This window comes from Scardinius erythrophthalmus (genome assembly GCF_964197995.2).
Source record: "Scardinius erythrophthalmus genome assembly, chromosome: 14".
NCBI classification, from domain to species: Eukaryota; Metazoa; Chordata; class Actinopteri; order Cypriniformes; family Leuciscidae; genus Scardinius; species Scardinius erythrophthalmus.
In genome coordinates, this window is record NC_138234.1 from 20,958,724 (window position 1) to 21,247,081 (window position 288,358).

Below are 288,358 nucleotides of genomic sequence, written 5' to 3' on the forward strand. Positions count from 1 at the left end.
TATGGACGTGACATTTGCAGTAAAAACTTGAAATATTAATCCTCAGAAAATGTATTTAATACCAATATTGAAACTGTTTATATTATCCATACTCCCTTAATAAAGGAGTCCAGACATTAGAAAAATATCAGTCTACACATGCATTTTATATTTAATATGAGGGAAATAGGCTACACATGCCGTGGACGTGACACAAAAAAATCTTTAACTTTTAGGTGGCCATTCTGTCCAAATATTTTTTTTGTAATTCTGTGAATTACACTGTGCAAACCAAAAGTAATAGCCTACCGGATGAAGATGGGTTGGCTCTCCACAGAACATAACATATTCATTTTATTGTATTTTTCATGTTCGCATTTATGAGGAAAAAACAATGTTACGGACGGGACTGCTCTGAAAGCGTTAAAAGACTATGTTTAAAACTTTCACTGAGACCTCAAACAGAAAGCACAAAGCCTTTCTTTAAAATGAATTTGGTTTTGTATTAATTGTATCTTAATTTTAATCAATGTTTAATCAACCAATTGCCTGGATTTAAAAATTAAGAAGTAAATATAGTAGGCAAGATAATCACAACACGGATTCGCCGGCGCGTGAACTGGAACTCGTGAACATTTCTCTCTGGCGTTCACTACTGAAGATCGCAAGTCAGCATCGTCAACTTCATATGCAGGGCACTGACACAGAAAACACTTGTTTATTAATAAACAATTAAAATGTCTCCTTGCTATATTTTACATATTCATATCATTACTTTTGCCGGTTCTTTGTGACCACTTTTAGGTGCTTTATTGCCAGGGCCACCCTTACATGTTACATGAACGCGTCAGCGGCGTCACCACCTTATCAGCACCGAAAACAGGAGATTTTTTTTCAATCCCTGTTTTGGCAGGGGGAAAACTGATCAGAAAATGTAACGAAACGTTGTAGAAATCTAGTGGAGCTGAAAGTATAATAATTGCTGCAAAATGTAACGAAGTAAAAGTCAAACGTAGCCTATGCACTAAGTAAAGTACAGATACGTGAAAAATGTATTTAAGTAAAGTAACAAAGTATTTGTACTTCGTTACATTCCACCACTGCTGATTAACAGTAATGTAAATGCTAAATGTCCTAATACCTGTTGATACTACAACAATGCAAAGTATTTGCTCAACCTTGCAGTTTTTCACATATCATGTAAGACTCAATTTCTCCATTTCTTTGCACAAAACTCTCCAGAAAATGCCATTTAATGGTTTATTTTTCAAAAAAAATTCCTAATATATATATATATATATATATATATATATATATATATATATATATATATATATATATATATATATATATATATATTGTTGTGAATCATCAGACTTAGTCAGGTCCATTTGCAACAGTTTATTATTCAAAGTCAACAGGCAAGGGTCCAATACCAGCGAAAACAGTGTAGCAGGGCAGGCAAGGCATAAAGGGAACCAGGCAAGAGGTCAGGGGCAGGCAGCAGACGATACCAGATCCAGGAATCAGGCAGAAGATCAATGGGCAGGCAGCAGACAATCGAAGAGTGAGTTACAGCAAGGGTCGCAAACAGGGGCAGAATAACTTTCTAGAAAATGCTCAGAGATGCACACAACAGTGAAACAAGACTTTGCACAGTGTGCTGTGAGTGTGATTTATATATATTATATATATTTATATATATAGGGCTGGGAATGAGTAACAGTGTGATCATTACTCACAGGTGGAAACGGGATCAGTGCATGAGTGAGGCATTGTGGGATTTGGAGTTCGGTATTCGGGCGAGGGCGCCCGCTGGTGGTTACTGAGGGAGATTGCGGGACTGGTAGTAGTGACACACACACATATATATATATATAATTATTATTATTATTTTAATGCTATTGCTTTAGAACCACTGAACTACAGCATGGATGCTTGGTATATACATTTTAGACAAAGGAAATGCATTTTAGACTTTTGTAAAACAGTTAGCCTTTATTTTAAAATAGCACATTTAATGTTACATTTGCTAACTGTTGCAGTAGTAAAACATGGAAAACTAAATTTATACTAAACCAAACAAATTGTATTGAACTTAATGACTTCATGCTCTTCCTCTTCATGCTCTTCCAGCTTGCCCTTACTTATTTCTGCAGAGGATGGGAGTTCATTACACAATGAATCCATGGAAGGTATTGGGAAATGTCAGTGTATCTTGTGCGGTACTCTCCATTTGACTCCTGTTTGTAATAAGATGAAATTCCCTGAGCAACATCTCCACAAACAAGTGGACTCCCAGAGGCTCCCTGTGGATGATATCATTTGATTACTAATGCACTAACAATACACTATAGATAAGAATTTGTAAGTAGTGTCTCTTGAAATACCATTGCTGGTCTAGTTGTTCCCTCGCTGCACAGAGTGTCGGCTGTCCCACAGTTTTTAGAGTCTAACAGAGTTACATTTGCTTCTTTGAGAACATTTGATTCCTGCAAACCCCAACCCATAACCATGCAATCCTTTGAGATGTTTTCACTGCTTTTTGTTGGCAAGGTGATGGTATGCACGGCTTTGTTCAAATTTGTCGGTGTTTCAAACTGAAAAGAAAGGTGAAAAGTACATTTCCTTCTATGTTTTTTCACCTCTGAATTTTAAAGAATGCATTCAGTACAAGTGATTAGGTTTTGCCAATTCTGTAAACATCAACTATGTCCTTTTATGAAAGGCTAATTTTTCAAGGCATCCAATGGTTCAATGTTATATATTACCTTCAGAAGCATGATGTCATGACCTGGTGTATTGCTCTTGAACTGTGGATGTGGAAATGGATGAACAGCTACACCGTCAGGTAAAAAATTGGTGTCATTGACGCCCAAATACACCTTAAGATGTCTAAAGATGACAAAAAAAAATACAGATTTAGAGGCCATATTTACACACACACACACACACACACACACACACACACACACACATATATATATATATATATATATATATATATATATATATAAACAATAAAAAAATATTACTGCCACTTTTTTGTCACCTTTTTGTGTGTGTTTTTTCCCATACAATTGTGGATTTTGAGTCAATTTGTATACCCTTTTTTAATAAAATTCCAAAATATGATAATTCATTTCACCTACCTTGTTTTACAGTGTGCGGCTGTCATCACAAAATCCTCTCTTACCAAAAAACCATCACATACTGCTTTGGATTTAGAGTCACGAATGTAGACCATGTAGGGTCGACTGTGTGGAATGGAGACTTCACTGTCAACAATACCATCTTGCACGACGGAGAAACCTAAGAAAGAGTTTAGTTCTATGAAAAAAATCAACAGCATTTGATCATTCATGAGTGTTGTGTTAGTGGTGTAACGGGTTACTATTAATGCTGCATTGAATTTGAGGTTTTATTTTGTGATTGTCTGTGGCAATGTTATAGAATTTGAATGTGATTTTATGATTATTTTACTTTTACCTATGTACAGCACTGTGGTCAACCTTCATTGTATTAATATTTGCTTTATAAATAAATTTAACATTGAACATTGAACATTGAACATTGAGCTTGCCCTTACTTGCTTCATTTTCCTGGATGGGGGGGGGAGGATGGTAGCCCATTGAATGAATCCATTGAAGGTATTGGGAAATGTCAGTGTATCTTATGCGGTACTCTCCGTTTGACTCCTGTTTGTAATAAGATACAATTCCATGAGCAACATCTCCACAAACAAGTGGACTCCCATTGTCACCCTGTGGATGATATCATTTGATTATTAGTATATCCAGAATGCACTAACAATACACCATGGATAATAATTTGTAAGTGATGCCACTTGAAATACCTCTGCTGGTCCAGTTGTTCCCTCGCTGCACAGAGTGTCGGCTGTCCCACAGTTTTTAGAGTCCAGCAGTGTGACATTTGCTTCTTTGAGGACCCTTGATGGAGACCCACGACCGTAATCCTCCAAGCCCCAACCCGAGACCATGCAATCCTTTAAGATCGCATGTTTGAGATTCTCTGTTTTTGGCAAGGCGATAGTCTTCACAGTTTTGGTCAAAGTTGCAGGGGTTTCAAGCTGAAAGGAAAGGTCAAAAGTTCTACATTTCTTTCTATGTTTTTCTGTATTTTAAAGAATGTATCCATTAGATTTTAGTATTCATTTGATTAGATACAAGTTAATTAGATTTAGCCAAATGATATTCTACAAACATCAGATTTCCTGTTATGAAAGGCCATTTTTCAAAGGCGTGATTCCAATTATAAATGGTTCAACGTTATATATTACCTTTAAAAGCATGATGTCATGACCTGGGGTAATGCCCTTGAACTGTGGATGTGGAGTTGTCACATCTACAGCTACACCGTCAGGTAAAAAGTTGGTGTCATTGACGCCTAAATACACCTTAAGATGTCTAAAGGTGAAAAAAAAAAAGAAGATTTACACAAATATATATTTCAGGTAACACTTTACAATAAGGTTCATTAGTTAACATTAGTAAATATATGAACTAACAATGAGCAATACACGTGTTACAGTATTTATTTATCTTTGTTAATATTAGTTAATAAAAATACAGCTGTTCTTTGTTTGTTCATGTTAATTAATACATTTACTAATATTAACTAGTACAACCTTTGATTGAAATAATGTATTAGTGCATGTTGAAATGAATATTAACTAAGATTAATAAATGCTGAAGAAGTATTGTTCATTCTTAGTTCATGTTAACTAAGGTTGTTAACTAAAATGAATCTTATTGTTAAGTGTTATATTTCAATACAAAGATATTGCCACTTTGGATATCAAAAGTCGCCTTTCTAATTCCAAAATATGATAATTAATTTCACCAACCTTCTGTCACAGTGGGCGGCTGTCATCACATAATCCTCTCTTACCAAAAAACCATCACATACTGCTTTGGATTTAGAGTCACGAATGTAGACCATGTAGGGTCGACTGTGTGGAATGGAGACTTTACCGCCAACAATACCATCTACCATCAAACCTAAGAAAGAGTTTAGTTCTATGAAACAATTCGACAGCATATTCTGAGAAACAAACTTTTGTAAATAAGTAGATTAGATGTGATCACCTGGAGTGCAGGAGTGCAGCATTAGCAGACTAGTCATATGCCAAAGGAAGCTCATTGTTGACAGCTCAAACTCAGTATGCACCACAGAAATGTCGTCTCCTGCTTTTATACAGAGCACGGAAATGGTCGAGCACCCACGGAAAAATATGAGATATTCTCCATTGGTTTTAACCAATAAAAAATCGATTGCAGCTTTCAGTCACGATTATCTTCACGCCTTTATTTCATGAGATAGCATTTTCAAACTGATTTTAGTCAGCCAGTTCTCAAGTTCATTTATTACGAAAAGACTCTATTTCCTCGAATTTGTTTGATTTTTGCCTTCGAAAAGGAGAGACGTTATTTTTTGGAACTTGAACTGATCGATAGAGAGTTGCACAACTCTTTGAATTGAGACATTTGATTCACGAACTCTGATCTATTGAGTCGTTTGGTTCATGAACTTTGTTCAACTGAATCAATTCGTTGGTTTCCAATTCATATTGTTGAACATACTGTTTGTTTTGAAAAGAAAAGTGGGTCATTGGAAGAAATTCTGAATCATAATCTGTGTTTCGTCAAATTGAATATATAATTACATTTATTTTTTTTACATTTTGGTTATTGAATGTAACATTTTGTTTTATTATTGTAATTTTGGTCAAGGTGAAAGCGAAAGACACGGTAATGGGTTTTCGTGAGTTTACTTTATTCACACATTGAATGAAAAGTGTGAAACTTCATCAAATTGAATTGAAGCTGTTAAGCTGTTGAATCTTTCATCCTAGAAGAAGCAACAGAAGAGTTGATGATTTACTGAGTGACTATCAAAGATTAATTGTTTGTATATGATAAATCTAATTGAAACAAACTACAAAGAGAACAATTTCTTCCTTTCAATATAATCTTTTATCTGAATCAGAACAAAATTGTCGACTATTCGCTTACTGTTGCATCATTCCTCCCTCCAGTAGACGTTCCTTACTTCTGATCAGTGGCCCATATTGAACATCATTACTGGGTGTAGCACGTCAGTTACGTTGCGCTACAAGCTACAAACTTGATTTTTTTTATATATATTTTTAGATTTTTTATAGCACAAACTGATGATTTGATCGAGATCAAAACCAAGATTGGATTTTGTGACCTAATTTGACTTCAGAATCCTTTTTTTTTTTTTAACAACCCATTTTCAAGATTTAATCCAATCCTATTGCCGAAATCCAGTCAGATTACTTTTGAACAACTGGCCCCAGAAAACAAAGATAAAGACCAAGAATTCAAAGAAGGATGGACAAAAAAGTATTCTTTCTGTGCTAAACTGTTTGTTCAGAGACTGCAGTGCTTGTAAATGTAATGAAAATATTATTAGACCTTTTAAATATTCTTCTGCATTCTCGTTCTTGGGAGTTTGTTGTCATATAGGTTTATAGTTTTAAAATGCATCAAGGTGCCCTAAACCCGTTTATTTTTTTTATTTTTTTATCCATGTGGTCATATTTAAGATAATTTTATGCATATATATATATATTTCTTTACAAAAATATAAAATTAAATAATATTAAATAAATATATTTATTGCTGTGGTATCAGTAATAAAACAAACATTTGTGTGTTAAACTGCAACCATGAGGCAAGGAGGCAATACATACAGAAATATATAATAAAAGAGGATGCTTGGATGGTCAGCATCTCTAGCTGATGTTTGCTCTTTCTGTGACACACACCGCTGCCCAGCTTCGAAGCAAAATGCTGAATGAGTGAGTTGCACGCGAGCTTATATACCCATATGTCCGAGGTAGTGGCTTGTCATGCAAATCTCACACACCAATGTCTTGTTAATTGGGCTCCCAAGTGAGATCCCACTATATCAATCAGTCTGTCAATGTAACATTGAACTTGACTGACTTATAGGGAACGAAAGTATTATAGTTTCAAAAACACACATGAAAAAAAAACAGAGGTTGTGTGAAAGAATCTGACCAAACACACCTTAATATGGACTGAAAACATGATCTATGGCAAGAATAAAGTGCAGCTCTGTAGAGTAATAGTTGTACTAGTGCCCTAAATGAACTGATTTCTGACACAATTCAGACTTCATAAGTCTTTATTGGAAAATGTCTCACACGATGGGATAAAGAGCATAGCTGGCGATCCCGCAAGTGTTTTTGCCATTGCGTATCATTCTCATGTAGCCTCCTTCTCCCCATCCTGTACCCCAACTGAGAAAAGAAAGGAAAAGACGAGGTCACACACCTAGGAAGGAATTGTCCTGCTTTTTTTTGGACATGTGTCCTGAAACATGGTATTCTATGACGTAACTGTTCTATATTTTGTTACCGTAATCTTCACTACAGGTGCACAACATTTAAATAGGTGTGTTTAGTTTGTTGTGTTGTGTTGCCAGCAGTGTACGAGGTGTTAATGTAGTCATAAACCTAAATGATGGGCGTTCTCTTACCTGTTTTTGATTATCCAGTAATCTTTGCCCTCCTCTGAGCCATAACCAACCACAAGCACAGCATGGTTGAGGTTGTTAGGGTTGCAGTTAGATTCCTTGTAGATTCCTATAAATATAAATGATAATTATATAAATACATATTTATACTTTTCTTTTCAGATTGGAAATAGAATCAATAGAAGTGAAATCTTACCTGAACTGTAGAAGAGGAAGCTTGGATGGTCGGCATCTATAGCGACGGTGATTGGACCGACGGTTGCCACGGCGTCAGCCAATGCCTGCTCATCTCCGGCCGGGATGAACCTGTAATCACTGATTCTGGCAACGACTGAACTTCTGTCATAGAAACATGGCTGAACATCCTGGTAAAACCATAACCAAAAAAGATACATTCAGTTTGGCCATCTCATATGTCATACAGTCTACTTCTCTAATTCAAACGAACAAGATCTCTCACCGCTGACGTATAGGGGTAAGTGTTAGAGCTCTCCAACCCTTTATAGATCACATAATCATAGGCGTTGGCCATCCAGGCTCCGCTGCAGCCGTACGTGCCATAAGACCTGGAGCAGTCCACTAGCTGCTGCTCGCTGAGGGACACCAACTGCCCCGTCCTCTTGTACACTTGGCCTTCGATGGCACCCGTAGTGCTAAAGGCCCAGCAAGACCCACAGTATCCCTGAAAAAAAATGACAAATCAGTCTTTTTAGCTCCAAACATACAGTAGAATAATCCCAGCTAACAGGGAACATTATCAGTGCTTTGGCTAACGTTTTGGGAAGGTTCTCTCATTGTTAAGAACACACGTTATTACGGTAACGTTAATAGAACGTTCGTTCAAAGTTATCTGGTCTTTAAAAATGTTCTCAAAATGTTAGCACTTTTCCTGAAATGTTTAGTTGACTTTAGAGAACATTCAGAAATAATGTTTTCATAACTTAATGGCAACGTTAGCAAAAGCTATAGCTTATATGTTTGTTAGCTGGGATGACACTTTGGAATAAAAATAAGCATATGAATGATGATCAACTAAGAAAATATAAGAGAATCCCACCTGGTCTTTGACTTCAGTCACATATCCCTGTGCTCGATAGTCAACATTGGTCAATCCCAGTCTGTTAGCATTTAAACTGAGCGTCTGAGCGGATGCAATCTTTCCTCTTCTGTCTATCGGGCCACTAATTTTGGCACCCAGCAAGCGGTTATACTCCATACTGGTCTGAAAAGAAGACAAAAATCAGGTCAGATATCATCTTGGACCACATTTTTGTACATGATGACATCCACACCACTAGGTGTCAGTATAAGACCACCTTTAACAAAGCTAATAAAACCCATAATGTTTCTCATGTTGTTTATGATTTCAATAGTGTATTTTTTTCAGTCGTTTTTACTTACAAGGTCACCGTATTTGTTCATTGCCATGCTAAACGTTGACAATCCGAAACGAAAATCATTGTTGTTTTTCTCAATCATCCTCATGTTTGTCTCCCAGATGGTCTGTCTGTGATTGTCATCCCTCTACAGTTATAAAGTGAAACATAATAAGAAATACATGGACAGTATAACATATAATAATCTTAACAATAGTAACTAAGTGACTTAAAATACATGTTTATTCAGAGTTAAGTGCCTCAAAAGCACAATAGTGGTTGAAACTTTTCAATTAAATGAGTTTTTAAAGGAACAGTTTGCCCAAAGCTGAAAATTCAGGCTTTATTCACTCGCCCTCATGTCTTTAAAATGTCTCCTGTTGTATTCCAACATGAGTGAATGATAACTGAATTTTTATTTTTGGGGTGAACTGTCTCTTTAAGTCACACACGAATGACCATAACTGACCTTTTCATCATAGGATATTTCATGGACCTTTTTCCACAGCTTCCACTCTGAGGCGACCTCCTCTTCTGAATCTGCTGCCCCCTGCAGAGGCGCCCACATCAGGAGCGCAAACACGGCCGCTCGACTGAACAGCGCCACCCAGTGTGCTTGATAGGTATCTATGCAAAAGACACATCACATTTAAAAAAAATGTAAATAATATACTGTTTATATATATATATATATATATATATATATATATATATATATATATATATATATATATATATATATATATATAAAATGTAAAAAAAATTATAAAACAAATTGTTAAGCCTTTATATATATATATATATATATATATATATATATATATATATATATATAAATACTGAGCATAGTTTAGTTACATTTTTTTTGGGGTTCAGCAAATAAACATTTATAACTAAATATTTAACATAAATATTTAAACAACTGGATTTTTTTCCATTCCTATTCTTAAACTGATTCACTTTTACAATAAAAACACAAACAAAAAAATAAATAAATAAACTAAATAAATAAATAAAAATACTGAGCACAATTCAGATTGCATTTTTGGTTCAACAATTCAATTTAAATAAATATTTAAAACTAAATATATAACATAAATGTTTACATGTATTTGTTTATAATATTTACACCAGGTCCAAAACGAACGTTTGGTTATTTGCTTTTTGAGTTCTTATTCTAAGACTGATTCACTTTTACAAACAAACAATATATAATTGTTATACTATACTATACTATACTATACTATACTATACTATACTATACTATACTATACTATACTATAATATATACTATAATTATAACTAACATATAATAAACAATGAGCACAATTTATGTCACATTCTTGGTTTAACAATTCAATTTAAATACATATTTATAACAAAATATTTAAGATAAATATTTAAACAACGGAACTAAGTCGTATTTACACCATATCCAAAGTTCCTATATGACTCCTTCCAGTCTTACCGAACATGTTGATGCACAGGCTCTGCAAAAAGTGGTTGTCTTTGCGTCTGGAGTTTTGTGCAGATGAAACTGCAGCATGTCTTCTGCATTATATACCTTCACACGGACTGAGGACTGAGTCAGCGATGTTTGAATGCCTGACGTGTTTTGTCTGACCTGATTCTTGTTTGGAATATAATGAACGTACTACTACAGACATTATATCCTTAAAGTATAGTCCAGCCACCCCAAGGCCTTTATTACGGGGGTGAATGCTGATTCATCTGTCTTTCTTGTTCTGCAGTCAGGCTGTGTGTTCTTCAGTGCTGTCATAATTTAGCCCCATTATTACGGTTCATCCCATGATTGCCTCTGCAGGGCATATTTTGGGGCTTTTCATTATAAACAGTCTGTGTTGAAGGGCAGGTACAGGTGAACAGAATTACGATTTGCCTTACAAAATTACTTAGCCGTATTAAATGAAAAGGTTAGACTTTTTTTTTACTATAGCCTATTATTACATTACATTACATTACATTACATATTATTATTATTATATTATAGCCTATTGTATTTATATCCTTTATTTTTACCAGACTATTTTTATATTAACGTGAATATAGCATCACGATTTTCCTTATAGTTTGCTGTATTACATAAAAATAAATATAATTATTATATTGTTATATTATATTTTTATACTATAGTGCATAACCTTACAATTTCCTTACAAACTGTATTAAATAAAAATAAATAAATAAAATATTTTTTACCATAGCCTATATATTTTTTCTGTACTATAGACTATATTATACTATATTATATTATATAAGTAAATATAATTTACTTACAATTCTCCTTAAAAAGAATACTTTGTTGAATCCAGAAAAATCATACATATATATTTCATTACTAAAGGTTATATTTTTATTACTTTGTAATAATTGTATATTATGTATATATGTATTTATCTTACATTTTCCTCACCGAATACTTTGCCATATTGAATAAAATTAATAAATACAAAAGTTATTTTTATCTTTTGTATAATGACTTGACTCATTTAAACTTTAAACTATGAGAATTTAATTAAATATGCACAATTTAATATATCAAAAGTGATACAGACCCCCAAAATTTTTAACAATATTCTTTTTCTTTTTCTGGGACAAACAACACTGTGGTATCTAAATATCAGACCCTTTTGTAACAATTATCAAAAAATGTAATAAAACGCTTTATGTAAATAAACTTTTAATCAAAATCCCCTCTGACAATGGCTAACTAGATATATCTTTTAAAATGATCTAAAATTAGGGGTCTCTATTAACTCAATATATACATATATATATATATATATATATATATATATATATATATATATATATATATATATATATATATATATAGGCTATATATAATTTCAAGTCGGATCATTCGAACAGTTTTAGCGATTATTTTACGTCCTGCGTCATCATTAGTCTACTACGTCGTTCTTAACAAGACTTATGTCTTTTTTTCACTGTTTTATTTGTTATTGTAACATTTCTTGTAACACGTTATTTGGCTATTAAAGTCACTTATTTTTCGCCTCACCAGTTTAATCCTCGGTTTTCTTTATTATATCTGCTCAATTATCAGTTTTCGGCTCACGATTCGTACTTTTTCACAAAAAATGATTCTCGGTTTAATGAGTCGGTTTTGTCAACTGATTCATATGAAAGATCCGACTCATAAGAACAATTCATTCAGGAATCGAACACATCTACCTTCTGTGGGCTATGTGTGAGAGAGAGAGAGAGAGAGAGAGAGAGAGAGAGAGAGAGAGAGAGAGAGAGAGAGAGAGAGAGAGAGAGGAGGGGGCATACAAGTGAATTCGCAGTTGATGCAAAAGCTGCTCGCTCATGTTCGTGCTGGCTCGGTTCCGTGTAACACTCACTGCGGTAAACAAGACCGTTAATCCCCGTTCATTGAGTTCTTCACTGGGGATGAATGAGCGCTGCGGACGGACATTATAAAAGGGACACCGCGCATACCAGCAAGATGAAGCACGAATGAGATTCCTAGGATGTCTTTCAAGGTAAACATGAACATTTACTTGGGTAAAACATTATTTATTTAATCTAAATATGTCTTAAGATGAATACTAATAAACGTGTCACCGAATAACGAATTAAGAGTTTTTCTGTCAGTCACGAGCGTCTTTATGGCCTGATGACGAGGGTTCGCCCACCCCGCCCTTCCAAAATTCACCATGGTAACCGTAGCTTACGCTAAAATATGGTACATTATTTTGGAATATTTGCTGTCATTTTGTTTAACAGGTTCATATTTTACACTCTGAATTAATATATTTTATTTCAAAGTAATTTATATTAATTAAATCGATTAATCGCATCTAACATAAAGTTTGTAGCCTATATATACGTGTGTGTGTGTGTGTGTGTGTGTGTGTACACAATCGATTTGACAGCACTCATTTTTAAATAAATGTTTTATTTAAATTAATTTAGTGCTTTTATTCTTTTATTTTTGCTGATATTTAATTCAGCAACATTACTTTTCTAATGTTGACTAAGGGCACGAAAGAGCATTTATGCTGATATTGATTCGACAGTCCTTCAGTAATATAATAATGAGTAAATAACCTGCATTTAACATCCACCTGTGATCTCTCTCTGTATAAACGAAGATTGTACGTGTTTGTTTGTGTCTGATTCTGCTTGTTTATGTGTCTGACAGAAGGAGACTCCTCTTGCCAACGCTGTGTTTTGGGCAGCAAGGAAAGGAAACTTGGCTTTGCTTCAGCTGTTGTTGAACAGCGGGCGAGTGGATGTAGACTGCAAAGATTGTGTATGAACTACTTTCTTGAATGTTTCACAATGCAATCAGCATTGCCATAGGATAATGCTTTATGGTGTGTTTCAGCAGTACGGCACCTCTGCACTGATGGTGGCATCTTACAGCGGGCATTATGAGTGTGTTCGGGAACTCATCCTGCAAGGTGCAGATATTAATCTGCAAAGAGAGGTACGCATCTCCAGCATGCTTACATTGGTATTTTAATGGACAATTTTATGTAGGGCATAAAGGGCATGCAGTCTGTGACAGTCTTAATTTAAGTCTCGTATTAGTAGATATGAAGATATTATACATCTTCACTTCTCAAGCTACAGAAAAATATCTGTCTAAACACCACTATAAGATTTTATTTTATTAATAATTTAATTGGATGCTTTTATTTTATTGTTATTAAATTTATTATTTTGTTATATTATCATGTTTTTAATTTAATTCTATTTTTTATTATTTGTTTTATTTGTTAATTTATTTTCATTTATTATAATGTTATTTTAATCTAGTGTAATATATATTTGTTTGATTTTATATTGTATTTTTATTTACTTAGATTTTTATTATATTATTGAAATTTTTCATTTCATGTTATTTTATTTTAATCTAGTTATTTATTTATTTTATTTATTATTTATGTAACTTAATTTTATTTTGCTTTGCTTTTATTTTTTATTTAATTTTATTTAATTAGATTGTTCATTATATTATATATATCATATTTATTCATTTATTTTAATTTTTTAAATTAATGTAATGTATTCTTATGGGATTGTTTATTTTATTATTTAATTTAATTTTATGTTGAATTTAATTATATGCTTTCTTATATTATATTTATTTATTTATTTATTTATTTATTTTTAAATTATTTTTTGTAATGTTACTTTAATATAATTTATTCTTTTTATTTAATTTCATTTATTTATTTCATCATTTATTAATAATTATTTAGCTTCAAATAACATTACATTGCATAAAAATATAAATAAAATTAATAAATATAATACATTTATTATGATAAAAAAATCTTATCAAATAAGAAATTAAAAACAAAACAAAATAAAAACAAAAAATAAAGGAATAAAGAGATGAAAATATTACATTAGATTAAAGTAACATTACAAAACATTTTATAAAATAATAAAATAAACATTAAATTAAAAAATAATTAATAATTAAGCTAATGTAATATTTTTGTATTTGTTAAAGCTGTTTTAATCAATTTTTTTATTTATTTTTTATCCTCCCTAACATTTCTGTTGACATCTACCCAGCAATAAGCTGCAGTGAGTGTTATTTTTGTTAGACCTAAATATAGATACATAGCTAGAGTGACAGGTTGTTAATAGTGCAGTAAAGTGTGGTAATATTACTCTTCCTCAAACGGGTGTGTAAGTGCTGCTGATAACATCTGAAGTGTGTTTGTGTACCGATGATGACGCAGATGATGTCACTGTTCCCCCAGACAGGTTCCACCGCCCTCTTCTTTGCTTCACAACAGGGCCATAATGAAATTGTCAAGCTCCTGTTCGAATTTGGAGCGTCCACTGAGTTTCGGACAAAGGTGCGGTATGTTATTAATGGAAGAAAGCTGTGACTTATAATAAATGTGATCATTCAGAACAGACGGTTTGTGATCTACAGGATGGCGGCACAGCACTCTCCGCAGCCTGTCAATACGGTCACTCCAAAGTGGTGGACACCCTTCTGAAGAACGGCGCCAATGTCCACGACCAGCTCAATGTTAGTCAACACGTCTCTCTCCCCCATGAGGCCGGCCGCGCTGTTGCTCTTTAAAAGCCGTAGCTGCTCATGTTTGTGCCAGTTCCTCTAAGGTTTCTGCTGATTCAGTGCTCTTAGGAGTGGGATAGGACACAGTTGGATTGATTTTTACCTTATAGCCCAAACATATCTTTGGGAGATAATTTGGTGGAAATATTTGTTTTAGCAGTTGAATGTCTTTATCTGTCAAACTTTATAAATTAAATGAACCATCTTCTCTGTTTCAGGATGGTGCAACGGCCTTATTTTTGGCTTCCCAGGAGGGTCATGTGACTGTAATACGTCAGCTTATGTCAACTGGGGCTAAAGTCAATCAACCTCGAGAGGTCTGATTTATGATCATGGCTCACGCATTGTAATTTCTGTTTTTCATTAGTGGTGTTTGGTATGCTATTATGATTTTAATTTTGTTTTCTATGTTGATTGTGTTTTTTGGGCGGCAGGATGGCACAGCTCCGCTCTGGATGGCAGCCCAGATGGGACATGACGAGGTGGTAAAGGTTCTGCTGCTACGAGGTGCGGACCGTGATGCAGATAGAAAAGTATGTTTTTAAATTATTCTCTCTTTTTGCAAAATTCCAGTTTGCAGTAGCTCCATATCTCTACCCAAATATTTTGTTTTATTTTAATATTTGTTATATTTCTTTCATTTTTAGCTCAAGTAAATTTTATTTATTATTTCAATGTATTTTATTATTTTATAATCAATGTTATGTTTTATTATTTAATAGAATTTATCACAATTTTATTTAATTATTTAATTTGTAATTGTTTTATATAATGAATTACTATTTTTATTAGTGCTGAGTAGCGATTAATCGCGATTAATCACATCCGAAATAAAAGTCTGTTTACATAATATATGTGTATGTTGTGTATAATTATTTTGTATATATTAATACACACACATGCATGTATATATGTAAGATTTTTTTATTTATATATAAAATATTTATATATAATATAAATTGTATAAATATATATATATATATATATATACAGTATATGCAAATATTTGTTAAATATATACATGCATATGTGTGTATTTATATGTACAAAATAATTATACACAACATACACATATATTATGTAAACACAAACTTTTATTTTGGATGCGATTAATCGTGATTAATCGTTGCCCAGCACTAATTTTTATTCAATTTACTGTTTTATTATTTTTATTATTGTTTTGTTGTTTAAAGTAATGTTTTGTCAATATTTTTTATGATTTAAATAATTATTTTATTTTTATTGTTTTTTTTATTATTAATTACTGCTTAATTATTTTTATTTAATATTTATTATTATTTTATTGTATTTTACTGTTATTTTTATTTATTTAAGTAATTATTTTTTATTAAACTTGTTTTCCACAACATTTTCTTCATATCTCTACCCAAGCTTGAATCAAACAGTTCAGTCAGGTGGAAAAGAAGCTTATTAAAAATGCATGAAATGTTTGACAAATGCCTCATTTCTTCTATTATGCTGAGTCTCTCATGGCTGTAATGGCTTGTGTTTCCGACTGAAGGATGGTTCCACGGCTCTGTTCAAGGCTGCACATAAAGGATACTGTAACGTCATTGAGGAACTGCTCAAGTTCTCCCCCTCACTTGGCCTTCTGAAGGTACGAGAAAAAATCATCTGAAATCAGTAAAAAGTGATTCAATTTGTGACCGCATGTGTTTCCTTCCTCCTCCATTTGGTCTTCAAGCAAATGTCTTGAACTGTGTGTGTTTTGCGGTGTAATCTAGAACGGTTCTACAGCTCTTCATGCCGCCGTCATGGGCGGGAATCCCAAAACAGTTGCACTGTTGCTGAAGGCAAATGCCGATCCAGCTTTACCCAACAAGGTCAGTTTCAGACGCGTGGATATAAATAATTTAATTAATAAATAATATGCCAGTAAAATGAATACTGCGGTGTAATCGTTGTATATATATATATATATATATATATATATATATATATATATATACTTTTTTTTTTGAGAAATACATTTCTTAAATTTTTTTTTTATTATCCACAATACTTTCTCCATATCTCTACACAAACCAGTGTTATTTTAGTTTTTATTTTAGCTTTATTATAGTTTTATTAATATTTTGAATTAGCTTATATTTTTATATTTTTAATTTTCATGTTAATGTTATTTAAATTTTTCATTTCGTTATGTGTTTTTGTCATTTTATGTTTTTTTTTAAATATTGCTATTTAGTTTTCATTTATTTTATTTTAGTGCTTCAGCTTATTCCAGTTTATTCCAGTTTATTGTTTAATATATCGATATATTTGTATAAATAAATAATTGTGTGAATTGTCCGTGCAAATTATGCAATTATTTTACCAATTATTTGACATTTGCATGATTCTTGTAGATAAAACAGGTGCTTTGTCTAAAATTAATACTTTAACCCCCAGTTCCACAGTCAAGGCTTAAGCTAGTCTCAGACTAAAATGCATGTTTGAGCTGATTTAACTGAAAGTAACTTGCACTGAGATATCTTAAAATAATATTTTAAAAAAATATAAATATTTTTTATTATGTCGGTGATATTTATTATTATTATTATTATTATATTATTATTTATTATCATAATATATTTTATTATGTTTATAAATATTTTTTTATTTTTCATATTATGTCGGTGTCATTGTTTCGTCTCAAGATGCACACCAGTAATGTTTTTTTTTCTAAGGCATGTTTCTAAAAGAACTAATTGAACTAATGTAATCCTGGCTTAATCTAAACCCTGTCTGTGAAACCAGGGGCCTATACCATGAAGCTGGTTTAGGTGGCTATGTTTCAGTTTAGTTTGCGCCAACCCTGGGTTTTAAGCACCATGAAAGTGGTTTGGCCTTTAGCAGTGTTTATCGCCATAGTAACTTACGCTCCACGGCTAACCTGGTCCGGGGCAGGTTATGTTCCAGGTAAGAGATCTCAAACCGAAATTGGACCAATCAGCTGTGAGCAAAGGATAAAGTCACTCTGTTTCTACTCCAAATTAAACGTCAGCTTCACAACTTTTACTTGCACTTATATAGCAAGACTTTTTCTTTTAGTTGTCTTCTTTCATAGACAGCTATTTTCTTCTTGCTGTGTAAATTTGTTGAAATTCTTAATATTTTTCACTCTCGTAATATTCTGCAGAAGAGAGAAGCTTCTCTCGTGAGAAATTAATCGCGGTTTCACTCTTTCTCAGCATGTGATTGGCTGTTCGCTACTGATGTCACACCTAAACTCAGGATCAAACCTGAGTGGACAGAGAAAGTTGATGATCAGCATCATGGTACCAACAAAGCCTGGTTGGACTGGTTTGGTTTTGTCAACTCGAAACTAATCCTGTAACCCTGAGTTTGTTCAACTACCATCATGGTGCAGGCCCCAGGCCAGATATCTCTGGTATTGTTATAGTGTTCATATCTAGCACTGCCATCTACTGGTCAGTGTGGTATAGTTTAAGTAGGCCTATTATGAATGTACTGCAGGCAGTAGCTAAAAATAAATCAAATTCAATTCATAGTAGATAATGAAAATAGAGGTTTTATCTTGTGCTTTAATGGCACTATTGTACCACGTTCTGATGGAATCACATTATCTCTACAGAACAATGAACTGCCGGAGGATCTTACGAAGAACGAACGCATTCTAAGAATCCTGCGACTGCCGATGCTGAATGGAGGGAGTTGATGACTGCTGTGTTTGTTTTTATGCCCATGAAAAATGAATGCACTATTTCTCCATCCCAGGAGACTGCCTGCAACATCTTTCCAGTCTCGTTCAGTGGATGCTTGAAGCTTCAGATCGACAACACAAATGCACTGAAAAGCAGAATTGCTTATTCTTCATCCTTGAAATGTTATGACATACTGTATTAATGTCATTGGCTTTTTGTTTTCAGTCTAAAGCATTTATTAAAGGTGCTGTGTATTATTTTTTGACTGTACAAAAGCATAAAAATACCAAATGTTTGCAGATATTTAGGAAACACGCTAAGTTCAAATAGTTGTTTCTTTGAAAAACAAAGCTACAGCCAATTATTCTACTTTGAAATGTGAGTTCCGTGTCGGAATGTCCGGTTTTGTTTTGGCCTGTTTGACTCCGCCCACTGCCAATTTACTCAATAGTATTTCGACATCCCGTGTATGCCATTCGGCGGAAAACACCGCGATGGAAGCCAGCAAACAAACCAGGTCAGAGATCGAAAATTCTACTCGACCTAAAAAGCCTCGGCAATAAAAACATTGCAGACGACGTATACATTAGCTGATCAAGTTACTGCAGTCTGCAAGGCTTTCTATTGTGAATTACGCTCGTTTCTGTTGTGTGTCCTCAAATCTGGCAACCCGCTTGAGCGTCGAGTCTGAGGGGGAGATGGCGGGGAAAAACTCCAATATTTCAACCGCTAGATGTCAATATTGAGTAATACACCTTTAAATTGGCAGATTTTATGAGAAGCAGCAGTTTATGCTAATTAAAAAATATATTTTAGTAATGTTAGAATGTCTTTTAGCCTGCAAATGTTGCCTATTTTAATTATTAGCATGTTTTCATGAATCAGTGGACAAAAAGTCACAACCAAATAAAAAGCTCATTATTTAGATAAAAAATCATTTTTGATGAGTAGCTTTACTTGTCGTATCTAATTTTTTTGCTGAAATGCATTTTGGACTTTATTATTCAGAAAATCTTGGTGCTTAAATGTTCGTTTTCTTAAAATTTTATTTGCCATTTTGTCTGTGTGAGAAGCGTGTTAAACTGTATGTTTCTCAAATCAATAAATGTAAAAGAAAAAGTTGCTTTTTAATGTTTTTTATGATTATTTAAAAAAAATATGTATTTGATTGCATACACAAACATTTTTTAAACATTACTGGCACCATATTTAATTTATTTATTTTTGTGTGAATTAATTGCTGGGTTTTTGACAAGTAGTATTTCTTGCTATATATTTATTTTCTGTTGAAATGCATTTTGGACATATATTTTCTTTAAAAATGTCGACCTTGGTGCTTGAATATGTGCTCCCCTGAATATGTGTGTTTGAAATGTTTTTCGTCAAAACAATAAATGTCAAAGAAAATGCTGCTTTTTAACGTATTCTATGAGGGAGTGAACTAAATTAAATAGGCATATATAGTTTTTATATAGATTTTTGGTACGTCGCAGTGGAGGCGTGTCTGAGAGGCGGGAAAGGTGTGGCTCGACGCCTGTCACCCGTGACGTCAGGGTAAACACTCAATGCGGAAGTGCGCGAGGACGCACAGATTTACCAACACACCGCGATTCTGCGTTACATTCATCTAAAAATGTTTAAACTTGAGCCGTAACAAATCATAATTTCGCCTTCAAATCACCGTCAACAATGACGAATGCCAATTTACAGGTAAGAGACTTTACAAGCGGCATGACAGTCATAATAATTGGCCTTTTCATGTACTGTCCATGCTATATAATGTGTATTTGTTAGCATTTGTAGTCTTTTTTGTTTTGCTCTAGTTGAATGTATGACACAATAAAGTCTAAAATATTCAGGATATTGTTCAGTTTTAGCATATATATTGGTTTGGCAGGTAAATATGCATTTTGTTCTTGTTACTTTTGTTTAGGATTGTTTACGTTTTCTACAACTCACATACATACATACATACATTCATAAATGTAAGAAGGTGCTTATTAACTTACTTGCTACATTAGGTAAAGGTTTTTTTAACTAGTGTCTGTTGTGTATTCCTCAGCCTGTCCTTAAACTGGTCTAACCAGTTATCCGTACATTACACCACCCCACACTATTTAACATTACACGGACAGTCCAACAGATTTCAGTCCGAGATTTCATTAACTACAGACATTTTTATGTTTCACTTTTATGTTATGATATTGTTTTACTCCTGTCTCAGACTTTAATTTAACTATATTATTAAACATTTGAATAAGAAACATCAAGGGAAATATTGAGCAGAATAATTTTATTTCATTTCCAATCAAGCTGTCATTTTATTAATCAAATTATGAAAAATATTTCGCATAAGTGTGAAAAAATATTTAATTGTGTGCATTTATAAAAAATTAAATTAAATTAGAACGAGTCGCTAATGTTAAAAATGACATTTCCACTGCAAAATGATGTTAAATACAATACATAATTTTCGATATGGTGGAAATGACCTGACCAAAAGTGCGTCTGTAACACGTTATGAGGCTGATGACAGGTCTCATCTATCTTTACTTCTGTGCATTAGAAAGCCATTGATTTGGCCAGCAGAGCCTCGGAGGAGGACAAGGCGAAAAACTATGAGGAAGCTCTGCGCCTCTATCAACATTCAATCCAGTATTTTCTTCATGTGGTGAAGTGTACGCTCTTTTCAAGCAATTTACAAGCAATTTATATTTATATTCTATGTTTATTTATATAAACATTTTATATTTATTGGAATTTTAGTATAATAAAATTGTATCATTAGATATTAATTGTTTTATAATATTAATGTTTAAATTATCATTATAGATGTATTTCATGAACCAATATGTAGTCTTATATGTATAATAGCTACATATATTTTATAAATATTTAATATACATTTAAAACTCTCTCTATGTGTGTGTGTGTGTGTGTGTGTGTGTGTGTGTGTGTGAGACTGTGTTTGTATTAATATATACAGTATATATGTGTGTGTGTGTGTGTGTGTGTGTGTGTGTGTGTGTGTGTGTGTGTGTGTGTGTGTGTGTGTGTAAAATATATAGCTATATACATATAAGACTACATATTGGTTCATGAAATACATTTATAATGATCATTTAAACATTAATATTATTAAAACAACATTGAATATTTCTATATGATATCTATTAATATAGTAATTAATATAATATACTATTAATTTAAAGTGTATTTACATGTTTATTTTATACAAATATTTTTTGTGTCCCTCCATTGTTTTTATTATTCACATCTAAAATATTATGTTTGTTTAATTGTACTTTTATATATAACATTTAATATCTTACATTTATGAAATTTATTTAATCCAAAAACATATAGAGCAAAAAATAAATGAACCAATGAAGGCACATGTTTTTTGATGTTTTATTGTGCAGATGATTATAATTGATTTTATAATATTATTTAAATATTAAATAATATTGCCAATATGTTGTCTTATAATAAATGTATATTTTGTTGTATATTTAATATAAAAAAAATATATTTATTTTTAATATTTAATCCCTCATTAAATGTGCATTCAATTCATTCATGAACTAGCCTAATTGTTTTATTTATTTATTTTTGATGTTTTTAGTTTTATAATACATGTATATTATTTTATATATTTAAATTTGATTTGTTTATTTTTCACTGTATTTTATTTTATATATATTGTCATCCAATATATATATATATAAAACAATTCGATCCCTCATTAAATGCAATTTAGTGAGAAAAGTGACGAGCTACTGATGGCGTGTTTTCTTATGTTGATGTTTCATGGTGCAGATGACGCTCAAGGGGAAAAGGCCAAGCAGAGCATCAGAGCAAAGTGTGCCGAGTACCTGGACCGAGCGGAGCAGCTCAAGCAGTACCTGAAGAAGAAAGAGAGCGCGCCGCCCTCCAAACCTGTCAAAGTTCCCCAGTCCGATGATAAAGGGTGAGACGCTCTACTTCCTACTGAATCGGCTAATGAACTTCCTGTTAAACAGAGAAAACTAAATGTAACATTCTGTTTTTACAGGGGTGACAGTGATGATGGCAATGCAGAGAAAAAGAAATTCAAGAATCAACTCCAGGGTACAACATTTTGTGCTTTACAGACATTTTAAAGTCATGATGGGATCTACAAACAAAAACCTTGGATTTTCATACTTTTCAGGTGCTATTATCATGGAGAAGCCCGACATTAAGTGGGATGACGTTGCTGGTTTGGAAGGAGCCAAGGAGGCCCTTAAAGAAGCGGTCATCCTACCAATCAAATTCCCTCATCTTTTCACTGGTATGACGGGTTACATACTGAATGAAATATGCATGGAAGTGTCTGAAGTGTTCTAAACATCATTATCCTCAGGGAAAAGGACTCCATGGAGAGGGATTCTGCTCTTTGGCCCTCCGGGAACAGGGAAGTCCTACCTGGCCAAAGCTGTGGCTACCGAGGCCAACAACTCCACGTTCTTCTCCATCTCATCATCAGACCTGGTGTCCAAGTGGCTGGGAGAGAGCGAGAAGTAAGTGATCCTCAGATGTTGAGTGCAAATGATTTTAACATCTGGCATCATTCATTAGGTTAGTAGGACTTGTAATATATAAATACAATTTAAATTAATATTATATTGATATTCAAATAAATAATTGAATGTTATTCATTTATTTGTGGAAATATTGATCATTTATTTTTAAATAGTATTATTAAAATATGAACTATAATATTTAAATTATTATTATACATGGATTTCTTGAGCCAATTGCAGATGTATATTTAAAAATTTCTAGATTTAGTGGATTTAATAATTTCATTTTCTTGCATTTCACAATGTTTTATGTAAACCATAATAAAAATCAACATGAAATCTATCTATCTATCTATCTATCTATATATTTATATATATATATATATTTATATATAATGTGTTTGTGTGTGTGTGTGTGTTTGTGTGTGTGTATATATATAAAGATTTTAAAATTAAAAGATTTTTATTATGGTTTTATTGTGACTATAATTTATATTTATTAAAAATGATTTTATTCTTATTTAAGTCTCATTGTACTCACTTATAATTATAATTTTTTACATTACATAATTTACTTAATATATATTATATACTTATATTAATATATTAATATTGAGTATTCAAAATAATAACTTTTTTTTTAAGATCCTTATCTCAATATGGTCTCAGTACGTCTCGTTGTGCCTAGATGTCCCGATGTTTTGATCATATTGATTCCTTCTGCCTTCATTATTAGTAATGCTGTTATCGTCTTTAGGTTAGTGAAGAATCTGTTCAGTTTGGCTCGGGAGAACAAGCCTTCAATCATATTCATTGACGAGATCGATTCCTTGTGCGGCTCGAGAAGCGAGAACGAGAGCGAAGCGGCCCGCAGGATCAAGACAGAGTTTCTGGTCCAGATGCAAGGTAAACACAAAGCAAGCGTTAGCTTTGTCGCAAGCATGTCTCATGCGGCAGGATTATTATTGTTTTGAAAATGTGACATGTATTTTTGTTTAAAAAAATGTATTGCTGTTTTTTCTCTTCAATATATATATATATTATTGATATTACCTTAATTTTCCCATTCTCACAGGTGTAGGAAACGACAACGAAGGAGTTCTGGTCCTTGGTGCGACCAACATCCCCTGGACTCTGGATTCTGCGATCAGGAGAAGGTGCGTTATAGAAATCCATACACATTTTGATGGTTTTAAATTTCTTTATTGGCACTTAATGTTTATTATTATATTATGACAGATTTGAAAAGCGCATCTACATCCCTCTCCCTGAGCAGCCCGCTCGCTCCTCCATGTTCAAGCTGCACCTTGGCTCCACCCCCAATAGCCTCAACGAAGCCGATTTCATCACTCTGGGGAAGAAGTCCGACGGCTACTCGGGTGCCGACATCAGCATCGTCGTTCGCGACGCCCTCATGCAGCCCATTCGCAAAGTCCAGTCCTCGACTCACTTCAAAAAGGTACGAAATGACAATTGCGCGACTAGTCAAGCGGTCGAACCGATCTAATTCCATCCCTTCATGTCTGTTTTAACAGGTCAGAGGAAAGGCATGGAACAACCCGGATGACGTCGTGGATGACCTCTTGACGCCCTGCTCTCCAAACGACCCAAACGCAGTCAAGATGACCTGGGTGGACGTGGCGAGCGATAAACTCCTGGAGCCGATAGTTAGCTTGGTGAGCTCAAGTTAAGTAAAAAAATAACGTGTAAAAATCCCAGAGCTTGTTTTGATCTTGTGGTCTGTGTCTCAGGAGGACATGTCCAGGTCACTCGAGAAGACCAAGCCCACCGTGAACGAGGAGGATCTGGTAAAGCTGAAGAAGTTCACCGAGGACTTCGGCCAGGAGGGCTGAAATTTTGCATTCTTGTGGCATTTATTTATATTTTTCCACATTATGTTTACAAAGCTCTTTCTGCATCTTTTATTTTTCAAACTCTTCATTTTGGCATTTTCTGGGGGTGAAACTTTTTTGTGAGCTAAGCTGGCTTAATATTGTCCTGAACGCATCCCAATCAGTGGTTGTGAGTTTGGGGATGATTAAGCATCAGCAGCCATGTGAAACAAATCAAAACTACTAAAGATTTTCTTAACTTAAGAGGTTTGTTACAAATGGACCCTGATGTTTATACCAAGACTTTTGAGAGACTAAAACACTTTTGTACCTCATTGCTAAATAAGACCTTTGCTCAAAAAAAAAAAAACACAAAAAAGAAGTTAACAGTAAATTAGTAAACTTTGAACCAGAATCAAAGACAACCACAGATCTGTGAAAAAGTGTTTACAAGTATGTGAATACGTTTTGGGTAATCAGACTTGTTTAGATGTCTCATTTGAAGTTTATTTTTCTACTCTGTATTTCTACTTTCATCTGTAAATAAAATGTATAAATTACCTCTGATCGCGTGTTTTTCATGTCTTGTTCAGTTTTTAATTTTATCTAATGATTACATATAGCACTTGAAAGAAAAATACCAACACTAAACGCCAGGGGGCGCTATAACACAGTGACGCAGCACAATCCAGTAACGTCATTTGCGTGACCACGTCACTCTTTTAAAGTCACGTGCACTTAGTGTGTGTTTTTTTGTTTTCAAAATTGGCTTTTTTATGAAATGTTGCGGTGTTTATTAACCCTAACCCTATTATTTATCTGTGCACATCATCTTTATTATTATTAATTAGAAAAATATAAAAATGATTAATAAAATCTTAACTAAAAAACTTTAACGTGCCCAATCCAGTTGCTTGGTTTAAGAATTTTCAAGGGGTCCCAAAGGGGTGTTTGTATCTAATGTAAAATGCATATATAATGAATAAACTGACAAAATAAATTACAGGACATCTTATTTTAATAGTTTATAAATAACACACTGATGATTATGTTGGTATATTTTAAAACATAACATTTAAATTGTGCTTTTGAGGTCCAAACAACATAGCAATAAAGAAAAAGAAAACATTTGAAATTATATAAGCATACTTCAGATGAAAATGTCATTTTTCCAAATCATTAAAGTGTTAAACTGAGCCATGACCTGAAATCCATTCTGATAAATCCTGTATAAATTAAACAATTATGATTATTATCACATATATATCTTCATTATTATACCTGTTAAGTAAACACAACAGTCAAATCGATCACATAATTGTGTAAATGTGACAGTAAGTCTAAACAATCACGAGTCGATCCAACTTTTCCCTGAAGTTTCCCTTATCGCATCCCATCACAAACACTGGGAATAATCATTTTCTAGTTAACTGGAAAGATGTAATATTTTATATTAACTCTTAAGAGAGAAAAAGGAGTCAAGAAAAAAAATCAATCACAGAAAATTTTCAACCCAAAATTCTCTCAAAAAAAGAAAGTGTAAAATTTTCCAAAAAAAGGGGAAAAATACACACTTGATATTAACACTGAGAATAAACAAACATAATTAAATGAAGACAAACAAAAAGGCAAAGAAAGGAATAATAACCAGAAAAGGTGCGGTAGAATTAAGGACGCACTCTTTACTCTTTCCTGAATAACATCACAACTGCCGTCACAGTATTAATAATGTATCATCATTAGGATTATTTTCCTGTCAAATTAGCTTTAAATGAATATTTCACACAAAAATGAAAATTCTGCCATTATTTACTCGCTCTAAAATAGCTTGAAACGCACATAATTTTTAAAGATATTAAAACAAAACGTTCAGAAAATATAAAAAAGAAGAAAGTTTGTCAAAGAAGTTATTTTATAGGCTTTCACTGACACTTTCACAAAGAAAAGAAAAAAAAGATTCTGACCGAATTTTTATTTTTGAGTGACCTATTTTTAAATGTGACTGTCACAAACATATTAATTTTGCTAAATGTTTGCAGCTGCAAGCGACACACTGAAAACAGTTTCACGAACTAACAGAAAACAAAACAGGTTACCCATCATTCATTTCATCAGGGTCTGTTCCTTTTCTTCATAGGGCATCATTAGTGTAAGACGACAGACACAATAGACACTTTGTCTTATTCAAGAGCGGATGACCTTTAAACCTTACTGATTATCCTTATCTCGAGGCTAGCCGCCAATACTTTAGTGTACATCTTTGTTAGTTACAGATTAAATTTGCAAAGCAAACCCTTTTTTGGTGCATAATAAGCTTTGGTACAAAGACGAATACAGAAAAGCAAGCAAACGTACCCCCAGCCCGGCTACATTATCAGACCTGCGCGTTACGAGGCGTAAAGGCAAAGTTAAAACAGCACAGGGACAGTGTCCCGTGTTGAAGGTCAGGAGGGGTTGGGCTGGGTTCACGCAAACACATTAGAATACGGAAAATAGAGAACCGAGGGCCAATCCCGTCGCAGCGCCGGCCAACATCCCCAAAGCAACATCACCTGTGTCGTCACGACGACGCTCCTGCACGATCACGTGGTTGACACCGGGTGCATATCCACCTGATGGAAACAAATAATCAAAGGTCAATCAAACTACATAAAGGTCATAGGTCAAAAGCCAACCAACTTCCTGTTACCTTGATAATGATAAGGGTAAGCAACTGCATACTGCTGCCCATCTGCAGAATAGACCATCTGTGTGGCGTAAGGCGGAGGATGAGGAACATAACCGCCATATCCATCAGGATAGAAAACCTAGATCAACAAGAACAAAAAATAGGGATGCATGATTTGTCAGTATCATATCGGGTATCTTTTTTTATTATTATTATTGGTATCAGTATATTCATTTGTGGATGATCATTTCCCTAATGTTAACATTTAGATTTTTTTTTCTTTATATATATATATTTATTTATTTATTTATATATTTCATTTATATTTATATTTGTTATATTTAATTACATTTTAAATCATTTTGAATAATTATAACATTTAATTATTAAATTATTCTTTTATTTTTGGTTTTGGAATATTTAGTTAAGTGTGCGTGCTCATATGCCACTATTTTTACATTTCAATTATTTGTTTTTATTTTTTTATTTTTTTTTGTAATACTTAATTATTATAATCAATAATTATGTAATTTTTATATAATGTAATTAAATAGTTATTTTTTAAATAACATTTTAAAATGATTAAATTATAAAATGCACTTATTTGCTTGTATTCATAAATGTATTTAATTGTAAATTATAACATTTATTATTTATTAAATTATAACATTTAAAGAACAATAATAATTATAATTTATTTATTTTGTTTTGTGTCTTTAGGTTCGGTGTTAAAAAAGACAATGAGAACGCTAAGTGAACCAGGTATCGTTTTCTTTTTTAGTCTGGACCCAAAGAACCAAGAGAACTGAAGTACAAGTGTGAACACACCCTTAAAACACATTCAACCACATAAGCTGGACATAAGCCATTTTTCTTTAAATATCAATGAGAGGATATATATTGATTACCTGTGGAGTTGGATTTAATTCAGAATATGGCGGAGGCGCCGATGCTACGACGTCCTCTGCAAAACCAATCTGCGCGGGCGCCACAACCTACAAAACACACCAATGCATGTTGGTAAATGCCTCTGTAATGCTTCCGAAATCTGAAAGATCAAACGTGTATGTGTCACTCACAGTGTTGAGTCTGGCGTCCTGGAGGGCCATGGTCCAAGCCCTGCGAGAAAATACACGAGTTTATATTGAGGAATCTCATTTTAAAGCACACTGAGAAACTGGACTCACAAAGCATCGTCTGCACTGTCTGCGCAGATGCTGATGATCCGACCGTCCCGGCAGACGATCTGCAGGAGGGAGTCTTTGCTTTTGCCTTCGGGTGGCATGAGATCTGGGAATAAATAATGGAGGATGTAGAACAACAACACATCAGAACTTTCAATCTTGTGTTGGACAAAAACCTCAAGTACTACATAAAAAGGCACTTTTGAGGCCTTCTCGTGTCCTGCGGGTTTAAAGCAGAAGGAAAGACAGATCACACCCACCTCTACAAGCGCTGGAGTTGCGGATGTTGATGCAGTCCACCTTCATGTGGATCTCGTCTTCCATGTCCCGCCGCTGCTGGTCATCGTAGAAGACCAGACGTCCATCTGACCAGAGGTCAAACCAGTTCCTCTTCCAGCGCCGCAAGATGGTGCCTGATAGATGACAGCAGTTAGTCACAGGCTGTATTTATTTATTTAGTTTGCTGCTGTTTAATTACTTTTTAGAATTATAAAATTTAATAAAAATGTTTTATTATTATTATTATATTAAATAATTAGGTATATTTATGTATATAAGTTATAAATGTATTAAATTATAAAATTACTACACACATATAATTTAGATAAAATTATTTTAATATCAAACATGTTTTGATTACTTTTTATATTAAAATGTAATTATTTTTAATCATATTATAAAATAATTAAATATATAAAATGCATTTTTATATTATACATTTATAATAAATTAATTTAATACAATTATTTTGTAATTATATTATAAAATGAAGTATGAGTTGTATTTAAGTTTAATAAAAAACATTATAATTTATAAATTAATTGAATACAATTATTTTTTACATTATATTATAAAAATAAAGTATAAGTTGTATTATGTTATAAATGTATTAAATTATAAAATCATTGTAATTATAATGTTTTTAGACAAAATCATTTTAATATCAGCCATGTTTTATTGACTTTTTATAATAAAAACATATTTTTTTAATTATATTATAAAATAACTTAATATATTAAATTTATTTATATTTTTATATTATACATTCATTATACATTAATTCAATTACAAAGTTAAAAAAAGACTGCTTGTAAATGTAATCTGACCGCTATAGTTCTACCTAATCAAAACTATCTACAAAACTATCTATAAAACTATCAAACAGAAATCAAGTCAACATCTAAAAATAGCTTTAAAACACTTACAAGAATAACAAGATGCAGCCTAGATAGTCAGCTCACTAGGTTTTGAGACACAGTCAAAGACAAAGTTCAGCTGTTTTTCCAACTTCCTTCTAACAACTCATGCCAAGACAACTTGTCAAGAAGAGGAAGAAACCATTTTTTACAGTCTATGGAAGAAACTAGTCATCCATGACTGCTTTACTGAAGTGAATAAAAACTAAAAACTAAACTGAAAAGCTTTTCAATTCAACCTCCAGGCTTAAACAACTTATTTATATTTCATGAGTTCCCAGAAGGCTTTAAATTATATAAGTGTAACTTAATATAGTACGTAAATGCATTACAAAAACATCCCAAAATGCTTAAATTCGACATTAAAATTCTTCGTTGTAGTTATTTGGGGCTTTTTAATGCCATAAATGTGGTGTAAACACTCACTCTGTCTGTGCAGCCATCCGCTCTTCACAAACGCCATCCCACTAACGTTACCTAAATAAATAAAAACAATACCATTTAAAGCCTGCTAAGACCCATTTAGGTATTGAATATTAAACTGAGACCATATACATGTAGATATTGCCTCTGTTTTATAGTAAATATAGTTTAGAGGTTGAACTTCTGCGTCTGTCAGTTTCAGAGTTAGCTTGCGCTCGAGGCGCCGTAATGCTAAAATCGACGATAAACCGACAAAAACAAACATCCTAAGACGTTTAAAAACAACGAAACACGTTTAAAATCTACATTTGTCATATTTATGTTCTATTAAATGGATAAAATGAGTAAATCTACCCTCTATCGGTTTGTTGATGTTTGAAGCGTGTGTGCGACTAGCAAAGTGACATGAATAGCATCCTCCTCCTCTCAGCTCAGCTGATGCCTTATGTCACTGTATGTCAGATGATCAGATCAGCACGACTTTTATTAAGTTTTACAGACTCTTATTAACTTTACACAGTTCGTTTTAATGAGGTTTTAGCGTAGACATCGTTTGTAGGACAAATAACTCATATATTCACCACGTAGGGGTGCTTTTACGATATATCCATATTTATATTCGTATTATATATTTATTTAACCCTTTCACGCATAGTGGTCACTACAGTGGACAGCTATTAAAAAAGCATTTTCTTGAATTTGCACGGGTTTTTATGGCAAAGTTGCACATCAATCTCTTCATTGGACCCTGGTGCATCATCCTATAAATTGCAACCAAGTGGCAAGCCTTTGTGTTTCGATTTTTTCCCCCTCCAAACCAAGATGGCCAAGGGTCAGTCAGACATGCCAAGTTGCTCCAGAATATCCACCCATTCCTTCTATCCTAGGAGACTCTTGTAGGTAAAAAGAATATTGCAGCATAAAGCAATATCTAATGAGTCATATCACAGTAAAATTTTCCAAGTTTTGATTTTAGATTGAGAGAAAACTCTGATTAATCACATGTCCACTGTAGTGGACGTCATGCATGCAATGGCTATATTTCAGCTACAATTCAAATTATAATGTGAATATTGTTTTTGAAATTTAAAACTTAAAAACTTTTTCTGTAAATAAATGTATTTGTATTATTAGAATGTAATTTTCATTGACATCGAAAAAAGTCATGTGATTACATAATGTATGACACTTGTAATGCATTACTTTACTTGTTAGATCAAAAAGTAATCTGATTTTATAATGCATGTTATTGTAATGCGTTTTTTTTACTAATAACATCAAAAAGTAATCTGATTATGTAATGTGCGTTATTGTAATGCGTTTTTTTACTCATAACATCAAAAAGTAATCTGAGTGATTACGTAATGCATGTTACTTGTAATGCGTTTCTTTACTCGTTACATCAGAAAGTAATCTGATTAGGTAATGCACATTACTTGTAGTTAATTACTTGTTAGATCAAAAAGTAATCTGATTAGGTAATGCATGTTACTTGTAATGCGTTTCTTTACTTGTAACATCAAAAAAGTAATCTGAATGGGTTATGCATGTTACTTGTAATGCGTTACTCCCAACACTGATCATTTTAGATGAGATTGAAAAAACGTATCGCTAGGTTGTCTCAGAGGAGGGCTATGATAGAACTGTGCATGTCCATCTTGAACATAATCAGAATTATCAGCTAATAAGGGTAAATCTCCATACTCTGGTGCACTGGAGGGAGCATCTGAGTGTTTTCCACAGTTGTACCTTGACAGGCAGAAAATTCTGATGGAATCACGTCCTCATGTTCTGATATCAAAGATACGCGAAGTGCAACTTGTATGAAGTTGTATGAAGCCATTGCAATATTTTGCATTTATATTTTTTGTATATATTTGATAGTTTTCACATTATTTGATATAATTGCATTGATTAGTTTGTTAAATTCACATACTTTATCTGTTTGATTATTGTCTTATATTTAATACAGTATATCTTCAGTTTAAACCATAAACGCATGCTGTCCACTCAAGTGGACATCTGAAGATCTCTTTGAAAAATTTGTAAAAAAACAAAATAAAAATCAATTCTTGTTTTTCATGCCCTAAGAGCAATAAAAACACATAGGAAAAAAATCCTGACGTAGGTTATCATAATTCATGCATGAAAGGGATAATATAATATAATATAATATAATATAATATAATATAATATAATATAATATATATAATCATGAATAAAGACTTTATATTTTTTTTAATAAAGTATATTATATATATATGCCTACATTACAATTAACTACTAAAATTTTACGTATTGTTTTTAATATAGCCTAAAATTAATAATATTGTATGTGTGTGTGTGTGTGTGTGTTAGTAAAATGTCATAAATGAAGACTTTATATTAAACTGTAGTCTTAAATATATTATTTTTAACATCATTTTCTTAACAAATTCATTAAATGTTACCCTTTTTCTGTATATGTCAGTGACAAATATAATTTACTTTGTCTTGTAGTTGTTTTCTTTAAAAATGACAATAGCTTGCATGAATCCCATAGAAATTTTAAATAATATAAATAATAACAATCCATTACAAAGCCAATACGTGACATTAATTTGAAAAGCCGCACATAAACAGTGCATAAACACTAGATAAAACATGACACCACTAGATGGAGCAGTTTCACTGGAAATTTAATTTCCATTTAATGAAAATTAAATTCGCATTTAATGTTCAGGCAAAGAAAAACGTGCATTGTTCTAACATTTATACACAAACCCATGTCTTTTAACTGATAAGAAACTAGATTAAGTTTTTTTTTTTTTTGCATTTGCATCTGCAGCCATCATGTTACACATCACACTGCATTTGCCTAAGCCTTATCCAGCTCAGTGTTTCCCAGTGACCTTTCCCACTGACGGCTTAGTGAATGAGGGTCAAAACGAAATGATACTGAATTACCGAAGCCTCTAAACCCAGAACACAGTTTACGAGCCAAGACAGACTTTGAACACTTCACATTTGCATTCACACCAACAAACCGAAACACAAACCATTTTGTGATCCAGTTTAGTTCAGAAGTTTACAGTGACTTCCACAGCTGGGATCAGAGCAGGTGACATCACGAGTCGTTGGCACGAGATATATCTAACTGTAGAACCACAGAACCACACATCACAGCAGTGCCAGGCCAGCATCCTCATACATGAAGTTAGGGTGGCACTGATGGTCGCATATTATACCTCAACCATATACCCTTCACTATAACTATATGCTCTACATAATAGCCAACCGCACCCCTTAAAAGGATAGTTCACCCAAAAATGAAAATCACCCCATGATTTACTCGCCCTCAAGCCAACCTAGCTGTATATGACATTCTTCTTTCAGACGAATACAATCAGAGTTATATTAAAAAATGTCCTGGCTCTTCTAAGCTTTATGGCAGTGAATGGCCATTTCTGTTTTGAAGCACATAAAAGCGCATCCATCCATGATAAAAGTGCTCCACACGGCTCCGGAGGGTTAATAAAGGCTTTCTGAAGCAAAGCGATGTGTTTGCGTAAGAAAAATATCCATATTTAAAACTTTATTGACTAAAATAACTAACTTCCAACAGACGGCTGTACGCATCGCTTTACGGCGAAAGACTAACCCTTGACCTGAGGATAGAGCAAAACAAAACACCAGTCACAAATTAGAAGTCTAAAACGACCATTTTTAAAGAGAAATGTCAGATGAGCTTGAGTTTGTTGCCCAGCCCTCACTGTAAACCTGAATAAGTTAGCAGAACTCAAAAATTTAAGGCAATCGATTGCCTCAATTTTTTTAAGTTTTGAAATTCAAAGTTTGAGTAAGCAGAACTGGCAGATTTTAAGTTTGTACTTAAACATTTCAAGTTAAGAACAATTAAAATCAGAGTACACTATTTCATACATTTAACTTAAAACTTTCATGTAATCTCAATGTTAACACTTTCATTAGTATTCACTTACAGTTTTAACAAGCTAGTTTACTAACATACTACTATGTTATCACGCTAACAATAGTATGTTATACAGCACTTGCTGTATGAGTGCAACAAAATAAAGGTTTTATTTGCTCTCAAATCAAGCCGCATGCACCACTTGTCACCATGATGGCAACTATCCTAAAACCAACATTAACAGAAATTATTCTAAATTAGCATAACAAAACATCAATAACAATCAATAACCAATCTCCCACTTAACATTAATCTTGCACAAAAAAACATTATACTACACTTAATTTTAGCATTTACTCTCCCATTCAAGTGCCATCGGCAAAGCATGCTGGGAAATAGACATCCCAGCCATTTCAGTCAAACTTGTTTGTTTAAATTAAAATAAATCATTTCATAAACAATGAAACAGTTCAGTTTACTTAAAATATATTAGTTCTGTGAACTTGAAAGAAAATGAAAGTGCTAAATACTCATAAAAGTTAATTTGACTGAACTAATTAGTTTAATTTAAGTTTGTCCTACTCAAACCAATTAATTATTTAGAGCGTTAGGGTTTATGTTTGAACCGCGAGAGGCGTCAAAGCTTACGCTACTCCTACATCCTACGTCATACATCGCCAAGTGTTACTTTTTCAACTTGCGTACGGCCGTCTGCCGGAAGCTAGTCATTTTAGTCGATAAAGTTTTAAATATGGATATTTTTCTTACACAAATGCATCGCTTCGCTTCAGATTAATTTTATCATGGATGGATGCGCTTTTATGGACTTTTTATGGAAAACAGAAACAGCCAATCACTGCCATTATAAAGCTTGGAAGAACCAGGATTTTTTTTTTTTTTTATATAACTCCAGTTGTATTCGTCTGAAAGAAGACATCAGGGTGAGTAGATCATGGGGTAATTTTTTATTTTTGGGTGAACTAACTCTTTAATGATGCTATAAACTCCGGCCCAACACCGGTCTGAGACTGCTGGCCTGGCGCTGCTGTCCTCTCATTGCTGTGACCTGTGGCTCTGCGGTTCTGCAGTTGGTTATCACTGGCTAGCACAGCTGAGCTCATTCCAGTGCTGGATGAAATAATCTCATCTGATCCTCGTTGACTCATACTGGGGAGGCTCGTGGACGCCAGATTGAAGCGATTTATACACAACAATGTCTCACCAATGGTTGGCTGTTGCGGATTTTGTTTTGTCTTAATCTTTGGGCAGATTAACTGACCGAACCAATTGTGTGGCTCCATGGGACTAATGTGTGGGGAACTTGTGTACTCAAAACACTGCAAACTTCATCTAGAGAAGATTATGTTGCTTTGGAGGAAGTATAGCGAATGTATGTGGTCTTTTGGAAACTGTGATGGTTAGCTATGCACATGCCAGTGACTGACAGGTAAGTGTCTCAGAACTTGACATAGTGCTTGTGCTGTTAATTGAACTGTCTTTGAATGCTTTATTGCTACGTTTCATATGTGAGTACTAATTATAATGTTTCTGATTTAAACTGCAAACAATATGCAAATAAAATCCTAATAGTTAACCAATGGTGTTTTTACAGTATTCTGTAGATCTGCAAAATTTCTAATAAAGTTGTATCATCAAATCACAACTTAAATAACAAACAATTTTTTTTGTAAAATATTATATAGTGATTAATATTATATATTAATTCATATTTAATATTTTATAGACACATATACGTGATTTATTATATTACATTACGTTATATTATGTATTGATTTTAATTTAATATTTAAAATTGTATTAATTTATAAATAGAATAAAATATAATTTAATTCTATAAAAATTCTATAAATATAAAACAAATTTATATTATGTACTATATTATTACTATTATATAATATTATATAATTAAGTATTATTTAACATGTAACGTGACATAAATAAAAAAATGGCATAACTTTATGTATATATATGAAGAGTTCAGATGCAAAAGCCTCTAAGTGCCATCTGAAATTTTCTTCTAAAATTAGCATTTTTATCAAGCTCGTATATTTAAGTTCAGTAATTTCACTTTAATGACAATTAATAGGTAATTTTCATTGCCATTAAAGTGAAACAAGTGAACATAAACATACAAGCTTGATAAAAATTATCATTCTAGAAGGAAATTTCAGATGGCACTTAGAGGCTTTTGCATCTGAACTCTTCATATGTATATTAATTAATTAATTAATTAAGGTAATTTTCATTGCCATTTAAGTGAAATTACTGAACTTAAATATACGAGCTTGATAAAATTGATCATTTTAGAAGAAATTTTGCATCTGAAGTCTTCATATATATATGTATATATATACAGTATATATATATATATATATATATATATATATATATATATATATATATATATATATATATAATCCACATACACACACATATATACACAAACTTTTGTTAAATGTGATTAATCGCGATTAATCGAATTTCACAGTACTAACACACACACACACACACACACACACACACACACATATATATATATATAAGAGTTCAGATGCAAAAGCCTCTAAGTGCCATCTGAAATTTTCTTCTAGAATGATCATTTTTATCAAGCTTGTATATTTAAGTTCAGTAATTTCACTTAAATGACAATTAATAGGTAATTTTCATTGCCATTTAAGTGAAATTACTGAACTTAAATATACAAGCTTGATAAAATGTATCATTTTAGAAGAAAATTTCAGATGGCACTTAGAGGCTTTTGCATCTGAACTCTTCATATATATATATATATATATATATATATATATATATATATATATATATATATATATATATATATATATATATAATATATATATATATGGTTACTATTTATTTCAAATTAAAAAAAATTGAACCATTAAAATATATAATAATTTTATGTTTTAAATAATATAAAATGAAAAATAAATATAGTTTAATGATAACTATATATATATATATATATATATATAGTACATACACAAAACTATATTAATTAGTGTGTGTGTGTGTGTGTGTGTGTGTGTGTGTGTGTATATATATATATATATATATATATATATATATAATAAAACTGTTGTATTTATTTACTATATAAAATTATTATACATTTTTATTATAATATTTATAACATAATAATTAATTATAATACAATTATTAGAATGGTAAGCCTTAAATAAATAAATAACTAAATGCCTTGCAAGAGATAAGTAGGCTAAGTCCTTGTGAATCTCGTAAGTTATCAGTTGGCCCAGGAAAACCTTCAGAGGTCTCCCTTCAGCATCCCACAAATTCCCCACCCCTCTCTCTCTGATTTGCATGTAATTACAAGGTGCGTGATAGGATGTTGAAAAATTCAGATAATGACTTTAGCTCACAGCAACAGTGATTGCAAGTGTATTTTGTCCAAGCTAAAATTACTGGGTTACTTCTCGCTACAGGCAGGGCTGGGTCTTTGTCAGAGGAATGCACAAATAAGAACGTCTATTATTATTATTATTTTTTTTTTTTTGTCCTGTAAGCTTATGCGTCCTTGGACTCAACAGTGCATGAAGTTCAAGACCCAGCCCAGTGCTCTCTATTACATCTGGCTTTGCTTCAGAACTGGCCTCAGATCAGGGATTTATGTGCTTACTGGAAGAAAAATAATCACGTATGAAGTCCGAGTGACTTCTAATGGATATACGAGTTAAAAAAAATATCAAACCAGATGCCAAAAGTTCTCTTAACGTGAAGGTCACGGAGGTTATTGAACATAAAGACGGGCACAAATCAGCGGGCGCGCGCTCACAATCAACAAAGGAAATTCCTTGGCAGCTGGAACATGTGCCTGGAGACTCGAGAACTTCCTCTCGGCGTTTCAGGATTCTTCCATCTCCTTTCCACCCAAATTCAAGGGTAGGATTACGCCCCTTCTGTTTAGGGGCGGAGCTACGCGAGTCCCTCAACCAATAGGAACTTTTTACAGGTCAGTTTCTCTCAAAGGTGGCCACGACGGTCTCCATAGCAACGTAGCAATCTTTCCACATCATGTAGTCCAGTTTTACAGTTGGTCTTTCCTCTATAACGCGAGAGGAGTGAGTAAATGATAGCCAGTACTTGTTTAGTTGACCAAATTTGAAGTGGGAGTGTGCCTAGCACTCATGAGCTTGCCCAAAACAGCTGGAGCGAGCGAGCGAGAGAGAGAGAGAGAGAGAGAGAGAGAGAGAGAGAGAGAGAGAGAGAGAGAGAGAGAGAGAGAAGATTTGGGACGCTCAAAACTGAAAGCAAAGCAGAAACTAACGTTTGAGCAAGATGGAATTTGACTGGCCGCTTGAGTTTTTGCTGACTCCTGGTAACCGAATATGATTTTTAAAATCGTAAAAGTGGGGTTTAAAGGCGCATATGACTGCTGTGGAAGATAGACAGCAGAAGGACGAAGGAGGTAAGATGTTTGAAGAAGATATTTATTTGCTTTCTTTTCTTCTCAACGGGTGCGATGACGTGATTCGTCAGATTTACAGCTCTCGTGATCTTTAAAATATGTTTGTCCAGCTTTTATGGCCACCTGTGTGTGTGAGTCATTGCATTCGGATGGTATTTTGTTTTCTTTGAGCCCCAGTGTTAAATAAATGTCAGATGAGAGAAGTGGTCCCGCGCGAGATGATTGTTTTCATTCCTGGTCCGACACAGTGACCCTCCGTGTGTTTGAGGTTCAACACCAGCAGCGAAACGATTTTACACCGCAGACGCAGAACTTTGGCTATTGACCTGAGCACAAAGTGAGACTTCAAGAAAGCATCGTGCATTAATTTTATTACTCACTCCTTTGAAATTGTCTCATTTCCTGTAGTTTTCTTATCTCCAACATTTTCCCCGCATTGGAATGAAAAACAGCACACGGAAACATCAAGATTTCCAGGCCTGGAAAAGTCACTGAAATGATCAAATTCCTAAAAAATCAATCTATCTATCTATCTATCTATCTATCTATCTATCTATCTATCTATCTATCTATCTATCTATCTATCTATCTATCTATCTATCTATCTATCTATCTATCTATCTATCTATCTATCTATCTATCTATCTGTCAAAAAGGCCATGGAACAAAATTATGGAATTTTCTGTAGTGAATGTTTCTATATTCTATTTAATGTATGCTTGACTCAAAAGGTGTTTAATTGGTAGGAAATTGCTCTTTGTGAGCATATTATTATTTTATTGATGTACGCTATTGACTAATTTATTTTAAAAAAAAGTAATGTAAGAAAATTGTGTAGTGATTTATTTATTCATTTATTTACTCTAAGATATTTAAATGGCTATAAATTGCTCTTTGTAAGCATAGTAACTATACCCAGACACTCACCTAAAGGATTATTAGGAACACCTGTTCAATTTCTCATTAATACAATTATCTAATCAACCAATCACATGGCAGTTGCTTCAATGCATTTAGGGGTGTGGTCCTGGTCAAGACAATCTCCTGAACTCCAAACTGAATGTCAGAATGGGAAAGAAAGGTGATTTAAGCCATTTTGAGCGTGGCATGGTTGTTGGTGCCAGACGGGACAGTCTGAGTATTTCACAATCTGCTTAGTTACTGGGATTTTCACGCACAACCATTTCTAGGGTTTACAAAGAATGGTGTGAAAAGGGGAAAACATCCAGTATGCGGCAGTCCTGTGGGCGAAAGGGCAGAGGAGTTGATGCTAGAGGTCAGAGGAGAATGGGCCGACTGATTCAAGCTGATAGAAGAGCAACTTTGACTGAAATAACCACTCGTTACAACCGAGGTATGCAGCAAAGCATTTGTGAAGCCACAACACGCACAACCTTGAGGCGGATGGGCTACAACAGCAGAAGACCCCACTGGGTACCACTCATCTCCACTACAAATAGGAAAAAGAGGCTACAATTTGCACGAGCTCACCAAAATTGGACAGTTGAAGACTGGAAAAATGTTGCCTGGTCTGATGAGTCTCGATTTCTGTTGAGACATTCAGATGGTAGAGTCAGAATTTGGCGTAAACAGAATGAGAACATGGATCCATCATGCCTTGTTACCACTGTGCAGGCTGGCGGTGGTGGTGTAATGGCGTGGGGGATGTTTTCTTGGCACACTTTAGGTCCCTTAGTGCCAATTGGGCATCGTTTAAATGCCACGGCCTACCTGAGCATTGTTTCTGACCATGTCCATCCCTTTATGACCACCATGTACCCATCCTCTGATGGCTACTTCCAGCAGGATAATGCACCATGTCACAAAGCTCGAATCATTTCAAATTGGTTTCTTGAACATGACAATGAGTTCACTGTACTAAAATGGCCCCCACAGTCACCAGATCTCAACCCAATAGAGCATCTTTGGGATGTGGTGGAACGGGAGCTTCGTGCCCTGGATGTGCATCCCACAAATCTCCATCAACTGCAAGATGCCATCATATCAATATGGGCCAACATTTCTAAAGAATGCTTTCAGCACCTTGTTGAATCAATGCCACGTAGAATTAAGGCAGTTCTGAAGGCGAAAGGGGGTCAAACACAGTATTAGTATGGTGTTCCTAATAATCCTTTAGGTGAGTGTAAAATAATATTTATTATTATTTCATTTATTTATTTAAAAAGATCATGACTGGAAAGTTATATTTTTTTTGTCCTGTACTTTGATACTATATTTTTGTCTCTCATTGGTTGTTGAAAACAAACAAAAAACCTTGTCTTTCTCTTTACTTTTTAAAAATAACAAAGTTATCATCAGTCAAATATGTTGCCATCTCTAGTCATTGAACTTCTAGATTTTTGTTGTAACTATAGCAACTTGAACACTTTAATCATATTTGTGAAGGGTGAGATATGAACTGGTTTGTTAGTGTTTTAAAAAGCTAATTAGTGAATTCTTTAGAATTTTCTTTCTTATCTTGTGTGTGCGTGTGTGTTTTCAGACAGAATAACGTCTTATGTATCCAAACGGCCAGTACCTGGAGCAACGGGAGCGAGTCCTAATTAAGAGAGGACTAATTAAATCAAATTAACCTTCCAGAAAACTCACTCATTTGTAAACTTACCTGAGAGGAAACTTGCTTTTCCATTCTGGTTCTAAATAATGGCTCTCAGATGTCAAGTGCATGTTTCTAACACCTGAACACCTTAGTTAGGTTTATTAATTAATAGTTAAGTGTGTTCAGATTTTAGTTCGACGACATTGTGTTTTGTTAAATGACAATTGGAGGTTTAAAAGCAGGATAGTGCGGTTAAGCCTATAGTGAACAAGCCCTACATTATTCTCAGAACAGGTTAGCGTGTTGTATTGGTTACTGGCGAAACTATTTGTTCTACATCAGTGGCGTTAGTAGTTAGAAGAGCAAGTGAAACTTAAAATATTCATTACTATTTTCTCTCAGCCTTGAGAAAATCCAGTTTTAATGACATACTGGCAGTCATTGTGACATTTTAGATTTTTCAGATAATGTGGTCAAGCCTTGGCCAAAGCTGTTTGGAAAGAATGAAAGATGTGAAACTCTTTTTGTCAACAGAAAATGATTTATCAAAAAAATTTGTTGAATGAAGAATGTTCTTTCCACTGGTCTGAGGACAATGAAACCCTCTGTGGTTACTAATGGATTTAAAAATACAGTTTAAAATGCCAAATACAGTATATCATGCAGTAAGTGATACTGGTTAATAATGGCCTGTTTGCACACAATTATTTCCCTCAATTTATGCAAAATGTCAAAAACTCAAAAATGCAAATGCTTAAACTGAATCCTTTGCACTGAACATCATTTATTTTTAATGATTATATTTAGCTTGTTTTATTTAAAAATGTAAAAATCAGAGAAAAGATACATTTACTTAAGAAGCAACACTAACTTGTTTTACTTTAAGTCTTAATATTTTATGCAGAGTTTTAGCGTTACTTCTCATGTAAACATTGAAAAAAGATTGTTTATTTCATAAACAAAAGATTCGATTAAAGTATGTAAATATTGGGTTTAATTCACTGACCATTTCGTATGCACAAGTTTGTGCGTGAAATCTGTGTACGAACGTTTTTACGAACAAATTATGATTCACCAAAAACTTTAAAAAGGCTGACAAGGAAAGGTTTTGCGGAAAGCCTTTATATAGAGATGGTTTGTAAGTGTTTTATGCAAATTACTAACCTCATGCAGTCTCTCATTAAAACACTGCAGATTCATTAACATTAGAACGAGATTAAGAACAACCTTTGTGAAATAGGCAGAAACTGTCAGTGATTCTCTCTTGTTCTTGTTTCTTTCCTTCCCCTCAGCCACCATCATGTTCCACTGACTCTCTGATTCACCATGGAGGAAGCAGTGACATCTGAGGATGCTGAATCCCTGTCTTCCGCCTCTAAAAACACTGACATCCACCTCCGAGAGCCAGAGGACGGATGTCCTTCTGACACCAGCCCAGAGCCCGGCTCCCCGTCCTCGCCTTCAAATCAGCAAACTCAAGGCTCTGCCGTATCTGCGCTGCAGTCCAAGGTCAAGGCTCGCTCTGAGAGCAGAGTTGCCTGGAAAGAACCTGGAAGTAAGAACCAGGACAAGAGGGTGATTCCTGGGACCTTCATGCTGGGATATGCCCTCACTGATGCTTGGGGCTCCAGCAGCAGCGATGAAGAAGGGGAACCTCACAAGCCCCTGATGTTCCTCACGGGAGACCCTAAGCCTCAGGTAGAACCCGACTATGATCCCATCTCTTCCGAAGCCTTGCTGGCAGTTCCCCGTGGCCTTGGAGAAGGAGCAAGCCTGGAGAACCTCTCAAACGATGTTTGCAGTACTCAGGAGGACGCTTCCACATCCGATAAACCTTGGATGCCACCAAAGTATTTCTGGAGGTCCATTAGACCGGAGTTGCCGGTTCCAAATGGGGTTGGGAAAGACGGACCAAATGGAAGGCCATGGACCTCCAAAATGGGCCACAAGTTTCCGAGGGAACTCCAAAGGTCTGACAGCCTGGAGAGTCACCTACGCAGGTACAGCAATGGTGAGGTGGGACAAAGTGGACTCTGGCGGGCAGACAGCTTGGAGAGCATGTGCAGCAGTGGAGGCACGCTGTCCCTGGCCGAGAGGGTCGAGATGAACCGTGGCCTTCTCAAACAGATGCTGCAGAAAACCCAGAACAAAGACCTTGTGCCAGGACAGAGACTGGAGGACATGACGCACATTGGCGGGAGAGGTAAGGAGACATGTCTCAGTGACAGGGTGCAATTTCTTTTGTCTGGATTTATTAATTTCTTCAAAAATATGTTAAAAATGCAATTCAGACACACAGACATGACTTTAACAAACCTCTTCTATGATGGGTTCTTTATTTCTGAATTAAAATACCCTATATATTTTAAAATAGAAGTTGTCAGGTTGATAACTACTGTCCTGAAATCATAATGAAGAAAAATGAATAATAATGAAATATAATTTATTACTTATTAAAAAATAACAACTCTGATTGACTGTCGTTGCTTAAAGGGTTAGTTCACCCAAAAATGAAAATTCTGTCAGTAATTACTCACCCTCATGTTGTTCCAACCGCGTAAGACCTTCGTTCATCTTCGGAACACAAATTAAGATATTTTTGATGAAATCTGAGCCATGTCTCACTCCTCCATAGGCTGCTATGTGACTGAAACTTGCTGGCCCAGAAAAGTTATTAAAGAGATCGTTAATATAGTCCAAGTAACTCCAGTGGCTCAATCTTAAGTATATCAAGCGACGAGAATACTTTTTGTGCGCAAAAACAAACAAAAATAACAACTTTATTCCACTATTCATTTCCTTCTCTCTGGACCTCTAGTTGGTTCGCGTAGTGTTTTTGCACAGCGCGTCCGTGTTACACGTCACCACGTAGGCTCACTATTGGCCGACGCCGGTCATGTGTGTGATGCGTGATGACGTGCAACACAGACGCGCAGCGCAAAAACACTACGAGGCCCAGAGAGAAGGAAATGAAAAGTGGAATAAAGTCGTTATTTTTGTTTGTTTTTGCGCACAAAAAGTATTCTCGTCGCTTGATATACTTAAGATCGAGCCACTGGAGTTACTTGGACTATATTAACGATCTCTTTAATAACTTTTCTGGGCCAGCAAGTTTCGGTCACATAGCAGCCTATGGAGGAGTGAGACATGGCTCAGATTTCATCAAAAATATCTTAATTTGTGTTCCGAAGATGAACGAAGGTCTTACGCGGTTGGAACAACATGAGGGTGAGTAATTACTGACAGAATTTTCATTTTTGGGTGAACTAACCCTTTAATCTGCAAATCAGTCATGAGGTCCAACCAACATGCAGAAAAAAAGAAAACTTTTCAGCTCAAGTCTTTCATATAGGCGACATTTACATTTAGTCATTTAGCAGGCTACATACAATTATAATGAGAAGATTATAATTGTTTGCTTGGGACATGGATTTTAATGGTGAGACTTTTGTTTTTGTAATCAGGCTCTCAAAAATGACATAAAAATTTGGATTTAGATTTATCGGCTAAAATATCGGTTATCGCCTTTCAAATATAAAGAATTATCGGTTATCGGTATCGACCGAAATTTTAATTTCATTGCATTCCTAATTAAATATAAAGCAATAAGTCATGATATTTTTAAAAATACTTTCACATTGAAACTTTTTACACTGAAACTTTTTTAAGATGTGCATGTGCATGCTGGATGGTGACACCACATGACATTAAACAAACTCTTGAAAGTGGTATGAAAGATTTTCAAAACCATATAAATTCAACATGAATACAAAGAGCACATTTTTACAAACCTGGGGTTTCAAACTCGGCTCGGTTGTTTCCGGAAGCTAAGATGTAATCAGCCTTATCCGATGTAATGTAATGTGCGATATAATGCAGAGTTAATCCAAGGCTATCAGACAGGTGTTAAATGCCGTTAGCGCATGTCTGACGAGCTGACATTGTCTCATATAGCACGTTTAAGGATTACACGCAACAGGCACACATGACCTCTCTAATGATGCAGAGGTCATATAGATGAGAGAGCTGGATAATCCACATATGAGAGGACAGAAGGATAAGAATGAGAATTACACTGATTAAAACAACTTACTGTGATAAATGGAAAAAGAAAGACGGTGTGGCGCTTCACTTTTTTCTCACTTGACAAACAAGATGACCTTGTCATGTCAAGAGAGATAAACAGCTGGCTTTTAGCAGTTCACTCAACTAATTGATATCAAGTCATATCATTTAATAACAAGTCAAAAATAATTATGGTGGTCGAACCCCCTGTAATTTGCACCCCAAATGTCTCTGTATCTGTTTCTACAGATATATGTGTCCTGAATGACAGTGATTGGGATTCTGGGATATCGCTCCAAGGTAGTGAACACAGCCAAAGGTGGGCAGCACAGATTGATGCTCTCACATTATTCTCACACACCATGTATATTTAGCTTCTCACAGTGCTGATTAGAGATTTATTATTTCAGTTGCCTGAGATTCTGCATATCTCTAAATATTGAACATACAAAAAAGGGAAATGTGAGCTCAGGAGAAAACAGCTGCTGAAGTTTTTCATAAGCAGAGGAACGAGATCATATCATTGGCTTTTCCTGCCTTTCCTTCAAACTCCACCTAAGAGTTGAATAACAAAGGAAATAGCCCTTTTCTTCAAGATAATACAAATTCTTGTATGTATATATATATATATATATATATATATATATATATATATATATATATATATACATATACATATGATGTTATATGGTATCATATATATGATATATGATGTTTCCCTCTTTTATTATATATATTAAAAGAGGGAAAACATCAAAACAGTGTTGAAAAAGAATAACAGACATATTTTCATTTTCGAAGAAAAATTAACAGTATAAGCAGCAAAATATTTGAACTTATAATAAGGCCAAATGTAAAATGAATGAAAATTCTATGTAACCTATTAAAATTTTTTTTTTTTTACATTACACACTAAACAAATTTAAAGCTATTTAAAGAATGAGACAAATTTCCTTTTAATTATATCAGTAGTAACTCCTGAGTTATACCAATTCCTGAGAATGACCATACATTTCATAAACACTTTTATTTTTTGTTAACTTTATGTTTTTAGTTTTAAATGTCAAAAAAAAAAAAAAAAAAAAAATTAGTATATCCATATTTTTTTCTTGGATTTAAAAAAAGAAATGATTGAATTAGTGATAGGCAAATTAGAAACTTGTCTGATTATAAAAAACAAACATTACTATTTTTTTAAAGTATTTTACATTACACACTAAACAGAGTTTACGTTATTAAATAATAAGACTAAGTTCAGTTTCTTTTGAATTACATCAGTAGTAAGTCCTGAGGCATACCAGTTCCTGAGAATGACCTATACATTCTGATTTATGTCTTTTTATATCTTGGTATGGCCATATTTCTATTTTAGAGTAATATTCAAGCCTTTGATCATGTAAACATATGCATAAGCCCATCATGCGCATCATAATCAGGTACAAACCCAACACACACTCAACCGTCAGCCTAATTAGTGATGACGGCCTGCTCCACTTAATCCCCCCCACACCGCACAGGAGCTGACGTGTTTCTTTCTCTCTGTGTCTCTCTGGCCGGCCCACAGGGCCTTTGTGTTGGGCGACGACCTTCCGCTGAGCCCTCGCCACGAGCAGGCCAAACGACTGCTAGAGAGAGCGCGTATGAAGGCCCGGTCCAACCCTCTCAAAGCCGACCACACCATCCTACCCGTCCAGAGGGACAACCCGTAAGTTTCTCCGGTCTCTTTTTCTCTAGTTTTCGGCTTGTTGGGGTTTCTGCTGGGGGGGGTTGGGGTTTTAGAGGCTTAGGCATCATGGGAAGGGAGTGTGTTTACATGGCTCTCTTCATATCAAAACAAGGAAACCTTCGCCTGCTCACACTTGAGGATTTGTGTGGGGGATGTAGATCTTAAACTGTATTATTTGGGGCTGGACTGAATTGTCTTTTGCTCTGTTTGGAGACGGGAGACTGATAAAAGGGAAGGGGGGAAGTGTTTGGCAAATCTCTTTTCAGAAGCAACAGGTGCTGCTCTCTATTTCGGTCTGGTCTTTTAATATGGCATTATAAAGACATTAAAATAAGGGTTTCTTCTACGTATTTGTATGAAACTGATATGCAAGTATTATATGATAATATAACAAAGATGCCAATTCAATACTATCAGTGAAACAGCAGGAAGCTAATGGTAGCCTGAATTTAAACTGCTAAACTAAGTGTGCTGGCGTCCTCCTTCAAACTCTTCTTCTCTGTTTCTGCCGGGCACGTGTTATATAAGACAACCTGAATTATACAACGTGTACACACGTCTGGTGCCTCTAAATCCCACTTCCCCATCCAGCGCTCTGTTCTCTACCTCAGCACTTTCACACAAAGACAGATGGGCGAGCCGCACCAAACGCCTGTCTCCTTGTTTGGTATGAAGACAAGCGGTGCATGGCAGCATCCGGAACAGATTAGGGCAATTTTAAACGTCACAACAAAAACTGACACGCACTGAGAAAAAAAGGGGAATAATATGTTTTTTAAAAACATGAATAATATATACAAATATATATTAAAATGTTTTAACAAATACATGTAAATAATAAGTAATATAAAAATGTATAAATAAGATATTAAATTAATAATAATTATTACATTTTCAGCACTGTGCTATTAGTTGTTTTTTTCCCCATAAATTAGTGTACTTGGTGTGTTCAATTTGATAAAGCCTTTAAATTGAATAGAAAACAAATAATAGTGAATTAGTGACTGACAGAAAAATCTCTTTTTTATTTATTTAAACGGGAGCTTTGATGAAACTGCTTTGCTGTACTGCTCCGCTACACCTGTCATGTCTGCCAGCTGTTACTTTCCTTCTCCCTATTTCCCTCCCTGCCTCTCCCTTATGGGGAAAACAGCTCGGTGATGTTGATTACACTGCTGTCAGTTTTGCTCGGGTTAAACTTAACACTTAACTGCCTCTCTTGAGATTGAATGTTTAAGACAAACTCACAGCTGTAAAAAGTCCCATAGGTTTCAGAACAGTGCACAATGCTTAACAGGCATAAAAAGTCCCAGTGCGCAATAATACCGGCACACCTGTAGATTTCTATTCCTTAGAAAACAGGGAATATTGAAAGACACTAGTTTTGGTTTTCTTATATCTAACAAAGACCTGATGATATCGAAATATCTGGTGTGTTGAAGACGACCTTCCTAAAAGGAGTAAAAAGCATGTCAGGAATGTGCACAGAGGAGCCAAAGCTGAGGGAAAATTTCCTCAGGAATTTGCCCATGTCTCCATGCTGAGAGATAGACTGCAGGCCACTTTGGCATGCATCCATTTCTTTGTGTATCTAAGTGCACAGGAATGCAACTAATTTCATATATGTGCATGTGTGTACAGGGAGCTGCTCTCCTGGGTTGGTGTACCCTTACACCAGGCTCCTCTTGCCGGGAAGGAGGGCGTGGCGGTGGTCTCGGGAAACCTCAGTGACTCCTCCAGTGGCGACTCAGTGGGTGGAACCCGTCGGAGACACGGCCAGTCCCCAACTCGCGTGCGTTTCGAAGACGAATCCGAGAAGGACGCCGAGGTGCGCTACCTGGAGCGGCTACGCCAGCGACGCAGGGCTGGAGAAAGAGCACAGGGCCTGCTGGTGTCCAAACCCACCTTGTCATCTTACATCAATGGAAAGGCGGAGACAGGACATGGCTCGAAGGATTCAATATTCTGGAAGACAAAAGCCAAGAAGAGTTTGTTAAATGGCAAAGGTTCGGAGACAGCAAACAGGCAGTGCAACTCTTGTGGGACCTTTCTAAATGAACCCCATGATCCTAGCTTGAACTCAAATACTCTGTCCGTACCTAACGGGGAAGTAGAAGGGAAAAAGGTACCATGTTGGGTTGCTCCCACACTTCCCAACCGGCTAGTCCGGATCGAACAGATTAAGGAGACGTACATTGGGACGAGTCCCGCTATTGTCCACAGCGATGGAACGTATTGCAGTCCTGCGGATAATGTGAGCAGTAGAGGAACATTCCAGAAGCTGAAGAAGAAGGTCCGAAAACTGGAGAGTAAGCAGGAACCCTTGTACGTCAATGGCCTTAGGGTTCCAACACCTCCGGACTGCAACAAACTCACACCCAATGGGACTCAAATGTGTCTCTCTAATGGAGTAGCATTGCCACTCAACCCCTATGCCACTGATTTACTTGGACAGAGAATACCAGACACATGCAGCCCTACATCCAGCAAAGGTATTGTGGCACCTCCGTTGCCTCCAAAAGGAGAACCGCCAAGTTCCCACCTTCCCCAGCCAACCCCTCCTCCTCTCCAACCGAAAAAATCAGCCCTGAAGTCCAGCTCCAAAGACCGCTCTACTGGTCGACGAACCGTCACACTCATGTCTTCGCCAGAGTATCACCTGGTGCATCTGGACTCCACAGAGGCAGGGGGCATTGTGAAGGAGCAGGCTCCCTCTGGGTTGGGTTACTGGGAGGACAGATCTGTCATGGTCACCCCTGGACCCTTACCCAAGACAAGCCCGGTTCTGTGTGCTCGAAACCTACCCATACAAGGGGAGGAGAGGCCAACAGGTTAGTTTAACTACATGGGCTAATAGTAGTCAATGAGCAGAAGGTTTATCCAAAGCAACTTATCATACACCAGGGGTGTCTAAACGTGCTCCTGGAGGGCCAATGTCCTGCAGAGTTTAGCTCCAGCCTGCCTAGAAGTCCAAAGGAGCTTTCGCACCGGAGGAACCTTTTCATAGTTCCAAGGAACGATTTTAGTTCTAGGAACTCCTTTTGGAGGAACTAATATAGCTCCTACTTCAGAGCAGGGTCTAAACCAGCACTATAGTAACCAGCACTACCAGTGACGTTAGTTTACGCTGATTGGCCGAACGCTCGCGAAACACCAAAATAAACCGTCAAAATAAAAGTCACAACAACAAGCGTGGCCTACATCATTTCAGAGTTCCTACTGGCATTGCGAATGCAACCAGGAAAAAGTTCCTAAGGGAACCATTAGTTCTTGGGGAACCACCCTGGTGGCTAGTTCCTAGAACTACCCAATGCGAAAGCCCCCCAACACAACGGCCTGCTTGGAAGTTTCTAGATGGTTCAGGTGTGTTTAATTGGGGTTAAATCTAAAGTCTGCAAGACAGTGGCTCTCCAGGAGCAGTATTAGACACTCCTGCCATACACACACAAAGACAACCCCCCAGAAGAAACATTGAGGAAGTGCCACGTTTAAGGGAACAATAATTATCGCCCTTTGACAAACTCAAACCTGCAACCTTCTGGTTACTAGCACTGAGCTTTAACCACTTAGCTAAAAATTAGTTTTTCAGAAAAATAAATAATAGCATGAAGTCTGCAATTAGTAAAGCACTAATAGCACTAGCTGTAATAGATCTAATATTTTTTTACTACATATCCGAGCTTCACGCCAATAAGGATAAAGCTAATATTTAGCATTGCAGATGCACGCTTACGTAATGTAATCTAAAAATTAATCAAAGCTTTTCCCAGAATGAAGTGGCAATTCCAGGTAGACCTATGAGCTCTGCTCCAGTCAGCGAGGTGTCACCTTTGGGTGTGTGCGCTTCTCTTCACTGCGTTCCTGTCCCACTGGGGATTGTTCAGATCAGCATCTCCATACTGTCCTAGTGGAGTAATCCCACAGTGGGCCAGTTGCTAGTGCGATCAGTCTTTTTCCACCCCTCCAACATTTTTCCATCTTGTGTGACGCTACTTGAAAATGCATTCTGACACTTACGTTTCAGTAACATGAGATGCTTTACTTATATTGTTTTAAATAACAATTCAGTTTACACAGTATCATCATAATATTTAACAATTTACACAGTTTCATCCATCGTCCTTTGATATGTTCTGCCACGTTCTCTATTCTTACTCAGATGTGGAACTGCACCAGACTACAGGACAACTAGGATCTGATGCAACATCCAGCAGTGCTGAATCAGCCCAGACACATCTCATTGATGGACACGTCAGAGGGCCAATCAGACCAGTGCATCACAGGGCAACTAGCCCAAACTTTTCCCAGTGAGTAAAGAGGGAAAGAAAGAGGTGGAAGTTATGAGCATCATCCCTATGCCCTTACCCACGGCTACATCTCTTTTCTGTAATCCCCTTTTTTGGTTAGGACTTTATCAAACCAGATTCTTTACTAAAATGGTCAATCCTTTCGCTGAACAATTTAATTTCCGGGGCAACAATCATACAGATTGCTTTGGCAATTCATGCTCAAAGTAGGTCAGGGGAGATGTGGTCCAGACTTACTTATGACTCCATGTTTGTCTACTACAACACTGCCACCTACTGACTGAGAATCACAATTGCATAAACATTCATACAGACATTACAAAACGTATACATATATGTATAAATGACCTGTTATGACTTTTAGAGCGGGAATGGATGAGGAGCATCGGGAGGGTCGACCCAAACTCTCCCTGCGGCGGTTCTTCTCTGCCATGGGGCTGAACAGTGTGGGGTTGTTGGGAAAGGGACGATCCAGCAGCATGGATCAGCTCAGCCTGCACCCCAAACCCAACTCAAACTCGAACCAAAACCTTCGGCCAACATCACCCTCCACCTCCCCCAGCCCCACACACAGACACCACCACCAGCTGAAGAAAGCCCCCTCACTGCAGACTATACGTCTGGTTAGCATCTTTTGTTATTGTATGACAACCTTTAGAAGTCCCTCAAAAAACATCTATAACTGTTTTAAAGAAATAAAATGTTTCTTATACAATTGAAGAATTTCAAATTTAAATTTCAAAGTGATAATATAGTGAGTGGCACTGACGTTTCTCGTTTCTCACCACTAGGGGTCTCCGTTTCTCCAGCTGAGGAGATCTTCATCGGCTCAAAATCTCCAAATACCCATAAAGAAATCAGACCGCTCCTCTGCTTACACTCCAGGAGAACAGCCCTGCAGCCCTGTATTAACCAGGTACAACATTAACACAATATACTAATTAATAACACACTAATATGATGCATCACTTTAAATTACACCAAACAATATATAATATAATAATATGATATAATATAGTGATATAATTTCCAAGAAATGTAATTGTTGTATTGACATTTATTTTCATTTTTTTTTTAAATGTTAAAATCTTTTGCTAATATTGTAATTATCAAGACATGAATATTGAAAAGTTTTTTTAAAGATTGCATAACTTGTATTATTTAAAGAATATGAGGTTGATAAATGCAATATATACAATTTTATTTAAAACAATATTACTATATTAAATAATTATAACACATAAATATTATAAAGTTATTTTATAATATTTAAAATATATACATTTTATATATTATTTTATATTACATATAATATTCATTTAATATTTATAATATATACATTTTGTTTTATATTATATATTATAATATTCATTTAATATTAATATTATAATAATATTACTATTATAATATTTAAACATATAATATATATACTAAATACAAAAAATCATACTTTGTTTACAATATACAATTTTTTAAAGAAATAATTCCAGAATAATTTACACAGAAAAAATCTGATACCATTTCCCCGTAATATTTTGTAAGCAATATTTCATGCACATGTACACCGCTTGGTCTTATTAAATCATCCTATTTACCTCTTTGTAACCTTGTAGTGTAATGAACGATGGCAATTTCAAGCATGATGTTCTGCGGAGCATGCTTCGTGTTCTTGTAATGTTCAGACAGCTGTCGTGTTGTGCAACAGGATTAGTATTTTCCATTGACTGGGTCAGCAGCAGCAATAAAAAGAGGGAGGGAGGGAGGATAAAAATAGAGGTGTGTGTTTGCCAAAGAAAGACATGGAATCCCGGGAATGATCACCTGTCTACATGCTGCTGCTATATTCAGCCTCTTGCGTGTATTACTAGACGCTGCCCTTTAAGTGTGTTTGGGTTGTTCACAGTGCCAGATAGTGTGTTTGTCAGCGGCGTTGCGATGCGATAGTGCCTGTAAGCGTGTGTGGTGTTTATGAGCGTGTGAATGTGTGTCTGAGGGAAGGAGAGATAGCCAGAGAGGAAATTCCAGCCTTAGTGACTGGAGCTGAGCTGCAGCTTACATCATCTTGCTTGAGAGCCAGTAAGGATAGATCTGTTCTGGTTGTATCCTGTTTATTCAGCCTTCACAGTTGAAAATACATGGTATTCTTTGGAATTCGATGGGATACTGCCATGATATATAGCCCAATCTCAGATAAGGGTGTCAAAAAAATTGTTATATTATAAATATGATTATCAAAAATAATTACTAATATAATTATATATTTAAAATGTCGATAAATCTGTGTGTGTTTTAGGGATCTTCACCGTGCCTTGAGTGTAGAGGACGTGGGGCGGCCCAGTGCTGTGCGCCCGGTGGGACGCGTGGCTCAGGCCTTCCCTGACGGCACCATCTTACTGGAGCTCTCCAGACCCCCCAACGGCCCCTTCGGCTTTCTCATCGCACGAGGAAAAGGCAGGCCAGACTCAGGTGAGTGACCGCTCGCTATCGTTTTCATGCCCTTCTGACGCAGTCGAAACGTTTAAGACTAACTCGCTTTATGTTTAAGGGGTGTACGTTGAAGAAATGGGCGACAGCAATATGGAGAAACTCTACGCAGGGCTGCTCGGGGTCGGGGACGAGATCTTAGAGGTGAACGGCGAGAAGGTGGCGGGACATAGTCTGGACCTGGTGACCCGTTTAATGACTCAAAACAGTACGGCTTCAATCCGCGTACTACGACATAGACGCATACAGCGCTAACTGAAGACCAGACTGAGCCAGAATGGCGCTTTGTTTCAGTCGAACACTGTGCTAAAGAGCGTCAGAAATGAAGTCAGGGATGAGTTTGTGTTAACGGCAGCATTCCGTTTTTTTGGGCTGTTAAGCAATGATGGTGTGACGGTCCATATTATAGGGATAGTCACCCAAAAATGAAGGGTTTTTCATGTATTTTGTTCCAATCCCATTTCATTTTTTGGGCTAACTCATCCCTAAAGCCTATGGCTAATTTACAGTGGTACCTCAAAAAAATACCACATTCATTGGATGGTTGTTTCCTATCAGAATGGTACTATTGAATTGTATCGTAACAGAATATTATATATATATCTGTGGCACAATTATGTATGAAGGACAAGGATATTTCTCGTACTGCAAGTTAAACTCAAGTATTATTGTAATGAAGGACAGTCTAAATGTGTTTGCCAAAAAAAGACCAATGAACATCAATGTTTATTCTTCTTCTGAACATTTTGTTTCATTCAAAGCCTCCGTCGTTTTCGCATTTAGACTGTCGGTTCTAGTACAAACCCTTCTCCATGCTGCTAACAAGTACACAGATCTATATTGCACACGGTCAAAAAAAAAAGGCTTATATGCTCTCTTGGAACTGCAGTCGCATTGATCATCAGCTCTAAATGCTCTTTAGTAAATTGATTCGATATTTCTCCATGAGGCAGCACATCGGTATGCCTCTACAGTGCAACCTGACACCATTAGCGTGCTGTCCTGAAGGATATCAGTATTATGGTACGTGCTGCGCAAAAAGCTACCAACCTAATGTATTTTGTTACAATTATTTATATGTGTTCCTATGAAATAAAACAACTGGCTTTTGTGGGACAGCTTGTTTTTTTCCCTTCATATACTGTTAGTATTTTAGCAGGACCATAAACATTAAAACCATTGTTTGTAACAAGTGGAAATTAACTTTTGTGGTTCAAATGCTGTGGATTCAGATTACCTTGTACTGAACGAGGAATATCCCTTTAAAGTCGACATGAAACGGAAGTTGCGATAGTCTTTTCTTCACTATTGTGATCTATATCTGAGTGGAAGCGCTACTCGAACTAGACAAAATGTAGGGCGGGACTTGATTTTGTCCATTGGGAATTGGTTGAATGGTTGTGGATTGCTATTGGTCAATCTCATGTGAGTGACAGGTTGTCCCGCCCTCGCACCAGTAAACACGTCATTAAAGAGTTAATATGAGCTCCACGTTTTTAACGGTTAAAGACGTCCGTGTGTTTGCATTGAAAAACAATGAAAAAGTAGCGCAGTGGAATGGAAAAACGTGTTCGGTTCACACAACACATTTTGCGGTTAAAAATGCAAGGTCTAGAGACGGATTTTTAAAAAGTTTAACTTCAGCACTGAATGCCGCGAAAGACTCGAACGCAATGGTTAAAGGCGTCTGTCTGTCGCGTGTTTACATTGAAACACAATGGAAAAGCGGAATGGAAAAACATGTTCTGTGTGATCGGCCGCTAAGAGGGTCTTGGATCCTCCAGCTGTCAGTGTGGAGGTGTGTGCGCTGGTCAATATCTCGCCTGTCCTTCTTATTGATTAGACAATGATTGATTCCATCCTGGTCACCGACATTCATCACACACACACACACAAACACACAGGAAAAAACAAAGAACATGCATTCGATATGTGTTCCAAGTGGTTGTGAGTGTATTCTGGGTGGTCAAAAGATCCCACATCCAAGTCTGTTCCCTAGATACATTTTTCTGTTTTATTGTACACAAGACAAAAATTGTAAGTCAAAACACTTATAAAATTAATAACAAACCTCTTCTAAACAAGCGGCACAAACTCATTACGCATTATACGCATTTATAGGCTTCACTTTTAAGCAATTATACCCTTCATTACCCAATATTCATAGCTGTCACTGATAACTGTAAGATTGTCCATGACAGCTGTTTAAAAGGACTCTGGGTAGATTTATAGACTTTCTACACCCTTCTAAACATGATCGCTGCTCTCAAGTGCAGGTTTGTGTTGTGTGTAGCGATGCTAATGAGCTCAGCTGGCGGAGGGGTGCGTCTAAGCCCTCCCCCCACCTCCCCACGGGTACGAGAGCTCAGCTGTCCCGTCCACTTACTGTGGGATAAAGAAGCCCAACGCTGAACCTGCATCCTGCACCTGCTGCCTCCCTGCCACACACACACACACACACACACACACACACACACACACGCTCTAAATCCATCATTAGAACGACTCCAGCTATGCAAACCCACAAATATCACCACTATTCGGAGCTCAAAATTCTAGAGCTCTCCTTGGCTATTATTAAAATAAAAACTGCAGTAAATATTTTATGGAAAATAAAATAATACAACAACATTTTTAGCTTTACTATACACAAACACATTTTATATATATATTAATTATCCATGATAATATTAAAATAAAATATATAACAAAATAATAAACATATATAAAATGTATTAGAATAAATGAAATATTTTTGTAATATAATAATTGACTAAATATTTTTATATTAAAATAATATTAAATAAGCAAAACACAAAAAATATTAATGTTGTAATATTAGTCATAACATTATACTATATACACATGTGAACATATTATTATTATAATAAATGAGCAGTCCATATTTAACACCAAATATAAGGTTTAGCAATATAAACATCATTTTATAATGTATAATAATCCTGTAATGCTCTACTATATGCATTTATAAAATATTTTGATTGTATTATTTTAGCGTATGTATATGTATAACTAGATCATATAGAATATAAAAACATAGTAATAATATATGAAAAAATACATAGAAACATGTTATTACAGTATATATATAATATGCAAAAATACTAATGCTGTAATATCAAACACAATGTACTATATACACACACGAAAACATTTTTATTTACATATTATAATTATTATAAATGGGTAGTACATATTTAACACATAATAGTATGCTATATGCATAAAATATTTTTGATTGTATTATTTTATTTTAGTATAATGCTAATATATGCATAACTAGATGTGTGTGTGTGTTTATATATATATATATATATATATATATATATATAAAATGTTAGTGCTGTCAAATCGATTTATCGCATCTAACATAAAAGTTTTTACATACTGTTTATTATATTTATTATGTCTCTGTGTGTATATGTATATACAGACATATATATATATATATATATATATATATATATATATATATATATATATATATATATATATATATATATGTGAAAATGTAAAATATAAATATCTTCATATTCATAACATGAATAAAATAAGTCATATTTCTCAATCTGGTCCACAAATTTAGTATCCCCATAAACATGAACTCTAAAATACCTCATTGTAAGGGAGCGTTGAATAAAACCCCTGTCATTTACAGTCATGCAGGTTTGGCTCTTTGGAGGCTCAATACTGTGGGACTCAGGTGTTGATCTCTAATCATTACTGGGCCAGACAAAAGAGGGAGGAAGGGGAGGCAGAGGAGAAAGACGCCACCTGTCATGAGATCAGGGTGAATAGCCCCTCTCTGGCCTCTATGGAACGGGATTAGTGGATCAATAGAGCACCGCTCACACGACGTCACCATCAACACAATAATCAATACTGCTGATCTGAGCACGTCACCTTCTTCAGATTACAACCTCGTTCAGAGGAATGTTTCACGCTCTATAAACGTCTCTCTTCCATCAGATTGTACAAAACAAAAACAAATTAATAAATTTTTTATACTATACTTTATATTTCTTATAAATAAATCAATACAAATATATATATTTATTAAAATAAAATATAAATTAATACAAATTAAATTATATATGTACATGTGCATTTTTTTTAAATATTAAATATAATATATTACTTAAATTAATTATGTATATATTGTAAATTGTTTATAAAATTACTTTTATATCCACTCATCAACATGAATTCAATCCAACACACAATTTTGCAATGATTATTTTAATGGAGCTCATACTTTCACACAGTGACAAACTGAGGGGTGGTTTGACAGTTTTCTGAGGGTTGTGGAGAAACAATGAGGGGTAAAAAAAAAAATACTCGCATTCTCTTCTGGAGCAAACAAACACCGCAAACAAACACATACAATCGAAATTCACACAATCAGGAAGAACAGCGTTTATGAGCCCGTTCACTACCTTGATCTCTCCACTCTGTCACTGCGACACAAATACAGTGACATAACTGTGCAATTGTAGATTTTTTTATTTGTATCGTAAAATTGCATAATCGATTCATTCACACTTCGAACCAATCAGAGCTGACGCACTGCACCATGTGACCGAGGGCAGTCAGAATCAGCCGTAACACTATTATAGGGGCCAACAGAGATGTCGAAGAGATAAAAACACTGTCAATTTTTGTATTTCTCCTCTAGCTTTTGAAAAACAAAAGTGGCGTGATTGTTCAAAAAACAGAAAAGGTCTTTAAAAAACACGTCCAGGTCATATTTCACATTAAAAAACATAACAGACATTATATTTTGACTTTTAAGAAAATTAAGCCTATTTTTAACATAATGACATTATTTTCATTAAAATTAAGCTTTTCATGGCCAATTAACAATTCTCATTACCATAATGTAAAAAAAAAAAAAATTAAATAAGAAAAAATAAACATCTAGACAATATTTGATGTTGTTAATTTACTAATCTTGTCCAGACAAGATGAGTTTTATTACTATGTTAAATTAAAATAATGTTGTTGTTTTTTCGCATTACAGTAATGACAAACGTGCGCAATTAGCATGACAATAATGTCATAGAATAATGCAAAAAAGTATTAATTTTCTTATGCAAAATTTAATTTCACATTTTTTTCCCTTTTGATTTTGGGGTTAAATACAACATTTCTATGTGTGATTCACCCGAGATCATTGAAACAAAATACAAACAAAACGAAAACAATACTCAGCAGGATAAAAGTTTTACACAGAATATGTAGTGTTGTGCCGTCAAAAGAAAACAAATACAAAGATTTTCACATAAATGACTGCTGCTTCATACATTTCCATTTGAGTTAGCAGTAGAAATACACCGCAAAAATATGAATGGTGAATATTGTGAAATCTTGTTGTCACGAGTGCCCGGCATCCTAAAATGAAATGTACTAACTTCACCCTTGGCTGTGCTAAGGCACTGGCTAGATAGTGACCTATACCTCATAGTTAAGTTAATACTTAAAGGGAAATTTCACCCAAAAATGAAAATTCTGTCATCATTTACTCACCCTCAAGTTGTTCAAAACCTGTATGAGTGTCTTTCTTCTGCTGAACACAAAAGAAGATATTTTGAAGAATGTTACTGTCCACGGTAGCCACTGACTTCCACAATAGGAAAAAAAAAAATACAATGGTAGTCAATGGGGTCCATCAACTGTCTGGTTACCGACATTCTTCAAAATATCTTCTTTTGTGTTCAGCAGAACAAAAAAACTCATTTGTACATCAAAAAGTAAGTGAACGATGATAGAATTTTCATTTTCGGGCGAACTATACCTTTAAGCACTTAACCATTAGTTGTCAAATTTTGCTTTTTGTACTAAAACAGCATTTGGTCGAAAACTTCACTTCCATCTGAAGTAATTATTTTTCGGACTTAATAACCAATTGTCACGCAATTCATACATTTAATGCTCACTAAAGAATTGAGTAAATCAGGTTCATATTTCAATTGCTAACCTATTCGGAGACTTTACATCAACGTTTCCATTAAAAACACGATTCCGTCCATTTTCAAGAGGCAAAGCGCAGTGCATGTGAATAAATCTCACTAGTAAGTGATTAATGTAAAAAATAAAGTAAACCACGCACACAGAAATAAACACGTAGACAGTAAACAACTAACTCGCATTAGTATGATCAGTAACATACCTGGTTAAACAGGATCTGGTTTGTTAAACAGTGTTTAGTAGCTTTGTAGTTAGTGCTGAACATTTAGTGGACTAAACTGACTGTTAAAGCAGTGCATGGGAAATAATGTACGCAATATTTTCTAGTAGCACTAGAAAAAAATAGATCGTTATTAATTCTTTTAGCTGCTTAAGTCTTAAAAGTCATGGTCCTTCTGAAAGAAATGATTTACCCTGGATTACGACATCTCGTACGAAATGATTCAGACCGTATTGTCGCCTAAACCGGAATGCGTTTGCAGAAAAGAAATATAAATAAAAAATAAACAGCCTGTGCTTAGTGTTTGTTTTCAGTCTGGGCTGCTTACAAGCAAAAAAGGAGCAGCGTTCTACCATATGATGGAATAGAGATAGAGACGAAAGGGTTTTGTTGTTCGTTCTCTCCCTTCCGAACGTGTACCCAGGCGGGAGAGCTGTTCAAAGAACCATGAAGAGGATGATCACCACAAACAGGACGGCCAGGAGAACGCCAATAGCACACCACTGTCTTCGATCTGCAAGAATATAATGAGTTAAACACTCATATTTAGGTTATCAAGAGCTTTTATGGTGAAAGAACAACTAAACGTTTTTTAAACGTTCCCTCAACGTCCAGGAGATGTTCAGATTTAATTATTGGCCTCTCGACAAAATGCTTCCTTTGAAAAGGTCCGGAAGTCTGACTTCCTGTTCATGCTTTGCCATATAAAGGGCACTGCAGCCAATCACATTTTAACTGCAACAGGAAGTTCAAACACTTGATGGATTTCTTTTGAAACAGTGCTAACTGTACGAATCATGACTAAGTTTCGCTTTTGGACAACATAAAACAGTAATTTCTGAACAAATCTGAATGTACAGACAAAACGAATAAACGTTATGTGTCAGATAGGGTGTTAAAATGAGAGGTTTCGGTGTTCTGAGAATGACTTGAACCTCATTTGTAACCGTGCGAGACAGTAACTGAAGCATGTCTGCTCTTCCGCTGCAGTTTTACTCACCGCTGGTCATGTGAGAAACTTTAGCCAGTTTCTTCATGACATTATCCAGCCTGGATTGAGTGCTGTCCACCTCATGAGAAAAGTCATCCAGCATTCTGAAAATAGGCCAGACACACAGTCAGAATCGATTCAGGAAGTTTAAAGGTCGGTTAACTCCACCACACAGACTACACAAACTGTCAGGATTTGGGCCAGGAGCAGGGCAGTTTGTCATGTACAACTTTTGTAATTTATGAAAAAATAAAGAAACTGATAAAATATACTAATTATTCATATAATTTTAAATATATTTAATATAAGTTTAGATATATTTCAAATAAATATTATTATATTAATTTGATATATAAAATGTTCAAAATATTCAAAAATTAAATATAACAGAATACAGTACAAGACAAAAGTTTGGAAACATTACGATTTTTTTATATTTTTGAAAGAAGTCTCTAATGCTTATCAAGGCTGCGTTTATTTGATGAAAAATACAGAAAAAAAACAGTAATATTGTGAAATATTATTACAACTTAAAAAAATAGTTTTCTATTTGAACATAATTTAAAAAATAATTTATTCCTGTGATGCAAAGCTGAATTTTCAGCATCATTACGCCAGTCTTCAGTGTCACATGTGACATCCAGTCTATCACATGATCCTTTAGAAATCATTCTAATATTCTGATTTATTATGAGTGTTGGAAACAGTTCTGCTGCCTAATATATTTGATGAATAAAATGTTAAAAAGAACTGCATTTATTCAAAATAAAAAAAGAATTCTAATAATATAAATCTTCTTTACTATCACTTTTTATCAATTTAACACATCCTTGCTGAATAAAAGTATTGATTTATTTAAAAAAAAAAGAAAGAAAAAAAATTACTGACCAGTAGAGTATATTTTTGTTACAAAAGATTTCTATTTTTAAAAAAATTGCTTTTTTTTTTTTTTTACTTTTTATTAATCAAAGTATCCTGAAAAACGATCACAGGTTATGAAAAAATATTAAGCAGCAGAACTGTTTCCAACTTTGATAATGAATCATCAAATTAGAATGATTTCTAAAGGATCATGTGATAAAATTCAGCTTTGCATCACAGAAATAAATGATAATTTAAAGTATAATTAATTGAAAACCAATTATTTTAAATTGTAATAATACATCACAATATTAATTTTTTTCTGTATTTTTGATCAAATAAATACAGGCTTGATGAGCAGAAGAAACTTCTTTCAAAAACATTAAAAATAGTAATGTTTCCAAACTTTTGACCTGTACTGTACATATATATATTATTTATAACATAAGTAGACAAAAGTAGTGTGTTTGCTCTTCCGCCATTGTGAAAAATGCTGCCAGTATAGATCCAGCAGAAACAAGCGGAGTGATACAAACTGTGAAACAAGTTTCCATGTGATATTAGTAGAATATTGCATTGCTGGAAAAGGCTCTCAGCCAATCATATTCGAGAACCAGAACTGTTGTGCGCGTGCGTGTGACTTACACAGCTTGCTCATCCAGCTCTTGGCCGATCCTTTGAGACATGTTCTTTAAGACGCCAATAGTCCCCGAAACTAACTCTAGATGCTCATCCTGCTGTTCTGCTATTAGCTGCCATGTACACACACACACACAAAAAAAACACATTGCCCTGATAAGTGCTCATAAATACTGTAGAATATGCTAATCTGTGGTATGATGTATATATTGACATACATATTGCTGGGTCTGTTGTTCATCTATGAATTGGGAGTTTGCCGTCTTCAGCTCCTTGTCCAGTCTAGTGTATTTATCAGCACTGGGTTGCCAGATTGGGCCACGAGACCCACCATCGCCCATTAAAGTCTAACAGAAGAACATCAATTGTCAAGAGCTGATATACAATCTGGAAAATCATATTCTGACACTTACTTCCATAGCTTAAGTACAAACCTGTCGAGTTTTCCTCTCGGACACTGTAGCAGCCATCGGACTAGTCATGTGGTCTTTCATCTCCTGTAAAATGAAAATCCATTAGAGATATTCATTAACCACGGGTGCAGATGTGTGTAAAGGCCTGTCACACGCTATAACGGCAAAGAATAGTTGTAAATATAGCAGTCCACACCTCAACTATAACAATAACGGCACAGAGGAACAATATCAATAAATCTACTCACTCTGACTGTTTGCCTTGTGCTAGTGATGAAGGCTTTCCTCTTGGCCAGCTCCACCGCATCAAGATTGAACTTCTTTGGATTGGCCTCCACAATACTTGAACACTAGGTTAAGGCTACAACCAACATCTAAAAGCCAGAAGAACATCAAGTCCACATAGGCTACCAGAAACAAAAGGATATTGATAGTCTCATCCAAGTCCTCCAAGTCCCATTCAATGGACCTCAAACTGTTCCTCAGCTCATTGGTGGTCCAGTCCACCTCCTCCTTGCTGGCTCCACCCGGGTCCTGTAGCAACTCCATCCATCTCTGATGAAGCCCTTGAGCCGTGTTCACAGCCTTCTGCACCTCTCTAAGGAAAAGCAATCAATCAAAACACTTCATTACAAATAATGGTGGATTAAAAGTTCTGTTATATTGTTTTTGTACATTTTTATATCTTGTTTATTTTATTTACATTATTTTAACTTTATGCACAGCACTTTGGTCAACCTAGGGTTGTGTAATAAAAAAAATAATAATAAAAAAAAAAATGTAAGTGAGGAACCCATCATTATTTGAACATTGGCAATGCCAATATTCTGTTTGACACGTAAACACAAACATAGAATTATAAAGTAGTTTTGGGGTATCGTACCATGATAATTCCAAATTTTGGGCAGTATCACATGGAAATAGCATGGTACTATATCCAAGGTACTTCCAATTAAACCATGATACATTTCCAAAAAACGTGGTATTACCACGGTACATTTTTGTATGTGTAATATAGCAAAGAGCAGATGTTTGCTAACATACACCAATACCACTTAATAGGAAAACAATTGAGATATCGATCTAACGACATGATATAATAGTGGAGAGAAATCGATATTTACGGTTGCCATGACAACAAGATAACGATCTTACCGAAACAGCTGTTTTAAGCGGTATCATGACCTGCTAAAGTATGTAACGTTACGCGCTATAATACAATTTGTGAACAGAAAAGTTTAACCATAGAAAAACCCTTTGAGTTAATAATCCGATTTCTCCGAACTCAATATAACGTTATGATATTCTTGTCCCACAGTAACCGATCTAAGCCATAAACTCACCCTTTCACCACGAAAAACGGATCTTCCATCGACATTTTGGTGCTCAGATGAGTCGATTCTTGAGCGAAAATCTCATGCTCCTGACCGCGGCTGATTTTCTTTAACAAAGGAGGTCGCTTAATGTGTTGTTTACATGCGGGACGGAGCCCGGATCCGCTCAGCCGCCATTGCTCGGCGGAATCACATCCGGGTCCTTGAGCGTCTAGACACGCGCGCGCACACGAGCCTCCCGGTAAATAAACACCAGCGTGCTCTTTTTTTTTTCTGCGTGGGCTGTTTTGGTTTGTTGTTGCCGTAAAAGAACAAAGCAATATTACCCCAGAATGCACGGATATGTTAAAATGTGTATAGCACCGTGTTTAAAATTATGAGCAAAAATGGTTTAATTCAGATACCGCTGTATAAATATGTTGTAGTTATCCCGGACGATGTTGCTGTATTTTATTATTATTAAATATTACAATGGTATATTGTAATTTTACAATTACTACCACTTAACTAATATTTAACTATTATACAAATTATGTCATTATACATAATAATAACAGTGATAACATTATTATTATTATTATTATTATTGGTAGTACCATAGTGTGATGATTCCTGATGGGTGGTTGAAATATACTGTGGTACTGAAATTGATGTACTATGGTATTTACTTTGTAATCATTCTTACTCATATATATATATATATATATATATATATATATATATATATATATATATATATATATATATATATATATATATATATATATATATAATACCATGATAGGACCATGGTACATGTCCAACAATTGCTCTATTTTAAACATTTTATTACATGGTAGTACCATATGAAAGTAGCCTAAGGTATACCATCTGATACCATACTGTACTGTGGTTCAACTAATGTACTTTTATTTACTTAAACTCTAGGTTTACTTTGATACACTGCATTAATTAAACACCTCAGGTCTGTTCTCAGAAAATACAAAAAAAAATAAAATACATTAATATAATCTGAAACCACAGTAATTAATAGTAACTATGAGTTTGCCACTGGTTTCTATTAATCATTGTAGCTGTGCACCTTGTCTGCCTCCTAAAGCATCATGCTTCATACATTATTCATCAGAACGCTGCATTCTCATTAGTTGACTATCTACACCCGTGCTAGAGCTGTCCACTGGTAAGAGGACATAGTGTATGATGTAAAACCAGCAAACCAGCTGGAAACACTTCAGCTCGCCTTTAGTAAGTAAAGCTGCATAAATTATTAATCAACTCTGGTTTTATTTATAGAATCAGTTGCCAGTTTCCCATCAACATGAGGACCTGAAAACAAAAAGGAATATGTGAGATAATATGAACGATACATATATGGATTTAATTTGTATCCCTGTATTACAAGGATAGTTCACCCAAAAAGGATTGTTTTTCTACACCTGTATGATTTCTTTCTTCTGCTGAACACAAAATAATAACGTTGGTAACAGTTGACGGTAGCCATTTACTTCCATAGAAGGAAAACAATTCCATGGAAGTCATTGAGTGCCGTCAACTGTTTGGTTACCAACATTCTTCAAAATATCTTATTTTGTGTTTAACAGAAGAAAGAAACTGTTGACAAGTAAGACTTGGAGCAACTTTAGGGTGAGTAAATAATGTCAAAATTTTTAATTTTTAGGTGAACTATACCTTGAACTGCAATCCATTAACAGCAAAACACAGCTGAATGCTGATTTAGTTGACAATATATAAGCCTTTTTTTAATATTTGTGTCTATCAAAGATGCATTCTTAATCTGCATTCATCTAACCAAGGATTTCACATAGATATTGTGCGGGAGCCATGGCTGTGATCGTTTATATTTAGATAAACGACCTCTGTAAGTGTCTTACGTCATAGCCCGCTCTTCCTGTCAGGTTTGTTTATGACCCACATCTTAATGCAGGGAAACTCACAAACCAACGCACAAGGATTAGGACTATAATTAAAATGTACGTATATAGCCTAATGAAAGTATGGCCATTAAGAAGCATTATCATCAGGATCAAATCTGCAGTGCGTTCATTGTAGTTCATGAGTAGCAGCTAACTGTTTCTTCAAACAAAACATTGCCCTTCCCCCCACTAACAGCTCCATTCACATTTGCTCAGACACCGCAATGGATTTGCACAATAGAGTCATGTGACACGACTGTAGCAGACAAACCATTACATCAGTCGAGGAAGTCAGTTGAAAAAATTAAAGGGGAAGTACCCATTTTTTCTTATAAAACAAGAATTGATGCTATGTGTAAACTGTAATACTTATAATTCATGCATGTACAGATCTAAAAAGACGTATTTAGGAACTAAATGTATGACATAATGATCCTACCGCGAAAAAGCCCAGTAAAAACATGTTTTACTTTCGATTACATGTCGATTTTGGCTTGTTATTTGATTCTATTTGCTTACGATAACGGCATTGTGTTTTAAATATAGACGAGCTTAACTATATGTCAGAACAGCTGAATACACATAACGAATTATAAAAATATCTGTCTGTTCTAGCTTGAAAACATTTCTTTCCCTTTAAACAGTTCTCCCACGTTAGTATTTAAATATGACTCATCGCCAAAGCGCTTTCTCATTGGTCACCGCCTATTTGGCGGGGTGTGATTCACAACGGTGGCAGAACTCAACTCGAGATGTGATTGGCTAGTGTAGTCGCTGACGCTGAAGTATAAAAGCGAGTTAAAAATAGAAACGGTCTCATTCCTCCCTAGATCATTGTTGGGTGCAGAAGAGAATGTGTGAGGTAATGAAATCTCCTACACTCGGCCAATAAAACCGATATTGCATTTTGTGAATGAGAATGCGGCTTTTGTCAACAAAACAAGGGACAATCTGATCTACAAGAGGGGGAAGTTGTTGTACGTTATCTAATTAACGTGTTTCTGCGTCGCTGGCCAATTCACAGTAACGTTTTGAGGAGAATCCAGAGAGGAAATCAAACGTGAAACGCTTGGCGAACTTTGTACCGTGTGTGAACTTCGGCGTTTCGACTCCAGCCATGGAATACAAAGTGGAAGCCCACCGGATTATGAGTATTTCCTTAGGGAAAATCTACAACTCACGCATTCAACGTGGCGGCATTAAATTGCACAAAAACCTCCTGGTATCGCTGGTCCTTCGCAGCGCGCGCCAGGTCTATCTGAGCGACTACTACAGCGGCGCGTGCCTGAACGCTCAAGGCGAACGCGAAGGGAACGAATGGGACATTATGGATTCAGAGCGGGAGAAATTCCCTCCCTCTACAACGGAATGTGAAAGCCCAGAGGAACCTCAAACAAAAAAGCAGCCCGAGGCGAGCGAGAAAGAGCGGGAATATCGCGAAAACGACGACGAGGTGAAATCAAACCAGGCGGATTGTACTTCCACTTTACAACAAGAGCAAAACCAAAACTCTTCGTTGGATTCTGTTGGTAACGTTTCATCTGAAACACCACCGGAAACCATCAACGAACCCAAGGAGAGTCCCTCAGATACTACAGTAGCAGAACGTCAGTCAACGCCTGTAGAGAACGGGGAATCACACCAACCACCCAAAGCGCACGTTTGTTCAAACAGGAAAAGAAGCGCGGAGGAGTCGGAAAGAGACGATTCGCCTCTAAAAAGGACCAAAGTCGCTTCCTCAAACGCTAAAGAGGACGAGGAAGGCGAGGAAATGGACACAAGTAACGTGTCCAACCTCATAACGATATTTGGTTCCAGTTTCTCAGGACTTCTCAGCAAGGACAGCGCTAAACCTGAGGCTGAGGCTGAAGAAAGTGGTCAAATCTGCTGCGACCAAATGTTGAAGAACCTTAACCCTTGGACTACAGCGATAGTCGCTTTCTAACTGTATTGTACTATAAGTTACTTCTTATCCGGGTTGCCCTGCGTGCATTGGTAACACGTGGTCAGGCCTGGGCTCAACATGGTAGTGTGGGACTTCCCAGCAAGCATGAGTGGTGCTACCAAAGTACAAGCTCAGTTTGGCCTGTAAGATGTCCGGGCATGCCTTTCTAGTGAAGGAACTATTTGAATGCTGGTGCTACTTCTTGGGATTACAGTTCTTGAAGTGTTGAACTCTCTTATTCAGACAATTCAAAAAAGCCATGTGAGCAAGGGGTATTACAACATATGCAAACGTGTCATGAAGGTCAATATTACATTGTCACCGAACCGATTCAGGGTCGACCACACCAAACTTGACTGTACGAGGTTTAGGCCACTGTTTTAATGTCTTTGTTTTATAAAGACCTGTACATAATGTAATATTTGAGTGTGTGTATATATTGCTTCCCATGTCGCATTCTGAATCTATGTATTTTGGTATCATGACAATTTACGTGGTGCTCACGTATTAAAAAATGTGAAATGACACATTGTTTCTGTCCTTTCTGTTCATGAGTGGAAAAGTTGAGAACGTGACTTGTCACATGACACCTCATCTACCTTTATGCAAATTATATAAGCTGTTTTCAGAATAAAAATTCAAGGTTCCAACAGCGACAGAACTTTAAAATTGTGATTTGCAGTAATTAATAGATATTACTGATTCTAAATAGTAAATGTGAATATATCCTATATTATAATTGACCATTTCATTGTCAAAAATTGCAGTCTGAATGCAATCTCTAAATTATATAAATATGTATTTTAGATAATATATAACAAAACTATTGGATCACACATGGAAATTTAACTCACAGAAATTAACTGGTCAAAAGGTGTGAGAACCATGTACTGTAAAAAATTATATGATCAATAAGTTATGTTTTTACATTGCTTTAACTCAATTTTAAAACTTTTTTTATAAGTTACACAAGATTCAACTCGTTTTAAGTTAGTGTGTAATGTAATTTAAGTTGAAATGACTTAAACATCCAAGTTGATTGTACTTACTGATTATATTCAAATACTAACCCTAAATTGTACATCATTGACTCCTATATTCAGAATCAAGTATGTGAAGAACACGTTCTTCACTCTCGCTGACTTTGTCAATGATATACAATTTAGGGTATTTAAATATTTCAAATGCAGCTTCCTCAAACAAAACTATTTAGCTAGTCCAAAGTGATCCGACAACTTTGAGAAGAACAAGAATGCTCAGCTGCTGTTCCATTGAATTCTTCCAGGCAATTTTTACTGCATGTTGTAAAGAGAGCTATTGTGCCCCTAAAGCATGTGTGGTATGCAGGGCTCAGTTTCAGCGCAGACTGCTGTCTCTTCTCGCAGGGCCTGTCTTTGGTCCCAGGCTATTCAACATGACATGCCTTTTCCTACAAGAGAGTACAGTCACGATAGAATCACTGATGTCTAAACTTTTTTTCATGCAGCAACATCACTTGAGCAGTCTTGCATTATTAATAGAGGCGATATGATTCATAATTTACAATGAGGAACGGACTTCATGCTCAAGAAGTGTTTCATTTTGTACGAGTAATTATGGAGAAATGTATTTAATTCACTGGGCAAGAATGCAGTGATTGTCATAAGTGGAATTGGAATGTGTCTAGTAATATGTACAGAAAAAGTCAGTTTATCTAGAATAAAATAAAGGAATCATAAATATGACTGATCTACATTAGGGTCATGGAAATATCATTACATTTTAAAATTGGGAGTAGTATATAAACGTATAATTTAGCATATAAAATATAATAATTACAACGATAATATATAATATTTTAAAACTGAACCTCTGATAAAAATAATTTTAAAACCCTTCCTCAGTAATCAAATAACTAGAAAACAGGAAAATTCAGTGGTGAAAAGGTGTGGGGGGAAAGTGATTTGTAAAGGTCAGATCAGGTAGAAAAAGCTCCTTACGGTTTTTAACAGTGTGCTATTAGTACAAAAATATTATGTAAAAAAAATTTTTTTTTTATCTACGTCGAAAGCTGACGTTACCAGCAGAACCAGCTTGGTGCCCGGTGTGGCCGCATTCTTTCACACAGACATGGGTAGCTATAGATAGATACACTCCCTTGAGAAAGACCAGAAGGCAAGAGTAAAGCTGCTCTCTCACCCTGCTCGTTTGAGAAATGTGGGTCATTCAAATCCCGGCCACGGCCAAGTCAGCTGACCACACCAGCACAGAACAGCAACAGAGCTGGAGCAGATGACGAGGGCGTGGCCTGACATGTACCTCTTGGCTGCAGTGCACTTTTCCTCAAATTTCTGCAGTTCCTTTAATAACATAATACCTGAAGTTATCACTCACTTTGGGAAGTCCGATCCAAAATCAACGTATAGATCTAAAAATGTTTGTCGCATGTGATGCAACATCACTGGCTGTTTCACAAACCATGCTTAAACACATCCAGCTGTCCTCTCCTGACTGGCCTCTCGCTCCTGCATTCCTCTGTCCTGGAAGGAAAGGGGGTGGGGGCGGGAGTAAAAGAGCAAAGTTGTGAAAACGTTTCCTGCCGATATGCAGTAGGAGAGCATGTGGGTCTGGAATGTTAGAGTCAAAAGCGGAGAAATTTAGCGGGAACGTTGATCTGATAAAGGTTTTGGTAAATTATCAGGTTATGGCGTGGCAGATCAGACACAACACAATTTTTAGTGTTCTGAACTGTTATGCTATTGCTCGGATGCTATGGGTGGTTACTTACTAGGCCAAGTTATCTGTACTATAAAAGTTATATTTCAATTGGACTAAAACAATAATTTGTCTTTTTAAAATGTCATGTAAATGCTCAATGTTCAACTGAAATCATAGTGATCCAGTTTTCGGACTAAAGGTGCGGTCAGATTAGCGAAATCCTGCAGGCGTAAAAGATCCATTATCAAGTATAGGGTTGCATGAAGCACCGCTCACATGGAAGACACTTGCAAACCAAGCAACTTTCTGTTGGTCAACCTAGTAAATTCATTGAACTTGTTGCGAAATCTGCATGCAATTCCAGATTGTGTGGATTGAAATGACTGGATTTTGCCCCCAAAAATTTGCTGAACACTGGTAAATGTGACCGCACCTATTTGATGCACAAATATTTGATTGCACATTGGGTCATGTATTCTTAGACAACTTGACTAAAGACTATGACAAACCATGTAAAGACACTTTATGATATTTTAGTCCATTGATATCATACCCCCACTTAAATATAAATCTATAGGACTTTTTTAAATCTAATTTATCACTGGCCAAGCAAAAATCAACAGTATGAACATTTAATTCAATACTTGCCGTCAAATCCCTATCGAAAGTTTTAGCAATATTAAAAGTGATACTCGAATTGCTAATTAGCAAAGCTCTTATAATAGCTCTAAACATTAAAAAGAGACTAAATCAAGCAATAAAGATAAGATGTCAGAGACTGTTTTAGGTGCATAGGTGATTTATTGTGTGCTAAGAGCCATGCCGTGTCCCTGTCTAATATGGTCAGTCCCACAGAGCAGGGCAGAAAGATGCCTGAACAAAACACCCGTCTGGATACAAGTAGAGACAAGATCTACCCCATCAGTTCTTTTGTTCGAAGCAAACAGAAAGTCAGGAAAACTTTTGACCACTCATTCAGCAAGATGGATATCTCTGCATTGACATTGTCCCACAAAGCATTTCGTCAATGATCTCATCAGTCACCAGAATGCTACTCATCCACCTAGAGTAAACAAAGGTATTCAAACAGTATTCCTCCAAAACAATCTGAGGGGGTTGGGCGACAAGTGTGAGAATAATCTCACAAACCAATACGTGAACTTTCCCATATTCATGCGGCAGCTTAAAGGAGTCATCGGCCATTCAAATCAGCTTTGTGTGTGCAGGAATTAAAGAACCTAATCAGAAGCCTTCAAAACACTAGCAAACCATCTGTAATCCGCCAAAAGATCAGAGGTGCTTCCTGTAGCAAAGAAAATAAATACGAAATCTGTGCATGTTGTATTTTCTTTATTGGCGAGTAATATCAAAATATGGCACCACGTCATACGGATTATCTCAGATTAGGCTGTTTATGTGAGACTGCAAACCAAACAGGGAAAATACTACTCTAGAGTGCAATAAAACCAAACAGGGAACTGAAAGTCGTAACCGCCAAGCAGTTAGAACTTTGAAACTGGTCTACAATGACTCAACGCCCTTCCCCCCCCGCAGGAGCACAATCACAAAGACAATTCGCCAGTGATCTTTTCAAGGAGGGGAGAGAGAAAGAGCCCTCGCTATGGCCCCGCTATTCATTCCATTTGACCCCTGCCGGAGCCCAGACAAACTGAAGTCTTTGTTTATCTTGGGAAACTGGCAGAGGACAGGAGGGGAAAAGGATTTGGGTGGGGGAGGGTGCCGAGGATTGGAGGAGGAAGAGGTTGTTGGAGGGAAAATGGGACCGGGGGAGGGGTATCCTGGGAAAAATGCCAGCATGGGATCAGTGACAGGGCCGGGCTTCCTGAAACAGGAGCAGCCTGGGATGGTGAAGGAAGGGGGTGTTGTCGTGGAGTTGTGGGGTTGGGGGGAGGGTCCACCTTGAAGGACCGGGCCAGAAGACCAGAGACGAACTACACGTGCAAAACGTCACATTGATGTATGTTTCCTGTTGGGCGTGGGGTCGAGTTTAATTGCAGTTCCCAAAAGCTTTATAGACTCGGATAGCAAACAGTCATGGAACTGATATGCGAGGCTTTTGCAATGACAACAGGCCTAAACGTTTAGTTGTCTCCTCAAACGTTACAAGCTGGGGCATGTTGAGAGCAAAGGAAGCTTGGGGCAATTAGAGCAGACAGATGGCCGCTATGAGAAAGAAGGCTGGTCTACCTTTTCTCATGCTTTGTCGTTACAGGAGGGTCATGTGTCCCAACAGGAGCCGTGCCGTAGACAGATCTGAAAATAGTGAGAAATTTCACGTTAGTCAAACATTAACACGCACTTAAAGTCTGTCTAAATCCGATTATTTGTATATCAGGTTGGAATCTGATCTAAAATTATTGACTGTCCACACTGTGTATCGCAACTGTATAGATCCGATTTGTGTGTCCATGCAGCTCTTTCGGTTCACGGAATATCGGCATTGGTTTCAATGGTAATGATGTTGTGTTGGTAGGCATACGCCAAAAACAACAACTGCAACATGGAGGGGTTTTCAATACAGATGTTGTCTTATTTACAGCGCTAGACTAATTCGTCTTTATGAGGCAGTGGCAGAACCGTAAGAGGCTGGTATGAGCGGCTTTACTCCGTGCCGTTTGCCGTCGTCTCTGCCGGTTTCAATGTCTCCGTTATATTGTCGTTTTCTGCTTGTTCGGCACCTTACAACAATACAACCTTGTTTCTGCACCGACTTTCAGAATGTTTCCTATAACAATGTCTGAAGTTTAGGGTTTACGTGGCGTGAGAAATTCACATAAACCACGCAAAATCCGATCTGGTGTTCATTTCCCAAAAGCATTGTTAGCCAACTATGGTCGCTAGTTCCATCATTATCAGCATAGTTCAACGAGTCAGTGTTTCCCAAAACCATAGTTCTAACGAACATTCGCAAACAGCATTGCAAAGTTGTGTGGTTGGAACGACAGCTCTCAACCTGTGGTTAGAAGCATAGTTCCTTGTTTGCATGACATGTGGACTCAAAAAATCCTTATCTTGAGCCAAATAAGTAAGCTGACATTCAGTACAATCCATTTCTTTTATTTAGAATACATACGACGTCATTTACGTCTTTTAGTTTGTCAAGAGAGATTTAAAACACCGTTGAATAGTGCGCATGTGCGAACATGCTCTACTACGCAAGAACGAGTCTATGATTGAATCTGGAAATAAAGCAAAATAACTGAGAAAAATGAGAAATAGTCCTCAGATGCAATGTACGTAATTTATAGCAAAACATGTAGCATTAATTCGATCTCAAACAGATTGATTAAAAGTAGTTATTACCCCCTCACCTGCGTGACATCATTAACCAACATGGTTGAACGACCAATTGTGACTAGCTAGTTGATTTCTTCAACGATGCATCGTACTATGGTAGTTAAGCAGTGAGTTACGTCGTTGTACGGGAAACACACCCCAGAGCAGTCAGACTGAAACGGATTTCAAGAAATGCACAAATTTGTAAAAAAAATTACTACATGTGATTTTTTGCTGTTCACACTTGATAAATCTGATCGGATTTCAATTGACTATGCACAAAAATTGGATTTGGACTGGCTTGATTCCTTCTGAATGGCCACTGATGTTGTTTTCAGAGATTTTTAACTAGATTTTTTTTGTTTTTATAGAGAACAACTACTTTGTTGCCCACTTAAAAAAATTGCCGCTATTAATCTAAGTGGTTGACAGGGTGTTGCTATGTAGTTGCTAGGGTGTTCAGGGCGGTTGCCAAAACATTTCTATGCAGTTGCTAAGGTGTCCTGAAAGTTTTGACTAGGGTGTTCCGGGTGTAGTTAAGAACTAAAGTGTCATGTGCGGTTTCAGCATGTTCTACTACATCCAAGGTGTAGTTTCTAGAGTGTTGATGCTAGGGTGTCCGGGCAGTTTGCCAGTGCATTACTGTGCAATTGCTAAGGTGTTCTTGTTGTAGCTTGTTTCTATGTAGTTTTTATGCAGTTGTTAGAGTGTTGCTATGTGGTTGCTAAGGAGCAAGTTTAAAACTATGTGCTGGGAAAACCATTTGTGCCTGAGAGTAAACTCGGAGTCTAAACTTTTTTCTTCTAGATTGAGTGTTGCACCTTTTCTTCAATTGAGAGTAAAAGAGAAAGATACTTGTGAGAAAAAGTAAATAAGAAATAAAGTAATATTGTGAGACAAAGTAACAGTTACAAGATATTGTCTCACTCACAACTGGGAGAAATACAGTCACAATTGTGAGATATCGAGTTGCATTTACCTTATTTTTGGCCATTTAGGAATGATTCAATATTTAGGGTTGAGGTATAGAACAAATGATTGATTTGATCAAGTTAGAATTTGGCTAATTGGCACTACAAAACGTTTGTAACAATACAATCTTTATGTTCGCTGTAAATCTGTAAGCTCTTTTTTGAGCCCTGACCACAAAAAAAAAAAAGAGGAAGTATAAAACATTTTTTTGCTTGAGCAAAAATACCTTCGTAGTTTTCTCACTGGGTTAGTTCCTTGAAATGGTCAAAGTTCAGTTTAGAGTTAAAGGGAAATTTTCTTCAGAGGACTTTTTATTTGCTCACCATGACTCAATAGTTCACTAAATAGAGGTGATTTTTGTTGTTGTTCAGTGACTAAATCTTACGTCTACGGTTCTATTTGTCCTTAGTCCCTAGTAATGAATATCATAAATATTCCTTGATGGGAACTTTGCCTCTGGGTTGTAATGACGTCACATAATCATCTATATCTAAACAAGTCCAAAAATCAAGGTCAGAACCGCCGGTTTTCTTGGTTTTGACGCAACAGTAAGTGTTTTTGTGTGGCAAAAGTTACTAGGGAGACAAAACAAGCTTTGCGCTGGAGAGTCAAAGTGGCTTAGTAACCAACAGCAGCTGCCACAACAATAAACACAAAGGAGCTCGCTCGAACACTATGCATAGTTTTACAGTAGTTCGTCCCATTCATGAAAACATACCTATCTGAACTTTATGAATAAAAATGGTGCTCATCATATACTCACTACTTTTAGAAAGCTTTGGTTGTTGGTTGAAATGTGGTCAACTCTTTTTGGGGTGTAGTAATGAAAACGATCAGTACTCTTTGTCAAAACAAAGAAAACATTGTACTGTAGTGCTTAGCAACAATTTAGTAAAGTGATCTCCGTCCAGGCACCGAGCCGCTCCACCTATTATAAGACCATATGCCGTATGGAAACAGTGAGAATATAAAGGACACCTTTTTCTCTCTCTGGCCTGCCACTGAGGAAACTCAAATGTTTGGACTCATTCGGGAGCAGACAGTTTTTGCTTCTGTCTTGGCGACTGTTTCTAAAGTGAAGCAAACACAGAAGAAACAATGTGATCTTGATAAAAGGTTAGATTAGTACCAGAAAGAGTTTTACAGACAAAAGCATTTCTCTTTTTCAAAAAAAAAAAAAAAAAACATGATGTAACATCAAGAATGTTTGTTCTAAAAATAGAAAAACATTTAACTCAACCTAAGAACCCTATATAGCAAAAATGCTGAGGAGGGTCTTTGGTGAACCTAAGGTAATTTAAGAAACCAATGAAGAATCCTTTTAAAGGGATATGTTACCCAACAATAAAGATTTGGTCACCTTTTACTTACCTTAAAGTACCTTAAAATCCAAACCAGTATGACTTTCTTTGATCTGTGGGACACAGAAACAGACATTTAGGAGAATGTTCATACTGCTCTTTTCCGTACAATGAAAGTCAATGCTGGCGGCCACTGTATTTTCAGGAGATAACACCTCAGATGTTTGCTTGATAAATATGTGTAACGGAGGCCAGCTAGTAAGAGCTGTGCGAGTAAAACTCACTCCCCTGGCCTCAAGAGGGTCACTAGCGACAGACCCTAGAGACTGCGGTCTTTAGAGTCCTTGTTAGCACGCCCACCTCCCATGCTGGAGACACTGGTTTGAATTTTGCTCTGAGCGGGTCGAGTAGAACCGGAGGGGTTACATTGGTGCCGTGACCCGGATGAGAGTGGGGTTTAGGAGAGTGAGTGTAACGGAGGCCAGCTAGTAAGAGCTGTGTGAGTAAAACTCACTCCCCTGGTCTCAAGAGGGTCACTAGCAACAGACCCTAGAGGCTGTGGTCTTTTTGCGTCCTTGTTAGTGCGCCCACCTCTCTTGCTGGAGACACTTGGTTGAGTAGGTTAGATATGAATATGAATCATGCAGACTATTTTTGCAGTACATTTATTGTGCTTTTTGTCATTTTTTGGAGCTGTAAAGCACCTGTTCTCATTCACTTTCATTTTATGTAGAAGAGCGGCAGAAGAATTTCCCCTGCTGTGAAGAATGAACAACATGAGGGTGGGTTAAAAAAAAGCCAAATTTTCCTTTAACATATTATGAAAGAGAAAAAAAGGACACTAAAGAGAGGACACTACGTCGTCTCTTTCTTCTGTCGTAGACCAAAATGTTCTTATCTCATTCAACACCTGCTCAGAACGAGCACCGCCCTTGAACTACCCCATCTTAACTATCAAAGAACCGTTGAGGAGTTAATGTCATTTCTCATACACGTTTTCACATCTGAACAAGATGTGTCCAAGACACTGCAGCATTTACGTATGATGACATAGACGTAATAGCCAACATTGACTTTAACCCCTCTTAAATACGTTTCCCACAGTGCTTGGCAGTCCAGCGGGTCACACAATCCAGTTCATTAGCCTCCTGCTCTAGTGACCCGCAGGAGGCCAGCAGATTACGGCTACGCAGCCCTGCTCGCTGCGATTTTCTGCTACATGCCAAGTCAACAGATGCCTAAGGAGACTAGCGGATTTTATACGCAAGACCCAGACTGAGCCAGAGAGTGGAACCTTCCAGCAAGAGCTCAGGCTGAAAGTTGATCACAATTAGGAAATCCTGGACCACCCACTGGGGCTGATGGTGCCACTTTAAAAATAGAGTTGTGTGCCGGGCCGGGAACTCAGTACAGCTGAGTACAGTAGAAAAGAGTGATGGCCTTTCTTTGACGTGATAACATAAACTAAACAAATATTACATTGCCATGTTTTTGGACATGGTACTGTGGTAATACCAAGGTATTTTTTTAAGTCATTGACAAAAAAAGCACTAAAATGGACCATATTTTTTTGGACGTGATACTATGGAGATAGTACCATGGTTTTTGGATAGTAATAGCATGGTATTTTTTGAACTCATTAACAACATCATATAATATTATCATGATATTTTAACGATACCATTGTATTTTGGACAGGGTACCATGGCAATCTCTAGCAGAAAGATTATACTATAATACTACAATGGGGTGTGTTAGGCGTGGTACTAAGGTATTGAAGTGCCATGTACATAGCAAGGTAAATAATATGGTAATCATTCAGACCCAGGTTACATATTGAAGTACCACGGTACTGTGTTTTTGAACACTAATGTAAAAACCGTGGTATATAAAAAGTACTATGGTATTACTATCTGACAGGTCATGTAGCATGGTTTCAGCACAGATTACTCTGTAGGGGTATGCAGTGCTGCTATGGCTAATAAGAATGTTTAGAAAAATGACAGTGTGTATAGAGGACAAATTGGGCAATAAAAGGCCAGATATCTTGTGTGTGTGTGGAGCGGAAACAAAAGGTGGTGGAAGGGGGATGTCGGAGCAGAAGGGGAGATTTGGAAGGAATGGGGGGGTGGAGGTATTGGTGACGGCAGATGCTGTCCCAGCATGACTTCAGTGAATCTGTAGTGGGGGCTGTTGTTGGGGGGAGGGGCTGCTGGCCTTGTTTGACATCAGCTGCAAATCTGGCCTGAGTGTGTGTGTATTCGTTTGTTTGTTTGTTTGCTTGCGTATGTGTGCGTGAGAAGGGTGAGGGTGTTGGAAACGCATGTTTTTGTTTGTGTCTTTGTGTGGCGTGGAGGAGGGGTGGTGCTACTGTATGTATGAAAAACATCCTTGGGTGCCCGATTTAATTCGATCTGTCCAGACCAGTAACAAAATATTAGTGTGTGTGTGACAGACATACAGACAGATAGATAAATAGAACGACAGACAGATAGACAGAATGACAGAGATGGGTGGGTAGGTAGGTAGGTAGGTAGGTAGGTAGATAGGTAGATAGATAGATAGATAGATAGATAGATAGATAGATAGATAGATAGATAGATAGATAGATAGATAGATAGATAGATAGATAGATAGATAGATAGATAGATAGATAGATAGATAGATAGATAGAAAAAAAGATAGATAGAAAAAAAGATAGATAGATAGATAGATAGATAGATAGATAGATAGATAGATAGATAGATAGATAGATAGAAAAAAAGATAGATAGATAGATAGATAGATAGATAGATAGATAGATAGATAGATAAAAAGATAGATAGATAGATAGATAGAAAAAAAGATAGATAGATAGATAGATAGATAGATAGATAGATAGATAGATAGATAGATAGAAAAAAAGATAGATAGATAGATAGATAGATAGATAGATAGATAGATAGATAGATAGATAGATAGATAGATAGATAGATAGATAGATAGAAAAAAAGATAGATAGATAGATAGATAGATAGATAGATAGATAGATAGATAGATAGATAGATAGATAGATAGATAGATAGATAGATAGATAGATAGATAGATAGACAGATAGATAGATAGATAGAAAGACAGATACAGACAGACAGATAGATTGATAGATAGATAGAATGACAGATAGATAGATAGATAGATAGATAGATAGATAGATAGATAGATAGATAGATAGAAAAAAAGATAGATAGATAGATAGATAGATAGATAGATAGATAGATAGATAGATAGATAGAAAAAAAGATAGATAGATAGATAGATAGATAGATAGATAGATAGATAGATAGATAGATAGATAGATAGATAAATAGACAGATAAATAGAATGACAGACAGACCGATAGAACGACAGACAGATAGATAGATAGATAGATAGATAGATAGATAGATAGATCGATAAATAGAATGACAGACAGATAGATAGATAGATAGATAGATAGATAGATAGATAGATAGATAGATAGATAGAAAAAAAGATAGATAGAAAAAAAGATAGATAGATAGATAGATAGATAGATAGATAGATAGAAAGACAGACACAGACAGACAGATAGATTGATAGATAGATAGAATGACAGATAGACAGATAGATAGATAGATAAATAGAATGACAGACAGACCGATAGAACGACAGACAGATAGATAGATAGATAGATAGATCGATAAATAGAATGACAGACAGATAGACAGAAAGAGACAGACAGATAAATAGACACATAAATAGAATGACAGACAGATAAATAGATAGAACGAAAGACAGACAGAGATAGCTACTTCCTTTCAATCTCTCTCTTTATCACCCTTCCTATCTTTTGGTTCATAAGTCCGGAGCGGCGAGGACACTCTGTGCTATATTATTACCCTTGAAATTGCATAACCAAGACAGAAGTGGGGCAATGTTTAGAAGGGAGTGACACGAAACCTCCCTGAGCCTCACACTGTCCAGTGCAGTGAACAGCTGAGTGTGTTTATTTTGCTTCATTCAGTTTCAGTGTGTGTGTGTGTGTGTGTGTGTGTGAGAAGCTGTTGGCCCTGTATGGCGGTTGCTATTTTCGTAAACAGAGCAGCGAGAGAGAAACAGCATTAGGATGTAAGAGCAAGGATGTTTTAATGTCACTGCTGTGCATCACAAGCGTGTGTTGCATTGGTTCTAGCCGGAGGCACAACAGCGATCCGGACTCCTGAATTACACACCTCAAAATTGACGTACGTCTCCCAGAAACACAGTAGAAACACAAACTATCAACATTAGCATTTACATAATAGCTCCCCTCCCACTACTTGCTATCAATAAAAAGATGTTATCAAGTCTGTAACCTAACGTCAAAACAATCGTCACTCCTCCACAACCTTGCTTATGAGAGAAAGGACGAGCTTGTTGACAACTGGATGTGGAGACAGACAAGAGCCTGAGGCCAAGGTGTGTTCCTGAGGTGTTACACTCCAAACTGGTTGAACGAGCACAAAGCACATAATTGTGAGAGGTGAGCTCACTTTACGGTCATGTGGCTTGACCTGTATCCTGGGTGCCGCCCTTGTAACATCTCATCAGTAGCAAATCATGTCATGTCATTATCGTCAAGTGATCGTTTAGGTTCCACCACAAGTTTCACTACTTTAGTCCAATACTCTCTTACCAGTTTTTCAAGCATTACAAATAAACATACTCATCTGTAAGTAGTTCATAAACTAGACTAGCTCTTCATATTGGGTTGAAATACCTAGATTTGTGTTTATAGCTAGTTTGAAATAAACTACAAGTAACTTTTCTAAGATTAACAAAAGAAATGAGCAGGTTTCCTTGCTAAAAATGTTAGCCAAACATAGTATTAGAGCAATGTTGAGGAGTAACTAGCTAAAAGTAAAAATAAACAATCAGAGCTAAGTACTTTAACAGAACAATGATGATTCAATTAATAAACTAGCAGTATTGGATCGCTAACTAAAACTAATTTTAAAGCTAGTCCTTCAGATAGCATTGAAAGGACTAGATAACTAGTTAGGCTGAACTGCAACAAACTTCTAAGATTTACAAAATTAATGTGTAGATAATCTAGCTAATAAAGTTAGCAAAACATGCTACGATGCAACCAACGTTTTATCCTTAAAAGACAGTAGTTCCTTTAGCCAGCAACTTTTCTCAACAATGATTTATCCCTTCTCAAGATAAGGAGCCATTGTACCACTGTGGTCATTTGGAGATATTTAGCAGACAAGAAGAACACCACAGTCTCCCCGGGGGGTGGAAGAGATCGCAGTCGTCAAGCTGCGGAACAACAACAAACAAGAGTACTGAGGCGGGCCGATGCATTACCGCGTTTGTAGTCGCGCGAGGGGGAAAGTGGAATTAGCAACCCAAACAGTGTAATCACTCCGGGTGCTCCAGGCAGCGTGCGCTATTATTTCAATTACTCTGAGGGTTAGTGTGAGCCCTGAGGTACACCAGATATTAGCCCACAGACTGCTCTTCCTCTCTGAGGGGAAAAAAGTGGAAACTGGTAAATTCATCCCAAGAGGAAACCGAGGATTCACGTGGGTGCATCAGAAATGTGACTCAAGCTAATGACACATCTCAACGGATGTCAGAATCCTATAGAGGAGGGGCAAAAAAATCATAAATGTGTGAAATTTACGTCAATTAGCCACAGACAAATGTCCTCAGATGACATGTTTTTCCGCATGGACTGATTGGTTGGGAATGCTGTGGACTGCTTGTTCAGGGGGAACCAAACTTTAACTCCATTCGCTTCGAAACCCCTCAAGGAGTCAAATGGTAATGAGAGCGACAAAAACCTCAAGACAAAGGGGACACATCCCCCAAATCAGAACCCCATCCTGGGAACTGTGATGGGGGTCACGGATGAGTGGGGGCAGGGCGTGTGAGGTAAACACATTCCTGCCGGAGGTTCTTCAGCAACCCCCACTCCCCACTTACGCCTTCTAGGACTCCGTTTTTTTTTGGTTTTTTTTACCCCTTCATGTCACACACCACCTCTGTCATGACACAATACACAAACAGCATGGTCGCCCCCCTTCCGCCGCCACCTCCTCGTTTTTTTTTAAAACTCCCAACAGCTTTTCCCAACCCCCACATACACCCCGGGGGCAAAGAGGGCCAACCTCCTGCCAGCAAGCTGCCTTATTGTTCAGAGACAGTCACATTCACGAGGAGGATAAAACACATACGGTATATAATCTCTTTACACCTAGCCTGCCCAGAATGCTTTGTCTGAACGTGATAGCTTAAAGTGCCCTTAGTCCAGGCACGACTCTGGGGCGGATCAAACGTCAGATGTCACCGCAAGAGTCAAAAACAAGAAATGCTCAAGTTTGTGCATTTGGTCGACACTTTATGCAGGTTTAGTGTATATATTTTATGATGGTGCATTCCCTGGGAAGTACCGTTTGGAACGAGCTCTACCAATTGAGTTACAGGAACATAAAACAAATGTGATTCTGGACGGTCCTGCTTCAAAAATGAAGCATGCCAATGAAGTCAAATGTTGTGTGCCAAAAAGAAATGCGCGGTTGGCTCCTTTTGCTTTTGTTCTTCTTATGGTAATGATAACTAACGTGATCTGCGTTAGCATGTCTGCCAGGTAGAAGACATGTCCCTCATTATAAGTGTGTCCAAAAACCACTCCCTCCGGGCTAACTATACAGCGGTCAAAACAGCATCACTTCAAATCAATCTCTCCCCAGACAGACCCCTCCTACCAGACAGTCCCTTAATTTCACCATGACCAGGAGCCCGAGGACCCCCCGGAGGTCAAGGTTCAACACCTGAGATGCGCGCACTCAGACACACATTTGCGTGCACAGACCAACACACGTGATTTCATCACGCCTCCAGCCAAAACATAATCAGAGGCTGTCTGGGTAGCAGGCATGCTAATATGGCAGATCATCTATGAACATAAAGCAATGTGACACATCCGCCTCCCCCACGCACAGCCACTCAACCTTGTGTTTTAAATAGACTGGATTCTGCACGCCAGTCCGCTCCAAGAAAATGCACCAGGATCTAAAAAAAAGAGTGCTGTGACCTGGCTGGTGATTCAGAGATTGACGTGGAAAGGTGAAAGACCCACATGCACACCCTTGTGAGGTAACTGTACTTGGACAGCAGCGCCCCCTCAGCATCAAATTTAGCGTGGGCTGTGTATTTATAGAGCTGAGAAACAGCAGACCGAGCCGCCCGCCGAGCTGATGGATGAATCACTCTCTCAACCTGCAGAGATAAGAGCTAGAGAGAGAGAGCGATAGCGCACATCTGTAGCCACGACACACACTCCTCTCGCTTATGATCTCATCCTTCGTTATTTACCTCCTACACATAAACCCCAAGCACACAATTATGCTCCATAATGACCCACAATACCTGGAATGCGGAGAGTGCACAGCATGGCATGTTTGACGTAAACAGTCTTTCTGCGGTTGCAAAGGGAAATTTCTACAGACCAAACGTGATTTTGTTTATTTCACATGACTTATACCATGGTATTTTTTGTTTTTTTTTGGACCTGTGTCATGCAATTCTATGTTTATCTATAATTTATTCCTTACATTTACCATAACTGTGGATTCATGGATACGTAACATGATATTTTTTGGACTTGTACCATAGTAAAACTATGGATTCAATGGGTATGACACCATAGTACCCTTACAAAAGTGTACTGTGGTGGTACTATGGTACAGTGCTGGTATAGTATATAGTATACTTTGAAATATATTATGACACTGAAATTTTTATATTGTTTTTGTATGATATTCCATGGAATACCGTGCTAGTACAATGTCCCACAAAAACATACATTTTGCAGGGGTAATGCACGTACATTTTTTTGGCAATTACCATGTTAATGCCGTGTTTTGCTGAAGTAACTGATGAAGTAAACTAAAATATTTAGGGCATGTAACATGGTGGTATTATTGGAATAGAATGTAAATATCAGTACAAAAATAAGTACCCTGGTTTACTATAAAATTACCATGACACAGTTGCATTACTCGTTTGTAAGGGATATAAATATCAGTGTATGAATGTGGTAATCATTCAGTACTAAAACCTGACACCATCTGGTAATACCAGGTATATGGCGACACATATTTTGTGCAGGATAAAGTAGTGAATTACAGCTGTGAATCAAGCAATTCCACCCGCAACGGCAGGAACACACCCTCAACCTCTTGCCAAGTGAGGCTCTGAAAAAATACTCTGTACTAGGACCTGAGGAGAAAACAGCACACTGACCCCATTCACTTCTGTTTATTCATGACCTCATTTCTTCTTCGCTCTTACTCTAAGACGGTGTGTCACTTACAGTGTGCCAGCTGTGGTATACTGTAGTACGGTTTACAATAGCCACATCAAACGCGACTAATTCTGCTGACTCTGTAACGAGAGATTCAGCAGACGCCCTTTGGTGCAAAAACCTTCAGAGATACAAAAGAACACTGTTTTAGAGCACTGGACCGGCTATAGATTATATAACAAGTCTTGTGTGTGTCATGCACAAATCAAGCAGTATTTGCCAATGTTGCACTTGGGGATTTTATTTTTTATGAAAATCTGTCAATAGTTAGACTTAATGTATGTTTTATATGAAGGTCCATAATCTTTCTTTGTTCATAATCCTACAAGTAGGTTGCACAAGCCAAATATGTCAAAAGAGGGGTGGCGTGACCTGGTTTAAGTGGAAAGAATGTCTTCCTTGTGAAAACAACTTTCCATAAAGCTCCTCTCTTTAGTGAAGACAAACTGCATGACCTTATACGGACTGAAGACGGGACACAAATGCAGGAGGAGCTTAGTGTATAGCGCTCTCTAGTGGACATTTTGGGTACCTGTGAGACAGATTATTGATCACATATTATATAAACACAAAGATCTACTGTTCTAAAGACACTTACTTTATCTACCAAAGAACCAATTTGACATAAAAATTGACTTAATCCTAACAGCTCTGTGACTGACTGAATTGTTAATAGCTTTGATTTTCCCGGGTGGACTTCGGTGTGAATTAATAAAGATTTTTTATTATTATTTGTACAGAGTAAGCACACGGTTTTCATCTCTGTATGGTAATATTATACCATCAAGTCTTAAACGGTCAAGAGTAGCATATAAATAAAACTACATATAAAGCAGATGAAGTCAGACCTGTAATGTAAAAAAGAAAATGTCTTTAAAGGGATAGTGTTCTTTCATCATTTACTCACCCTCAAGTTGTTCCAAACCTGTATGAATTATTTTTTTCAGCTGAACACTAAAGAAGATATTTTAAAGAATGTCAGTAATCAAACAGTTGACGGCAGCGATTGACTACCAAAGTAGGAAAAAAATATATGGAAGTCAATGGGGTCCATCAACTGTGTGGTTACCAACATTCTTCAAAATATCTTCTTTGGTGTTCAGCAGAAGAAAGAAATGAGTGAACTATCCCTTTAACCTTTTCCGGTTTTCTTTACATAAATTATATCCAGTAACATGGGAAATAATTTCAGTACTTCATTATTTTCTACACAGGCTAAGTAAAGAGTGTATGTCATACAGGGTCTAACCATAAGGGGGCGATGCAGCATCGAGAACATTTGGCAGACACACACTTTCTGAGAATTCATGATGCAGTCAATATCAAATTCCTCCATTAGAGGGCGTATTTATAATTGTAAACATCCCTGTTTTAAAGTTTGGAAAATATACAAAAATAAAAATAAAAACATAGTTTTGAATGAACTAGCCGGTTCTTTATAGCGCATTCTCTCTTGAGTAGGTCGGCTACTTATTTTAAATAAGTAATTCCTTCGCGACCGCTATATAACAGGTATTTTCTATGAAGTAGCCTATGAATGTAATCTGGATTTATCCTACAACATTTGCCATGTTGTCGTTATCATAACGTTATCATTGCAATAGTCTGGTCTGGAATATAGGCCTAGTCCGATTCCTGAACAACTGATTCTTATAAGCAGGTTATTTTCAGTGAGTCAAAAACATACAGTGCGACCTATTTTTTACAGTCTATGAGTGCGACTAGTGGTAGTCCGATTCCTGAACAAATGATTCTTATGAGCCGATTCTTTATAGTGAATCAAAACCAAAAGGCAACCAGTGGCAGCCTACTCCGACTCATTTGTGCCAGTTCTTTTAAAGGCTACTGAATCTCTCTCTCTCTCTCTCTCTCTCTCTCTCTCTCTCTCTCTCTCTCTCTCTCTCTCTCTCTCTCTCTCTCTCTCTCTCTCTCTCTCTCTCTCTCTCTCTCTCTCTCTCTCTCTCTCTCTCTCTCTCTCTCACACACACACACACACACACACACACAAACACACACACACACACACACACACACATATATATACATATATATATTTTTTTTTGAGTAGCCTTTGGTCTACCTAGTTTTAGGCCTATTACATTTAGGCCTATTTGTTGTAGCCGAGGTCTGTCTGTTCTGTTAAAAACTAATGTCCATTAATGTATTTCCCCCCATTTCTTTCTTTCCACATAAATAGGCTAAACTTGTGGGTTTTTTCCAAAGTAAAAATAAATAAATAAATATCTACGACTGCGGCTAATAAACTATTTTTAATAGGTTATTTATTCAGCGTGGGCGAATAATAATCTTCAGTTATCAATGTCCGCAATTTTCGGCGCACAATGTCTGAGAAAAAACATCTGTGTGTGTGTGTGTGTGTGTGTGTCCCTTGGACATTTCACTTAGCCTACCATCAACCAGTCATTTTAGACTAGCCTATATTTAGGATATTTGGTTGGTGCATATAGCCTAGCTAGCCTAATATCTATCTATATATATAGTGATAGCCTTATTAACACTAGCCTAACTTAACGTTATACGTTTTGTCGCTCGCACCAAATAGTTGCTATGTTGTTTACCTCAGGCGACAACTAGCTTATGGCTAGTTTAGCGCATTCTAACTCAAACTGTAATCTGATTTTTTGGTTAGGCCTACGTAAAAACGATTTGTAACCGTTTAAGTAGGCTATTTGTGTAAATTGAAATAACATTTTAAAAACACTTTGTTTCGACTTCCTTTGGGATGTGGTGGTGATTAACAATTTCACATCGTGATTCGCGCAGTGTTGCAGTCAAACACCCATAACTCACCCGTTCATCAGGGAGGCTTGCAGGAAGCTGGTCGTGACATGAGCGCGTTCACGAGTTCGTCCTTGAACACTGAGAATCGTGACAGGTAATGAAGATCAGCATCGGATCACGAGTCTAGAAACAACACGCGCGTGGAACAGAACAACCCCTTTCCTGTTTATGGGGAAATGAGTAAAAATTCAGATAAATAGCATTTCAGAGAGCCGAAAATTTCAAGTTGTTTACAAGTTTGAAGAACCCAATGAGAATTTACCTCGACTGTAAGGGTCAATTGGTTATAGTCTGCGTCTTGAAAAGGTCCATTTAATGTTGTCGTGTCTGGTGTTTATATTATTAACCTGAAATAATGCGAGTAAATATAGAGCAGATTTATATTGGGTTGAGGAAATGTGTGGGAAAGCTCGTCATGGTGGTAGTGTCTGCCGAACAGCACTATACACCCAGTGGCTCTCATCCATGTCTGATGGATGAACCCGGGGTCGCTGGCTCACTGATACCGTCTTATCGCTCTCCGCAAGGTGGTCCTTTGAGGTTTACACCAAATTCTGGCGAGTCTCGCAGGGCATCCTTCCCAAATCACTCAAAATCCGTGGCAATGAACTAACAAAGGCCCAAGATCAAAGGCTCTCAGATGATGGAACTGATTTCCCTGCGTGTATTTCATACATTCATTCATGAAGATATATAGCCTATTATCAACTGCCTTCTCCTCCATACCTGACACCCCTCTCCAATGTTGACAGTTACAGTTATCTGTGTTAATTTTGGAGTAAATGTGTTGACAACGATTATGATGAACTAATGGGCTTTATCTTCATCATCATAACATCTTCAGTACATTTGCACATACCTACAGAGAAAAACATTTGATTGACAAAATTAGAACGTGTATATTTTGTCTAGGCTACATTAAGCTACAAATATAGAAGTCGTCAAGCTTTATAGTCTATTGTTATATTAATTATCACAATAATTTATTCATATATTTCAAAAATTCAGATGCACCAATTTGACATTTTGGCCCATACCAACTAATTTGTAATGGCCAATATTATATTAGCCTCTAATATCTATATAAAATAACACATAAAACGAGAAAATGTGTGTAATGATTTAAAATATAATTATTATATACACACTCCTGGAAAAAAAGAAAAGAGAAAAAAAGGGCCAAGCCAAAATTGGCTAAATATTTAATGGTCCTAATTTAAAAAAAAATAATCACTGGTCAGGAAATTAGCAAGAATTGCACAAATACTGTAGGTAAAGTAAAGTATATATGCTTACCCACACTTGCAGACAGCTTTTTACAGTAAGAGTCGTCTGTGTTGTTCCACTCGGTGTTAATGACTTCAAAATTCACTATAGGGTTCAAATTTGGACACTGACCAGGCTAAAACATAAGCTTGATGGACTTGTTCTCAAGACACTTATTAGTTGTCTTTGCAATTTGGGTAGGAGCATTGTCTTGTTGAACAATGTGACAATCTGATCATTCCTCAGATTACAACTTTTCATTTGTGGAACGCAAGCTATTCTGTAATATTCTCCTGTACTCCAAAGCATTAAATGGCTTTTCACAGTGATGAAGCTCACCAATACCAGCAAGGCTCCCCACATATTATTATATTTCTCAGCAGATTTTCGAAGACACTCTTGAGCATCACCATGCAACTTCCCATATTCCCAACTTCCCATTTTCTGCCAAAAACTTCATTCAGTCTCTGATGTCAAGGGCTTTTCAAGTTGTGTATTTACATAAATCTAGCTAATTTCCTTACTAATAATTTGTGGTCAAAAAGTGTGGCAATTAAATTTTAAGTGTTTAAAGCTCCTGTTACATGCTTTAAGTTCAATGAGGCATCAAAACATTGTAACACAGTAGTAAAATTGAATTATTTCAAGAGCCTAAAATTCAAATATCAGAATTTGCTTACAATATCGACCAAGGCAGATATTAATATAATGCTGACAGTCCATAATGATATATTGTGCATCCTTAATAAACACATTTATTTGTACTGTTCTATAAAGAAAATGTGTACCTACTTTAAAACAGGTAAATGAGACAAAATAAATGTGAAGAATTAAATCGAACGCCACCTGAAATAACCATTAAAAACAGCAATTATGTCTGTGCAGTATTCACAACAGTTCATTTTCGGGTGTCTACCTTCATAAACATGTTTTACTCCGTGAGGGAGGGTCATAGGCTGCCGCTACACGATTCTGAACGCCTGAAAACGCTGAAATGTGTAAAAACAAACAGCCGCTAATGGTACTTTTCAAGCCTACATCCCCAGCCGATATCACTGAAAATGTGTTACTATTGGCCGCATAATTAATTTCTGATTGAGCCCCTGAAGCAGTTCAACAATATTACGCATTCGGTTTTTTTCCCCCCTCCTCAATCTGCTGAGTTATTTTTTATGCATATCCATTCACAATATAAGTCTATATTTTTCTCTTCGCATTTGCCCTCGATAAAAAGCAAAATAATAATGAATCATTTCATAAATAATGGGTTTAGGGGCTTATCGAGCGCGCAGTGGCCGCCACTGCGCTCTTATCTCGCCTGGCCACATTGCGCCCGTGTTCCGCTCCCCGTACTGAGAAGCGCGCGCTGGACGTGATGTGGAATTATATAGACCTCACTTCCAGTTCCACACAGCACTTCAGTGCATCTAAAACCTCAGACATGGATGACCCTCCACAAAATGGCTCCATGCACACACTAACATCCACCGCCCGACGACGGTAAGAGGCGAATATTGGTGTTTCTGCGCTCATTTGATACTAACGCAGGTCATAATTAGGCTTTCTATCGACGCCAGATGATTAATATAAACTCAGGTATGATTTATATCATTTATATTTGGCTGTATTCGGTCTTGGAGCAAATAGGCCCTTGAGCCTGCAGAATGCAGATATCGATTTGGCATTTATTTTATAATTAAAGGGCGTTTAGGACATGATCTTTTCATCGAAAGTTAAGAAATTCGATTCGATTTTCCTCACGGCTGCTATTTTCCTCGTTTCCGTTTAGTGCTTAAAAATAATAGCCACCATAACTCCACCAATAAATGAACTAATCTCATCGATATCCCATTTATTAAACTAAAGCTGACATTTTGGTCGAGTTAGTTCCTAAATGGTAAATATTAATTATTATTATTTCATTTTTTTTAGTTTGTTGCCGAATTATTAGTCTATTTGACACCGTTCACGTAACGTTTTTTCGTCATATCTGGTCGGTTATTAATGCTGTAATCTGTAAAAGTATTTATATAAATACGATAAAATACATTATTATATAAACTATATCTATACGGAGGAAACAGAAAGACGTAGCTAAATGTAGAAGGGAATGACGTATTAATATTTAGCCATCTTGTAGTCTATATTTACACACGAAATAAGCAATAGATTATTAGATGCCACTGGAGAAAGAAAACACTACAAGAAACCATTAACATGCTCAAAAATATTGCAACAGATTTTAACAAACAAATGCCATTATAAACATAAACCGTCAACGAAAAAGTTAATATACATTCACTATTTAAATATTTATAACATTAAAACCATGCAATAATAATAAAAGGTTCAAAAACAGACGCGATTACTCGCGTAAAAATCTTCGTTTTAGGTTCAGAAAAGACGTAAATAAATTATTGACAGTAATATCACCACCGCAATAAATACGCTAATATGATTCCATATTGATATATATATGAAATCCTGCTAAATAGATGAATTATATAACGAGTAGTCTAATGTTAAAATAATAACAATAGTATTAATGTTTGTCATTTAAATGATTAAATATGCTAATCTGGAAAGGTGTTATTGAATTCGTCCTCTAATAATTATGCAGATTATTTTCTGTTAAATAAATGTCGAACAATGTTTGCAGAAGATAAGCTCTTTTCCAACGAAGTCACCGGTATGGCACGCTTATCTCCAGATACCATGAGCAGAATGATGATATATAGGCTACAGGCCAAGGTCAAGCCAAGGGAAAAGAGACACTAACCTAAAAGATATTTGAGCGTGTAGGCAAACCTGAATGGATGGCACAGGCCTTTGCATGGATACAGCAGTTGTGTGAGACACACATGACACGTGCTGTCGTAGAGCTGCATTACTGTACTGTCAGTGTTTCCAGTCACGCGCGCAGCGAGGACGCGCGTAATAACGCTGGCGCTCAATCAATGTGCATAAAGGTGTGTGCTTTCACAGGTGACCTCCGATGAGAAGCTGAACAGGCGCTGGATTGGTTGGGAATTACAATTTCCTTTAAGGATACCGCTAATTATAAGTGTTTGGATTTTTTCTGGAGCTGGACTTGAGGATGATGGAAAAACTGAAATCCGAGCAATTTCCGCTCAGCCCGAGCACGGAGGGCTGCGGTTCCCCCCCGCCCGAGGAGGGGGACGCATGCGGGAAACAGGAAGGCACGAAGGCAGAGACAGGGGAGCATCACCTCCCCGAGGAGCGCCGCGTCCTTAATGGAGTTGCCAAGGTAACGGCTCACCACGCCACCGAGCTAAAAAAGGAAGTGGCGGTGATCGAGCTGTCCAGGAGAGGAGGGAGCGCGGATATAAAAGGCAGAGAGCTCAAGGCAGACATCAGCCATAAGGTGCAGACCACCGAGCTGTGCAGACCACCGATCCCACTGCCGCTGCCTCCCAGAGACCCGCTGAGCGACACTCGAATGGTGCAGTTGAGTCCGCCCGCTTTCCCTCTCCCGGCACGAGCGATGCTCTACAGCAACATGACGCAACCGCTCGCCACTATTAACAGGTAACAGCACTTTTACGCACCACGCAAAGTAGGATATGAAACGAATGCATGAACTTAAAAGATGCATGCATCTGAATTTGAATTTAGTCTTTTTGTGCATGCTCGTTTTTTGTTTGTTGCAAAGATCTTTAATTGATCGTTTTTAACATGTTCTTGCTCTATAGCCTGAATAATATGATTTATTTTATGATGCATGAAATGATCGGTAGCATATGCTATGATGCCATTAGAATCTAAAGTTCTGATGCAATTCAACCTGTTAAAATATATATTGAATGGCATAAAATAAATAATTAGGGCCTATATAAAAAATAAAATAAAATAGAGTAATCATTTTCTTAGTATTTCGTTTATCAGAGTTCGTTTTCTCCTTATTTGATAATGCAATGTTATATAATTTATTCGTTATTCGTTTCCGTTTCTATTCTATTCTATATATATATATATATATATATATATATATATATATATATATATTAAATATGGAAGTACTTCGTTTTCTCCATCAGCAATTTAATGTTAAAGATCAATTTAATGCATTAAAATGTATTTTTATATCTTTTTCAAGCTTTTTCTGTACATTTTAATTGCTTTCTATTCTATTAAATGACATTTGAACTATATAAATATGAACAAACTGCATTTTAGGACCATTATTTAATGCATTCAAATGTATTTTATATATACTTTCAAGCTTTTTTCTGTACAGTTGAAGTATTTGAGGGCTTTCTATTCTATTCTTTTCTGTTTAATGACATTTGAAGTATATAAATACGTATGAACTGCATTTTTGGACCATTATTTAATGCTTTAAAATGCATTTTTTTTTTTATATTTTACAAGCTTGAAGTCTTTGAGTGCTTTCTATTCTATTTTACTCTGTTTAATGACATTTGAAGTATATAATAAACTGCATTTAGGACCATTTTTCATATTTTAATAAGCTTGAATCACCCGTACTGAGTTGTGTGCCTGTTTCTCCTCAGTGGTTTTGCTGGAGAAGTGGAACAATATGGGATGTATCCCAGCAATCGAGTGAAACGCAGACCTGTACCGTATGAGGTTGAAATCAGCGATGGTAGGACCATTTTAGATCTTTCTAAGTATGGTAAGCCACTCTTTGGCTGTGCTTTTCTCTTTTTCCTTTCATTTATAATTTCCCTCCATCATCTCAGTCTCATTCTCGGCCATTTTAAATGACATCAGGCACCATTTGGTAAAATAAAATATGTATTTTTTTTTTTTTTGCAAAAACTGAAGAGCACGCAAAAAGAAAATGAAAAGAAAAAACAAACGAAATAACTTCAGATTGTCTTGATATAGGCTACTTATCAGTACAGTTACTTTGTGTCGTATAATTATTTTATTAATTAATGATTTTCAGAAAAAAAAATCATGCACTTTAATATAATTATTTTTAGCAAAGAATGCCACTTTAGTTGCACATCCAAATTAAAGATATGTAAAATAAATATTTTTTATTCTAAAGTGACAATTAACATAAATGTCACCAATATCGTTGCATCATACTGAAAATGCATTTCCTCTTGAAATAAACAGAGAACAAAATTTTGTTGTGAAACAAAGACAGAAGACAGAAATGAAAAAAGCGAGAGAAATAAATGGTTACAGTTACCAATAGGAACCAACCCCCCCTAAAAAAAAATCAGTGTATGCGCACGAGAGATAGCTGCGAGTTGCCTATAAAAATGCAAATACGAGTCAATGTGTTTGGCTGCGAGTGCTGAGACTGAGATGTGGGATTCTAATGAGACGGAAACGTGGTATGCATGACACAATATGCTCTTAGATGATATAGAAGAGCATCAAAGGTAACGCTGCCTTTAAGACAATAGCGAAAAATGCTTTAAATTATTCCTTAACTCAAGATGTAGGGAATCCATTTAAATAAGTGTAATTATATGAAGTCACTGGTGCATCAGGCAAAGTGAAGCATTGATAGCCTTGTTCCAACAGAGCTGTCTAGGAAGAGAAATGGCCCTGAATAATTGAATGTAAAATGCCATAGATAATAGAAAGGTTAATTAATTCTTGGCTAAATAGGGGGAGATAAAGAGCTAATCTATCAGTGAGAAGTGAGTGAACACCTTAGGTGTGTTCACAAGCAAACCACTGTTAAAGCACTCAACTGTGTTGTTAAACGCTGCTGATTTGTTATGACTCGACCTCTAAAGGCGTATTTTGACACTCCGGATGTTTGGAAAGGAATTGAACCTAACTCTACTTTCTCTGCTTTCACAGGTACAGGTTCGCAGCCCAAAGTTGTGCGACGGATTTTCACGAACAGCCGCGAGCGCTGGCGGCAGCAGAACGTGAACGGTGCCTTCGCCGAGCTGCGCAAGCTCATCCCCACACACCCTCCCGACAAGAAACTCAGCAAGAACGAGATCCTCCGCCTGGCCATGAAGTACATCAACTTCCTTGCCAAGCTCCTCAATGACCAGGACGACGTGGTGGGCGGAGATGCCTCCGCCCGGGCCAACCGAGATGCAACCCTAGTTCGGGACGACCTCCTCCAGGAGATGCTGAGCCCGAACTCCAGCTGCGGGAGCCTGCTGGACGGGGACGTCAGCCCGGAGAGCTTTACCGAGGACCAGGACTCGTCGGTGGAGTCCAGGTCTTCGGCGAAGGGACTGCATCATTCCAGCCTCCCGCTGGACGGAAACACCCAGCGATGACTGAGTCGGTGTCGACGGACTGACTTCTGGAGCCCCAGGTTTGAGAGGGCGCAGTGCTTCATGGACCTCAACTAGCGTATGTCGTGTGCAAGCATATTCTTACGTAAGACTTTCTTTTAAGCTCTTCTCTTCACGCTTCGATGCTAAGGTGCCCTCCGTGGTGAGACGCTGGTACGGGGGAAAATGTCAGGTAGACTTTTAGTCCACACTTGGTTGTTTAGACAGGATCGCCACCTGAAAACGATAAGAAAACAGAAGATTGAATGGTACCCACACCTCATCAGGTACACCGCTGGTAAGGAGGTCATTGGAAACAGCTGGACTTTTACAACAAAAAAGAGCATTTGGAGAAGTCAAGTCCTAGAAAAGGAATAGTTCACCAAAAAAATTGACAATTCTGGCATCACTTACAAACCCTCATGTCATTCCAAAACCAGACTAAAGTGAAGCCCAAAAGAAGAAAATTCTAAGAACCATACAATGAAAGTCAATGGGGTCCAATTTTTTTTGTTTTTTGGACCCCATTGACTTTCATTGTATGGATAAAACATATCTTCTTTTCTGTTTCCGCTGAAGATGAAAGTCCTACAGGTTTAGAGCGAATTGAGGGTGAGTAAATGATGACCCGGCTTTGGCTTTGTGCGGCATCTTTGAGACAAATGTGTACATACTGGGAATTTCAATGGAATATGACCTTTAAGTATTATTAGCGTCATTGGCAATAGCAACAATGCTATTTGGGGAAAAAAGTATTGCCATTTTGTAAATGGTTTTTCGGTATAATATTTCAAACCACAATCATTCGAGAACAATGGTGGAGGAGGTACAAGAATGTGTAGATAAACCGGGATAATGTTGTGTGTTTGTAATGATGACCCTTGTTCCTTTAGACTGTTCTTTTTGCATTGTGATCATGGTACACCATCAATTCACATCTCCATCTCTCCTTCATTCACTCGTTTCTTTGGCTAAAACACCCCTCCAACCCGACCATCTCGCAATGACGCATTCATTGAGTAACGTTCTGTCACTTTATTTGACTTGTATGAACTTGATCTGCTTTTTAGCAGAGGATTGAGTAACCAGTCTTGGTACCTTTAAGTCTTTTATTGGGTATTAAATGAGCAAACAAACAAAAAATGGTTATTTTAATGTGATATTTAGTAGAAAGACCTTTGTTGTAAGGTGAAAATCTATCTATGAATATATGCAATGTTATATCTCACAAATTTTATATAAAAACCCACAAAAATAAAAAACACAAACCTGAAAATGTGTGCTGTTGTTATGAAAAATGCTGAATGTAATAGACAATTCAGTTCAGGTCAGATATCATTTGTGCGTTCATTTAAATGTCTGAAATATAATAGCCGTTTCTGTTGTCATGACAACTGTAAAGGTAGAGAAGGGAAAAAATATCCAGTGGAGCGTTTTGACAAACACAGGGATTAAATGGAAAAAAAATCTTGCGTTGAAGGGACTTAGATATATGAAAATACTGTCAAGTCACTCATGCTAGTCAGGACTTAAAGAAAAAATACAATGTATTTTTATGGAAGGAACAAAATGTTAAATCCCAGACATGAAAAATGAATACAGCGGGATGTGATAACATGAAATACTTTCAACAAGATTTGGATTCCGTCTAAGACATATACTGTAGGTGCTTCATATGTCAGAAACACAGAAAAGGCCTATCTTGTTTTAAGATTTTGAGGGTGTAAGGACAGTCAGGGTCATAGCAAGGTGTCTATGGGTGTCTAAACCCTGGGAATATGAGAGTGAAAGGCTGATAAGAATCAAAGCCAATGAAAAAGTCATTGGTGGGTCTACTAGCCCCATGGGGACTGTGAAAAACTGATCCAAGGGCAGTTCCCAGACCGATCACTGATCCACACCCACACCCACATACGTGCACGACCTTGTCAAACGCTTTCCGTCCTATCAGCTAAAGGACACAAGAGACATTTAGACAAAAGAAATCGAGATTTTATGCCATTAAATGAGTGTCATATCAAGGTGTGCCATCACAAATACACCGTTTACACACTCAGTATTGTGGCCGTTCAGAATGAGGATGGAAAATTGGCTCTGAGAGAGAGAAATATTGATAGTATTTCATGACTTTTACAGTATTTAACATGAATAGCTTAACTACTGACAAGAAAATGTGGTCATCATTTACTCATTTTGTTCCAAACTGTTGGTCTAAATATATGTATACATTGAGCTCCAAAAATGACAAAAATCTACATAAATAAAATGTATAAAATCATTTACTCAATTATGGTGCTTAATAAATAAATAAATAAAGATATATATTTTGAAAAAAAAAAAAAATGTAATTCATTAATTAAATTCTTTAAGTAATTGTGAACCAAAACCAAAAATCATCATAATATTTAATTATGGTGATTTTACAATTTTTTTTACGAAAAACCACAATGTTAATATCAATAAATATTCAAATGTATAACATTATATAATAATATATTTTTTTTAAATAAAATGTATTATAGTATTTATAATCATATCTAAAAATTAACTTTTTTATTTCACCAATATTTATTTACTTTGAGTAAACAAAACAGTCGCAATAAATAAATATTATCCATAATAATCCATTTGTTTATGTGATTTATTTGTAATTTCGGAGCTCCAGGTTTATATAATTATCACTGAATGGAAAAGAGCAGCCAATACAATCTGGAAAATAACATTTGTTTCACAGAATAAATAAAGTCAAAGTTGAGTAAATGATGACAAAATTGTCATTTCAGTAAGACTTAAATTACATTACAGGTCTGAATCAAAAATTTTAGACGCAACACAAACATGTTTCATTTATCTCGTTAGGTAAATCTCACTATAAACAATTAAACCGTGGGCTCAATATCAAGTTTGCTGCTCAATTAGAGTTTTATTGTCCATCTAATACTGACTCTTCAATGGTGTCCGCTTCCCATGAATACTAAAGCCACATGATCCACATGCCTGTGTGTGTACGGTGTATCCCAGCAGAGATTAAACACACCATCAAAACACTAATTCTATTAAGTCCCTTCATTCATCTCAAATGCCAATGCGCTCACTCTTGAAATGGTGGGATGGTTGTACGGATTCAATCAGGGATTTTTGACGCCATCTTTTCCCTTTTTAATTAACTGCGGTGTAGTCGCTATCCACCTTTTTCCCACCAGTGGCCCCAAACAGGGGCTCCAGAGCTTCAACCTGGATGGATCTCAAAGGAGCCCCATCACAACAAAAGGACATGCTTACCGACTGATAAAGACCACCATTACCCTGAGATAACTAGACAAGGGGAGAGAGTATTCAATTAAGACGCCCCTCCTTCTGGGACAAGGACGTCCCAGTGAACCTCCCGAAGGTCTGGTTCTCAGAGGCAGGACGGGCCAGTGGAAAGAGTCTCCGCTGGGGTCTCTCATGGCTATCTTCCACACCATCGGCAGAAGTGGCTCCCTTGGGGAGCGGGCCGGTATTTTTATACGAGGTGTTAATGAGAGGGCAGCGCGCATTTCAAGCAGTGCTAATTTCCTCTGGGCTGAGAGACGCTCATGTGTCCCTTGAGTCCTGAGGGGCGGATCGTGGTCTTCATCCAACTCCACCTCTTTTTCTCTGTTGTGGTGTGTAAATCATTTGCTCTGTCACTCTTCACCTCAAGAGCGCTCTCTTCATGTGCGCTCATCTATTGTGGTTTAATAAGAGAGGACAAAGACGGTCTGCAATGCCCTCAAGTTCAAACAAACCAGTCATTCATCAACTTGTTGTAGGATAGTCACGCGAGGTGTTTAACAACGATGTGTTGTCTGAGTGAATTATTTAACGCTCTATAAAACACTTTTTGTCGTGCCGACAGGTCTGTTTCATCGAGAGAAATGCCTCTTCTATCGTTGTGGTTTGCGTCGTTCAAGAGGCTGACAAACCATTTTTGCGGTACTTTGTAAACAACGTCAAATATTTCAGGTTGTACAGTTGTGACGTGTATCACTGATTCTGTGTAATTATGACGTAAAATGACTCGTAATGTCGCATGACTTCCTGATTGTCGGAACTTAGGCTGTGTTCGCCTGTCCCAAAGCCGAGTTAACACTGTATAATTTTGCTGCTCGAGACAAATCTTGGGGGTATAAAAGATTTTTGCTGTGTCTGACTTGTTCGCCAAGACTTTGCGATAAACCTTAGCCAATGTCCGGCAGAGTCTTACCTCCCTGGAAGTTTCTAGTAATCCTGAAGAGCTTAATTAGCTGGTTCAGGTGTGTTTAATTAGGGTTGGAGCTAAACTCTGCAGGACAGTGGCCCTCCAGAAACCGAGAGGCCATTTACACGACACCGTTTTCAACTAAAAACGTAAATCTTTTTATGTGTTCATTTACACGACGACAGTGTTTCGGGGGGCCTAAAAACGCAAGCTTTTGAAAACGATCCCGTTATCGTATCTGTGTAAACTACAAAAACGCACATTCGTGAAAAAAAACTGACGTCATATGCAATATGTATCACGATTTCAGTCTGTAGGCGCAAAGTGTTTCTTTATAAAGTGACATCGCCAACTACTGGCCTGGCATGAATACAGCATTTTCAGGATCCGTGTGAACGGGATCATTTTGACAATAGTGTTGTCAGTATGCGCAAAATGCAAAGAAAAACCTTTTCAGTTTTTAGTACATCATTGTTGTGTAAACTTACCCTGAGTTTGACACCCCTGGTGTAGATCTTCCGGGGAAGGTTGGGACCAAAGTAAATTAATATATATGGTACAAAAACGATTGATTTTGCACAATATGCATTCGCTTTCACACTGTGATCACATCATACAGTCAAACATTCATAATGTGCACCTGACTTTAAGAAGTAGGCCTAGTTCTTTTATGTATATGCATTACAATAATTACAAAAACAAAAGTGTAAAATGTGTTCAGTATGTGGTACACACTCCAAAACTAAATTTAGGCAGCGTTGCCATGGAAGTAACATTTTTGGTTCCTCAAAGAGCCTTTCAGTGAAAACCATTCTTAGACTTTTTAAGGGCCTTTTTCAACTATAAAGAACCTTTTGTGGAACGTAAAGGTTCCATGGATGTTAAAGGCTCTTCATGTAACCATAGATGCCAATAAAGAAGTTTTATTTTAAAGAGTTCACAGTAATACTTGCATTTATGCATGTGGATTTACTTACAGTTCAACGTTTTATCAGTTCATGCATTTTCCGAGAATCAAACCAATGACCTTGGTGTACACCATCCTCTGTTCACCTTGCAGGGATGCTTCTTAGTGATGAAAACCTAAAAATGTCCTGAGATAAACACATTAATGTTATGCTAAACATGGAATTATTAACTCCGGACTGTTAAATTATTAAAAAATGAATAGACACCTGAAGTGTAGTGGTCAAAACACAGATCAGAGTCGATTATAAAGCTTGCTTGTTTTACTCTATAGCTAAACTGTAACTTCCACAGGAGCAAAGTGGCACTGGTGGGTTTAATGTGTCTTCAATGATCTGTTACTAATTGAAAACCGTGGAATGCTAACCAGACGAATTCCATAATCGCAGGAATCTAAAGACTCACATTAGCGGCTTATGTAGCGTCTTCATTTCTTAAATCTGCACGGTGGGATAGGACTTCCTCCACTGGATTAACAACTCTACCGTCATCTTGAGAACAAAAACAGCAGTATTTATGGAAGCCATGAACATTTATGTAGTTGATATCAGATATGACTGATAACAGTTGTATCGGATGATCATATTCACATGCGCTCGTCACATCTCTGTTATCCCTTTGCGATGCACTGGGTAAATGATTGACTCGACCTGGATGGACCACTGGGTGTTGTCTTTTCTTCCATTGAATTTCAGATAACTGTTTCCTGGTTAGAGAAAAGCAGGGATTCAGGTCTGAGCGTTTCACATTTTTGCGATTCTAAAGAGGAATAAACATGGGGAAACCAGTCGCTGTGCTTCACTGGCTTCTGCTCACACTGGGACTAGCTGCGGCTCAAGCAGGTACAGCCTTTACATATTTTTTTCTGGAGGGAAATCTAGAAAAAAACATCAAGCATTTAAAGTGAGGTTTTCAATAGTTTTAGGTATTTTAACGTACAGTTTTATCATGTGTCTCTTTTAGAGAAAGCAGAGCAAACTCTGCCCAACTGGCTTACAGGAATCATTGCCGTTGCGGTGTTCCTCTTTCTCATCTTCATCGCCTTCCTTGTAAACAAAGCATGGTGTGAGAATCCAAGGTAATCTGTTGCGTGTATATTTCAAGGCCACGCTGAAATCAGTAGCATTTTTTATATTAAGGGTACAGAGTTTTCCTAAAATGGACAGTTCTGTCAGTTTATTGACCATAAAGTCGTTCAAAACTTGTATGACTTTCTTTTTTTGAATATAAATATAGGCCTATATGTTTTGCATAGGAAAGTCAATCCTAGCCTATATTGCCAGAATTTTCATTTTTGGGTGCCTTAAAGTTTTAAGTACAATCAACTTAATTTCAACTTAAATTACATTAAACTGACTTAAAATGAGTTGAATGTATGTATGCCTTAATTTTTCTCATTAATAATGTTTTAAATGAAAGTTATTAAAAAGTAATTCATGCTTATGTATTATACACATAATACACAATTATATTTAGCAACTAGTTTCCAAATCTGGTGTGTGTAAACACCACATTTTAATCCGTTTTTCTTTTTGACTAAAGCAAATCAGAAGCAGTCATACCCAATGAATACGCCATGACCAATGGATCATCAACCTATGAAACCAGTCTTGACGCAGTCAGGTAATAATACCAATACAGCCGTAATAAAGCTATTCAATACTATAAATACATTCCTGGGGAAAACAGATATACTATCATTACTGATACTGCTCATGAGAATTGTTTATATGGCCTGAAATCACGTGAAACCTGAAGAAATGCCTCATCTGATTATGTTAATATAATGTTAATGATTAAAATGAATGGAAAAGGAGTGAATATTCCCTTTGAAATGCTATTAACACTGGAATTGGCACTTGTTTTTCAGGAGCAGCGACGACCCAAACGCATATGAGAGCGTGATCTTTCACCAAACTGACGAAAAAGTGACCGCAATGTAATTTCAAGGAAATGTCCACAATTAGCAGAGTCAGCGCACCATGTTAACCTTGCGTTCTGTTGTAATAAGTTATAATTTTAATAGCTGACACAGCTCTTTCTTGTATGAAAGTTTAGCAGTGATTTTTGTAGATTTCTTTACAAAAAATCCACTATACATTAACTAGTTCATTCTAAAGGGCATTTGTTGATGTACCAATTTTTAACATTATTTAATATTAGAAATTCAGTATCTTACAGATATTTGTTGTGCAAGCCTCTTTAAAAAAATAATTAAAAATCAATATACTTTTTGGACGTTTTGGAGGGTAGGAATTTTTATGTACGTGTCTTCTGCTCACCAAGGCTGCAATTATCTATAAAAAAAATACAGTAAAATTGTGAAATATTACTACAATTCAAAACATCAGCTTTCTATTTGAAAATATTTTAAAATGCAATTTATTCCTGTGATTTTCAGCATTATTAGTCCAGTCCTCAGTGTCACATGATCCTTCAGAAATCATTCCAATATGCTAATTTGCTGCTCAAGAAACATTTTCCATTAATGTTTAATAACAATTTTGTGGAAACCACGACACTTTTTGATGAAAAGAAAGAACAGAATTTATTTGGAATAGAAATCTTTTGTAACATTAGATGTCTTTACTGTCACTTTTGATCAATTTAATGCATCCTTTTTCAATAAAATGATTTCTTTTAAAGAAAAAAAAAAATCTTACTGACCCCAAACATTTAAATATTAGTAAACTAATGCAGAAATGGCTGGTGTGAAGGTTTTTCGTGCCTTAAAAATTCAAATAAAACCTAATAATAATAATAATAATAATAATAATTTCACAGGTAAAGATCTGAAACAGGCATAGATTTGTCTTTATAACTTTTTTTCCCACAGATATCAGAATTTAGAAGTCAAAATGTGTTTAAAATTGAAATAACTTTATTTTCTGACACTTTAGATAAATTCTACTTGTCCAAAATAAAGCCACAGACCATAATGACCACTTTTGTAAATGTTAATAAATCAGCTTTATTTCAGGCTTCGATCTGTATCTTATGTATGAATTCAACTAAAAGGTTTCTTTGGACTTTAAAAACATTACACTGACAGAAAAATGGCCGGTGTACTACAGCGTTAACCTCGACCGCTGAGTCATCTGAGTGCGAGTCATATGATTCAAGCCCAAATGTAAAGATCTAGTGGAAGGTAGCAGACTGGGGTGTTGCATTTTCTTGAAGGATAAAGGGGAAGACAGGCAATCTTTTTAAAGGGACGCAGCGCTGGACAGTTCAGAACACACTGTCCACATGGCACGAGAATTCAAGAGGCATAGTATGCTTACGAAATCCTAGTGGAGGAGACGGTCTGGACGAGGCTTCCATACGCTGTCTACAACCTGGAGAGTCTCTCAAGAGCCTGCTACACTTCCTCTAGGACAGAGACTGACACAGGATATCCTCATATTGTGACACACAGACACACACGGTGTCAAACTAGGATATGCGAGACATCTTCATGAAGACAAAAGTGATGCAAAAACACCCTAAAAAGGAAATAAATTACATATTTACAATGAAATGACAAAGGTGTGCAATTGAATTACAAATGAAATTACAAAAACGTAATAAAAAACTATGTTATTCATAAGGATTTCTGTCATTTTTGAAATCTCGATACACAACATGATACAGTGGACTAGCTCGTCCAAAAATTAAAATTGTCATTATTTGTGTCATTCCAAACCCGTATGGCTCACTCTCTTCTGTGGAACCTAAAAGGACATATTTTGAAGAATGCTAAAGCTGCTTTTTTCCATACAATGAAAGTGAATGGGGACTGGGACAGCTCCAAAAAGGACAAAAATGTTGAAGCCATGTAATAGATTAATGTAAAGAACTGTTTGAAATTTTAATTTCAGGAAATATTGTAAGTGAAAAACAACTAACAATAATAGCTTTGTGTGCAGAAGTATCTGAAATTTTAACTAAAAAAAAAAAAAAAAAAAAAAAGTCAAGTCTATTCCTCTCAAAAAGCAAGCATACGACTTCCAAAGAGTTGAACTGTAGCGCACTAGTCAACTTTTGAGATACTATTTTAGTCATTTCTGAAGCTCAAAACTTCCAGTCCCCATCCACTTCATTGTATGGCAAAGAGCAGCGTGAACATTCTGCAAAATATCCAATTTTAAGCTGCACAGAAGTCAGTCATACCAGTTTTTTAACTACACACACAACTACCCTGCAATGTAAAGAATTTGATTGAAATGATACTAATATCTAATACTAGCTAAACAAAACATCCCAACACATTATGATCTGCCTGTTTCAAGGCACGGCTATCGTCCCTTATTAACGCTCGTTCATGAATTCATCTCTACATTAAATGGAAAAATCCATCTGATTTCTTGAAAATAAGGCGGGTTTGTCGAGTACGTATTCATTTTGACTACACGAAACAAAATCAGGACAACCACACAAAAAGTTGTCATATGTGCACTGAAATGATATCACTAATAATGTGTGTGTTAGTGTGTCTACCACTGTAATTTTTCCTCCTGGTCTTGAGTTACCAGCACTCATTTCATCAACATACTCATCTGTAATATCGCCCCATAATTCACCGCTCACATTCACCAGTGGAGAGGCTACAGGTCCATGACTAAGACAAAGACGATACAATAAATTCCCTTTATGAGTATTTTTCTATTCGATTTCGATAGCAGGTGCACAAACAGTAACAGGCGCAGTTTAAACGATTGAGTGCAAACATTCTCCATATCAGGAAGTAAAGTGGCCGGATAACAGCCGTTGCTGACACAAAGAGTCTCTTTAAGATGTGTGAGAGGAATGTGTGTTTTTCAGTAGATGTAGTGTTTGTTAGGAGAGCACAGAGAGCGTGACGCTTCCCCGCTGCTTCTTCAGTATGGCCACGGCCTGCTCGTGTGTGACGCCCTCTAGACTCTCTCCGTTGACCGACAGCAGCTGGTCTCCACGCTTCAGACGCCCGTCCACTGCCGCTGCCCCCTGCAGGTAGGAGGACAACAGGATTATTCATTCATTTACAGAATTAAATGACCACAACTGACCATTATTATTTTCAATAATGCTACCAATTTAAAACAATATAAAAGAAAAAAATTATATATAAAATATCCAATTTAAAACAATATAAAAAAGAAATTATATATATATATATATATATATATATATATATATATATATATATATATATATATATGTCCAAGGACCCCTGCACGGCATTCACAGACCTCCAGAGAAGTTGGTAGAGTCATCAGAAAAATAATATCAGGTAAACACAAAACATGCATTGTTTCTAGGAGAATATGAAGTGTCTCATCTCTGGACATGTTTGTGTGAAACCGAGCTCTGTGCTGCTCCCTGGTGGCCACAGCGCAACACTCACCTTTAAATATTGTACAGGCATTACTGGTGCAGGGTTCTGAACATATCACAGAAAAATATGCAAGTGTCTGCAAATGTTTTTATTTTATAAGCCGGTAATAAAAATCAATATTACTTCATTTATATTGCTTAAACATATACTACATTTCTGTGTTCTTTTAGTTTTATTTATATACTATTATATTATTTTATTTAATATTTTTTGTTTTCATTTCGTCATTTTCATTGTTTTTTGTAATTATTTCCATTAAACTGTAATTTATTTATTTTTATTTCAGTTTAAATAATTTTAGTACTTCAACTTAAATGTATTATTTCTCTCAGCTGAAAAGGAATCATTTAAAATGTTCAGTTTCAGCTTTTCATCTAATATTTATAGTTTCAGTAAACAATCACAACACTGCTACAATTTATATTGCTTAAGCAGCTAATATACATATATAAATATATATACACAGTGAGGAAAATAAGTATTTGAACACCCTGCTATTTTGCAAGGTCTCTCACTTAGAAATCATGGAGGGGTCTGAAATTGTCATCGTAGGTGCATGTCCACTGTGAGAGACATAATCTAAAAAAAAAAAAAAATCCAGAAATCACAATGTATGATTTTTTTTTAACTATTTATTTGAATGATACAGCTGCAAATAAGTATTTGAACACCTGAGAAAATCAATGTTAATATTTGGTACAGTAGCCTTTGTTTGCAATTACAGAGGTCAAACGTTTCCTGTAGTTTTTCACCAGGTTTGCACACACTGCAGGAGGGATTTTGGCCCACTCCTCCACACAGATCTTCTCTAGATCAGTCAGGTTTCTGGGCTGTCGCTGAGAAACACGGAGTTTGAGCTCCCTCCAAAGATTCTCTATTGGGTTTAGGTCTGGAGACTGGCTAGGCCACGCCAGAACCTTGATATGCTTCTTACAGAGCCACACCTTGGTTATCCTGGCTGTGTGCTTCGGGTCATTGTCATGTTGGAATACCCAGCCTCGACCCATCTTCAATGCTCTAACTGAGGGAAGGAGGTTGTTCCCCAAAATCTCGCAATACATGGCCCCGGTCATGCTCTCCTTAATACAGTGCAGTCGCCCTGTCCCATGTGCAGAAAAACACCCCCAAAGCATGATGCTACCACCCCCATGCTTCACAGTAGGGATGGTGTTCTTGGGATGGTACTCATCATTCTTCTTCCTCCAAACACGTTTAGTGGAATTATGACCAAAAAGTTATATTTTGGTCTCATCTGACCACATGACTTTCTCCCATGACTCCTCTGGATCATCCAAATGGTAATGGGCAAACTTAAGACGGGCCTTGACATGTGCTGGTTTAAGCAGGGGAACCTTCCGTGCCATGCATGATTTCAAACCATGACGTCTTAGTGTATTACCAACAGTAACCTTGGAAACGGTGGTCCCAGCTCTTTTCAGGTCATTGACCAGCTCCTCCCGTGTAGTTCTGGGCTGATTTCTCACCTTTCTTAGGATCATTGAGACCCCACGAGGTGAGATCTTGCATGGAGCCCCAGTCCGAGGGAGATTGACAGTCATGTTTAGCTTCTTCCATTTTCTAATGATTGCTCCAACAGTGGACCTTTTTTCATCAAGCTGCTTGGCAATTTCCCCGTAGCCCTTTCCAGCCTTGTGGAGGTGTACAATTTTGTCTCTAGTGTCTTTGGACAGCTCTTTGGTCTTGGCCATGTTAGTAGTTGGATTCTTACTGATTGTATGGGGTGGACAGGTGTAGCTAACGACCTCAAACAGGTGCATCTAATTTAGGATAATAAATGGAGTGGAGGTGGACATTTTAAAGGCAGACTAACAGGTCTTTGAGGGTCAGAATTCTAGCTGATAGACAGGTGTTCAAAAACTTATTTGCAGCTGTATCATACAAATAAATAGTTAAAAAATCATATATTGTGATTTCTGGATTTTTTTTTTTAGATTATGTCTCTCACAGTGGACATGCACCTACGATGACGATGAAATAGCAGGGTGTTCAAATACTTATTTTCCTCACTGTATATATATTTACAAAATTATAATAAAAATAAAAAAAACAGCACAAATGATTAAATGTTCTATTTCGGAAATTCAAGTGACGATAGTCCTTTAAAATGTCAAATTTATTACAAATTTGTCAAATGTCCGTATTTAGTACAATTAGAAAATGAGGAGACAGGATGGAGGAATGGGATAAATTGGATGTTGCGAGCTGGATTCAAAATGTTGTTGCCCACATGACATGAGCAACACGTCTCCATTTATCAGAGCACATGTGCTTCCCACTAGGCCATGGCTCAGGTGTCCAAGTACATTTAGTTTAATTTCATCTGTAAATGAAGACAGAACTTGATGATCCTAAGAATTACCTTGCTGAAGACTGTTTTAACGTAGATGGGAAGATCTCCATGTGGACTCCCAAAGCCGCCAACGATACTGAAGCCCAGCCCCTCTGAGCCCTTCTCCAGAGTGATGGTCTTTGGCTTGGGCGTCCTGTTAATATCACACAAACACAGGACAAAATCATATGCAATCAGCTGAGACTACTGTAACAGAATGTGTAAAGTCTTGTTATCATGTGACTGCTGGATGGTGATGTCACTCACTCTGGTTCCACCGGCCGGACCTCTGGGTTGGTGCTGGGGGTGGAGCTACTGGACAGACTCTCCACCTGACTGGCTATGGCACTGATGTTGGTGTCAGCCACCACCTGTCAATCACAGACGGACACCGTCAAACATTACAATTCGATTAATGACTTAATGTTCTGAAACCCACTGGAGGTGTTTTCTTTCATTCAGACGTGTGTGTGTGTTTTCACAAATGACTGTCTGTCTGTAGATAACAGAAAACTGCTCTCTATGTTGTGTGTGTTTTGGCATTGAAATGCATCCTAACAGCCCTTTAATGTTCTTCTTGGCGACTGTTGGCGAATGATCGCTTGGGCGCTGTTCATCAAACCTCTGTCTCCTTCTTCAGAATCAAAAATGCCCTTTTCTGTCATGTTTCATTTACATTTTCCTCTTCCATTAAATTCTGGGCTTGCTATGAGGGCAGTGGTACATTAATTTGCATATTTAATTAACGGCAAGGCAATTAAAAGTAAAATACACAACAATAAACAAAAGCTAATTAATAAACAAGTCAAAAACAGGAGAGAAACACTCCCAAGTCATCACAGTTGCTATCACCTACTATACATACACCTACTGACAGAAAGAGAAAGACAGAAAGAAATTAGAGAAAAAAAGAGAAAGAAATGAAAGACAGAAGTGAAAGAAAAAGACAGAAAGAAGCATTAAGACTAAATAAATAGAAAGAGACAGAAAGAAAGATAAAAGAGCAAGAAAAGACAGGATGAAAGAAGAGATTGATAAAAAGAAAAAGAGTTACAAAAAACGATAAAAAGGAAAAAACAAGTGACAAAAAGAAAGAGCTAGAAAAAAATAAAGTGTGAGAAAAGAGGAAAAAAGATTAAAAAAGAATCAAGAAAAAAGAATGATAAAAAAGACGAGCAAGAAAAAAATAAGTGGTTAAAAAATACAAAAAAAAGAGCAAGAAAAATTAAAAAAGAGTGATAAAAAAGAAAGATAGAATAGTTATTGTCCATACAAAACTCTCTGCCACGTTGCTAGGGTGTCATGGTAAATAGCCTATAAATGACTGATAAATGGCTGAGAATTTTTTTTTAAACAAGTCCTTTAATTAATACCTGGGCTGTTGCTATGCAGATGGTTGATGTCATTCTGGGTGTTTGCCAGGGTGTTGCTAAGCAGTTGCTAGGAGTTTTAGCATGTTGCTGTGACACTGCTAAGGTGTTGCTATGGTGTTCTGAGTGGATGCCATGGCACTGCAATGCAATGACATTTCAGAGTGTTCTAAGTAGTATTTACTACGTTACTATGCTATGTGTTGCTATGCTGTTGCTAAGGTGTTGCTATGCTTTTGCTTTGGGGGTCTGAGTAGTTTTCTCACACTTGTTTGATCCAGCGGATAAGTTGCAATGTGGTTCCTATGAGGTTTGAGTGTTTCTTAGCACATTGCTATGCATTTGCTGGGTTTTCTGAGGTATTTTAACAAACTGTGTGGTCTTCTGAGGCGCAAGTACTTTATTATATACAAAAATGATTATATACAGTGGCTTCTCCAACTTTTCTTAGTGATATTTGGCGCCAGTTTATCAGGAAGTAACGATTTTGTTCTCTTCAACTCACTGGATGGAAACGCTGCTTTATTCGCACATGTTTTATGCAAAATTCCCATTTTTCACACAAGTTAAATTCACAACTTTGGATGGAAACATAGCTAATGTGGGAGAGTTTGTGAAAGATAAATACTTCAGTAGGGTGCAACATTAAACTTCTCAAAGAAAAGCACATGATCATGGCCAGAATGGCTTTGCAGGGGCTAAAAATGCTATAAAACAACAAAACGGAAGCAAATTGTCTGATTTCTGTGACATGAGTAATAGCATAGGGCATTACATGTGTCCAATTAAACATATAGCAGCCAGAGAGAGAGAGAGAGAGAGAGAGAGAGAGAGAGAGAGAGAGAGAGAGAGAGAGAGAGAGAGAGAGAGAGAGAGAGAGAGAGAGAGAGAGAGAGAGAGAGAGAGAGAGAGAGAGAGAGAGAGAGAGAGAGAGAGAGAGAGAGAGAGAGAGAGAGAGAGAGAGAGAGAGAGAGAGAGAATGCTCTCTCAAACGAGTGAAGAGGGAATGAATGAGCGAGAGAGAGTGAGTGTGTATGTGTGTGAGAGAGAGAGAGAGCTAAACAATAATTGCTCTCTGAGCTGCTGTAATCAGGGCTTTGCAGGCTGGGCTCCCCTGTTTAAAAGCCCTGTGCATTCCTCCTGGAACCGCGCAGATAACGGAACATTTGCATAAAGAACTGGGATTATCTGGCAACCCGCGTGCAACCGCCGCACAGCTGCACACGGCTGATAACAGCCCAGTGACACAGCACCAACCACTCTAACACACACACACACACACACACAACCGTGAGTCCAAACAAACACACACTCACACATATACACAGCACACTGTCCTTCGATGCACCGACTCCGCTAACACACACTGATAACCGTACAGAACATATACACACGGCGGCTCTGCATAGCAATAACAGCACACAATACAAGCGTGTATACACACATCACTGATACTACATGCAAAAATGCTACAATACACCACTTACAAAAAAGTACCATGGTAATACCATGGTATTCTTAGATGAGCAATTTTTCTGAACCATGGTATCTGATATCTACCAACAATGCAAACAATTCTCATATACGAACTCCACATGCAAACTTTAGGTGTTATTATCAAACTGGCGGTGGGTTACGGGAAATTTCTGGGGATTAAGAAGAAACCCACCAAACAACTCCTAAAACATTTTAAATAAATGTGGGGGATATCGCGCACCACACCAGACGGGTCGGAGGGTCTGTTCAGCGCCAGTGGCTTCTTTAAAGCTCGACTTCAACCCACGGACTGTCTGCCGTGATCCTGTTAACAAGTACACTGTCTTCAAATCACATTACCTAATGTGAGTTCCCTCATTAGCTAGTCAGCGAGCGAGAACGCTGTAGCTAATTTGAATTGTGGGTGCACGACTGGCAGCCTTGGCACTTCGTTAAACTAGCTTATCAAAAACTGTTTAGAAGAAGAGTCAAAGTCAGTGCGTAAACTTCTAGCAAATCAAACTAAGTTTCACAAATCAAATAATTTATAACGCAAAGCAAGGGGGCGCTATAGACCATATGTAGCCCCGCCCCTTTTCAGCTCTGCGCTCGTTGTGTTCTGTCTTCCGGTTTGTATTTCCACAGCATGAAGGGAAGGTCTTACCGATTTATGAATGAGCCGCTCATTTTAAAATCTTCCCGGTCAATAGACATTTATTCTGCCATCCGCTTCAAACATTACAATACACATGATAACGTTCATTAACTCTACAATAAGTAAAATCACTTCATCAGTTAATAACACTTCGACAGCGATGCCATGGAAATATACAGAGCTACCGCAAAAACGGAAGTACAAACACAATATTCTAAACTGTCATATCAGACAACAATTTGAAGAAAATCTTGCTGAGCAAATTAGTTAAAATAAGTTACCGCAACATCAACGCAAGAAATGCACGTTAAGTACGTACAATGGACCATGCTCTTGCCGAAACAGCAGTGCCTGTTTTTTGGCCCTAAAGTACTTTGCCAGAAATTGGTCGATTTGTTTATCTGATCATTAACTAAGCCACTGCAAATAAACGTGAAGAGTTAACATCTGAAAGTTTGAGGCATTTAATGAACAAACAGTATTATTGAGTGCAACGTTTACCTGGAGGACGATGGTGCCGTAGGCATTCTTCAGTATATTTACGACGTCTCCGTGAGTCAAGCCATCCAGAGACTGAGAATTGATGCTCACAATCCTGTCACCTACCTAAGAGAGGTACATTAAAGGAAAAATGCTTGAAATTCATTCACATGGATACAAACCCAATCCCCAGCAGTGCCCTTCACACCCAAACCACTGTATAATGCTTAATCAACAACTCTCAGCCTGATTTACACAAGACTAATATGGAAAGTGAGCAACAGAAAGGAACGGGAAAAGAAAGGAAGATGTACTTTGAGGCGATGCGTCTTGGCAGCCACGCCATTGGCCTGGATCATGGCGATGAAGATGGGGATGTCGCCCAGCGGACTGCCCTTACCGCCCGCTATACTGACACCCAAAGCGTCGGTGGGACCCTGAGAAAGCGAGACAAAGTCACTGCTGAGGGCGCACTAAAAATTAAACTCCTGAGCACTATATACAGAGGCAAACAATCTTACCCGTGTGATCTCCACTGTCCGAACGCCTGGCTCTATCCCTGGAGGGATAAAATATCAGACACTAACTTTCAGAAAACAACCCTTCAAGAGATTGAAATGTTCGTTAATTAGAAATGTAACTATTATGAGTTATGAGGAACAAGCTCATGCATTGGTCATGTAGGTTGGAACTAGAGACACAATATATCCAGATAAATTGGCCAAAATCCGTTCATTTTGGGTCTGACCATAACTAAATCTACTTGGCTGATGTGTGAGAGTTAGTCACTGCCACAATAACCCAAACAATTATGTTAAATGGGACCACAGGTTTAAAATACATCGGCAAAAAATTCGCCCCTGATTTGCGTACTTTCATAAAGTATGTTTCTATACAAAGGGTACAGTTGTGGCCAGAAATTGGTTGATTTGTTTGTTACATGTGAATATTTTGGTACCTGAACCTGAATCCGCAAGAATTTAAAATTAGTAACGAAACCAAAAGTTAAGAAGTGTTATAGGCAACGTATGCAGTGTGCATACCAATATATCTGACAGATTACCAGTATTTTTTAGCCATTTTGTGTTTATCAGCGTTAGCTATACCTACTTTGTAGATTTGTACCAGTTCCAGCAACAGGTAAAAGTGTTATGTATTAACTTGCATTATATAAATATTCCCAGACTGAACCCCACAACAAGTGACCCATGAGCTACCGCTCGATGGCACTAAAAGTGGTTGCTAAAAGATGGCTGAAGGTGCGATCACATTAGAGAAATTTTGGGGCAAAAAAGGGCCATTTTTATTTTTTAAATATAATACAATACATATAAAACTTTTATTGTCAATAGTGTAGTGATGTATGAAGCACAGCTCACAAAGTCATTTAAGTTTCAAACCAAGCAACTTTCTACTGCATGGGGAAATTTTTCACCCTCACGCAAAATTCCCAAACACATGGATGTCTAATGACATGACAGCATTTCACCTTTGAAATTTCACACTGAACAATGGTAAATGTGACTGCAACTTTACTTTAAATAGACTAAGAATAAACCATTTCCATTCAAACAACAGAAGAGAACAAATCACAAGCACGCTCTTAACTGTTTACAGAGGCACTCTCTAAGCACCAGCGCTAGCTGTCGACAGATAAGAAAGGTGTTGTTTTAAGGCTGATTTATGGTGGTTTTATGGCTGTTTCCTGGTACTTTCAGTGCTAATGTGGTGCGAGAAGTACCTGTGCTTTTATTGTTGGGCTCGCTGATATTTCGGCTGTTGTTGTTGAGGGTTTGAGAAGGGACAGGGGCCACAGCAGGGGGCGTGGGGGTTGGGGTGCTGCTGTTGGCGCTCACATGGCTCATCTAAAGGAGAAAGAGTTAGCTGAAGGTGCTATCCCATACACAAATATAGAACATACTTATGTCATTGCACATTCATACGTCTCGGTTAGTGACATGTGAGTGCATGCTGATGTGCAGACACAGACTCCCTTTGGTTTTTCAGGCAATATGGATGAGTAACACACACACACATGCCCATAGCAATACACCGCTGGTTGGCCCGTCCGCTATCATGCACTATCGATTGGGTTAGAGTTCGGCATGCTAGACTCCTGGTTTATAAGACGTGGCAGGGAAGCCCGACAAGGTGTCGGACGCGGGCTTACACACCTGACTTCCCTGGGACGTGCGTCTGGAAGAGATCCAGGAGGCAGCCTTCAGTCGGCCCAGTTCCAACAGCACCTTGCCCCTGGCGCACTGCAGGATCACAGCAGCACACACGTTGACGCACACACATGTTTGGCATTGTGGCCTGTCTTCTTGCTCATATCCTCTCAAACACACTTTGACATACTTTCGAGAACCTTCACATACATGCAAAGACCTGATGCCACAACACAACATCTCGTCTAGAGAGCTTGACTCAAGCCAACCCCATCAAGCTGAACTCCACAGGGAGGGTACAGGCAAATAACACGGGCTCAGTGCAACCTCATTCACGCCAATATTTCCAACAATTCCACCAACTCCAACAATAATAGACACTATTTTTGTCCTGTTCAGAACAACATTATTGTTGAGGCCTTTTCACACACCCAAATGCGACTCCCAAAGTGCTGCAAATGGCAGCACAAATGGGCAATTTTACAATGTATTTATATGTATATTTCATTCTCGACACACATCAGAGTTGTTGGCCAGTAGAATGGGCAAAGCCTTAGAAACGTGCCGGGAGGGGGGGCTCTATAGTGACACCTTTTGCCAAAAGTATTTATAGTATATTATATATATTGTGTGTGTGTGTTTTTACATAAACCAAACAAAACGTGAAAACACAATTTTGTTGTTCAATTAAACATTAATTTAAGAAAAAACATTTTTCATTTACAGATAAACAAGATAGTTTTACAGATAAGTAAATGTTTTTTTTTGCAATTTGGAGGTAATGCTGTTGCTTGACGATGGATTCCATCAGTTCAAATCACCGGGGAACGCTGGAGTGAACCAAGTAAAAGACCCTTAACTGTTGATTTACACTTTAATTTCAATGTCTCAAAACTAAGAGAGAGGTTGGGCTGGATATTGTTTAATATCACTTTCAAGCACATTGTTGAGGAAAACTGATATGCTGATATCTAAGCTGAACATTGCAAAAACTGCTATTAACTAATCTGATGCTACGGTTTAAACTGTAAAAAAAAAAAAAGACTAGAATACCGTTAAATGTGTTTTAGTCTGGACACGCACGCGTCTGAACCACATCTAAACAAATGAAATAGGTGGGGTAGATGCCACATTTAATTTGACCTGTAAGCTGACTCTATATCTATATGGTGTCTACCCTGACCATTATAAATGTAAGATACATAAAATACAGTGTTTTTATCACTTGAAATGAATTATGTATTATGTTCTTAACATAACACTTTGGACACCATAACAGCTTCAAGCTCTTTTAAGAGAAATAAACGTTTTTGCGATAAAACCTCTTTGCACACATTACTGTGATTGCTGTAAAACAAAATGTTTAAATAAGAATTCAGACATTATTTATAAACAGCACAGACCTCAACGACCTTCAAATGCACAATCAAACGGCGACACTTAGTGGCAGCATCACGCAGCTGCCGCTCTAACTAAATCTGCTCATGTAATCCGGTTTTGGGTTTTGGGCTTTGGGTTTTAGGTTTTGGGCTTTGGGTTTTAGGTTTTGGGCTTTGGGTTTTAGTATTCAGGCAGAGCTCACCTTGAGAATGGCGGCGACGGTCTCCTGTGAGGCCTGTCTCATGTCCTCTCCATCCACAGACAGGATCTGATCACCCTGCATCAGTCTGCCGTCCAGATCAGCCGCTCCACCCTTCACCACATCTGAGATGAACACACCCTTACCATTTCTGAAGAGAGTGAGGAAAGGAGAAAGAGGAAGTTTAAGGAGACACCCATTCTTAAACAATTATTTAATATTTTTTAAAGTTATTATTGTATTGTACGGAGCCATGCATGTGACATGCGGAAATATATATATATATATATATATATATCATGGCCACAAATGAAGAATTCGTTCCTACGATTTATTAATTCGCTTCTTCGTTTTAGTAAATCATGGCCACACTGAACTAATTTGTTCCCTCATTTTAATTGAACTTAAACAAGGGAACAAATTAGAACAGCATAGCCACGATTTAGTAAATCTAGGGAACAAATTATTATATTGTGTGCATGATTTACTTAAAACGAGGGAATGAATTAGTAAAACATGCTAACATATTAGTAAGTGATGGGAATACAATATAAATATTTTTTCTCTGCATGTCATGTTGGGGGATCAGTAGTATTATATGCATTTTATTATTTTATTGTATTGCATAGTGCATTTTGTTTTATTTCTTTTAAAATTATTATTGTATTATGCATTTCTTCCTATTATTTTATTTGAAAATTATTATTGTATTGTGCATTTTATTTTATTGTATTATTTGAAAATTCTATTGTGCATTTAATTTTATTTGAAAATTATTCCATTGTGCATTTTGTTTTATTTTATGTTAAAAGTATTATTGTACTATTATTTCACTTTAAATGTATAATTGTATTGTGCATTTAATAAATTATTTGGACATTATTATAATATTGTGCATTCTTTAATTATAGAAAATTATTGTATTGTGCATTGTATTATTTTATTTTAATTAAAAATTATTATTATACTGTGCATTTTATTTCATTTTAAATTATTATTGTATTGTTAATTTTATCCTGTCATAAGAAAAACAAGTGCGTCCTCACCTCTTCCCGACGATGCTCAGGCCCAGGCCTCTGCCAGTTCTCTTCTGGAGTTCAACCTGGAACAAGTCGAGGTTCTCCTCGTCCCTGTATTGCGCCTCGTCACGCAGGACAGTCAACCGCACTTTCGACGGTGTTTGCCGTAGAGCAGCGATTGCATCTTCATGAGCGACGCTGCGCAGGTCCACTCCATTTACCTGCAGGGGGCAGATATCTGGTTATTTCTGGTTTAATCAGAATCATATAGAAATGGAAGACCAAGTTGAGCACATTGCATTGTGGGATGTAGTACTGTGTACAGCATGCTCTGAGAAATATTGTTACTGTAAATCTGTAGAAATTGAAAAATAAATAAATAATCAGTTTTGGTAACTGAAATAAAATAAAATATAAATATTAGATAAAAAAAAAAAAAAAACTAAATTACAAATGTTGCATTGGCAAGTAACTGAAATAAATGTTTAAAGGTATAGCGGAGGATTTTTTACTTCCGGGTGGATCACCTATACTATTGGTCCTCCTAATTGTCAATCATTCTGGTGAATCAATAAAACTTTTCAAAAAGTGGAGAGGGCGGGTCTTATCTAAAATTCGGAAAGATCCTCCGCTATACCTTTAAGTACTAAAACCGCAATAAAATTTAAGCTATATATAATCATTATTAATATATTATTTATAGTTATTTAAAACTTACATTTAAATTAAAATGAAATCTGAAAATATAAAAATAAAAAATATTTCAAAATATTAATAAACACTATAAAGTAGCCTGTATATAATATAAAATAACACTTGTAAAACAATACTAAGTATAGTTGTGTGCTATTCAGCATGTCCAGATGATGGCGCTATTGTCTAAGTTAACCACAGATCTAATTATTGCAAACGTTCCTTGCCACCAAGCCTCGAACCAACATCAAATTTCCATTTTGCTCAAGGCAGACCAGCTGTCAGTGACATTACAGAGGGGCGTCCCACTAGGCAAACTTGCAACACACTCTCACTAGCATAAACAAACCTCGAGAATCTGATCTCCGGCCCAGAGTCGACCGTCCCGCGCTGCTGCCCCCTCCTCATACACTTCATGAATCACTATGGCATCCTGAAAAGATGAGAGAAAGTGTGTGAAGAGGAGGAATATGGTTAAAAAAAATAAAAGAAAGAAACGACGGGTTCCTATCACATCTTCCTTAAAGCGACAGTTCACAGATTATCAGTAATATTTCTAATATACCACTAGTATACTAATATTTTTGGTAGTAAGAATTTGGTCCATTCGTTGCACAAAATTCAGAAGACTTGTAATATAACGAACGAGACATGGATTTTAGATTCATTTTTTGAAGCTTGAAAGCTTCAATCACTATCCATTGCAATTTAATGGAAAAGAGAAACCGGCAAAGCATCTCCTCATCTCCACAGTAGAAAGAAAGTGGTATGGTGTGTGAGGGGGTGTGTGATTTCGGCTCCCCATCACCTATAAAATCCTTTTTTATAAAAACAGATTTTTTCGTGCTGAAAACCCGTGGAGCTAGAGGGCTGGTTTTGTTGACTCATGGAAGCCTTTGACAGCTAAACTACCCCACAGAGCAGGAGTGCTGCAGAATTATGATGGGGATGTGGCAGCTTGCTGATAAAAGCCTCAGGCGCTGCGGAGAAAGTCAGGGCAGACGAAAAGCTCCCGCTGTGACCTGCCTGTTCTGATGCAGCCCTGCAGCCCACCGGAGAGAATGAGACCGGTCACAAACACACACCCTCCTGATACTTTGACCAGACCCACATGGAAGCTGTGCCTGCAGACAGCTGTATCGGCAGTTGAACAAACCAATTAACAGATATATATATAAATATAAATATATATATATATATATATATATATATATATATATATATACACACATACATATGGAAGCATTTTTGTTTTCTGTCTAAGCATACACACTGTTCACATTAGCAAATGCATCATTCTATCAGAAAACTACCTAGCAAAACAACCAAAATGAAATTGTTATTGGTATTTTCAGCTAGTTTTCTTTAAGGATAACAAGCGACAAGCCTGGACCATAAAAAGTGTCTCGAGACATTTTGAACACGCCACCCTGGGCGTGCAGCCCAAAATCTAGGTAAAAACAAAACAAAAACAATGTTGTATTGATCTCAGATTGATTTCTTGATGCATGTCCATCAATTAAAGGTGCTGTATGGAATTTCAGTCGCTTTTTACGTTAAACAGAAAAAAACAAAACAGAAATGTTAAACAAAAAAAATACAGAAAAAAATAAAAAGAAATACTAAAAACAAGACAAAAAACTAAAACAAACCAGAAAAACATAACAAAAGACAAAATAAAAGCACAAAAGGAAAACAGATATAAACAAAAAACAAAACAAACGCAACAGACAAAACAAATGCAAAAGAAAAAACAAACAAAATGGAAAAACCAAAAACAAATACAAAAGACAAAACAAGCCACAAAAACAATAGAAAATGAAGCAAAAATAAAAAATAAAGATACATACACACAAAAACAAAACTTTATATTTCGATAGCAGTTTAAACATTTTCCTTCTGATACCGTACCAGCTGGGTATCTTTGCCACCGACTATACTAAGACCCAGTCCAGACCGGCCTTTAGAAATCTCAATAACCGTCTCTTGTCCTGGAACTATGGGACACGTGGCAGGGTCTGAAACAGAGAAAGAGAGATAAAGATGATGATGCAACTGCTTCATGTTCTGTGCTTTAAAAATGCTCAAAGCAAAAAAGAAAATCAATTCCTCTTTGTAAAACCAACAACTGCCAGTGATCAAAGAGGCCGAGGCGAATCCACACGGCAGTGCTGTTGTTTTCATTTCATATTTACCTTAACATGGATTTAGGCACCACAGATTGAAGAGCAAAATTAAAAAAGGCCATAAAAACATAATTAACGTAACAACACAACATGTTTTTAATACTATTTGTGACGCTCGGCGTGTTTCACCTTTGCTGCAGTCCTCAAAGTCAGGGCTGGTTCCGGAGACTGGCACGGATGATCCCGAGGACGTGACCTCCAGAGAACCTGCTGAGGGCTTGGTGGAATTCCTCTGGATTTTTGGAAGACTGGTGATCTGAGGACGGTCCAGGACAAGGACCAGTCGGCAGGAACACAGAAAGAGAGACAGAGGTTAGACTGTTTACTAACAGTGTTCCACATGGATGCCTTGTTTTGTCTGGGCAGAGCTTTCATGTCTTGGCACCCGTTTCAAGAAGAAAGAATCTCATCCAGCTTTCATACAAGTCATAAAAAAGTTAAATATGCTGCAAATGCAGTTGTGTCGAACGAACACGCGTAAATAAACAAACACACCTGCTCTACATGTGGCTTGGGCAGCTGTTCACTTGGAGACTCCAATATTTTCTCTGCAGATTTTAGCTTCTGAAATGATTAATAGACCTTAATTAGTTTTATCACTCAGTATAACAGGCTACACAACCAACATTTAATGGAACAATTATGAAACATTCATGGCACCTTTTGATACCCGAGTAAATGATGGAAATGCATTACTAGCAATACAATAAGTTTCTTAAAAAATAGTACACAAACATTTTTTTCTAATGACTTCACTATGTTGCATGTTTAACCTGTCTGTTATCTTGGAAATGAATGTGTTTATTTTGCATCCCCCCATTTTCCATTAATACCACAGCTAAAACTACTAGCCTAACTAATATGAATTTAAAACATTATTAAAGACAAGTAAACAGTCAGTAATTAAATAAGAACAGATAATCAAATTATAAGCAAAAGCACAAATAAATACAATATAACAAAGATACAAATGAAATAAACTGTGGTTAATTAATAAATGTTCAGGTTTTTCCAGGTAGGTCTGACAGGAGTTTTCAGGTACAGAAATTTAATAAAGAAAAGCAAAGTAACACTGCATAGTCTTCACTGTATAAATTAAGCATCCTTATTAATTAATCCTTATTAAATGTACAAAAGTTATTCAGACAAGACCATTGAGTGATTTTTTCTTTGTCCTTTGTTGTTTGATTAACATTAAAAACACAGACAGCAGCAAGAATATAAGGATGCTGTCACTTTAAGACCGAATGCACGAATCTAATACACTGATACTGTACACATGCATTTACTTTCTCAACGGTTTACGTTCATTTAAGACATAAACGACTATGTTTACTAGGATACCCACTATTTTCTTACATAATTTTGTGTGAATTTGGCCGCTCGAGTGCAAGATGACGTCAAAGAGAGCTCAGTTTAGTATTCACGTAATTTGGTGCTTGGCAAATGTTAATTTTAGGCCCTATATATATATTTAGGGCCTAATAAATATATATATATTAGGCCCTAAATTACATCGATTAATATAAATTTAATTAAAACAAATATAAATAAATATGATAAATTATACATTTAAAAAATAGATAAATAAATCTGGGATTTTAATGCATACAAAAAATCGGCATAGTATACTGAGCACATTATACATTTTGCCAAAATAGTAAAAGTAAGATAGTATGCCATTCTGATTATCTGGTTGAGATCTAACCGGTTCCTCACCTTTAAGGATGACTCTCCATCTCTGAGACTATTCTGCGTCTCATCTCTCTGCATGGGGCTCACGGTCGGTGCCACGCTGAGTTCATCCTGTATGAGGAGTCAAGCAAACAGGTAAAACAAAGCGTCAGGCCTAGATGCTCCCCACAGAGCTTCAACTAGGGCAAAACTGCGGTCGCTGCCTCCATCTAGGACAGAGTAAAGCTAGAGGCAGCTAGATGACAATGAGCTGCTGTTTAGAGCCAAGCTTCCCCGAGGTGGGTTCGACTGTTTGTTTACCGGAACAAATCCGCATTAAAGTCTGCAATAGCTGGTTAGAGCTCAGACTGACAATGAGGGGAGATGGGATAGACTTGTAAAACGCTGAGTCAACAGTCATTATTGTTTTCATAATGATGGCAATAGGTTGCCACGTACTTGCATCATATCTTTTGAAAAGTCAGAAACACTGGCTTAAAAGCATGGCAGACTGCAATAAAACCGTTATATAAGACTTTTATTTTATTCACTACAATTTTATTGGACTCCATATGAGACTATGCCCCTATTTCGGATATTATCTTTCATGTAGTGTGTAAAAGAGCTGTTTGTGAATGTAAAAGGTCTGCAGTTTCAAAGATCAAAGTAAAGTTATAGTCCCCCAAAAGAAAGAACAGATTCTGAACTGCCTGAAACGAGACGTCAATAATCCCACTCTTACTTCCTCTACATAACTTTGTAACATTTTTGCATAATGCCCACCCTATGATTTTCATTGGCTAACCATGAATAACGTCTAATTTGACCCGCCCTCAAACACTGTAGGTTCTTGTTGTCTACATTGAGAAGACGCTGTTTTCTGCACTGCGAGAGCAAATCCACACTGCATGCACTTCCAAAGGATAAGGACTCAAGCTCAGATCGATGATGTAAAACCTACACTATCGTTACTGTTTGTATCAAGCCTCCAGAGCTGAAATTCCGACCAACAGACCAATCACAAAAAATGAGGCCTTCTGACCAATCAGAGCAGAGTAGGCTTTCAGAAAGGAGAGGTTTAGAGTTAATTCATGGCCTCTGACCTTTACACAAAAGATTGAGGGTGTTGATTTGTCGAGGACTCACCTTGATTATAAGCGGTTTCGGTGGGCTTATGCTCAGAGGGAGGCTTTCGGGTAACTGTGGCTTCTCTGTTACAACTGGAACAGCTGGCGTATTTTGATGCGTCTGAAACAACAGTTTAAATAATGAAACTCGTTGCTTGACGTGGTTAGGAAAAAAAACACTTACAGAGAAGAAGATACTCTTTAAATACTGATACTAACAATGTCAAATGTTGTTTGAGGGCTGGGGGGAGGCTTTGTTTTTGACACTTATTGTAGAACATATGGTGATGGTTTTTAATGTTTCCCTGTTTATGAAAAGCTAAATAAATAATAAATAAAAAAAACAATGTCAAATGTTTTAGATCTTAGACATTACCTACATCAAGGACATCCAACCATCTAAGATGTGAGACGAGTCAAAGGAACATTTTATAACACTTTACAGAATTGACTGCAGTTTTCGGAGACATTGAATATCTAAATAAATAAGAGAATCTGTTCTGTTCCACTAGCTTAAGATAAAGTCATGTTTAACTGGTGTCTATTTATAATGTATTGTACCTCACTGGAGTAGAATGAGGAAGGCTGGGAAGGAAAAGGAGCGACAGCCATTTGATTGAGAGCATCTTCATTCCTATCAACAGACAGAGAAAAAATCTAAAGTTTACATCAGTTCACAGCAACTGATCAGCTGAGGTATAAAGTATTCGCACAACTTTTCACAAATTATTTACAAAAATATTCATAAAATATAAAATTTACATTACATTTGTTACAATTTTTATGTACAGTACCTGTCAAAAGTTTGAAAACGTTACGATTTTATGTTTTTGAAAGAAGTCTCTTCTGCTTATCAAGTCTCTATTTATTTGATCAAAAATATTGTCAACAGTAATATTGTGAAATATTGTTACAATTCAAAACATCTGCTTTTTTTTTTTTTTTTTATGTTTCCAAACTTTTGACAGGTACTGTATTTTGAACTAACAATGTGCAAAACAGTATTTAATAATCTTTGTTTATATAAGTTAATACAAATAAAGTTGTTTGTTCATGTTAGTTCAGTGCATTAACTAATGTTATTACACAGCTCTGTGGAATACTTGATTGTGATTGGTCAATCGCGCCATCCAGCGGTATGTTATTCCCAGATAACAACCTCTCAAAGCAGATAACGCAGGCTCATCAGGGTTACTGAAGTCAGCAGCGCTATACATTGCTAGGAACGGGTTTTCTTCGTGGAAGTTTTGCATTTGGTGAGCTAATAAATTATTAAAACTCAGTCGAATCAATATTTTGTGTACAGTTATTTAATTATGCCAACCACTATCGTGAACTCACTCTCTCTTGTTTCATACAAACACAGCTGCTGCCATTTTGTGACTGTTGTTTTGTACACTGTTGGATTATAAGATACAAACAGGTACGATTTTAAAACAGTTTAATCGGAAATCAATATCTCTTATCTCCGTCCGTCTAGTTTGAACTTGCCCCGTTGTAACTGCTCTCCGCAGAAGCTTTGCGTTTAAAGACCTAATAAAATATTTCAACTCAGATCAATATTTTGTGTCTAATTATTTACTTATGTGTCCTCATCACCCTGTCGGGGTTTATTTTGAGAGAACAACCGTCTGGATGCACATTACCCCTTACTTCACAAATACAACGTTTGATTTGAATAATGTACGAGTAAATGTTGAGATTAACATTAACTAAGATTAAAAAATGCCGCAGAAGTATTGTTCATTCTTAATTCATGTTAACTAATGAAACCTCATTGTAAAGTGTTACAAGTTTTATTTTTACTTTTATCTTATTTGTGATCGAATTTTAAAGAGAATTTTTTTTTGTCCAAGAAAAATTTATCCCATCCTGTCGATGACGCCAAAATTGGTCTTGCTCGCTCTCTACTTCTCATGTTCCCACATGTCTCTTGGCAGTTTTCTACAGTCAGATCGATAAGGACTGATGGGGCAGATGAATTGAGATGTTGCACTATAAATCCTCTGAGCCTCTTCCTCAAGATCTTAGCTTGATGAGAAATATCGCTCGCTACATCCCTCCTTCTGTTCACCTTGGCGTTATTGTCTCTGTACACTAAACGCCCGGTTTCCAATTACTGTTTTTGTCAAGGTAAGTTCGATGCTGATGATCAAAATGGATTGTTTCATAAGTTCTTACATTATTTCCAAATAACACCAAATTTGAACTAAGGACAATGGAAACTAGTCCTGACTTCATTCAGTTCCAAATCCCTTTGCTAAAGAACTTGGTAACCATCCACAAAGACACTGTGACATTTTGCCATTCACGTCACAGGTGGACATGTTTCAGTCTTTACCACTGCCCAATGCTTTTCTCCATGACATTCCGTCATGTGTTGACGAATGACTTTTGACCCAAACAAATAACTTACAATTGTTTTCTGAACAGTCTAAATGACAAAAATCCTCTCAAATCCCACCCACTGGACTGATGGCAATGCAAACTGTGCATTATTAAAGCCAATCTATTAATATTCAGTGGCACGTCAACATTTGTTTTGATAGCCTTAAATTGAGCTGTCACATTTCTTTGACTGATGATGAGCTGTAGATAGCGAAGAGATATTAGTGTCATTACACAGCCATTATCATCAAAAGCTGACAAAACAACCTGGCAAATAAAGGTCAAGCTAAAAAATACTCATATGAAAACACAAGATATGAACAGAAACAGATGATAAGTCTCTGATTATGCCTGTAATGACAGAATCAGCTTTCATTCATGATGGACTGAAGGGCTGTGCTGTTTTTACGCTGTATTGCATTTCAAAATATCTCTGTGCTATCAATGTTATATGGTGATAGCAGTGCCAGTATATTACACCATATCATTCCTCATTCTGTGGATGGTATGACATGTCTCCAGAAACACTGCTATCAAAAATGCCATCAAGTATCACATCAACTGTATCAATGTCACATGTCCTTGCTCTTGTAAGGTTTGCCAATACACAGAAACAAGCATGCGTTTGAATCGGTACTTCGGAAGTGACAAAAGACAGATATAACGTGATATAATGACATATTCTCAGCTATTAAAATAAATAAAAATAAATAAATAATATGATAAAATAATCGTATCCAACTGTATCGTGGCGGATCTTACAAACTTTGCCGTTGCCACTGCCATTGGTAGTCACATCATCATGTTACTGCGCCTTAACAAAATGACCAAACCAAACAAAACCAAACAAAACTAAACCAAACAAAACAAAAAACAAAACAAAAAAACAAAACAAAAACAAAACGACCAAACTAAACCAAACCAAAATAAAAAACTAAACTAAATAAAAATAATAAAAAAACAACTAAAACCAAATGAAAAAAATATATTTTTTTTACCAAACTAAACCAAACAAAAACCAACCCAAATCAAACAAAACAAAAATGACCAAACCAAACTAAACCACACAAAAAACAAAACACCCACAAACTAAACCAAACAAAACAAAAATTAAAAACCAAACCAAAAATGACCAAACCAAACTAAATCAAACAAAACAAGAATAAAAAAAATTAAACCGAAACAAAACCAAACTAAACAAAACTTCCAAACCAAACTAAACCATACAAAAACAAAAAATAAAACAAAGAGCCAAAACAAAACAAAAGAAAAAAAGAACATGAAACATTTATAAACTATTATATAAAATTAGCGTATTATATATATAAATATATATATATATATATATATATATATATACACACATATATACATACATACATACATACATACACACACACACACACACACACACACACACACACACATATACATACATACATACATACATACATATATACACATATATGTATATAATTGTTAATTAATTCAGAGACTGGAATATGCAGGGAATATTGGAACCCTTAAAAAATGATTTGTTACAGTGCAGGAACATGCAAGTGAACAAAGCTGAAACTGAGAAACTTGGGAGAAATTGGCAACTAGTTTCAGTACCTTAAATATACACTTTCCAAATATAATCTGAAATATTAATCTGATTTTTTTTTTGTCTCCAACATGTCCATGTTATTTGGCACCAGCCAATATACAGACATAACTGCATCAACATCTTAGCACACATAGAAATGGATTTCACACGTTCATTACAGATGTGAAAGTACTGGCACTGACTCAGATTGTTTAAATCCTACACAGACTGCCATTGCCTGCTTTATGATCCTAATTAGCCATGGTGCCTTGGGTTTTCAGCATGATCAACGAGTTTGGTCAGAAAAAAAGCAATCTACTTGTCGATTTCAGATGATAAAGCTGTGGGCGAGTGGGACTGCTTGATATGAGTAATTGTGAGGAGGAAAGAATATCAGTTTCTGTGAACATGTTTCAAGCTCAAGACAGTGACAATAATGCACTACATGTTGCGCTTGTTATAATTCAGCTGTGAATGAATTAATCATTGATTACAATATTATAAATCCCACATTTCAATATTGCAGAGGTAAAAACGAACACATTGTAATAAATTCATAAACTCATTATTTTTAATGAGTTAAAGAATTTATACCAAAGCTGAAATGAGTCTTTTTAACAAATGAACAGATGGTAGTGTGGAAAAACAGCAGGCTGAGGGTCGTCTCTGAGGGTTTCTCACCTGACCAGGACGAGTTTCACCTTTGACGCGGCGCTTTTTATTATGGCTGATGCGTTCTGGTGGCTCCTGCCGTACAACACCTGGTTGTTTATCTGATAGAAGCACAACAAATCAGACAAAACCATTTTGTCAGTGAAAACAGTAACATGATGTTTATATTGTAGGTTTATCACATTTCATGACCAATTTATGTACAGTAATCTATGTAAATTGAAAGGGTTCACGGAAATGGAGGAAAACGTATGTGATTGTATTACTACTGAACCACATACCTAAAAAACCTGTGGTAATACCATGGTACTTTGTTTCTTTAGCAATGTTTGTAAGTTTGATCACATTTCATGACTAACTTATATGCAGTAATCTAGGTAAATCGAAAAGGTACACATACTTCTTTTCTTCCAAGGAAAGTCATGCGATAGAACCACATCACAAAAAAAAGTTGCTGCCTTAAATCAACTTCAAATCAACTTATAATTTTTTTGTCAGTTTAATCCAATTTAAGTTGTAATTACTTAAACATCCATGAAAAATAAGTTAAAGCAATGTAAAAAATATACGTTGTCGTAACTTATTGATCATCATTTTTCACAGTGATGGCACTTTAATGAGAGTTTCCTTTGCAAGATTTGTAAGTTCAACAGGACACACTGTGAGCTGGTTACAACTAACCGCATCTGAGTTTGTGAACACGTATTTGAGACCGGTTGACTTGTGTCTCCAATCACCTGTGACAGAATCATTAGCTGGAGCACTAGTGGATCGTGACTAATGCCACAGCGCATTCACATCTAATGGAGATAGATATTAGACAAAGGTCAGCGAACAACGGCTGTGAGCCTCGGCTGTGCTGAGCCTCAAATTCCACAGCAAAATGCGGCATTCGTACATGTCGACAGAACTGCTAAATCGATAGGTAATTCCGAGGAGGAAACTAATGTGGCCACCAAAATGCCATCTGGATGGGAAAAAGATTGGGCAATATATTGAGGGACACAGCAATACGGAGGACCAGCCGAGTTCATTCAGAAATGAACTGTGAATGGCTTTCTGAATTAGAGTTATAATAGTTAACTGAAACTAAAACAAAAACATTTGGTTACACTTTATTTTAAGGTGACGTAGTTACATTTTACTAACCCAAATAAGTACTGAGTTTTTAATTAACTACTTGTACTTACCATAGAGTAATGGTTAGGGTTTGGTTTAGGGTTAGTAACTTGTAATTATGCAATATTAATAGTAAATAAGTAGTAATGTGTCACTATGTCACTTTAAAATAAAGTGTTACCGAACATTTTTTGTTGATTGAAAAAAAATGTACTTACTTTATTTCAGCTTGTTATCAAAGCAACATTTCTCCTTGTTTTAGTTAAACTTGATATACTAAAATAACTAAAACTAAACTAAAAATTAATAAAAAACCAAAAAGTTATAAAAATGACAAAAAGCATAACAAAATGACTAATACTTTAACTGAAAAAAAAGGAAAATATAAAAAACTAAAACTATCAAAATATTAATAAAAACTACAATATTATCTCAATGATACTAAATTGAATGTAGTTTGAATAAGCAAACAGGATTCAGAGTAATTAGATTGTCAACTGAAATTGTAGATTTTAAAGGAGCTGTATGTAAGAAATGTATCTCAATTAATCATAAAATGGCCCTGATATATCACTAGACATTAAGAAATTATGTTCATTTCAAATACTTATATTACTGACAACAGTAGTACGGCCAGGATATTGTCATTTAAAAAGTGAAGTTGCAGCCCTCAACTGATGTTGATGTTGTCATCTTGTGTTTTGGCCTGAAGCGCCACCCTCCATCTATCTACCAATCACGAAGTCAGTAGTGTTTCGGAATCCGGGTTGCCAGCTTTGCTCTAGTTACCACAACTGCAGCTCCTTGTAGCAGCCTACGTTCCTGCTGGATCCTGCAACATATCTGGCAACCTCGCGTCAGGGGGGAGGGGGAGGGGATACAGTGATTGCAGTACCAGTTTTGGCCATAATCTTACATACGGCTCCTTTAATTATATATTTCCTTGTTAAAGGTGCGACATCTAGTGGCGAGGTTGCGAACTACAACAAACAGAAGTTACGGTGGCCGACAGGAAAAGATGTAGTCGACTGAGACAGCAGAGAGTAGCCAGTTAAACAATCAGGTTTCTTTACAAAGATTAATTAACAAATTAGGTTCACTTAATTATTCAGTAAAGCGATATGTTATTGCAAATATTATTGTTACTTGTTCATCGTGTCAGTTTTTTATTCGCTGACTTTAGCTAGCTGCTTTGCATGAAGAACGAAACGTAACGAAACACGTTTGTCCGTTTAAGGCTACTGTAGAAACATGGTGGCGCATTTCAATGTAAGGGGACCCGTGGTGTATGTAGATAGAAATGGCTCCTTCTAAGGTAATAAAAACATAACGGTTCAGTATGTAAGGTCTTTATATACCACTGAAAACATAGTTATGTGTATGATATTGCATTTCTATCAACATATCCTCCTAAATATTACACAATGCACCTTTAAATACGAATTACCCATAATAATATTATAATACACACAACATGCAGGTTATTTCCAGAAATATTAGATGATATTATTAATCACCTACATAAGTTTGGATTTAATTTATTTTTCATAAATAATTAATATAGTTATCAAGATTTATTTTAAATATTTTTATTGAGTTACAAAAATGCACTATTTTAAATTTAAGAAAAATTGCTTCTTGTCATTTAAATTTCAAATGTAACTTCCTGTGGGGTGTGGCCAATTCAGTTCTAACATGGATAAAAACATTAAAAATGTGAATGTACAAAAACATAAAAGTGAACTGACGTTATCAGTCTTGTACATTGCCGTTTCAACTTTTGCAATGAATTGTGTCTTGTGGTGAGATTCTGGCGTTGGAAGGAGCTGAGAGAGATAAAGGCGGCAGAGAAAGTGATAAGCAAGAGCACACAGAGATAGTGAAACTGAGGGCAGGTGGCTTCATTTGAAATTCATCCGGCCATCTGATGCAAAACCTTGCACTTCTCGTTTGCACATAAATGGGTCAGGCACAGGTATAAACAGGTAGGGAAAGAGATAAAGGAACCACATGATCCACATCCAGAACAGTGAACCTGGCCACCATGTCCCTCAAGTTTCAAAGTGATTTTGCCTGTATGAGACTGACCCAGACGACCCATGCTTCATTCAATATTACACCAGAATGAGAAAGAAATTGATGGGAACCGCCATTTTCCCCTTGGATTACAAGAGGCTCAACAGGAAAAGGCTATTACCTAGAGAAAGAAAAAAAATGAAAGAGAGAGGGATAGATAGCTTCTGAATCCTGAGCCCTGACCCATAATTCCTCACCGGGACCTCATCATAGGTTAGAGTCATTTTGTTTAAAAAATTGGTAGGGACAGTTTGTTTTAATTGAATATATGTTTAAATAAATATATTTTGTAATAAAAAAGAATTAATCGTTTATATGAATTAATTATTGCATGTCACTTATTAATACTAATTATAAATAATATTGAAGAAATAGTAATTGTATATTAAATTATATATTACTTATATAAAATTAGTGTAATAGTTAAATATATTTATTTTTAATTATTTGAGATTAAATATACATACATACACACACACACACACACACACACACACACACACACACACACGTGTGTGTGTGTGTGTATATATATATATATATATATATATATATATAAATAAATTGGTTGGTAATATAATGTATAATAAAATCAAGAATATGCATAAAAATAATAGTAAATAATGAAATTTTTAATACAAATAATTAATAGTTAGTATTAATAAGTGACATATATTAATTAATATAACTTCATACTTTTAGAACAATTTATTCATTATGTTAATAGACTAAAAATAACCATTTCATATTAATGAGTTAATGCATATTATTATTTAGCATAATCTTGATTTTATTATAAATTATATTACCAATTTATATATATATATATATATATATATATATATATATATATATATATATATATATATATAAATAAATAATTTTAATTGGCTACTCATTAATACCAATTAATATCAATTATAATAACTGCTAATGAACAAATAATGTAAACAAATATTTTCTGCTTTGATAAAGAAATACTGTTTGGAAGTTTGTCGGAAAGCTGAAGATGTTCACCTTCTCTAAGCTCCACCCAAGCAATTCAACACCCATCACTACAAACACTTGACTGTGTGTGTGAGTTTCACCTCCAACAGCTCGTCGCCCACTTTGATTCGTCCGTCGTGGCTGGCCGGCCCTCCGGTGCTGATCCCCACCACAAAGATGCTCATACAGGAACGATCCCTGTTCCCGGCCAGGCTGAGGCCCAAGCCGTTCCGGTCTTTCTCCAGATCCACGATCAGCAGCTCTCCTGGCAGGTCCGCATACCTCTGCCTGATCACCTCTAAAGCAAAAGAGGACATGTCAGATAGGGAATAGGGCTGGAAATAAAAGCAATTATTTTCCTAAGGACAAAGATAAAGGTATTGTTTACATGAGCGTCTATTCAGTCCATCAGGCAGAGTATAGTAAACAGTATTGACATTCAATCTGAAAAGCCCCAAGGCTTGAAGAGCAAGCCCTTTTTCATTTCGAGAATGTCCTCGGTATCTCATCCGGGAACTCAGCCTAGTGTGGCGTCCAATTACACGTTATGTCACCAGATGCAGTGCTATTGAATTTAAGTCCAATCTAAATCTATTTATTCTAACCTAATGTGAATTTACTGCTTCCTCTTGATCGCAAATAATGCATGCAGTAAACTGGCGCCAAACGTGGGATCATGTTGAATGCAGACACGTCTCTATTTCTTCAAAACTTTAGAGCATCTGCTGAAGGTGGGAGCTTCACATGGATGGGAATTTCAAGAGCCCTTTTGATGGCTAAGGTTGACTAGAGTCATTTAAATTTTCTCTGACAAGAATGGAAAAAAACGAAATGCGGCACTAGAGATTTTCCAGGTTGAGTGGAGAACAGAAATGAATCTTTTACAGCTCAAGGCTCAGGTGATATTACATCTTGACTTACAGAGCTCATGCAATTGATTCATGTTCACACGATGTAAACAGTTGGGAGAAAGACCTGCAGCATTTAATCGACGCATGCGTTTTCAAACTGCAGCATATTAATATGGACAAAGCGACCCTTAGCTGACCTAACACAAGCTCCTATCAAAACTAGGCCTTGGTTATCCTGCGGCACTTCCTGCAAAAGGGACAAAGTGATCATCTCACTTTGCTTTTACTCGTCTCACATCTCTCAAAAGTCTGCATTATATGACTGTTATGGAAATGGGGGCTGAGCCGGGACTTTAAGGGAAAGTAGTGACTTGACTCTTGAGCACTGGGAACATTTGATAATCTTCCAAGCCAGCTGCTTCTCATGAATCTCAAAAGACTTCAATGGATGGAGAGATTTTTTGAGGGTTCTTCAGTTTTCGCGCTATCAAAATTCACTGTAGGTGCTGCTGGTGGGCATAAAGAGACAACACACTTCAGACGGAGATGATTCGCTGGCACTTCTAAACCACAACGGACCATCAATTAGGACTTGATTGATGAGAAACCATGAGGGAACTTCGCAATACGGAATCAAAGAAAACCTGGCAATTTGTTTGCTGGTTTTAGATACCTAAACAAAATGAGGACATTGGCAGATGGTCAGAGAAGATGTTTCATACTTTTAACAACTTTTTCATACACTTTCAAACTTCAATAATCCCACGCGACACTAACCGTAGCTCTTTAAAGCAGCACGACAGCCATTCTGATTAAAACCACAGCTGTCGCATGTACTTGAGGGGATCTGTGACCTTTCACACTTATATGAAAGCTCATCCCTGTTTCCTTTACACAGCGGTTCAGCTCTTTGGGGGTGCGTTAAGAGAGCACTGCTACCATGTGAGAGGCCTAATTAAAAGCTTTAGGGTCAGAAGCAGTGACATAAAACTTTGGCAAATAGATGAAGTGAGTGTGTCACACCTCTTGTGTGAGGAAAGAGGAGAGATAAAGTGAGGTCAAAATAGAGAGGCTCTGTCTGTGTCTCATAACTGATATGATAACTGATAACATAGCAGTCCATTAAAAGATATTTTTACGCCTCATCTGCAAAACAGGAAAAGTGTTAGTCGGATATTGCTGTTGGTTTATGCTTTTTTTGGGGCTCTAAAAAAGATTCTTGTTGATGCATTTAGAGGAACAATTAAGAATAAACTTACCCTAGCACAAAGCCTGTTACTTTGCTTTAAAAACTAGGGTTCAGAGAAAGAGTTGTGACACTGGGAAAGGGCGAATATATAGCTTACGTACAAGTCACATTTTGACAAATATATATATGTGATGTATTGATCTGGAGAGCAGGTCAACCACACTAATTTACTTATTTGCGATATAAAAGATGACATTGTACTGATCTAAATAAGCAATCATTCTTTCCGACCAATTCAAGTGCTCAAATTAACTATTACTTTAATAACTTTATATTCTATTTCATAGCTTAATTCCTACATTTGGCATCAGGGATTTTTGTGGATTTTCAGTGGATCAGCAATTATTAGCAGATCATCAATTGTTAGTTTAGTCTTAATATTTCCACTTTGAGTATGAAGGATTCTGCTTTAATACAACATTTTATTCTAACAAGACAAATTTCAATCTTGATCAGGAGTGGGAAACACCTCCATATACGCATTCACACAGAAATCCTTAGTGTGAACACTTTTCAAATCAGACCAGTTGATTTTAAAAGTCATGAGCTTAGCATCTAGGATGTCTTTCATTGGCACCCTCGACAGCATGATAATTCAAGAAAATTCATTATGCATTAGGATAAACCCTGTCCTTTTATTGACCCATACATGTTGCTTCAGTTCACTCAGCTGATCACAGACACTCAAGTAAGAGGCTTATAATGCTGCGTCAGCATGAAGACATGAAAGATCGATGCTGGGTTATTCAAAACCGCAACGAGAGACGACTACTGTGAAAAGAGAGGGATGTTGTACAAGGAAAAATGACAGCAAAAACTATTAACATGATAGCAAATACTGTACTAACATTTGAATGACCTTAAGGCAGCCGCACCATCTAATAGAAGGAACGAGAGAAAATCTCCTCAAGAACTATGAATAATAATAATTCATAACAAGAATCGCCTCAACCACCAAAAATGTGCAGCATCCACCTGGATGATGCAACGGCAGCCATATTGCATAAGAACACCAACCACACACCAGCTTATTGGTGGAGAGAAGAGAGTAATGAGGCCAATCAGTATATATGATGATGATTAGGAGGCCATGACGATGGACAGATTCCAATAGGCAATTTTGGCCAGGATGCCGGGGTTAAACCCCTACTCTTTTTCGAAGGACATCCTGGGATTTTTAATGACCACATAGAGTCAAGACCTCAGTTTTACGCCTCAGGCGAAAGACGAGTCACCTTCAAGACTTTTATCCTGATTGAGAGGTGTGCAGCGAACCCATCCTTGATCACATTATGAATCACATGGCAGCTCACGCGTGTAGCACTGCCTAGTTATTACAGATCAGACAGCCAATCGGCACGCAGAAATGACTTGTGGAGACCAAAGGGTCAACGTTTGCCTAGTTTTGGCACTGTAACTACACCTATATGCTGGAAAACGTGCAGCTGTTCATAAGTATCAGTGTATTCGAAAAATAACTAAATTTTCTGCAAGCAACATCTAAATTTGATATCATATAGTAAATATATTTGCATCTGATAACCCATCAACGCATCATTCAGAGAAAGGGAAGAAAAACGGAGATTGTTTTGCTAATACTGGCCCATTTTCCGGACCCTCACTACAGGTCGCCCTCCATCTACACTGAGGGAGAAGTTGTGCCAGAGAGATATTGGCATAAGCTCAAGGACTTTGTGTGCCAGACGGTGTGCATAAACTACAATAATGAGAAGGGAACATGGCCTTTTTCAACAGTTTTACTCCACTGCACAAATACAGCACAGAAATTCAATAGCAAAGTTGCTCCCTATAGTGCTATTTGTTCAAAAAGGACCCTTTTTATGGCATGTATGACACTAAAATGTGATTTTTATTTACTGTGGTACCTGTACTGTGTGTTAATTCTACATATCAGTGGTTCCCAACCTTCAATTATTAATTTAGCAGATGCTTTAGAAAAGTACAAGAAGAAAATGCATAAATATAAGTAAGACACTCTAAAGTGCATTGAGAAAGTCTTGACATTTAACAGTTATGAAATCACAATATAGTCGATAACCAATAATTTTTGTTCACATATAAATATTATAAAGAAATTGAAAATAAAACAACAATATAACTTTAAAACAACACTGAATTACAACATTATAAATGTACAGTATGAAAGTGGATATTCATTTTGAGATTTGCTAAAGAGGTGATAAATTAGTTTTTTTTTTTTTTTTTTTTTTTTTTTTAAGAAGAACTTTAAGTAAGCGGTAGATGACTGCAAGGTAATTCAATTTTGAAACTAAATTTTAAAAAATCTTTAATATCTACTGATAACCAGTATTTTTAATGACCGAAAAAGTCTTCGTAATGGCTGAATTTTTCCGCTTTCTTTTTTACATGCGCTACTTGACATCATAAAACGTTTTTAATGACAAATATACAACTCAAGCACCAAAAATATCATCTTTCAATTATAAACATAACTAACATTATATTATATTATATGAAAAGTGTGCATGTGAAATTATGCATGGGAACCACTGCTTGCATGTAGTTTTTTGTCCAATAACCAATACTGTAGATCCAATATACAGTAAAGCAGTCTAATACAGACTAGTTATTCAGAGTGCAAGGATTGATACAAGGAGTTTAGTCTAAATGGAGAACATCTTCGCTTCACCCCACAAGTGGGACGAACTACATCTTAAACTGTCTCTTTCTGCCCACTCTAGTGTGATACCAGGACAGCACACTACTGCATCTACATATTCTACTTTCACATCTGTCTACGCTAGTCTTTCATCAAGGCCTCGGGAGATCACAGCACTCCTTACTTTCCTCTTTCACGGCTGATGCATTCAAATCGATCTGCTTGCTCAAACCAAGGCTATATACTGCGTGGCTGCATCCGCACAGATCATAACAGTTGTTAACTCTCATCCCTCTCAAAGGATCGCTGATGAGCTGAAAAACTCTGAGCGCTGTTCACTCGCTTGTGAACTCTGGGTGGAAGAAACCCTTCAAGGACGTTCAGAGGTATGTTTTTGTCTGACACATGCCAACTTTTCAGCTCTTGACTGGCACATTATTGTTCTGATAGCTAAAGACGTGTGAAGTGAAACCAAACACATCTGTAGGGGAGGCGGGCCAGCTGCTGCTAGTTTAATTAGAGAGCGCTGAGGATTGAGGCTGATGAGCTGCGCTGTGGGAAGGGTAAAACAGAGGCTGGGAAATATTTGATTTTGATGTTCAATAATACAGCAGGGAAGGATGATGTAGCCTTGTACAGGTGGTTTAAAACTTTTGCTGTCTGACAGCCAGCTTTCTGTGCCTGTGCTTGGGATGTGTGCGCTCAGAAAACTAACTATCAGAAGTTTAGACTGATATGGCTTTAAAACGCATGCAAATAATAAACTTTCATGATAATGAAGAACTGCACATGAGTGTGAAATTTAGATACATGGCTTTTTATAAATATAAAATTAAATACATTTAAATAAATAAAAATATTAAAATACTAAACGTTCCTTATACAGAAACCTTGTGGTCAGTTGTCTTTGCTCAAGGACACAGTGGTCTCATGAGAGGTTTGATTCTACAACCTACAGTCAGTCCAGATCTTAATAACTGCGCAATGCCTCCACCACAAAGAGGTCTCGTAAATTTAAAATTAAATAAATAAAAATAAAGTATCTGTTACATGAAGAATGCAATACCTCACACCCCCTCGGGAGTTTGACTGTATGATAATAGTCTCTGACATGTCCCCTTGCTCCGAGCGCTTTCTCCCCTTCTGTGTCTCTTTCCATTGCACAAACATACACCTATTTATAGTATTATTTTTATCCCTTTAAGAATTTACCCAGCCAAATACACTGAGCAAAAACACCTGCGCACACTACGGGTGGGCAGTTCGAGCCATTTTATTTCACGGTAAAGGTAGATATACTGATCTCAACATAGTTACGCTTGGCTTGAATAGTAGATAAACATCTAGAAATTTCTATTTTTTTTTTATAATATAATGACTTAAAATAATTAAATATTTAAATAATTAAATACTAAAATACTGATTAAATACATATTTGAAAATAAAAAAAATATGTTTGTCATGTTGAGGACAATGTCTCTACCAAAATTTGTGAATATCAGACAAAATCTGTGGCAACCACAGCAATAAATAAAGGAGTCCAGTGGCCACACCCAAAAGAAATGACCAAAGAATTGCTAAATGTTGCGAAGCTTCAATGAGTGTGCAAAATAGTGTGAGTTTGAGTGTTTCAAAGGGACAAAATATGCATTTTTGAACTAGGGGGCGCTGTGGAGCCGATAAGGCATGTCTCTCCAGAATTGCAGTATCAAATCAAAAGATGTACTAAAACTAATGTATCTGTTCACTTTCATGAATATTTAGCCATGGTAAGACCATCAAAACAGTGCGGGATGTACTGTAAAAATGGCACATTCCATCCAAGATGGCTGACTTCCTGTTGGTGGGGTCAGATAAAACCAAGTGAACTTTGTCCTCAATGACATCCGTCCTCCTCCATCATCAATGACCACACCAAATTTCATGCACATCGGAGAAACTCCATCCCGACCACAGCCTGCACTTGGGAGCGCTATAGAGCACCTCGACTATACCCAAGCACTACAAAACTGTTATATATTTTTGCAGGTCCGATGTGTTTCATAAGTTTTCGAGCATGGCAAAGGCCTCAAAAACAGGTGAATTTTTTTAAAGGAGAAAAATAAATAAATAATAATAATAGTGAAAAAACATGCCCAAAACAATAGGGCTTTAGCACTGGCGCTCAGGCCCTAAAAAAATGAAATAAAAAGGTATGGGTGCAAACCAAAAAGGTACATGTATTAAACATTTGTAAAAAACATTTTTTTACAATAATAATAATAAATTGATATTATTAAATAAACAATAAATCTGGCACCCTCATTGTCTTCTCTCAATGCCATTGCTCGTTTTTAAAACAGCCAAACACACAAACAGCCTCTTATGTATAATAAAAGGTTCTCCTGATCCCCAAACTAACAGCATGTTACGAGCTAAAGCTTGTTGCATTTTGTGCACCAATACAGGGGAAGGGTCTGTTCTCAAGGGATTTCATTCGGCTCCATCAAGGCTGCGTTATGAATGACAAGGCCACGTCGAGGTAATTAAACAGCGTGACGCAAATGGAGGGGCTGCGCTGCCTTTGAAGTCTAATACTACAAACATCTTAGGCTGAAAAAATAATAATAATCACCATTAATTATTCAAACCGAGAGCCAAATGGGTCTGGTGAACAGGTAAGCTCGGTCTTTGATGTTGATAAGGCAGGGCCGGATGTGTGTAGGCTTATAATCAAGAGGGACGTGCAGGTGCTGCTTGGGATAATTCAATATTTGTCTCTTAGATTGAATTCTGCTGGAGGGAGGTGGGATAATCTGATTGGCCGTCCCTGAGTAAGGGGACATGATGCAGATGTGTGTGAGGCGCGCACACACATGCTCACAAACACCTCAATGAAATAGTCAATGTTGTATTGGAAACGTGATTGACTCTGATTGGTTGTGTGTAATTTGTGTACATTTTCTGTATGTTAAAATACTTTATATGCAGAGACAACCGTAAGTAAACCATGTGCAGGTTGATGCACCTGAAAGTGTAAACACTGTGGTTCTGTTCGTTAAATCATTGCTCTGTTTGTTTGAGAAAGCGGACCAGCCTGGCATAGCAACAAAGGTTCAACCAATGGAGTGAGTTTGGGGCGGGGCTGTTTGTCTTTCAGACCAATAAGAGATGGAAACTTGTTTGAAAACAGTAAGTTTGCAACATCCTTAAAGAACATTTTTACCAGGTTTGTTAATAAAAAACCAATGTAGTAAAACAATACTAGAGACCCAAATCAATATACTCCTTTATTAATGATGCATACTACAGACCTGCGAGCAGATGAACCCAGAATATAAATGCAACACGCAGTTTCTCGTTAAACGGTTTTTCATAGAAAACCATTATAAAGAAAACAACTATTATGTATCTGCTCACATGCAGTATGCATAATCAATAAGGTGTGTACTGAATTTGGTCTTTTGATGATTACACCGTTTTAGCATATTAAAGTACTTTAAGTGTTTTTCACGTTATAGGCGTTTTAGAATGCCCCGCTGTTTTAAGTGATTAAAATACTGCAGAAGGTGCTGTATGAATCACAAGTGCCCAAAACCTGCAGATATTTTGAGATGTGATCTATAGTAAATATGTGTGACTTAAAACAAACCTATGCTGCAGTTCTGTGGATGTTTTGCCCTCCAGGGCTCCACGCCGGTCACATGACTGAAAACGATGAATTGGGTTTGGTAAGACTAGCACCAAAGCTACACACTTCTCCTATAAGTAACTGATATAGAGTAAGAAAGCTTGCAACTGGTTAAATTACCTTATAGGTGTAAGGAAAGCTTGTGATTGGTTCAGCTACCAGACACTGCTAAAGCATATTGCTGAAACAACAACACATAAAAACATGTACAGATTTGAAGAAATCTAGTCCTGTGTGATCAAAGAGACAAACCATTTCTGCAGAGATGCTGATGTCCCACTGCAGTTTTCATGCAGTGTAACCTTTCACTTTTCTGCAATAAAAATAAGCAGCTCTCTCTCTCTCAAGGCTGTAATGCTTAATTCAGAGATTTCTAGTTTTCTCACAAAGAGAGTGAAAAATATCTTCAGGCATTTTACCAGCTCATGGTCAGTCAACAATTTTCAGTGAAAAGTTTTATACAAAAAATATGAACAAATTTATATATATATATATATATATTTATATATATATATATTGGTGAACTATTCTTTTTACTGTGACCAAAGAGGACAAAAACAGAAGATACATGGAAATGATGGAAATGAGAGGAGGACGGGTAACACGGATAAAGGGAAAAGGAGCTGATGGAAAAAGCGAGACAGAAAGAGAGAAAGTCTAGTTCCTCAGGTGGCTGGCTGTGGTTAAAGCCCTTTCTGTCTATATGGCAATTCTTGATGTGTGTGAAATCTCTGCACTGTGCCTGCAGCACCACACACTCTTAGAAAGCACTTTCATAAATAGAGCATTTTCGTCTGTCAATGCTCGCAGCGTGTGTGTACGTGCGCGCACCATCACTGCAGTGTGTTTTGTTCTTTCTGCAGCCTCGCTTGTTCACACACACACATTGTACTGGTCACTGTCAATTGGTTCACTGCAGTGTTCATATCAGCAGTCAAATCAGTGCGCGCACACACTCCTAAACACTTACCTCTACTACACAATCAACAAACCAGCACTTTTCCCAAGTCTGAGAATAAAAACATTGTAAGAATTGATAAATTAGGAAATTCCAAACAGTCTGTTTTGGGGGTGACCAGGCCCTGAGAGGACAAAAGGACCTCTCTGGAGATTAGCATTTGAACTGGCTCTCATGCACCATCGAGACGAAAGTCTCACCTCCGAGTCATCTAATCTACATCTCTTTCCCTCTCCCCTCACCCCTCTCTCAAGCTCAGACGATCACCTGAAATCACCCAAGAAAATGTATAGTTTAATGTGAATGATTATCACAGAATATTTTCATGTTTGGTATCATTTAAAATGTCACAGTGCGACTGGTACAGATATCTCATATCCAGATAGATAAAACAAAAGGTAATAAGGTTTTTAAGAGCTTATGGATAACTGATTTACAAAGGAAGGTGGTCTCTAAGCAAATGGTCCCACACCCCCATGAAGATGCGACCACTGCATGCAAATTTCTATTGTTACATGTTTCCAGGTAAAAGGTTTGTCTATTTAATGAATTGCAGCAGGGAGATCGGGGCCTTTTTCTGTATTTCAGATGGGTCCGTTAGGCTGGGAGATGTAGATCTCTCACCCTAACGTATTTCTTAAAATGTTGGGTTTGCATCTTATCTCTATTCCAGAGCATTTGATGTTTTGCATCGATTATCTTTGAATTGATTATGGAATTGGCATGATACATTTACCTGACATAATAAATTGTTACATTGTTGATTATTCTAACTGACTTTGATATTATTTTCATTGAAGAGTTAAACAGAATAGTCAAACGTTCACTCACTTTTAGTGAGGCACAGATATTATTAAAACCTTTCATTTATGGAGTCAGATGAATTAACGAGAGAATACATAACTAAATGTATTGTAAATTTAACCAACCAATACTTCGCATGAGTGAGGACAGAGCACGTGAGACCTTCCCTGTGTTATTGGAAAACCTCCATTGGACCAATTTCACGGGCCTTACAACATCAACAATTCTGACTTAATGAAACCAAAACTGGACTTGTTTGTAGACCATCTCTACTAACTTTGAGCTATCTATGTGCTAATGTACTTCTAAAAGTTGGCTAGTGTCACTTTTATCAAATACGCATTTCAAATTTACATTCTCTTCAGGCAAAACAGACCAAAATAATTGATGACTCATCCTGCACTTCACAGATTTTTGTCCAATCATATATGCTCTCTAGAATGAGAATGCCCATCCCCCCAATACTATCTTTAACTGACGAGCAAGAACTGTAGCAAATTCAAAGCTACGTTCTGCCTAAACGTCCTGCTACAAAACATCAAAAATCAAAGAAGCTGAAACTATTTTTAACTGCCCCTTTTACTAAATAGACATCTTACGAGAGTTTACTTAACACTTAGCCAGTGAAAAGTACAAAGCTGCTAAAGATGACATTCATTTAGTAAAACATCACACTTTATCTTTATTAAGCAGCTAAAGCTCTCAGCGCTGCACCAGATGAGATGAACACTTCAGAATCTTGTGACGACTGGTTAGATGATGTTTCGATAATGGCTCAAGAGGGGAAAGCACATGATCAGAGACCTGAGAGACCAACTGCTGCAACATGGAAGGATCGCTCTAGTGAGCAGTCTACAGAGGCAGCATTTTAAGGGCAAGAAGGCCATTTCAAAAAGCAAGCAACATACTTAAGGTACCATTAAGGTAGCACCACATGTATCAGGTGAGCATCACAGAGACAAAGTGAGAGAATTGTTAATTATAACTACTTAAATTTCACTCAATACTTAAAGTAATCATTAAAAAGTTATTTGTTTAGTGGTTTATTTGATTAATAAGCGTAATATTAATGTGTGCTATGGATTTTTATGTGTAGAGTATCACAGCATTAGCTTAGCAACATGCTAACATATTAATTCTCCCATGTCGAGTTGCTGACTGTATGTAGCGCATTAAATTGGTAAGTTATAAGTTTTTGTGATACCTTGATGCCTCAAGGCAGCCAGGTTTATGGAACAGAGCCTTAGGGAGAGACACTGTTTGGCTGATTTAAGATCTTAAATGGGCAGAGCACTTAACAATCGATCTTTAAACTGTCACACACTGCTTGATTATATGTTTGGTTTGATGATGAACCAAATAAGTGTAAACATACAAGTCTACTCTTAAAGTGCGGTGTAGGATTGATTTAGACACAGCCCTCACACACATGAATGTTTGTTTTTCTCTACCCTACGCTACTTTAAAAGCACACACAGACCTTTCTGCATATCCATATTATCATTAAAACATTTAGTTCTCCATGTTATTTAAGATGGGGCTGGTCCCCCCCAATGTACAGGCTTTCAGCTTTTACCTATCCTAGTGGAGACATTTGGTCTCGCATGCACACAGACTTTTGTGCATGTTGTTTTATTGAGCTCATTCCTGAATTTTAAAGTATTTTATGTGTCAAATATATGAGTCACATAGTGCAATGAGCATTTACAACTGAAGCTCTAATATCACAAGACAACCACTTCAACATAACGATTACAGAGAGAGCGAGAGCGAGGGATGGGTCAATATCTCAATCATGGCACACTCATATTTCAAAACGACACTTTCATGAGTATGCAGCTAGAAACAATAGCCAATCGTGTAGCACTGAATGAATTATAGTACTTTGAGGTACAGAAAGAAAAGATTGAGCAAAATATGAGCATGAAAGAGAGAGAAACCTTTGCTCAAGGTGTTTACTTTGATAAAAAGCTATGTAAAGATTTCTGAAACTGATAGGACAGTGTGTTTTACATACTGCCCTATTCAACAGAGAGAGAGAGAGAGAGAGAGAGAGAGAGAGAGAGAGAGAGAGAGAGAGAGAGAGAGAGAGAGAGAGAGAGAGAGAGAGAGAGAGAGAGAGAGAGAGAGAGAGAGAGAGAGAGAGAGAGAGAGAGAGAGAGAGAGAGAGAGGGGGGACAGGAAGCAGTAGAGGTTCAGGCAGAGGGAGAAGGAGATTTGCAGAGGGAGAGAGACAGGCACAGAACAGAAAAAGAGAGACAGGCAGAGAGAGAAAGACTGGCACAGAAAGAAAGGCAGACAGACAGGCAGGGAGAGAGAGACACATTGTGTATGCAGACTAGCCCTCAGATTAGCAGAGAGAGAGAGGCAGAGAGAGAAAGAGAACTGAGAAAGGCAGAGAGATATGCAAGAAGAAAGGGAGACAGGTAGAGGGAGAGCAAGAGAGGTAAAGAGTGAGAGACAGGAAGAGTGAGAGATAGAGAGGGAGAGACAGACAGGCAGAAAGAGAAACATGAAATGTTGTATGAAGATTGAAAGACAAGCACACAAAAAGAGATAAATAGGGAGAGCAAGAGACAGGTATAAAGAGAAACAGGAAGAGAGAGAGAGACAGAGAGAGTCACCTTATCTCAAGGTTTTTGCTTTGTAAAACTGCATAGACACTTTATACAAATCCCAACCGAGAGCACAAAGTGTATGTGCTGCAAAAACTGACAGAGTCTGAATTATCCCGTTTGTGCGCTGCTCCCTTCTGACTTAAGCCCTGCTGTGCATTAGCGAGCATGAAAACACACACACACACACACACAGGTGCATGCAAAACACAGAGGTTAAACACTGCCACACATGCCGTCCCTACTGTCACACAGCAGCGCAGGACGAATCGGACACTGACCTGGCACCATGATCCATCCTTTAGAACACCTCCACACCAGAGCTTACGGTATCCATACAACCCTGTGTGTCCGTCAGCGATGTGCTGCCGTTAACCAGACTGACCGGAGGTGAGAAGTCATGGTGTTGTGCAAGCCGGCGTGGGCGCTCTTTCTGAAAACACCGAGCGGTGAAGAGAGCAGCGTTGTGTGTGTGTGCGCGCTCAGTATCACACTCACTCTTACATGCTTCAGCGTCTCTAACCCTCCCCTTCCCTTGTCATTTTCTCCCTGAAACCTTTCTGTACATACAAATAAAGGGAAGATAAACCTGCATTAGATTTAATAATTACCCTAAATTGTCTCCTCCGTGTCATGATCCGGCTAACCTTTCCTGACTTTGCGAATAAATTATGCAACGTGTGTGTGGTCATTAAAAGACGAGACACATGGTATGCAAATGCTCCTGTGCGAGGAAAGTGGTGACTAATTGCAAATTCCTGTATAACATCATTTATTCAAATTCCATGCACAATTCAGAGGGGTGGGAGTCAGGGGTCGATCCTCGGCCCTCTTGCGTTTTCTGCACATAATAGCATATTGATCAAAGTGCTGCTTGCCATTTTCCTAATGCTCCTGCCATCACACACACACACACACACACACACACACACACACACACATTCAAGCACTCCAGTTAATGCCGCTGCTGGAGCGTTATTATTCTTTTCCACATGTGAACAGCTGGAGGGTTGAGTCAGCGGAGGACAATTTGTTGCAAAATAAGACTTGCGAATTGCCAATTCAAGTTCAGAGGGGAAAGCGGCTTCGCTCTCTTATAGCGTGTCTAATATGCATCACTCTCACTCTCTGGGGCAAATCGAACTGGCAGACAGCGACAAACTTGTTTGTCTGCATTGGGCAGTGCATCTCATTGACAAATTTTGAATTGCAAAACCACATCCGTATGTTAAAGATTAGCCAATGTTTTCTTTACTGCATTAGGCAGCATGTTCTTTTCAGGGAAGTTCTTGATTTCAATCGCTTTCAGTGCCTGTTCCTCTCTGTACTAAATTAGCTGGGCATTCAAGAGGAAACAAGCGTCTGAATACCCAATCACGGCAGAGTGGTCTGGTTTTCAAGTCCATTACACCTGCACCAAAGCGCAGTTTCAACAACTGAGAGCATGAAACTGTGCCCAACAAGTACATGAGCTATTTTCCTCCTACATCGGGGGGTGGGCAACCTCAAGTCAAACACAAACTATAAGAATATAGCTTGTTGACCTTTGAAGTTTTCAGTTTGCAGCGAAAAACCTTAGATTGTAGCCAGCCTGCAGTGTGGGATGAGAGGGTATAGACTTTTTTCAACAATCAACTCTCATGATGCTATGTCTGAGAGTTTCAGGACAGTGTTATTATTGTTAACAAAAACTATAAATGAAAAAAAAAAGACATCTAGTCACTGATAAAATTAGGTTTTCTGACCCTTATCCAAAATATCTTTAAAATGCAAATCATAGTCTAACCGAAATCTAAGCAGCATACTGATATCGCTTACAAATTGAATATTATATTAAAGCTAAACGACAACTGTGATGAAGGACAAACAGGACAAACTGCTCAATCCAGAAAGATTGCAAACCCTACAATCGGTACGCCGGGGGCAATCTGCTTCATAAATACTTCAGAGACCTGCAGCTGCAACAACATGTATTGGCATATTGGTCACCATTACAAATTACTTACACGCCACAGGTTTGTTTTTCATTGATGGATAGCAACGTAAAGGTAATTGTTAAACCTCGTTGGGACCATTACGATGCCTTCGATACCATTTGCAGGATTGAAAATCACATTAGTCAGAAACTCAAGCATCAACACATCCCTGCTGACGCCAAACGGTGACCGTGGAAAGAGATCAAGGCTCCGTTTATCATGACGCAGACACCGACAGCAGAGCGGGATGGGAGGGGTAAACAAGTGAATTAAACGGACAGATCAGGCTTAAGCGGTAGAAGATAGGGAGTTGAAACTGAGAAAGAGAGTGGGTGTTTAACTGAATGAGTGTGGTTGATTCATTACCACCGAGACAGAGACAGCTCACTCAACTCTGCGTGAAGCTCCTTCTGAACACATGGCAGACAAGATCAGAGAGAAAACACAAAAAAATTGTCTCAAAGATGAAAATTCTGTTATCATTTAATCACCCTCATGTTGTTCCAAATCTGTATGACTTTCCTTTTCTTTGCCGAACACAAAATAAGATAAGGACGGTTTTCATCCATTCAATAGAAGTCAATGGGGTCCAAAACAACTTTGGGTACCATTGGCTTTCATTGATTGAAAAAAGAACGAGAATATACATTTTTGGTTAAACTATCCCTTTAAAAAAAAACATCATGACCTTCCGAAGTACGCCTTTGATTACTCAAGGCTGCATTTGATGCCGCCTACATTTCACTATCTGTGGGGATGCTGGAAGACAAATCGAGAAATAGAACAATACTTGAGAGAAAGGTTTCCTCCAGCCTTTGGTTACTTTGTTTTCATGCAGATGGGGAATTTCATAGCGCCGTAAGGGAGAAAAGTGCAGTTCTGGCCTTTAATTAGGGTTTTAAAGAATACAGAAGCTTTGTTCTCTAAACTAGGCCGCTGGGTGGGGGTGGGTTCTTTACACAAGGACAATCAAATCACCAGGAGCTGTTTTATGTTGTATACACTATTATTTTAAATGCGGGCAAACAGAACACAGCGGTAGTCGTAAATGTGTGCGCACATCAGGCACCCAAACACAACCATTAGAGATAAAAAGAGAGTACTGATTGCATACTGTCCTCATACACACTGAAGTGTCCCATTTCATCCCATAAAATTGTGTGGTTGTGGAAATAAAATAAAATCTCCCAGTGGTAGTTGCTACATCATGTCACTGTGGCTTATCAAAACAAGACTAAACCAAACCCTCAAAAAAGTTGTAAAATATATATATATTTGATTGTAAGTGACTACATATTTAACAAACAATTATAATAATAAAAAATGTGAGAACAATGAACAAATCTTATCAATGCAGATAAGGCTGAGCAGAGTGTCTTTGTTGACAGCTAGAGAGAAAGACCCAAATCTTTGCAAAGGTAAGTGTTTGTTGGGAGCGAGACGAGGAAACTGGGACAGCGCCAGAGACAGCTCCTATAAACAGCGCTGGGGTTTCACTCCAAAACACTGGAATAACTGACCTTGACCCACTCGCTTGGAGGAAACTGTCCTAAATACCCGACTACACAGACAGCGCTGGCCACAGAAACAGCGGAGAAACAACAAACCAAGAGGAAAAAAGATAAGAACCCCTAGTATTGATAGTATTCTTTTATAATTGAACAAACAGTTAAACACTAGGGACAGGAAATCATACCAACAGAGAGCCGGATTCAAACCCTGGATTCCAAAAATAACACCACAGCTCAACGTATCTGCATGGTTTCGACAAAGAATCGAGTAACTGGGACTCAGCCAGAGCTTTCAGGGTTAGTATTCACACTGCTGGCAGCGGCGTGGCTTTGGGCGGCACACTGAAGGGTGCGCATAAGTGAGTGTGTGTCTGCGATATTAATGGCTGACTGGAGCAGGCTCATAACTCTGGCATTAGGGAGAAGACAGTGGTAATTACGACCCTATCTCTGGTCCCAGATCAGTATGTCCCGCTCCAGATAAACGAGGGCCGGCTCTGAGCCAGCGCTGATGGATCGAGGAGCGTTTTCTTCTGCCCAGAGAGCAGCAGGAACGGCACTGCATCACAAAAGGCGTTCTTGACACATCTCTTTATGTGCCACTGCTTCTAAGGAGGCACTCGATCTACAAGACAAAGGTTGAGCGGTCATAATAATCTCGTTTCGCTTCCAGCAGAAACATTGGCTCGCAGTATCATCGGGCTCTTCACAGAACAGCTAAAGGGCAACCGAATCTGTTCAAAGGAATGTTATGGGTTCAATACAAAGTTAAAGCTCAAACAACAGAATCACCACAGAAAATTATTTTGAACCAAAAAAAAAAAAAAAAGATTACAGTAATGCACATTTGATAATTAAATAATTAAAGCACTTACATTATTTACAATTGTATACTAAATAAATACAACTATGAAATTAATAAACCAATTAAACATTGAGATGAGAATCAGTTTAATTCATAATTTTTGCAAGTTTTAGTGCCATCCTAAAACTGCGAAGCCGTTTTTATTTTATTTTTAAATAAAGTGATGTTGAAATTATTTTCTGTGTTAATAAAAAAACTAACCATCTTTTTTTATTCAGTTTAAATTTAAAAATAATTTGTTGATGCACTTACATTAATTAATTAATTAATACTAAGACATAATTATGAATGAATACATCAATAAAACATGATTTGAGATGAAAAGTTGTTGCTACTGTTTTAGTTGGTTACAACTAAAAGTTACAACTTTTAGTGCCATCCTGAAATCGCAATTATTGTTACTTTTTTGGTTCTTACATAAAAAGAAATTATTTTCTATGGTAATCAATCAATCAGTAAATAAATAAATAAAATCGCAATTACAGTAAAAAAAACTTCAAATAAATGTCATTTATTTAGTTTAAATATAAAAATATTTTTGCTAAAGCATTTACATTATTGAAATATAATTATATAATAAATCATAAATAAATTAAATATGAAAACGTAATGTAAATATTGCGTTCTAGGTCTAGTGAACGTCTAGTGCATCTTTGTAACCGTTTTTCCTTTTTAAACTAAAGAACAAAACAAAATGATCACAAATGCGGTTGATTGAATTTAACTTGTTAAAGTTAAATTCAATTTATAATATAATTATGAAAAAACCTTAAATTTTATTAAAGGAACTAAATGTTTTGACCGCCTGACGGTGGATGGCTTCTGAAAACGAAACCATTATCTTTTGTATTTCTAAACAGAGATGTTTTGTAGAAATGATGGATGGGATATGATTGACAGGGCCTTTGTGTGTGTGAGAGTCCCCTGTGTAAACTCCAGCACACTGAGCGCCGCCTCTCATATGGAACTCTTTAGAGGTTCCTGCCAGTCCTCTTTCTTACTTCCCCTATCTCGCTCCGGTGACACGGCGTCCTGCTAAACCAAAAATCGCATTGGGAAGAGGCCTGTCACTCATATGTCACCTTGAAGGGAAAGGTATAGCGGTGTGGTTGGCATTCTCAAGCAGGTGTTTGGAAAGTGAACCGACGAACACTTGTTATTGAAAGAGACTGGGATGGGACGGGACGGAGGCTGGATTCAAACCAGCCTCTCCCGCATGAGAACCGACGTGTCTGGAACACAAAAAGGTAGACTTTGAAAGGGAAAAAGACCACATCGCTCACTCATGAAGAACTTTTAAACACAAGCTGATGTGAGGTAAAATGGTTTATTACAATCAGTGCTTTGCAAACATGCAATGAAAATATGAATAAAAAATAAGTCTTTAATATTTGAAAATAAATGATTGTATTTTAAAACATTACAATGGAAAATATTATTAAATGTACTTAATTTTATTCAATAAATTGTATTCTTAAAAACAGGAATAAATAGAAATGGTGCCCAATTCCATAGAGTTATAACTTCTTTAAATTTAAGAAATTCCAAAATCCATACCAGTATTTCTGCTGATTTCCACAAATGATACAAAAATGAATAAATACTTTTTTTTTAAACTTCAAAACAAAGTTAAACTGAGAAAAGAGAAAACAAAGGAAGTTTGTCCAATTCCATTGAGGTAATTTGATGGAAACATTGGATAAGTCAATAAAAAATACTGATTTATGAATGCTGATTTATATAAAGGATAATTCCAGATAAAATTCCCTGTTGAAATGACCAGCACTGGTGTCCCTTCTGAGCTTCTTAACTAGCTTAAGTGACCAGCGAAAACATGCTGATCCAAGCTGATCTTTTCAGCAGGGTATGAACAAGTGTACGGATGAAGATCATCAATCAAGAGGAACCGCAAAGCTCTGAACATGAAGAGACCAACCTGAGCCAAACGAGAAGACAGCAAGACACCACCGAAAACCAAAGAAGCCACACCAAGAACCGCTCAACAGAATATGCACAACACGCACTATAAACGTGATGCAACCAACCTTGATCACCAAGCAAGAAAGCATACAACCACCTTGCGACCACACTCTCGGCCCATTAAAGACATATCAACTCTCACCAGCTCCCAAAGAACAGAAGCAACGAGGAAACGACAGAAAAGAGGAGTCCTTGACGCTTTTTTTTTAATCCCTCAGCTCTCGTGATGAGAACACAGATTACTATTGGAGAATCCCTGGCCATACAACAGTCAGCTTCTCTAGCCTGCAAAACAAAAACACACATATTATTTTCACTATATGTCTAATGCGTTCTGTCAGGGCTTATGCTAGCTGCATGTATGGTGTATTTTCTACACACTAGTAGTGGACCGATATGGGTTCTCCATTGGCCAATGTGACTATCTAGTGAGCCAGGTGGCAGAGTGCACAAATAATGCAAATATATACATATGTGTACACATTTGTTCTATGACTTTCCATAGACATAATGATTTTTTTTACTGTACAAACTGTATATGCTATCCTCTAACCCTACCTCTAAACATAACCCTCAGAAAACATGTGGTATTTTTACGTAAAAAAACAAAACAATAAAAAAGCACTTAAGGTCGACCATAAGGCTGTGCCAATATAATAATTTATGATATACTTAAATATAAATATTTATATTATATTATAAATATTTATTGTAATTTTCTTTTTGCAATATTTCTTTAAAATGTGTTTCTATAATACATTATATATTTAATACAAATATTTTATTTCAATATAACATTTTATTTAATAGAAAACATATTATATAGATTTATTTAATAAATAATTGGATTTATAATATTTAATATGGAATGTAATAAAATAATGTAATTTGTGTCAATTAAACATTTAACTTATAATGTAATATAAGGGTATTTAAATTAAATACAATTTTATAATACATCATATATTTAATTTTACAATTATTTGAATTTAATATAAAATAAAATAAAATACAAAATGAAAATGAATAAAAATAATTGTATTTAATATTTAATATAAAAAGTGATAAAATAATGCAATATAACTTTATATTTCATAAAAAATAATTAATTTTAATATAAGATGCAATTTAATATATATATATTTTTTAAACCCAAATTTTATAAAAATCTAACATAATGTAATATTTAATTTACAAAGTAATAACATTTTATTTAAAATGTAATAAAACAATGCTCCTAATACATTATTTTGTTTAATATACTATTTTTATATAAATTTAATTTCATAAAAAATTGTTTGTTGTAAAATATTTAATATAAAATGTAATGAAATAATGTAATCCAGCATTTCATTTTCAATTTATCAGATCATTCAAGTCAGAAATGTCAGCATTCTCTGCAGTACTTTCATGGACACCTTATTGAAAACAGTGGCTGTGTGAATATACTCTGAATGTTGTTTCTATATTCAGGACAACTGCATAGATGTTATAGATAATTATAATAGATATTAACCTATCCCACGGGTCTCTCACCTGCATTTGGTATCAGTTGCGAGCCAATTATGATCTTGTGATGCTTTGCGATTATATAATGAAACAGCTGCCGATTCCCCCACCTAGAGAATACTAGATACTCTAATGCTGTCCTGCTCATCAAACTGCTTTCGAGACATAAAATACCACCTTGGCAGAAAGTGACTGCTGAGGTAAGGCATTCCGCCTTTAATATATGTACATACGCTGTCAAAAGCATTCAGCGACTGTCTGATGAATAATGATGTTCGGTGCATTTAAACCGAACCCTCCACCACTAAACACCCACTGAAGAAGGGCCACTCACAGTCTGGAACCAAGAAAACCAGGGATGGCGAGAAGAATGAGACGACGAAGAGGGAGAGAAAGAGAGATTAAGAAACAGCCATTGATATTTAAGTAGAAGAAGACAAAACTGAACACTTCACCCGTAAATGTTAGGTTTCCTTGATTACTCAGCGCTCGTTCTTGTTTAATTCCATATATGAAGAGATAACACTGACAGAAACACTGCAGAGAATACTTCTCATTAGCTCTGCTTCATTATGGCTCTTAATTAAGGCCGGTCTGAGGAAGATTGAGGCGGCTCACCAATTTGCCAGAGCGATGAGTCACATTCCTTCGCAAAAAAAAAAACCCAGGAATATTAAGTGAAGGATTTGACTCTAATAAAAGTCTTTCATTCACCACTCAGACACAAGAAGAAACGGCCTGAAAATATATTAGTAAAAAGCAGAATATGAATGAAATGCATCTAAAAAGTGTTTTTAACGGTGCTCGTAAAAGAGAAATCAGCATTTTAAAATAATAACAACAACAATAAAAGTATTACTATTACAAATAAATTTTATATATATATATATATATATATATATATATATATATATATATATATATACTGTGTGCTTATGCTTATGCTTATGTATATATATATATATATATATATATATATATATATATATATATATATATATATATATATATATATATATATATATTAGGGCTGTCAAAAGATTAATCGCGATTAATCACATCCAAAATAAATGTTTGTGTTTACATAATATATGTGTGTGGACTGTGTATAATTATTTTGTATATATAAATACACACACATGCATGTATATATTTAAGAAATATTTGCATACATATACTGTATATATTTATATATAATTTATATTATATATAAATATAAATGTTTTATATAAAAATTACACATTTTTCTTAAATATATACAAGCATGTGTGTGTATTTATATATACAAATTTAATTATACACACAGTACACACACATATATTATTTAAACACAAACTTTTATTTTGGATGCGATTAATCGCGATTAATCTTTTGACAGCCCTAATATATATATAATATATATATATAGTCACGTCTTTTAAATTCGAACACATTATTCTCTATGAGAGTACACACACCGGTGGCGCCTCTCGGCGTCTGTCTGCGGCGCAGCAACGGCTCAGGACCGTGTCCAAAATCCTGCCGCGCCACAGAGCGCCATTTACATAGTTTTATATTAAATTTACATTTATGTGTCTCAAATCGTAGTTAATATATATACGGACTTCACCCCATGCTGCAATATACATTTAGTTTTATATTTATGTACAGAAATCAGAAAATTGCTGATGTTATCGGATTTTCAGGTGAGAGTTGTCCTAGACGTAGGGCGGCACGGCGCTGAGCTGCGCGTCCGGTGTGCGACTCCCTTTAGAGTTGATTTATTTGTGCGGTTTGAGCTTCTAACATCTGTGTACTGACAAAGTATTTTTGCCGCAGTGAAATTTTTCAGTTCAGCTTTGAGAAAAGAAAAAAACTCGTTGGAAGCACGATTCCAACTTTTCTCATGGAGGATTTATAGATTTGGCAAAGCGCTATGCAGACTTCAGAGAGGTTGACTGATTTCTACTGGACGTGAAAACTGGAGCAGCCAATGAAATATTCAGGGCCAGTTTGAGCAATTCCATGAAATCTGATGAGGAGATCTTGAAACCCTTCTTTCACAGAGACATTCCATTATAGACGGCTAATCATCAAAAGAACAGAAAATAGAATCAAAATATAGCACTGCTATTACATATTTCTGACACGTGCCAGGGCAATATCATGGTTTAAGAGGGAAAAAGTGATGCCATCATGGTCAAATTTCTGCCAAAGTAAGGTAAGAGTACAGGAGAGGTCCCTGTGAAGAGGAAATGATTCAGCCATAGAGGTGCCGAGGGAGGACGCCAGCTCTGACAGTGATGCTTGTATAGTTAGCTGCGTTTTGGCAGCAGTTCATTTGAATCCAGTGCACTAAACCACTGACAGTCCCTGGACACAATCGGCACAGGCCTCACACATACAGACGAGTGCGCATGCGTGATAACATCCTCGCATGAGGAGCGGACAGCCTGCCAAACTCCTGGAATCACTGAAGTTATTAATCATGCAGCAGTAATTACAGTAGGCAGGGAGAGGAAGTGACTGCAGTGGCCACTCATACATGCACACAAGCACACCACAGGAGAAAAACTGGACTGATCAGAGACTGAGAAGAACATGAGGTGAGTTGGTGATCAAATCAACAGGGTGAAGGCTTTTGGTCTTGCTCGCCCTCATCATCTTCTCATAAAGAGCGGGCTTAAACTGTTGTAATACCTAATATTTTGTATGCAGGTGACAGACTTTTTTAATTTTTTGACAGAAATATACTTTAAATTATATACACTAAACTAGACAGAAAGAGGGACAGACAGACAGACAGATGATAGATAATAGAAGACAGACAGACAGACATTGATAGATAGAATTATATATATACATATATAAATAAAATTGCGCATTAAATATGCAAACATCAATTTTTTGTTAACATAAGGGGCCCTATTTTAACGATCTGAAACGCAATTATCAAGCGCAAAGCGCAAGTAACTTTGTGGGCGGGTCTTGGGCGCTGTTGCTATTTTCCCGGCGGGATAAATGACTCTTGCGCCCGACGCAAATCTAAAAGGGGTTGGTCTGAAGTTGCTTCATTATTCATAGGTGTGGTTTGGGCATAACGTGAATACCGGTAATTCCCTTTAAGAGCAGACGCGCTTTTTTCCATGGCGGATTGCTATTATAACGGCGGATTTGCCAGGCGTGCGCCAGGAGCGGAGAGCAACGTTCTCGTCACGGCTGTAAAAGAGAAAAGTGAAATTTGGGATGGAGAAACACACCCAAATTAGCTTCGGTTAAACAGGCGTATAATAATTTGGGTAATTGTGTAAGCTAGATGTATGCTTTTATAATAAACTATCTATCTATCTATCTATTGTAATAATGTATGATTTGCAAGAATGAAAACTGATGCTTCTGTGTAGATGAGAGAATCAAAGTGCATTCGCGTTGTGCACACGCTACATTGATTATGGCCAAGCATGCGCCCTTAAAATAGCATATGAATAACATGCGCAATGCGCCACTGACTTTAAACTATTTTTTTCCTGTCAGTAGCGGAATTGTTTTCTAAACCTGCAAAATAGCATAAGGGAACGTTTGCGCCGGAACACGCCTCCTCTTTGCGCTGAACCGCCCCCGGGAGCGCAAATGCATTTGCAAGTTTACCGACGTGTGTCAGTGGAGGGAAAAGTCCGCTGTGCGCGGGTGCAAAATAGGAATGATACATGCGTCGGTGTACAAAGTCAATTGCGCTGGGTGCAAGATAGGGCCCAAGAGGTGTCATGAAAGAGAGGATTATTGAGAGGGTTTTTTAAATGAATGATAGTAAAGACAAGACAAAAATAACGCAACAAGACTAATTTTGTCTTCATTATTGTTGATGAAACATATAACCCGGATGAACAATATCAAAGATGAGAAGTGATTTTTAAACTTATCTTTTAACGCTTTTGGTTTAATTAAAATATCATAAAAAACATCTGCTATGTATGTAAGCAACAAGGGTGAGAGAGGAAAAAAGGATTCACTGGCATTCAATGGAGAGTTAGTCTGCTGTGTTTTCCTTTGAGCACTGATGGTGAATCTTTCACCCAGTCACTTTTAAAGGAGATATTATCTCCCAAGATACCTCATGAGATACCGTCTGCCAAGTTAGAAAGACGCCCTGCAGACACCTCCTGTTTTTCAGCCCAGTAAACGATGTGGACGTGGTCTCAGCGTGCCAGATTTTGACAATCAGCACACAGTCTGGTCCACACTGGAGCTCATTTTGGCAAGGAAGTATCTTTTTGGGATATAAAATACCATCTAAAATAACAAACATCAACATTTTCCAATGACCTACAACTACTACTAAATGCCTCGAAAAGTGCAATATGTATTAGATGGCCCATGGATGTGATTCACCAAGTGTGATGCATCAAGTCCAGATGATGGATGTAAACTAGAGGATCCCAGACCACAAAACAAAACCATTTCTTCAGGGCAACTGTTAAAACTGATGTTGCCAAAGATGGATCTGAACAGAAAATGGGCCTTTTGGCTTCATTGTGGTGTTTCCATTGACCATCTTGCGAGTCTCTTATAATTCATCAGGCTGACTGAAGCTCTGAACTGAGATAAATGGCTGTTTCAAGGTCCCTGTTTCAATCTCAAACAATAGACAGCTTTCTGCCCTGCCTTCGCCACAGATTCGAACAGATGGCGGCATTCATTCATTCTTGAACGCGTATAAATCTGATGGAGACGCGGCGCCACGTCCAGCATACAATATGCCAGAATATCGTAATTGCATACAGAGATTCTTAGGAGAGCAAATGTGAGCTAAGCAATAACTGTTTGGTAATAGTCTGCAATTTAAAATACAAAATGAATGCGCATCAGCAAATCCTGACATAAAAGGTCGTCTTATCGCACGTCCTACATTGCAAGGCAAACGCCCTGTAATCCTATTGCGACAAGTTTTAGGCAAAGTTTTTAGATTGTGTTTATTCAACATTCAATAAATCCGACACGATATTACGCTTATCTTAATCCGCGAGCAGACGTTTTCTAATGTCGAGGGATTACGCAAACTGCTGACTAGGTTGTCCTCAACGCGCTGGAGTGGAAAAAGAAAACCCCCTCTAACTTAAGCAGTTCAGCATGTTGAGGCCTTCAGCAAAGCTCAAGTATTGACTTCCATCAAAAATTCTTTGATTGGATTTACAGAAGCAAGTGCTTTAGATGAGGTAACCTAAAGTAATTTATCACTGACAGATGGGAAGGTAGACAAACATATGCGCACATCAAAACCACCACACCAGAAGACAAGCTTCACAGGCAGAATGGTTCATGCCACAGATAGAAAGAAGTTATTGAGCTGATCCAAAGTGACTAGAGCCATGAGAGGCATTTATCATCTACAATATTGTCTGAATCGTGGAAAAATAATGAGCAAGTAGCAGCTTAAGAAGTAGTACTTTGTCAAAATGTAGCCGTGCTAGCTAAATGATAGCTGGTTACGTACAAGAAGTTGAGACGACAACAACAACAAAAACACAAGTGTCTAATTCAAGAGCTCATATTTTAAAGACTTTTAGAAATTAAAAATGACATTATAAGAACAACAATTAAATATACAGTATTCTGCATTAAATGCAGATGCTAAACGCTAACATTAGCTATCAGAAGCTAAATGCTAGTAGTCACAGTGGTTGCCAGCAGCTTTTATGCATGTTCCTTCACTTAGTCGTCCGAACTGTGGAGATTGTGGGAAATAATGAGCTGAAACTACACAAAAAGTTGGACAGAACAACAAAAACAAAGTGTCTAATTCAAGATCCAATATTTTAGAGCATCAGGATGTTGACTTTTACTTTAAATCACTATAAGAACAATTGAACTGAAGAACAGAGAAGCTAAATGCTAAAAGGAGTTAAATGCTACACAGTCACTCACAGTGTATGCCTGCAGCTTTGTATGCATTATCCATCACATTGTTGTCTGAATCGTGGAGAATGTGGGAAATGATGAGCTGAAACTAGCAAGTAACAGCTTGAGAAGTCGATTTTGCCAAACTTTTCATTCAGCCTTGCTGACTAAATGGTAGCTGCACGCAATAACAAAAACAAGTGTCTAATTCAAGAGGTTAAGTTCCAAGTTCATATTTCATATCCTCAAGATGTTGACTTAAATTTAAAAATCACTTTACGAACAATTTCCATGCACTAAAGATACAAATGTTGCACAAATGGATTTGTGGATTTCCTAATACACAAATCCCACTTGTTTTCAAGCTAATTTTTAACATTGACACTTTCACAACACAATGCGAAACTCAAATGAAACTCATCCAAACAGCTAAGAACGATTCCGTATTTATAGCAAGATGCAAAAATACTTGGCAAACTACATCCTGTGTGGATTTAATTAGCAATTCTATTTTCATATGGAATGATTCCGTTATACGCGAAGGTCGGCAACCCAAACCTAAGTTAACGTGTCTAACTCATAGACATTACTGAAGGTCATGTACAGTATTTCCCCTTCTAAGGTTCAAACCCACCTCGTTTCAGTTTCCAATCTACCAACCACTACACCACTTTCAACTGGACCTATCCTACTCGGCATCTCCTAAACACAGCACACCTCAACACAGACTCAATTTCACACTACAAGATTTTACAAGAATGGCTCGCCGGATGGCATCCGGGAACAGAGCCAGTCAAAGGACCGGTGGCGGACAAGGATGAAAAAGAGATTTGGAGACGCCGCACTGCCCGAACGGCATATTGAGGACCATCAAACTGGAAAGAGATTAGAGCTGCGGTGTGACGCTGAGAGAGTCTGCCAGCTCAGTCTCAGGGAATGAGATCTGCTACTGCAATGCTGTGATGAGAACGCCTCATGGTGGCTACAGTTTTTTTAAAAGATTATGTTTCTGCATGTCACTTCCTTAGACACTGGCAATGTTCAGAATAGAATAATAGTGTAGTGCTTAAGCATAATGAGCAATATGCGCAATGATGAATGCTTCACACAGAATATAGTAGCCACATGACCTGACCATGCTGTATATTTAATTCAGCAGGTCCAGCCCAGTTATCATAATGGAAATAAATTTCTCCTTGTCGTCTATAATACATTGCATTGTGGGATACAGTATTCAGAGAAGTGCTCTGTTGTATAATGCACAATACATCATTTATTTGTAATTATTTGTATGACTGTACAACGTGTAGGGCTGTCAATTGATTTTTTTTAAATATAGATATAAATTTAAATTATAAAAATAATAAACTCAGCAATTACGGGGGGGGGGGTAATATGAGGTTATTTCATATCCTCAAGATGTAATTATAAAATTAATAAAATACTAATTTTATTCAATTCAATATCCATTTAATTAACCATTATTTATTTATTTTTTAATAATAAAAATACTATTACTACTAATAATAAAATAATAATTTTGATATAAGTATACTAAAATAAACATTCAATATTGTTTGACTGTATTCCATGAACACACATATCTGAACATATTTTCTTTGTAATTGATAGGGTTGTCAATTTAAGCAAATATTTGTTTATTATTAATAAAAAGTATTTAATCCAATATGTATTTACTAAACTATTATTTATTCTTCTTTATTACTGTTATTAATAATGCATATAATTTAAGTAAATATAAAATGTATTAACTATTTTATTCAATATCTATTTATTTCATAAATTTGATAAATAATTATTAGTTTTATTATGCAAATAAATACATCAAGATCAAATGTTTCGGCAATCAGCCTTCTTCAGTGAATCATCTACTTCAACTACTACTAATAAAAATAATAATAATATTAATTTTGATATAATTAAGTATACTAAAACACATAAAATCGACAGCCGTAATGCACACTGTATTCCATGAATACACATATCTGAACAACATATTTTCTTTGTAATTCATAGGGCTGTCAATTTAAGGAAATGTTTATTAATATTCATAATTTTATTCAATTAAATATCTATCTTATTTATTATCAAATTATTCAAGCATTTTTTATTCTTATTTACTGGTATTATTAATAATTATTGCTAATTAATAATAATAATTAAGAATAATTATGACAATGATAATTACAAAATGAATCAAATAACAGTCCCAATATTAGGTTAATCAGGGATTCCATGCATACTATATACCCAACTCTCCATACTATATGCTAGAGAAATAGTAGACTAGTATGGTAGTACGCAATTTCGAACACAGCCATTGAGTTCAGTCGCATGCATTGGCGCGATCAGCAGACTCCCACCTTTAGCCTGCTCTTCATCCTCCCTCTCTTCCTCCTCCTCCTCCTCCTGCTCCTCCTCCTGCACTAGGCTGGGGGGTCTGTAGGGCGGGGGGAGGCGCATGGGCGGAGGGACGCCGGTCTGTCCTGCTTTCTGCTTGAAGAGAAAAGCAAAGAGACTGTGAGAGAGAGAGAGTGAGTAATGCAACAGACTGTGGAAAGACATTACAAAAGACACAGGCTAACAAATAAACAGTGACAGATGATGAATATGAATGAATGATGCTGGGAAAACTCTGGACGGAGAAAGATGCAATGATTTATAGGGATAGTTCACCAAAAAAAGAAAAGGAATCTTTCTTTTAAATCAGACCTTTTCAATGAAATCCAGTTCACAAAACCCATCTAATGATTCGTTCACAAATCAGACTGATTCAGTTCTTAAATAAGGACTTCAGTTTGGGTCCGTTTCTCCCACAAAGCTACTTCAGAAGACTCTGAATATAGTGCATAAGTCATATGGATCCCTTTAACGCTATTTCTATGAAGCTTTCCTATTCAATTTTGGGTGAACTATTCCTCAAAAGGCAGAGCAAACCCACTTAGAAACCCCAACAAAGCATGAATAAGAGAACGATGATAAGAGCATGAAGAAAGCTGTAAATGGTAGGGAGTAGAAATTAGGCATGGGCTATTACAAGAAGTAGTCTCGTAAAACTGCTATTGTCAGAGAAAAGCCTCAGGAGATGGACATGGGAATCATATGTGGAAAGCCACCGGTGAAGTTATCATCAACATCTCAATACGAGGCACTTCAACTATCACTGTTCTATAGATTCTTAACAAACTATTTACTGATTGTGGTTTTAATTAACCTCCAAGTTCATTGGTCAATGGTCCAGTCTTGTGAACAGATGTGATGCTATACATTGATATATAGTTGCTAGGGTGTTGTGAGGAGGTTTTTTTATTTATTTTTTTATTCTGAGTGTTTTTTTAGCACTTTTAGCATTTCTCAATGAGATTTATAGGATGTTCTGAGTCATTTTTAGCATGTCAATGCGATTTCAAGAGCGTTCTGAGTGGTTTTTAGCATTTTTAGCATCTCTCAATGAGATTTATAGGATGTTCTGAGTCCTTTTTAGCATGTCTCGATCCGATTTCAAGAACGTTCTGAGTGGTTTTTAGCATTTTTAGCATTTCTCTATGAGATTTATAGGATGTTCTGAGTCCTTTTTAGCATGTCTCGATGCGATTTCAAGAACATTCTGAGTGGTTTTTAGTATTTTTAGCATTTCTCAATGAGATTTATAGGATGTTCTGAGTCCTTTTTAGCATTTCTCAATGAGATTTATAGGATGTTCTGAGTCATTTTTAGCATGTCTCGATGCGATTTCAAGAACGTTCTGAGTGTTTTTTTTTTTTAGCTTTTTAGCATTTCTCTATGAGATTTATAGGATGTTCTGAGTCATTTTTAGCATGTCAATGCGATTTCAAGAACGTTCTGAGTGTTTTTTAGCATTTTTAGCATTTTTCTATGTGATTTATAGGATGTCCCGGGTCATTTTTAGCATGTCTCAATGCGATTTCAAGAACGTTCTGAGTGGTTTTTAACATTTTTAGCATTTCTCTATGCGATTTATAGGATGTTCTGAGTCATTTTTAGCATGTCTCAATGCAATTTCAAGAACGTTCTGAGTGGTTTTTTAGCAATTTTAGCATGTGTCAATGTGATTTATAGAACGTTCGAGTGGTTTTTAGCATTTCTCGAGATTTATAGGATGTTTTGAGTCATTTTTAGCATGTCAATGCGATTTCAAAAACGTTTTGAGTGGTTTTTAACATTTCTCTATGCGATTTATAGGATGTTTTGAGTAATTTTTAGCAGGTCTCGATGCGATTTCAAGAACGTTCTGAGTGGTTTTTAGCATTTCTCTATGCGATTTATAGGATGTTCTTAGTAATTTTTAACGTCTCGATGCGATTTCAAGAACGTTCTGAGTGTTTTTTTTTAGCATTTTTAGCATTTCTCGATGAGATTTATAGGATGTTCTGAGTCATTTTTAGCATGTCAATGTGATTTCACGAACGTTTTGAGTGGTTTTTAACAATTTTAGCATGTCTCATATGTGATTTCTAGAACGTTCTGAGTGGTTTTTAACATTTTTAGTACGCCTCTGAGATTTATAGGATGTTCTGAGTCATTTTTAGCATTTCTATGCGGTTTCTAGTATGTTCAGAGTAGGTTTTAGCACGTCACCGGTTTCTATGGTGTTTTTAGCATGTTGCTATGCGATTTCTTGGATGTTTTAGCACTCTCTAATAGGGATATCAATTAACATTAATTCCCATAATCGATTGTTGTTTACATTACCAATCAATTAATCGATTAATCATTAACCTCTTAAATTCAAAGCAGGGGGCGCTAAGTTATCATGTTACTTAACAACCACTTGCTTAACCGACACAAAAAACTTAGAAGCTTGGCTTTAAAATGAATATAGGGAATATGACCATCACTTAACAAGTGGACTAGGTCAAGCGCAACCCATGACATCCTGAGAGGGGGAGCAGGACGTCATTTGGCTCTGCAATGAGCACCACTTGCAAAAATCGGGCTGTTTGCGGACATCCGTGGCCCCTCCTGATATGTTGTACATACAGTACATACAAAATAATAACACATTTACCAGTGACAACAGAGTCTAATCAAGGCTAACCATCTCTCAATAGAGCTGCAGCTATAGTAGGTCACATAAGGCGCCTCTAACAGATCTATTAGAATTAATCAGCTATTAGCAGCGCTTGCAGAAGGATGCCATAATGTTTCACTGCTCCTGAGAGCCACGCTTATTAATAGCTAATGAATGATGGAAGAATGATATCGAGGGAGAAAGACCGCTAATGTGTGCAAGAGCTGTGAATACAGGTATTAGCAACCTAGGCTAATTTTGCTATGTTGGCAAAAAACTATTTTGCGCACAATATATGGGAAAATCTTTGTTTAGAACATACTATTAAAGGAAATTCTTCTATTTATTCTGTAGCAGTTCATTTTTTCAATCTAAATTTACATTTTCTTATGGAAAATAGCATAAGAAATAGAAAGCAGCGAGAGTTTTCCTTCAGATATGAGCTGAAAAGTTAATTAAATTTGCAGGGTGTAATTAGAGGGCCCCATATTCTGATTGTGGCGAATAATCATGTAGCCTCGGGAGCCGAATGCAACTAATGGATGAAGGAGCAATTAGGCAAATTACTGTAATTTCAAATTAATTGCTAGAAAAAAAACAGTTTTAATCAAAACACTGCGACTCCAGAGGTATCTAGAAGATTTAAAACTGGGATTCTTCTGCAGGTCTCCCGGGAAGAGACACCATTTCTCAGAAACATGCTTGCTTGCTTGCATTTGCCCTCTTTTCTTTCATTATTTCTCTTGATTCTGGGATGTGGCGAGGGTTATAACAGATTGTGATGGGTTGTGCTTTGATGTGAGTGGAAACCAGCCTTAGACATTTACATTAATGGACACAAAGACATCTTGAAACAGACACATAATAAATATAGCATTCAGCTTCTTTGCACAGAGACTCAGAGTGTGATCATTACAGGCAGCTGGGACGAAATTACGGATCATTACGGACAATGCAGTTCCAGTGAGAATCATATTGCAGTGAATGCTGCCGATTTGAGCTCTAGCACAGACTGATAATATTATGTTCAGATATAAAATCTGAGTCTGAGAACACAATAAAAAAGAAGGCATTCAAAATCTCAATTAAACCTGGAAAAATATTTTTATTCTGATATCATTCAGAAAAAAAAAAAAGATTAAAATTTAAAAAAGCAAAATAACAGCAGTCACTTTTTTAAAAAGGAAATGGCCTTTTAGACTTCAGATAAGCATTTTCAATATTCAAGATTCAAATAAATGAAAAAATGTGTTGTAAAATAATAGGACTAACAAGTGCATTCATAGCCAATGAACCTGTTAACTCCAAAGTTTTTAGTAATGGAGTGTAATCTGTATTCATGTATTTAATGTTGTGCCTTAAAGGGATGGTTCGGAGTAAAATCAACCTAGGGTTCTTTGCACCATGACATCGAGCCAAACACCCCCCCAGAAGCCTTTTTTCCCTTGGTTGAACATTATTAAAGTTAGAGCTTATTTCGAGATATCAGCCGGATATGTTAGTGCAGGCGCTAATGGATCCAAATTAGTATCTTTTAAATTACCCCACTAATAATGCCCAGAATGGTACCAAACTTCTACAGTAGTACAAATAGGTTCTGTACTCATAAAACGAGCCATTGGAAAGTTTGTAAGTACATCAGGAATTTTTGTCCCTCAATGTTCTGTTGTTTTGTCATAGGTTATTGTATATTTTTTTTCTTATTATAATTATCTTTCTTTTTCATCATCATTATCGTTGTTCTGCAGGATTTGATGAAAAGGTGAAAGAGCCACAACTCAGAGGCGAGCTTAGCAGAGCGCAGGTTTGTACTCACCTGGGCGGCTTTCCTCTTAGCCTTATGCTGTCTAATGCTGGGGGCCGTCACTGAAGCAGGCTGCGAACACACACACACACACACACACACACACACACACACACACACACACACACACACACACACACGAAGAAAGTCAACCTCACGGATAACGAACACAGACACATCAGCTCAAGAGATTTGTGCGTTCCCAGTTTGGGGCTGAGAGAGAACCAAATCAATTATCTCAGACAGAGAAAGACATCATTCACTGACATCCCGTTAGTGTCGCTATTACTGTTGAAATCATCCAATCAGGAGGGATTAGCACATGGCATGGGAACAGCACCACAAGATCCTGCGCTTGTATGGTTGCTAAGGCTGAAGAACCCAACCTGCAGGGCATTCCAACTAAGGTCATAAAAATCAAAAAGTTGTACTGTATGAAACAACGGCTCTGCTCGATTGTGCAGCCTCAGGGTCAACACAGACCGGTTCAGAAGAGCTTCTTCCCTCACATCACACAGATCCTCAATAAGGATGCTGCTAGAGGCCCATACGCTGCTCTCTGACCACAATATTGTGATACAAAAAAATCATCCAGTAGGTCTTTAGTAATACACATGTTCCCCCTCACATTTCAAATGCACTTCCTATATTATATTACTTATTATTATTTAAATATTATTTAGAATTGTTAAACATATTGGCCAGGCCGGGTAACTGGCAGCTAAATAGCCTATGACTTCGCCAATGGATAATAAACTATTTCATTAAGTTATTAAGTAATTTATTGAGTAAATATTATGTAAAATAAATAATATATTAAAAGATAAATTACAAATACATTTGTGAAATTCTCAATTGCATATGCATTTTATATATTTATAATTACTAGAAATAAATACATATTTATTTTAATTATTACATGTACTAATTATAAAATTATTTTACAATATTTAAATATAGCTAATTAGACAAAACTATTTAGAAAGGTTTAAAATTTTATCAAGGACTTTGTCAATGGATCATAAACAGTTTGTGTTAAGCAATATATTGTGAATTTCCAGTAATTTGAGAAAACATTTGCATATGTGTGTGTAGAATAAGGTTCTGTGTGTGTGTGTGTGTGTGTTAATAGTAATTACTATTACTATTCATAACTATACCATTAGTAAATGCATACATATTTATTATAGAGCACAGTTAAATGGAATATAATTACTACATGCATTATATATACATTTTATATTAGAAATATTACATATTTATATATAATTTTATCACAATATCTACATATTACTATTTTGATATCTAGAACTCTATTTACACTATTTAGAAAAGTTTAGTTTCAGTAAATGCAAAATTATGTAAATACATAAATGCATAAGATTATTTATTATAATTATTACATGCATTATTTATGAAACTAATTGTATTAAAAAATATCTAAATATCTAAATGTCATAAATTATTATAATATAAACTATAATATCATTAAATGTATGCATATCATTAAATTCAAAATTATTAAAATGTATATACTTCTATTATTATAATTATAAGGTTATTATTATTATTATTATTATTATTATTATAATAAGGTTCCATTTTTATTAACAATGAAAGAGCAGAGATAACAGGAAATAATGCACATCTGCATGAGGACACAATAGTGATGTGTGTGGCCACAACTACAACATTCATTGTGCTTTTTTCCCCTTATGCAAAGTAAAGAGCACATATGTAACAAAACTTGGATGACAGTTAAAGGATGCAAGAACAATGTTTACTTCAAAATAGAGGAACATTATGGAAAACTACAGGGGACTAAAAGCAATGGAAAGAGTGCTAGACCTTTAACAGCAGAGCTGCGGGAGGAAGTGGCCCAAGAGTGTGGCGTCATTTACCAGTGACTTCAGAAGCGACTGAGTGGAATTATTATTGTTGAACTGGAAATGAATTGGCCCCATTTTCAAGAATGAGAGCACTCAGGCATGAACAGGGGGGTCATATCTGAGGTGCACAGTTGCAGGAGAAGATGATGGCATTTTAAATGAAATGGCAGGTTTACCCGCGGAGTGGAGCACAGGCTCTGAACGACGAAGACTACGGGAGTGGACGCCGCTTTGATAGCCTGTACTGCCTCCTCATGGCTGGCGTTCTGCAAATCCACTCCAGAAACCTATTTATCACACAGGATGACGGAAGGACAAAGGACAGAGGGAGGAGAGAAAGAGAGAGATAGAGAATTTAAAGGGGACATGCATTTGAAAACAGAATTATTTTGCAAAAAACAGGTTACGATGTCAGAACGATGTGTATATTAACATAAGCCCGCCCACATTTACATATCAACATGTGTGTTCATCTGGGAGTGTCAAGTTGCTGAAAACTGAATGACAGTGAATTAAGCCAGTCGTTTTTATATGCAAAGACATTAGCCAATAATAAAAGATGTCATTTATATATTGTCTTAAAGGTACAGTAGCAAAAATAGTAATAAAAACTGACTTTTGGTGCAGGAATTCTTTATAAAGAGATTCAGGGATGAATAAAAATGCTACAAAACAAAGAATATGGCCCCTTTAAATTGGTTAGGAAGTAGAAAAGACCATAATATTAACGGGTGTAGTGGTGTACTAATAAGCAACATCAAATGCATCTGAAGATTATGTGTGTGTCAGACCTGCAAGATCTTGTCTCCTGTTTTAAGGGCACCCGTGCGTCCAGCTGGGCTTTCTGGCAGCACCTGTTTGATGAAAATGCCCTTCAGCTCCTCTCCGTTCTTCAGCCTCTTTATAACGGTGCGTCCGCCCACTATGCTGATACCCAGAGACTCCTGCGTCTCTAGCCACACCTCCACTCTGAGACCAAAAAAAAAGTGTTTTTGAAAGACTCTTCTGCTCACCAAGACTGCATTTATTTGATCCAAATTTCAGTTAAGAAAGTAATGGTGTGAAATATTATTACAAGTTAAAGGAACTGTTTTCTATTTGAATATATTTTAAAATGTAATTTATTCCTGTGATGCAAAGCTGAATATTCAACATCATTACTCCAGTGATCCTTCTAAAGGATTTTAGGTTTTGCTGTGGAATCATTTTTTTCTGGATTCGTGATGAATAAAAGGTTTTATATAGTTGGTAAAATTATAAATGTCTTTACTTTTGAACACTTTTGATTGAGGCTTATTAATGAGGCTTGTTAAGATTTATAATCTCTGATACAAAAACATTAAATCATCACTTCCTGTCTCTATTACAGTCAACCGAGCTACGTAAACAGAGATAGAACATAATTTTTTTATTATTATTATTATTATTAAGTATAGAAGATGGTTGTCAAAAACAACATTTATCATAATAATAATAATAATAGTATTTGCTTATCTCCCTTTCTATATATGTATGTGTATATAGAATAGAATAAAATAAAATAATGTTTGTTACTTTGATCTTTATGCATGTCAGATGATAAATGTGAATTTAATTAAATAATACATTTTATATTTTTAACTTTAAATGTATTATAAATATACAAATTCATTTTATTTTAGGAAGGTGTCAATTATTTATGTCAATACTTTTTCTTTTTTTATTACTTCCACCTTTTTACTGAAATCTCTTGAACCACACACAACTTGTGTGTTTTTAGTGTGTTTTACCTGCGTGGGGGACCCCAGTGACTGAAAGCAGGCGTCTCCTCACCTTCTCCCTCCTCTCTTTCTGGAAGATCACTGCGCACAAGAGATTTACTGTACGGTTAGAATAATAACCAAAATTCTTAAATTGCACTGTAAAAAATTATTGCTGTGATTACTACAACTTAAAATTCAACATTTGAATAAGTAATTTGTTGTTTCAACTTAAAAAAGTACTTGTTTGCGCTTGACTTAAAATATTAAGTTTAGTTAACTTTAGTTTAGTTGGATTATGTAAGTTATCCCAACAAATTTTAAGTTAAGAATTGCAGCTACATTTTTACAGTGTACCATCAAATTCTCAGTATTAATGATCAGTAATGCCAAAAACGTTAACTGCTACCTGTGGCCTCCACTATTTTGACCTGTAGCACCCTGGTTTCTTCTCTTCCTGCTGCGAGAAGTCGTCCGCTGAGCAGATCTGCAGAGCAAGACAGTAAGTTATAGATGCATACCAGTCACAGAGTCATAATAGACTGAATCAAACTCATCAAGTTCATATAAAATGTGTGTAAGATTCTGACTTTAATCTTCTCAGATCTGTCTTGACAGTTCACAAAAAGCAAGTGACACTATTTTTGAAATATTTAACCTGAATTCAACAAATGAATTTCAGTGTAATAGCAGGAAAGCATAATGTATGATTTGAATTGGATTAATAACAAATAAAGAATTCAGTCACCCTACAGGCTTGTTTGACTTAAAATCTCTGATTCAAAAAATTAAATCAACGCATCACTTCCTGTCTCTATTAAGGTCAACTGAGCTACATACTGTAAAACAAAGCTAGAATATGAACAACAGTAATGATAGTATAAAATTATTATTTTTAGTTATGATTAATGATGTTGCGTAATATATTTGGACATTTTTATCTTTTAAATTTACATTTTAATAATATATTTTTTTTACAGTCTAAACATCAATACTGTGTGCATAGTAAATACAATAATTAATTGGCTATTAATTTTAAAAAACATCTTGTATGTGTTGCATCTTGCACACACACACACACACACACACACACACACACACACACACACACACACACGTCTGGTGCACTATCTTTGTGAGGACTCTCCATAGACGTAATGGTTTTTATACTGTACAAACTGTATATTCTATCCCCTTACACTGCCCCTATCCCTAAACCTACCCATCACAGGAAACATTCTGCATTTTTACATTTTCAAAAAAAATAATTCTGTATGATTTATAAGCTTTTGTACCCATGGGGACCTCAATTTAGGTCCCCACGGTGACACGAGTCCCCATGAGTCTGTGTGCATTCAGGTTTAAGTCCCCACAGGTGTAGAAAAACATGTCCACACACACCATTAACAGCTGGCCGAGTCTCAGCTGCGTTTCACACCAATTTGACACCATTCATTGTGTGACTCAAAACGGCATTTTATATCCATTTCTCACTTTTCTTCAATTTCTCTACCACACCTGGGTTATAACGCAGTGGTAGCTCAATTATTAAAAAGAGTTAATTGTGATAATTTAAGATAAACATGATCATTTTCTAATACTTGTACCATATCAAAAAGCATAAATCTCTCATTTCTGATTAACACCACAAATTTTTGTACTCTCAAAGCACTCTTAAACACTCAAATTAATTTGAGTGTCTTATTTTTACATCTTTAAAAATGTAGTCTTTTAACTGTCCTATGAATTAAAGCTTTGTCCAGCAGGTGGCATTATGGCTCTATTAGAAAACATGGTAATTACAATTCCTCACAAGGCATCAATCTTTATGAACACAGGTACTACAAAAAACGTATTTAATGACTTTAAGGTGTGTATTAGCTAGTAGAGATATGTTTTTAAAATGTTATTACCTGCTATATGCATCTGTACTCTCAAAAATAAACCAATGACAACATGGTAATTTTATTTTTGTAAACAGAAGTTAATTAAGTGATGGATATAGTTGGGTGTGTATTCATTACAGCTGGAGACTCACTCAGTGTCAGTGTCGGTCAAGGTAAGTTCTGAGCCTTCGTTTCTGGAGTCAGAGTCTGCCTCGCTGTCCGCTGCCTCAAACCATGACGCAGGCTGACCTGAGAACAGACGTATAAATATCAAACTGTACCGAACTGTACTTATTTAAATAAACCTTGTTTTAAAGACAAACACTCACTTAGGGGAATTTGTGAGAGCTGCAGCTGAATCTTCTCAAAGCTTGTGCAAAGATCATCGTTCACCGCAGGGAACTGTGGCAGCAACAACACAAGAGTTTCAATCACGTATTCTTGTGGGATTTCATCTTACATAAAAATAAAATAAATAAAAAATCTAATGATGTGAACTTGATGAGTGTTGGGTAAGTTACTTTAAAGAAGTAATTAGTTACAGTTACTAGTTACTTCTCACAAAAAGTAACTGAGTTACATCATTACAAAAGTAACTAATTACCAGGGAAAGTAACTATTCCGTTACTTAAAAAAAAAAAAAAAAATTAAAATGTTTAAATATGTGAAATAACTTGAATACCCCCAATATTAAATATGTTAAATCAATGAAATGGACACTAAATAGTATAAATTATTATTATAAAACATTGTACACTAATTTACACTATTTTAATGTTGCTGTGGGACAATGTGAGAGACATACACATTAAAATTATAAAACACACACACACCTTTACAACTGGTAGACATACTGTATAACCTACTTGAAGTATTTTCTTCCTTACAAAATTAAACAGTTAAACAAAAAGTAATATTTTTGGGTTTTATTTTTATAACCTACAGAGAAAGTCATCATCAGAGGTTATTTAAGCCAAATTCTAGTCGTTGTTTGCCGCATGTGTTCACAACCGGTCAAACAAAGATGTTTTCTATGAACGTTCCCCTTCAGGTTATTTTGGAGTTTCATTTTATAACCATGTAACCTAATTAAAATGTTGTAGATGATACCAATATGCTACAGAGATTATTCCAATGCTGAAATGTGTAATTTATTTATAAACAAACTATATTATGCTCGGACACACTCGGCCTCTCTCGTGCACTGAACTGAAGTGAACTGAAAAGCAAGAACTGATAAGAATGTAAATGTGTACCTTGAAATGCAATGCAAGTCGCTTTGGATAAAAGCGTCTGCCAAATGCATAAATGTAAATGAAAATCTAATGAAAGTCTAGAAGTAGTCCAAGTCATTTCAGCCCCCAGTGTAACAGTTATGAAAATGAAAAATGTAAGCCAAAAGGTATTTGGACACTTTGTATGGCTTTAAAACCTATAAAATCATATTTGGCATCGGGTATCATTATGCATCACCTGTTCTTGCGAATCAGCTTGAGGATTGAACTGGAAGAGGCTGGATGTCGCTGGTTTTTCCCAGGAACGAGTCTTCTCGCTGAGGTATGAAGGCAGACTAGCGCTCCCTTGATCCTTCATGGTGTCCATCTCCTGCTCTTCATCATCTTCATCCACAGCCATCTCTCGCTCCAGGCCGGGCAGGAGGTCAGTGGTGAGGGGAGAGGCATAGCGTGGCTCGGCGTCAAGGATTAGCTCCGGCTCCTCGTCCAGGTCGTCAGATGAGACGGAGTCATTTCCAAAGTCCTACACACAAAGAACATGACTTTTCAATTTAAATTTCCATCTGTTTTTCACACAAAGCTAAGAAACCATTAAGAGAGTATGAATCACTTTTATGGTTTATTTTTCAAGCATTATTAGACAGAAAAAGAGCAGTGTAAATATTTTTTGGGTAAAAATCCCTTTAACAGCACACTGACAATAGTTTATAAACCGAGTTTTGTGGGATTTGGACTTGTAACCTTTTTTCAACCAACTAAAATCTTGAACCACAAGGCTAAATTTATCAAATACAATTTAAAAAGTTCATATTTACATCTACATTGCTTAAAAATGTCATCTGTAGTCAAAACAAGGCCAAGAGGTTTACTACAAATTCTTGTGGGATTTAAACCTACAACCTCCTACCTACCAACCTAAATCTTGAACCACAAGGTGAGATAAATCAAATACAAGCTAAAATGTTAATAGTGCTCAAAAACATCATCTTTAGTCAAAACAAGGCCCAAGAGTTTTACCAAACTCAGTCCAAACCTATCCGACTTAGTTTACGTTTCTGAGCTGATTTCCCCCATACCGAAACTCTTGATAACGAAACCCTATGCTACTTTATACCCCTTTTAACATTCTTCCCCCCTAAATCATCCGCTAACAGAAACGTCTGATGTTGGAGGGGGCGTGTAAGGTAGAGACATCTCACCTCCTGTCTGTCTGCCGCATACAAAGCAGCTCTTTCTATCCCTGCAACAGGGTGCCGGAGCTTGTCCTCCTCTCCCTCTTCCACACACTTACGGATCATAAGAGCTGAAAGCGCACTTTTCCCCCGCGACGCTCCAACAAGCCGACTCAGCTCCTTTCTCACTCGTCCCCCCCACCCTTGCGGAGAGCAGAACCAATTTGCCATGAAAAATGTGCAGAGTCTAAAATCTTAATGGTGCAATTAGTCTCGTTTTGAGTAGATTTACGACAGCACTTGACTCGGCCGCCTCAATTACATCTTTGCTAAAATTCAAGGATAATACGGTACATTTCAAAGGCCCATAGAGGGGGTCATGCATCACCTCCAAAAAGATCCCTCTCAGGAGGCTCGCTCATTTGCTCCTCTTTTTCCTCACACTCTTTTTCTTTCTCGCTTCAGTGCATGCTCTCTTTGTTAAATCACAAGTGTAGTTGGGTTTCCTTCCTACATATTGATGGACATGAGCCTGTTTACAGATGTTTAGAGCAGGGGTCTTAAACTTTTTTCATGTCAAGGACCAACAACAAAACATTTAGTCTAACTTTATCTTATTAACTTCTGCTAACTTAACTAAATTTACTTGCAATTTTGTTTAAAAAAAATAAATGTAATTTTTTTTTCGCATTTCACTTTTTTTTTGTCAGATCAATCTATATTTGGCGAATCTGCATTACAATAAATAAATATATATATATATATATATATATATATATATATATATATTTGTTTAGTTTCTATGTATTTAAGAATGGGATTTTTATAAGGTAATTTTGGATATGTGAATACAGGATTATATAAATACATACATACATACATATACATACATGTATACATATATACTATTTTAATATATTTTAAAATGCCATTTATTCAGCAAAGCTGAATTTTCAACATAATTACTCCAGTTTCAGTGTCACATGATCCTTCAGAAACCAATGTAATATTTTGTGGAAACTGTGAGCAATTTTTGATGATTTGATTTAAAAAAAACAGCCTTTATTTAAAATATAAATCTTTACTGACACTTTCAATCAATTTAATGAATCCTTGCTGAATAAAATTATTAACTGCTTGCAAAATAATTGAAGTAAAGGCGTATTCTGAATACCTCTGGCATAGATGGGAGAGTGTGGCTGACGACCTGCTTTGCCGCTGGTTGCTCATCGGCGCCCTCTACAGGCCAAGAGGACTGCTGCTCACCACCTCTGTCCTCTGTCTGTATAGTTCATAGAAACAAAAGAACGCAAAAAATCAATACAAAATAAACGGACATATCACATGTAGCCTTTTGCCACTAGTAGGAGTTAACTATTTAGCTACAAGCCAAACAATCTTGTTTGGCAGATTGCATCAAGATTAAGTGGCTAGTTGTGAGAAAGATTAAAATAAGAAATAAAGTCATACTGTGAGATATAGTCACATTGCGGTGGACTAGTTTGAGAGCTTGGTTAAAATACCCACCAATCTCAAATATTTATCCAAATAAAACACCTCCGGCACTGAATGTTAATATTATGGGGCCATAATTACATACCGCCAGGGGTTTCCTGATTCCAAGGTAGACTATCCCAGGTGGAGCAGATTTGAGAACCTCTACAGCCTGGGCCAGAGAGCATGTGTCTAGATAGGTGTCATTGACGAAAACCAGCTGGTCACCCGGGAAAAGCCCGCCGTGATTGTCAGCTACCCCTCCAGGAACCACAGAGCGGATGACGATCACAGAGCGTGCAACATCCAGAGGGTCCTGCAGAGGGCAATGCAGACCATAGCAAACAGAAAAAACATGAGCAGAGTGGAGCAATAGTGACCGTGCTTTAACCTATACGTCACAGTCACATCAAAAAGCAGATCATGACGACTGCCTTTTGAAGTTTCATTTATTTGTTTAAAACTTAACACAAACATTTCAAACTGAACCAAAGTAAGCAGAGAATAGAAGATTGCAAACAAGCAGCCTTCATTCCTGTGGTCATTCAAGTTAGGCAGTACCTTTTGAACTAATTTGAAATGACTTCATAACAGAAATGACTCTGGGATCCACGCATTAAAATCTACTAGCAAAAGAGCATGACAAACTTGCTGGAAGGCCAAATGAGGCCAACTTCCCACTCCAACAACCCAAGTGCCACAGTATCAATCACATCTCTGGGGAGCTCTGCCATAAAACTGCAATTCAACCGATTTGATGTCTCCAACAATATATTTCATGACCCATATGGGCGGCTTTTATGTGGCGTATGACAATATAAAAGTGATTAACAAGTAGTTATTTGAGAGTAAAAACTGAAGCGGGAGCGCAGTCATTAGTAATCTCATCTATCTGCCCATGAACATTTATGACCAACCATGTCAAAAGACCAGCCGGACACCCAATCCTTGCAATTTTTCAGATTTTGACATGAATCTGTTCTGCAGTTGACCCCATCTTCGGACAGGGCCAAAAAAGACAGGTTCAGATCACAAAGACCACTCAGACCACGGAGATAACATATTACTGACAAGGATTTTTAACAATCAACTTCAGTGGAGCCCCCGTCCGAAACTGCGGACAGTGGACCAGGAAACTTCACCCAGCCCATGCATAAAAAGTGGGTCAGCAAGCCCAGCAATTACTGCCTCCTGATTACCCAGTGAGCCACTGCTGTATGGTAAGCAGACGAGAAGAGAAAAGCAATTTCAGAGCTAGAGGAACTGAGGCCTGCTAGAAGGGAAAGAATGAGGGGGGAAAAAAAGACAGGAAAAAGTTGGAGAGAGGATTTGAAGTTCCACTCCAGCTGGCGCTTTAGGAGGACACAGGCTGCATTGTCCGGCTGCCGGGTTCCAGCCAAGCATGCTTTGCTTTCCAAGCCCTCCTCTCATCCCACATGGCCAGTGATGTCAGTAGAGCAGCTTTTATATGGAGAAAAAAAAAAAAGCCAAGAGGAACGAGCTAGCACAGGGGGCTCCTAATACGACAATACGTCACCTTGCTATGGAATAAAGACGATGATCAGGATGAATGTTTGCATGAGAGATGGAAAGAAAGAGCTAGGTTGCTCCATTTCTTATTTGCATTTCCATCCGAGTGTTCATATGATTTAGATGGTGTACAGTACATGGCTTATTGGGAGAGTAGCTGTCTTCCATGCTACAGGTGTGAGGAACATCGCAGGATCCAAAGAAAACAAAAATCCCAGAAGTTCCTGGCTGGTGTTGCACATTACAACATTTCCACACAACCATCGGCAGCTAAAAAAAGCCAGTCAGAATTGGATTAAATGAGTTCATGGCAACGGTAACAGTTCCATCATGATGTTTTCCTGTGGTCTACATAACCTTAATAATGGTCGAAACTCTCCGCTAGCTAACAGATGGGCATTAGCATTGGCTGCCCAGAATGGATCTCCCATATTTCTTGCTGGCTTAGGTTTACTACCGTCTCCTCCAAATGTTCCCTTTGCTGGCCCTGCTTGTCGAACGGATTGAAATTCTTCAGTGTGGTGTCAGGCGGACAGTAAATCTGCTGTTTTGCAGGAATCAACGGCAGGCCAAGTCATCTGTTTCGCTCCGACTCACCTTCAATCTTGCTGAACAGAATACCAGGAACACCAGGACGTCGGCCTCTTGCTTTTTCTCTTTTAATCTTTTTTTCTGGTTGTTCTGACCATAGTTGTCTTTAGAGGAGAAAGGATGCCACTTCCTCGAAACTATCCCACTAGAATAGTCTGCTTGAGTATGTTTGCCTCGCTTCATGTTGCTTTTGTTAAAAAATAAAAATAACTTTGGTTAGGTATAAGGCCGTTTTAAATGACTCACATCAATGTTTTCCAAGGCAAATAATTCTACGAAGTGAAGAGTTAAGCTACAGCATTGCCTCAGGTTGCATGGCAAACAAAGGTCAAACACTGTAACATGAGGCTCCAAGTTCAGACAATTTAAACTTTTTGCTGTTCCAATTCAAAATATACCATGACATTCAAAAGGAAAAAGAAATGCATGGCAAAGTGTTACCCACTTTATTTGTTTTGACATTTGTTCACTTACCGTTTTCTCGCTACTAGCTATGACGTTACTATTGCGAGGTGCATTGAAGTCTTGACGCTAGGCATGTAAAAAGAGTCACACAAGGAGGAGGAACAATGCATCAGCCGTTGTTTATTATAAAACTTACAGCTGTGGGCAGCTGTTTGACTTAGGAACAGGTGGCATAGACGGTGCAGAAATGACAATGGCAGTAAATCCAAACAAATCTCCCTTGGATCTGCTACAAATCGGATCCTAATATTGGAAGACACCGTTGAGAAACAACATGATGTTACTAACATAATTTTTCATGGCTGAAAATCATAATGCATATTCTTCTTCAACATATTAACATTTAGGATGGTGTTTGCAGTCGATTTGGTAGCTTATTTTCCTGCGAGGGTAATAAAATAGCCCTTGGTCAGTTTCTGCAGCTTCGGGCCACAGAATAAATAAACAACGATAAATAAATAATAACACACCGGGATGATTTACGACTCTCCTTTAAAACATTCACTGGATGAGACTAAATGCTGTATTGATGTGCAGGTTAGGCTCTTTGAACCATCGAAAATGATTCAAAATTGCATTCTCTCAGATCTCTTCTCCTTGGACATTAATATTGGAGCCAAGCATTCACAACCTACGTAACAAATAAACTTGTTTTGCAGAGAGAGAGTTTACAGCCCACTTGCAAAGTGGCATTTGCAGGCGCAAGACCCTTCTGAGAACATGTTGCAGCTCAAATTCTGCATGTTCTTCATGCTATTATATTACACTATAAGTTTATTATTTTTCTGAACAGATACATTTTCCTTTTTGAAGCTGGTGTAGGGCCGACATGCTGCCCAAACAGGGTTATGTTAAACTACATTTAGCTTAACATAACATTTAGCTTCACATAAGCTACATCTACCCTGATCCCTTTGCAGAAAAGCTGCTCAATAATACTTCAGTTCAGCCTGGCAGCACCATGACTTCATAGACAAATTCAATTGTTAGTCAGAACTTTCAGTAATGACTTTTAAATGGCCATGTTATAATCTGGCAAATCCTCACAGCTCAATTCTTCAGATCAGTTGACTTTCAAGACTCTTCAGATCAAGATGACCTTCATTTATCTCCATTACCAGGATGGCTAGGACGACCAATGGGGTCCTTCTCATGTTGCCACGAAGTGCTTCTTACTTCGAGATCCCCTTCTTGTCAGTGCAAAAAACCGAGCCATGACTCCAAATGGTTTTGTCGTCGCCACTTCACGTCACTCGCGCAGTCAGGGGTGTCATTTAGGGAAGAAAAACTCCCTGGTTTCCAGCTGTCAGTGTGACCATGGGCTCCCATCAATCTAGCTGCGGTTACAAGGTCTCCTTGCTTTGAGGGTAATATTAGCGGTTGAGATGAGAAGAGTAGAAAGAGGGCGGTAGAAAGAGGGGGAGACTGAAGGTTCTCGAAGGCTCCAAGCATGTCTGCAGGTCTCGACGCGGCCTTATCAACTTAGGCCTCTTACTGGAGAGAACGGCAAAATCAATTTCCCCCTTTGCAGACTGGAGAGACCCTGGCTCGTCTGCCGCGGGAAACAGAAAAGAACTCAAGACGAAAGGTTGAGAGATTCCTTCTCCATTAGAAGACCGTAGAAGACCATACCCATCATTGCATTGTGGGAGTTGCGCTTTAGTATTTCTGGCAATTCCTTACAGCTCATACATTTATGGACATTTTAACACTTCTTTCACAACTCTGCAAGTGCCTACACCCCCCCCTCCTCTGAATCAATTCCCACCCATCATGCATGAGGCCCTCGGGTTGAAAAGCGTTCGTTTCAGTGCAGATAAGCAAACATACGGGGCTAGGTGGAGGGGGCTCAGCTGGTGCAGAGCACGAAGACGGTGAGTTCGACCGAGGGGGAGCTGCACAGGTCAATATGGCTTCCAATAAACCCCAGGATGCACCAGCAACTCCTCCAGAAGATCTGCAAAGTAAGCTTTAGTACTTCAGACTCTTCATGACAATGATCTATGATCCAAGTTGCAGGACTGTGAATTTCTTCTCTTCTCGCCTTGGTGGGGATGAGATCATCTCAAATTCATATCATCGATGCAATTCGTTTGTACTTGTTCATGCTGCAAAAACAAACAAAAAACCCCTGCGTAGCCTCATACAATCTCGTAATAGCAATAAAAAATAAAACAAAGGACTTTGAGTCAGCAAAACATTTTTTTCTAGCTCAGAGCCTATGGACACTGTCCCTAGTTCCCTCCTCCATCCTCCATCTTCATTCCTTCATTTACCAGAGAGATGAAGAGAAAGGAAGAATTTAAGGGATCACTGCTCAGGTTATCGCTATTAAGCGGCAATGTAATTCTGTCCATGTCGCCACGGCCCCCATCATTCACGGCAGCCTCTGACGAGGAAAGAAGCGTACCTTACCATTAAAACATGATCCCCGTTCACTTTCGCCATGATGCGGCAGCCATTTATTATAGTCCTGATGAAGTTGCAAAAGAATGGGCATGCTTTTCTCCTGCCAATACCATTTCCCTGCATGAAATCAATTGGAACCCATGGCTGCATAATATAAAACACGAGGCGTCCCACAGGAGCGGTGGAGAGCAGGTCTGCAGGAGAGGTTCTGCATTCTAAGTGGCCTCATTACATGATCACTTCTGATTCAGGATCAACGTGCAGTTATGTACTAACCCTGATTAGAGGGCTAATGAAGGAAGGAGGAAAGCAGCTTTACGTACTAAGTGAGCAGAGCAAAGGGTTTGACGGTTGGCACGAGGCCAGATAAACAGCGGCCCTAGTCAGAAAGGTTTCACTGCTTTCGTTTGTTCAGTGTCCAAAGACTTGTGACATCAATGCAAGTTTCCTGTGATCACACTTTAGTAAAGTCAAGGGGGATTCATCGAGTCCAGTCTCCTTTTTCCTCCTGCTTAAAGGAAAGCTGATTTTGTCTTTCCTTGGCATTTTACAGAAAATATGGAAAAATGGTACTGATTTTTAACAAAATGTAACATTTTATGGTCTGATATTTGTTATTTATTACAGTTTTCGCAAGGCAGCAGTATTCATTAAACATTATGGTCAGGGTGTTTTCTAAACTGCAGACGTATAAAACTTCCGGCCATTAATTTACTCTAAACTACTTAACATAAGGTTTCCAAGTAATCAAGAGGTTTCTAAGATATTTTCAGCCTTAATATGTAATATGTATGCAAATTTTACTAGAGTTAGTTTAAAAATCTCCCTTTTTACTTAATTCTTCATAATCCGTTACATTCTATCAATATGTTCAACATTTAAAATGTAACGGATCATAAAGACATATTCATAATATTTGTAAATTGAGTTGTGATTGAACCTCTTTCTTAAATCTGTTTGCATACTGAATTGTGATTAGCCTTGTATTTACTGCATATATTTATTAATTTACAGCCGACTTTACAGTGCATGGTAACCGTGTTGATTCCTACATGCAGTTGACATAAAACAAGGGGGGGGGGGGGGGGGGGGGAGTAAAAAGAAATGAGGTAATTCCCCACCTGATAGTCTAGTATGCTGAAGCCAAGGCCTCGCTCTCCTTTCTCTAGTTCTAGCACCAGCACATTCGGAGACCATAGAGCCATTTCCCCTTCATCCTCCTCCTCCTCCTCCTCTTCTTCTTTTTCTTCATCATCCTTCTCCTCATCCATCTGCTCTCTCTCAAGGCCGCTTGACTCTGTAGGCTCTCCTTCATCTTCAACCTCTTGCTCCATTGCAAATGCCTGATGGTCCTGAAAAGAAAAACATAAATCATATTGAGCTAGTAGGGGTTCTCAATTGGTGGGTCGTGACCCAAAAATGGGTTGCAGGTCTGTTCTGATGAGATTAATTAATCAATCAAATGCTCAAATCAAACAAACTATAAAAAACAAGTTGATCATGTTACATTTTTTTTTTTCATTTTGTAAAAAAGCTTACAGAGATAAAAATAATAAATATCATTAATTATATAATATAATTTATTACATTTTTAACCTAGTTTGATGTACATTTTTTCTTTTTACTTTTGTATGATAAACAATTTTGGTGCCACGTGATATCCAATGTAAAATATAGATCCTGAAGCAAAAAAAAAACCAGAGAACTACTGAGCTAAAATACAGTAGTAATGTTTTATTAGAGGATATGGACAAACCTGTAAGTCTTCCCTTATGCTGTTGCGTAGACTTGTATCTTTGGCCAACATGGAGAGGTTATTCTCAATCTGTAAAATGAATACAAAATGAGCAAGCATTTATTATTTTGCAGTTCTTTTTAAAGCATTGGCCAATTCCGAGTAACTTCCCAAAGTAAATTTTTACTCATATTTGGCAGTTGTTGAGTGTTAATTTTGGACCCTGTGCATGTATGTTTCTATTACCTGCTCCTGTAGGCTGGCTGAGGGGCTGGCTGAGTGCCACTCTTCAGATTCAGGGTGGTATTCGCTGCCCTCTTCAGCGAGACGTCTGCAGCAAACCAAAGTAAAGGGAGGAGGAACCTCTCTGAGGAACGCAACAGCCTCTCGCCTAGACTTCCCATACAACTGCACGCCATTCACCTGCAAATACAATACACATTTTATTGGGAGAAAATTCACTTACAAACATAAAGAATATGTAACACTGCACTGGTTCCCAGATCAGTCAGTAGGGGTACTAAAAATATGGTCATTTATAGTTAATACAAAAATAGTCTCTGTGACATCCACTGGTCATCTTTGATTGGCATTTCATGGAGTGGGCAAGCCTGGAGCTGCTATGGCGAGTGAGGCGGCACTGTGCCATCTGCCCAAACCAGGGGGAAGCGATAGGCTCCACACATGCTTTCCCTTACACACACACACACACACACACACACACACACACACACACACACACACACACACACACACACACACGCACAAACACACACACACACACACACACACACACACACACACACACCACTGCTGCACTATTGAGCTTGCAAGCATTTAGCAAGACCAAGAAAAGTATATTAGGATACTGGTTCCACTGAAATTTGGGATTTTCATAAAAGGTTCCTCAACAAGTGCATTAGCCCCAGGATGGAACCTTGAGGTACGCCACATCTTATAAGCCACTTCCCCTGCAGCCCTGCAAATCTCCCCTACTTTAACCATCCATCCGGCCTTCGGCCGCCAGACCAGGCGGGAGGGGGGAGTTTAGAGGGAAGGGGGCAGGAAGCAAGGCCAGTGGGGAGGTTAGGGCAGGGGACAGTCATGCAGATGGCCTCGGTCAGACGCAGGAGCCCTCCTGCCAGAACATCTATGAGCCAGCAGCAGCAAGCCTTCCTGGAGGCTTGGTGCTGGCAGGATGCAAAGGTCAGTGTTATTAAGGCAACTGAGAAGAGGCTCACCAAAGCAAGCCAAAAGCAAAACTGCAGGCTGGCCAAACACTGGGAGCCCACCTAACCATAATGCCAAACAGAGAGGGTGCAGGGAAGACCCACGTCGCCAGTGTAGATGCTGGGTAATGCGCTTTAATATTACTTTACCTCCAGAAGTTCATCCTCTGGTCGAAGTAGCCCATGTTTTGCCACAGGGCCCTCAGGAGCCACTGTAGAAATGTAGTGGTGTCCATCAAAAGAATCTAGTTCCACGCCCAAGCGCATTGTGTGTATTGGGAGAAGCTGTAGAAACATAATTTCACAATTACACAAACGTTGCGGGTCACTAAAGAGTGTGGTGTAGATTAAATATATATCTTGATATTTCAATGGAGGGACAGAAAACACTCAGATTTCATCAAAAATATCTTAATTTGTCTTACAGGTTTGGAACAACATGAGGGTGAGTAATTAATGACAGAATTTTAATTTTTGGATGAACGAACCCTTTAAAAGGAATCATCATTACAACCAAACAGCCATGGTCGTACAGCTGAATTTACCTACGTACAGTACCAGTCAAAAGTTTGGAAACGTTACTATTTTTAATGTTTTTGAAAGAAGTCTCTTATGCTCATCAAGCCTGCAGTAAAAAACAAAACAAAACAAAAAAACAGTAATATTATGAAATATTATTACAATTTAAAATAATGGTTCTCTTTTTTAATATACTTTAAAATGTAATTTATTTTTGTGATGCAAAGCTGAATTTTCATCAGCAAGTACTCCAGTCTTTGGTGTCTTATGATCCTTCAGAAATCATTCTAATATGCTGATTTATGATCAATGTTGGAAACAGTTGTGCTGCTTACTATTTTTTTTTATAACCTGAGATACTTTTTTCAGGATTATTTGATGAATAAAAAGTTAAAAAGAACTGTATTTATTTAGAATAGAAATCTTTTGTAACAATATACACTACCGTTCAAAAGTTTGGGAACAATAACTATTTTTTTTTAAAGAAATTAGTACTTAAATTCAACAAGGATGCGTTAAATTGATAAAAGGTGATGGTAACGATTTATATTGTTAGAAATGTTTTTATTTTGAATAAATGCTGTTTTTATGAATAAATGCTGTTAACGTTTTACTCATCAATGAATCCTGAAAAAAGTATTCCAAAAAAATATATTAAACAGCACAACTGTTTCCATCATTGATAATAACTGAGTATCAAATCATCATATTAGAATGATTTCTGAAGGATCATAAGACACCAAAGACTGGAGTACTTGCTGATGAAAATTCAGCTTTGCATCACAAAAATAAATTACATTTTAAAATATATTAAAAAAAGAGAACCATTATTTTAAATTGTAATAATATTTCATAATATTACTGTTTTTTGTTTTTTTTTACTGCAGGCTTGATGAGCATAAGAGACTTCTTTCAAAAACATTAAAAATAGTAATGTTTCCAAACTTTTGACTGGTACTGTATATTTTACTAAAACATAAAATATTAAAAGCAAGGTGAGGACTTCAACAGACCTTTTTGTGTGATCATGCATACAAATTGTTCAGGGTTATGAACAGATCCATTGAAACAAATTGATTAATGGAAATGAATTGAACTTAACTTGTGAGGAGCTAAAAAAAAAAAAGAAATCTAATATTGTAATGCTCTCATGCTTGCAAGTCATGAGACAAAGAAGGATTGTGTGCGACTAACTTGCCTCCATCTCCACTATATATTATGAATATTTGATAGATCGCCCAGCCCTACTATAGTGCTGAATGAACAAATGAATGAATCATAAATTGTGACTGCTGTTTCCACGTTACCTTGGAGTACTTCTGTAGCTCAATATCATCTTCTATGACAGGGTCAAGCTGTACAACCTGTAAAAAATAAAACAGAATGCATATAAAACAGCATAACAAATAAATGTATATATCTATATATAAACAACAACTCCATAGTGGTAACCTGTTGCGGTCAACACACTCCCTTTATGGTAAATAAACCCAAACAACAATATGTCAGCACATGAACTCAAATCCAGTAGGAGTCAACTGAGGCAATCTACGGCCAGATTTAGCTGGTCGATCGAACATCTCTTATCACAGCATGCGTAAGTGCCGGCGGTTCTTGCTGATGTGCAGTTTGCTTCATGTTTAATTGAGAGCCGCACTTAGCATCTGTTAACATTACTTCCCCTTCGCTTTTGCTTACCATAACATCGTAATGCGGACCAAGCGCCTGCTCCCATTTAGCACGAAGCTCCATCTCCGTCAGCGGGGCCGGCTCTTGCACTACAACACACACAATAATGAGAGCAGCGTTTAAAGTCAATTACCGCCATTTGGGTGCCCACTGTCCGTGACAGAGTGAGTGGAAACGTATGACATTAATGTCAGGTGCCGCATACTAGCATGGGATTGATGTCAGGTTGACGGATGAATATAATCAGAGGGCTGAGAGTGCGCCGAGGGCAAGAGTTGAGAGAGGAGTCAGCAGTGATACTGCAGAAAACGACAACGGGACGCCAGGGAACAATATCGGCTGAAAGCCCAAAGGGCAATGGAGACAAGTAAATGGGTGGAACAGCTATTATGAGCACTTGTGACCCTTAACTATGATATGGGGTGAGTGTAGTGTGGGATTTCAGAGAAAATGTGCTCTCGGTAAGAAAACAAAGATGTTCTTCTGTAGTCTAAGCTGTAAATTTACCAGGTACTACTTGCCATGAATCAGGTACAATTTGGTGTCCCACTTTATATATATATATATATATATATATATATATATATATATATATATATATATATATATATATATATATATATATATATATATATATATATATATATATATATATATATATATATATATATATATATATATATATATATATATATATATATATAAAAAAAAATAATAGACACAAATCCCATGTTTTTTTGTTTTTTTTTTGTGAGACCTATTAAATATGTTGATAAAACTTAGCTAAGATGAAAAGTAGCTAGTTTCAAAAGCATCAATTACCAGTATAACACCTTAAAATGTTGATTTTGGCCTGTTGTTAATCTTTTTAGTTGTATGCTACAGATTAAAAGACATACATCATAAAGACTAATATTCAATATCATAACTGATATTCATTTCATCAAAGTAAAAAAATAATGCTTTAAAATGATTACATTTTAATTACCAAAAACATATTTAGCTGTAATTTAAACAATGAATGAATGAATGAATGAATGAATGAGAAATATATGTGTATGTGTATATATATATATAAACACATACATACATATATACATATATATATATACACACTATCGTTCAAATGGTTTGGGTCTGTAAGATTTATTAATGTTTTTGAAAGTCTCTTATGCTCACCAAGGCCGCACTTATTAGATCAAAAACAGTTATAATGTGAAATATATTTTTGTAGCCACTGTTTTCTATTTGAATATATTTTTTAAAATGTAATTTATTCTGTGATGGCAAATCTACACTTTCAGCATCATTAATCCAGTCTTCAGTGTCACATGATCCTTCAGAAATCATTATAATGTTGATTTGGTGCTCAAGAAACATTTCTTATCATCATTAATGTTGAAAATAGTTTTTGCTGCTTTTTAAGATTCTTTAAAGAATGAAAAAAAATAAAAAAACGCGTTTATTTGAATTACAAATCTTTCGTAAATATAAAAATTGATTTGTCACTTTTGATCAATTTGATGCACCCTTGCTGAATAAAAATATAAATTTCTTGTTTAAAAAAAAAAATTGAACCGACCCCAAACTTGATATTTTGTTAAATAACAAAAATGGAAAGCCTCATATAAAATGTGTGAAAAATAAGCTCCTTTTACTGGCCACTTGTATAAAAAGCAAAAAAAAAAAAAAAATGCTTGTTACATTAAAACGTAAAGTCAGTGAGTGAGTGAGAGCAATGGATGCAGACCTGATTAAATTAGCATTTCTAACGCCTCACTTGCAACACCATTCATCACAAATGTTTGAGTACATTAATACAGCAATGCATCGCTTCTACACGTGGGACGTCAAACCCCAGCCAACATCTGCAGCCCAGGTGCGGCACAATGGAAAATATGGAGAACAGGGGAAATGTTGATCACGCCAATGGCTTGTTATGTTTATGTATCAGGAAAAACTCTGCTGACACCGAGAAAGAATGTCCACCGCCTATCCAAACGTCACTCAACATTCAATAGAGGGCATCACATGGGAAAAGTTACTACAGACCCACAAAAGTTGAGTAAATGAGGTTTTACATAGTACTTCCTATGGTTTTTAACTGCTGTGGGCATTTCTGGAGCAACTGTGGACTATAATTATACCAACATGGACCGACTGTCAACCGTCTCTGCGATTGAGCGTTCTTCTGTGTCAACGTTCGAATGATTTTAATGGGTCGAAACTGCTGGTGTGACAGAACTTGGAAAAAGTGCAGAAAACCCGGCAGCAACTAGTCCGTGTTGTCCGCGTTTTTTTTTTTAATAGTAGGGCTGAAACACATCTGTTTCCAGAGATTTTCAACTTTACAGGACACAAAAGAAACACATTTAATGGCACTTCCAGGGTAGTTATCTTTAAAATCGAAGGGTGAAATTTAGCGAAACCTCTCAGTTCACTCTTATCAAATGACACATCAATGTACCAAAACAGTCGAGCACTATCCATAAAGAAAATATTTAAACATCTACATGGCAGTACAATTTGAAGACCACAGGGGAAAAAAAAGTTTGAGGTGAAAGCATGATTAAAGCGGTGTGTGTTTTGACTTGAGGGCGGCTATCATTTTACACGTGCTATGATTCCAGCTTTGGGAAATGAGTCCCTGACAACCAATCATTGTTATCCCGGGCATGCATTGGCCCAGTGCAACAGAACGCTTTATTTAGGAGTTTGGCAGGTACCGGGTCTTGTCCGGATTAATTAGGGCAGAATGTAACTAGAGCTCCGGGCTGCTTCGGCCTCAGCCAAGGCCTGCTCTTCCGCTTCCAGTACGCCTATCGCCATATTTATATCTGCCGACTAACAAGGCTGAAACAATGCCTGCTAAGCTCAGTGTATAAGCTGGCCTGAATCTGACCCCCATCCGGAGGGGAGCGCAGCCGGACCGGATTCCTCAGTCTAAAGCCCAAAGCATACTTAGTTTTTTTAGAATACTGTGTACGTGACGTAAAATCCTATATAGAGTTATAGTCAGAACATAACTTTTTTGGTCTGGTTCTCAAGGGAGCACCTGGAGATGCTGCTGGGTACTCACTTTACGCGGCACACTTATCCTACAAGCTGTCGTCATCAATTTCCTCCTGACTGCTCTCCATACAATCTTTTTTTCTCTCGAATATGGTAGATGATTTTTGATTTATTTTGATTTATAAATATACTGACACACATCCGGTTTCTTTCCCAACTGTTCACTTTTGACATAACTGAGAGAATACTTGTCGAGACGGGGATTTTGACATAATCGTGTATGTGTTCGTTCAAGTGCAAGTAAAAAGGAATCAATTCGGAAATTGTGCGCTGTCTGAAACACGCCTCTCTCTCTCTCTCTCTCTCTCTCTCTCTCTCTCTCTCTCTCTCTCTCTCTCTCTCTCTCTCTAACACAGATAACAGCTCGAGAGTCCCGATTTTCGCCTCTTCTTCCGTGTTTAAAATCGTTTGAATGTGTAAATTGGCGAGACAAAACACATCCAAATGATAAACTTTCACTCTATGATGGTTAAACTTAGCAGTTAATCCGCGAATCATGCATGCCGAACCGTGGGGCCTGGTCCGTACGGATCACGGATCAACTGCGATCCGTTGCGCACCTAATAATTAATGAACACACTTGTAATCATGATTGCTATCTTACCAGAGATGGAGAAAAATCCTACTCCAGTAAGTAAACGTGTCCAACTGGTGAGCATTGTTTATTTTTACCACGCATGCGCACCATTTATGTGCAGCCCTAGTTATTGTCATCTTAGGTCCTGTTCTTGGTGTGAACAGCCCTTTAATTAGTGCATGAGCACCCAACATTTCAGTGTAAACCACTAAGCCAATCAGAACAAAGTTAAGGATGTCTTTACGAGAGCGGAACGACTGCTGTCAGGCTGGTTTTATATCATTTGCCATCTGCGATACCGCCCAATATTGTTGAGCACCTGTATGTGTGTGAACGGACTCACTCTTCTCCTGCAGCTGTTGTTTGAACCCAGTCAGAGCAGGGTCCATCGACTCCACCACAGAGCCCCTCTGATCCGCACGCGCCTTGATCTCAGACGATCTCTTCAGAGACACACGAGACGACTCTCTCTGGACTGTGTACGCACAGACATGGAAGTATATAAACATGTACATTTAATTCTGAATCATATTTGTAACCAGACTATAACAGCAATTTATAAAAATTCAAATGCATATAAAAAATATCAAATTGTAAAGTCAATCCAAGACAACTGAACATCATAAAACCAGTCAGATTTGACAAGGCTAAAGCAATAATGTTAGGTAGGCCTAAAGTTTTATTTTTACAGTAATAAAAGCTCTTTGATGGAAACTCAAACACTCTCACACATGTCAACAGCATGTCTGTCCTGAGCACCATGGGCAGATTTTTCCTGTATCCTGTTCATGAGACGAGCTCCCATATAACTATTTTACAGGCGTTTACCACACAGGCTTGTGGTTTTCCTGATTAAACATTGTGCAAAATAACCTGTGGAAGATATTTGGACTCGTGGTGCTGTAAGAGTCAAGAAGGCATGACATTTAAAGAGCTCAATACTTTTTGTAATTTATGAGTGTGTGTGTGTGTGTGTGTGTGTGTGTGTGTGTGTGTGTGTGTGTGTGTGTTTGACAGCCCAGTAATTACAAATATTATTTATTTTCTTTACTTTAGGAATGAAATGAATCATTTATAAAAATTTAAATAAACATTTAATAAATTTTTATAATTAATATTCTAAATCTCTAATATATATTAAATATACATTTAATATAAAATTGAATATTCATTTTTATTTGTACATTTTTTAAAGAAACTGATAATGTAGGGAAAGTTTTATTATTATTGAATTTATGTAGATTTAAATAAAAATGTCCTGTTTTGATGCAATTTGAAAGCCTAATAATTTAACATTATTTCTTAAAAATTAACGGAATGCATAAAAGTGAAATTTAAATATTAAATATAAATATTTGTGTTTGAATTTGCTGTTTTGATGCAATCTGAAACTCCAATAACTTTACATATTATTTGTTTTCTTATAAATGAACAGAACGTGTTAAAATTGAATTTAAATATTTAATATTAAACTTTAAATATAATAGAAATATTTGTTTGAACTTACAGTTTTGATGCAGTTTGAAAGGCCAATAATTTCACATATTATTTGTTTTGTATGTGTTACAATTAAATGTAAAATTTGATAAAATAATTAACTTTTTTTTTTTTTTTTTTGATGTACAGATCTGATCCAAATTCCAAACATGTCACTTTACCTTTATCTAGCGATTTCTCTACGCCCGTTCTCTTGGGTGAGATGATCTTCCTAATGAGGGTAAGGTGTACGATATCGCCTGTCCGCTTCATTACCTCCAGGACTTCCTGGTTGGTGAATCCCTGAAGGTTCACGCCATCCAACTGTGCACACAGACACAAAGACAATCAAGAAGTCACTGTAGGCCCAGCTAACCGGGCTCTCCAATTCGCCTCACCGGGACTGATTAGCCTAGCGTGAGGCTGGGGAGAGCATGACAGCTGACCACGTCTACGCTCAAACCCGCTCTTATTAAACTGTGAATCGATGCAAGATGAAAGAGACGTCTCGCTTAGTTGGCGTCCTGTTCTGTCAGAGCGCTCGTATGGACACGGGGCTAATTAAGGTAGAGCTCATTAAAAAGTGATTAAGAACCCACTGCTATTATCCTGTCGTGGACATGGATTTTCCCGCTCTGCTCAGCGGCGCTGCCTGGAACCACGTTCTTCACGAAGACCCCCACTGCATCTGACATGCAACAGAGACGAGAGATGCGAGTAAATAATAATTAACAGCAAACTGATTAGTAGAAAAAAAAAACAAGGCAAAATATGTTTCTTACCCTCAGTGGTCAAAGCGTTGTATCCGATTATAGAGATCCCAAGGCTCTGGCCCTCCTTCTTTTTTAACGCAACTTCGTGGATTTCGTAGCCCTCCAAATTCGGCTGCATAAATAACAGATCAGATACTTACACTTGTGTGTAGAAACAGTTTATAAACATTGTACATTTATGAGGTGAATCTTATGAAAACATGTTCAGCCATATTTGTACCCGCTCTTTCAATATGTTTGTTTTTCCAATCTAATGGGAATCTATCCATCGGGAATCTTATCCATCCATCCATCCATCCATCCATCCAATCTACCAAGTCACGTTTATTTATATAGCACTTTTTACAATATAGATTGTTTCAAAGCAGCTTTACAGAGATGACAGGAAAATAAAGATCTAGAAAAAAATAGTGTCATAGTACAGCTTAAGCAAGTTCAGTGATGTTTCATTTCTGTTGTAAAAAAGTTATTAATTTAGTTCATTTATATACATAGCCGCTTTGGAGAAAACCGTGATGTCATCGTCCAGCTCAGTTCAGTTCTTATATAATGGTGTCAATGGAGGCAGATCAATAATATTGTTGAATATTAAGTGTCTAAGCAAGCCAAAAGCCAAAGGCGACAGTGGCAAGGAACCAAAACTCCATCAGGTGACAGAATAGAGAATAAAACCTTTAAAAAATATTTTTCTATCTATCCATCCATCCATCATCTTTTTTTTGCACTAACATTATTTTCATTTAAAAAAAAGCATTTATTATGAAATATTTAAATTGTATTTTATTTGCATTACAGCAATAAGAATGTAGGTGAAAAGATGCTAAACTGATAATAAAAAAAATGGCGTGATAAAAAAAAGTTCAAAACATTATCATTATTTTTAAATATATTGGTTATGGGGTAAAGTCTAATATTCAATATTAAAAGATTTAGTATAAAGATTGGTATTATGTGACATTGCACGGTAAAGCTAATCATCATAATAACAATCAATCAACCCTTCACTGAGTAATTTTAAAGCTGGTGTAGTCGTACCGCTTTGCTGCCCCTGCGGGCTGGCACGGGTGGTGGAGGTGGCAGGGAGGTGATGGGAGCTGTGGCAGGGGCAGGTGGAGGTGGAGGCTGGGCTTCCTCCAGCGGGTCTCGTGCGATCAGCATCCGCACATGGCTACCGCAGGACTGCAGCACCTTCACCACCTGCTCACTGGCCAGACCCCGAGTGTGCGTCTCACCGATCCGCAGGATGTAGTCCCCTGTTCTCAGCCTCCCGTCCTGGGAGGGGTAAATGAGAGAATGGAGGAGGAAGTTGAAGTCATCATACATGAGGTGAATCAATCCATCCATACATCCATCCAAAAAAAAAAAAAAAAACTGAGTGCACCCCCTCCCCAAATTACTATCATATAAAAAAGACAATAGAGTAAAGCATTCAGATTGTAATTCCCATTATCGCAAAACCCCAAAACTACACCTTAGACTCTACAGTTAGCATGCTAAATGTTAAAGTTCATGGTAGTAAAGTTACCGGTAAAAAAACTCGACTGAAATGAGGTGGCGGGACTTTAAGAGAGCTGTGCATGAACAGATTCCCACAAAACTATTTGAACTGAAGCAACTTGTAAAGAAGAGCAGGACAACGATGTGAGAAACTGATTAAGTCTTACAGAAAATTATTACTTCAAGTTATTGCTGCTAAAGGTGGTTCTCCAGGCAATTGAATCATTGGGTGTACTTAGTTTGTCACTCATTGCTGGTCCATTTTGGCCTTATTTGTGTTAAATAAATAATGACACAGTGTAATATGTCATGTGTTGTTCTTGACCTTAATTTAAGACCTACAAATTACCAGACGATTTTTTATTGTCCTAATACGTAAAACCATAGAACTCAATCAGGGTGTACTTTCTATTTCACACGACTGTATATTGTTAATAATAATAATACATTTTAGAAATAATTAGGGCTGTCAAACGATTAATCGCATCCAAAATAAAAGTTTGTGTTTACATAATATATGTGTGTGTATGGAGTATAATTATTTTCTATATATAAATACACACACATGCATGTATATATTTAAGAAATATTTGCATGTATATACTGTGTATATATATTTATATTATATATAAATATTTTATATATAAATAACACATTTTTCTTAAATATATATGCATGCGTGTGTATTTATATATAGAAAATAATTATACTCCATACACACACATATATTATGTAAACACAAACTTTTATTTTGGATGTGATTAATCGCGATTAATCATTTAACAGCCCTAAAAATAATATATAAAATTATAATATATCAAATTAAATGTCTCTATATTTCAATTTAATTAAAATTTAATTATATTAAACTAAATTGTACCTAAATGTTTAATAATATAATGTTTAACAAAGTAATATTTACAGTTTTAACTGTGTATTATATCGAAATACTACCACCCATATGACACATGTATGTTTATATTTTATACAACTTGATCGATACCAGCACAGACATAAACCCATTTTACCAGTTAACAATTGCAGTCGATGTTATCAAGTCATTTTCACCGCCTCCAAAGTATAATTTACCTCCCAAACGCAGGCCTGAGCCAAATCTCACATTTACAACCTAATTTGTTTCAATCATCCACAGGTGCAGGAGCCAAAAGTCTAACATCCACAATAACCGTGTCACTCTTACGTGGCCTTTCCTAACGGCCCTTTCCGGTCCGCTTGAGCTGTGAGACGTATTCTTCTTTCTAGGACTCTGGCAGACGGGCCAAATGAACGGCGAGAGGAAGGGGAGGACTAAAGAGTGATTACACAAAGCGCGGAGAGGAGAACAGCCGTCTTTGTGAAGCGCGAGACATGAAAGGCGTTTGATACATCAACTTGTTCAGGGAAAATCTCGGCAGCTTGTTCCTGCCACTGTGCTGGGGACAGCGGGGGTGCATTGAAGCCCACCGCAGCCATTAAAGGTTGAAATGGGAAACGCCAGGGATAACAAAGCCCTGATTTTGACAGCTTTTTTGGAGCATAAGATCCACTGATGTGTGAAATGCAAGCAATGTGCCTTTTGAACAAGAAGGGGTTTGTTGCCTGAGCTGTGGACACTGGGTGGGAGAGAAGAGGAGGTGTGTGTATATGTGTGTGTGAGAGTGTGTGTGTGTGAAGGGTCTAAACCAGGACAGGTTGTTTTCCAGTCTCTGTCCCTCCTGGCTAAGCATTGAAGAGAGTAAAGCTGACATCAGTAGGTGTGTATTGAACAATCTGCTTTTCAAGTTCCCACTTCAAAGGTTTTATAGAAGAAACGGACAGAAAAAAAAAGTCTTCTAAATGGAATTACTGCAAACACATACTGTACGCATCCTACCTTAAAAGTTTCACTTTTGTATCGTGTAACTGTTCCCCTAATGTTGACATTTAGTTAAACATTTATAACATACCAAACTGACAAAGAAAAGACACTGTTCAGGGTTTTGCCTTCAGAACTGCCCTAATTCTTCATGGCATGCTGGAAACATATTGGCATGATAGCATCACACAGTTGCTGCAGATTTGTCGGCTGCACATCCATGATGTGAATCTCCCGTTCCAGCACATCCCAAAGGTGCTCTATTGGATTGAGATCTGATGACTGTGGAGGACATTTGAGTAAGGTCAAAGTCCCTTTCAAGAAAAGTCTGTTCAATCAGCGGCCATATTTGCAATGCCTTCGAAAAGCTATTTTGAATGGCGAAATCCTGAAATCTAAAAAACTGCTTGCCGAACTCACAATTAAATAACATATTTCAAATCAACAACAAAATCTGACATGAATTGTCCCTAAAATGTTGTTTTTTTATGCTCAAATAGCGTTAAAAAAAATATTATTTTTCAGGCTAGACCAGCCAATGCGCACGTGCAGTCCTAAGCACGAGTTTCAGGTTTCTATGGGAACCGGAGCTTCGAACGGCAGCTGCAATGAAGCAATGACTTTACCAATCAGCAATTGGCTCTTTTACTTAGAAGGCAGGACGTTTTTCACAATATTGCGAGTTGCAGTTTCTCCCATTAATATGTAATAGGAGTGAACAGTCTTTCTATATCTATAGTCTTTGATATGGTGAACTCATTGTCACAATCAAGAAACCATGATTTGAGCTTTGTAACATGGTAAATTATCCTGCTGGACTTAACCATCAGAAGATGGGTCCACTGTGGTCATTAAGGGATAGACATGGTCAGCAACAATACTGTGGGCTACTACAGTAGGCTTTTAAAAACTTTTAAAAACAATGCTCAGTTGGTACTAAGTGTGCCAAGAAAATATATCCCCCACACCATTACACCAGCAGCAGCCTGAACTTTTGATACTAGGCAGGATGGATCCATGCTTTCATGTTGTTTACACCAAAATCTGACCCGACCATCTGAATGTTGCAGCAGATATTGAGACTCATCAGAACAGGCAACCTTTTTCCAATCTTCTACAGTCCAATTTTGGTGAGCCAGGGCACATTGTAGCCTCAGTTTCCTGTTCTTATCTGACAGGAGTGACACCGGTGTGTCTTCTGCTGCTGTAGCTCGTCTGCTTCAAAGTTGGACGTCCAGTTTGTTTAGAGATGCTCTTCTGCAGATCTCGGTTGTAATGAGTGGTTATTTGAGTTACTGTTGCCTTTCTATCAGCTTGAACCAGTCCGGCCATTCTCCTCTGGCATCAACAAGGCATTTTCGCCCACAGAACTGCCGCTCACTGGATATTTTCTCTATTCCTGGCCATTCTCTCTAAACCCTAGAGATGGCTGGGTGTGAAAATCCCAGTAGATCAGCAGTTTCTGAAATACTCAGACCAGCTCGTCTAGCACCAACAACCACGCCACATTCAAAATCAATTAAATCACCTTTCTTCCCCATTCTGAAGCTCAGTTTGAAATTCTTCAGCAGATCGGACAACATGCCCAAATGCACTGAGTTGCTGCCATGTGATTGGCTGATTAGATATTTGCGTCAACATGCAGTTGGAACAGATGTTAATAAAGTGGCCAGCAAATGTGTGTGAGTAAATAGGATTCCTTGGCAAAAATACAAAAGGATTCAAAGGAATAATTTTTAACACAGATTAATGAACATTTCTGAAAGTATTGTTTCACCGAAAACTGATTTGCACTGATTCAGTCAATTTTGTTAAATCATTCACCATGATTTTTTCAGTCACATCCAAAAGTTAAAACAATTCAGTAAAATTCATGAACAAATTGTTCAGAGAAAGAGAGAATTTTTTTGTCTGTGAGACTGATTTACAACCAATTCATGCTGCTCTGCACAATTAGTTCATGAATCAAACTAAGATTAAATCAAAAGAATGAGTTGTTGTAAGTAAGTTGTTGGCTCAGTCCGGTTTTGTAAATTAGTTCACCTGATTCATTAAAAATAGTTGACTCAACACAACGATTGATTCACAAATCAGACATTGCTATTCTAAAAAAGAACATTCTTAGCATTAATCAACATGATTTATTCATGACCAAAAGAGGGTTCAATGAGTCAATGAGACCCATTCAGTTTGATGTAATGGCAGTTCAGTCTCATTTCTAAGATCTGAGGGGGGAAAAATGAACAGTGCAATGAATCAATAAGTGGTTGGATCAGTCTGCATCATGAACAAATCGTTCAGGCCAGTTTTGTGAATCATCTTTTGGAAACTGAACTTAATGCCTTAATTTAAAAAATTAGGAAAAATCCAACCTTTAAGGACACCAATTTTCTTTGTGAATGAATAATGTATCGTAAATAAATAAATGTTCTTCCTTAAAATACAGGGTGCATAAGTTTGGACACCCCTATGTTAAATTCCCATAGAGGCAGGCAGATTTTTATTTTTAAGTATTCTTTTTTTTTTTTTTTTTTAGGATACTATGCATCCTGATAAAGTTCCCTTGGCCTTTGGAATTAAAATAGCCCCACATCATCACATAGCCTTCACCATACCTAGAGATTGGCATGGGGTACTTTCCATAAGATCATCTCTCAATGCAAATCAAACTAGCTTTTAGGCTAACTGAAATAAAACCATGCCAATCTCTAGGTATGGTGAAGGCTATGTGATGATGTGGGGCTATTTTAATTCCAAAGGCCAAGGGAACTTTATCAGGATGCATAGTATCCTAAAAAAAAAAAAAAAAAAAAAAAAAATACTTAAAAATAAAAATCTGCCTGCCTCTATGGGAATTTAACATAGGGGTGTCCAAACTTATGCACCCTGTATTTTAAGGAAGAACATTTATTTATTTACGATACATTATTCATTCACAAAGAAAATTGGTGTCCTTAAAGGTTGGATTTTTCCTAATTTTTTAAATTAAGGCATTAAGTTCAGTTTCCAAAATATGATTTTTTATTCCTCTTTTTATTCAATTTTAGTATGGGTGTCTAAACTTATGCATAGCACTGTATATTAACACAACTGGTTCAGAAATTACCCATAATTTTCCCCAAAGTGCATTGAATAAACACGTAGGATGCGCAAAGACAAACCTTATGGGCCACACTGTCTGGCACCACGGTCCTGACCACCATTCCGGTTCCCTTGGCTCCAACAATACCAAATCCCAGGCCGGTTCCATCGTTCACCAGCTCGATCTCCTCCACTTGTCCCCACTGATCCTGCAAAGACACACACAGGGGACAGTCTTCAATCCATTGTCTTGTCTGACACATTTAGAGGTCAGTGAGCATCAGTCATAATTTACTTTGAGCCACAAAACCGTCTACTTAAAGAATAAAGACCCATTCAATCACCTTTGATTGTCCAAATATGGAGCGATTGCCGACCCAAGACCTGTGACTCCATCCTGCGGCGGAGTCGTAATAGGGCACAAAATGCTAATGAACGTGTTAACGGTGTGATCCTGCAGTGGCTGATCAATGTCAGGGTCAGGAAAGCCCACGAGAGTCTTTGTGATCTCACGTCAGCCGTGCTCCTAATCACCCAAGTCTCCTTGGGCTCATATAAAGGACCTGCAATCAGTACATTTCTGTTCTCTTATTACCAGGCCGTTATCTGCCGTCTGACTACCTCTGCAATTTTCTCACTATCTAATGAAACCCCTCCTCTGCCGTTCGCTCAGTCGCTCTTCGAAACAAAGCTTTAGACTAGCGTTCATCCTGCAGTGAGGAGAAAAAAACCATTTCGGAGATAAGAAGTCCCTTTCTGACTTTTCAGAGACTTGAACTCACTCTGGTTAAAATTCACCTCTTTTAAAGTTCAGTGGAGAATGGTTTGGAGGAAGGTGAACAAGAAAACAAGTCTGACTGAATTTGCTTTCTTTACACACATTAATTCAGGGGAAAAAATATTACATAAGCTTTGCTCAGAACACACCTGGCAATTTCCTAGTAAGTCTATTGCAGGATTAAAACAGCAAATTTTAATATGTTCCAAGTCAAGTCACCTTCATTTGTATAGCAATTTTAACAATACAGATTGTTTCAAAGCAGCTTTACAGTGATAATAGGAAATAAAAAAAAACAGAGATTGTTTTGGCTTTACAGCAGCTATAGAATAATGTTATTGTCCAGCTAAAGTTAGTTTTGATTGATTCACTTCTGTTGCAAAGATCATTAGTTATTAACTTAGGGGCCGCTTACATGACACCGGTTCTAACAGAAAACCCTTAAAGCGCTCCAGCCCGCTAATCCGCACAACAACAGTGCCTGGCGGCTTGAGAACGCAAACCTGGAAAGAGATTCCAAGGTGCAAGCGTTGAAAAACTTTGAAAAACGTTATCAAACTGACAGAGTATGTCTGCTTCCCGGACAATGTTAGGAAGACTTATCCAAAGTTTTGGTGCTAAATAGGAGAAGGATCTACCGCCAGCAGTCGATTTTGATATTCTAGGTATTATCAACTGGACGGAATTTTGAGATTGCAATAGACGTGAAGGACTATAATACGTTAAAAGCTCGCTCAAGTAATGGGGAGCTAAACCATTTAGTGCTTTGTAAGTAATCAGCAATTTTTTAAAATGTATACAATTGAATTAATAGTTGAAAAGGGAGCCAATGCAGTGTTGACAGAACCGGGCTAATATGGTCATACTTCCTGGTTCTGGTAAGAACCCGAGATGCTGTGTTTTGGACCAGCTGTAGTTTGTTTATTAAGCATGCGGGGCAACCACCCATAATAGCATTACAATAATCTGGCCTTGATATCATGAACGCATGAACTAATTGTTCCGCATTTGACATTGAAAGCATATGTCGTAATTTAGATATTTTTTAAGATGGAAGAATGCGGTTTTACAGATACTAGAAACGTGACTTTCAAATGAAAGATTGGTATAAAAGAGCACACCCAGGTTCCTAACCGACGACGAACTGATTTCACACTGATGACCCAAACATAAGAAATACAGCTAAAACAAACAGCCGTATTTCCTTCAGGCAGAAGTTGGCATAACATCTATTTGTCATAAAGTTGAAAATGGGTATGCACCTTTTTTGGGGCAAATAGTATGTTTTCAATGTTTTCAACCCTTTCTGACCAATGAATGTCCATGACCAGACATTCATGATTAAAGCATATGTCTTGCAATTATGCAACTTAAAGGGTTAGTTCACCCAAAAATTAAAATTCGGTCATCATTTACTCACCCTTACATTGTTCCAACGCTGTATGAAACCAGACAGTTGACGGTAGCCATTGACTTCCACAGTAGGAAAAAATATATATATGTATATGAAAATCAATGGCAACCGTCAACTCTCTGGTTACAAGCATTCTTCAAAATATCTTCTTTTGTGTTCAACAGAAGAAAGAAACTCATACAAGTTTGGAACAACTTGAGGGTGAGTAAATGATAAAATAAATTTTCGGGTGAACTATCTCTTTAAATTATACTACTTTGAGCTAGTCCCTAGAACAGACCGGACAATCATATAGTAAATCTGTTGCAGAATTAAAACAGCAAATTTGAATATGTTCCCCACTGATGCCCCAAACATAAGAAATACAGCTACATTTCTTTCCACAAACAGCTGCATTTCCTTAAGGGAAAAAGCTTACATAAACATCTATATGTTAGCGACCTATAATGAGAAAGCCGGAAAACATCTCCGTTGGGAAAAGGCTTGGATGTTATTCCTCCAGTAGTGGGAATCCCAGAGCAGAGTATCACAAGTCTGGCCTCCATGAAACTTTCCAATAGAGTAAAATTAGGATTCAAGATATTTTCAAGGCCTTCGGATGTCTGTGTCTACAGAGAGATAGAAGGGTAGGGGAAGTGAGGAAAAATATACCTCTGCTTCATTTGCTCCTGCTCTCCTCCATTTAAGGAACGGAGCAGTGGTCCCTTGGGGTCTGAGCAATCTTAAACAGATAAATATTTTCTCAGCTTTAAACGATAAGAGAATAGATTGAAATGGAAAGGAAGGTGGGGGTCTGTTTGAATACGGGGTTAGCGAGAGGACATAATACATGCTTTCGGAGTGACGTCTTCATTGCTAAGCTTTTAAGCCGACATATGATGATTGATATTAGCAATACTCAAGTTTCAGATTGACAGGTATTTAAACGTAATAACAAAATACGCGCTTGGAGTTTTACTTAACAAGGGTTTAAATTTTACATGATTGAAAAGAGTGAATCTCATGAAAATGTCCAAGACACCTAAAACTGACAGACTAAATCCAGAAAAACTTCGGCAACATCTCCAAGACACTTGAAGAAACCATCCTGCAAAGCTACAGTACTGTGAAAAGTTTTAGGCACTTGTGTAAAAATACTGCAAAGTGAGGATGCTTTCAAAAATAATGTCATAGTAGTAAATTGGTCAATTCTATTTACAATTAATGGCAAAAGGAATGTTTGAAAATGTAAACTGAATCGTGTAAATTAAATGTGTATAATACTTTGAATATGTATAAATTATATAAATAAATTTGGAGTGACAATCAGTTCAAAATCTTAATTTACATGATAAGACTATGATAATAATCAATCACAATTATAAATAAATAAATATATATATGTAATTTATTATAAATATATGCAAAATGTTAAATAATATATACATGTGTATATATTTCATTATTATTCTGAAAAAAATAGGGGTTTGTTTCCTTTAAGAAAAACTTTTTGAATTTGAGGTGAAGCATTGCCTGGCCATTCACCCAAAAGGGAAAAAACTACAACATTTTAACCACCAAAATCACCAATATCACATCTTTGCAATGCTTCCTGTACCCTCCATTGCCTCCTGCCTTTACGGTGTCGAGTCATGTTTGTGATAAAGCCTATTTTATTTTTATCGCAACAAACAGCAAACAGACACTCAATCTGACTTATAAACAAGTTCAGCGACACAGACTACTTGTTGACATCTGGTGACAGATGAAAACCAGACTTTTGCTCCATTAAACACAATCCCGAGTGAAACAGCACATGAATTAAACCAAAGTCTGGTTTCGATATGCAGAACATGGCCTTGAATTAAGGATATTAAACATTTCAAATTGAAAAAATAAATATCGACAGAGCAGAAATACACAACCTGGCTTGCAACGCAAAGACCAAATCAAAACGAATGTGATTTTTTCCAGCATGAGGAACTCGCTTTGTGTGCATTCGCCGTTAATTTGAGAAGTTTGAGGTACTTAATTAAAGTAGACGAGAGGGAAGCGTTGTGTTTATTGTTGAAGGCTTAGGTTAATGCAGTTCATCTACTGGCTGTTGGTCTTTTCCAGTCTCATTTTCTCCTCTTCCCAGTTTATTCCTTTCAATGATAGAAAGGTCTTTTCGGATGAACCCGAGAACGTTTATGCAGTTCGTTGTTCTTCTGTCATTGGTTAAGAGACGCTCCGGTTATAACAGGATGTTTTAAGGGCTTTATTTTCCAGAGGATCACATTGTAATAATGGGAACAGGACAAATAAATAGGCTCTTAGCTTAGGCCGAATTGCTGTTTATACCTCAGGCAGGTTAAATCAAAATGCTTAAACAATTTGTTATACATTCTGTCGCTGGATTTGATAATCTGTATATGTTAGTGCAACTGGTCGAAATTAAACCATCACCAATATAAACTAAGCTCAGTTTGTTAGCCCTCAGGAAATATTGGGCTTCTTAAATAGGTGACATGAAAACCATGCTAAAGCCAAAAATGACATCTGCACCTCATGAATGCTTTTGAAAATGTATCTGAAATCTTACCAAAAGAAACTAAACGATTTACTGCTAATACTTAAAGTATGTTTCTAAGTCGTCGTTTCAAGCCCAAATGCTGAAGTTTTTCCAAGTTAATGATAGTTTGAAGTGATCACAGGCCACAATTTGGAGTTTTTTAATCAAATATTGTGACGGTTTGACACCATGATGTTCAGTCATGAGACAATGGCATTTGATGACATATTTGACAACAAGTGCCATAGATGACCATATTTGATTAGAAATTTGGCAAGCTAATTTCAAAGTAGCTTCCACATCCGCTGAAGAACTATGAGAGATACTAGTTATAGTTAAATATGTGGACGTACCGTCTGAACGGGTCCAGATGTGGAGAGAAGGGGTTTGGCCGCGGCGTCTCTGGCCACCACCAGCTCCACTCGGTCTCTCTGTTGCTGGAGGAGAGCGATGGCCTGCTGCTGCGTCACGCTCTGATCCAGAGGAATCCCATTAATCGCAAGAATCTGATCGTTCTCCTGCAGTCTTCCATCCCTGGAGATAAGAATTATCACAGTTTAACTTGCCAGTCAAAATACCAGTAATAATATAAAAAAAAACACACACACACAATTACTACTTTATTTATTATTTTACATTAACCAATTCATCCAATAAATAAATAAATAATTAAAAAATTTGATATGATGATGATTATTATTAATATTATTATTTTTGTTATTATAACTTTTATTATTATTATTATTATCATATCTATAACATAACCATATTGTTATTACTATCTATTTAATTTAATAAATAAACCAATAACATCAATAAGGAGTACTATTATTATAATATTATCATTTTCATCCATTATCCAAGTCATCCCGTAAAATAAAAAGTATATTATTATTATTAACTATTTTAAAATGTTTTTATGATGATGATGATTATTATTAATGTTTTTATTATTATAACTGTTATTATTATTACTATCATCTCCATATTATTATTATCCATACTGTTATTTTCTATTTAATTAATTTTATTTAATAAATAAGGAGCACTATTACAATTATTATTATTATTTTCATCCATTATCCAACTCATCCCGCAAAATATTCTTCTTCTTATTATTATTATTCATTAACTAATTTAAAAAGTTTTAATGATGATGATGATGATGATGATTATTAATATTATTTTTATTATCATAATTGTTATTATTCTTATTATTATCTCCATATTATTATCCATACTGTTATTATTTTCTATTTAATTTATTTTACTTAATAAATAAATACCAATTACATCAATAGGAGTATTATTATTATTGTTATTATTATTATTATCATCCATTGTCCAACTTATGCCATAAAGTAAAAAGTTTATTATTTTATTTATATTATTATTTTATCCATCATCCAATTAATCCAGTCAATAAATTAATCAATGTTATTATTATCCATCTCATCTAAATTAAAATAAGTAAATAAATACATTTATTATTATCATGCTAATTCATAATTAGGCACAATTTATATTTTATTAGTTTTACATAACTAATTAAAAAAATGCATGCATCTATGCCTTCTAATCAAGCAGATTTTAAGACAAAACAACTCGTTGCAATTGCAGAAAGGAAGAGCCAAAAAGAAAATGATCTAAAACAACAGAAAATACGATATATGAATAAAGCAGAGAGGTCTCACCTGTCTGCGACACTCCCTGGTTGCACCTGTCTGACGAACACACCATGGCCGCCCACCCCCTCTGGTCTCAGGCCCACCACACTGAAACCGAGACCTCCAGATAACGGCTTCTGCAGGCTGATGAGCTCCGTCCTCCGGCCCTGCTTTAAAGAGAATACAGATGAGAATGCACCATCCATACTAACTGGTGGAATCTGAGCAGAAGAAGTAGGTAATCTGGGGACTTTTCGCCTACTGTGTACTACTACTACTATGTATTCGCACATAGTACTCTTTTGTCGTACTGTTTTTCGCATACTATAGAGTAGGGAAGTAGTTGATTTTAGAAGCTGTGCATTTTCAACAAAAACAATGTTTATGCAGAGAAAATGACACAAAAGATATCGCTGCTGCATGCTCACCTTTGCTGCTGCATGCATCCATCTCTGAAGCTGCTCAGAAGAGGCATTAGTTGAAGCTGTTCCATTGGACACCACGGATCCCAGGCTACTGGACGGACGGCTGGCACTGACGATCAGCTGCCCCTTTCTGGAGAAACTGAACTCACTGCATGTGTCCGGAGGCAAGCTGTTTAACTGCAAAGCAGAGCGCACAGTCAGATCCAAAGATATATGGAAAAGAAATTTCATAAATATAATAACAATAATATTTCCACAACTACAAGTGTTATTGTTATCCATCAAGTGTTATTATTGTACATTATTACAATAATAATAAAACAAATCAAATTTAAAAATGTGTTCTTTAAAAAAAATAAGAAGAATTTTTAAAATCAATTGTTCCATTAACAAATTTGTTTGAAATATATCTGAAAAATAGTACTACTTCTACTACTACTGATAATAAAATAATAATGCAAATATAGTTATGTAGACAAATATACATTTTGCCCATTTATGAATTTGTCTCAAAACATCTGTTTAGTGGAAACGCCCTTAGAAAGAAAGAAAGAAAGAAAGAAAGAAAGAAAGAAAGAAAGAAAGAAAGAAAGAAAGAAAGAAAGAAAGAAAGAAAGAAAGAAAGAAAGAAAGAAAGAAAGAAAGAAAGAAAGAAAGAAAGAAAGAAAGAAAGAAAGAAAGAAAGAAAGAAAGAAAGAAAGAAAGAAAGAAAGAAAGAAAGAAAGAAAGAAAGAAAGAAAGAAAGAAAGAAAGAAAGAAAGAGAGAGAAAAGAAAGAAAAAAAGGAGAGAAAAAGTTAGAAAGAAAGAAGAAAACAAAGAAATAGAAAAAGATAAAGAATAAACACATTTGTTTGAAATACATTTGAAAAATACTACTAATAATAAAATAATGCAAATATAATAATAGTAGCAATAATTACAGTTGTATTGTTATTATAAAAATATATTTCAAACAAATTGATAAACAGGCACAATTAAATTACTATTAATAATAATAATAATAATAATTTTTATTAATGGATGAGTTGTAATAAATACTTAAATATATATATATATATGTAATATATATAAATATATGTATAAATATATATAATATATATAAATATATGTATATATATATATATATATATATATATATATACACACACACACACACACACACACACACACACACACACACACACACACACAACATATATATATATTACTGTTCATCCCAAAGATAACAACCCGCAGAGGAGCAACCATGTCCTACAGGCAGAGAAAAGGAAGGAAAAAATAAAAGGTGGAAAAATCAATAGATTCCTCTGCAGTATTCGCTAGTCCCCAACAGGTAATGTATTAATGACCTTTAGACTCTTACTGTGGGAACTTATCAGTCTTGTGCTTATTTAGTCCGGGCTGACAGAGCAGGTTCCAGCCTATTTCATCGATACATCTCCGACAAGGCAGTTACTCAAACTGAGACAGTGGATATTAAGGCTTGATAGAAACTCCGACTGCTGCCCGCCTCGACATACTTGATAGGTTTTTCACCTGACGCATTCATAGGCGCACGTCTGACCTTCCCAGCACTTAGAATATGAAGGCGAGCTTCCGTTATTGCCATTATCTTAATTTGGTGTGCGGATTGTTTATTGTAAAGAGGTTTCTTGTGTCAATAAAAACTCAGACTGAATACAAATAGGGACGAGGGACTTTCAGCATGCCGAGTATGCGGTAAAGAAACACATGGCCTGCATTCTGGGATGGATGCAAAATAAACATGTTCGATTTTAAAAGTTGTTTGAGTCTAACTAAATAATGTGATTTTAGCCTGATTTGGCATCATGAATACACATTAATACTGATATTTTATCTGATCTTGGAAATTCTTTACAATTTTCATGAACTGAAACATGAGGACTGCTTATCGCTTTCATCAATAATACTGATGCGCAAAATGAAGAACGAAAATGCAGCTCATTTCCATAATTGACCAACAGAATCTACCAAGAGCAGCGCAAAATAGCGTAGGGTCACAAACAAGCAGAGCTGTTTATAATCAGGTGAACGTGATCTACAAACAATAAACACAGCAAATTAAAAAATAACGTGGCTCAGCAGACGATATGTTCAGAAAACATCTTGTCGCAAGTCCTTTGCGTTTTTGAAGTTTCGCAGACAGACGACAACGTTGTCAAAACGATCACGGTTCACGCGGATCCGCAAAAACAACTGAGACGCTGTATTCTGCTGCCAGTCCAGTAGTTGGCGATGTCACTTTATAATGAAACGCATGCACCTATAGACTGAACACGTAATACACATGACGTTTTCACGAATTCACGTTTTTGTAGTTCACAGAGACGATAACAGTATCGTTTTCAAAAACGTGCACTTTGAAACACGTTTTTAAAAGTTTGTCGTGTAAATGAACGGTCAAAACGGAGTCGTGTAAACGGCCCCTAAATGAACACGAGTGGAGAAAATTCGTCCTCTGCGTTGCCTTCTACAGCAACTAGCGAAGCATGTCAAGCGCAAAATGAGTAAATTGACTAGGGCTGCACGATTTGGGGAAAATGTCATATTGCGATAATTGAGGTCAATATTGCGATTATGATTGCGATATGCGATATATAATAAACAAATGGTTTCATGAGTCAACTTGCTTGGTTCTCAAGGAAAATAAATGCACACACAGATTAGTGATAATCAGCCTAAAGAAAAAAGTTCTTTAGTCAAGAGCAGTGAGTGTTTTTCTCTGTTCCCTTTGTTCTTTGATTAACTTTAGCGACAGATTATTTTTTTTACAAAACATAATTTACATACAAGAGTACATATAACCATACATGTCAGGGGTAAAGAAAAAAAAAAAAAAAAAAAAAAAAATAGAATAACTTTAGCGACAGATGTAATTAGTGGCTACTGTACTGTCCCTTTAAGACCAGCCGCTGTCAGAGACGTGGATCTCACACGCGCCTCTTTAACGAGTCATCACAACTCTTCATGTTCATCATAAGACTACTCTTATGTTATGAAGACACTCGACAAAAATACATTTTGGCATAATTGTGTGTGTTATTGTTCGTTCAAGCTCGAAAGAGAACTGTATTCTGTCATGCTGTTTTGTGCGCACGCACGATATTAGCGCGAGTCTTTCTGTGTGTCACAGTCAGACATTCACAGGCAGCGTGTTCATTTTGGCATACATGTGTGTTGTTCGTTCTACCGCGAAAGAGAATTTGATACTGGCGCGTGTCTATCTGTGTGTGTGTGTGTGTGTGTGTGTGTATGTGTGTGGGTGTGGGGGACATTCACAGGCAGCTCGTTCTTTTACGCATTATCGCGCATGAATGGTTTAAAAGCATTTCCATTAATAAGTGCGTTAACAGTGCTAATTTGTTTATTTAATATAAAATCGCAACATTTTGCGTCATATAATCGCGTAGGCTTGACATCGCGATTGCGATACGATTAATCGTGCAGCACTAAAATTGACTATCGCAAACTTTAGTAAATCACGTTGCGTGATTTATTTACATACTCTCCTCCCATAAATGTTGCGTCTGAAAGGGAAACTCTTATGTCCTTCATCTCATTGATGCAACGCCTGTGATGCCTTGTTGACAAGTTTGGATAAGGGCAAAACGCACAAGATGTAGTACCTTCACTGCCCTGTAGATGCCGCTTGTTTTGTAGCAGAAATAAACTGCTGCAGAAAAAGTTAAAGGGGGGGTGAATTACTGTTTCATGCATACTGAGTTTTTTACACTGTTAAAGAGTTGGATTCCCATGCTAAACATGGTCAAAGTTTCAAAAGTTAAGTTGTACGTTTGAAGGAGTATTTTTGTTCAAAAAACTGTCCTTCCGGTTTGTCACAAGTTTCGGAAAGTTTTTTTCGAGTATGGCTCTGTCTTATGTAAGAGAGGGCGGAATTTCCTTATATGGGTCTTAAGGGCACTTCTCCGGTAAGATCGCGGGCGCGCGCGCACTCGTAAAACAGAGCAAGAGAGTGAAAGCAGTTCACCATCAAAGCGCCCTGCCCGGCTTTTGGGAAGCCAATGTCACCAAAGAAGTGTGTTTTTGGTTGCCAGGGCAAGACAACCCTGCACAGATTCCCAAAGAACCCGGCGTTAAGGCACCCGTGGATGGAGTTTGTTTTCCTGACCATAAACGGAGTTGTGATAGACTGTTGTTCCCTGCATTTCGACGATGATTGTTTTATAAACAAAGCCCAGATCCATGGATTTGCAGATCGTCTAATGCTTAAGGATAGAGCAGTCACAATGATAAAGGTTCGCGGTCGTGCGTTGGAACGGTGAGTAAAACTGTTGAACAAATGTCTCTGTGTGTTGTTAGCTCGGCGCGTTAGCACACAGCTTTAGCTTCGCCCACACGGCCCGCCCCCAGCCGCTCGTTTTTTTCCGGAAAGACTCGGTACAGCCAATCTTTCAATTAAAAAATATAATAAAACAAAAGACTTTTTGGAGATATGAAGGATGCAATATTACTCTATAGGTACTCAAGATTAACAGGAGATTGAGTGAAAATGAGCATTTCACCCCCCCTTTAAGTGCCATGCAAAATGTAACTAATCGCATTACTCATTACTCATCACACATGTTTTGAAGTAAAGAGTACATATACTTATTCAAAAATATAGTCAAGCAGAGGAGATGGTCCTCACTGCGGAACATGAAATCCAGATCCGACTCCTCCCACCTTACATATACCTAAACCTACCAATCTCCATCCCCTGATCCCTAAACCCACCCCTAAACCTACCAATCTCCACCCCTTAATCCCTAAACCCACCCCTAAACCTACCAATCTCCACCCCCTGATCCCTAAACCCACCCCTAAACCTACCCATCTCCATCCCCTGATCCCTAAACCCACCAATCTCCACCCCTTAATCCCTAAACCCACCCCTAAACCTACCAATCTCCACCCCCTGATCCCTAAACCCACCCCTAAACCTACCAATCTCCACCCCCTGATCCCTAAACCCACCCCTAAACCTACCCATCTCCATCCCCTGATCCCTAAACCCACCAATCTCCACCCCTTAATCCCTAAACCCACCCCTAAACCTACCCATCTCCATCCCCTGATCCCTAAACCCACCAATCTCCACCCCTTAATCCCTAAACCCACCCCTAAACCTACCAATCTCCACCCCCTGATCCCTAAACCCACCCCTAAACCTACCAATCTCCACCCCTTATCTCTGGATCCAACTCCGCCCCCCCGGATCTCATGTACTGCATTGAGATGCTACTGAAGCAGAGAGTTGCTAATATCTTTGATACTCAGTAAAACTACAAAGTAGCCAAAAAGATACTTATGTACAGTTACTAATTCCATTTAGACCCAGTCTCAATTGGTACACTTCATGTGCACTTGCACATGTAAGATGTCCCATTTGTCATTTTAGCTATCAGAAGGGTGCTGATATGTGTCCTCGATGCACACTTTTGCAAAGCCCACAAGCTCGACCGTCAAAGCGAGCTTACGTTACGGAAATGCGGACTCAGAGGAAGATCACAAGGGCTTAGGGCTCCATGTAGGACAGGGCCTTACTCAAATACTTTACACCACTGAAATCTTGCTAGTACTTCTTTTAAACGGCAAATATACAGACACAAATATACAAGTAGTTTGTGGCCTTGGAGCTCACAGTAGGAGTGTCTTTGAAGGTTTATACGCTAATGTATGTTGTGCAAGTCTGACCTGGTCTTTCAGCTGTTTGACGGAGTGTTGCAGGGTGAGGATGTGGCCGAACAGAGGACTCTGCAGGGCTTCCTTCAGCGTGCCGAGCCTGTCGTGCAGCCTTTCCAAGGCCTGGAGCACCTGCTGCCGCTCGGAAGCAGACACTGAGAATACACACAGTCAAGATATTAACCATGCAAAGAAGGATTAAACACAGAGCATGCTTACGTGGATGAAAATTACAATTACTGATACCTGTCGGTAAGTTCTCATACATTGTCGTTCTCTCGATAATTCAGTGCAGATTGATCTGTGAAAGTGGATGAAAATGGATATTTGTACATAAATGTCTATGTCCTTGCACAAATATAATAATGATCATAATCATAATTTAATGGATAAGACTGATCAAACACTGTAAATTATCAAATTTGTTATGTAGACATTATATATATATATATATATATATATATATGCAGTCAAATCTATTAATAACATGTAATCACATCTAACAAAGATATACTGTGTGTATGTGGAATATATATATATATATATATATATATATATATATATATATATATATATATATATATATATATATATATACACACACACACACACATATACAAAGTTTTTGCCAAATGCGATTAATCGTAATTAATCGATTTGACAGGACTGGTGTGTGTATAAATGCTTGGCATTGCTAAAAAATGTATACACTACTGCATTTTTTTATTTTTTTTTATTGTAAATATTGATTGTCATATTTTTCACTTTCTATAACAGTGGGAACCGTGGTTCTCATTCAAAATGTATGCTGATATAATGTGTTTATTTTCATATGATCAAAGATAAATCAAGGCATCTTATTAATCTAAGACTCTATAACCTATAATAACAATATCCTTTATACTATCAGACAGCAGTTTCTGTTCACGTGAGCAGCCATCAAAGCAAAAGTGGGAGTATTTACCTTACTTACCTACAATGTCCATATACACTTGCTCTTGAGGTTCACCTAAATCTCTGTCGACTTAGACTCTCTCATAAAACACAATCCAGCATTTCAAGTGTTGTTTAGGGCTGTTTTGTCTGTAACGTTACGTGTGTGTTTACACCTGCGCGAGCCTCACCTGAAACCAGGAAGTGCGTGATCGTTCAAGTTTCAGTGAACTTTATTTAAGTTAAACACAAGATAACAACGAAACCATTATGTAACTGAAGGGTAAATATGTGTTTATACGTCTACTCTATAATTAAAGCATTATTTAAATTATATCATAAAATATAAATTATATAAACGGAATCAAACAGGTGCATTCGCGTAAAACACTGAGTCATCACTGAAATCAGTGCTGAAAACTTCGTGACAGTGTAAATAATACATTAAAGAATCATTATATCAATCGAAAAGTGCTTTGTTTTAAAATATTAACCATAACTTGAAAAGAATGACATACAACATAACACACAAACATGCTCCTGCTTCCCAATACAAAACCCCATTATTGTGACACAGGCTAGCGCAGTTAGCCGGTTATAAAGTTGATTATTACCATTAAACACCGTGAATAAGTTTAACCGATACTTGGTTTTGCGTGCAAACTTGCTATACAGACCAATCCGGCTTTACTAAGTATATGTATAAAGTTAAAGGCGTTAAATAAGAGAATTCTGAGCGACTTACGTGCTATGTGCGCGGCGAATCTTGTGCACTGTTTCTTTAAGAGCCCCAGCAGTCACGTGACCGTTCAACATGGCGTTACACTGGAAGAGTTTGCTGCGCTTTCGTTCATCAACACGGCCGCTGATCATCTTCGCCTTCTGCCTGACTGTCATCCACAGCCTGGGGAGTGATGTGGACAACTGTGATAAACTGCAGTTGGGACAATATCCTTTCAAAATCGCCTTAATATGTTGGGATCGTTGAATTAGTAGCCTGCTAGCTAGCGTTGTGGCTGCAATTGATGGTTGTTCATAACATAAATGTGCTCATTTGACATATAAATCATTATTTTACATAATTACGGTACAATTAATACGATTTGGTGTTTAGATCTGTGATTTAATAGTGTATAGAGTGATATAGGTCGTTATTTATGACCTACATAGCATATATCTGTTTGCTTTGTTAGACCTTTTGGAATATTTCAGATGTGTTTTTATTATACATAAGCGTAAATTAATTCCATTCTGTGTCTATTATGTTAAATGATCTATGATGGCTCATGTCACTCATATTCGATTATTGATTGCTGTTTTCCTGTTTATTGTTGTGAAGCTGCTTTGAAATAATCTGTATTGTGTAGAGCACTAGATAAAGGTGACTTGAATTGGCTATTGGAAATCAGCATCAGTAATGTTGCTTTAAATACCATTTGATTCCACCTTAACAGGGCTTAGGTATCTGTGTAAAGAACCCAAAATAGATGATGCAACTCAAGAGCCAGAAAACTGCAAGGACCGGTTGGCCTGGGGTGAGTCTGCTTTTATGTTTCACTATTTAAAATGCTTCTAAGTTCTTCGACATATTATAATGAAATATGTATTATGCATAATTGATTGTAATATATACATAATATATATATATATAATATATATATATAAATATATATATATATATATAAATAAATCGATGAAATATATTATGTATATATTACAATAAATTATGCATAATACATTATGCATAATCTATATATACATGTATATGAAATGAAATATACTTTATTGTCCCTGATTTGATTTGTAATGGACTCCATAGCCAGCATTTCACAAAAACCTGATACATTAAAAAAATAATTAGACAAAATATTCATACACACCATACAAATACAAATGTTGAAAAAAAATTTTGAACAATATTTTGTATCTTTGATTTTGATTTTACTCGAAGATCACCATACCAAGTGGACAAACCATATCTGATCACACTTTCTAGTACAGACTGATAAAAAAGGAACATAATTTTCCTATCAACTCCATAAAACCACTATTATAACCACTATATATATATATATATATATATATATATATATATATATATATATATATATATATATATATATAAATATAAAAGTGTAGAGTATATATATAGTAAAGATAGTATATAAACAAAGTATTAAATAATGTATAATAAAGTTTTATTTTAGTAGCCTATTTTATGCATTATATGTAATGTATAATATGAAATATTTATTATTCAAAATTTATTGTAACATACATAATATATTAATATACTGTATATAACAGTGTAGAGTATAATATAATGTATAAAGATATAAACAACGTATCATACATATTTGATTTTAATATTTTTATATATCATATATAATGTATAATGTTATGTGTGTTAGTATATGTATTTTTGATGTAAATATGTATTTGATAAATAATATATTATGATTATTATATAATTACATAACGTAATAAACAAAAAGTGTATAATATTTTATATACATCAATGTAGCATTTAATATACATTTTATAAATAATATATCAAAATTATATAATTGTATAAAATAATGTATTATAAATAACTTATATTATTAAAATATATATATATATATTTATATATATATATAACATTTAATTGTAATAATGTATAATATATTATACTATATATAGTATTATTATAATAAAAAATACATGTCTCTATAATTGGCAGAATATGCCTGATACCAGTTATGACTTGTGATATATTAAACGAGGAATCTAAGGCTGTGTTGTGATTTCAGTGGAATGCCTTCCCGCTCCAAACATCAGCTGTCGGCTGTCAAATGGAACACAGTTCAAATTCAGCGGTGAAGAGGTTGGGTTCAACAAAAGCGTCCCATGTCGAAATGTGTAAGTCAAACTCTACCTTCATGACATGGCCTTATATTAAGTATGTATTTACTTTTTTGTGTGTGTAAATAATCTGTTAACATCTATTGTTTTGTCTTACATTAGGAGTGGTTACTCATACAAAGTGGCTGTTGCTCTGTCACTCTTCCTGGGATGGATCGGTGCGGATCGGTTCTACTTGGGATACCCGGCCTTAGGTAAGAAACTACTGTCTTTACTGTTGGCTAAATGTGTGGGTCACTAGGCTATGGATCCAACATTGCATGTTTTTCTTTTTGGCTGTGTGCCGTTGCCCCGAAATCACCTCTTTCTGTCATCCATCTACCCTTCACTAACACATGAAAATAGGAGTGTGCAGCAGAGCATACATTTTTTATCTGTTCTGTATCAGTAACAATCTCAAAATTATTTATATCTGTATTGTTTATGAATAATATCGTGCTTTCCCCTGGCTCACCTGTTATCCAGCAAACAGGAGGAGTGACTGTCAGCCCAAATTTTTTTTCTATTACTCTGCAGTTATTCATTTTGAAGCCATTATCAGGCACATCTCTAGTGCGAGTGCTGCGCTGTAACACAAGGGACCTTCAGAACAGACTGAATCAGTCCTGGATGTTCTGCTGTTGACATCATCTCTTGCCTCCTTTCCAAGGACACACCTTTTCGCCAGATGTTCTCTGAGTGAGAATCACACGGACTGATTTTCTTGCACCGATCTTGATCTTTTACTTGCTCTAATATTGATTTGAAGAGGCAGACATGGTCATCACTGACGTGGAAATCTGATTTGAGACCGATAATAATAGGAAGATGGTATTTATAGCCAGTAGCCAATATGATTACAGATTAGTGGTCGACTAATATGTGTTTTTTAAAGGCCAATCCTGGTAATGAAATCCATAGACTAGGGTGGCAGATATAATCTTGAATTTTTTTTTTACACAGTTTAATGATAGCAAATAAGATGTACACAATATTACAGACTTTAAGTTAGCACTTATTTTACACAATATTTCTTCATAAATATAATTTGTATTAATATTTTGAATTAGCTTTTATATTTTCAGTTTTCATTTTCATTTTAGTTAACTTTTTATTTTATTTTTTATTAGTGTTTGGTGTTAATCTTTATTTTAGTAGTATTTTTATTTTATTTTACTTAGTCGCCAAGGCATTTTTATTTATTTATATTCTATTTTATTTCAGTTAACAAAAATGTTTTAATAGTTTTAGTTAACGATTACAACACTGATCTGTTTGGGATGGAAGCTTGTTTCCACCACAAAATAAAACATTTTAAAATATATTTGCCACTTTTTACCTCACAATTTCGAGTTTACATCTCGCAATTCTGACTTTATTTCTCACAATTGCGAGATATAAAGTCGCAATTGTGTGAAATAAAGTCGCAATTGCGTGTTATAAAGTCAGAATTGCGAGATATAAAGTCAGAATTCTGACTTTTTTTCTCGCAATTGCGACTTTATATCACGCAATTCTGACTTTATAACACATAATTGCGAGTTTATATCTCGCAATTCTGACATCTTTTCTCAGAATTGTGAGATATAAAGTCCAATTCTAAGGAAAAAAAAAAGACAGACTTTTTTTTTTACCTCAGAATAGTTTATATCTCGCAATTGCGACTATTTCTCAGAATTGCGACTATTTCTCAGAATTGCGAGATATAAAGTCGCAATTGCGTGAATTTAAGTCGCAATTGCATGTTATAAAGTCAGAATTGCGTGTTATAAAGTCAGAATTGCGAGATATAAAGTCAGAATTGTGTGAAATAAAGTCGCAATTGCGTGTTATAAAGTCAGAATTGCGAGATAAAGTCAGAATTCTGACTTTTTTTCTCGCAATTGCGACTTTATATCACGCAATTCTGACTTTCTAACACATAATTGCGAGTTTATATCTCGCAATTCTGACTTTATAACCCGCAATTCTGACTTTATAACACTTCATAAATAAATAATAATAACTGCGACTTTTTATCTCACAATTCTGACTTTTTTTCTCAGAATTGTGAGATAAAAAGTCACAATTATTATTATTTATTTATTATTCAGTGGCGGAAACAAGCTTCCATAGTTTGGTAGACTTAGCAGGGCAAATTAGAATTTTACTACAGTGCAATAAATAATTACTACATTTACATTTATGAGATTCAGTTTACGGAAAAAAAAACTAAAGCATATGGTCATAATTTTGGAGAGAATTTTAGGGGAGAAATGTGTTTAATTGTCATTAAATTAATGTCTAAATGCAAAAAAACAAACAAACTGTGGTTTATATCTTTAAGCAATGTAAAATAAAAAATGTTTATGAATTTAGGGAGACATAGCTTGTTTCCGCCACTGAATAAAAAAAATATATATAATTGCGTAATTGCGACTTTATCTCTCAATTCTGACTTTTTTTCTAGCAATTGCGAGTTTATTTCTCGCAATTACGAGAGAAAAAAAAGTCAGATTTGTGAATTAAAAATGTGCAATTATCTTAATACAAAATGATTGAATTTTGTATTCAATTGCGGAAACAAGCTTCCATAGACATGTGACCTGGATTTTAACAAATTTTGTGGGAGTCCCTCCATCACACATGGACTAGGCCACAAAATGTTTGTTTAAATTTTGATTCTGATCAAAGACTGGTGGTTAAAGTGTTTTTGGCCTTTCTGTGGAAGAACTCTAGACCTTTCCCTTTAACCACAATATTAACCATCCCCAACATATCTACGCCTATTTTGAAAATAAACTCCTGAGACAAAAACAGGTTTGGATCGCTTTTAAGAAAAGGTACATGCTGTTCACATGTGAGGCCAACATTATCAGTCCTAGCATGTTCTGCTTTTCAAAACGTGAAAATCCATCAATGACCCTTTTTTGAGCACCTTGCTCTTTCAGGTTTTTTTGGTACCAACTGTTTTAACAAAACAAGTCTGCACGCGACAGCTAATTAACTAAAACAGTTCTCTTTGCCATCAGATCTCATGGTGTTAGTCTATCTATCCCATGGAGCAATTATTGTCATCGCATGCAGATGAGTTCAAGTCGCACATCTAAATCCCAAGGTTAGGCTGGATACAGCGGGAAGCTCCGTCTTTCTGCCTTTCTCCACGTTTTAAGGACTTCCTGATCAATTAAGCACCTGCGTTAGGACAAAAGGCCCTGGGCTTTTGAAGGTCCCCCTTGTTCCTGGCTTCTTTGTGCGAGGAGCGCAGGAGTTTGTGAAAGGCAGACTCACACCGCGCTGGAGTCAGTTGTATAGTCTTGTTCATTGAGAGCGTAATAGCCCAGCAGCTCTGGGGTCAGTCCAGACCAGGTGTGCCTCAAAGGAAGGCCTGGACTTGTTGAGAAGACATTCTGCAGGTGGCTTCTTTGATAGCCGTCCTGGAATCAACATGCCTAAACCCCTCAATGACCAATTATAAGTAATATTAGGGATGATTAGCAGCAATTATGTTTGAATCGCTGGATGGAAGGGGTTTTTTAATTGACTGCAGATCTCATGGGCTCCTGGTGGTGTTTCAAATGATCACTCAATGGACATCCAAGGTACTACTTAAATTTAAACCATAATTGTTTATTTTGTGGCAATTATGTGTGGGCATTATACATTTTAACTTGGCTCATGAATATTAATTGACAGTCCTACCTATTTGCTGGAAGGCAGGTAAGTCTTTAATGTACAACATTCAGTTCTATGAATTGGCTGATTATTATAAGTTGACCTTACAGCCTTGCACAGTGGCTTAAAAAGTTCAAAAACAGCCTGCACTAATGCAAGAATGAAAAAAAAAAAACATTTTCATAGGTGCACGTTAAATAGCTTTGCCCTCAAAATTGTTTTTCTTTGTGGTCATACAGAGAAGCCAGAGGGAAAGTGTTTTTGGACACAAAGTGGTTATGATGGGAAGCTTTTCAGTGTGTTCTTGGTTAACGTGTGGATCACTCTTTGTTTATTCCCAGGCCTGCTGAAATTCTGCACTGTGGGGTTCTGTGGAATTGGAAGCTTAGTGGACTTCATGTTGATATCCATGCAGGTAAGAGACTTTAATTTCCAGGTTTTGGCCCATTTATACTTGTTTACTTTTCCTTCTGCATTCTTTTTGGTGCAATTTGATCCATTTTTATTCTTTTTAATCCATTTTTACTCTTATTCCTAATTTAATAGTTATCAGAGCTTTTGTTTTTATTGGCTGTGATTTTCACACTGTATTTTGCTTTCACTGTGGGCAGAAAAAAATATTTAAGGGTTGTAAATGTTGCGTCAGATCTAGTTGGTTCTAACAAAAACTGTCAAGACACGTAAGGTTTATTTTTGAAAAAACAAAGGTTATTATTTATAAATAAGTTATTTTGAAAAGTATTATATTTGTCTTAAAGCAACCCTCTACCGACATTGGCTAGTCATTTAAGGCTAGTAATCAAGAATACAAATGAAAAAAGAAAAAAAAAACTACTATAATGTAAAATATAAATTTCAAATACTATTAAAGTCAAGTGAATAGTCTGTAAGAAAATTAGATCAAATAATCAAACTACTAGCAATAGCACAAATAAACATTGTTTTTTTAGGGTTTTCAGTTAGATCTAACAGTAGTTAGATGCAGATTATGTACAGAAATTGAACAAAGCAATCAAATGTAAAATAACACTGCATAGTATTCACTGTATAAATTAAATATAGATATATAGAATCTTTATTAAAGAATCCATATATATAGAATCCTTATTAAAGTTACAATCCTTATTAAAGTCTGTTGTTTGATTAACATTAAAAACAAAGACAGCAGCAGGAATATTATGATGCTGTCACTTAAAGGTGCATTGCGCAACAATTCATGTTAAAAATACCCGTTTTTCTAACCCATACATTGCCTGATGGGCTGAATGAGCCCTTCTCTGATCACTGCGATTGCCTCTATAATCCTGTACAGTAAAATAAAAGAGAGGGATTCGGGTCGGAATTTGAGACTGGGCGTGACGTCATGCGCGTTCAGTTGCAGTGTTGCAGTTTCGCTTGTCGCCAGAGGGGGCATAGTTCTGCAAAAACTCAGAGACTTGTGCAATGCACCTTTAAGACATTATGCACAGATCCAATATGCTGATAATGTACACATGTATTTTCTTTCTCAACAGTTTACGTTCACTTAAGACGCAACCGACTATGTTTACTAGGATACTCACCAAGATGAGCATTTTGACATAATATTGTGTGAAACTGAAAAAACGTGAAAGGGAGCACAATTCTGTATTCACGTCACGTGCTGTCAGACGCGGCTTTAGATGTCAAGTTTTGAGTTACACAGCGTGCGCGAGTTATCTTTAGCGTCTTTTTCTGCTTGAATGTTTAAATTGGCAAGGCTTAAAAGCGTCTGCTAAATGACTACCACCTTACATTTAGCATATCAGAGCAGTAACCAGGGAAGGCAGTTTACCCACAATCCTGTAAATGAGCTGCAGAGACTCAGCACGGACTTGTACTTGAATGTTTGTGTTTGTATTCAGTGGCACCTGTGTCTCTCCTCCGGTGGCTCCAGCACTGTGAAAGGAGCTAATGAGAGCCTCGTTTGTTTTCGCCTCCTCCTCCTCATGTCCCAAGCTGCACACTCCCACAGGACTCCCCTAACCTCCATTAAAGGCCCCCTACACCTGACAGGAGAAAAAAGATGCTCCATTTGTCATCTTGTTAGGCCTAACCTCACCCTCTCCACTCTCATTAGGCCTCACAGGCCTGAATGAAGCTATAGAAGAGAGATGTTTGCTCACCGCTGCCACTTCCACATGCCACCAATGACAGATATTTATGGCAAGCTCTTATGCATGTTGAAAGATGGCTCCAGGAATAATTATTACACGTACTTTAGAAATCCTTCGGCTGCTACGTCATATGTTGGAAATGTTTGCGTCCCCTGTTGCTAAAAAAAATTGTGTCTGAACTTCTAAACGCTGGGGGAACAATGACTTGATGTTTTCCAAAATGTTTCAACAGGACAGGACAGCGTGTTACGATACCTTATTTGTAGTTTATCTGAAGAATGTGATATCCATCAAGACTTTTTGTCATTTATAAGCTTTAAAAGTTCTGGCCTTTCAATCTCTTTCAAATTTACTGACTTCAATAAACACTGCGTGCCTCAAGTCCTCTGTACCTAGTTTGATTATTCGTAGTCGCTTGCAGCGTACTGCTTTAAAACAATACCTGTCCATTCATTGACAATTTCATGCTTCTGCTGGTTTATCATGACTCCCTCAGTTGTTTTGCGTTCCTCCTCAGAAACGCCCGCTCTTTCCTAGCCGCAGTGGATAAATAAACCAAGCCTTTATTTTTTTAAATGGCCGTGGCGGCTTTGATTAACAGGGCCACTGCAGTGTTTATTGTTCTCTTAATGTCTTATTGAAGGCCCTGGGAGAGCAATGCTTTTAAGAAGTGCCTCTGGCAGCCAAAGCTGTCACGCGCTAACATTCTCAATTAGCTGTCGACTGTCGTGCCTCTTCGTTTTTTAAATTGTGACACTTTTGATAAAGAGTATCCCCTTCCCTCGAGACCCCATTTGCGCTCACCGCTCCTTTCTAAAACCCCATATTTTACACACCAAACTACCTTCACTAAAAGCGGTGTCGTTCGGGAAATGCATCTTTGAGAACTTATAAATAAACACCTGGGACATGTTACTGTAATGTATATTCATCAATATTCCTTCCTGCGAGTCGTGCCACAATTCGGCCTATAGTGATGCAATATAACGGCACAGTGAAACTTAATGTTTTAGAGTGGAGGAATCAATCGAGTTTGATGGATCGAATGTTAATGGAATGAGAGAAGATGAACGTGTGTATTCAAGAAACTCTAGTCGACCACCACACCGATCTAGACAACTCTCGGCCGATACCATTGCGAGAGGAAATAGCTTGTATTGGGCCACTGCCAGATGAGTGCTAATCTTGATATGGTAGAACACAGTGTCTGTGTTTGGTGGGGCTTTTCTCCCTCCACCAGATGTGTGTTCTCATTATCATCCCGTCCCAGAGTGGAGCGGAGCAGAGCCGGCATAGCCAGGTGTTGGGCACGCACGCCTGCAGGAAGCCATTACACTGTCTTTGTGCGTCAGTCCAAGCATGTTGCTCGTATAGAAGCTGATCTCAGAACTGGCACGGGCCCCAGTTTGGGCTCTAGGCTCATTGCTGAAACTCTGATCTGGGGACTGTCCTTTGGGACACTCCTCCTCACTAGGACTCAGAAAGCAACCTCAATTACAGCACTGCCTGGGGTTAAACTTAAATTGCTTCCAATTCGGCATTACTGTCTTATAATTCAATTGCATGAGCATGAGCCATCTGAGGAGGACGATAGACCCAACCAGCCCACCTGGTATTCATCATTGTGTAATGTGGAATCATGTAATTGTCTGGTGAAAGATTACATTGTTATGTATGTCTCCCTACGCCGCTCTGACATTCGAGACTCATTTTGTTTGCTCTGGCATAGATTGTGGGTCCATCAGACGGGTCGGATTACATTGTGGACTACTACGGGGCACGCCTCACCCGTCTTTCGATAACAAATGAGACCTACAGAAGAACGCAGCTCTCTCCGTGAAGACACCAGGTGAGGATCTATTTGTCAAAGCTGTAAAAACGTATCTATCCAGGGTTGGACAGGAGGGTTATGAACTTTGTCATACAGCAGTGTCGAGAGAACAGAAAAAGGGGCGTATGGGTAAGTGGCATATTTTGAAAGATCTTCAAAGACTTCTTAATAATGTGCTGACTCAAGGTCAGTGGTGATCTCAAGTGAGCTCCTGAGGTATCAAAGCAAACTGGCAGACCAAGGACACCTTCAGCTTGATCTAAGCCCCCGTCCACCACCCCTCACTCTCTTGTTCCCCAGAAGGGGCTCCCTGCTCTAGGGAGAGAGCGATTAAATGTCAAACGTGCCGAGAGGACGTTGGGAAAACACGGCGAGGTCGTGAGATTGCACTTATTATGGCTGGCACCAGGGCTGCATCTGTTGAATTTTGTCCTGGTACCCCACACACATGCTCTTGCAGACATCCCCATATCCAAAAGAAAATAGTGGCCGCGTTCTAGACGATTACTTATATCTGTGTCTTTTCCCTATCTGTTTCTATTTCCTGCCAGTACGGTTCTCTGGTTAACATTAGCTGCAGCAGGGGTAATGGCGGTGACAGGGGTGTAATGTGGAATGGGACCCATGTGGAGACCATTACTTGCTCTCCTGTGTTTACATTGTTCCAGCATAAGCCTCCGAAGATACAAGGTCTCAATCCCGCATCATTCATTTGCCACATCTCCTAGTCTTTCTTCTATCTCCTTAGGACAGTTTCACGAAGCAAATCTAGACTGAATGAATAGGCATTTTCAGTGGAGAACTGTCACTGACCAGGATTATCTGTGTTTGACTTAAAAATATCAGACCATCACCTCACACCATCATCCTTGCTATTGCCTTGCAGCCTGATCCAGAGTTTTTGATCCCAAGGTAGATCTAGATAAAGTACTTCAGATGTAGATTATTTGGGGCTAGTCTAGACCATACCACCCAGATTATGATGATCTACAACTAGATCTAGACTGAACAACTCATATTATGATGATCTACACCCAGATTAAGACAAAGCATCCTGTGTGGCTCACATGTTAATACGTCCAGTCAAATGCAGTCCTTGTACACTGAAATACCTTATCTGCCCCTAAAAGGTGCAAAATTAGTACCTTAGAGAAGTAATACGAATCATTTAAGTACTACTATGAATTTTTCAGTTGCAAAAAAGGTACAATGATGTCCCATTGAGGGTACTACCTCAGTGATAAGCTGTTGTACCCCTAAAGGTAAAAAAAAAATCTGAAATTCTACAGGGCATGAAAACCTCCAATAAATGTACTAGAACCAACAACTTAATCCTTTTTCAGTTTTTCTATGTTTCAACCTTATACATAGTTTCCCATGTTTACATCAGCTCTGGAATGAATCCAGAAACCCAAATGATGTTCTTCCTCGTATAGGAAAAATGATACTGATCCATTTCAGCATTGGAAATGTTCCCTGCCACATGTGTCGTCTTCAGTGTCAGAAGAGACTGATTTATCTTCTGCTTGTGTTGTCCTGGACCTGCTCCCAAACAGAACTAACTCTTTCCATTCTGCCGTTTCAGGTGGATCCCAATGAGATGACCCACCAAATGTACAGGATCGTGTTATGTATATGCCATCTTTTCTTTGGATATGCCTTTGCCGTTTCCAAACACAAAGACACATGGATATGCCAAACTACGCTCTGGGAAAGACTAGTCCATGCAAATACGGCATGTATGTGCTGAGCTGCGTTGGTCGCACTGCTCCAAGCTCTGCTCGGAACCTTGCTCTATCGCTCTCTCTCCCTCCCATCAATCATCGATCTCTTCCTTTGAGTCATGTTGCAGGAATGTAGTCCATCATTTGTTTCTTTTCATTCCGTGCCCACACTAGCTTCACATCGTTGGACATTGTGTGATGTTTTGATGTTATTTAAACACTGTAAATAAAGTTTTAATATCACTTTCAGTGCTGACATGTTTTGTACTTTGCATTGTTAGTAGAGATGTGCAACTTATCGGTTTTCATTTTGGATCCGGACAATATTAGCGGATATTATTTTATGTCATTGGGCTGAATTGGCTGATATAAAAAGGTATAAAAACACACTTTATTTGTATATGTATTTATTTATTTTAGTGTCAGCCATCATATTTGTATTGGCCATAATATTAAAAATAATATCTGTATCGGTCAAAATAATCTCTGATTGTTAGGTATCATACAATATTGGGTGGTTACACTTTTCAGTCGTCTTGTAAAAGTGGCCCGTCGTTATCCCTTCTGATCTTCAAACAATCTGTGTCAGACCAATGTCAAGTGCTCCTTCAATTTCACTCGAGTGCTTCTGCTTGTCTGCCCTGCCTCAGTCCGTCACATTGCCATTAATACAGACTCCTGTAGAGGCTCTTCATCACACTGAAGTGATTGCGGAGCAGGCCCGACTACGCCAATGTGTGTGCGCGCACGTGCGTATGAGCATGCTTCCTTATGAGCTGCAGTGTCCTTGCTACAACACGTACGACTCTGCTTGGATATGTAAAAACATATTTAGCCCGTTCCCCAGCCTCCGGGATGACGGGTGACCAGTGCTGCTTTGGGACTCTGCCTAAGCTCTCCTGAGCCTGCTTTAGGCATCTCTATAAATCTCCATGAAACAATAGTCTGAACAGCAAGGTTTCGCTTGGTTTTAAGACGTTCAGTTGCTTTGAAAAGCAATTGCATGGTTCGATATGAAGTATCATTCATGTGCGTAGCGCTAACAGTTTGAGTTAAGTCCTGAAGTTTGCTACTTGGGGTTAGGGATTTGAACTAATCCTTGACCATAAGAATGTGCAATAATAATAATGCACCGATAATTTGTTTAGATTAAGTATAGCATGTCACATTGCTGTCAATGTTGTTAAATGTCTCCCTAAAAAGGAGAATAAGATAACTTTGATCCCAAACTTTTTAATATAAAAGAAAAAAGGGATTACTGTGCAAGATGTTTTCCTAACCCCCTCCGTCCCTTTCTTTTGCCTCTTTTCTCTTCTCCTCTCGAGGTCTTTTCTTGTTCTCCAGCAGTGCAGGGCTTATCAATAGACCAGCCGGATAAGAGACCAGAGATTTATAGTGCACTTCCCACAAGAGAGAGCAGCAGCTCTGGGACTGCACCCTCCCTCAGTGCGGAGGAGGCCATTCCTCATCCGGCCCTGGTGTTTTATAGGTGCAACCTCCATCTCTCCCTCTCCCGCTTTAGGGCCCTTTGAGATGGAGAAAAATTAAGAGGAGGAAACAGTTTGGAGGCGGCGTGGGGCGCTCCCTTTCATTTACCCTTCCAAAAACAACAAACTCCCAAAGGAGGGGTCAAATAATCCTGCATTGCAGACCACATTGATTCCTTTTGCAGCTGCATCAGGTGGGAAATGGGTCCAGAAACACTTACTCCATCACTAATTTCCTATATGGTGCGTGTCGCTATAAGGATAGAATGAAAACGAGTGAGTGAATTTGGTGGCTGATGTAAATGTGCACTGGAAAGTGCTCTATATATGTCCTTGCTTTGGAAAATAAGGTGATTTATATAGGTGACCGAATATTTGAATCATCCACGAAATTATAGTTTACTCTGTGTAAAATCATTTTGGTTTACAATAATACTTCCTCAGGAAATTAGTCAAGAAAGATGGACACAATGGCCACTGCTCAATCGTGAAGTCCATTAGACCGTAGGGTGTCCCGGGCCTGTCCAAATACCCACACTTACGGTTTTGGCCACTTGAGAGCACATACACGTGCGCAAGACTGTCCCAGGTCTTAAAAGCGCCAAAGCTCAGTGCCCTTAATGCACACTAAGCATATCCCATCATGCATCATGTTCAGAAACTCACGGTTTACTCGCTTAGTAAAACCGTGTTGCACATTTTATTGGTGCAAAGATGAGTGTATATTCTGTACATTTGTACCTGCTTTTTATCACTTTATTAGAAGCACCACAATTACTAAATAGTGTTGTCTGCAACATAGGGACTACTGAACAGACATTTGGAAGTTTATTTTAAAATGCAAAGTATTGAAAATCAAAATGAAACTCTGTAAACACTTGCATTTTTACAACACTATAATTGTGTCCCATCGGGTAATCAAAAGTTCTACACACACTTGCAGTCTTGAACACTTCTGCAAAAAAATACAGTAAATATGTCATGCAAGTAGACAAGTGTGGGTATTTGGACAGACCTCCTTTTGTCATTATAGGTTTCAGAAGGGTGCTTGTGAGCACGCCCCCTTTGCGGGTGATATTCACCACTTGAACATGAAGCGAGCACTGCAAGACTGCTAGTGAAAGTGAAAAAAAGGGCAGCCATTTTGCTGTGGGGCCCGGGGAGCAATTGGGGTTTCTGTGCCTTGCTCAAGGGCATCTCAGGCATTTCCTACCGGTATTGAGAATCGAACCCGCAACTTTCAGGTTACCAGTCTGACTCTCTAACCATTAGGCCACGACTGGCCAAAAGTCAAAGCGGCATTACGTCACAAAAGTGCGGACTCGTAACAAGCAGTCTTCTCCCCCTTGGATTGTTCAGCAAGCTAACTACAAATCAAAATGCATTGTAGGTATAAAATAATGAATAGTTTGGAAAATTTAGTTGTTAATTTACAAATTAAACATCACTACAAAATGGCCGACAACACTATTTACACAACTTCAGACATGACTTAAGTGTTTTTATGAGTGTTGGGCAGATTTGCTTCACATGGATGTCCTTGAAATGTCAAAGGCCTCTGGCTGAACTGAGTCATTGCCCTCTGTCCACCTAAAGCGTCTGATATGCAAGACAAGACTAAGCAGTGCTAACAGGAAACGGCTGAGATCATGGGGCCTGTAACGTTTTGCATAAGCCTAATGGAAGGTTGTGAGGTCATTCGACGGCCCCGAAAGGTTTCTAGACACTTAAGCCACACTTAAGTTAAAAATTTACACTAGTTGGTTAAATTTAATAATAGTCAGACATTTTTAAGTGTGACTTCAGTGTCCAAATATGTTTTGGGGCCACTAGACTTAAGGTTGAGTGTTTGACATGATAGGAAGTAGACAGGTCCACAGCTGCGAAATCCCACTGTGAGAGCAACATCTCTGCTCCCTTCCCAGAATTCAACAGTCATGAAATCTCTCTCTCTCTCTCGTCTCTAAAAGTGTGGTGCATTGAAGTGCAGATGCAGTGCAGAAGCGTTCATACACTCGTGATATTGACAAGCATTTCTGGTTGACACTGTGCCAAGCAAGCTGTCCTTGTCACTCTCGACAGCCTGTAAAGAAAATGATGAACCAGTTCCTTCTGTAACGGAGCTCTGTTACACTGCCAATTGCTGGCCTCCTTGATAAATGCTTTCTGATCAAAGCTTTGCATGTGTTAATACTGAAGTCAAAGCCTGTTTCTGACTCAAAGTTTAAATTTTTTTTTTTTTTGTATCGTTAATTGCTAAAAACTTATTTTTTTAATTGCAACTTTAAAGGGATACTCCACTTTTTTGGAAATAGGCTCATTTTACAACCCAGAGTTAAACAGTTGAGTTTTACCGTTTTCGAATCCATTCAGCCGAGCTCCGGGTCTGGCGGTACCACTTTTAGCATAGCTTAGCATACATCATTGAAGTGGACAAGACCATTAGCATCTCTCTCAAAAAAATGACCAAAGAGTTTCAATATTTTTCCTATTTAAAACTTGACTCTTCTGTAGTTACATTACGCCTGCTGGACTCATGGTACGGCAGTAAAGTTTCTTGATTATTACGCAGGAATGAGAGTATAGTTCCTAGCCATATCAGCCTAGAAAATCGCAACTTTTCATTTTCCGTCGGTCTTAGTACACAATGTAACTACAGAAGAGTCAAGTTTTAAATAGGAAAAATATCGAAACTCTTTGGTCATTTTTTTGAGAGAGATGCTAATGTTCTTGTCCAATTCAATGATCTATGCTAAGCTATGCTAAGAGTGGTACCGCCAGACCCGGAGTTCGGCTGAATGGATTAGAACCACGGTTGTCAAACTGGGGTACGCGTACCCCCAGGGGTACGTGGACTGATTTCAGGGGGTACGCGAATTGCCGGTAATCTTGACAACCGCACCACCGCGGTGGCTGAGTAGTACCGTCGGTGGTTTGCCAAAAAAAAAATTAATGCTGTTTTACATTAATATTATGACACACAAAGCTTTGTTTACAAAATAAATAATAGGTTAGCAATTAAATGTTATATCGCAGCCATGGAAAAGTTTGAATTCATGACGAATGAGAGAGTTGTGCGTGAGCCCATAAACTTAAGCTTTTTCGGCTTTGAATTCTGGTTTGCAATCTGGTCATCCGATTATTAGCGAATTTAAAAATATTTCATTAGCTATTCCTTATAGAGAGCTTGAACCGTCTACTTTTAAACAAAACAATTCAAAACGAAAATAAACCGACTAGCATGTAGCCTAATCCGTATGAAGTGTGCATTTCTCTCTATAGGCGCGTTCACTGCGAAGATGACGAGTCAGCATCGTCAGCAACTAACTAACACTGACACAAAAAAACAAACACTTTATTAATAAACTATTCAAATGTCTCATTGCTATATTTGACACGTTCATTACTTTTGCCGGCTCTTGACAGCTGTTATGTGCGTTACTGGCAGCGTCACCCTCTGGTTACATGAACTCGTCACCACCGCATCAGCACCAGAACATGGAGATTTTATTTTAGAGAATGATCGCACAACAGACATTAGAACATTAGATATTCTATAATTAAATCAACTAATCGAATATTCAAAAATCGTGACTCATCCCTGTATGGAATCTCTTGTTTCTTTTCCCATATCTTGCGTCTCACCCATTTCCAAAGGGGATTATAAACGTTTCTTCCTTTGTTCGCTTTTAGGTCGATTATTTTCGTATTTTTTACTGTGTTAGGACAGATAGCCTACATTTTTACTTGTACGTCAAATTCTTTTTAACACAGTTTGTGCTTGTTATTAGACATATGATAGCCTAATTGGTAAGGCGCGTCAAGTTCATTTGTAAAGCGCGTTTCACACGCGCGGGTGATTTTAGTTTGGCTTTCTCTGGCAGCGCGCAAACATAGCCTAAATGCCATATGAGTGGCTAAATGCCCTTAATTGTGGAAGATCGAATTCGCTCTTCATACCTTTTACAAGTAGAAAACATGAAGATATCAGAAAATAGATCGATGGTCTCTTTCCTGCTCGTGTCCCACATCCCTCTCAAAGAGCAGAGCGGTAGGCTGTATCACGCGTCTTTGTGTGGAAAATTTAACTTAAGTTTTTATTTATTTATTTATTTTTAAATAGATTCAACTTTATTATATTATGTAAGTTACCAGTATTTACTGATATTTATTTCAATGCTTTACAGGCTTTAGTGTGTTGTTTCTTTGTTTTGTTTTTTTATTTATTTCAAAACAACCCCCAGACCACCGCAACACCGCCGGTATTTGGGTCCATACCGCGGTGGTAAAAAACTGCCACCGTCACAGCCCTATTTGTATCATATGTTGACTTTTGATTAGATTTGTATCATATGTTTATGATTCTATTCACTATTCTCGACAAAATTAATAAAAATAAATATTAATAAAAATAAAAAAAACTTGTTGTTAACAATTGGTGGTGTTGGGGGTACTCCGGAAGATCTATAATGTCTCAGGGGGTACATGCCTGTTAAAAGTTTGGGAACCACTGTATTAGAAAACGGTAAAACTCAACAGTTTAACTCTGGGGGAGTTGTAAAATGTGAAAAAAATTTCCAAAAAAAGTGGAGTATCCCTTTAAATCTCACAAGTACACTAATTGTGTGTAATTCCTACTTTTTCCCGTAATGTATACTTTATTTCTCATAATTGCAACTTAATTTCTCACCAATGTGACTTTTCTGAAGATATCTTTCAAAATTGCAACTGTTTCTTTCAGTTGCTACTTTAACAATTTTGACACTGCGACCCAAATATAGCAACTACTATATTTCTCCTAACTTGTACTTTTTTTTAATCATTTCTAATTTATTTTTCTCGTAATTGCGAATTGCAACACTTCCAAGTAATTTCTACTTTATATCCCACAAATGTGCAATTATTTCTCTCATTCATGACTTTTTCTCCAAATTGTCTTTTTTCCTCACAACTGACTTTATTCTCATAATTGTGAATTTATACCTCACATTTGTCACTTTGTCTTATTTTAAACTTTATCAAAATTACAACTATTTCTCTCAATTGACACTTTTCTCATAATTTCTACTTTATTTCTCATAAATGCAACTTAATTGCAACTTTTTGCTCACAATTACGTCTTTATATCCCAAAATTTAAACTACACTGTAAAAATAAAAGGTGCCTGGAGGAACCTTTTGGGGTTCTTCACTTCGCCACACCGGCGGAACCGTCTGTAGATCCTCTAGGCACCCTTTAAAAAGGGCCGGTTCTCTGAGGAACCACACAGGTTTCCTGAGGAACTCTTATATTAGGCACTGTGTGGGACCACTTTGGGTGCCTCCAGGAACCAAATTTCATTTTTTTTATATTTAATTTCATGTTGTTACTATGGTTACCTTTGACTTCTATTATAATAAACAAATTGAACCAAATACAAAATAAGAATTGTTTATTACATATTTGATATTCATTTTTATACATACACTTCCATGCACATGGGGAAAAAAGCTAACTATGTCATGGCAGGCTGGAAAATAGTCAAGGATTCAGATGCGAGTGAATAAGTATTTATTAAAGTCAAAAAGAGAAGACAAGAGACTCAATTCGACAGGCAGCATCCACATGGATGACTCAGAGTGAAAATAGCAGATAATCTCAAGTGAACACGGAGAAGAATAAAGAAGGTCCTCAGGGAAACTCAGGGTCGGAGTGGTAGAATATCCTCTGGCAACTCGGGCAGGCTCGGCAACGCAGGGACTCAGTGGGCGGACTGCAGATCCAACGTGAGACGAAGATCCTCAATGAAGCGTCATGGAAACAGAACAGGAACAGGAGAAACAATCGCTCAGACCCAGGAGAACCTCCACAACCATCTGACAAAGACAAGACGAGTGAGCAAACAATATATAGGACATCCTCATTCAGAACAGCTGGCGCTGATCGGCTCATCAGTGGATAACGAGCCATCTGATGAGCCGCGCCCATTCATTCAACACACACACACATAGCGAGGGAGAGTCAATGAATCCGTGAACCGTGACAAACTATAGATTAATATCAATGAATACACAAAAAAATAGTATAATACATAAGCAACATAATCAACCATGTATATACAATAGATAAACAAGTAAAGACATCTCAACAAAATGCATGGAAACACATATGTTCCACGAAATAAATCAATGTAAAAAAATTACATTTGAACTAATTAAAAAATGTCCATCATACTTAACTTTAAAACATTTGTGTTTCAGTCCGATGGTTAGTCTGACATCACTGTTTCCAAGTACAAAAGCTCTATCAGATGCCAAAAACAAACAACAGTGCTGATATACATTGTGCTGTAACCTTTATCTCTATACTGAAATCTCTGATGGTTAGTTATTCAGCTATTTTGAATCATAAAATGTTGAAGTCTGGGATGCTGTTAGACTGGAGACTGTAATGTACACTATGGCTTTTGAAAAGCTTAAATGTGTGACTTGAATCAACAGTGTTCATAAATGGTTGTAGAGTATTCTCATGAAACAAGATAGAGGAAGTAGCAGTAGAGGCTTCGACCTGGAAACAGTATTAAGGTGCAGTAAAATTATCTGTTGTTCTGTGAATGTTCACTGGTGAATTCCAGTCATTTCAATAAGAATCCACACGATCAGCAATTTCGTTTGTGGTCAAAAATGTCACTATGGGACCAAGTTGGTGTGAGGTACTTAACGAGTAAGAAAAGTGAAAAGGTACAGCATCGTTTTCCGTTTGTTTTTCCTCTTTTCTGGTGGATAGTCCAGGCACTTCAATGATTTTCAGGTCTACAGGAGGATTTTTATTCTTGTTCAAACTTGTATTTCAGCTTACCGAGATCCCTGCAAAGTACAAAATTTACTGTTAGTAATGTTATTAAAGTGATAGTTGTGAAACTTGAATAATTTCCTCAGCCTTGTGACGTTCCAAACCTGTTTGACTTTCTGTCTGTGGAACCCAAAAGCAGATCTCAGGCATAATGCGACCCCAGTCACCATTCAATTTCACTGCATGAAACACAAGCAGAAAACTAATGTGTAAATCATTCATGAAACCATTCTTATGTACTCTTGTCTAGTTCAATTCAATGCAACAATTTATGTAAAAATGGTTAAGCTCCAAAAATGTCCCAGAAAAGATCCTAAAAATAATCAATGAGTTCAACTCATGTGTTATGGGTTGTGTTGTAAGTCTTCTGAAGCCTAATAGCTTTTTCCTTTTTTTTTTTTTGTCGAAAAAGACTAAACTTGAAGTTATAATTCAGAGTTAAAATGTCTTATATTCAAATGCAAATGATAAAGATATAAGAAAAAATGCATAGCATTATTTGTGAACCAAATCTGGGATATTTTACATGAATGAGATTTGAGATCATGAGAAAAGATTTTCAGAGAATAACTGATTAAAAAACACAAGTACACAGTCAAACAATACAATTTCACACAGAGAAAGTTCATAGTAATAAAGTACTTGCATGTGGTGCAGGTACTCACTGTAATTCAATGTTGCCACTGAAATGTTCAGATTATTTGTTCTGGGGAAACAAAAGAACAAAGCTGATTATTCACAACATAATATTTATTGACCAGTAAATGGCTTTAAAATGGTATTTGAGAGAATGAGGGCACCTGTAGTAAGTAAAGTTAGGCTAAACAAAAACAGAGCAAACTATAACCTGTTTTTGTTATTCATAACAAACGCCAAGAATCAGAGAATTTTCTAAATTAGTTAGGCTATATCAGCAATTTGAAGACACTGTTGTACAAAATATGTTGAATTGAATGACTAAATCAATCTAAGACAATAAGTCAATCATTTCCATTTGTTCATTAGATCAACGTAGTTAGCATCGCGGCTAAAACCTTCATACCAGATACTGTGCAATAAACGAGTGGTAAACACTGTAAAAACGTAGTAATGTATAATAAATTTAGTTTATATATATGTGTGTTTAAATATATAGTGAGTGTGTTTAAATATATAGTGAGTAGACTCTGTATTTATATTTATTTGGCGAGTTTACAAACCTTGTAATGGAGAGCAGAACAAACGGCGGAAGCTTTGATGAGGGGAGCCGTTAGTTTCCTGATGACGATCAGCTGAGCGTTGTTGCGCGCGAGCAGCGCGAGCATCACTGAAGCGACGACAGCAGAGGAATAGCAGCAGTTTCGTGACAGAATAATACTTTTCTCCTCCTGCTTCTTCTTCTTCATATAATATTATTATTATTTAGTGTTGTTGTTTAAGGTTTAAATTACTTAATAAAATAGGCCTATACTAAATATATGTAAGCTACCCAAGTGAAAAAGACTAGGTTACTGTTAAATGTATTAAAAATGCATTAAAGTATATTTGTATTGTAGGTCTACTAAAAACACACTCAAGTACATTTTTAATACATTTAATAGTACGTCTTTTTCACCTGGGTATGTATAATGAATCAAACTTAAGTAGCCTATAATAATAATAATAATAGGATAATAATAATAATAATAGAATAATAATCTAATTCTGGCCTCACTGAACCATTGGGTTCCTCCAGATGCTGGCTTTAACATTAGAGATCTTCCAGGAACCACCTAAATGTTAAAAGATCTTCCAATAACCCTTTTATCACATTTAAGTTCCTCTATTTTCCCCCAAAGCACTTTGAGGTCTCATGGTAATGAAAAGGTGACTCCAGAACCTCTGAAGTAAATACAAAGTGCTTAAAGGATCCCGTAAGTTCCAGCAAGAACCTCAAAGATTGTCAATGCTCCTCCAGTAACCCTACTATAGGAGAAAGAGCTTTGAGGCACCAAAATTACATTTTGAAGTTCCTTGAGTATCCGACAGGATATTTGAGGCTCCTTTAGTTTTTACAGTGTACTGTAGGCTACTTCTCGTAACTGCTACTTTTTTAGTAATTTCTAAAACGTTTCTCGTAATTGTTCATTTATACCTCACATTTGTGACTTTATATTCCCCTAATGTGACTTCATTTCTTATTTTAAACTTCATCTCAAAATGAAATGTTTTATTTTTTGCTCTAAAGGCGGCAACAGGAATCCAAGAAGAAAATGAAAAACATGAGGTGAAATTTCTCATGAGAGCAAAAGCAATCAGTTAAAATGAGTTTCTTCTTCAACGGTGTCAAATTGCGCTCATGAGTCATGACCTCTTGCATAACGGCGACATCTGCCTCATTTGGACGGCGTGATGGTGTCAAAACAGTCTCAAAACATTGTCCGTTGCTCTTTATTTTACAGTATGTGCACTTTCGATGTGCTTACAGTGTACTTACCCACAAAAGTACAGAGTAATGTAGGGTTTAGGGTTAGTACCTAGTTATTACCAGTTAGAACTGCAATAAGTATTTAGTATGCTCATGCGAAACAGGACTGTGCTACCACATAGTTTGCTGTGCAAAAACAAGTGCAAGTCACACACACTAACTGGTCGGATTCTCAGTCGTCACTGTTTATGAAGTGTGTGTGTGCGTTTGTGTGACCTTCAATCCAAGCGTAGTCTTGTAAGCTAATCTGCTTGTGTGTGTGTGTGTGTTTGGGTTAGCCTGCTTGAAACAAATCGAGTACCGTGCCGAGGCTCTCGACGCAGTCTATGACTCAGCAGAAATGCAGTCAGTCATCGTCTCCCGTCACTCGCGCAGCCCCACTGCAATGAAGCTGTGGACGCAGCACGTCGACGGGGAAGATTCATGGCGCTGGAGTACCGCGCCGTCTCACCTCAGAGTCAAACACCCCGGCGGCACGGGCAGAGCTCATCCTTGCTGACGGAGACGCCACGGCAGAATAGAGAAATCTTTGTTCGCCAGCTGTACCTGATTTTGCAAACATTTTATACATCTCCCCCCACCTTTGCCCTTTTCTTCTAAAGTACATCCTGTTTTTTGCAAAGTTCTTGGCTGGGAGATCCCGCGCAAACTCTGGTCCGGCGCTCACTATAGCTTTTCAGGGTCACGCGTCATGTGTGTTTAATCAAAATTCAATTACTGTGCCGCACCACGCTCCAAAACCCCACAGCCCAGGTTATGAAGTATGATGAAACAGGCCCCGGCCCTAATTGGTTCAGTATGAAGCCAATATCTCCCTAGCATGTTATGATAAATAGCTTCCTGTGCTGGAGTCCAGCGTCTCCTTCTTTCTCGTTTTCTATCTTTCCACACGTTTCAAAAATCACTCTGATCAGTCCTGTGGGATGCAGGTCAAGGTCGTGGTGATTTTGGAGTCAGGCGTGTTGTGAGCGCTGTAGCGGTGCTGTCATGTCTCATTGCTGCTAGATTTACATTCAGATTGCTTTTGAGTTTAAGTCATGATCTGATTGTATTAGGTTTCTATGCTTATGAAAAAAGTACTAAAAGTAGGGTTTATTTGGGCACAGAACAAAGGTAGCACTATAGTTCCTTACAAAAAAAGAATCAAAAATGTCATAGTACCATAGTATTACCATCTGGTATCATTGCTGAATGGTACCGCAATATTGCTTTTTCAGTTTTTTTTCTACATAACATTGATATTAAGAACCATTATTAATAACTGAGCAGCAATTGTGAATAATTTTCAGAGACATCAGTAGCTGTATTAATATCAGTGATACTGGCCTTCATAAAAAGATGCCATTAAACAAGTATTTAAAATATACCATCTTTATGTTGTTTCTACACTTAACTGTGAAATTATTACATTATAAAATATATTAAAAATGTATATCTATGTATGTATATATAATGTATATATAATCTAGTTAATTTTTTTAAATCAATTGACAGCACTAATATATATATATATATATATATATAAGTATGATGGTATTACCATGGTACCACCACCAGTATTTTTTGTAAAACTTAACAGCTCCTAACATTTATTTCAAACTAAACTGTGATGTGAATGCAATCTGATATTTAGAGTAATCTACTTACCCAAGATGAATATCCCGAGACCTCATCCAGACTACATTGGTCATCCCGAAAGTCAATATGAAATCAAAAACGACCCTATTTATTTTCTTAATTCAGTTCCTGGTCTTATTGTGTATGATTCATTAGTGCACGTTATTCTAGAGAGAAAAATGTTTGCCTTTGTGATCTTTTATCAAAGTGTAATCAATGTCATGTGACTAATCTCTCTATGTCCGCAGGAAAAAGCCGCCGTGACCATGCTGATTGGCTGATGGCACCACAAGAACACACACAGTTGCGAATATAAGTCCATAAAGTCTCGCCTTACAGTATATATTTTTCTCCTGATTATACTGTTTCACTCAGATTATGACAGTTAAATGATTTAATGCACAGTAGGCTTTAAAACCTTTGAAACAACTAAAAGTTGACATTTTTTTACTGAAAAACACTTATGTTGTCGTCACGAACGCGTGTCTGTTAGTGAAAGTGATGCCCACTCACTATGATATTGGCAGAGAAAGACCTTCTTTCACACGCACACCCACCTCCACCGTCCCAGCATGCCCACCCAGGTTACATGAGCCCATGAAATTACAGTTGTGTCGCTTGGAACCGAAAGTGTCAAGAGGAATTAATGATAAGGTGACAGGCTTCATGAAATGGTGTTTGAGAAATAAATAAATATGGAGGCCAGACCTTTCCAACCCCCCTCCTCTAATCCTTTATTTTAATTTTCACGTTTGGTGCTGGCGTGTCACCCGATAAGCCTGTCCAATATTCTCACGCTGGCTCAGCCGTGAGTTTCTCAGCTGATGCTCGGCTTCCCTGCCAGGATGGACGGGCACCGCCTGGCATTTGGAGAGCTTGTGTGTTCCAGAAGGTTTGAGTGTGTGTGTGTGACACACATTTTTATCTGAAAAATATATTAAAAATGGATTAAAACTAACTAAAACTGATAAAAGTATTGTTTATTGTTAGTTTGTTAACTAATGTAGTTAATTAATGTTAAATTAATTGTAAAGTGTTACTAATTTATTAAACAATTTCTTGGTGAAAAAATAAAATAAATTTGCTTGACTGGACATTATTTCTATTGTATGTTTTTTTTTTTTTTTTTTTTTTTGCTTTTGTCAATTTCCTGCAACCTGACAAATATATATTTTTTAAGTTATAATAATATTAAATATTATAATTATCATAATATTTACATAATTTAGCATTTATTTTAAATATTCAATAAAATAAAATATGCAATTTTTTAAATTATAATTTGTATAATTATTATATTACTATTTTTTAAAATATTTAAATAAAATATTATACACACAATTAGAACACTAAAATTTATTTTAAGGTTTGCATTTTAATTACCTTTTTACTTGTGGAGATTCACTAAAGTAGTCTAAATATATTTGTTTAAAAATTATAATATTAATAATATTATTTAAATATCTTTGTAATATATATTTTTTGTAAAATTGTAATATTTAATAATTATATTACTATTTTTATTATTATAAATGTTGACATTTTAATTATAAATGTAATACTTATAATTATTACACTAATATTTAAACATGTTAAAAATAGTATAAATATTCAATGTATTCTTTTGACTTGAGCACATTACAAATGTCATAAACACCCCCCCCCCCCCAGCATCTTTTACATGCGCAAAAAATGTAAATATCCACTCATTTCTAGTGTAAAACTGTGTTATATGGTGACACCGCAGCTCACTGCTGTCATTGTGGTGATATGTCATGTGAACTGCCTGTATCTTGGCTGTACAGTCTCAGAATAATGTCTGAGCATAATCAGCCATACAGCCATAACCGTAATGGCTCAGCACGAGGACTCCGTACACGCACACAGAGAAAGCCCGCATGTAAGACCCTGACTCAACTCAACGAGGAAAGAGTCTTATCGGGCTGTTGGATGTAATCCGCTCCGTGTCTGCCAATCCACTTAAAACAGGGCAGTCTGCGTGAAATGAACAGCACCTGTTCAGCAACACCTCTTCCTCTCGCTGCCCAGCCAGTCAGTGAGTTTCCACGCAGGTTTCAAGTTTGTGAGTTTGTATGTGTGGTAATCTCTCTCATATATCCCATGGATGCAACTCACACTGAGGCCGGTGAGTCACTATCCTGGATCATTTCAAACACTAATGGTTTGTGCTTTACAGCATTTGGCATCCATCTGACGAAATGCAATGAAGAGACAAGAAACAATGAGTAAGGCTGAAGAGATGTGAATGGCTCCTGTTAATAAGATAAATGCTCAAATGTGTCCCGGGGATCACAGTAGGCTCACCGCGAAGATCGCTTGGCCGGTGAAGAGGCGTTAAACACAGGTTTGTGCGCGTCCAACAAAGCTATCAGGAAACAGTTGGAGACCACTCAAAAACCAGTTCACTCTTATTATAGCCTCAGAAAAAGATATAGAGTTCAGTTGTTTCATTTCATGAGATTTGTTGATGAGAAAAGCAGAGTTTTCTTACTTTTTTTCTGAATAGTTCTTGTGTAAAAGATGCCTTGCTATACTGGCCCAAGTCAAAAGAGCCTACAAATGTATCTCTGATATTTTGGCCTCTAAATTTGGCTCAGTTTCTATCTTTCAAAGTTAATCTTGGGAATTGTCATCAATTTGATTGTCTGCCAGTCGAAAAATTGCGTGTCTGAATGCTTAGAAAAGGATAAAAGAAAAGAAAATAATGATATGAGCCATCATTCATGATATATTTTATAAAATATGATCAATAAGTTATGACATGTTTTTACATTGCTTTAACTGATCAAAATAGGTTAAGCAATTTTTTATTTTTTAATCTTATAAACGATTCAACTCTAAGTCAGTTTAATGTAATTTAAGTTGAAAAGTTGATTGTACTTAAAAATTTAAGGCAGCAACTTTTTTACAGTGACATTTCAAATCATAATGTTTTATATATTGTTTCATTTAATTACATGTAATTTGTCGCAACAGAATGCCCCTCTTCAGATAATTTATATCTTTATATAATATCTAATTTATTATATTTTCATGTATTTGCATTTTTTTTTATTGCTATAACAACATTGTCACAAGATGCTTGAGCAGGCTGAAGTACTGCTCTTCATTTGACCTATAGGAGGCGGTGTTTCTACACTTTGTCAAAAGTAAGAGGTCTCTTGGCCGCAGTCCTGCTTTGTTCCAGCGTCCCGTCGTATGTCACCCAAAAAGGATTTATGGAGGAAGACAAGTCCAATATATGAGACACCTCATATAACAACATCCTCCATTTGAACAATTAAGGGCACAATGGCAAAAGCCTACAGACTAAAAAGGATGCACTTGGTATACGACAAGCACGCTCACACACGCTGCCGCTATCTCCAACTGAAATGAAACTGCACAAAAGCGCCGAACACTGACTCTATTGACTGCTCATCGGTGGCGTAACTCAATCGGGCTAAGAATGCAAACGGGTGGTGGGATGGGGGCGAGATATGAAGAGACGGGTAGGGCTCTCATTTGTCAGGCCGCAGTGCATCAGTGGAGCGTGAACGGCACACACAAACCATGAGGGCTCGGCCCCGACACCATGCACCCGCTGTCAGGGTGCCGTCACAGTCCTGGCCCCAGGCATGGGGGAGGGTTAAGAGCCAAGGCCACTGGGAGAGTTAATGATGCCTGACCGGAGAGACACGCGCACACACACACACACACACATACACACACCTGCTTGGTGTCCTCCACCGCTGTGCGTCGCACCCTCAGATAGGAAGATCCTGTTCGGGATACTGCTGATGTGGACTGTGCTGAGTTTTGGGATTTTGCTGCAATGTCTCAGGTTTTGTTCACTGAGAGGGATCCGTGAGACTGCAAAAAAAAAAAAGCAGTAAGAGAGGACAGGAAGTTTAGCAGACAGCTAAAATCACCTAAATTTCATTAGGTGACAGAAGCAAACCTTGCTAACTTTGGAATTTGGAATTCTATTCCTGCCATAGAAAGATATGGTACGAGTACACTGTAAAAAATTATATGATCTATAAGTTATGACAACATATGTTTTGACATTGTTTTAACTCATCAAAATAACTTTTTTATAAGTTATTCAAGATTCAACTTAGCGATAAGTCAGTTTAATGTAATTTAAGTCGAAATGACTTAAACATCCAAGTTGATTGTACTTAATTTAAGGCAGCAACTGTTTTTTACAGTGTAGTTCCGTATTCAGCAATGTTTCTGCCACAGAATAAAAAGCTTCTTAATCTCACAATTCAGTCTTTTTTTGCAAGATAAAGTTTGAGATGAAACCTTTTTTAGTGACGGAAACAACCTTCCATACAATGATAATACAAAAAGGTAAAGAATAAAGCCTCTTTCAAGTTAGCGGTGCGTTAACAGACTGCAGTGCAGATATTATGAATACAATTCTCTGTAAACTTATGAACACACTATTTTGCAATATACTGGCTTTCGTGAAGTAACATAAAAAAATAAAGTGAACTGCTAACCCTTAAAAAAGACATCATTCAGGCTCGATGCAAATGGATGCAGGCTCGACCTGGGGCCGGTTGCATTGAAGTTAGTCATAAATTTTTCTTTAAGACTGTAACTTTTTTAAGGTAGTTACATAAACACGTAGATTGCTCTGACAGGATTTTTTTTTTTTAAATCACAGCAATGCGGTCTATATCACTGAAGCAAGCTATCTGTTAGCATTCCCATTCATCTCAATAGGAGTTGCTCGGCTATATCTAACATCCATATTATACACAACTAGCCTACTTCTGAATGGAAAAATATGTTTTTCAAGGCTGTTTAGTTACATTATCAACTAGCAGGGGCGAACAGAGTCATGCTAACATGTCAAACCTTGACTTTTTGTTCTACAGAGACAGGTTTATTTTCTCAGAAGGCCTATATATCTCAGATAGCAGGCATATTTTGTGTGTTATCCTTTAATCTAGCTCAAGATGTAGTGTAAGAGTGTAGACAGAGAGATGTCTCTGTGCTCTTCTGCTGTGTTTACAGTGGACTGGATTCAGGTTGGATCCAGGCTGACCGCAGCAGGGATCCCTTCTCACTAGAATATCACCCAAAGTCGACATAATTACCGGCCAGCTGGGTTGGGTTTTTAAAAGCATGCATAAATATACAGCGCTTCAGCGAAATTGACGTTGTGTGGGTCATCCACCTATAAATCAAGGAAAACACACATACACAAACTGTCAGATGTACGCTGGACTGTGGTGGCTCAGGCTGGTGTGAGTTTTTTGAGGGATTCTGTTGCGTTCAGTTGTCCATCGTTAGCGTGAGACATGAAACACGCATTTAATTTTTAGCACCGGCAGCGCAGTTCAATTATAGTGAAAGAACGTCGCTGTGGCTGAATTGTTTTTAAAAGCAAAGCAAATGAAGGAACTAACGTATCCTGCAAGCAAATGCAGTTGAACATGTTTTTAAAATTGGCATTAAACCAAATTTGTGGTAGTCTTTTTTGGTAGTAAACGGCTTCTCGAACAAGAAAAAAAAATGTGGGGCGGAACTTGATTTTGTCCTTATTGGATGGTTGGATCATTGGGGGTTTTCTATTGGTCGATCTCATGTGAGTGACAGGTTGCCCCGCCCTCGAGCCAGTAAACACGTCATCATAGAAGAGATGTCGTTGCAACAAGGTAACTTCTGATTAAATATTACATGGGCACATCAATTTAAAAGAAATTATGATGTGCATGAATATATCATTTAGATTAAATACTGCAATATTCCATACATTATGACTTGATTTTAAACAGTGGTCACCGCTGTTTGGCGAATTTTGCAGCCGAAATCTGGTCATGTCAATAGGAATTCATGCAATCGGGTTGTGACGTCAAGTTGGTCATGCGTTTAACCAGCAGAAAGTTGTGACGTCAGTGTGAGCTGTGCTTTATACACCGCTACGCTATTGACAATAAACAAAGGACCATTTTACCTGTGAAATTTCACCACATTTTGTTAAAATGACTGGACATTTATAGTTTGCGAAGCGACAAAGGCTTACAGTCATTGCTGTGTCGATTCATAACACAGATGCTAAAACACGCCAACAAACGTGGACGGAAATCACCACATGGATTACCATCACCAATGGGTTTACATAAGGATACTTTGAAGGGACTTTTCAGCATGTCGACTTACAGATGTATTTTGTTACGTGCCAAAAGTAAGCATGAGACAGAATAATAATCACTGAAAGGTTCCAGCCAAGGTCAGGCCTCAAATATAAACTTCACGCAATAACCGACCACATTATTCACCAAACGCACAGCACATGGAGAGCTGAGTGAGATCATGTTTCCCCGAAGTCCATTTGCTGGGCCTCAGCACCTGCCAGCATTCACACTTTCCCCTTTCTCGCCATCCCAGCCCCATTAAGCAATGGGAAGCCATTGATTGTCACCCCGGTTCTAAAACACTGGTGGCAATTAAAGGGTCTCGTGCTGCGTCCGTGCCTTAGGCAACTCATTGCCATTCAGTGTCCAGCAGGACCATCAGACCCCGGTGTGACCAATACTTCTCTCCTCCTGACCAACTCTTTGATTAATGCTAATTTCTCAGTGGACGGCAGGGCTGTAATCCCGCTCGCTAATTACCCGCTCGTTATGGGGCCAGGCGTGGTTTGGGCCCTCCATCACCCTGGGCTTTGTTACCTCCGCTTTAGCTGTGGCCAGGGGAGGTGTGGATGCCTCCATGCCTATTCATGTATCACATTAGTGGGCTGGACTCGATATGGACTCCTCTGAGGGGTATTATTCAAGTAATGTGTGATACACTGACCAGAAACTGGGTAATTTATCCAATGAGAGACTTAGAAATCCAAAAGCTAGCCATTTGGCAAAGGAGTATGGCCTGTGTGATATGGCCGCTAGCCATTATTATATTAAATAAAGTACCCCAGCGTGAATAGCAGATATATAAATGAATATATATGTAATATCGATTTGAGGCTGAAGTGGTATCTGAGAAGAAATTAGATAAAAGTTTGATTCTGCTAAACATTCTTTGACATTCATTCTTCTGAACATCATACCAAAATGCTTTGACATAGGCCTAGTTTCCTTCCTCTATTCATTCAGAAAAGCCACTAAATCTAGGGCCAGTTCTTTTTAGGGAGAGTGAAAACATACAGCGCAAGCAGCGTAGCGTGATTCCGAACAAATGACTCTAATGAGCCAGTTCTAGAATGACTCTAATGAATCAGTTCTTTGTTGTTGAATTAACAACAAGCTCTGAACTGATTCTTTTTGCAATGAATCAAAAACATACAGCGCAACCAGTGTAGCGTTATTCCAGAACGAATGAGTCTATGCTTTTTTGCATTCACTCAACAACAAACATTGCAAACAGTTTAATCCAATTCCCTAACGACTCTAATGAGCATTCTCGAATGACTCTAATGTATCGGTTCTTTTGTGTTGTATTAAAAACAAGCTATGAACTGATTCTTTTTGCAATGAATCAAAAACATACAGCGCAACCAGTGTAGCGTTATTCCAGAACGAATGAGTCTATTCTTTTTTGCATTCTCTCAACAACAAACAGTCCAAACAGTTTAATCCAATTCTCGAATGACTCTAATGAATCGGTTCTTCTACAGTGCAGTTCCAACTTTAATGAATGACTCAAATGAGCCAATTCTATTTAACAAATCAAAAACATGTAGCACAACCAATTCAAAATAAAGATTTTTTTCTTAGTGTGAAGAACAAAGAACGTTTTGTAAAATTAAGAAATGGTTCCTCATTGATGCCAATTAAGAACGTTTTTATTTAAAAGCAGTTTAGTGCGATTCCCAAGCAAATGACTCTAATGAGCCAGTTCTTCTTAGTGAATCAAAACCTACAGCAACTAACTGTGAGATTCAAAATCAGTCACTGACTGTTTTTTTTTCTCTCATATGGCTATTATTCATTTAATCAGTGGAGTATTTTGTCAATATTAAACAATAAAATGTTACTTCGTAGCGTAAGTGAATTCAGTGCACTTTTTGGCTGAGAGTTTACTGCTTTTGACTTGGATACGAGGCAGTTGGAGAGACTGTAATGGCAGAAGCACTGATTTATTTTAGGATTTGGCCAGACCGCTGACCCGATGTTATGCCAGACAGCACATCTAATTCTTCCAATTGACAGAACTGACACGAGCCGAAGACACTGACGTTGAGAGTTCAAGAAAATCAAAGAAAGAGACAGCAAAAATCAAAAACAGTCAAACCAAGCGACGGCAAAGCAGAGAAAGAGTAGACAAAACAGAGGAAATCGTGGACAACAGAGGCCTGAAGTGGCTACAAGCTGTTCCACTGATCTCCACATGAATGTCCCTTTAAAAAAAAAAAACCTGGTCTGCAATTTCCAGTTTAATAGCAGTGCCTGAGGCGATAATATGATAATAGGCTTGCTATCACCCAGGGCGAACTTTTCTCTGCCACGGAGAGGCCTGCCCCGTCCTGCCGGGAGCCCTTTGATTAACGAGCCACGGTAATCCCGGACACGCAGTACGGACTTGGGACAGGAGCTTTCATTTGTGTGCTGAACACAAAAGGCACAGGTGTAATTGTTGCTTTGCCGCCAATGATTAATACTTTTTAGACACCGCATCCCACATGACTGAAATTAACTTAACCATCTTATATAACGCCATAGTGAACTTTAACCAAACAAATTAAGAAAAATAAGCTTGGACTGTCTTTGACTCCCTTCGGATTTGCTTTTTTTGCCAAATCTCAAACTCCCCTTTTCCTGATGTATTTATTTAAACTTCAGAACTCCATTTTCTGTCTGTGTGAAGAATGTACTTGTTTGAATATGTTTCGGTCGCTATTGCTATAAACAGTTCATCCAGTCACGAGGTGACATCTGTTTTGGATTTCAGGCTGACGACACACTGGAGTTCACGCGGATGGTTTATGGAAACGCAAACATCAAGTGTCCCTCTTTTCGATTACATGTGCAGTCAGAACTTCGGTTATCACATGTTCTAGAACATCCAAGGGATGAGTATTTGTGTCGTCAACAGGCTACTAAACTGAGAGCAGATTTATATTGAGATAGACTAGGCTATTATTGTGTTTTGGCTTTTATTTTTAAATATTAAAAGTACATTGAGATTTTACATGACATAATTGTGCCCTTTAATGATTTATTTATTTTAACCAGCCAAGCAACAACATTTTGTTGACCTGAGGCAGATAGCTCAACATACTGCAATCTCATTGGTCCTGTTAAACATATTCTGACTGGCTGTGACTGTTTTCGCTTTTTCACAAACAAAATAAGTCGCCGGATCTGTTACATCACGCCCGCTTAGGAAAAAAACTACTATGGAACAAGACTAAATTAATTTATATTAAAAATATGTTTTTTAAAAGCACATAGCCCACTACGTTATGCTCATTTTGCTTCTTAATGTAACTATTTAAAGCAATGAGTTACAATTGCATTACTCCCTAAAAAAAACTTGAATGTAATTCCATGGATTACTTTTAATTCCACTGGATTACTTTTGTGTTACTTTTTCTCACCTGGGCTGGGCTCACTTGTTGGTCTGTTAATAACAAAAATAACAAAAGTTCTATTTTTGGGAAATGAAAAGGCCCTTTCACACCGAAAGTGACATGAATAAGGTAAACAAACCTTTCAGCTGTGCTGTCATTCTGGATCTCAGGAGAAGAAAGTTCTTCAGCAATGAAAAAAAAGAAACATATTTGATGTTTATCTAAAGTCATTTTTGCTTTTTAATATGGTTGAATTGGATCATTAAAGGTAAGCAGCAAAGACATTGGTTAATAGAGTGAGATTAAATACATGAAGTATATTTTTGTTATTTAGCATTTCATTATTGCAGGTTTGCGTAATATTTTGAGTTTTCGTTTCACTGTTTTTATTCATTTTGAAGAATACCAAATCTGTTTTTGTTCAAGTGAGATGAGTAAATGCATATTCACATTAGTCTAGAACTACAATAAGCATCATGTTCACACACAAAGCCTATTTCTCTCAACATGGAGACAAGAGAGCTTTCGGTCAATACATGTGCGAAAAAAGTAAAACAAAAAGTAACTCAGATATTTTTTTGTTAAAGTAGTGCAATACTTCACACACAAAGCCTATTTCTCTCAACATGGAGACAAGAGAGCTTTCGGTCAATACATGTGCGAAAAAAGTAAAACAAAAAGTAACTCAGATATTTTTTTGTTAAAGTAGTGCAATACTTCACACACAAAGCCTATTTCTCTCAACATGGAGACAAGAGAGCTTTCGGTCAATACATGTGCGAAAAAAGTAAAACAAAAAGTAACTCAGATATTTTTTTGTTAAAGTAGTGCAATACTTCACACACAAAGCCTATTTCTCTCAACATGGAGACAAGAGAGCTTTCGGTCAATACATGTGCGAAAAAAGTAAAACAAAAAGTAACTCAGATATTTTTTTGTTAAAGTAGTGCAATACTTTACTCGTACTTGAAAAAAGTAATCTGATTACTTTACCCAACACTGATTATTTGAAGAGCATTTAAGTACATTAACTTATATATATATATATATATATATATATATATATATATATATATATATATATATATATATATATATATATATATATTATAAAATATAAATGTCTTACAAAATATCTGCATACAGTAAGTGTCGGCACTCATCAGCCCTCATATTCCTTAAGAATATAGTGCCATAAAAGACAAAATTATATGATTGTATGATTTCGCATTGTTGCAAAATTACATGTTCCATCACATTTTGTTCATTGTTGCTATAAATGCTATAATCAGTGTTTTTTCCACCTACCAGTGTGCTCACTGAAAACATTGCTGCTTGTTCATGATTGTTACGGATGTAGTTTCAGCTTAGCATGGGGCAGTAGATTGTTATTTTTTTTTTCAGAATTCCTCTTTTACGCTGCGTTCAGTTCCTTCGCTACATTAATGTGTGTGAAGCGGTCCTGCTCGGAGGCCGCAGTCAACCATGTCAACAACACCGTTCCTAAAGTCATTTTGCATGGGATTACCTAGAACTTTCTAAAGGCTTGCTCTAATTCATGTGCATCTTCACTAAGCTCTTCGCCCAGTATGTGGTCGACGAATGTGAGTGAAATTAATTATCTTTTTTCACTGAATGGCTTCTAAATCCCAGATTAGCCCCTCTAAGTCAGTGTTCAATTTATGATCTATGGTTTTAATGAGGCGCTGGGCTGCACACCCTGCAAAATATGAGAGGAGGAGAGAGGAAAGGAAACATAGTCAATTCATTCATAAAGTTTATATATACAATTTTCATTTTTATTTAGTTAAAAAAATATTTCAACATTACAAAAAAGTTTTTAAATAAAGACATTTTTAATTAATTTAATAATTAATTAACATTTATATATTTATAAAATTATTAATTAACAATATCATTTCGGTTTATTGCAGGTTTTTTTTTTTTTTTACCTTCGTAAACTCATGGACTCCAAGCTAGATTTTATCATTAATACTTTACATTACTAATTACATTATAATGCTGAACAAATTCTAACTAGGCCTAATATATAATATTTATATTATATAAAATGTATATCAAAATCCCTTTTATCTCCAAGCAACATTAAGTGGTGTGGTGGTGTTTTTCGGTCATGACTGAATCAATGCTTTTTGATGAATCGGTTGAGTGAATGATTCAATTACTCATAAAGACTGACACTTTTCTGTGTTTTTGAACAAATTGATGATGATGACAAAGCCAATGTGATTGTTCCTCACTAAATGAGTATTTTGAGCGAATAATTTGATGAATGATTCAATGACTCCCCGATAGACAGCAACTGGTTTAATTTCTAAATGAATGTTTTGAACGAATCGGTTGAATGAATGATTCTTTGAGTCATGTTCATTACCGCAGTATGCACCTCACTACACAGCCGCCATTTTAACGATATCTTCTAAAAATCCATTAGTTATTAGGTAGGGCCGGCTCTGGCTTGTTTTATTCTCTTATCAATTTCATTTTCATTTTCAGCTGACCCGCATTCGTTTGAGGAGAACAAGGTTGCCAGAACGGTATTTACATTTCATAAGTGTATCTTGATGTAATTTATAGTATGACAGAGATACAGTAGTTCATCACACCATGGTAAAACACTCTAAATTCATAAAAAATGTCAGTGATACATCACCTAGGTGAGGCGTCTGTCTGGCCTGTCAGAGTGTAATTCAAGTATGCATGCTAGAAAGTGATTACGTACATGTGTGTTGACCTGAGGTGTTCGTGTAGCAGTGACTTTCTCACCGAAGGCCTTGACCTCCTAACCTTTGGCCCCTTGGGAGTTTAGGTGTGTGCGCGTCTCACAGGACGAATGCAGACGGGCCGATCCCGGCGAGGAAACCCGAAGCCCCGTGTTGCTTGTGCATTATTCACGGGGCTCTTGCGGTTTCGTCTCGGGATTGTCTCTCGCCCTGTAACCCAATCCTTCGCTTGCACCGTTCCCCTGAGGGAATCCAAGTTCACTGTCACACCACTTCTCAGGGAAAGCGAGGGAGAGGTAGAGGAACGGTCAGCAGCTCTGCTGAGGTGGAAGTCTGCCGGGGTGAACCTGCATTGATCAGATCAAGGCGCTCGTGACCGCAAACCAAAGTCAGTCCACGTCAGTCATGCGTCAGCCGTGCCGTAAAAGAGCGGGAAACTCTCCTCAGGCGCCATTATGTTTTAAAACAGATACAGTGCTTGCTATTAGTGGTGTTTGCTAAGGATAGCATCACTATTACTAAACTTTTTGCACAACTCGTACTAGACATGAATGAAACCGTGCGACTTGTTGAGAAGTATGCAGTTACATTTCTGACACGCAGTGGATAATAAACCAGGAAAGAAAAGCCCTACACCTACTTTGAAGGAGAGATGTAGAGAACAGAATAGCATTATTTTTTAGCAAATAGGAAGCAAAACTTGATACTCAAATACATATTTTAGTTGCAAAATGTGTTTAAAACTTAAACCTTTTCAACTCAAATCTGTATTTTATGAATCAATTGGTATTTTTCTTATAACACCATAATTAAATGCAGTTTGAAAAAAAGTCATTTTTTGGCAATAATAGTTTTAATTTAAATGTATTAAAATATTATTCATATTATTTACTTACTAATGTTTTTATTAAAGGTATAGCGGAGGATTTTTTACTTCCGGGTGGATCACCTATACTATTGGTCCTCCTAATTGTCAATCATTCTGGTGAATCAATCAAACTTTTCAAAAAGTGGAGAGGGGGGGTCTTATCTAAAATTCGGAAAGATCCTCCGCTATACCTTTAATATTTAAAATAAGCTTTTATTTTACATTTTCCATGCTCATTTACATTTATATTTTAATGATTTTGTTATGTGCTTTTGTCATTTTTCATTGACTTTATTTTTTATTTCAGTTTTAATTATAGTACTTCAACAGTTAGTGGCCAAGGCAACATTTTTATTTTATTTCAGCTTTAGGTCAATCACTAAAAAAATATTTAGTTTTAGTTAACATTAACAACACTAATAATAATAAATAATGTATTAATAGTAATCAAAATAGATTTAATCTCATTTAAATTGGATTTTTTTTACCTTTATATATGTGTATACTAATGCACCACACCAATTGTTTTGCACCGCACCCATTTGCAAGAGTTCATTTGTGCTAAATGCTCTCAGTATAAACGTTTACATCACTTCCTCATTAAAACCTCGGGTAATCTGTAGATGTTATTGAGGCATTTATTTCCACACATTCTCGAGGTATCGATGAGCTCCTGTGCTGAGTGTGCTTTCATTCCACTTCCTCAAGCCGTAACCAACTCTCGGAGAGCAGGCCACGGGGCACTTCAACATCAAACGAGGCATGAACACGAGACACCGGCATCTGAGAGAGAACGCCGGCAGTGCGGCCCAGGCCTCCATCTGCGCTCAGACAGCTGGCATCAGCAAACTAACCACAAAGTGCCTGGATTACACACAACATCTCTTAAAGCCTCCCAACACACTGCACACTTTGTACTCATCAAACCATCCACATCAGTAACTCATTCTGGATACCTCGTATAAGGCGGTTTTGACGGCGATGGGTTGGAACCTGCGAAGAAATGAAACCAGACATGGAGGTGTACAGCATTAGCGTCTTTTATTTCAGTTTTTTTTTTTTCTTCTCTCATTTGTCGTTGCATAGGAAATGCACATCTTGCTTTTAGTAATTGAGTCGATGGAGGTGGACACTAATGACTCAAGAGAAAGAGGCATGGCACTACACACAGAAAACAAGGAGAAAAGTTCAGAGAAAGAACCCAAAAGCAAACAAAATTATTCACAGCTCAAATACAGAAGCTCCATGGAACTAGTTAATGGAGTTGGTACCAATACAACGTGAATTTTTCTTCAGGAAATGTATTAGAGGCACAAGGTTTTATTTATTTTTTTACATTTTACTTTAGATTGTATCTAAAACGTAGTACGTATATGGTGATTCTGCGGTGTGAGATGGAGCTGTATGAGATATACCAACATTCTCATGGCAGTTTGTAACTAATTTACGGTTTGGCGAATTTGGTGGGTAATTCGTATGTTATTCGTAAGTTTTTGTACGATATGTTTACTCCCCACGTTTAGGTTTAGGGGTGGACCTTCTTAATTGTTCCCAAAAATCGTACATTTTCATACGAAACAAATCTTGCGTTTTTGTACCAATCAAATCGTACGAATTGATACAACATCGCCACTTCGTAAAATAGTCACGTTTTTTTCTCATGAGGTCGGGTTGGATATACGAAGGATGATGATGATGATGGACATGAAGATTTGGAGAGGTGGAGCTGGTTGAAGGGGTCTGGTAACATCACATCAGTGATTTAAGTGTAATCTTTCGCGATAACCACCGGGATTGTCTTCTTTACGATTAGGGCCGCAGTGCTGGTTAATTTTGAACAGAATCCGACACGTTCAGAAGCGTTAGTCCTCGGACTATACACACACACAGCACATCCGTTTCCAAAAATGTGGTTTTACAATTCAAAAACACCTTAAGATATTTGATAATCAATACCAACAAAGAGAAAACGCTTTAATCGTTCATAACCATTATTGGCAACTATAAGACCTCATGTCCTAGGGGTTGGATTTGATGGCCCTGGATGTTGTTGATATACAAACTATGCTCACATTTCGTGTGATTTTCAAATCTCAACACTCTCCCTGAAGTTTGAACCCTATCCTTTAGTTTTCTCTAGGGTTGCAAAGGGGCTGAATATTTCTGGTAAATTTCCAGAAACTTTCTAAAAGTGAATATCAAAAACTGAAAATTTCCAAATAATCCTGAAAAGTTTACAAATAATCCTGAAAAGTTTCCAAAATTTCTGGAAATTTTGCAACCCTAGTTTTCTCCAAGTCAAATGTCTCTTTTAAAGGACCTTCCTAAACTCAATCGGTTCCCGGTAACGATTCTCGCACATGAATTCTTCTGCTGACATACTTGGACAGTTTCTGCACTACTTATTCAGCGGTACTGCAACAATACGCAAACCAGGAGTTCTCAACTCTGGCCCTTGAGATCCACTTTCCTGGAGAGTTTTGCTCCAACGCTTATCAAACAAGCGAATCAAGGTCTTCACGATTACTGGAAAGTTGCAGGCAGTTGAGTTTAATCATGGTTGGAGGTAAACTCTCCAACCAAGTGGATCTCGAGGGGCAAAGTGAGTTAGACTGTCAAATGTGTGGTTCTTTTTAGTCTTTACAGCTCAAACACACTATAAAAAGTGATCAGTTGACTTAACTTGTTGCCTTAAAATTATTAAGTAAATAAACCATGCGTAATTGAAAAAATTAAGTTATGTGGAATTGTCAAGTTCACATAACTTAATTTTTTTCAATTACGCATTAAGTTTATTACTTAATTTTTTTTAGGCAATGGGTTTCCTCACTTTTTTTAAGTTAAGTCAACTGATCACTTTTAACAGTGCAGTGTAAAACATCACAAATAGTGTAGGCTAACAAACGATTCAATGAATGAAACATACAGCTTACAACTGTGATAATTAAATCGGTAGTTGCTGACTGCTTGTTTACGAGATTGTTGTTAAAGATACACATGCATTTTGTCTAATATTTTATAAAAACACAAAATGAATTGAATGTTTTACCTCATTTTTATTTAGTATTGTTGGGTAGAATGAATGGCAAATATTTTTTACTAAAAGAATCATTAAAGGAACCATTAAGTAGTCGGGATTATTCAACTCTTAACGATTCTCATCCCCACCAAAGAGTCTTTCGTTTTTAACTCCAGAACTTGAGAGACGTTGTGAATTGCACCTACAGCAAGTATCGATTGTCGAGTGTGGGAACCCCAGGAAACACAGACCTTCATGATTGTTGTTGGAGATAATGGATACACTAAGGGCTACAGCAGGACATGGACCTGGAAAACCTACAATTTAGGTGGACGCCAAATTTTAGTAGGTGTACATCACTTCCTTGACTTCATTATGCAATAATACTACAGGACGAACTGGTTTGGAACACGTAAACGTAATGAAGTTTTGAGAAGACGACTGGTAGCAGAGCTGGGTTAGATCATCGAGTCATGTTTATATCAGTTGGTTATGGAGGCGCATGCAGTTTATAGTGTGTGGTTACTGAACAGCTATAATCAGAAAAGGCTACTGGTGTCAAGAAAACTGAAATGATTACAAACTGTTAACTGGTTTGATATTCAGAGAGCGATATAATAGTTTGTCACAGGCACTACATTTGATCTTTTTAAATACATCAGGTAAAATGCTGGTTTGCTTTAAGTTTCATTAATCCTTTGATTTCGATACAAGTTTTTAAAAAAAGAGGAAGGCAAAGGTGCAAGTACCAGACTCTGATTAGATTAGCGTGTCGTCAGTGCATAGTTCTCATGCGGATTACACTGCTATGCTATCAGAAAGCAGGCTCGTTTCCAGTTAGCCTCCACTTTAGCGAGATTTAGCACCTTGTGATGATACCGTTTGGTGCAGTTAAGCCACCCGCCACTGATGCATGATGGGGTTAAATACATGGTATGATGAAGCTGACAACATGTTTATGTCATCCCAGGCCCTTTAAGGTCCTCATCGGGCCCCGTTCTGCAGACCATTTTTGATTTAATAGGGCCAATCGAACCCCAGAGTGAAATACGGGTTTGCTAAAAGTTTAAGCATAATAAAAAAGTAGCAGTCTACCTGTAGTCAAACCTGTAGTTTTCCAGAGCAGTGAATGGGCGTATACTTGATTTAGTTGTGTTTTTGGCTTTTTACATTTTAAAATGTCTCGTGATTGAATATTACCCTGATATAAAGCCGTATTCCTGCCTTAAACCATCCAATTCTTTGTTCCCGCTTCAAACGAACAAATGAAAGTAAGCGATGCAATGCCCACAAAAATGGGGACATAAAAATGATAAAGGCCTGCGGGACCTTTATTCAACCCTGTTTCAGGACTAGCATTGATGTTATTGAATGGAAAATGTTAACATGCCACTAAAAGGGTCATTGATTGTGGAAATGTAGAATGTTTTGTTCATCACATTGAGTTTCAAAATATTCAGATTGTGTTTAAAATGCCACAAATGATCATGAATATTATTTTACATAATGTGTGCAAACAAGATGAGACAGTATAACCTAAACCAAATTGAAAAGTGATAAAATGGGATGGAAAATTGTTTGACTCTGAACCTCGTCCATTTATCGTGAACAAAAGTCAAAGTTCTTCTTTTTTTTGAGGAATCGTATGTCTTTTTAGTGTTTTAAACAACCATCAACCGATCTTCCTGTGAGTTATGGTCGATGAGAGGGCCAATGTAAAATCGAGTGAGGAATGGCTTTATCGACGCCCCGTTGTGACCAACCTTCCCCGTCATGTAACGCCGCTCGAGTGTCTTTTTGTGTGTGTATGTGTGTGCGCTGGTGGGCGGTGGAAGAAAGATGAAGAAGTTGAAAAGAAAAAAGAATCATGTTGCATATCAAGCGGTTTATTTTCCTGCATGGAATGGTGAACACAAAAAGATGCCTAGATGCATTTATAATAGGGGCATCCTTTGGCTGTCTATGTCATTGTCTTCTTCCTAAAACTAATTTTAAAATGCATAAAAACGCTCTCTTCTTACCAACATCCTCAGAATTATCTAGATTTAGCTTCATCAACACTGATGCAACAAATAACCTTCAAAACATACAGCATACTTGTAACATCCATTTACAATGGGGTTTTCACCTCGGCATCCTACACTTTTCAAGTATAGGAGTACTTCTATACCATCGAAAGAAGAAATAAGTCCTTAAATACATACAAAAAGGAAAGCAAAAAAAAAAAAAAAATAGGAAACAGGAAGTTTTCAACTTAAATCCAGTTCCCCAGACAAACAAAACCAGTTCTATTTATGTGGCCTTAATACAAACAATCAGAAAATTCACAACACTAGTTTTTCCTCATTTAATCAATGTTACAAAAGTCCTGCATTATAAAATAGGGCAGCTTTAAAATCAGTGTAATTAATAAAACTATACAATATACAAACATCAAATCTCCCATACTCAGGTGCGTCCGCCCTAACTCTCGTATCTAATCGATTCGGTTTGTTCGCTTCTCCCGCGTCTTCTCCAACGTTGTACCAAAAAACTAAATTACACACACAACACGAGAACAAAACAGACTGCCCAAACTATTGCTTGAAATTCTTTTTCTCTTTTTTTTTCTTTCTTTAAAAAGGGTGCAATTTTGTCATTATCTTACACACACAGCCAATCTTGCTGATTAGATGCCAGGCTGCTCTAAACAAGGTTTTTGTGACCAAAAAAAAAAAAATATCCGTGCAATCATGTTTCCCTTCGCTCTTTTAAGCCCTGGAAGCTTCTTCTTTTTTTTTGTAATTTTTTTTCTGTATTTTTTCTCAATTATCACAATTGTCATTATTTTATATTTAGTGCAGACGATTAAGAAAGTAATGCCCAACTCGTTTCTAAAAAGTAGGCAAGAACAATGACAACAAAAAAAACAAACAAAAAAAATTCACACTAAAAGAAACAACAACTCACACAAGTGTAACTACTAAACCATCACATCAGATGCCTGGGAAACTCATTCCCATCATTTTCTTTTCTTAAATGATATATGCAATAGAAAATAAACAGGTAAACAATTAATATAACATGGAACTTCGTCAAAATGTACATTAAAAACTGGGCATGTTTTTTTGTCCTGGACGTGTTCGCGCTTGTGTGTTTGTGATGGAAAGGAAGTTTCCTCCTTTTTAAGGCTTGATTATGACCGAAAAAAAGGAAACCGTTTATGAAGTGAGGCTGATCAATGGCGTTTTCTCGTGTCACGGGTATGAAAAGCACGCTGACCTGTCAAGTGCTCACTTTGGTGGTAAAAAAAAATGACTATATGAGTGCAAGCAAGTATTGCATATTCTTTTCCTCATTATTCACCCCTGGGAATGAAAAACTAAAAACAAAACAGGAAGACTGAAAAGAAAAAGTAGTCGTCGTTTAGAAATTGCAGCAACATCCAAAAATATCAATACAATAGTGTTAAAAAAGGGCTTGATGACATCAAAACCTCTGTTGGTGAACGATTGACTGATCGAAGTGAAAATGATGGGATTTTCGAAGCACTGGACGACCGATAGTGGCCAAATGTAGTTAAATGGAGAGTAATACTGTGTATTGTGATTAGCAAACGCCGCTATTAACGCTAATTTCACTGTTGGGGTGAAAATGTGAAAAAATAGTCTCCACATTACAGCTTGTGCAATAACTCAGAACTAGACCATCGCTCAAGGCACATCGATGTGGAATTGTTCGTGCGGTTTGAAAAGACAATGAAGTGCGTACGTCGCTCTTGAGACATGAAAATGATTGTTCTGACGGGAATAAAGGAGGAAGGGAGACGACAAGCTGAGAAGAGTCAGAGAGATGTTTAGCTGGTTGATTGTGAGAACAGCAGTAAAAATACCCTTTTTTAAGGGACCAAACAAATAGTTGATCGGCAAGTGCCCGATGTTGGGATTACAATATTTTTCACACTACTTTAACTCTACGTAATCTATGTAAAAATTTGTCACTAACACTAGAACATGCAGATTATTATTATTATTATTATTTTAAACTTTACTGAGCTTTGATCGACGGTGGATGAGACTGTAAGTGTGTATATATATATATATATATATATATATATATATTTCGTACAGGAAACGAACAAAAACTGAAAAACAACAAAATTGCATGCAAGGGAAGCTGGATGCATTTTTTTGATCTTCACATTTTTGCGCAGCACCTTCGAAAGTGTTTGCGAGGAAGTTAGTTCAGTATTTCGCCCCTTGCTTTTTACGTGTTTCCTTGCGTTCATGATTTCGCAAACTGCTAATTTTCTGCGTACATTATGAGCTTGGTTAAATTAAAACAATCGCTGTAGCGTTTTGGAAACGAACTAGCAGGAATCCTAAAAACAGTGATATTTCTTAAAGGGACATTTGTTCTACAATGCTAAGAAAAGATGAACAAACAAACACATAAAAAACAACAAAAGAAAAATCAATTACAGCTCCCCTTATTTCTCACAAGGCTTTGTTCTATTTTTCCTCTTTACGTGTTTTTTTTTTGTTTTTTTTGTACCCCGATATTTTAGAGTCCTGGAGGTGTGAACGGACTAGGAAGAAAAATATATATATTTATATATATATACTTTTCAACAATCGCTTCAACGATCTATCTTACAAAGATATTTAACAATCCAACATCTACCCAACAAAATTGCACTTTCCTCAATTCAGTATTCACTGTTAACCTTTTCTTGAAGTTTATGGAAGATCAAACCTTCACTCGGCCCTTGGTGTGCGACAGACCTTCCGCTGGGGTTTAGTAGAAAGAATCGCAATGATTTTTGTACGAAAAACACAAAATATGAACATGCCTCCAAGTGGGGAGATCTCCCATTAGTATACTGTAAAATGACCTGTTATCAAACATCACTGTTCATGACTTCTTCATCGCCTGCCCCAAAATGACAAAAAAAAAAAACAATAGAAAAAATGGGAGCGAGGGGTTCGGTTGAGTCCTTGAAAGGGTTCTTGATCTGACATGGTGTTGATGGTGGTGGTGATGATGGTGGAAGGGGGAGGAAATGGTCCTGGTCAGAAGACGCAATGGAGATTTTAGCTGGTGGTATATCTGACCCAGGCGAAACCTCCAACGTTCACGATACGAAACCGGATTGATCCGTCAAAACACGAGTGATTGAAAGGCAGAGCTCCGACCTCCAGGTGGTTTTGGGTTTGCGACCCTTGGCCGCAGACTGTGTTTGATTCGAAACGCCTCAGACTTCTCTTTAAGACCACAGGCACAGATGCGGGAAGCTCTTTGATTGTGTCATGTTACGTTTTCCTCGTCTATCTGTGAGGGTAAACCAAAAATACAAAACAAAACAAACAAACATAAAAAAAAAAAAACGTGCACGTTTCCGAGAAAACAAAGCTCTTGTTTTTTTTTCGAGCTCCACCCTCAGAAGAGCTGGACAGCTACTATATATGAATATAGGCATGTAAACCATACATATGGAAGAATACATATGGACTATATAGATATATAGTAAGTGGGTGTAAGCGCGTTGAGTCGGTTCCTCTTGTTCCAGGGCTTGGCGGGGTTCTGCTGGAGCCATGCTGTGGGTCTGTCCAGTACTGGGGCAGCAAGTGGCTTCTCTCTGTTCAGACTGTTGTACATGTTTGCGGGTCGTACTCAGGGGAGACAGAGGGGGTGGTCGTGTGACCTCGGGAGCGGCCGGTCCGTGTTGGGAGTCTTTAGCCCAGGTACCACTGCAACGAGACGGAGAGGAACAACGTTGGTGAGGTTTGGTGTGCAAGTTAACCATTCAATGATATCAATGAACAAGCAGTGACTTTCAATGGTGTTAACTGGCTAATTTCATTCATTTTTGGGCTGCAATCTGACCTGTCAGTAAGATTCCCATTTCAAATAAATTTCCACAAGCAGCACAACAAATCAGCATATTAAAATGATTTCTGAAGGATCATGTGACAATGATGCTGAAAATTCAGCTTTGCATCACAGGAATAAATTACATTTTAAAATATACTCAAATAGACAAAAGTTATTTTAGATTGTAATCATTTTTATTAAATATATTTTAACAAATAAATGCAGCCTTGATGAGCAAAAGAGACTTCTTTCCAAAAGCATAAAAATGACCCCAAACTTTTGAACGGCACTGTGTATTTTAGTATTTTAATTAAAATTTGAAAAGCAATTTTAAATTAAAATAATAATAATGTATCCATTATTAAACAGAAATATTTTTTAATTTAGCATTTAAATTTTCTAAATATTGTTTATTAAATAAAGTTCATTTGTGATATACTTGTGATTTGTAAAGCTATAATAAAGAGAAAACGTTACTTAAGTGCTGTTTGATAATAAATATAATCTTATTTACTAACTTTAATTTAAAACTATTGTTTTATCATCGAAATGTATTTTCAACACCTCCCTTCTAGCCAGATAATTTTTCATGATTCTATCCATTCTCAATGGATAAAATCAAGCCCCGACCAACATTTTCTCTCATTATACACTTTCAGAATTACAGCACGCCACGGAAGTAAAATCAATTGTGAATGCAGTTGTTGTAATCTTGACTAAGATCCCCCAAACCTTTTGTTTTGACTTTCTTTGGCGGGTTTAATGCTTTTTATAACCTGTAATTCCCACCCTGAACATCAGTACCTGTAATACACTGCCAAAAAGAAAATCAGAAAATGCTTGTTCTTTTCTTATGGGATCACTTATGTCTCGTGTATCAGGTCTTAAGATGGTGCTTGACTCTGTGAGGGCTCAGCTCAACAACATTTTCTTTTCCTGTTCCCGTCCATCTCTGAATGCCTTTGCAGCACTTTCCGCCACACGGCGTCTGTCTGTAGACTGGAGTGGTGAGGTTAGCGAGCTGCACCCTGTAATCCTTCAGTGAAATGGGCTTATTGATTGCTGTGCTCCATTGTTCACGTTTCCAGCAAGTGAGCAAGTGTCGTTCGGTGCTCGCCCACTTTTTCACTCCGTTCTCCCCTCCCCTTTCCAACTTCCCTCCTCCCACCAAGTTCAAGTTCATCCTGGTGTTACATCATGTCTGGTTGTCAGGGACAACCAGACAGCCGTATACGTGACTATCATTAGTAAGGCCGGGCCTCGCGCCTCCTTATCCCTCTTTCTTTCTCTCCCTCTCTGATCCCTCTTTCCCTACTCCCTGTCTTACTATTCTCTTCCTGGCTGGCGTTCTGTCCGAGCGATCCGGCCTCTGCTGCAAATACACACGCTATTGATTCAGTGTTTGCAGTGATTCACATGCTCCTCCCACTGCTCATAATGCTTACACACAGTCCACCAATCACCAGCCTTGATTAATTAAGCCCACTGAGTTCTCAGCCAATCAGAGAGAAGCACTCAAGGACTGCCTTCTAATTACAAAACAAGGCTGCACATCACTGCCCTGCACACAACACTTTCTCGTTTGTTTCTTGTTTTTTGTTATTATTGCGAATTTAACCAACTAATTGCAAACTTTTAGATTCAGATTGCACTGAGTGCATTTAATTTAATATTATATAATATTTACATAACATAACTCCAAAAACAGTTTACATATAGTCTGTAAACATATATAATGCTTTATAAAAACATTAAAATATGCATAAACCTACATATTCAGTTTTTATAGGTGCATATAATATCTATACATTAAAACTGGTTATTTGTGAACAGATATAACAGATAATAATGTGCAATTTAAATACATTAATGTTGCATTATATACAATGTCTAGGCTTCATTGAAAGCTTCAGCTAATGCGGTAAATGATCCAAAGTAATTAAGAACAATGAAATGATTTGCGAGATTGAGTGGATTCTATCAGGTTGGACATCGGCGTGGAAGGCTCAGGCTTACGGCTCGTTTAAATTCTATTGCTCACCGCAAGCGCAGCGGAGAAACTGGAAGGTTAGTTTTTAATCAATAGAAGTTGCTGAGTCTGGACTTCTGCGCTCCGGTGCAGTGCAGCTTCCTTGTGTCTTTGTCTATCGGCTCGACCGCTCTGAAACTTTCCCTCCCCCTCCCTCCCTCCCTCCCCTGTCCTGAGAAGACTTTTGGAGACGGCGTTCTGTAAGCTTCTCTCCGTAACTCTGTGGACAGTGGGCTTATGTTACCACACAGAGGGGTGTGCTGACAGCTAGGATTTAGTCTGCAGATACCCAGAACGCAGGGGGACCAGACAGACAGACAGACAGACAATATAGAGTGTAAAATTACAACCTGTCATTCTCACGTTTGCAACATGGGTGGTCTTTCATAACCAGAACGCAACTAAATTAAGAGACAAAACTATGTGCATATCATTTAAAAACTGTATTTTGACATATACTGTGGAAAATCAGAGCGGTGCATTCTAGAGATCCACTAATATTTATTTTTCACAGATCGAACAATATGATACAGATTATTTTACTGTTTAAGCGACCAGTAACCAATAAGCAAAAAACATAGACTACAAAACATACTGTGAATATTATCAATGATCACTATTATGATTATTAGTAGTAGTAGTACTAAAATACTACTACTACAAACAATAACCTACTATGTATAAAAGTGTAAACATCTGTGAAAAACAAAACTAGTGTGAAACTTGCCCGTAGCACAAACGGTGTGGGTTTATGGGTTTTTTCAAATCCCAATCCCTAAGTATAATCAATAATAATGATGATTTTTGTCTTAGCAAGCACCACTAATGAATCTTTTCATTGGCTCTCTGCTAAAAAAAAAAAAAAAATCTCAAAAGTCCTTTGCGGTGATGTGGAACGCTGTGCCAGAAGAATTAAAGTGGTTTCACACACACACACACACACACACACACACACACACACACACACACACACACACACACACACACACACACACACACACACATCCGTATCAGTTTTATAGACTCTCAACTAATGGATGATGGTTAGATTTAATTAGGGGTGACAGAACTTAGACTGGTGTAAAAACGCACGCGGAATAAAACATCAAGTGTAAAAGGATCACTTCCTGACAACAACGGTTGCATTGTGGGATAGCTTATCTTGACCCTGGGAGACTATGTGAGCATTGAGACACAGAGCACAATGAAACAACAGCAATCCCAGACCTCGGTATCTCTTCCTTTATCTCTCAGGAGGACCAAATCGGGAAAAAAGTGAGAGCGGGAGTGAAAAAAGCATGATTCAGCATAAAAAAATGAACGAAACCGTAGTATAAGGGAGAGCCAGACATCCTGAGGGGCAAACATGAAATGAGCCGTGATCACTGCTGAAGTTTGTGCGACTGACGACACCTTGGTCTGTTAAAACAACCACACAAACCTCATCTCCGATTGGCCTCCTAATGGAGCGCTTCTTATTCCTAAAGGTTCTGTTTGGATGGAGCTTCAAGCCACCCACACAGAGTCAACGGGTGTATGTGTTCGCTTTGGCAGAAAGGATATGTACGGGATTAAGTCATTTCCATGCAACTACAATGACGTACTGGCCTGCGGTTAGCATTAGCTATAGAGCCATAGAGGGTTGTTGTGAGGTTTTGAGATGTCCTTTTCCCAAATGAATTGTACTTTTGAACCGTCTCTTTTTAACGATTCAATTGAGAGCTTGTGAGTCAATTGGCTGCAGGGGCGGAGTGGGACCAAAAAATCTACCGGGAAATTTCGTAGACCACCGGCCCTCGGTGGTAAAAAAAAAAAAAAAAAAAAAAAAAAAAAAACCTTTGCTAAAAAATATAGCAGTGAATGAGAGAATATTAAATAGATTTTTTTTTGTTCCTCTATAGTTTTTTCACAACTTTCTAAAAGAGTAAAAAAATTGCGAGAGATGGATAACGGCAGTCAGAAGAACTCAGAAGAGAGAAATATAAGTCACTTTGTCATCACTCCCACCACAGACGCAGCATTAGAAACCCTCACAGCAGCATTAACTCGTTTTTTTTTGTAATTTTATTAAAGGTAATATTATATAAAATAGTGTTAAATGTAAATACATATTTTTTTCAATTGAAAATATTAAAAAAAACTTTCCAGGATTTATGCGGATGATGACCGTTAAAACGTGTCATCATCACCCTGTTGAAAAGGGTCTATGGCATTTTCACGGTGACACGACACCTTGCTCGTTAGCTTCTGCTAGTGTTAACATAATCTGTATACACTTAACATAGCAGCAGCAGCCAAGGGAGGTTACTCGTTTTAAAACTAGGAAATCTGCAGTAGCCTAGATAGTCACTCAATAGTAAACTTTTTATTTGTCTCATATTTACCACTGCTACTTTCAAATTACACAAGCTTTTGGCTGGCTGGCTGCATAGCTGGTGCTAATTCCCATCTGTGCCTAGCTTTGACAACATGTGCTTCAGTTTATTTCACCTGTAGTATCTTTGCTTGTTGATGCCCGGAACATGTCTGTTATTTTGGAGCATTTCACTGCCTCCTCCTCCATAATTTTTGAGTCTGACCTTCTCAGCGCCAGATTTTTTAACGCTTGTGCTGAGGGGTGCTAGATCATTGACGGGGGAGCTGCGCAGTTATACAAATAATAATTGAGCAAAACTTGGCCACTAAATATTTAATATTCAATTATTTTAATGATCACAATTAAAGTTTTAATTTTATTAAATTGAACAAGCGCAACATTCAGCATTCAATCAAATATTCTAAAAGATGTAGGCTATTAGTAGCTTATTAATAAGGTTATTTCAACATAATATTTCGTTATTTCAACATTTATGTGCGTGCAACAAGCAAGATGTGCATTTGTAAATCCGGTAACGCGTGCATTGATTTTTAGTAATAAATTAGTGTTTTCTGACAGTGTCGGGTGTCGGCTGCAAAGATGAAGTTGACGATCGCCATATATAGTGAACGCGCCTAGAGAAATGCATGATTACGTAATCAGAGAGTAGGCAAGCCTTTTTCTTTTCGTTTTGAATTATTTCGTTTAAAGTTATTTCAAGCTTTGTGTATTTGATGTGTTTCGCATGTCTGTGTGAGGCATACACTGAGTTTCGTTAACTTAGTTCGGATGAGATGCGCTCAGTTAACGTGCAATGCAATTGACCGCGCGGGCGCCTCCATGATTAGGCTATATTGTCTGTTTGTTATATTTGCTTATTATTTAAAAAATGATTAAAATTAAGATACAATTTATACAAAACGAAATTCACCTTAATGAAAGGTTTTCTACAAAACAAAACTGAATGAAATGGTCAAAATCATGTCTGTCTGACCCTCTGTCTCTTGATAGGCATCATATCTTATTCGTGCTGTTCACTTTTCATAAATAAACATAAATGGAAAAGAAATGACATTATATATTTTAACAAATATGAAACTAAATGCGCTTATTTAATGGCTACAATAGGCCTACAGACTCTCTATTTGTGCAAATTGCTGCACATTCATTTAATTCTGAATTTTGCACAAGTTGAAAGGCGTTTGTTCAAATCAAGTTCACGGATAATTGTGCGTGCATTTATTAATCATTATGATACTAAAATCATAAAAATGCTATGTAGCCTACTAAAAATCAGATGAGCCCAGAATATGAACGCAACGTTTAATTACACGTTAAGCAATTTCCTCCCATAGAAAACCATTAGGCCTAAGAACGCTTAATGTAGGCTAGCTTAATGCAGATTAGAATGCCCCCTTATTATGTCGAAATAACGACTTATTATGTCGAAATAACGAGATATTATGTTGAAATAACGTCTTAATATCTCGAAATAACAAGATAAGTTTTCTTTTTTGCCTTTCCATCATTTAACTCACTCTTACGGACGTTAGACTTCCAAGACGTGACGAGGAAAAAGAGGTGTTCGGCGGCTTTTTACATCAAAGGCCGACCCGATTTTGGGAGGGGCCGCTCACTGACCCCCCTATGTTTTTGAAAATCCTATAGACATGGTTGGACCTGCCGAACGGGTTGAGCACTTTTATATACTGTGTTGAGCAGAGAGGCTGCACAGTTTGACCAGCGAGAAGCGGCCGCACATCAGGCCGCCAGACGGGTGTTGCTAAAATAACTCGCAATGTATAACTATTATCAGACCGGCCCTCCGCGGCCTCAAAACACTACCGGCCCACCGGGAAAAGTCCCGACTCTCCCGATTGCCACTCCGCCCCTGATTGGCTGTAAGGGAGAACAACTTAAACAAGCGTTTACTGAGAACTTTAGAAGAGTATCGGAAACCGCTGTGAATCGCAAGTGTGTAATAGTGACGCAAGGATGTAGGCGATGCTCCATCCATTTTTGTGGCTAAAAATTGGTCAAATTTTGAAAACGCAATACACTGAAGTAGGAATCGTAATGCAACATTTGAGACCATTTATATATTTAATTTGGACAAAAATGGAACAAATATTAATATATTTTAATATAATACAAGCATTTATAAAAAAAAAATGTTTTAACACACAAAATATAATATTTGTATAAAATATTTTTAAATATAAAAATATTCTAATTATATTAGAAATAATATTAATATATAAATTATAACAACACAATATATAATTATATATTGTATAAACTATGTGTGACAGAAATCACACTGCAGTTTTGCTTGGCTAATGTACTAATTAATAGATAATGTACATTATATATATATATATGTTTAACGTTCATTCAGTTTTTCATTAATTACAAACCAGAACACAATATGAACGCAAAGTTGTACTTGAAAAACTGTGTGTGTATACAGTATATATATATATATATATATATATATATATATATATATATATATATATATATATATATATATATATACAGTGGTGTGAAAAAGTGTTTGCCCCCTTGTGGGCAATAATGTGGGCCTAAGGTTAGATTTTTGCACATTTTTTAAATAAAATATCAAAAGGATTAAAAATGCAGATTTATTTTTTACAGCCATATTTGATCATATTTACCAAGGGGGCAAACACTTTTTCACACCACTGTGTATATATATATATTTGTACTTTTACATTATCGAAATATCATTTTTAAATTTATAGATATATTTTTAAATATAACTTGTGGATTATATATATACAACATTTGATTTTATGAAGTTAATGTATTAATTTTGAAATTAATATGAACTAAGATTAATAAATGCTATAGAAGTATTGTTCATTCTTAGTTTGTTACCTAAAGTAGTTAACTAATGTTAACAAATGGAATCTTATTGTAAAGTGTAACCAAAAAATTATATAATTTTTTGAACCAGCTCATTGAAGCAAACCGCCTCAACATGCTTATTCGCCAAAATGAATTGGACCTCTGAGCGCTAGTGGGGTTGGTTTTAAAGGATGTACGTCAGCGGTTGTAATTGACGGATAGATAGCTGTAGTCAACCCATCAATAGCCTTAGTGTCCTGTTTGAAAGCCCTCAAGGTGAAAGCTGTATTAATGTAATGAAAGAGATGGGCGGAGGGGAAGGAACATCATGCAAATAACACACATTGAAGCACATCTGCTATAGCGATATAAGGTAAGACACGCAGAAACAGACTTCAGAGAGAGGAAAAGGAAGGAGAAAGGAAATGAAATGCAACGGTAACGGTTAATAGACTTAGAGACAGACTGCAGCTGAGTTAAAGGGATAGTTCACTGAAAAACTCATTCTAAACATGTATGACTTATTTTATATTCGATCCAACACAAAAGACAAGAAATTGGGAGCGAAGCTTTCACGCTTTAAAAAGGAACCTTAAAAGCATCATAAAAGTGATCCATACGTCTCTCGCGATATGTAAGTCTTGTGCTAACTTTGTTCGAGAAATTCATAATTGCGAACAAATCTTTCTTTTGAATCAGACCTTTTCATTGAATCAGGTGATTCAGTTCACAAAACTAGTCTGAATGATTTGTGAATAAACCACTCTTTTGAACTGAATCTTTTCATTGAACAAACAGTTCATTTGATTCACTTCACAAACAATTCTGAATGACTTACGAACAGATTCTCTTGAAACATGAATTTTAGTAGGTTTCTCGAACAAAGTTAGCTTATGATTTCTGAAGACGCGGAATACATCACGTGAGTCATATGGATCACTTTTACGGTTCCTTTTATTGAATCTGTTGATTCAATTCACTAATGATCCGTTCACAGCTCACTGGAGGTGAAGATTTTCAGTGAATAACAACTTGATTCCTTAAACAAAAGTAATGTTCAGCTTCAGAACACTTGGAATATAGCAGATAAGTCGTATTTTTGGAAGTTTGAAAGCCTCGTGCATTAATGCGCAACCGGCACATTCTCCGAAATGAAGTCATACAGCTTTGGAACGACGTGACAGAGTTTTCACATTTGGGCAACCTATCCCTTTAAGACCAAAAAGGAGTTAAAAAGTTGGGAAAGGATCGAGAAAGTTGGGCGTGAGGATTAAGGAAGAAGGATCAGAAGAGATAGAGCGACAGAAACGGGGTGCTGGGAATCTTGGTCTGGTCCTTTAACTGGCTGTCAATGGCAGGAGTAATCTCATCAGGTCGGAGGAGTGCTGAGTCAGCGGCCGCGCTAAAGTGCCTGAGGATGAGTGTCATCTCAGAGGAATTCAGCCTCATGTAATGCAAACCAGCCCGGGCCTGGAGAGCAGTGCTTATAAAAGCCATCTCAAACCCAAACCGCCCAGCCACGTATTACAGCTCCCCACGGGACCCCGCAGACATTTACTACATTATTTATTTACATTTTGCCATCAGACGCTACGGGGGAAAAAAAGAAAACGGAGAGCGGCAGTCCATTAGACGACCCCAAACAAACAGCTCACACCTGAGGGGGATATAAACATATTCATGTTGTTTATTATTAGAGCGTGGCAGCGGCGATGTTCGCAGGTGTGAGGGAAACAGTCGCTCTTCTCTTTCCCTCTCCAGATTTGTGGAAGCCTGTATGCGTTCCGACAGAAACAGGAGCCTGTGATTTTCAGGGGTGTGACACGGAGCATAGAGTTGAAATCAATCTTGGGTAATTAATTTGTGTGTCCGGCAGTCTGGCGCTCTGCCCTCTTCTGGCTTCGGGAAGAAACGCATGTGGCAGAATCTGTGAAAATTTGTTTAAACAGCACTATTAAGGAGGCGTCGCTTTCCCTGCAGCCTTTTGAGGTTTCTTTGTCTCCGGAATGAACGTTGATTATGAATCCGAGTAATAATCGTTAGGCGTGTTTTGCGGGGACATCTCCGCAGATGCTTAACTACGGCAAATTGACGTGGAGGACAAGAGTCAATTACTGATGTTATCTCTCCCGCATGCTAACGTTTATAGGAAGCGAATAAAAGCCAAGGGTGCCGGCGTTCTCATCCCAGCCTCTATGGGGCCGATTTACTGCCTGCGTTTGTGTGTGTGTGTGTGTGTGTGTGTGTGTGTGAGTCACACTGCAGTGCCTATCTGCACTCCCCATCACACTCAGTTCCTCCCAGCACGTTCTGATTAAAAACGCTGTTTATGAATCATTGCTTTATCTGCACCGCTTCGGGACCGGGGTCAGGCTGCAGTCCCTGCACGCGTCACAATTAAACACAGATTACGGGCCTGTGCACGTTTTTGTTTGCAATTTTTATGTGATTTATTGATCATAATTGATTAATTGTTGGTTTCGTCAAGCATGCATGCAGATCTGCCTTCAAATATTATCATTGACTAAAACCATACAAAAAATGAAATAAAAATATAAACAAAGCAAAACTGCAGTGTGATTTCTGTCCAACCCAATAATATATTGTATACATTATATAACTATATACAAATTATGCACATATGCATTTATGTTGTATAGCATGTGTATGATAATTGTATATTATAAAATGTTATATATGTATATTATAAAATGTTTTATATATATATTATTAATAATAATAATATTTTCAATTATTATAGTTACATAATAATATAATATCACCTAGGGAGGATAATAAATCATTTTTATTAAATATATTAAATAATTAATACATAAAAAGGCAGCATGATTTCTGCCAAAATTTATATTATCTATAATGTTATTATATTACATGTAATGTTATGTTATTATATATTTAGATAATCAAGCAAAACTGCAGACACATTTATGCCTATAATAATCATGCATGGTTAATAACCTACATTATACAAATGTTTTGGAAACTAAAAAGTGGCCCCTCGGTTTGAACAGGCGTGACGCTTCTGGTCCCAAATCCTCGTCCGTATATCTCTGCATGTGGTGCCAACCTTTCCATCTGAGAGGGCAAGCGCCAACAGCTCCCATGGCAGCAAACCCCTGAGGGCGCTGCCACCCTCCCACCACCCTTCTCTTTCATTCCCGTCCCCTCCTCCCATGGCAGACCCCTCCATCATACTGTCCCGTCTCTCGCTCTCTGCCTGGTAACCATGGCCGGGCCGCTAGGAATGTTTACAGTTAGGGTCACATCATTCTTGTCTGCCCGTCACTTTCGTTCTCTTTTATACCCCACCCCCCGAAACACGCCGGCCACCGCGGGTAACTTTTGTCCTCCCCGCCCCAGGGTGGTCCGTACCAGCTTATGAGGCCAATGAAATGGTGCGACCGAACCCTGCCGTGGGGTCACAGGCTCGTCAATATGGCCAGTCTGAGACTCATACAGTGCTTTAATATAAACTCAAAGTCCAATCACTGTCTGGCTAGACAGAGCCTCAAAGAGTTCACTGACACAGTGGGTGATGGCACTCGGGAGACGTCGCTCGCAGCTGATCTGAGAGTTTCATTGCCCTCGTTTCTATAGGATGACAAAAAGTGGCTTGCAAAAAACCTCATGTGGTCTCCATTTCAACTTCAGTCTAGTAGTAAAATGATAATGTTGCAGTTTTAAATAAGTATATTGAATTAAGAAAAGAGGCACAGCTTTACACCTGCCCGCAACAATTAAGGTGTGCCAGGGTTGTTTATTTGTTCGCTTGCAGTTTTACGATGTTAAAATTGAATTGGCTTGAACATCAAATGAACAAACAAACAAGACAAAAGAGGACTGAAAACAAAAGAGTTCGCCTGAGAGCGTTAGTGTGTTACACACAAACTTAGCAATGACGAAAACAAGAAAAAAATTTCGTTAACCAACATAAAAATCAAAACTCAAACTTACAAAACAACAAAACTGCAACTATAATGCTCCTTACAAAAAAATTCAGATTATATACATTAATTTCTTGCATATATACATATATATATATATATATATATATATAAAAATAAATAAATGTACGGATACCAGTACAGAACCTTAGATGCCACCTGAGCAGGAGAGGGAGAGAGGAAAAGGTGATAGAGAGAAGGACAGAGAGAGAGAGAGAGAGAGAGAAAGAGAGAGAAGGGGTGGCAGAGGCGGGCAGGAGTAATAAATAAATACAAACAATAAATAATAACAACCCCCCGCTCTCCTCCCAGCCGGCCTGACAAACACCTGCCTCCATTCTACTGGGGGATGCGTGTCTTGCGGCCTGCGACACAGTCAATAAATCGATGGGAGGCTGCTGCAGGCCTCCGGACATATCACACACACACACACACACACACACACACACACACACACACGCACACACAATCTCTCTCTCTGATCCAATCCAGTCTTGAGTGCTTCTCTATGAACGTGGTCTAATCTCTGCTCTCTGTGTGTGTGTGTGTGTGTGTGTGTTATAGGTGCGTTTACAGAGGTAACTGATGCTCTTTTTTACAGTTTGCATGAGTGCAGGTGGCAGTGTAGGCTGCATTTGTCATTGTAGATATGTGTGTGTGACGATTAAGGTTACAGGCGGCATTTCAGTAGCATTAGCATTTACATGACTGGAAAAAACAAACACAAGTTCATTTACATTAACAGGGTGATCCTGATGTCCGTTTATGAATATATTAATAGCAGTGGTTGACTGATATGGGTTTTAAATGCCTAATGCACAAACTGATAACTACAGACTAGTATAATATCTATTGTTTTATCATTTGATACAAAAAAAAAAATGTATGTGAAAAGGTTTGCTTGAAAATTGTTTTATATCTAATGCATTAATGTACAGTTTAAGCGACCAAATATTTTTTTTACTTGAAACTCAAACGTTTACACAACATTTACTCAACATTTAACAGAGTAATACAGAACTGACTAAGGAATTAGCATGAGGAGAGCTAAAACTACTAGCTTTTTCCCTTTTACAAGTTGCTAAGTCAGTTCTGTATTCTAAAAGTTTTTTGCTTAAGTAAATGTTGAGTAAACGTTGCGTAAATGTTTAATGGCGGATCCTGACATCTCCAAAACAGCCAAATGTCGTAACAGTCATGTGAAATATTAATATAATAATATTATTGGTTGATATATAAATGTTGAGTAAACTGTGTAAATGTTAATTGAAATTTAACAGTTTGTTTTATCAGTTATTGGCTGATCCCGACAACTTCAAAATAGCCAAATGTTGTAACTGCCATGTCAAATTATAAATTGTAACTAATCTGTAGCATGCAGGCGACTGTACGTGTGAAAGGGGTATAAATCAAGGTTGCGGTCACCGTGCCATTGAACCCGAGTCTGAACATGCCAATTACACACAATAAATCAGCTATGAGCTCTCACAGTGAGTGGGAGTTATATGAGCTGGCATAACACTGAAAGCCTATTATGACAGACAACAAGCATTCTTGATGGACTTTCAGGGACTCTGTGGATCTGGGCATATGTACTCACCTGAGGCTGCTGAGGGATATTTACAAAGCTGGGGTCTCTGGGGCCCACGCTGACAAAGCGCTGAGCGGGAGACGTGCTCGGTGTGGAGTAGGCTGTGGTGAGAATTAAACACACACACACACACACACACACACACACACATACAAAATGAATATCAATATTGTATCGGGAGCAGTACAGCTGTTGAGAGGAAGGCTTGATATGGACACTGCGCATGTTTGATGGGAAATTCTATTCATTACAAAAAATAAAATAACAAAAATCACTGTAGATAAGCTCATCTGAGATCTGAGACACTTCCTCCTGGTTTCACAGACAAGGCTTCAGACTAAAATGCATGTTTGAGATGTTTTAACTGAAAGCAACTGAGACACTTTCCCCCAGGGTTTCAGGGTGTTCACACTTGTAGTTCGGTTCGCTTGGTTCGTTTGGTCCGGACCAAAAACAAAACAAAAAAACATTTAGTCCTGGTCCGCTTAGCGTTCAGATTGGTATTTTTATCACCGAACCAAAAGATACCAAACCTAAAGACATAGATATATGTTCACAACCTGATTGGTCGGCTTTTATTACATATATTTCGTGACAGAACTTACCGAACATCCAAAACAATGCTGTGTGCTGGGCTAAATGCGCTCGATGTATGTGCGTAGCCTGCATATGATGGTATTTTGACCAGCTGAGTGTGAACTTGTGAAGAGCTTGCAAAATATGTAAAGGAGTCAAAACAGCGTCAGGAATCCCTCCGTCACACACACAAACGAAGATCTGCTACGAGGAAGCACCGTTCTGATGCCTGTACCGAACTGTGACGGGCAACATCACGATTATGACAAGAAAAAAACTACATGCGTGAGCATTCTGTCCTTTTTAGGGTCTCATCATCATGTTTTTGGTCCGTGTTGCGTTCATATTTCATTCGATTCGCACCAGAGTTCGTTTGCAACTATTTTCAGCGGTCTCGGTCCGCACCAGGGTTCAGATGGCAGCGTTCACACTTATTCAAATGAACCAAACCGCACAATCAGAGCAATCGCACCAGGGTTTGTTTTAATCAAACCAAACATGCCAAGAGTGAACACACCCTCAGAGACAAGGCTTAAGCTAGTCTGACTAAAATGCATGTTTGAGCTGTTTTAACTGAAGTAACTTGCACTGATATATATTAAAAAATGTCAGTGTCATTGTTTTGTCTCAAGATGCACACCAGTAATGATTTTTCTCTAAGGCATGTTTATAAAAGATACTTAAATGCCCTAATTGAACTAATGCCTAATCTTGGCTTAAAGGGTTAGTTCACCCAAAAATGAAAATTCTGTCAGTAATTACTCACCCTCATGTTGTTCCAACCGCGTAAGACCTTCGTTCATCTTCGGAACACAAATTAAGATATTTTTGATGAAATCTGAGCCATGTCTCACTCCTCCATAGGCTGCTATGTGACCGAAACTTGCTGGCCCAGAAAAGTTATTAAAAAGATCGTTAATATAGTCCAAGTAACTCCAGTGGCTCAATCTTAAGTATATAAAGCGACGATAATACTTTTTGTGCGCAAAAACAAACAAAAATAACGACTTTATTCCACTTTTCATTTCCTTCTCTCTGGGCCTCGTAGTGTTTTTGCGCTGCGCGTCTGTGTTGCACGTCATCACGCATCACACACATGACCCGCTTCGGCCAATAGTGAGCCTACGTGGTGACGTGTAACACAGACGCGCTGCGCAAAAACACTACGCGAACCAACTAGAGGTCCAGAGAGAAGGAAATGAATAGTGGAATAAAGTCGTTATTTTTGTTTGTTTTTGCGCACAAAAAGTATTCTCGTCGCTTGATAAACTTAAGATTGAGCTACTGGAGTCACTTGGACTATATTAACGATCTCTTTAATAACTTTTCTGGGCCAGCAAGTTTCGGTCACATAGCAGCCTATGGAGGAGTGAGACATGGCTCAGATTTCATCAAAAATATCTTAATTTGTGTTCCGAAGATGAACGAAGGTCTTACACAGTTGGAACAACATGAGGGTGAGTAATTACTGACAGAATTTTCATTTTTGGGTGAACTAACCCTTTAATCTAAGCCCTGTCTGTGAAACCAGGCCTTTATGTTTGGGATTGAGTACTACGTATGTGTGAGCCAGAGCTTGTTGTTTTGGGATTGTTTAAAATGTATTATATTTAGTTATTTAAACATTTACAATAGATAGATAGATAGATATGTAAATAATAATATTAGATAGAGATATAAAGGAGGTCGAGTACTCACTTGGCGAGGTGGGGGAGTTGCCCCCTCCCTCAGTGGAGGTCGAGGGAGGTTTGGAGTCTGACACGGGCAGGGGCACGGGTCGTGCCATCGGGGGAGGCGGAGGAGGCGGCAGCATGGGGGTGGGCAGGAACGGGTTGTGCACCTTCCCTTGACTGCTCCCGTTGGGCTGGATAGAAACAGGACATGAAAAACATGAAAACGCACCCTGAGTATCAACTTCCGGACACGTATGACCAGCAGGCACAACAGAAGCATCTCACATGTGCGCGTCAGAAGAATGTGCTCAGCAATTTTTTTGCTGCTCCCAGTCATAAAAATAATTCTGCTGCTGTGCGCACTTCACCGTTCATAATCTATGACCCAAACTGCAGGCTGTCTCTCCCCAATCAGGGCCACGTCAGTCTGGGTCACTCTATCGAACGGGAAAGGGATTTATTAGCCCCACAACCTGGTGAAAACTAAGGCATGGAGAAGATGGACCTTCTGTATCATGTTTATAATAACTTTTAGTTTAAATGGCTAGATGGCTTTTATTTGTTTTAGGATTGTTTCAAATATATAGTATATGCATGTTTATTTATAACATTAATATTTATTCATAAAGTTATATATATATAGTTTTTTTTAGGGTGCATTTACATAGAAATCATATGTGTACATGAATTTGAATTCAGATTTAGTTCAGGCAAACATTAACTGTAGAGGCAGCACTCAAGGGGGCACTACAGTTAGCTTCAAATTCTTTGCATTTAGACTAATAGTGTTATTATTACAGTAGCTAGAGCAAAACGTCACCATTTTAACTAACTTTGGCTAATTTGTTCAACAAGATACTGCCTGCCATGTCAGTAATTGACCTAAAAAAAAAAAACTAACCATAGAAGACGACAGTTTATGCAAATTTCTGCTATAATGCCCCTTGTGGCAATGTTGACAATGTGACACATATTTGCAAAACATAATGAACTTAATTTGTTTTGGATGTGTAGCAAGAAGCATACATAGTTGATTAGTAGTGTATGTTTACAGTCTAAATCTTAATCTCATGTGCATTTCCACATCTTTAAACTTTTGTCACTGTACTAGAAGACTAGCCAACTAAGCGACTACAGGGATACAAAACATGACATGAAATTAGTAGGAGTGTATGTATGTAGAAAATGCGCCTTCTTACATTAAGGAAGCCCACCTGTCCAGCTTGCTGACCACTGTCAGGGCAGACAAGTTGGACAAACTCCTTGAGCGTCTCCTGGGGGTGGTAGCGGATGGCGTGGTGGGAGAAGTACGAGCCGGGCTGCTGGATGATTGGCGACGTCGGGAAATGAAGACTTGACGGCGTGGCGTGGGGGCTCGCTGGAAAAGAGACAGAGAGAGGAGCTCGGTCAGAAAAGGACAGAGGGAGAGGAAGGATGGAGAAGAGGGGCTCCATGAGGAAAGGATGTGGACATTGTGGTGAGTTTGTGCTTGGTTGGATTGCTCATGCAGATGGAAACATACACACAAAAGGTGGCGTGTTTTTGTGTGGGCTTGCTTCCCACATTCATGAGGTAACATTGAGGGACTTTTAGTAAGCTTAGATGATATATTTGATTTTTGCATAAATGAAAATGAAAACTTACCCCATGTCGCTCCAAACCAGTATGACTTTCTTCCGCGGAAGACAAAAGTATTTTGAAATTGTTTTGTCTATATAATTAAAGTCAATGGGGTCCAAATCAACAATATTGGAACAATGTTGACTTTCATTGTAAGGATGAAAAAACATCTTTTGGGTTCTTTGGAAAGTAAGTCATACAACGACATTAGGATGAGTAAATAATGGGCCGTTTTCACATTTCTGGAGTTCTCAGAAGCGGAAGTGCTCATTGTTGGTAAAGTGGTGAATGGAAACTACAACACGTATAATTTTTGCATTCCCATTTGCTTCAATAGTAAAAAAAGAAAATAGCATTTCTTAAAATATTGATAGATTACGTTGGTCAGAAGAGGGAAAGATGTCAAATTTGCCGTCAATCCCTCACACTCATCCAGCAACGTTAACAATTTTCTGTAATTTCGTGCCAAGGTAATAAAACAAAAAGTAAAACGCTACAAATAGCAAGATAACCATAGAAACATGTCATCACAGTCTGTAAAAAGGCAGTCTGGCGTATTACACCTGGCTGTACTTTAATCCCTCACGGTCTTGTTGTTGTTCACATCAAATTAAAGTGGTATTCTACCCTGACTCAAAAGGTTTGACAGCACACACTCGCACACAATGCATGCACCTGTTCGTAACAATGGGAAAGCACCGCAATAAACAGCTGTTCAGTCAACAACACTTGAAAAACGCACAGAGCGCAGTACTTGACACCAAAGGGCGCCAGATCCTCATTCTGTGATTTCTTTTTGCATCATTACGACCGATGCAACTAATAAAATGTCTCAGTGACGTATCGTTCCTCGGCTCTCTCGCACCTTTCTGGCAGGCCTGCGGAGTGCTCTGGGACTGACAGTCCTTTAATGGATCGAACCTTATCAAGTATTTAATTGTAACCGGCACAATCTAATTAGGCGGCTCTTAATAGAGGTAATATTCAGTTATTGGTTATTAGTATAATGCCTGGGATGTACGGCAGCTCGGGGTCTTTAAGCCTGTGATGTATCGCAGCAGAGTTAATAAGACTCCGCACTCACCCTCTCCAATCTCTCGTTCTCTTTCAGGAGAGATGGTAAGCTGATACTACATAAACATTGTTAAAACCACAACCCCCTGCTGCAGTAATTCACTTAGCTCTGGCCTTGATTTATGGCTCTGTCAATAGAGGGTGACTGGAAACTCTGGATGCTGGGGCTGCGATGTAGCCATTGTATTTACAGTAATAATGGAATGGACGACTCTCTTCTGCCCTTCTTTTGGTGTCGTTCTCCGTCTTACCTTTCCAGATGCCGTCTTTTCATGGCCTGGCTCTTTCTGTTGGGGGTAGGACACAAACTTTTATGAAGGAGATGCGAAGACACGTTCGCTGTCTATTTACCGTCTCTGGCGTATTGGATTAGCCCCAGGCGCTGCCGCAGCGACCGACCCCCTCTGAGACACACCCTTTACAAGGCTGAGTCAGGATTTGAGTGGACGACACTCTTGTACTTAGCACAAATGCTAACAAACACACACATTCAGCCCCAGTATACACAAAACTGCTAGTCACGTTGCATAGCCAGTGATAATCTCGTCAACGCAATTACAGACAAAAATGCGAAGATGCGAAAAATAACGAAGACGAGATGAAAAAAGAGCAAACAAATTTGGATAACTGTGTGTGTGTGTGTATGTCTGTATATATATATATATATATATATATATATTTATATACACACACACACTTTAGAATATTTGGTTTCGTTATCGTCAACTAAAATGTTATTTTTGTTGACTAGAATCAGAGTAAAACACTAAAAGTATTCATTTAAAATATATTATTCATAAAAAAATGATCAATGAAACAAAACTGTAGAAATTATCAAACCAAATGTAACCGGAGCAGGACTTGGAAACCAACCGTCCCAGAGACTGCATTAAAAGGCCTTTTCCATGAAATTCGCAAGTTCTATCTGCAATCCAAGAGCTGACTTGATGAAACACTTGAGCAGCATATGGTTTCTGCTCCGTTATTCTAAGAAGTGAATCCAACTGGCATCGCGGCATCTATCTGGAGGCAACATGTTGAGACTGGACCGCTTTCGTGACGTTTCTCCTCGCCAAACAAAACCATTTTTCAAACGTCGTCAATCACTCGCCCTCACGAGGACAAATGCGTACCTGTTCAGGCTTTAAATCATCATGGAGTCGGTTATCTAGAGCCAAACGAACTGTAGATCAGTGTTACAGTTTTGGTAACCAGCTTGCGTCAGCTACAGCGAAACCTACCATGTTAATTATGCAAATTGGCAGAGTCAATTAGTACGGAGAAAAAAAAACTCTTTTTTTCTTCTTCACTCGCTGACAGAATCTAAGTGTTGTGGAACGATAGCCAATTACTTAAATGGCTTGCTCCCATGTCATGTTCCTATTCATTTAATTGTGGTTATTTGGACGGAAAATTGCAAGTAAACAAAGTTTGACCGTGTCTCGAGTTGTCAAGGCTGCTGGACGACATAATTCACAGTGAAGGCTGTCAACTCTTCCGTCTTCAGCGTTCCCCGTTGCACTAAAATGAAGACACCGTCTCCTGTGCCTTAATATTCATGTAGCGCATGTGGAAAACCCCACTGATGTGCAGAAAGAGGCTTGATGAATTAAAAAAGGGTGGTGATGAGACTAATACCAGAACACAAGCGTGAGAAAGAGAATAGCCATGTCTTAACTATAGACACCAGGAGATCATGGGAGCCCCAGGAGAAGAGTCTGATCCTTAGAAATGACTTTGTGCTTTATAAACCAGCGGGTTGTTCTAGCAAGCGTGGCGCCATGGCATTAAATGGTGTTAATGTTTAAAGAGAACATGGGGTGTAACTCAAGTTAAAACTTAGCCTAGTTGTGGCTAAATGTTTGAGAGTTGCACCATTAAACTTAGTTGAAACCGTACCCTATGAGTAAACTAAATATTTACAGAAGCCTCCAATCATGAATAATGGCTGAAAAAAATTGTAGACTAACTGAATTACATCAGTGAGATCTTTAGATGTGTATGATGACGTTGCAGGTGCAACCTTTCTAAATTCGCAAAGTAAGTTTGAAGGAAAAAGTACCTGTTTGCCTTATTTCTTTCACTGCGTGTTTTCACCGCTGACAAAAGAGGCATAGGCCGGCAACAGAGGTAGTGGGTGGCCCTAAAAGTTAATCTGAGGGGGGTCCAGCGGACACATACCTCCCAAAGCAAATATGGAAATGATAATGATGAGCTGAAAAGGAGGCAGTCTCCAGCAGCTGGTTGAGCGCGGTTCCTCTGTTGCCATTGTGCCGCCACCCGCGTGTAATAGAAAAGGCTCTGGATTAGTTCCACTTTGCAAATCGTGTTGGTTCACTGATCTTTTTTTCTCGCTTTTCTCAACCTTTTTTCATCGCCGGCCCATTGCTGCCAACTTTCATTGAATGGTGGATTATCAAAATAATAACTAAGGTGATAATAAAAGGCTTTATTTATGCAATAGGCAACAGGTTCCCACTTCACCCAGTTTGAATAACACCGAAAAGGAAGAAAGAGCAAGTGTTGCGTAGTCGCATGGTCAATTGAAAGGGAGGACAGATTTAGGCGGGTTTAAATATTCTTTAATGGTTTTAGAAAAAGAAGTTTTCCGGCCGCCCCGCCTAACCACATAAACCGGGTTTGACTAACGTTTTGAAAGAGAGGGAGGCACTTTAAATCAATCATAGATTCATGGATTTAGCTTTTAAGAAGTACTCTTAAAGGGGCGACAAGCCTCGCCGCATATGCATATTAAATCGCGATCCATTTTGCGCCTCACATCCATGTGGACATAAAATATTCACATGACAGCGATACCACTTCCAAGCGTGATTCAATACTAATAGCCTCACAAATTAAGTTGTGGTTAATACTTCTTTGAATATGTTGTAATTCATGCTGGAAACAGGCCCTTTGGCTCAGTTCTGTGAGCCGTTTGGCTTTATATCCAGCAAATAAAAAATATTAATGATAGAGAAAAAGCAAAAACTGGTAAATTTACACACAAACCCTGACTTTTGCATCGAGGTCATTGAATACTGTACAAAACAAAGCGCTTTGAATAAGCGATGGAAAACTACAAACCAGCCAACAGGTCGTAAAATTCAACAATCTTGACTTTATTTTCCTTACTTTAACTCACAACCACGCAAAGGCGACAATACATAGCTGCTTTTGGTTTTGATTAAAAACTGTCCTTCCTTATCTATGACAAAACCATTCACAGCCAGTGACAATACAGTCGTGATAACCTGATCCAGGCCACGCTCTGATAAAGCCTCGTTCGCTGAGAAAACCAACCCATGTGTAAGTCACACTCAGAGATCCGGTTAAGTGTTTACATTAAACGCATGTAAATCAAGCAGCCGGACGAGGTGATACACACTGTGAGTTGCACTCGTAAAGTGACCGCACTCACGTCCTTAGCGGATTTGTCAACAACTGTCCAATTTTAACAAGCTGCATATATAACTCTCCCTCACTTTTACTCACAGTGCCTCAAGCCCAGTTCACACTGACAGCAAAATGAATGGCGAAAAAAAAGGACTCCAAAAAAATAATTAAAAAAATTCCCCAAACTTTTTTTGTGTGAATAAAAAACATACAGGACAACTAGCGTAGTCCGATGCATGAACAAATGACTTAATAGATGATTATTTTAAGTGAATCAAAACATTAACATCAAGTTATCATTGCTTTCAATGATCAAATATTATATAATTAATTTAAGTAAATAAATACATGAACAAAATATTTTTATATAGATACAATAATCAGAACTAAAGACATTGTGAACCAACTGAAGAAAATTTTAAATGGAATTTCTTATGATATTTAATTACATATATTGATAAAATAACACAAGGAATGCTTACAAGGAAAGTTTACTTTAGTTGCGTCACAGAATTTGTTTTGGTTGCGTTGATTATAAGATTCCTAAAGAGTATTAATTGAACTGCTTATTTTGGGTCTTGTTGCTAATTATTGTTATGTAACAATTTAGAAGGATTGCTGTATAATTTACAGCATTAGCTGATCGACATTGTAACCATAATATATCCAAATGAATGGATAGTTTGCGTATTGGAATTTAATAAAAAAATCCTGGTCCATATCACCATCATGTCGCAAATTTGCATGAAGTTAAACTGTACTCAAATCGGTTGCATCTCCAACTTTCATTGAAATTAAAAATGACGTCCAGATGCTTCGATACTACAAATTTGTCAGTGTGAACGCCCCTACTCTGTTCAGACTCTGAAGTTCCTGCTCATTCAGTCTGATCTTACAAGGGGACACTGTGGGGTGTGAAGGAAACAGGGATTTGAAGGATTGTGGGGGTCCTGCTGGCTGGGATTAGGGGCTTGGGGAAGAAGAGTGGTGCAGTTTGAGGAGGGTGGGGTGTTGGGACCTCACCTCTGGGTCCTGTAATGACAGGTCGATGATGGTGTGTGAATGCCGTTCGGGGGGAAGCGGTCTGCGAAGGCACATGGCTGATGAAACCAGACTTCTCTGACTTCTTTAATGTGGTAGGCGATGGCATCCCTGGCAAGAATGATTGATAAGTGCAGTTTAATAACGCATGGTCATGGAGATACAGGCTGGCGCAAAGGAAAGAAAGTGGATAGGAGGGGTGGGGTGTTTTTTTTTGGGTGAGTGGATGGGGATCAAGACAGCAGGGGAGACTGAGAGGCCCAGCGGGGTGTGGCACAGGATACACTACATGGGGCCGAACTGTGAATCTGTCCTAGAACAACGCAAGGTCACGTGAATATATGTAGCCTCTTGATGTATTGACTTTAAAATGTCCAACTGACATGACCACTAGGCATGACCTTGTGACCTTATGGAGTATGGAGCCCCTAAAGGGAACATGGTGATGGGGAGAATATTATAATATAATTGTATTATAATGTGTTGTCTCTCAAAACTTTTGTTTTCTTTTACAAAACGTTTGCGTTCCCCTGAGAAAATTTTGCATTCCCCAAGAAACTTTACATTTGCTCACAAAATTTTGCATTCCCCAAGAAACTTTGTTTGCTCACCAAATGTTTGCGTTCCCGATAAACTTTACGTTTGTTCACAAAACTTTTGCGTTCCCGATAAACTTTGTTTGCTCACAAAACTTTTGCGTTCCCGATAAACTTTGTTTGCTCACAAAACTTTTGCGTTCCCGATAAACGTAACGTTTGCTCACAAAACTTTTACACTCCCGATAAATTTTATGTTTGCTCACAAAACTTTTGATTTCCCAATGAACTTTACGTTTGCTCACAAAACTTTTGCGTTCACGATAAATTTTACGTTTGCTCACAAAACTTTTGATTTCCCAATGAACTTTACGTTTGCTCACAAAACTTTTGCTTTCCCGATAAACTTAATGTTTGCTCACAAAACGCTTTGCGTTCTCCAATAAACTTTGCGTTTGTTGACAAAACTTTTGCTTTGCCCAATAAACTTTACGTTTCCTCACAAAACTGTGTTCACCAAGAAACTTTGCTTTGCATTTGCTCGCCAACCCCCCCCCGCCCTTATATTCACCTAAGAAACCTTGCTTTTAGTTGCAAAACTTTAGTGTTCCCCTGAGAAACTTTGCATTTACTTGCAAAACTTTTGCATTCCCCCAAGAAACTTTACGTTCGCCAAGAAACTTTGCACTCGCTCACAAATCTATTGTGTTCCTCCCAGAAACCATTATAATAAAAAAAACATATTTCAATGCTTCTGTAAGTGAATGAAAAGTTTCTAAGGGGAATGCAATACTTTTGCGAGAGAACACAAATGTTTTGCAAGTGAATGCAAAGTTTTCAGTAGAATGCAATACTTTTGCATTAAACTAAATTTTTTTCCACCTATCTTCTTTTTTATATCACCATGTGCCCTGAGGGGCTGCGTAGTTGGCCGTAGCTTTGAACCCATAATATTTCTTTAAAGGAATATTTTTTCCTATATCCCAATTACTAAACAGTTGGGTCAAATTAGTTCCGATGAGGTATTCCTGATGCAGTATACAATGACGGTGAGGTTAGTTGTTAATGGTAAAAATGGCGCCTGAAAATGCAAAATCAAAAGGCCGTATTTAAAGTATCTTATGCATCTTACCCATGGGCTAGCGGGATGAAATGACGTAGCGATGAGTGAAACAGAATTGGGTGGAGAAAAAGAAAGAGAAAGCTGAACAGACACGGAGGGAAAAGGAGTTAAGGATGCAAAGCACACAGCATTCACATTCACAGTCTGGCAGGCAGCCTTGCTTTGGCAGGGGTTAATGCGAGCAACAGTTCAGACGCACAGGCTAACATGAGCTAACTGAGAATGACTGAAGTCTGTTAGTGCATGCTCAGCCACGTTAGTTCAACTCCTCCCTCCGGCATTAGCGCTCCCATACTGCCTCGCTTCACTCTACCTCTCGCTTTGGGGTAAAAATAGACAGACGTGAGGGAAACCCATGGCCGATTAGCCACTTGAGGTTAGAAATGCAAATTGATAAGAATGAACTGCAAATAGAAGGGGCAATTAGGAGGCACCGCTGGCCCATTTGTCACCCAGTCAAAGTGTTTAGTCCATTCTTCTGCACTGGGACAGGGTATAAGCGCTGGTCTTATGTCTTATTTTTCCCCGAGAGCAGCCCACTCACACCCCCACCATCCCCCAGAGGAACAAGTTCATCCAGACGCTAGCAAATGACTTAAACTAGTGCAATTCAATCATGTGTGGTTTAAGTTGTATTAATGGTTTTAGCCGGCAGCCACCACTCTCCTCGCACTGTCCACATGTTCTCGTTAAATCACAGCACTGGTGTATGGGACGCCCCCCCAGACACAACCCAATACAGAGACCTGTTATGAGCCAATTATGGTTAAATTAGTCTATCTAGAGTGATTTTACATCTAATATACCATGTGTTTATGCAGTGTATTTGATGCCGCAAAGAGCCAGGCAACAGGCATTTACATCTTTAAAAGTTTTAAGAATGGCATTCCAATCTAGAATTCCAAAAATTCTAATTGTTACGGTCAAATGTTTAGCAAGTGGTTACAATTTCTAATCTTCAGTGCTGATTCACTTGCTAGTAGTGGCCACAAGATTTACACTTAAACTTTCTAAATGAAAAACATATATCAAAAATAAAATGTGATAGATTAACAAGATTTGTGGGACAGACGTTCAAATCCAATTATTATTAATATCAATACTATATTTTTATTTAGCATGTTCTGTTATGCAATTTTATTATTATTGTTATTAATATGAACATTAATAATAAATATGAATGTAAGTATGTGTGTATGTAAGTGATTAGAAGTCATCCTTGGTTTCTCCAGCCCTCGCAGACTCCTTCCCCTTTCAGGCGCAAGAAAGAGAGAGAACACAAGATGGAAAGAAAGAAAGCATCTCTTCCCAGCATCAATGATACGTTAGTGATGGGCTTAAACCCCATTGAAACTTAAATGGGTCACTTGAGGTCATGGAAAGGTCATCTAAGAGGTCAATGAAACCAGGAAGAGATGATCGCTACTTGAATACGAATATAGTAAAAGATTTAAAGGAAGCTATCAAGCACATTTAGCACAGCTTACCAATATTTTCCAGTCTTCATTCATCAAACACATACAAAATTCCCCATTCAGCTGTTCTCATTTTCTCCTCACACTCACACGTTCAGTGCAGAATGCTTCAAAAGATCAATTTCAATGAGTACGCTGACAGCGGTGGAAGACAGAGCGGAGTGGAAACATACAGTGTCATTGGGACAGACTCTTCAAATGTATGTGAAGCCCAATGTAACCAAAACACTACTCACCCGAGACCATGACACAGACGAAAGAGACGCTGATAGAATAAACATACAGAAAGTTGTGGGAAAGGGAATGGAGCGCGGGATAAAAGGATGAGAATCACACATATATACACAAGCACACACTTTCACGGGCCACAGCAGAGAATCAGAAGGACATTAGCTATTGCTAATGCTATTTCTCAAGTACATCAACACTTTGGATATCTTATTTACTGACTAATCTATATTTCGCTTATCCAAAGTCGCTTTGATTTCCTGTCAATCATTTTGCGTGTTCACAGAGCAGTTGAAGCGAACTGTTCAAGTTTAGCACCAAATCCGACTTCATTAGCAGTTAGCTTGTTGTGCGAGAATCCTGTTTTGTTAGCATTGCTTTTGATGACATGATGATGCCCTCCTGCTGCATCTGTCATTGTAATGTCACTGGCATTATACTCAATTATACTATACTTTTCTGTAGGACGGGGTTTTGGGAAAAGTGCTGTGTCTAATTAATGTGGTTTGGTGTAGGCTAAGTTTGAGATGTTTAACGCTAAATTCAGCATCATCAGCAGGTAGCTTGTCGCGCAAGAACTCTATTTTGTTAGCACTGCTTTTGACAACTTTGAGATGACGTGTTGCTGGCCACCTGTTTTGGAAAAAGGAACATGTCTGATTCATGTTTTCATGAACAACTCAGCGTTTCAATTACGATAATACCCTTAGAAGCTGGTTTGTTGCTGGTCTACCAAATCTAACTAGCCTCACCAACAGGTCAAAACAAGGTCCATCAGCTACACAGCATGTGGGAAGCTGTGTTCTTCGATTGATCTCCGGCAAAGTTCTTAAGGGGATATTTTGGTGCCTGTAGAGTGGGGAAGTCCAAAGAGAAAACAGAATGAAACCTGTGGGTTGGCGGACAGTTCTCTTTGATTGTGTGTGTGTAAGTGTCTGTGCTTGCGGTGGACTGGGCCTGATGTCTCAGAGTGAGTAATGAACACTTGAAAAGGTTCTGTCAGTTGGAATCAAAGCCCAGCTGTAGTCAGCACTTTCCCTTCCGAGGCGTTATTACACACTGGTACCGGTCCTGGCCCGATTCTCCTCTTCCCTGCTTTTCTCCCTTCCTCACAGCTGACAAATTGACAGAACCCAGACGGGCGAGGAGGCAATTCTGTATCGAGTGCGTCTCTCTGCTGCTCTCCATCGCTCTCGTCCTGTAGCGCTCGCCGTCCCCTCCGGCACATCAATCAGCGCATCTGCCCAAACTGGTCTCAACACACGAGATAATAATATAATAATGTAATATAGTTTTTGATTCGTTTAATTTAAAAAATTTAATTTGTAATATAATTTTTACATATTTTTTTTAAATGTACATACAACATGTTATGTAAATATGTAATATCTAATAAATGTTTAATAAACATATATTTAATTAAATGTAAAAAACATACATAGATCAAAATTTTAGATTTTTTTTTTTAAATTAAATATATATAGATAGATATTAAATATCTAGCTACATTATAAAAAAATATACAGTTCTTTAAATATTAATTTAATATACAGATATAGACGGGAGCGTTTGAAAGCAGGCATCTATCAGCGGATCCCTAATATATCCACCGATAGATGCCTGCTTTCAAATGCTCCCATGTGTATCTGTATATTAAATTAATATTTAATATCTATATATTTTTTAATGTAGCTCAGTGAAGAGCGTCAAAGACGTCTATTTACAACATGTTTTTGAAGCGCTGATCATTGTAGCCAATCACAGACATTATATGTTGAGCGTGTGAACACAATGGCCAATCAGAGGTGTTTAAGAATTTGTTCAACAGCGCTCAAAATGCTAGAGGGAAATGCTGGTATCGTCACATTTTTTAAATTTCAGTATAACACTAATATATATATATATAGTTTTTACATTTAATTAAATACACATTTTATACTACTTTGATTATTTTCAGTAACAAAAAATTATTTATTTAAATTATCTAAATTAAATTATTGGATGTTAAATGTTAAAATTGAATGTAAAATCATTTTTAATTGTAGTTTTTGAGTAGGTGGCAAGGACTATGACTGCGCTGACACGAGAAGAATGACGGGTCGACGTCACCCCGTGGTCCCTACACCGCCCTATCACCTGACACCCCCTACCTGAGCAATGACAAGCATGCTGCTGCCGCGGACATACTTTCGAAAGGCTGGCTAATTTTAAACACATAGCGAAGGTCTCCGCTATCAAATAAAGATAGGAGAGGCCCGTACACACAACCAACACACTCGGTGTAAATTCATGGAAAGGAATACAAATCAAACAGATGGCAGGCATAACAAGAGCTCGAGATGTCACAGTCTTTTTGATGTTCGACACCACGGCTGAAAAATGGATGCAAGCGGCTGATTGGACGAGAAATGTGATCTTGTCATGGACGAGCGAGTGATCCGGAGGTCAAATCACACTCACTTTTTCTCTCACCCTCTTAGTTTACTCACACATTCCCTCTCACATTCGCGCAAACACACATTGGAACAGACTCTCACTTGCTTGGTGCCGAAGCAACTGTGAAAAGCACTTAATAGTCAGACACAGCTCCAAATCAATAGGACCCCTCCATATTCCCCATTTGTATCGTCTTATTTCACATTTAAATATGTTAGGGATGTGTCAGAAATGTGGACTAGTCAACTAAACGTCCAATAACCAAGTAGTCGGTTAAGGTGGTTGACTTGAGTGAGTTAATCTAGATTTTTTTCTTATACTTTTTAGCTTAAATATACAGTGTAACTGGTTTAATGAGGATGGATTTAGAGAGACAACTTTGCAGATAAAGTTTTATTGTACTAGACTGTCAGCACAGAAAAAAAAAATATATTTTAATTTATTATAGAAAAAATAGACTAGTTTTGAAAATACATACTTTTGCACATCCCTAATATAATTATCACAACTTCTTCAGACATCGCGTCCTCAAAAACACAAAGACACGTCACTTTAACGCAAACATTTCCAGATGCACCATTTATGGATGTGGATGACATCATGCACAAATACAAATCATAGGTATATCATGAGGCAGGGGGTGCATGTCATTTCAGGGGGACAAAAACATTCTTCAATTTTTTTCTGTTCCTTTTTTTGCAGTAGATGTGGCTGTGAAGGGGAAAGCTGGTGGTGGTGGTGGGGGGGGGGTCATCTGAATAGAACAACACCAAAAAAAAAAAAAAATAAGGTACGAAACAACAACGACGACGACGACAAAACTAGACGGCACAATGGACGAGCTCCTTTTTTTTTTGGTGGGGAAGGAAGGTGAGGTGTGGAAGGGTGACAACATTGATGTAGTTTTACCTTGTCTTGAGATGAACGAACTAGCTAGCGAGCCACGCAGTTTATATCCAGCTTTGAAAGACAAGGAAGGAGGAGAAAGAAACAAGGAGGGACAAAAGAACAAAAAAAGGCAGGGTGAATAAGAGGTGTAGAAGCAAATGTGCAATACCTTAGCAGTTCAACCATTCATGTCAGATATGATGTGTCCAGAACCTGCCAGACAGCCACACACACACATGCACACACACACACACACACACGACATTTGTCTTATGGTTTCCCTCTCTGGATCTTCCTGACTTCCTTCACTGTCTGCCAAACCAAACCCAAAGAATTCAAAACGTTTTATTATAATTGTGTTCTCATTATAATGTTATGTACTATGACAGTCTCGATCATCCTTATTAATGTTGTGAATTGATGTTTGAGCTGCGTGTGCAGAAGCTAATTAAAGCTTATATAAAAATAATAATAAAAAATATTTTAAAATGTTTCATATAAAATATGAAAATATGAAATATATTTATGTATACTTAAAATATATAAATATATAAATAATATAAAATATAATAATATTAATTTAAGATGTATTATCTTGTATTATGTATATTATCTATGTATTATATAATTTATGATGTATTTTATTTTTGTAATAATATATTTATTAAATACAAAAATATTCTGTTCTATATAATTTCATACTATGCTATAATTTCCCAGATTTCCTCTAAAAATCTGTGCGGAAAGTGTGAAAAACTTCTGGGGCTGCTTGAGAGTCTTCAGTTTAAATCAGTGTATATAACTAACAAATTACCTTTGACCCAGAGAATCATAAGTCATTACTTTCGTCGTGTTTGGCTCGAGAACTAGTACTGCAAAAGTACCAAAAGAATCAATAAATGAATCATTAATGAACTAGAATCTTTATGTGGAATTGGAATCAGAATCATTCAATTTCTTGAATGATTCTCTTAATAACGATCATGCCCTCCAACACCCTGCTTTCGCTCTGTCCTGACCTGGCTATAATGTGTGACGCATGTTTTCGCTCTATCTCTGTCCACTATGCGGTGTCTATTTCTAATATGGAGGGAGAGCGAGACTTGATTGAAGACGCTTTGGAGCAGGACAGATTTACAGTCCTCTGCTCTGTGGCAATGAGTTCACAGGACGCACATAGTCCAAGATGAATCAACACTCAACATTCAAACCCACACACATACGCTGTCTTACGGGACCCTTCATACATTGTTAGCATTATTAGTAGACACATGGGTATGAAGTTAAATGAGTCTGCATCTACAAGCCATCTATGGTTAACTTCTGAGATGGACTGAGGGGGGCAGATGCTGTAAATCTTTAAAAAAGAAAAACAAATGAGGTGCCATTTGAGGTTTAGGGTGCCATCTCCGAAATGTCATACCCAGAGAGACGGATCAGAGATGCTGAAACCCCTCCTCCCTCAAAAAAGAAGAAGAAGAACAGAAATAATCCCCACACAGCTGTTGCCGTCCCACAACCAGCACACCCCACAGGATGCACAAACACACACACCGATCGCTCGCTCTCCACCCGCAACCCCACAGTGTGAGAGTGTGAATATGTGTGTGTGTGTGTGTGTGTGAGGCTGGCTTTCAGGGTGGATGGTTACCTGGCTCCACTTCATGCCAGCTGCTGGCTTGGCTGCCGCTGCCAGGCGAGCGTCCCTGACCTGGGTAGTAGGACTCCTCTCCCGGACTGTCCACCTCATCCTCCATGCATTTGATACGCTTTGCAGAACTGTGCGACAAAAAAAAAGAGACAAGACAAGAGAGTGGATCAATAAAATCAAATACATTTCATTCTGATATAGGTAACATTAAAAAGCATTCAGAAAGCATTAAATGTCTCAATGTGATGCATTTTAGGGGCGGGGCTTGATTTTACCCATTAGGAGGTGATTGGATAATGAAGTGTTGGGATATTATTTAAATAATATGGTTTTTATCTCGCCCACACTACGCTGTAAATAATACATCTTTTATTAAAAAGACCAATATGTTAAAATGTTTTTTTAAATAAGTAAATACAATTATACAAAATATGAGAATAAATGAACACAAGTCAATAAATATAATCTATAAAAAAAATATTTAAAAAAGCTAAATAAATAAAGCATACAAAATAGAAATAAATCACTGAACAATTATTTTATTTTTAATGAATTAATTAATTCATTTATTGACATGAATGCATTTCATTATTGTAATATTTCATGAAATGTATATTGACATATATATATTATTTATATTAATTTGAAAATTATATAAATATAGATTATTAATATTATCTATTAATAAATATATTTATTCATTTGGAACAGTCTTCACAATAAATGAAAATCATGAAATGTGTCAAATAAATAAATAATTTAATTCTTTAATTGGAACTGATATAAAAATTGTATATGAATATGGTATGAAATATTAAATCAAATATATTAAATATATCAAATATATAAAAAATGTAATGATTTATTTATTTAAAGATATTTTCATACATTCATGTCTATATACATTATTATATACAGCTCTGTTTACAGCATAAAGGTTATTTGAGGTGGAGAAAGTTATTATATTTCAATAAAAGATTGAATTTTGTTTAGAATAGATATAATTAGTATAGAATATATTTATTCAGGCCAAGTAAATG

General features: G+C 37.1%; 13 protein-coding genes and 1 long non-coding RNA gene across 27 annotated transcripts in view; 7 read left to right on the forward strand and 7 right to left on the reverse strand.

The window, feature by feature from the left end:
• Positions 1-1,937: 1,937 nt before the first annotated feature.
• Positions 1,938-5,507, reverse strand: LOC308702109 (uncharacterized protein). 3 transcript variants are annotated; one of them, XM_081384770.1, is made up of 9 exons: positions 5,088-5,507; positions 4,847-5,000; positions 4,280-4,406; positions 3,836-4,069; positions 3,569-3,743; positions 3,132-3,291; positions 2,751-2,874; positions 2,370-2,579; positions 1,938-2,288 (listed from the first exon to the last, which is right to left on the reverse strand). In XM_081384770.1, exons 1-9 carry the CDS (start codon positions 5,140-5,142, stop codon positions 2,127-2,129), a joined length of 1,401 nt encoding a protein of 466 aa, XP_081240896.1. In that variant the 5' UTR covers positions 5,143-5,507; the 3' UTR covers positions 1,938-2,126. The 3 variants fall into 3 exon arrangements, with proteins under 3 accessions (XP_081240896.1, XP_081240897.1, XP_081240895.1); XM_081384771.1 differs by having other exon boundaries at positions 1,954-2,288; positions 3,569-3,677; positions 5,088-5,481; XM_081384769.1 differs by having other exon boundaries at positions 1,954-2,288; positions 3,132-3,309; positions 5,088-5,448.
• Positions 5,508-7,158: 1,651 nt separating this feature from the next.
• Positions 7,159-10,378, reverse strand: cts12 (cathepsin 12; the record flags this gene model as incomplete). The annotated part of the gene is made up of 8 exons (XM_081384823.1): positions 7,159-7,291; positions 7,531-7,636; positions 7,724-7,892; positions 7,988-8,209; positions 8,585-8,749; positions 8,929-9,051; positions 9,373-9,530; positions 10,372-10,378. The coding sequence occupies 8 exons, from the start codon at positions 10,376-10,378 to the stop codon at positions 7,192-7,194; spliced, it is 1,050 nt and encodes a 349-aa protein (XP_081240949.1). The 3' UTR covers positions 7,159-7,191.
• Positions 10,379-12,151: 1,773 nt separating this feature from the next.
• ankrd29 (ankyrin repeat domain 29) lies at positions 12,152-19,599 on the forward strand. Of its 2 annotated transcripts, none has more exons than XM_081384313.1 (10): positions 12,152-12,430; positions 13,093-13,203; positions 13,282-13,380; positions 14,672-14,770; positions 14,851-14,949; positions 15,216-15,314; positions 15,432-15,530; positions 16,520-16,615; positions 16,743-16,841; positions 18,596-19,599. In XM_081384313.1, the coding sequence occupies exons 1-10, from the start codon at positions 12,419-12,421 to the stop codon at positions 18,677-18,679; spliced, it is 897 nt and encodes a 298-aa protein (XP_081240439.1). In that variant the 5' UTR covers positions 12,152-12,418; the 3' UTR covers positions 18,680-19,599. The 2 variants fall into 2 exon arrangements, with proteins under 2 accessions (XP_081240439.1, XP_081240438.1); XM_081384312.1 differs by having other exon boundaries at positions 12,285-12,430; positions 13,279-13,380.
• A 617-nt stretch (positions 19,600-20,216) lies between these two features.
• LOC308701373 (vacuolar protein sorting-associated protein 4B-like) lies at positions 20,217-25,608 on the forward strand. The gene is made up of 11 exons (XM_081383630.1): positions 20,217-20,375; positions 21,232-21,343; positions 22,485-22,635; positions 22,720-22,775; positions 22,858-22,977; positions 23,050-23,206; positions 23,967-24,115; positions 24,285-24,366; positions 24,449-24,668; positions 24,745-24,885; positions 24,961-25,608. The coding sequence occupies exons 1-11, from the start codon at positions 20,355-20,357 to the stop codon at positions 25,060-25,062; spliced, it is 1,311 nt and encodes a 436-aa protein (XP_081239756.1). The 5' UTR covers positions 20,217-20,354; the 3' UTR covers positions 25,063-25,608.
• A 435-nt stretch (positions 25,609-26,043) lies between these two features.
• plekhb2 (pleckstrin homology domain containing, family B (evectins) member 2) lies at positions 26,044-31,056 on the reverse strand. 2 transcript variants are annotated; one of them, XM_081385617.1, is made up of 9 exons: positions 30,867-30,949; positions 30,516-30,566; positions 30,099-30,133; positions 29,154-29,306; positions 28,897-28,999; positions 28,789-28,828; positions 28,618-28,704; positions 27,731-27,848; positions 26,044-27,653 (listed from the first exon to the last, which is right to left on the reverse strand). In XM_081385617.1, exons 4-9 carry the CDS (start codon positions 29,215-29,217, stop codon positions 27,520-27,522), a joined length of 546 nt encoding a protein of 181 aa, XP_081241743.1. In that variant the 5' UTR covers positions 29,218-29,306; positions 30,099-30,133; positions 30,516-30,566; positions 30,867-30,949; the 3' UTR covers positions 26,044-27,519. The 2 variants fall into 2 exon arrangements, with proteins under 2 accessions (XP_081241743.1, XP_081241742.1); XM_081385616.1 differs by lacking the exon at positions 30,099-30,133 and having other exon boundaries at positions 30,867-31,056.
• Positions 31,057-38,731: 7,675 nt separating this feature from the next.
• On the forward strand, positions 38,732-55,146 carry kiaa1614 (KIAA1614 ortholog). Its single transcript, XM_081383637.1, has 10 exons — positions 38,732-38,887; positions 42,740-43,650; positions 45,762-45,831; positions 47,077-47,217; positions 48,880-50,069; positions 51,398-51,545; positions 51,910-52,168; positions 52,337-52,461; positions 53,839-54,011; positions 54,091-55,146. The coding sequence occupies exons 2-10, from the start codon at positions 42,774-42,776 to the stop codon at positions 54,282-54,284; spliced, it is 3,177 nt and encodes a 1,058-aa protein (XP_081239763.1). The 5' UTR covers positions 38,732-38,887; positions 42,740-42,773; the 3' UTR covers positions 54,285-55,146.
• Positions 55,147-58,277: 3,131 nt separating this feature from the next.
• On the reverse strand, positions 58,278-64,651 carry stx6 (syntaxin 6). Its single transcript, XM_081384167.1, has 8 exons — positions 64,485-64,651; positions 63,570-63,739; positions 63,390-63,484; positions 63,163-63,225; positions 62,947-63,075; positions 62,735-62,841; positions 61,238-61,332; positions 58,278-60,751 (listed from the first exon to the last, which is right to left on the reverse strand). Exons 1-8 carry the CDS (start codon positions 64,517-64,519, stop codon positions 60,675-60,677), a joined length of 771 nt encoding a protein of 256 aa, XP_081240293.1. The 5' UTR covers positions 64,520-64,651; the 3' UTR covers positions 58,278-60,674.
• Positions 64,652-67,231: 2,580 nt separating this feature from the next.
• Positions 67,232-68,879, forward strand: ier5 (immediate early response 5). Its single transcript, XM_081384401.1, has one exon. The coding sequence runs from the start codon at positions 67,527-67,529 to the stop codon at positions 68,352-68,354; it is 828 nt and encodes a 275-aa protein (XP_081240527.1). The 5' UTR covers positions 67,232-67,526; the 3' UTR covers positions 68,355-68,879.
• Positions 68,880-90,455: 21,576 nt separating this feature from the next.
• On the forward strand, positions 90,456-96,537 carry tal1 (T-cell acute lymphocytic leukemia 1). Of its 2 annotated transcripts, none has more exons than XM_081385574.1 (4): positions 90,456-90,638; positions 92,028-92,591; positions 93,578-93,669; positions 94,854-96,537. In XM_081385574.1, exons 2-4 carry the CDS (start codon positions 92,140-92,142, stop codon positions 95,288-95,290), a joined length of 981 nt encoding a protein of 326 aa, XP_081241700.1. In that variant the 5' UTR covers positions 90,456-90,638; positions 92,028-92,139; the 3' UTR covers positions 95,291-96,537. The 2 variants fall into 2 exon arrangements, with proteins under 2 accessions (XP_081241700.1, XP_081241699.1); XM_081385573.1 differs by having other exon boundaries at positions 90,456-90,542.
• Positions 96,538-99,343: 2,806 nt separating this feature from the next.
• On the forward strand, positions 99,344-103,225 carry pdzk1ip1 (PDZK1 interacting protein 1). The gene is made up of 4 exons (XM_081385576.1): positions 99,344-101,317; positions 101,439-101,553; positions 102,018-102,098; positions 102,346-103,225. The coding sequence occupies exons 1-4, from the start codon at positions 101,251-101,253 to the stop codon at positions 102,416-102,418; spliced, it is 336 nt and encodes a 111-aa protein (XP_081241702.1). The 5' UTR covers positions 99,344-101,250; the 3' UTR covers positions 102,419-103,225.
• Positions 103,226-103,341: 116 nt separating this feature from the next.
• patj (PATJ crumbs cell polarity complex component) lies at positions 103,342-211,017 on the reverse strand. Of its 8 annotated transcripts, none has more exons than XM_081385571.1 (49): positions 210,911-211,017; positions 210,206-210,356; positions 209,479-209,533; positions 209,245-209,387; positions 203,532-203,705; positions 203,131-203,270; positions 201,790-201,970; positions 196,792-196,920; positions 191,314-191,550; positions 190,288-190,390; positions 190,105-190,193; positions 189,688-189,829; positions 188,373-188,504; positions 184,390-184,469; positions 183,999-184,055; positions 182,323-182,457; positions 181,190-181,366; positions 180,965-181,033; positions 180,330-180,560; positions 174,320-174,529; positions 173,894-174,001; positions 171,786-172,070; positions 170,642-170,714; positions 170,465-170,561; positions 168,836-168,913; positions 168,457-168,528; positions 167,479-167,656; positions 166,864-166,974; positions 164,811-164,870; positions 160,326-160,455; positions 131,540-131,736; positions 127,266-127,357; positions 123,170-123,242; positions 122,628-122,729; positions 121,527-121,613; positions 120,303-120,371; positions 119,937-120,063; positions 119,533-119,639; positions 117,971-118,054; positions 116,956-117,149; positions 115,913-116,060; positions 114,337-114,423; positions 113,904-114,027; positions 112,684-112,721; positions 112,477-112,599; positions 112,184-112,288; positions 108,449-108,552; positions 108,212-108,335; positions 103,342-105,440 (listed from the first exon to the last, which is right to left on the reverse strand). In XM_081385571.1, exons 3-49 carry the CDS (start codon positions 209,498-209,500, stop codon positions 105,294-105,296), a joined length of 5,775 nt encoding a protein of 1,924 aa, XP_081241697.1. In that variant the 5' UTR covers positions 209,501-209,533; positions 210,206-210,356; positions 210,911-211,017; the 3' UTR covers positions 103,342-105,293. The 8 variants fall into 8 exon arrangements, with proteins under 8 accessions (XP_081241697.1, XP_081241691.1, XP_081241693.1 ...); XM_081385565.1 differs by having other exon boundaries at positions 160,326-160,458; XM_081385567.1 differs by having other exon boundaries at positions 203,131-203,273.
• tm2d1 (TM2 domain containing 1) lies at positions 210,947-222,772 on the forward strand. The gene is made up of 7 exons (XM_081385575.1): positions 210,947-211,113; positions 211,627-211,700; positions 212,958-213,066; positions 213,172-213,263; positions 217,044-217,117; positions 220,567-220,686; positions 222,254-222,772. The coding sequence occupies exons 1-6, from the start codon at positions 210,980-210,982 to the stop codon at positions 220,675-220,677; spliced, it is 594 nt and encodes a 197-aa protein (XP_081241701.1). The 5' UTR covers positions 210,947-210,979; the 3' UTR covers positions 220,678-220,686; positions 222,254-222,772.
• A 6,642-nt stretch (positions 222,773-229,414) lies between these two features.
• Positions 229,415-231,983, reverse strand: LOC308701927. Its single transcript, XR_014031535.1, has 5 exons — positions 231,910-231,983; positions 231,376-231,416; positions 230,815-230,889; positions 230,098-230,724; positions 229,415-229,734 (listed from the first exon to the last, which is right to left on the reverse strand). It is a non-coding gene; the product is annotated as an uncharacterized lncRNA (long non-coding RNA).
• Positions 231,984-248,949: 16,966 nt separating this feature from the next.
• The window catches only part of nfia (nuclear factor I/A), a 151,419-nt gene continuing 112,010 nt past the window's right edge, over positions 248,950-288,358 (reverse strand). The window contains exons 6-11 of one of the 2 annotated variants that reach the window (XM_081384918.1): positions 287,319-287,446; positions 285,689-285,739; positions 273,053-273,231; positions 271,879-272,044; positions 269,614-269,705; positions 248,950-256,668 (exon numbers count right to left, since the gene is read on the reverse strand). In XM_081384918.1, the coding sequence (XP_081241044.1) occupies positions 256,654-256,668; positions 269,614-269,705; positions 271,879-272,044; positions 273,053-273,231; positions 285,689-285,739; positions 287,319-287,446 (631 nt within the window). In that variant the 3' untranslated portion in view covers positions 248,950-256,653. The remainder of the gene's footprint in view (positions 256,669-269,613; positions 269,706-271,878; positions 272,045-273,052; positions 273,232-285,688; positions 285,740-287,318; positions 287,447-288,358) is intronic. The other variant, XM_081384919.1, reaches the window with a different exon arrangement.

Bases quoted from the DNA above. Each gene is read 5' to 3' on its own strand.
- ankrd29 (XM_081384312.1), top strand. The intron at 15,531-16,519 runs GTATGTTTTTAA...TTCCGACTGAAG, and splicing joins ACCGTGATGCAGATAGAAAA to GATGGTTCCACGGCTCTGTT. The intron at 16,616-16,742 runs GTACGAGAAAAA...GGTGTAATCTAG, and splicing joins CCTCACTTGGCCTTCTGAAG to AACGGTTCTACAGCTCTTCA.
- pdzk1ip1 (XM_081385576.1), top strand. From the start codon at position 101,251: ATGGGGAAACCAGTCGCTGTGCTTCACTGGCTTCTGCTCACACTGGGA. The intron at 101,554-102,017 runs GTAATCTGTTGC...TTTTGACTAAAG, and splicing joins GCATGGTGTGAGAATCCAAG to CAAATCAGAAGCAGTCATAC. The intron at 102,099-102,345 runs GTAATAATACCA...CTTGTTTTTCAG, and splicing joins ACCAGTCTTGACGCAGTCAG to GAGCAGCGACGACCCAAACG.
- LOC308701373 (XM_081383630.1), top strand. From the start codon at position 20,355: ATGACGAATGCCAATTTACAG. The intron at 23,207-23,966 runs GTAAGTGATCCT...TATCGTCTTTAG, and splicing joins TGGCTGGGAGAGAGCGAGAA to GTTAGTGAAGAATCTGTTCA. The intron at 24,886-24,960 runs GTGAGCTCAAGT...TCTGTGTCTCAG, and splicing joins TGGAGCCGATAGTTAGCTTG to GAGGACATGTCCAGGTCACT.
- ier5 (XM_081384401.1), top strand. From the start codon at position 67,527: ATGGAATACAAAGTGGAAGCCCACCGGATTATGAGTATTTCCTTAGGG.
- stx6 (XM_081384167.1), bottom strand. From the start codon at position 64,519: ATGTCGATGGAAGATCCGTTTTTCGTGGTGAAAGG. The intron at 63,485-63,569 runs ATATCCTTTTGT...CCTAGTGTTCAA, and splicing joins GGACTTGGATGAGACTATCA to GTATTGTGGAGGCCAATCCA. The intron at 60,752-61,237 runs GTGAGTAAAACT...ATATTCTTGCAG, and splicing joins AGTTTCTCACATGACCAGCG to ATCGAAGACAGTGGTGTGCT.
- patj (XM_081385564.1), bottom strand. From the start codon at position 209,500: ATGTATGAGAACTTACCGACAG. The intron at 182,458-183,998 runs GTAACGTGGAAA...ATGTTTCTACAG, and splicing joins AGCTACAGAAGTACTCCAAG to CTTCTCCCAATACACACAAT. The intron at 174,002-174,319 runs GTATGTAATTAT...TGAACTATACAG, and splicing joins GAATCAGGAAACCCCTGGCG to ACAGAGGACAGAGGTGGTGA.
- tm2d1 (XM_081385575.1), top strand. From the start codon at position 210,980: ATGGCGTTACACTGGAAGAGTTTGCTGCGCTTTCGTTCATCAACACGG. The intron at 211,701-212,957 runs GTGAGTCTGCTT...TTGTGATTTCAG, and splicing joins CAAGGACCGGTTGGCCTGGG to TGGAATGCCTTCCCGCTCCA. The intron at 217,118-220,566 runs GTAAGAGACTTT...GCTCTGGCATAG, and splicing joins TCATGTTGATATCCATGCAG to ATTGTGGGTCCATCAGACGG.
- tal1 (XM_081385574.1), top strand. From the start codon at position 92,140: ATGATGGAAAAACTGAAATCCGAGCAATTTCCGCTCAGCCCGAGCACG. The intron at 92,592-93,577 runs GTAACAGCACTT...GTTTCTCCTCAG, and splicing joins CCGCTCGCCACTATTAACAG to TGGTTTTGCTGGAGAAGTGG. The intron at 93,670-94,853 runs GTAGGACCATTT...CTGCTTTCACAG, and splicing joins TGAGGTTGAAATCAGCGATG to GTACAGGTTCGCAGCCCAAA.
- plekhb2 (XM_081385616.1), bottom strand. From the start codon at position 30,552: ATGGCGTTTGTGAAGAGCGGATGGCTGCACAGACAGA. The intron at 29,307-30,515 runs GTGAGTGTTTAC...GTCATCTATCAG, and splicing joins CGGATGGCTGCACAGACAGA to GCACCATCTTGCGGCGCTGG. The intron at 29,000-29,153 runs GTGGGTGTGATC...ATTTATTCCCAG, and splicing joins CAACTCCAGCGCTTGTAGAG to ATCTCATGCCACCCGAAGGC.
- LOC308702109 (XM_081384769.1), bottom strand. From the start codon at position 5,142: ATGAGCTTCCTTTGGCATATGACTAGTCTGCTAATGCTGCACTCCTGC. The intron at 2,875-3,131 runs GTAGGTGAAATG...TGTCATCTTTAG, and splicing joins GCCGCACACTGTAAAACAAG to ACATCTTAAGGTGTATTTGG. The intron at 2,580-2,750 runs GTAATATATAAC...CTTTCTTTTCAG, and splicing joins ATGACATCATGCTTCTGAAG to TTTGAAACACCGACAAATTT.
- kiaa1614 (XM_081383637.1), top strand. From the start codon at position 42,774: ATGGAGGAAGCAGTGACATCTGAGGATGCTGAATCCCTGTCTTCCGCC. The intron at 47,218-48,879 runs GTAAGTTTCTCC...ATGTGTGTACAG, and splicing joins CCCGTCCAGAGGGACAACCC to GGAGCTGCTCTCCTGGGTTG. The intron at 54,012-54,090 runs GTGAGTGACCGC...TTTATGTTTAAG, and splicing joins AAAAGGCAGGCCAGACTCAG to GGGTGTACGTTGAAGAAATG.